Source organism: Ambystoma mexicanum, chromosome 1p (genome assembly GCF_040938575.1).
Source record: "Ambystoma mexicanum isolate Mex_15411 chromosome 1p, UKY_AmexF1_1, whole genome shotgun sequence".
Lineage (NCBI taxonomy): Eukaryota > Metazoa > Chordata > Amphibia > Caudata > Ambystomatidae > Ambystoma > Ambystoma mexicanum.
In genome coordinates, this window is record NC_090921.1 from 975,909,113 (window position 1) to 976,197,470 (window position 288,358).

The 288,358-nt window shown below is 46.9% G+C and overlaps 1 protein-coding gene across 3 annotated transcripts; it reads right to left on the reverse strand.

Moving 5' to 3' along the window:
• Window positions 1–7,616: 7,616 nt before the first annotated feature.
• On the reverse strand, window positions 7,617–233,374 carry DOK4 (docking protein 4). 3 transcript variants are annotated; one of them, XM_069654129.1, is made up of 8 exons: window positions 233,055–233,374; window positions 82,988–83,095; window positions 76,328–76,442; window positions 68,312–68,431; window positions 66,877–67,069; window positions 37,356–37,497; window positions 11,803–11,926; window positions 7,617–8,411 (listed from the first exon to the last, which is right to left on the reverse strand). In XM_069654129.1, the coding sequence occupies exons 1-8, from the start codon at window positions 233,118–233,120 to the stop codon at window positions 8,293–8,295; spliced, it is 987 nt and encodes a 328-aa protein (XP_069510230.1). In that variant the 5' UTR covers window positions 233,121–233,374; the 3' UTR covers window positions 7,617–8,292. The 3 variants fall into 3 exon arrangements, with proteins under 3 accessions (XP_069510230.1, XP_069510237.1, XP_069510247.1); XM_069654136.1 differs by having other exon boundaries at window positions 66,877–67,066; window positions 233,055–233,333; XM_069654146.1 differs by lacking the exon at window positions 233,055–233,374 and adding an exon at window positions 232,461–232,565.
• Window positions 233,375–288,358: the final 54,984 nt, after the last annotated feature.

The following is a 288,358-nucleotide window of genomic DNA, read 5'->3' on the forward strand; positions in this document are numbered from 1 at the left end:
GGATGGGGCAACGGTCCTGGTGGATGAGGTTGTTGTTGACGGAGCCCCCGTCGATGATGGAGTGGCAATCCTTCTTGGTCTTTGACAAAAAGGATTGGAAGATGAGTATCAGTTTGCATCGTGGTCTGGGTGAAGACAATAAAGGCACTTGAGGTGCTATTCCTCAATTAAGATGTTTTCAGGCCGCAAAGAGGTTTTTCTTCATGGTATCCAGCCATGGTCAAGGTGTTGAGGTGTAGGCCCGAGCTTGGGCCTGTTGGCACCATGGGTTTAAGATCCGACGGTGGATTGAAGATCTTCACCAACAACAGACCCCTCCCCCTCTTGTCGGTCGTTGCCTCGTGATGTGTAACGAAGAAGAGATGGACGATTTCTTCAAGAAAACAACAAAAAACAGGAAAAACACAACAAATTTCGAGGAGCGAAGCATGAGGACGCCCAACACTATAAACATGTTGTAAAATCTGAAGATGGCCACCAGGGGTGGAGCTTAGGAGGACGAGTGTCATTGGCTGGCAGGCAGTATGACCCAAAGGACACTGATAGGCTAGAGAGGAGACAAGCAGTTTAAAGCTAAACTGCTTTGTTTTTACAGTGGAATCCCAGCCTGACGACAGGGAATATTCATGAGCATGTGAATCCACGCAAGACCCCATGCTGGAGAAATTCTGTTTCCTCAACCGTCTGCGCGGCTGTTTTGGGTTCCTATTAGAAAGAAAAAAGGAGGTACATAGACACCTCCTCTTCCAGTGGGTCTTCCTCCTCTTCTGGGGTGCTTCGCAGGAGGAAGGAAGCCTTCAAGGCAAATCTCAAGGCCCTGATTAGAGAAATGTTGCAGGAGGAGCAGAAGGTTTCCCAGAGTGATAGGGTGAAGTCTCAGTGCAAAAGGGTCTCCCTTTCTTCCCACTCCAGGTCTTCCATTCTTCCTCTGATTCATTACGCTTCATAGAGGAAGACAAAGAGCAGAAAGGGAAATATCTATACCAGGAGGCAGTCAGCAAAGTATTGGAGCAAGTTGCCTCCAAGATGCAATTCCCTGAAGCAGACTCCTCCACACTTGAACCAAGATCCACAGTGCACCAGTTTAAGAAGGCTGTGAAGAAGGGCGTCCCTCTGGTTGAGGATACAAGAGATAAAAGTGCTAATGGAATGGATCACATTTCTACACCCAGGTTTATGGGAAAACTGTATCCGCTGAGGGGGAATGAGCAGATCAGGCCGACGGCTGTAGAGATTGATTCCTGTCCAGTCTACCGGGATGTCCATCTATGTCCCTGGAAGAAGATGCTATTTGTGACCTCACTGACAAAAAGGTGGGCTTGGCCTTGACGAGAAATTATGCAGAAGAACATGTGGCACTAAGGGCTTCCAACAAAGCATCATATAGCACACAGTCTTTGCTGGGTAACTTTCAGGAGCTGTATTCCAGGATTCAAGAGGGCCAGGAAAGTTTGGCCCTATTGGACACTATGCCTCATGAGGTAGAGTTCCTACCGGATCTAGCCCATAATGAGGTCCAAGCAGCTTCAATTACCATGGGCATAATGGTGGCAAACAGAGTAAATTCATGTTGAAGAATGGCAGACTGAACATTTTCAAAGGAATGTGGGCCTTGGGATTCCTTTTCATGGAGAAAAATATTTTGGGGATTAGAGGAAAAGGTGCTTAGTTTCCACAAACAAGACAAACACTTGTGTACCCTTTGAAAAAAGCAGAAGAAATAGTCCTCGAGAGCGAGCTTTCTACATCGGGTCATTCCAAGTTCCCTCATTCATCGGACAGAAGCCGTCCGGGGTTCAAAGCAGACTTCAGGCTCCTGTTCAGGTCAGGCCAACATGATGTGTATAGGCGCGTTATAAATGCCTTATCATAAGTGTTTCAAGGCGTGACGAGGCAAGGGAGGGGGAACAAAGGGAAGACAGACAACAATCCTACTAGTCCCAGTGTCATTCAGATCGCACAAGTGCATGGGAAGGGGGAAGGGAAAAGTGCAAGGGGAAAGTGCAGTACATGGGATAGTAGAATAAATAAGATAAATAAAACGGCCAACTGGTGGCAAGTGCAAGGTAAGTGCAGACATAAGTGCTGGTAGGGGACTGTAGGGTTACAGAACCAGTCCCCAGGTGCAGGGGTTGCCAGGGAGGCAGTGCAGGGGAGCAACTGGCGGGGCCTGGGCCCGAGATCAGAAAGGGTGGCCAGGCGACCAGTGCAGTTTCAGCAAGGAATTCAGCAGGGGAGAGGGGGAGAGAAAGCAGAAGCAAAGAGGAAAGTTTTGAGGTGCTTCCGGAGATGTTTCTCCTCAGGTTTCAGGGAGGCATGCATGCTGTTCCAGAGGAAGGCCCCTCCCGAATAGAGAGATCTACCACCAACTCGTTGCTTGGAGAAGCGACTGACCCTGAGGGAGTTGGAGGCGGATGAGCGAAGATCTCGAGAAGTAGGATATTTAGGAAGAGAGAGTTGAAGGTATTGCAGCCCCAGGCCCCAGAAGGCCTTGTGGATGATGCAGACGGATTTGAACTTAATCCTTGCAGCCACGGGGAGCCAGTGCAGAGATTTCAGTCCTGGAGAGATACGATCCCTGGGCTTGAGACCAAGGACAAGTCTCGCAGTCATGTTCTGGATAAGTTGCAGAGGGCGGAGAGTGGAGGCAGGCAGATTTAGTTGGAGGCTGTTACAGTAGTCCAGCCTAGAGAGAACCAGAGCTCTGGAGACAGTGAGATTCTGGGGGAAGGAGAGGAAAGGAAGAATACCTCTGAGGAGGTGCAGCTGGTAGTGTGACTTCTTAGAGACGTCAGAGATGTGAGGAGAGAAGGAGAGTGTGGAGTCAAAGATGACCCTGAGGTTTTTAGCCTTGCAGGTGGGAGCAGGAAGAGGGCCAGGAGAGGCCAGCCAGAGAGCTGCAGGGAAGGAGGGAGTGGGTGTGCCGATGAGTAGAATCTCAGTCTTACTGGCATTAAGGCAGAGGTCATTGGCGGCACACCACTCCTGCATAACAGACAGACAGTCAGAGATGAGGGAAGGAGAGGAGGAGGCCAAGAGTAGCCCAAAAATGAACTGGGTATCATCCGCATAGAACTGAAAATTGGGGCAGAGAGCGGCGATCACACCCTAAGACTTCTCGCCCTTGACGAGAGAGGTCCACATTCAGCAGCTCCTGTTGGGGGAAGGCACTGTCACTTCAGGGATACAAGTTTTTTTCTCTGTCAAAGAACCTTCAGCATTGAGCATCCTGATGGAAAGTTATCGCTCAGCGTTTTCCTCGACACCTTCAAAAACAGGCATGATAGAAGTTCCTTTGTCTCAGGCTCCTGGCAAAAGGACTTCTTTACAAGAGGAGATTCGGTCTGTCTGTGGAAGAAAGCGATGTGCCTGGTTCCTCCATCATCTCGGGGAAAAGGTTGTTGCTCACGGATCTTCCTGATCTTTAAGGGGATACAAGGTTTCAGGTTGATCCTGAATTTAAAAGGAAGTCAACATCCTTTTACAGAATATGACTTTCAAGATGGAGATCCCTGCAGGATTATTCTGTTGATCTCAGAGGGGTATTGACTAGCATTATTGTATCTCAGCAATGTGTATCTGCACATGCCGATGAATCTGGATTTTCACAAGGTCCTGCGCTTTGCACTCACGGGCCATCATTTTCAGTTTGTAGTAGTCCCTTTTGGGTTACAGTTAGCACTCAGGATCTTCACCAAAGGGTTGGCTTCCATCATGGGGCTAATACATGCAAAGGGCCTGAAGGTTTATCCATATTTGGAGGATCTGCAACTTCAGGGTTCCATTGCTCAGGAATTGGAGGTAGCAGTCACCAGAGGCTCCTCGGTTCTGATGAGGACTGGGTTCCTTATCAAAGGTCATATTCAGACTAAGTTGGGCCAAGGACAGGTCAACGAGAATTGTCCCGGCGGTCACATACTTGTGTCAGCCAGGTTTTGACTGAGGGTGGAGGGGTTGTTGGCAGCAACAGTCTTTGTTACTTCATGGACATGGCTCCATCTCCTCCTATGACATCAACATTCTCACTGGCGCCCGATGTCTCAGGACTTGGAGAGACTGGCCCTGGTTTCTCCCAAGGTGGAGTTAGGTCTATGATAGTGGTTGAAGTGGGGCAATATTCTAAAGGGTGTCCTCCTGGATCCTCTGTTCCCTGCAGTAATCAACACCAACACAAGTACTTAGGATGTGTTTTTTTTTTGGTATCATGACTTATCAAGGAAAATGGTCTAGCAGGGAGTCTTGTCAGTTCTCCAATTGAAGGTAGTTGGAAGCAATTCGGCAAGCCTTTTTGGGATCTGCAGCCAGATTTTGTACTGGGCTGTTCAGATACTTTCAGACAACATGACTTTGGTATCAAACCTCAACCATCAGGGGGGAATGGGTTTGACCTACTTGGCGATGATCACTCATAAGTTGAGATCTTGGCCCAGAGAGAATCTTGTCTTAAGAAGCAGCCCACATCAGGGAGATCCACAACACATTAGCAGATTGTCTCAGAAGAAGGTTCCCTTCACCATAGGAGATGTCAGTCAGCCCTGGGGCCTGTGCCTGATTGTTCACCAGTTTGGTCTTCCAGTGATAGGCATGTTTGCGTCTCTCCTCAATCACAGGCTCCCGAGATTTTGTTCCAAGATAGTGGAGGTGCGGGCTTGGGCAGTGGATGTATTATCCATCCACTGGCCTCATGGTCTTCTGCATATGTTTCCTAGGATTCTGCTGCTGCCCTGGATCTTGAGGTGGATCAGGTGACTCGTGGCATGGGTCCTCCGGGTTGCCCCTTATTGGGCATGCAGATCTTGGTTCCCTTTGTTGCTCCTGCAAGCTTTGGCCACTCTGCTGCTCATTCGGTCAGCAGACTTAACACGCCACAACAGCTGGTGAGGGGTGGTTTGGTCATTGAAAGGCAACGGTCAAAACGTCATGGTCTTTCCTCCTTTATCTTTTTATCCCTAGCCATCTACTATATGGGCCTACAATAGGCATTGGGGCACATCTTCTGAATAGTATGCTAGGAATTCCTTGCTTCCATTGAATTGTAGAGGACCAGGTATTGCTATGTTCATACAGGATGGGTTCCAACGAGGCCTTTCTGTCTCTACATTCAAGGTGCAGTGGTCTGCGAATCAAACGGTCCAGGGCCGCATGGGTGGTTCTCCTGAATCTGAGTCAGTAAATTCTAGATAGTTACACAATGTTTCCATGGCTCAGCCTAGGGTTACGCCTTTCACACCTCCTTGGGACTTGCCCTGGGTGCTTAGGGTTCTGCAGGGCCTTCGGTTTGAACCCCAGGGAACATTTGAGCTCCAGTATCTCATTCTGAAGACAATTGTACGAATGCCCATTTTTTCTGGCCATAGAATAGGGCAGTTAGAGGCGCTGCTATCCTCTGCTCTCATCTATATACCAGGAAGCTGTGTCCAAAGATGATATCCACCTTTCATTTTGCTTAGGAGATTGTGTTTCCAGCCCTACCGAATGATCTGCCACTAGAAGCATGGGCCTAGGAGGCGTTACAGAACCGCTTGCTTTAGATTGCCTAGCCTAACATTTTGTCACCTTTTGGGAGGGGGGGGGTCAACAAGGGTTATACGGCTTCTTCTCTCTCCATTAGCAAGTGGATTAAGGATGCTATTGTTTTGGCATAGGCACTTTCTGATTTCCCTCTGCCAGGTAGGGGGGGTCACCGACCGATTAAGCAGGAGGTGGCTACTTCCGAGGCAGAGGCAAGGTGACTTCGATGATGGATATCTGTAGGGCCACTACATGGTCATCTCCAAATACTTTTGCCCGTCATTATTGCTTTCCATCCTGGGGCAAGCTGATCTGGTGGTTGTCTACTAGGTTTTTCAGTCTATATTCCTTGAATTATTTTTGTATATGATTGGTTTATTGAAAGGTACACTGGATATGCAGTATCCTGGTTCTGCCTTTTTCTTTTCTAGAAAATCAGTCTATCCTGGGGAGACTTCAGATAAGTAAGGACAGGGAAAAGGAAGTTGAAAGGTGGGGGGTAATGCTCAGTTTATTTACAGTAATCTTCATTACACCTTGTCGTATTCTTCCTCATCACAGTCCTGATGTCCTGCCTTTACCGCCTGACGGGACCATTGCCCATCTCCTTGGTAGTGAGGGATAGGAGTGTTTGAGGGTGGTTGTCCACTTTATACCCGTCAAGATGGGGGTGGAGTGGGTAGAAAACCGTTTTTTGAAGTGTGTAGAGGACTGGGCGAAGATTGACATGCTTCAGATAAGCAAGGAATTGGGCAAGGAAGAGTAGGACTAAGGTTAATGAAGATTACCAGTAAGTAATCTGAGCATGACATTGTAGTAATAATTTCTGTGTAACAGCAAATATCATTGAATTCCGTGTTCATGTGTGTGCTAAAATGTAAATGAACATTTGGGCTTCACACCAGCCCAATTAAGGTCAGTTCTTCAGCAACAGTTCTGTTCATTCTTACATGACTTTACACGTATGCTGTTTTTGTGTGCTCTGTGGCTTTATGCCCCATTGGTTTACCTGGTACTGTATATATTAATGTTAGTTCTTGCTCGGTTCTGCTTTACTATTCGCTGGCATTATCTTCGGTGTTCGTTTAGGACACTACATTATCCAGTTCTTGCCCTGCACGGAATGTTGACTGATAATGGGGGACAGTTAGTATCCAGAGAAGAGGAGTAGCTGAGTAAGAATGATTGTCCACAAGGAAAATGTTTGTATCATCCCCAAGTGAATTGTCTGCTAAAAAGATGCAATTGTAGTGAAGGCAGAGTGGCAGTAAAGGAGAGCAGTAGGGTACAGGATTACATCACATGCATAATCACATGGTGCTTTCAAGGTCCTTCAGAGTTAATCAAAGCTAACACATAACAGTGTGCGTACTGGTATATCAAAGAGGAACAGAAGCGTAGTTGGATGCAGAGGCAATGAGCACAAGAGCGATATAGAATCTAAAGATGGGAAATACAGTGAGATCAATTCACAGAAGCGCTTTATAATGGAGCAATCCCAGTGGAAAACGCTCTGTGAATCAGGTCGTGTGTGTGTGTAAAGCAGTGACGATAGTAAATGTTTAGCTGATGTACTCTAAATCATCTGGTCAGGTTGTATCGGAAGCAATGCGCAGCATTTTACAAACTGTAAATAATGACTGGGAAAATGCATAATTCATTTCTGGAACAAGCCTAGAATGTTCTCAATTAAAAAATTGCATTGGATGATCTAAGGAGGAGGAAGAAAAGAAAGACTTGCACAAGTGAGCTCTCAAATCGAAAAAGAAATTGGACATGACAAGTTGGGACCTGATCGATATGGAATGTATTTGATTGTATGGCAATTGGTGGGGAGGGGGTATGGGATAGCTGCATTTCTGCTTTGTAAGCTGTATGTGAGTGGGGTGTTTGCAGGGTTATACAATGTGATGTACTATGTAGGACTGCATGTGCCCTGGCAGCTGACGCAAGGGACTGGCTGTTGAGAGAGGTGGGGAGCAGAAGAGGGGGGTCATTGCGTTGCACTCGTTAATGTATTAGTAAATATCTTTTCCACGCATCACTCGGCAAAATGGATGGGAAAAAGTATTCCACAAAGATCCCTGAAAAAATGTCATACCCAATTGGTTTTTATCGTCCTTTTATTTATCAAGTGCAAAATGAGGCCTCCATTCGAACTCCGTTCCTCAAGCCTCTGGATTTTTTCTGTATTTAAATAGTTTAAGTCCTCTTTTGTTAGAGGTTTATAAAGTGACCAGCATACCAAAGGCTGGCAAAGTCAAGTCTAAGCTACCCTGCGGCTCACAGCGGAGACGCCCCATGCCGGAAACAAGACTTCATACGACATTGTTCAGACCCACTGAAAAACAGGAGGCGTCAGTGCTGGGCCCCGGAGAGGAGGCTGGAGGCTCCCTCTTGTACTCTCTGTGCATATCCATGTAGGAAACCTTCCAAGGAAACGCATGTCGGCTCTGTGCATTGGGTGCTAGGCTGGAAAGGCCAACGCATGAAGACCAGAGGTAAGGCCTTCTGAACCTCAGCCCAACTTCATTTCGACTACCCCGCAGCTAGCATCAGGAAGGGGTGTTGCGAGTTCATGAAGCAGTCCTGTGGTATCTTCTGGAGCCACAGCAGAGCAGGAATCATTGCATCCATGTGTCTCCCTCCTCTCCTTTGGGCCCTGAGCCTCCTGGGAATGTACTGTGATTCGGAGCAGTGGCTGACGGCGTCGCGCCTGCGTGGACGGCGGTGTCCCTTGCGTGCTACATCATGGCTACACAGCCTGCTGAGCCGGCCTGGTCACTGCGTGGAGGGCTTGAAGTCCTTCCTGTCACTTTTGGAAGATTTGGAGCGCTCGAGGGACAGTTTGGTGAGGAGGTCGGATTCTGAGCTGGCCTGGGCACCTAGGAAGAAATCGGCTATGTAAAAAAAGAAACAGAATAACAGTTATTTTATTTTAGAACTTATACAAGTAAGCTATATCAATGGCATTCCATAAACCATCTCTTTCTCCTATAATGAGTCTGACTGGAAAGGGGTGCAGGTGCTTATATGGTATGAAACTCCGGCAGAAAGGGCAGCCAGTTTAAAAACGATACATTACTCAATTTTGCAGCTCTTCAGCTCTCCCTGTTTTGATGAGTGAGATGCCCATCCCTGGCTCTGGGAGGAACCGGAATACTTTGGCAGGGCACATATAAAGGGAATGCATGGCATGGTCTGTGCCAAGGCCGTAGCCCACAGAACCTGCCTTCTTGGCTTTTTCTTTACTTCCTTCTCCATCTATCCAGAACAGGCCAAGCTTCCTCTACCCCAATTCTATGTCTTTAAGGCAAAAAGGTCTCCACAAGAGCTCAGGCCTTAGCACAAATGATCCACCCACTTGGTTTGTCTTTATTAGATGAGACGGGCATTTGGGCTGAGAGTAAATGCCCGAGTGAGAATGGGGCATAGAATTGTCTCGGGCACCAACGAAAAAAGTGGTCCAGAATTGCAAATGGGAATTCATTCTTTTTGTGATGCTCTTTGAATAGTACCCAACGGGGAGGTTTTTGATAGAATGTGATGCAAATTGTAAATTTTTAAGAATATTTATTCAGTAAAACTGGTCAAAACCATTAGCCCCATAGTGAAATAACTCATCAAACTTGCCCAAATTGGCTAAAAAGTTTTCCTACTTTGACCCAAAAAACTGGCCCACACACAAGCATTTTGTCATTTTTGGTTCGGCCGCGGGCCTATTTCCCTATAAGCCAGTCCAAGCCTGGTAAATGCTATCTGGCATCCACTTGGGGGTGATAAAGAAAAATAACCTTCTGGGGTATTTACAAATTGTCAAATACAGTCATGAAAAGACATTTTAAAACCCCAATTTGATGATCTCAGGCCTTTTGCCCAATGCAAAGAATCCACTCCACATTAGATGCAGACTGTGTAATTGCATTGGTGCAACGTAGCCACTACAGAATGTGGCTCAAGTGAAGTGATCTGCAGGTGGCTTGTCCTTTCGGGGGAGATTAAGTGTGTCGGGAGAGACAGTGGACTACAGACTCTTTTTGCTGCAGTAGACTAGCCACGGGCGGGCAGGCTGCTCCCCCCCCCATTCCCAGGGAGCATGGCCGATGCGGATACGGATATGGCCATTCTGCACCACTGTCCCCTGCTCCTTGTGTACCCTGTCAAAGTGGTATGAGCAATGCAGACCCCTTCCTGTAGTGATCTTCCTCTAGTAGAAATGTTCACGCTTTGAAAAATGGACAAAATGGCATCGACAGTGGCACAAGCTTTAAGGCTTGCCACTGTCCATGCATAGACCTCCGCCCAGGTGGGGGCTGGGGTAAATAAATAGCTAAGAGTGAGAGTCTGCCTCATATCAAGCCGCGGGCTGTGGGTCCTTGGTGCCCCCAGTCGGCGCTTCCACAAGCATGCAATTCCCCTTCATAAATCAGGGGACTATTGCACAGCGTGCGCTAGACGCAGAAATGCATTACTATTCCTCATAGGTTGCACATAATGCCAAAGTCTCTGCCTCAGCGCCGCGCACCTTTTTGTTCCAGCGTAAACTAACTTCCGGGAGCAGGGTATAAACTTGATGGTTACACAGATCTTTAATGTGGGAACGGCCTCTGCGAGGATTAAGGGAATGTTCACCCTGTGGGTGTTGGATGCCCCTTCCCTGATGCCAACGGACTGGAGATCTGGATTTGTGGACAAATGATTACTGGGCGGGCAGCTCCATATGCCTATGACACGAGACAGTATCTTCCACATGGCAGGAGGCTAGGGCTTGGGTAGAATGGTTGAGCCCTGCATGAGCCTTGAGCAAGTTGATACTATGTCCCACAACTGGAACCCACAATGTAACTCTATTTTTCCAGTGCAGGATAAGGTCTATGCTCTCTTGGGCTGATGAACCGTCTGTGTTATGTGCTTCAGTGAAAGGCCTCGGTGCTATTGTGGTGCACAATTGGATGACTGCACCACAAACAGGACACAGAGTGTCTGTGCAGGTTGGAGGCTGGAAAACGCCTGTGGCACAATATAAATGGTTTCAAAAGAGGCTGCTGCAGGAGAGGCTGCAGGAACTTGAAAAGAAAAGCAACGAAAGTAAGAAAAGAAGCAACAAAGCAGGCAGCCATGGGGAGGGATGTTCCACTGAAAAAAAGAGAAATGGAAGCTTTGAGCCAAAGGTAAGAACCGGCAGGATGTGGCGCAATGCCGGGGAAGGAGTGCACCCTACGTCCAACTCAACCATGAGTGGTCTGCAGGGGGCAAGACAAAGCTTAAAGAAGGAATCTTGTGGCGTGAGGGAAGGTCCGCCATGAAGGAAAAAGAAGCATTCTGAGCTGAAGGTAAGGAGGTGACAGTGCAAAGCAATCGCTGAATAACAGGGAACTGGTGAGGGAGCTCGGGAAGCAATTTCCTGTCCCGCCATTAGGAGGCAGAGTACCTGAAAGGTTAGGCATGGGAGAGAGACCGGGCTTAGGGGTACTCCGTAGTGTCTTTAGGAAAGAGTAATGCTGCTGGGCGCCAACCGGGGCAACACGCGTGTGAGTAGAGCGGGCATATGTGCACCAAATGCCTCAGCCTTTCCTGTGGGAAAAGAGGGCGGCTTGTGGATTGCTAAAAAGTTGATTGAAACCACCAACTTATTTTATAGGCAATGGAAAGGGCAACTTTAGCTCTCCAGGTGTTTTGGACCACAATTTCCATCAGGACGAGCCATCCTAGTTAATGGTCAGGGATCATGGGAGTTGTAGCTCAAAGCCTCTGGAGAGTCACAGGTTGCAGACCTATGAATAAAGGAACTTCTCAGAGAAAATGTGTCCAGTCTGATGCATAGCCCCTGCACCAGTGGGCTTTTGTTGGCTAGCAGCAATGTTGAGCACCCCTTTTCATGCCATTCCTCAAACCTCACTACTCCAGCACAGTGGGATCCCCTGCATTATTGCAGAGAGTGTCTACTCCAGTGAACACAATCTTCATAGCCAGTAAGCCTAAACCATTAACAGTTCCCCACAGACAGTGCTCCCCCAAAACCTAACACATTCCCCAAGTCATTTCACCTTTACAGTTCAGCATAATTACCAAACAGCCAATGCTCGAATACTATTCAATGCAGCACTCCCAGAGCCAGAGTGCTTACAAACCCACAGAGCATGCGTGCTTCCACCATTCCCTGCCACTTCCCCACAACCACACCTGCAGTCAATGAAGGCAAACACTCTGTCCAGCTACCACATACAAAGTGCAACTCCAATGTAACCCACCCACCCCCTGAACCCTACGGTCCTTTTGCAAGGAGCTCACCAGCATAGCTGGAAGACTCATCGATGTTCTGGGAGCCAGTGATGTGGTGCCAGTATGCGCTTCGTGGCAACATGGTGGTGGGCGTGCAAGGGTATGAATAGTGCTCTGCGTCCTTGTTCAGCAGCTGTAAACAAAAGAAGAAAAAAAAGCAAGCAGTTCTCTAATTAGTGCATATAGCCACCACATGACAGTACAGGCTACTCCACCAGTATTTGTTATTAAGACTTTACAATGCAATAATGAAAATAGTAACACAATCGATTTAAAACCCAATTTAATGTCCCTCATTTGACTACAATAACCATTGTTATCGGGTAATATTATCCCCACCAATAATTTCGCCATATATATGGTCATCGGGAACGGCCATTGGCGATATTATTAGTGGGGATCATTTTTGGGGTAAATGGGGCTGCAGGGGTGTCCCCCGCAGCTTTAATGGGTTAATATTGTCCCAAAAATATGGCACAATTTTTCTACGGTGATATTTTTGCGGGGATACTAACACATGGAACAGTTTATTGTTGGTAAGGGGGTTTAAACCAACAGGACAAAAACAGTATATTTCCTGCATCTTAGTTATGCGTCATTAGCAGTGTTCGAGGTGTACGAAAAGAAGTAGTGGAACTATGTTCCCTGCTGGCCTGCCCCGCTCCCGCTCCCCGCAAGACCCAATCACCACGCCTCGTCCCACACGCAATCCAAACCCCCAAACAAACACATCTGCTGTTTAAGGGAATGTTCAGCTGAGCGGCAGTACACGTTTCAACTTCTCCCAACAGTTCTATTTTCAAAAGAAACCTTTCCGGGATAATTTAGTTTTAAAATAAAAGTATGGGAACAGTAAAAACTTAATTTAAAAAAAAAGTAGAGGAACACCGCTCCCAACCACTCCCATCCACTGCCCATTAGGGGCCCTGTTAGAGAGTTGTATATGTAAGCAGGGCGTTTAGAGAGGGGGATATGTAAGCAGGGCGTGTAGAGAGGGGGATATGTAAGCAGGGCGTGTAGACAGGGGGGTATGTAAGCAGGGCGTGTAGAGAGGGGGGTATGTAAGCAGGGCGTGTAGAGAGGGGGATATGTAAGCAGGGCGTGTAGAGAGGGGGATATGTAAGCAAGGCGTGTAGAGAAGGGGATATGTAAGCAGGGCGTGTACAGAGGGGGATATGTAAGCAGGGCGTGTAGAGAGGGATATATAAGCAGGGCGTGTAGAGAGGGGGTATGTAAGCAGGGCGTGTAGAGAGTTGGATATATAAGCAGGGCGTGTAGATAGGGGGGTATGTAAGCAGGGCATGTAGAGAGGGGGATATGTAAGCAGGGCGTGTAGAGAGGGGGGATATATAAGCAGAGCTTATATCGTGTTCCTTGTGCTGCCCTTAAAAGCGACCACACAGCAGTGGCGGCTGGTGACTTTGAAAGGTGGTGGGGCGTATATTTTTCCAGGCGAATTTTGGAATGAGCGAGCGCACCGGGTAAGCTCAACCCACATCCATGGGGGTGCGGGTGGGATCTCCCCAAGTGAAAATTTGGGAAAAATGGCTTCCAAAATGTGCAATTTACCATCCAAACCCACAGAAATGACATAAAAAGCATTAGGTTTTACATACTAATGGCGGTAACATTATTCTTACGTGTGCGTGTGATTGTGTATTTTACAGCAGCTTGTATTGAGAATAGCTTGTACTATGTTACATGCATAAAGAAATTCATTATATAGATATCCAGTAATGATGGAAAAATATAATTTTGTCATGCTGTCGTTGGCCTTCATATGCATTCATCCACTTACTAAGGTGGGATTTTAGACATTATCTGAAAGGGGAGAAACTAAGCTAAAATATTACTTGTTTACCACATATTGAGAACACATTGGCCTCATTACGACCCAGGCGGTAAGTTACCGCATGGGTCGTACCTTTACCGCCATGGCGTAAACTATGTTTACGCCATGGTGGTTGGCGGATTTACCGCACCATTCCAAGGTGAGTGGGGCGGTAAATCCCCATTTCCCATTTTACCCTTCCCCATTCCCATTTTTGCCCCACAGGGCATAATGGGAGTGGGGAAGGCGCTAATTAGCACCATGGTCCCTTAGCGCCATGTATTTTAACGCCTGCAAAAAGCAGGCATTACAATCACCATGGCGCTAAGGGACCTCGGAATCAGGCGTTAAGGGTCGGCGCCGTTTACGGTGCTGTTAACCCCTTAAAGCCTGACTCGTAATTAGGCTGCTAGTGTTCAGTTAGTTCTCACAGCAGTCCTCAAGTGTCTGGTTTCTGACCTGAAGGAGAGAGTTAACTGCTTGCAATATTGAAGCTGCACCCTAATGGTCTCATTAGAATGTGTAAATAAGTTAGAAGCCCCCACACACAGACAGGCACACGCATATATATGAACACTGAGAACAGGAGATGACAGCTCAGATGTGAGGAGACTCATCTCGGCTGCACAGTGCACATGTCAGCAGGGACAGGTTTTAAGACATCAAAACGGTATTGCGCATGAGTAAATAGTCTATCATTTCCTGCGATAGAGGCTATAAAGAATACTTGGGTGGTGAGACCCGAACGAACCCCACTGCATCATAACAAGGTACATGTAAACGGCCTTCCAGAATCAGCTACTAGCTCCACGCATTTAAACTAGAAAAAAGTTGCGTAAAAGTGGACGCGCCCCTGTGTGTTAATGGGGCAGGCCCAATCAACATTGCAGTCTGCAGAGTAGAGCAGCAGATTAATTATTTATATATATTTTTAAACCCTTCATTACGTTTGTCGCCATGCCTCACTGCTATATAAAAAATAAAAGAAAACAACAAAGAACGTGATCTCTGCAGAGAACCTGTTCTCTGCAATGTCTGGACTCTACCTGCGTGGTGTGGGGCCGTGATTGGGGGGGCGGCGCCCCCCCCCCCGCCCTATGTAAGCGGCCGCCACTGCCACACAGTACCTGCTTGCTGGGATGAAATTACTCCTGCTCTGTAGGAGTACAGCGGTGAGTAGTTGCTAAAACGCCTATCACACGACTACTAAACCAACAGTGGTCCTAATCATAAAGGTGACAAAGCACAACCTGAGCATTATACCTCCTTTGCCTCTTAGGGTAGCATAAGCCGGCTGCAGGCTATATACTCTTCAGAAGTGGATTTGAGCTGGTAACAAGCAACACTAGCACAATGAATCCAAAATGAAATAATGTCCGATTAAAGTTCTATAAATAGGAACTTTAATCAAACTAAAAATGCATGCAACTAATTATAAACACTAACTCTCCACCCCCCACGTTTGAGGGAGCACAGAGAAGGCACACTTTATAGTGAAAAGGGGAACTCTGGGACTTGTAGACATGAGCAAGAAGGCAACTTTTAAGCAGCAATGTCATGTCTGGGAACAGGAAGAAAGAGGGATCCATTGGTCACTGCCAATATCTTTCTTTTGTCTTTTGGGGTTGACAGCATCGAGCCAGGCTCCCTGGTGCTTTTACTGTGTCGATTCCACATTGAGGGGTTTGGAGTTAGAGGTTCATAGTAGACTGCAGGAGTCGAGACTGGTTCAGTTGGCTGAAGTGGTCCAACGGTGACCTCTTTGCAATGATTATCGCTTCGATCCGGCAAAGAGCAAGGAAGCTCTGGGTCGAGTCTGCGTTTCGAATCAGTCAAGTCAGCTCGAGTAGGTTCCACATAGAGTTGCAATGTTTTCATGGCAATCGCCTCAAAGGTGCTGGCGCGCAGGCAGGTGTTAAGTCGAGTTGGTGGCTTGACGGCTCAACAGGGGATCCAAAAGCAGCAAGTGTCAAAAGTAGCTCTGGATGCTCAAACTAGCTAAAACCATCTTGAGGTTGTCTGAGCTGGCTCAAAAACAGATCAAAGCTAGGAAGAAAGGCCTGGAGCTGCTCCTTGATCTTTGGGCCCTGATGAGACCCTATACAGGATCTCCACAGCCCAGGCAAATCCTTTATATCTGCACCTCCTATCCAGGAGGGTGTAGAGCACATGTGCAGGGTTCTGCCACCTTCAGTGACCCGAGTCATGGGTACCACTATCTCAGTTGTAGTAAACCTGGTACCACTATCTGGTCACCCCAGATGCGCCCTTGGCATGAGTAGGGAGCTTGTCTCTGCCTTGGAGCATTCTGTCTTCACCTGTTTGGCAGAGGACTTTTGAGTAGAATGTAATCCCAAGAGAGTTGCAGTGAATCCTTTCCCCTCTTATGAGAGCCCAAAGATGAAACAACGAACGCGATTCCCTGCCGCCCTTATATAGGGAGAGTGCCACAGCTGATTTGCTTCACAACATCCTTCTGTAAGGGCTCCAATTAGAGCTGTCGTACCAAATGTCTTTACCTTCTGATGTCATATTGAGAGTGGTCTTGCTTGCAAGAAGTCGGGAAGGGCAAGAGGTCTGTATTGGCCCAGAAAATTCAAGATGGCAGTCTGTCCCCTGTCCCTACGCTATTCTAACTCTGCCCCCTTTTTTTGTCTGCCCAACTTGAAAGTCTCTGGTAATCGGCACCCTGGTGTGGACTACCTATTGTATACCGACAGACATTTCTTTGAAAACAGATTCCCAGCCAACCCCTAGGGAGATCTTCTGTACTGGGGAGTAGGTGACACCCATTCACAGGAGTACCAATGGGGAAGCTTCCTGGCCTCCACACTGCCCTGCCATGGATGAGTCTCTGGTCACCATGTTGACACTTACATGAAATCAAATTGCTTTGCTGCTGCACAATTGTGATGATCTCACGAGCCACCCATCCAAACCAGGCAGGGTTTATCTTCAGAGTTAATTGTGCTACCAGGCCCTTAAGACACACCGTTATGAATTTAGCAAAGGGGTGCTCTACTAAAGAATGCACATGTGATATTTCAACCTGTTCTTCTGCCATGGCAAAGCAGTGGCAGGGGCTATCAGGAGACAGCCCCAGCAAAATCACATCAGTGCACTATGATTTTACTGTCATGGAGAATTACGAGGGTGAGGTCTGATTAGCAGACCTCACCTAAAGAAACAGAAATGGCCACAAACTTTTATGTATATAAAAATCAAAAAAGCTCAGGTTGTCCCACCCTCATAGATGGCATTCTGTCACAGCTGCATAGAGCAAATTTCGCGTATTGAACACTGTGTGCTTTGGCACAGCAGGGGTCCAGACCACACATTGCGAGGTTGGCAGTGAGGAGGAGGAGGAGGTGGCAGAGCATGCAGTGTGTGGAGAGCGACTATAGGAGACACGGGTGAGATGGGCGGAATGAGGAAAGTGTTTTGGGGGTTGGGAGTGGTTGAGGAATGGGGTTTGGCTTTGAAGACCAACCCGAAAGTGACTTGAGGAGGGGGCACCCCTGAAAATGAAACACAGTGGGTTGGAGAGACGGGTGAGGGACCACCACAAAAGGGAAATGAGTGGATGGCATAAACGAGTGAAGCAGCATGGAAGCAGGGATGTGGCAATGGATAGGAGGACTTCTGGGAGAGGCATTGTAGGTGTGGTGGCAATGTCATGCAGCGGGTAGCAAGCAGTACTAGGACAAAGAAATCAGGGTCCCTGCAATTACACAGCATACAGGCAGCCTTTTCTTTGGATGAGGTAAAAGAATTATGCATCAAGGGGTTGACACGTTAAGCAGCCATTATTTGTTTCTCTGCAGGTGTGTTATTAGGCATTTATTAAGTATATGCCCCATGTGTTGGTTGCTGTAAACAGCAGGCTATGTGGCTGCTGCAAGGTTGTGTGTTGAATTCCTAATGATGCAGCATTCAAAATGGCCACTATAGTTTCATTTAATATATATATTTTTTAATTTATTTTATTTGTCAGTTTTCACTTCACAGATATTCATGAGTTGATTGACAATAAAAATAAAAACATACAAAATAACCTTCACAGAGCACAGACCTTTAAAAGACAAGCACACAATGATTCACGATTACTAGGGCAATGGACTGAAAAATACCAGTGTATGTCCATTAGTGCCCGTGACTCCTGCCAGTTTATCACGTTGCATAACAGTGCCCGGAGTAAATCAAAGAGGGGATTGTCCATCATGTTTTTAAAGCAGACCCCACATACAGGAACATCTTTGTACTTACGCATGTCTACTCTGATGTCCCCCTCCGCCCCCACCCACTTCTGCGTCCCTCCCATCTCCAGCCCTCCACACTAGATGGGTTAGCAAACTTCACTTCAGTGCCATTCTCCTCTTGGCTAGTAGTAGTCTCAATTTAGTGATTGGGGACATTTCCTTTTCTTCTTTGTCGGGATCAATCCCAGCAAGCACACTGTGGGGACCACACCAACTCACGCTCGATATGCAGGGCTCCTTTAGAAGCTCCATCCAAAGGTCCTCCACCACTGGGCAACCCCACCACCTGTGCATGCAGCTGCCCTCCACTGCCCTGCATCGAGGGCATTCCACCGTTCACGTCAGGTGTAATTTCTTTAATTCTCAATGGCGTGAGATCGCTCCTTTGAAGGCATGTATACTGGATTAGCCAACATTTGGTGTTTTGGGGGGGAAAGTAGTATTTTTCGCAAGCCCAGCTCTATTCACTGTCCTCGAGTTACTTCTCAGTGTTCTCTTGCCATTCAGCATACAGTGAGGACATTCTGTCTTACATTTTATTGTGGACTGTATGTGTACTGGGTTACTGAGCAAAGTTCAGCCACACGTTCCAAATGTATGCCGCATACCTGATTTATGCTAAGAAGTGAACCCTATCTATCTGCGGTTTCCCGCAAAATCGAACAAATGAGCCTACTGGCTTCAAACAGATGCCTAAACGCATTGGGCCCGGAGCCACTAATGCGCAGTCCTTAACAAAGCTAGGGTTTATGGGAAAAGATCTGCCATCGCATAGCGGTTCATTATCTTGCGCTCTTCAGTTTGGACAATCGCCTGCCCAATCACTCCAGTAGCTTCCGGTAGCTTAGTGGCCCGTTGTCTGGTCATAACCTGGATATTTATGGACTGGACAGGGGCAACAACTGCATTTGTTACCTGATCCTGCCCACCTTTTGCGAACCAAATTACACATATTGTGTCACTTGATGACAGTTGGTTCAGGCTACCCTGCACTACATGAGATTAATGTGCATCTATGCTGCTGCGGCAACTCGGGGAGCATTACATCGGCTATCATGCAGTAACAAACTGGGTTAAACTAGCCCCAAGTGACACTGGTACAAAATAGCTTAGTACAGAAAAAAGTACATGTACACAGTACAAAATGTCACTGATCCTAGTTTGTGGACCCCGTATCTCTGGGGTGTTATAGATCCCAAGGTTACAATCATCAGATTATCTAAATTAGGTCTACGTAAATTTGCGACTTGTATAATGCTACTAAAATCCAGCTTTGCTTCTTGTCCCAGACCTGCACGTGTTTCCACAGAAGCGGATACTGTTAGTCTACTACTTGTGCTTTCTCAGGGCCTTCACGAATAGTATAAAGATTCACTGTAGTTGTATATTAACATAATTGGATTTATTGGTGGAATTCTCTTTGGCTCAGGTAAATTGAAATTGTTACAGCTGATATGTTATCTTTTACTTCACTTGGATGGTTTATAGTTGTAATTGGTTTGTTCATATTGAAAGGCAAAAGTGCCTATATTCTTTATTACTCTCTGTTCGTTTGTTGGAAATTTCACATTGAATTTGTTAATCCTCTTGTGACGGCATTTAGCTTATAATGTTTGTGAAGTAGCACAGTATGTTTGCCGCGTGCTTGAGGTGTCTATATGCCTCCATTGTAGCGGTGCTGATCTCTAGTATGCTAAAAAAAAAGAAAATCTGGCACCCCAAAGCCACCATGACAGTAGAGAAGCTAGACTGTATGCAGCTTGATTGTTGCTGTGCCCACAGTCCAGTATAATTGCATCATGTGTCCCCCCCGCTTGGCTCAGAAGAATTTGGGAATCATCAGGAGTATGAATTGGAAGAAATACAGCAACCATGGTGAGTATCAACATCTTGGGCCAAGTGACCCTGCCCATAAGTGACAAGGGAAAGTTCCACCAGAAGGCGGTTGTAATGCTTGTGCGAAATGTGAGTTATAACAACATGGCGTCGGTGCGGAGCAATTGTAGACACTCATCTCCCATCACAGTAATAAAGCCTGCATCTCTGCGGGCCTCAGATAATAAACAAGCATTTCAGTAGCAAAAGCAGAGCAAGGTCATATAATTACATAAATATTATTGCTGAGTGGACTTGCTGTGGAGAATAGTTATTCTATTGTCCACTGAAGGACAAATACGAGGAGGGAGTCGGAGCGTCCTGCAGGTGCACGATAAGGCGTTCTGGGAATGAATGCAAGGAGAGGGGCTCTGGGTTTTTCCACCCTCTGTTCCTTCGACTTGTGCTATGCTCTTCGGCCGAGGGCAGACTCAACTGAGAAGGGTGTGGTTATGCCCCCATAAACGAGCGGCCGTTGCGTGGCAGAGTTAGTCAGAATTTGGACCCCCGGGTGACAAAGTCTCGCTGAGAGGGAGGACGTTAGCATGAGTGATCTCTTCGCCTACCTGCTGAAGGACTAAGCAGTGTCTTAGTGGCCAAGATGAAGGTGTCTTCAACTTCTTTACTAATGGTGAAGCCAATTATATCTATATATCTTTTTTTTTTTCTAACACTTTATTAGTTTTCTCATAAACAACAATAATATGAGAAACAATGTTTCACAGACAGTATAAGCATGAAATATACAAACTGACAAAAGTATCTTAAACAGTTAATTTCAAGCTGAAAACCAACCATAGTGAAACAACCATCAAAAAGAACCACAACCACACCAGACAAGACAAGACAAAAAAAAAGGAGGAACCCCACTCTCTACACCTCGAATACCATTACCGCCAAACCATGCCATCTCCCCATCAGCCATACAAGGCCATAAAAGGACCCCACAATCTCAAATAATCTTCATCCTTATCTTTATTATGGAATGAAACCTTGTCATACTGCGCCAACACATGTAATTCTGTCAGCCACTCATCAACATTAGGTTTCTTCCTTGATTTCCAAACCCTGAGAATCAACTTAATAGCCACCATAATGGCCCTATCAATCCAGCAAGAATGTCTCGCAATTCGACCACTCCTATCTTTACGGGAAAGTAAGATGACATTCACAGCCGACCTCCGCAAAATCACATCAAAAATCAAATCAATTCTATCAATCACTGCCGTCCAAAAGTCCAGCACTCTCGGGCAATCCCACAGTAAATGCACTAAAGTACCTCTATCCCTGTTACAACTCCAACACAAATCATCCGGTCGGAGCCCCAATCTAAACATCCTAACAGGTGTCCAATACACCTTCCCAATAATTTTTTGTCGAATTAACCGTAAGCCCATATCAGGACCCAAATGCAAATTAACCTTTAGAATGTATTTCCAATCCAACTCAGAAATCTCATCCAGAACATCATCAGACCAAGTATTTCTCAATCTAGACCATGCCTCCCGAAGTTTCCCATTAATAGGCATAAATTGCATATAAGTACGCACTCCATATTCCGGACCTTCCAATAAGGTAGCAATCTCCGGTTTATTTCCAATAGACCCATCAGCCAAAACCAATCTACAAGTTATCAAATCTTCAAAAGCCAAGTATCTATTCAATTCACTTCGCCTCAAACCATACCTGTTCACTAATGCCTCAAAACTCAATAACCTATCCCCATCCAATACATCTGCCAATTTCAGGATACCCTTATTAATCCAACTAGGCCAACTCAAACATTTATTATCAATCTGCAAAGCAGCATTGTACCATATAGAAGCATCTCTACTGAATCCATAACTCATATCATTATCCCGAAACCACTCCCCAATTACTTGTCTAGTAGCCACAACCGGGCGCAACTTCAATCTCTTAATCGGCAATTTATCCATACTATATATGGATCTCAAGTCAAAGGGAGCACAAACACCCCTTTCCATACGCAACCAAATTGGTTCATTCACCGCTCTATCCCTAAAGTAATATGAGCTTTTTTTTAAGTACAAATGCTTTATAGTATTTCATCAAGTCAGGGAATCCAAAACCTCCATCTTCAACGTTTTGCACTAGCATGTATTTCGGAATCCGAGGCCTCTTATATCTAAGTGCATGTTTGTTTATGTATGCCAAGCTCATATATTCATATATTGTGTGAATAAAGCGCCTGTAACGAGCCATTTCTTTTATTATAACAACTAGCCTATGTGTGATTTCTTGCCTGTCTGAGTCCAATAGCTTGTTTTGCCAGGGGGCGGCGAATCGTAAGTGTAAGTGTTCTTCCCATGTGGCCAAGCAAAAGCAAAACAACGATTGTCTCCTCGACCATCTCCAAAAGCCCAAGTATAGTCATTTCATAAAGATCCCTTGCATGACTGCTAATTCACACAACCAGATATTTTAAAGGGGGAAACATGTTATCTGCATTGGAAGACCAGACAATAGGCCGACCCAGGCTCGAGGCAATGGTCTCAAATACAGAGATTAGACCAAATTCTACCTGGGCAAGACACAAATAATAGATTATAGTCAACTTAAAATGAAACAACAGGACACTGATTGACCACCCAAATCCCACATTCCGTGAATTTGATCCTGAACAGATACGCCAGTGGTTCCATGTCTAGCACAAAAAGGGAGAAGGGTGTGGACCCTGAATCCCTCTTGGCATGGGCCATTTCCCTGATAACATGTTCTTTGTCTGTATTCTGTGTACTGGTGCCACATATAGAAGGGCACCCCATCTTGAATCTGCCCAACACCTCCTTCATAAAGCTCTACTACACCCAGTGAAATGCCCAGTGTGCATCAAGGTTTACAAAAGCATAGTCCTGATCCCCTCCCAAAAAATGGCTTAACAGTAGGGATATTGAGCCGCGGTTTCTTGTGTTTGTGCAGTGTTTTGTGGAAGAAGCCACCTAGCCTTCATGAACTATCCTGGTCCATACCCTTTCAAAGACGGGCCACCAACACCTTGCCTAGTATCTTGTTATCAACATTGATCATGAATAAGGGAAAATAGGACACAAGTTCCAACAAGTTTAGGAAGTAGGACTATTGTCGCTTCCTTTAATGTTGCTAGAAGTATACCCTTTTTCAATACCTCATTGTACATTGCTAGGAGACTGCGTGCAAACTCCAATTTATAATCGTATGCAATTCTTCTGGGATAAGGTCTGCCCCTGGTGCCTTGCACTCACTGAATGTTTCAATCACTCGTTCAATCTCTGCTACACTTAACAGTGGCTCTAACTCTTGCCTGGGCCTAGGACTAGACCTTTTCTTCCACTATCAAAGACAAAGCGATAAGGAAAACCTGCTAACCCAACTCTAAAACCTCTGGTTTCCGCATACACTTTTCCAGAAACTCACACAATCAAGCAACAACAGACTAACACATAACCCAGCACAACAGCACATGGGAATTCGCACCGACCCAAAAACCGCACTTAACCTCAGCGAACGGTGCAAACAGAACTGAAGCTGCCAACAGGACATCACTACTCTCACTTTCCTATTTCCACTACACCCTATTACCCCCCCGGCCCCTCCCTTTTTTCACCCCCTCCTTTTCAGATCTGCCAGAGCGCCTGGGGGCCACTCCGGTGGTGACGGTGTGCGGTACAAATACTTTTAATATTAACATTGTCTATCTGACCGAGACAGCACAGGAATATTTGACTAGTTTAGCATACGATGATGATGGATAGGTTATTTATATTGCGCTTAATACCCAGAGGTTTCTAAGCGCGGACCCGGGGATCAAACCTGTGTTGCTGCGTGTCGTCTTGCTTCCAAGGTGAGCATGTTGCCCCTGAGCTATCCTCCCGTCTTAAATTTGGTCCCAATCAGTCCTAATTTGGTCCAGAATCAGTCCTAAATTGTTGGGTATATATTGGGCCTCATTGGGGCTCAGGCACCTGGGCATCTTCCTTCTCCGCCGGGCCCACACCCATGCCTCGAGGGTCGCCTTAGTGGACGATAACATCTGTGGTCCGTGGCTCCGGTGGAGCCCTGGGATATGTAGTAGGGAGTGTAGTTGTGGCCAGCATCTAGTTTGCTTGATGCGTGACCATTTTGGGGGTCTACAGGCTCACCCAGGCCGCTGCACTCGCTAGTTGGGCAGCCAGGAAGTAGTTAATCAGGTTGGGCAGCCCGAAGCCGCCCCATTTCGCGGCCCCAGTCATGATCCTCATGGGTATTCTGGCTCTGCATCCCCTCCACAGAAATTTTGTCAGCTTCCTCTGTAATTGTTCCAAGGCCTGTTTTAGGGGGGGGGCCGGGAGAGCGGAGCACAGGTACAGCAGTCTAGGGAGGAGGTTCATTTTACATGCATACAGGAGGGAAATTTCTTGACTGTCCCATCGTTGGAGGTCCTTCTCCAGTTCCTTGAATAACGGAGGGAAATTAGCAGCGTACAGCAGTTTTGGGTCCACTGTGAGGCGTATTCCCATGCAGGCCGTTGAGGAGGTGCTCCATGTTAGCGGGCAGTGTGTCCGGAGGGTGGCTATAAGGGGAGCTCCCAGGTAGATGCCCAATGCCTCTGATTTGGGGTAGTTCACCTGGAATCCAGCCACTCTTTCGAACGCCTCCAGCACAGTTAGGATGGCGGGCAAGGAAGATTGGCAGTTGGTGATGGAGATCATCACGTCGTCGGCGTACAGGGAGATCTTAAATCGTTTGCCATTTATTTCTAGCCCGGTGATGTGCTCGTTGGCTTGTGTCCTTTGGGCGAATGGTTCCATGACCAGAGCAAATATCAGCGGGGAGAGCAGACAGCCTTGTCTCGTCCCGCACGAGAGCTGGATTGGGGACGAGGTCTTCTGATTCAGCCGCAGTGATGTTTTCGGGGCTTTGTAGTTTGCTAGCACCATTTTCTGGAAAATTGGGCCAAACCGTAATGCCTCCAGTGTGAGGCGCATGAAGTTTCAGCCCACCCTGTCAAAAGCTTTGGTGGCGTCCAGGGTTAAGACCGGCAGGCCCCGTCGTTCTTGGGTCGCAACTTCGATGAGATTAAGCGCTTGACGGATGTTGTCCATGGTACTTCTCCCTCTGATAAACCCTGCTTGGTCCTGATCTATGATGGATGGAAGGATTTGCGCCAACCTGTTCGCCAGGACCTTTGAGTATACATTAGCGTCCACTTTGAGCAGGGATATCGGCCTATATGACGAACACTCCTTTGGGTCCTTGCCGGGTTTCAGTTGCATGATTGTGGTAGACTCTTGCATAGAGGGTGCTATAGTGCCTGTGTCCCGAAAAGAGTTAAAGAGCTCTGTCATTGGGCGTAGCAGCAGGGGGCTAAAGAGTTTGTAAAATTTTGGAGAAAAGCCGTCTGGGCCCGGGGCACTGGGTTTCAGAGTTTTAAGTATTTCTTCCACCTCCTCAGTCGAGATTGGGGCTTCCAAGGCGGATCTGTCAGTTTCTGAGTGGTGTGGTAGCCGGGCATCTGCTATAAATTGTTCCTGGAGGGCCTGCGGGCGGGGGTTGAGGTCAGGGTGTCGGCCAGATGGGCTGTCGCTACTTGTAGTTTTGCCCCTTCAACGTACAGGGTTCTACCTTTCGGGTCTTTCAGTGCGGTAATGTGGTTCCGTCGGTGGGTTTTGGCTAGTTTGCTCACCAGATATTTATTGGCTTTATTGCCGTACACATAGTAGCTCTGCTTGGTCCGGAGCAGGGTCTGGGCTGTGTCTTCGGCATAGTGAGCTTCCAGTTTCGTGTGAGCTAGTCTTATCATTTGGCCGACCACTTCTGTTTTAGGGTCGCATCTGCCTCCGCCACTTCCTTCTCTAGCTGGTTTCTGTTTATGGTGCCCCTCCTCGTATATGCGGCAGCCTGAGCTATCAGTTCCCCTCTGTTTACGGCCTTCATAGCTTCCCATCTCTTTGCTGTAGAGGTGAGGTCGGGGGGGTTTTCCTTGAAGTAATTGCTGATCGCAGACAGCACCCTCGCGCCAATTTCAACATCATCCTTGAATTGCAGAAGCTCCGGGCTAGCTAGGATCAGGTCTATTCGGGATGAGAAGCGGTGGACATGGGAGAAGAATGAATAGTCCGCTGTGTCCGGATGCAGGACCCTCCAGGTGTCCACCACGCCCAGTGTTTTGAACAGGTGGCAGAGGCCCAAAGCTAACCTGAAGTCCCTGGTGGATGGGACGCCTGTCCTGTCCAGTGAGGGGTTGGGTACCCCATTGAAGTCCCCACCCAGGACCACCTGTCCCTCTAATAAGGGGAGGAGAGTGGATTCCAAGGTTGTGTAGAAGGCCTCTTGACTGTCGTTTGGTGCGTAGACCGCAATCAGCGTGTGGAGTTGCCCAAAGAGATCCCCCTTAATCGCTACGAATCTGCCATCTGGGCTACGCAAAGTCTCCTTTTCCTTAAAGGGGGTGCCTTTTGCTAGCATGATCACTGTGCCCCCTTTCTTGCTGGGGCCAGAGGCCAGGTATTGTGTTGGGAACGCTCGGCACCGCAGTCTAGTGAAGTCCTTGGCTAAGAGGTGGGTCTCCTGGAGGCACCCCACCGAAGCCTGAAGGTCCCGTAGGCCTCTGACATTCAATGAGACGTACCGTAGCTCAGTGTGTGCTGGCAGGGAGGTCTGCGGGGTGGCGTTAGTAATCAGATGGGCGATGGGGGGGGTAAATCCTGTGCTCAGGGGAGTCCACCGGGAGATTGGTGTCAGCATGACTCAGCTGTAACCAAATTTTAACTTTGTCCAAATCGGGGCCAACCGGGGTCCAGTAACCAGGCGGGCTGAGGAAAGTCCCAGCCCAACAAGAAAAAAGGAAAAAACAAAGGTTAACCAAGCTGGCCCTGAGGGGCCTCGGGCCGGAGTGACGGTCCATCCACTCGGTGGGGGCATTGCGTGGGACGCCCGGGTGCCCCGAGTGCAGGTTCCGGCATGGAGCGCTGGTGGTATGTTACTAATCATGTGCAGTGGGAGGTTTGCCTCCTTTTGGGACTTTCGTCCAGGGGCTGTGCTGGGGCTTCGGAGTTGAGTTGCGTGATTTATCTGTCGGGGAGATAATTGTATCTTCCTCGGGTGTTGAGGGCTCACCCCCCATGATACTGCGTGCTTCTTCCAGGGTGTGAATTACCTTTGTTTGGCCCTCCAGTGTGAACTGAAGTGGGGCTTGGTAAAGCCAGCGATATTTGATTTTCCGATCTTGCAGGAATGTTGTTAGAGGCCGAAGGGCTCTCTGCCGCTGGACCGTGGAGGTGGCGATGTCTTGGAAAAGCTGTATGGTGGCTCCCTGACATGTAAGGTCACCTTGTGAGCGGCTTGCTGTCATAATTTCCTGTTTCATCGAGAAAAAAAGTGTACTCTGGTGATCACTTCAGGGCTAGCCGCCAGCAGGGTGTTCCTGCGGCCTCGCAGTCTGAGTGCGGTCCAGCAGAAGGAGTGACTTATCGCAGTCTGGGAGGAGAGTGTGGAAAAAATCCCTGATGTAGGCAGGGAGGGCTTCATCCGGGATCGAGGCAGGGACTCCCCTGATACGGATGTTGTTTCTTTGGGCTCTGTTTTCCAGGTCCTCCTGTTTGCGTTGCATATTTTCAGAGTTGTCCTCCAGAGTCTGGATTTTCTGTCGCAGCTCTGCAATCTGCGCTGTGTGTTCCAGGACTTGGTCTTCTGTGTCCCCGACCCTATATTCCACCTCCTCATTGCGGTTGTCCAGGACATCTATCTTGGTTGAAACCTCTACCATGCAGTTGCGGAATTCTGTTTTGATGTCGGCTAGGAGGCCCTGGATATCGTCTTTTGTAGCCCATTGTCCTTGGGCCCTTGTGGGCGAGGAAGGCTCGGTCGGGCGGGGGCCAGCTGTTTGGGTTTCTCCCTCAGGTGGAGTAAATTGGCTATATCCGCTGACTTCAGGCCCTTCTGCTTGGACATCTTGGTGTCAGGGTCGCCGTTTGCATATGAGCGTGTTATCTATCCGGAGACGGATGTTGAGGGGGGGGGCAATTTCGGACATGACCCCTTCTCCACCCCAGCTGGGTGCGGGGATCTATGTAGGGTGTCCTGGGGGGAGGCCCTACCTTGACAATGCCACCTGCCAGGTCACCGCTGGTAGAGAGTGCTGCGTCTCTCAGGACTCCTGGGGCTGACCGCAGTGTGTGTCCGGTTTCCCTCCGTCGGGTTTCCAAGTGAGTGATGGGGTCTGGATTCACGCTAGGGTTAGACTGGTTCAGGCTGGTGCTACGGACAATCTCCGTAGCCTCTGTAAGCTGGTGTTTGCTGAGGTTTACTGCAATGATTGAGATGTTCTCTGCTGCTTTGCCAACTTCGTTTGGCTTGCTGGTTACCTGTTGTTCCCTGCTTTTAATGTAAAGGGCCCATCCAGGCAGACCCTCCAGTGTTGCATGTAGTGGCGCAGGTCCGCAAGCTTCAGCTGTGTGGTCGGGGCCTTTCTGCCAGGCAGCCGAGCCGGGTGCGGTGAGGGAGGGCTGGTGCCGTGCCACTGTAGCCCACGGATGGTGTGCAGAGGGGAGGGGGATGCCCCCAGTGTAGTCCGTTGGGTCCACGTGGGGCAGGAGGTGACCAAGGAGGGGCTGCCCCGGGCCCCCCCGGGCCGATGTCAGGATCTGCGGGCCTGTTGCAGGTCACGGGTGGGTGTAGTAATAATCCAGTGGCGGGGCGGCCCGGGCTGATGCAGGGCCTGTGCTGGGGGGCATGCGGGCCACGGGCCAACCGTCACTACTCAAGGTCCCAAGACTGGTGTGAACGGTCAGCGGGGGCTTGTGCTGGCAGTGGGGCTGACCCTGCAGGCTGGGTGCGTTCCGCAGTTGGGTTGACCCCGAGTCCGAGCGGAGCGTGGGTCCGGGCCGGGTATTCGTGAGGCTGATTTAGGTGGCGGGCAGGCCGGGGCCCCCTCCGTAGGTCCCCTGGGTGTGCAGGGGGGTGCAAGCTGTTGTACCGGCTCCTTGACAGCAGCGTGGCCCGACTCCGCCCCCACAGGTATGGCTCCTCCCCACTGGTGCTGTGGCTGTGAGGGGGGGCCTGTGGTGCCGCGGGCCACCAATGCTGGTCAGGTGGGGGTCCCCTCGTAGCGGGTCTGTGATGTAAGAGAGGTGGGCCCGGGGGGGACCCCGCAGCGCCCCACGGCCACAAGTACCCTGGCGGGGGAGGGTGTCCGCTGCCCCCTGGTCGGACCTCAGTGTTTTGGTGGAGAGAGGCACTGATTTGGTCGGCTGGGTAGGGGCGTGTGGGCCAGGGGCCACCCACAGCTCCTCGAGATCCTGGTGGTATGTGGTCGTTGAGGGTGAGGCCCAGGCTGGCCCCACCTGCAGGTGGAGGAGTTCCCCCAGCAGGGTAGTCTCTGGCACGGCGGCGGGCCCGCAGACCGAGGATCCATGAAGCTTATCGCTTATATTCATTTTTCCTAATCCCCTATGGAGTCCTATGGACTCCATGAATAGGGGACTCACACCACCAATCATAATATGGTGGTAATTTAGCCTGGGCTATATACCAGAGTATAGGTACTTGAGTTGGAGAGTAATTACAATGGAATTTCTACCAAACTCATGATGAGGCCGATTGTCTTGTAATATTCTTCAAATACCTTGTTAATCTCTTTCTGTGCATGGACACGTTCATGCTGGGATTTGTTTAGTAATTTTCATAGAACCATCTGCTCTCTCCCAGTTCACCATCCGGACCAGAGTGTGCCCAACCACATCACCCTTGTAACATACTTTTAGTCCTAGTTTCAGAGCCTGTCAAATGCATTAAGCAAGGTGTTCTATATGGTTAGTAATTTCCCTGCCATATGTTGTCCTGAATCACAAGCTTATCCACGTCACTCACTCGCTGTTGATGTTTTGTTACATCGATGAGCACAGCCAAGCATTTTTATTTATTTATTTTTACATTTATAAAGCGCTCACACAGCCCGAAGGCATCGAGGCGCTGTTACAGGAATTGTTTGTTTTTCTTAGTTGCGTATTTTTTTTGTCTTAGTTACGTATTTATAACGCGCTTAAACACCCAGAGGTTTCTAAGCGCGGACCCGGGGATCGAACCTGTTGTTGCTTCGTGTCGTCTTGCTTCCAAGACGCGCACGCTGCCGCTGAGCTATCCTCCCCATTCACCCCTTATGGTCAGTCACCTGGCTTCCCCCAAGGTGCCCTGTAAATCAGTGGAGTTCTTATTATTTTATACAGAATCAGCCATTTCTTGGTAAATGGACCGTACAAAGGCTGTATTCGAGAGTGCATCCACAGGTAGCCCCCTCATCCGGCCAATGGTAGCAGCCCAGATACCACCCTAGCCAATCCTGAGGGGTATGTGGTCAGAGGGGATGTGAGGGGGGGCCTGTGGTGCTGCGGGCCACCAATGCTGGTCAGGTGGGGGTCCCCTCGTAGCGGGTCTGTGATGTAAGAGAGGTGGGCCCGGGGGGGACCCCGCAGCGCCCCACGTTCACAAGTACCCAGGCGGGGGAGGGTGTCCGCTGCCCCCTGGTCGGGCCTCAGTGTGTTGGTGGAGAGAGGCACTGATTTGGTCGGCTGGGTAGGGGCGTGTGGGCCGGGGGCCACCCGCAGCTCCTCGAGATCCTGGTGGTATGTGGTCGTTGAGGGTGAGGCTCAGGCTGGCCCCACCTGCAGGTGGAGGAGTTCCCCCAGCAGGGTAGTCTCTGGCACGGCGGCGGGCCCGCAGACCGAGTACCATGAAGCTTATCTCTTATATTCATTTTTCCTAATCCCCTATGGAGTCCTATGGACTCCATGAATAGGGGACTCACACCATCAATCATAATATGGTGGTAATTTAGCCTGGGCTATATACCAGAGTATAGGTACTTGAGTTGGAGAGTAATTACAATGGAATTTCTACCAAACTCATGATGAGGCCGATTGTCTTGTAATATTCTTCAAATACCTTGTTAATCTCTTTCTGTGCATGGACACGTTCATGCTGGGATTTGTTTAGTAATTTTCTTAGAACTATCTGCTCTCTCCCAGTTCACCATCCGGACCAGAGTGTGCCCAACCACATCACCCTTGTAACATACTTTCTTAGTCCTAGTTTCAGAGCCTGACAAATGCATTAAGCAAGGTGTTCTATATGGTTAGTAATTTCCCTGCCATATGTTGTCCTGAATCACAAGCTTATCCACGTCACTCACTCGCTGTTGAAGTTTTGTTACATCGATGAGCACAGCCAAGCATTCACCCCTTATGGTCAGTCACCTGGCTTCCCCCAAGGTGGCCTGTAAATCAGTGGAGTTCTTATTATTTTATGCAGAATCAGCCATTTCTTGGTAAATGGACCGTACAAAGGCTGTATTCGAGAGTGCATCCACAGGTAGCCCCCTCATTCGGCCAATGGTAGCAGCCCAGATACCACCCTAGCCAATCCTGAGGGGTATGTGGTCAGAGGGGATGGTGTCCAAATACTTAACACCAGTAATGATATGAAGGTTTCTACCTTGATTGAATGCAAAATCTATTTTGGGAAAGAGTAGAGTAGAAGGAACATGCCCTTTCGTCTCTTTGGGAAATGGCGCCAAAGCTCCACCAGCTCAAACTCATTCGCTCATTGGGAAAGAGCCCTGGATCCCATACTGACTGCTCGGCCACTAGATCCAAGCCTATCTAGCTCCCGATCGGAGTGCAATGGGAATCTCCTGCTCACAGCCAGCCACATCCATCGTCAAAAAAGGGCAGATTTGGAAAGTCTGATAAAGTTAAATGAAATTATTGGGTACGATATCAATAGAGGTATCCAAAGGGTGACAAGCGTTTGACACCCTTAATGGTACAATTGTATGTAATGTATGTCAGAACACAATTGAGGCCACACGCTATGGACGATGTACCCCAAAACAAATTGATCTCAGTAACAATTTAACAAATGCTTGACTTCACCAAGTGTGATTAATTTGTGTTTCCCTTTTTTTGAACGCACACAATATTTTTCATGGATACACCATTTTGCAGACAGTACTGTGATCATTTATGGAACAACGTGTACACTTTCAGATTTGCATTTTTACAATAATTTCCAAAATCAAAAAAGAAGACGTAATTCAGTCAAAAAACAAAAGGGTAATCAAGAACTAGCCAACAGCGTGTCGACTTGCTCGTTTCGGCTGCATATTGTCACTATCGGGAAGGTCTCTGCCTCCATCTTAATCTGACCCCCGACTACTTCCCTCTGCTCCAACCCAATAATCCCAACGTTCCCTTTCTAGGTCTTTTCTCTGCTGTGTCATCACTCCGGCATTGTCAGCACATAGCCTTCAGCAGGGAGAATTCGGCGCCTGAAAGGGATGTTCTCTTCACTGCCCCTGTGCTCTGTCTCTTCTAGTGTGAGTGGATCACATTGAAAGAAGACAACTGCAAGTCTCTTTAGAAACACAGTACCCCTGGGAGAGGTGAGTACTATGAGCATGACAGGAAGTGTGCGGGCAGGCCGGGAGGAAGTGCGGAGGGAAAATGGGATGCATACTGTTGGGGAAGATTTTCTTTTTTTCTGCTTTCATCCGGCAAACCTCTATGGGACACCTCACGTTTTTGCTATGGTCTGCTTCCTGACCTGACTTTTTGGATGGGAGCGAAGGAAAGCCCTCGGCTTTACTGTCCTTGCATTTTTGCAAATGCCTATGGGGAAGTGGTCAGGCTATAGGACTATCAGTACCGTGAGCCTATGCCTCCCTTAGTGGATTGCGTGCATTTTTAAAGCAGCGCACATCACCGTAAAGGGAAGTGTGGTTAATTACTTTGTATCTCATAGCTTTTTCTTTTGTAACATTGTGGTTACAATTACCATGTGTCCAGGATGGGCTGGTGGCAGTGGATATTTTTATACCATGTTTTTACTTGTGCACTTTTACACTTACATTTTTACATTTTATCTTTTACATTTTATTGCATAATGGCTTAAAGAGTACAATATACTCTATAATGCCTGTGCACCGAGATTTTTACCTCTACTTTGGCCTTTTTCCTGTCCTTTCGGGTCTGGAATTGCCATGCATGGAAAGCCCTTTCCCGGTCAAAGTTGCTGCTTACCAGTTTGTGGCCAATTGTGGGGGCTGGGTTTGTCTGGACCCATTCCACATCTGAGTCAGCTTGTCTGCTGCAGAGCAGAATGTGTGACAAGAGGCTTTCCAGGATTGGACAGCCTGAGCCAGTTTGAATGATCCAGATCCTTACCATTGGTGGACCTGGTAGCGACTGCAGCCTGGATCCTGGATAAAAGGGGGACTTCTGCAGCCATTCTAAGTGCAGCCTGCTGAAAACCCACAGGACGACTATTGTAGCTGACCAGCATTGTCTCCAGCCAAGTCCTGGTGAAGCCTTGCTCCTCTGTCCGGATCTCAAGAATGCCTTTGTTGGTGCTTCTAACCCTGGACTGGTGGGAATAACCTGTCCCAGAACCTGCTCGAGGATCCGTGCCTGCTGAGCCTTCAGGAGTGTCCCTGGACCTCCTGATGGACTTACCAGTTCTCTGTTGGTTTACTTCACTGCAGCCGTCGCCATTCTGGGTGCATCTTTGGAACTTTGTGGATCCTCAACTTGTGTAACAAGACATCTGCTCTTGCAGGTTCAGCCTTCCACACCAAAACGAAGCTGTGCGCAGGGCCTGCTCCTTTGTTTGTCATACGAAGATCACTGAATCCCTTCTTCTTCGGGTCCTGGAAGACTCATGAGGTTAGCTGTCCTGTGAAGGTTTGCATCCTATCCTTCCAAGGATGTCTAGCTGCCAGTCTTCAGAACCAGATCACTGGAGCCTGAACTGCGTACTAGTTGGATCCAAACCCAATACCAAAAGTCACCTCTGCACCCGCAGCCCCTGGACCTCCTTCGACCGGACAAAGCACAAAAATAAGTGGGCCAAGCAGATCTTGAAACCCCTGAAGTGGGCCCTGGAAAAATTGGATTAATGGGGTTAGTATATCTATTTCTGCCTCCGCTGCCATAGGGCTTCATAGGCGTAAAGTCCTCATCATGTCTCTACCTTGCCTGACTAATATTGGTAGTAGTCTGGTCAAGGATCCCCCTTGGACCTTCCTTTGAGTGGTGGGACTGGGATAGAAACATTTCTGAACTTTACCTACCTTTGGAACACTTATCTGCAGTCTGTTGTTATTGGGGTAGCTATTGGCGCACTCCACTAGTAAACCCATCTGAACAGTGCCACTGGTGGAACAGGTGACTTTTGGGCACCTGGCCTCATTTTTTATCACGGCTGGAGTAATTAAGTAATAGGGACCTTATCCTAGGTTGACCTGTAAGGTGTTCTACTTATTTTTACTTACCAGTCATTACTGATTCTACGCCTGCTGTTTTTCTAATTTGTACTTGCTTTACCACACACAGTTATTTACTGTGTTGCTGCTATCTTTGGTAAGTATTGCATAACTGTTTCTAAGGTAAAGTGTTGGTGTTCAATTAACAGAACCCCCAATGGTGAATGTATGTATATAATAGTAGTTTTGTGCCAATACTTACCTGAAGTTTTCAATTGCTTAGAGTGTATTTTAAAGGCTTAAGAAATAATTGTATGTTTAAAAAAAAAAAGAAATATTTGCCTATTAGTTTATTTACAAAACCTTTTACAACACCATATTCCTATAGCTCTCAAAATTCAGTCACAGTTTTCCATAAAATTCGAAATGTCCTGGGCTTTGTTGCAGTTTTCCATACATTGGACAGTAATCTTCTGGACTTTGTGTAAGCACTCCTCTTGACCTAGCAAGTGTCACGGTAGTCGGATCGATATATGTTTATACTTCTCTGTCTAACTGGAATTATTGGAGGTGTGTGTGTGTGTGTGTGTGTGTGTGTGTGTGTGTGTGTGTGTGTGTGTGTGTGTGTGTGTGTGTGTGTGTGTGTGTGTGTGTGTGTGTGTGTGTGTGTGTGTGTGTGTGTGTGTGTGTGTGTGTGTGTGTGTGTGTGTGTGTGTGTGTGTGTGTGTGTGTGTGTGTGTGTGTGTGTGTGTGTGTGTGTGTGTGTGTGTGTGTGTGTGTGTGTGTGTGTGTGTGTGTGTGTGTGTGTGTGTGTGTGTGTGTGTGTGTGTGTGTGTGTGTGTGTGTGTGTGTGTGTGTGTGTGTGTGTGTGTGTGTGTGTGTGTGTGTGTGTGTGTGTGTGTGTGTGTGTGTGTGTGTGTGTGTGTGTGTGTGTGTGTGTGTGTGTGTGTGTGTGTGTGTGTGTGTGATTGTGATTGTAGCCCTAGACCATTAGACCAATCTCATCCCCCTGGCTACTCTTTGCCCTGAGTCAAAGCCTTACTGCTCCAAAACTCTACCTTCATTGGGTCTGGCTAGAATTCAGTGTCTTTCCCGTTCACCTCTCAGAATAACACATAGCCAACCACTGTCCCAGCTTCTTCCCAGCCTGGAGGAATGAGTCGCCTCATCCACCAATAACCATCACCACAGCATGTGGACTTGGGGTATTCTTTTCCGGAGCCTTCCAAAGAAACCACACTTAGGTTCACACCAAAGAAATCAGTGACCCACATTCTTATGTCCTTTTAAAGTGTACTTTTGGGGAGTTCAAGCCTTTAAATAACTTTGTGTTTATCTGTAAGTCACCTCAAGGCAATAAAGGATTTAGACAGAGCAAGATAGCCTCTCAGCCTTAATGGCCGTTTATTTCTGGTCCTTCATCTCACTAAGTGTTACCGGATGCAGGTGGACGGCGGTGCCCCTAGTATTCAAGCTCCAATAATATTTAAAGCTGCCCCACCAGGTGTTATAGGATGAGGTATGAGGAGGTTCACTCAATATCAAAACCCTTGTGCTGAAGAAACTGCGTCATGTTGGCTGCATTGTGAGGGACAGGTTGGTTCTCCCACACAGGGCCCGCTTTAGGATTGGGCTACTTGGGCGGTCGCACAGGGCGCCACATTAGCCCCCTGCCACACCAGCTCAGGGGAGTATTTCAAGGGTACCATATTAAAAGGAAATGCGCCCCGCTCTCACCAGCACAAGAGTGGGGCGCATTTCCTTTCAATAGGGTGCCGATGCTGAACCAGCATGGGGCAGCCTTTGCTGCTTTAGCATCGCCATCCTATTGAAGTGATTACCTCCAAGCTGCGGCAGAGGAGCAGGGAGTTAATCAATTAAATAGAGCGCTGCTGCTAGGCACCGCTCCCCCCCCGCACCCTCCGCCTTGAGGGTAGGATCCAAATGTTTTGTCCTCGCCACGGGCGCTGCCATAGCTAAGGCCGGCCCTGCTCCCACAGTGTTAAAGATGCTTTTTAACACAAGATGTGTCTCCTAGGGTTTATGACATGGAGACAGAGAGTAGCTCTTCTCCAATATGAATGTCTTCTTGACCTCTCTGCTGCTTTAGACACGGTGGACCATTGCTTGCTTCTTGATTCTCTTTCCTCATTTGGTTTTCACGGTTTTGTCCTTTCCTGGTTCTCCTCTTACCTATCTAACTGCAAATTTGCTGTACCTTGGGGCGGCAATATTTCTCTTCCTCTCGATCACTGAGTTCCATAAGGGTCTGTGCTAGGTCCTTTTCTCTTTTCCTTATGCACTTCTTTTCTTGCTCCTGTCATCTCTTCCTTCGGAGTGTTACATCACTTCTACGCAGATGACACTCAGCTCTTTTTCTCCTTCTTGTCTTTCATACCAGATGTTCATGTCACTCTCTCTTCCTGTCTTACTGCCATTAAGTCATGGATGACTTCTCATTTGCTCACCTTAAATGCCGGAAAGATGGAAGTTCTTTCCTTTCCTGCTACTACTTTTCCACCTCCTTCTATTCTCTCCCCCCACCCCCCAACCCTGCTGATCTCTCCTACTGCCCGTAATATCGGTTTCTATCTTGACTCCAACTTCTCCTTTAGCCATCATATTTCACTTACCTCTGGTGCTTGCCGTTATCATCTTTTTAATATTCGCAAGATTCGTCCCTTTCTCACTTTTCATGCTACCAAGCTCTTGGTCTCTTCTCTAATCTTTTCTCGACTCTTATACTGCTCTGTTCTACTCTTTGGCCTTCCTCGCTCTCGCCTAGCCCCACTCAAATCAATTTATCATTCCTCCATCCGCTCGCTTTGTTCATTATCCTTTCGTGACTCTATCTCCTCTTCTCTTGACTCTCTTGGATGGCTCTCCTTTCACTCTCAGCTAAAATTCTATTTTCTCTGTTTAGTATTTAAATCTTTATATGGCCTGGCCCCTGATTACCTTGCTTCTCTTCTTTCATTTTTCTCTCCTTCTCCTCCTCTCCGCTCTGCTGGACTTTTGTTACTCACTGTTCCACGTACCACCTGGTCACAATATCGCTTTCGATCTTTTCAACTGCTGGCCCCTCTCCACTGGAACCTTCTTCCACTATCCCTCTGATCTATAACCTCTTATTCTCAGTTTCGCTCCTCCCTAAAATGTCATCTACTTCAGTCTCCTGTTTGATTGCTATTGGTTGATTCCGAACACAATTGCTTTGCTGATTTGAATGTACTGTCGCCTGTTTCTCTGTGAAGTGCTTTGGCAAAAAGTGCTATATAAAACCTAATAAAATACAAATACAAAATACAAAATGCCCCTGGTGGCAAGAGCAGCACACGCGTGGCCCCGGTACAGTGGCACTCACCCTCACGTTCTTCTCCATCTCCAGCAGGACCCGCTTGTGCTGCTCGGCGATGGCCAGGGTGGCGCTGTGAACACGCTGATAAATCTGCTCGCCGTCCTGGGTCTGGAAGGTGTATAGGCCTTCTGTCGCATCACACATCCGACTGAGAACCAGAGAACAAAAGCCAGTGACACGTCAGCAACAAAACATTGAATATGCAAACCATTTCTGTATATTATGCCTACATTGCGATGCCAAGAAATGGTTATGGTGGCGAAATGGGTGAGAGAATTCTACAATTAAAAATGTGTAGAGATGATACAGACAACTAATATTAATTCAGGCGATAACGAAAGAGCACCATCGCCGTCATAGATTAATTCATTGTTTAGTTCTCATCTAATAAACAAGTTGAAACGTATTCTGGCATTTCAATGTTCCCTCCTTCGGACTGTGTAACACTTCTGAAAGTCCCTCTGCCGTTTGCCGTGTTGTTCTGCAGTCGAGCTCCCCATTCTAGCTGTGAAGACTGAAACGAATGCCCATTTCCCGCCTCAGCAGACCTGGTGTTACAGGCTCGCGGCCTGCCTGCATGCTCGCGGAAAACACAAGATGGACGGGGCTTCTCAACGTCATTTTGAAGAAGCACTTTGAAGTCAAGCATACTTTGAAAATCAGCCCTGTCTTGGTTTAGACCTCGTGAATGAAGACCTAGGCATCTGTTGCACTCCTTCCAAGCACGTTCTTCAGTAAGCTCTGCTGACCGAGGATCACTTTCAGTTTCTTTTCTTTCAGTGTAATATAGCCAGAGCCGGCCTTGGGGGGGGGGGCGAGCGCCCGGTGGCGCCACCCCCCCCCCCGGGCGCCTTTTGCCCCTGCCACACCAGCTCAGGGGAGTCTTTCAAGGGCTCCCCCGAGCTGAGCTGGCGTTGTGGGACAAGGTGCAGCAGGCGGCCTTTTACTGTAAAAAGTGCCCGCGGCGGTGGGTGCATTTAAATGCGCCCCTCCGCCGTGGACACTTTTCACAAGAAAAGGCGCCATTAGCCCCCCACCACGCCAGCTCCGGGGAGTCTTTCAAGCGCTCCCCCGAGTTGGCGTGCTGGCATAAGGTGTGGCAGGTGCCTCATTGTCATTGAATGAACCCGCGATGGCGGGCTCATTCAATGACAATCGGGTGCTAACGGCACCTATTTAACCTCCTCCCCGGAGCGAGAAGGTTAAAAAAAAAATAATTGCCCAACCTAGCCCCAGCCGCCCTGCCCCCTGTTAACCAAGGGGGCGCGATGGGCGAGGGGGTGGGGGCGCCAGTTCGCCCAGGGCGCTGCTGCCCTTAAGGCCGGCCCTGCATTTAGCCATATATCTGTTCTTGGCTGTAGCCTGTTTTTTTTTCCCTAACCCAGAACACATTTCTAAATTAAGTTGTTCCTTCTGCGCCATAGCTTCAGTGTCTGTGTGGTATACATGTCAACATGTTATTCTTGAGACCTCAGCCAGTCCTCTGCTTTTTCTTTGCATTCTGGGACCTTGAGAGTTTCCTTTCTCATTACAAACATAGGACTACAAGTCCCAGAGTGCAACAGAAAAATCATGGCTGGATGTGCATCCCCTAAATGACATGGGACATGTTGGCACGTACAGCATTGGAGTGCAGGTTCAGAAGGTTACGTGTCCACCTAATAAACCTATGACCAACATGCAGACAAGGTGAAAACCTGCGAGGGTGAGCGCGCGCGCACACATACAAACACATACACCACCCCCCCCCCCCCCCCCTCCCAGAATTTGCACTGCCCCATGCTTCTGGTTTCCACGGCTGCACATTTAGGGATCATTGTGGATTTGTGGGGGTAAGAAGTCTGTGTGAGACTTGCAGATATAGGTTTGAATCCCTGCAGGGCTGGCTCAGCCCCTCATGCTTCTGAGATTGAGAAGTAGAGTAGGGTAATAGTCCTATCAGCCTCTGGGAAGTAGGAGGACTCGGGCATGGAGAGCTAAATGATAAAAAAAAGATTCAGAACCTGCACTGCATGAGACATTCAAGTGTCACTATGCACATGTAAGTCTGTGATCTTGTTAGCTATACCAGTGCTGTATACCCTGACAGGCGTGGTATTGCTGCGCCCATTCCCTGAGCGCATCTAGCCCTGCAGGTGGCAAGTTCTGTATTTCCCGCGCTGTCCAGTCTTCTGTCTCTGTGGTAATCCACTGATCCACCCAGCCCTGGATCCATGGTACTCTGGGTCTCAGTTGACACCCCAGGACCAATGATGCGCTTCAGTCACCGAGAGGACAGGCTTGTATCCCCGTCTGCCCCTTGAACTATCCAGCTGTAGAGGTGAATGACTGTTTATTAGAGCCCTCCATCCCCCAAAGCAACAGGAAATGTATCCATTTGCCAATTAACTGAGCAAGCCAGATGTAGAGGTGACAGGCTTTGCATCCCTGTACCAAACCCCTACACCATCACCCCGCCCTTGCTTTGTGTTCTGAAACAGTCCGATCCTATGGGTGACCAACTCTGCCCTTGTGCCAGTCGCCTGAATCATTCAGTCCTAGAGGGGCCAGCCCAGTATCTTTCACCATTCACCCTTCCAGGGAACATACTCTGTCACTGTGCTCATCCCCTGGGCAACCCACTGATACCATCCTAGCATTAGCAAAGATTAGAAAAGGCATACTGCACAATTTTCCATTTTGTATTCAAAATATTTCCAGGCACAAACCTCCTGCTCCCCCTCCACCACCTGTCTGTCCCCCCCCAATGACTTTCCTTTTTTTCAAAAATGAATTTGTTACCCAAATTTCAGCTCATCGAGCTGTTTTTACTCATCAGACATCATTTGCATCGGAACTTAACATGTTATGCTTAAAGGCACATTGTTTGTCTATCCACCAAATGTACACTTTTTATGTTGGATGTTTTGGTCGGTTTTTAGCTCATCATTTCTGTAGTAGCTTTACTTTGGTGGTGTTCACTTAATGGAATAGTAAGGTTCTATTCAATCCACAGGTTTTACACCTGACAATTTACAGAATGCCCATCTGGTTGGCTTTTGGCTGTCCGAATAATACTGTCAGGAAGCCACAAAACATCTGCATTACTTTCACAAAAAACGGGCTGGGTTATAACTTATATTTGTATTTATTTATTTATTACACGCCATAAGCCGCAGGCATCAGGGCACATTAAAAACTCATGAAACAACATGAAGCACAGGACAGAAAAGGATATGCAAATACGGAGAGGTGATTATTCAAATGGGCGGGTTTTCAAGTGCTTCCGAAAAAAAAAAACAAGCTTCTTTCCTTGACTTAGAGTCAATGATAAAGAATTCCAGGCGGGTGGTGCCAGGACAGGGAACAACTTGCCGTTACCATTGGCAGTCTTGTTCTGGCACATACAAAAAGATTGGTATTGCTTGGCCGCAGAATTCTTTTTGGTTCGTATCTAATTAATTTGTCCCTAAGATAAACCAGAGCCTTACCATATACACATTTGTGCATTAGGGTAATGATCTTAAATTGTACTCTGGCAGTTATGGGCAACCAATGAAGTTCTTTCCTAAATTCTGTGATGTTTTTCATGGGTAACACTTTTGACCATACAAACTGCATCTTTTTGAACCACTTGAAGATTATAGTCCATCCGGGGTAAAATGGTTGCTCTAGCAAGGGTTTCACAATTTTTAAAGAGAGAAAGGTTTTGCTTTGTCGACGTAGTCTTAGATGATATTGAGAGTTTTTTACAATGTTATTGACATGCATGTCCACGCCAGTTGATGATTCCAAATAGACGCGTAGTGTCTTTACTTTATTTTGGACTAAGATGGTACAGTCCTCAATGTTAAAACTTGAAAACCTTGATTCAAGTTTGATCCTGGACTGTGATGACCCAAAAAGGATAATTTCTGTTTTTGAACTGTTAAGATACATCCAATGTGTGGACATCCAATACTTAATGGTTTGATAAATGAGAGTCAATTTTTCGATATCTATTTCGTAGTTGCCGTTCAATTCAAGCAATAACTGTGCGTCATCTGCATAGTTCATCAATTGCACTGGTGAACCAGCTATTATCAAGGAGTCCATCCCTTACGGTTTTCATTCTCATAGGTGCTACTTGATCCAATATTTGGTTCATATATGTTCTATATGATGCTGCCAAAGTACTGGAGTGTCAGAATCCGTAGTGGATTCAGAAAGGATGTTACAGGTTTGAATTTGCTTGTAGTTCGTGAATAAGGATTTTTTTTTTTAGGTAGATTGGTTTTATGCTTTAAATGTACTGGTAGGCGCAGTTGGAACTCAACAAAAGGATGGCCAGACCAAATACATGGTATGGTATTAATAATGTCAAGCTGTGGCATTTAAATCCAGGTCATTCAGGGTCTTGCAGACAATGCTTTGAATGACAAATAAGGTAATTAGTTCTGTCTATGTAGCAACCATTCTGCAGCTGATCATTATGATGGAGCTCCTACTGCAACAAGTGCAGATACCAAATGCAGGCAGTAGGCTGAATGCGGCCGCTGCCCCAGCCATCTTCTGCCATACAGGACCCTGCTCCGTTGCAGCACCAAATGCCCTTCTAGGTACCCCCAGCAATGCTTTATTTCTTTCTGCTCATCTCATTACACTGAGGCCAGATCTTCTTTGTTGCATTTGTTAAAACACAGAAGTTATTCTTACCTACCCAGATACACACCCTATTCCTAAGCCTTTATGATATATGATATATGATATGGCATTTGTAATGCGCCTGTACACAAGTGTTTCAAGGCGCGACGAGGCGGGGGGGGGCAAGGGGAGAACAGACAACGATCCTACTAGGCCAGGTGTCATTCAGATCGCGCAAGTGCAAGGGTAAGGGGACTGGGAAAAGTGCAAGGGGAAAGGGAGAGGGGAAGTGCAGTACATGGTTAGTAGAATACAAGATAAGTAATAGGGCCAGCTGGTGGCAAGTGCAACGAGAGTGCAGTACATGGTTAGTAGAATACAAGATAAATAATAGGGCCAGCTGGTGGCAAGTGCAAGGTAAGTGCTGGGAGAAGGGGCTGTAGGATACAGAGACAGTCCCGTAGTGCTAGGTAGGCAGTGCAGGGAAGAGTGGCTGGGCCAAGGACCGAGATCGTTGAATGGCCAGTTGCAGATTCAGTGCAGGTTCAGTGATTTTAGAAGGGGCGAGAGGGAGAGAAAGCGGAGGCAAAGAGGAAGGTTTTGAGTTGCTTCCGGAACCGGAGGTAGTTTATTGTTATAAAATGAACAAACCCTCTGATCATAGGATCCCATGAATGCAGGACCCACTCACCTCCAAGCCCTCCTGTGTTGTCCACATGAAAACTCCCCTTAATGGAACGCAGGTAAGTCTAATAGGGAAGGAGGGTTGCAAGGAATCACACAATGAGAACCCAAACTCTGTGTAAAATATTTGCTAGTATTTAATCAATCAATTTTCATGCCAGTCTTTACTTCATAGAGGAGAAGAACCAAGGGTGGCAGCAACACGCTTAGAAGCTGGATAGTCTGGCGTGAAGCCTTGTGTAAGAACACAATATTATTAGATACCAAGCAATGCATACTAAATCCCACGCCCAACAAACACGGCGCTAGGTAAGGACTCATTGGAAAATGTACAAGTTAATACAGGTAAGGTAGTCCCTTATGCTTCACTAGAAACTTGGCAGCAACTCTCACTTGTCTCCCGTGGAAGAAGGACAGCCCAGGAGGGGGTGCAGATGAGTGGAGCCTGTTTGTAGGATTCACCTATTGTTGAAGAGTTTGTTAAATTATAAAAACAAAGCTTTGAAGTTGGACGCCTATCTCGAGAGCTAATGGATCTCGATCTAGTAAGGTATGGATTTAGGAAGAGTGAGATGCGGTGGTAATGCTTATGTTATAGGAATTATTTAAAAAGTTAACACCATTTTGCCCCAGAATCAGTTACTAGGCTTTTGGGACTTTAATGTAACACACAAATGACATTTGTCCATAGCAGCAGCAAAGGTTACTTACTGTATGTACAGGATATATAAAGCAAAACATTTAGCTGGGAAGCAACAAAGTAGTGTGCATAGAGGACACACCCAGGGGGGTTAGAGGTAGAGTGCAGGGGTAGCACAGGGTGGAGTAGGGCCAGATGCAGAAGCAGGGTTAAGTGGAGTAATTTGTAAGATGTTAGTCAGCACCTTGCTGAAGTATAGGATGGGGGGGGGTGCAGCCTTATTTGCATTGGTGACGGTGCATAGCATGAAAGGGTCCGTTTCCTATTTATTCTCCCCCTGCAGCTCTTTATTTTCTGTGCAGTGATGTTGCAGCTTCTGATTGGTGCGCTCACCACCAGAGATGGTGCATAGCTCTGCCAGGTAGGGTGGTGCTTTGGTTGTGACTATTTTGTAGATTATCTAAGCTTTTTTGTAAAAATATGCATGCTTTAAAGTGTAGCCAGTGAAGCTACAGGGAGTGGGGGGTAGGAGGGCGTGATCAAATGTTCCTATTTCTGTGATGAGGTGTGCTGCAGTGTGCTGGATGGCTTTCACTGAGGCCAAGCTGGCATGTAGGGGGTTGCCATCCTCATGGTGGAGATGACCCAGGCCATGGACAACTGTTCTGAAAGATGGGCCAGAGATAAAAGGCTTGACTTTCTGGAGAAGTGCAAGTTGGTGCGATGCTGTTTGTATCTTCTTGGCAATGTGCTTTGAACGAGAGGACACAGTTGTCGAGAGATTTTGCACTGGGTGAGAGTTGAGGCATTAACTGGCCGAGCTTCATAGCCATCAGCCAATTCTGGATTCGGGCCTGCATGGTCGGTTTTCCTAGAAGAATGAATTTGGTCTTGGTCGGATTGAGCTTCAGACAGGTTCCTAACATCCAGACTTGGATGAAGGACAAGCAGTGCTTGAATCAATGAACGTCATTGATGCAACTGATATTTAGGTAAAACTGCATGTTATGTGTGTATCAGTGTATCTTGATGTCAGTTTTGGGGAGGAGTTCCCCCAGAGGTTTCAGGTAGAGTTTGACGATGATGACAGGGGGCAGCTGTAGCCTAGCAGAACTCAGCAGATTATTGGGAGGTGCTGGGAGTGGTTGAGAGCCCATCTGTGCAGTATAAATGATTTAAGACAGGTCTGTTCAGTGATATATCTTAGCAGTTGAGTGCAAGTCTACATATATTATAGCACTGTTGGGAAATGGTGGATCAATTTGGCTTTGAAATAAAAGCACAAATAAATGTTTTCCTAGCATTGTTTATATACTTTTTAGGCTACAATACCAATCCAGCAGTGCTGGGTTTTCATTTTTGTGTGCTGTGTTCTTCAAGCACTATTATCACTCCTGGCTAGCAAGTTATCATTTTCATTTGGTGTTCTGTTACATTTGCTGATGCAATAGCTTTTGTTTGTTCACTATGGTTCATCACAAATACACAAGCTTCTTCATCAGTAGTAATCCCGCCAACTGTGAAGCGGCGAATTATACATACAACAAGTTGTTTTAGAGCAGTCTTGGATTATTTATTTTGATGTCATGACGTTTGGCCTGAATAGAATAATGGTAATTAGTATGTTACCAAGTGCTCCGAAACTGGAATGTTTAGTATGTGACACTATATAAAACACCGAATGTTATTGAATATTATAATAATAGTAGTCTTGATTTACAACCCAGACCGAGTTGATTAGAGATGTTCTTATTATTTTCAGTGCTGCAGGACGTTCATAATATCAAGACATAAACAGGATGTTCTTGTTCTTCTGAAACTAGATTCTAGTGGGGGAAGGAGGAGGAGTCTGTGTGGGATGCAATTACGCATGTGTATGTAGCTGTATGCGTGTGTGCACAGCTTTGCGGGAGTACAGGGAGCAGCAGGGAGCAGTAGGGTATCTCTCTGGTTTAGGTCTATTTGAGATTGACCTTTTCCGATTTGACCAAATACTTTTTGTTTGCTTTTTTGTTCTCGCCCCGCCTCCCCCCACCATAAACTATTCCCTTAACCCACCCCACATCTATATTTAATTAAAACTGACCTAAATTCCCAAAGAATTCGAACAAAATAATTCGGTCAATTCGGAAAAGATCAAGTATGCTAATACCCATATATGCTACTTAACCCCACACTACTACTAAACCAGCAGAGATCCCAATCATAAAGGTGAAACAGCCACAGCCTGATAAGTAAACCTCCTGCACCTCATGTGGTAACATGTACAGAGGGCAGGCTATACCCTTCAGGAGGGATGTGAGCCAACAAAGAAGCATCCAAACAACAATAGCTCTGTGGTACCAACATAAAAGAATGTCCAACCAAGGTTCTATACAAAAAAGGAGACTTGGAACAAACTAATTCATTCTGCACTCATCAAAACACTATAACCCACCCTTGCAGGAGACAAATAATATGCATACATTAATATGAAAGAGGTTCTCTGGGTCTGAAGACAGGGGGAGAAAGGCAATTGTTCAGCAGCAATGTTTTAGTTTAATGAAGGTGTCTTTAAAAAGGTAAGGAGTTGGGTCTTTGATGTCAGTGGGGTCCTATAAGGCTTCTAGGCACTTTTCCTTAGGATCGAGACAGGCCAAGTGGGGCTTCACAATGGGGCAAGTCAGCATGCAATCTGATTGCTTACAACTGGTCGCATCTGCATTCCAGACGAGCGAGTGCTTCCACTGGGTCAAGACAGAGATTGGATAGGGAGCAATACCACTGGTTCCAGCATGCTGAGTCAGCATCAACTTGGATCAAAGAGAGGATTATAGAGGCCCAAAGTGTGTAGAGTGACTAAGGCTGTTCTGTTCCGGGGGTCTTCTGGCAGCTAGAAATGACTCAAACATAGTTGAGTCAGCCCAGAAAGCAAATCGAGGTGGGAGACATATCCGAAGGCTGTTTCGTCGCTTGTCGGTTACTGGGGGACCCAATCCAGGGTCGCCAGGCATGCCCTTCCCAGCCAGCACCAATGAGCAGGATCATAGTTTCAATGATAAGGCAGCAAATAGACCTCGTCACAAAGCACTTCACACCCAGTGTTCCTTTGGGTTTGGAGCTTTTATCCTCACCTCTGTGCTGGAGGACATTGTGCAGAGTGTAACCGGATAGACATCAGGTGAAATGTTTCTTCTAATGACCGAGGATTAATGAATTAACGGGGGTGTCAAACTTTCATAGTGGATCGGTCAATTTCAAGCCTTCCGTAAGGGCCCATCCCTGGCTGCTGTGATCAGTGACCTATCCTGGCGATGCCACTCCCAGAGTGCTTTGTCTGAAGGAAGTGGTGAGGGGGCACAAGAAGTATGAGTTACCCAACAAATTCCAAGAAGGTGGGATCTTTCTTTGAACTGTAACATCTCTCCTGGTTACTCTAACTGTGCCCTTTCTCCTGTCGGCCCTTCATCAAAGGGTCTCTAGTAATGACCATTCTGGTGTGAGTTCTCTCTTGATGACAGAACCTATTCTTTGAAGTACAGGTCCTCTGCCTGGCCCCCTGGGCAGATCCTGTTTGCATGGACAGTGACAAGTCTTCCCTAAGAGAAAAAAGGCTTTGTTAGGACTGTATTCAAATGGCTGATTTTGGGTGAAACTCTGTTTCAGACAGCTGGGTATACATCTCTGACAGCGGAGTTAAGTCACTAGAACCCAAGCCAACAATAAAGTGGCATTGAAAGGTTTAGGGCATTACAATTATAGATTTCCAGAGGCCACCATGTCAAAACAAGAAATGGCTTAAATGTATTTATTGTTCTCCCACTAGGCCCTGGGTGCACACAATGGTATACTTTGGATCATGGCTGCACACAATTAAATGCAGTCCCTGGCTGTTGGAAACTTGGGCTCAATCAGGCTGTTTGCAGAAATGCAAGTTTCTCTACAACTGCCATGTTGCCAAATTACAAGGCAGACGCTGACGGGTGTCAGTAGATAGGCTCAGCAGAGTTACATGTTCTTTCATAGGCAGAATTATCAGCATCATTTTGGGGTACAAAAAAACCTCAAGCTCGTCTGACCTCCCAAATAAGTGTGTGTGTGTGTGTCTGTGTGTGTTTGTGTGTGTCTGGAAGGTTCACAGGACAGATAAAAATGAGAGCTTCAGGAAAGGGCACAGTGTAGGAAACCCACACCAAGAGTTTACCTTGAAACTGTATCACATTTTATTTTCTATTTTTGTCTCTTGGTGGGGGGTTTCCTACATTGTGCCCTTTCCTGCAACTAACATTTGGAATTGCATGACTACCTCAAAAAAAAGGTTTCCCAAGGTGAAAGGGGGATAAGTACTGCCCCACCATTTATCATCCCCCTTTGAATTCACTGGTACTGAAGGAAGTGGGCATGGCAGTACTTGAATGGAAGAAGAGATGACAAATGAAGTGAGGACCAGTGTGTGCTCACTGTGCCAAGCTGGTAAGAATGTATTGTAAGTACAGCTCTCCTTAAGAACTCTCTTGAGTCATCTGTGTTCATCAATGGGTAGGTTTATGGATTCAGGTTGCATATAGATGACGGCTACACCCTCTTCCTCTTTCCCCGACTGGAAAGAAACCATGATGAGATTGCATTCCATTCACCCCACGCAGACCTGAGATCATGACATATCTTCCCCCTTTCCACTTTCCCTCTACCTTAGACATTTTGCAACCCTGCCCTTGGTCACTCTAACCACCCCAATGGGGGATCACTATATTTCGAATCTCCTTTACGCACAGTGTGTGGCAATCTCACCCTTACCATAGCACCTACTCCAACCCCCACACACTCAGCACTGTTTCTTTTTTCATACGGATCCATTTTTTCTTTCCTTCTCATCACAACCATGAGATTCCATTCCTTTCACCCCATGCAGACACGAGATCACAACAGAAAGTAATGAGCAAACCGGTACTATCTCACTACCAACTACAAAGCAATAGTGCTCAGTTTTTGCTTTGCACAGTCACCCCCCGCGTGGTGCACGGACTCCACAGTTTAGCACTCAGAAACTTGGGGCAGTACAGACCCCCTACATTGAACCTTAAATGTGTAGCTGCGCTACGTGCCCTGTGGTGTAGCAGCTAGAAGCACAGAGCAGCACAGGGCAATACAAATACCCCACATCCACCCCTAGCTGTGCACCTGTATGGGCCGTGTGCTAGGTGGCTGGTGTGTAGCACGCAGAATCATGCCGCAGTACAAATATCCCACAATGACCCCAAATGTGCAGCTGCTGTATCTGCCACCCACAAAGTGTGGTGCCCAGAAGCATGAGGCAGCACAATCTCTTGTAATGTCCCGCTTAGTATGAAGATTTCTCCACCAAATGGAACCCAGAAGCATGGGGCTGTACCAATACTGATTAATGCCACAAATGTGAAGCAGGTGCACGTGCCACACAGTACAGCACCCAGAAGAATGTGGGAGTACAGATATGCCTCAATGACCCCCAAATGTGCACCTACTGAAAAGAGTGAATCCTGTCTGCTTCCTGTTCACATATCTCATAGGTGGCCATGTAGCATTCTGAATCTGAAATCAAAACACTGTACATACCAGCATGCCCCATGTCATTTGAGAGATGTGTATTCATTCATGATTTGTATGTTGCATTCTGGGACTTGTAGTCCTGGGTTTGTAATGTAATGAGAAAGGTAAACCTACCTGCCATAGAATGGAAAGAAAAAACACAGGACTGGATGAGCATCTCTTGAATAGCCGTCTCTAGATAGGATTGTGAATGTTAGCATATGCCACACTAGATGGAACTTCGAGGTTAGCATGTGCCACACCTAGAATTGAGAACATTAGCCTGCGCCATATCTAGATAGGATTGTGAATGTTAGCACGTACCACACCTGGATCTGAGAACGTTAGCCTGTGCTGTATGTAGATAGGATTGTAAATGTTAGCATGTGCTACACCTAGAATTGAGAACATTAGCCTGCGCCGTATCTAGATAGGATTGTAAATGTTAGCATGTGCTACACCTAGAATTGAGAACATTAGCCTGCGCCGTATCTAGATAGGATTGTAAATGTTAGCATGTGCTACACCTAGAATTGAGAACATTAGCCTGCGCCGTATCTAGATAGGATTGTAAATGTTAGCATGTGCTACATCTAGAATTGAGAACATTAGCCTGCGCCGTATGTAGATAGGATTGTAAATGTTAGCATGTGCTACACCTAGAATTGAGAACATTAGCCTGCACCGTATCTAGATAGGATTGTAAATGTTAGCATGTGCTACACCTAGAATTGAGAACATTAGCCTGCGCCGTATCTAGTTAGGATTGTGAATGTTAGCATAATGCCACACCTAGAATTGAGAACATTAGCCTGCGCCGTATGTAGATAGGATTGTAAATGTTAGCATATGCCACACCTAGATGGAACTTGGATGTTAGCAATTGAGAACACTATCCTGCCCCATATATAGATAATTATTGTAAAGACTAGTGAGTGCCACACCCGGACGGAACTATGTAGATCAGCAAGTACTACACTTAGACAGAACTGTGAATGTTAGCATGTTAAATGTAAGATAACCGACCAACCGACATAAACTCAAACTCCCAGCATACTTATCTCACAAAAAACTCACGCAACTATCTCTCGCACAATAAGCCGCACGCACTTCCCCACACCGCAACAAAACATAAGCTGCACCAACAGCACATGCGGACTGACATCGATCCAATATTTGCATCAAAGCTCAGCACCCGGTGTCTACCGAGTTGAAGCTGCCAACAGTACACCACTCCACTCTCTAGCCTACTCCCTCTTCGCCTTACTAACACATCCCACCTTCCCATTTACAGATCCATCAGAGCGCCTGGGGACCAATTCTGTTGGTGACGTTGCGCTATATAAGTACCTTTAACATAACATAACATAACATAGCCGAGGCATATTGGCATGTATAACACACCGGCACCGCAGGCAGGGTGCAAATGGAACTAGCACATTTTGATTTGGGGGGTTGGAGAACAGAATACCATGGACTGCATATGGCCCTGGGCAGAAATGTGGCTATATTACATTTAGGAAATAGAAACTTAGTGTGAAACTTGGTCAGCAGATTTTATTGGAAAATGTGCTCGCGAAAAATACAACAGATGCCAATGTCTGATTTCTATAAGTGGTCCATGCAGATTTGAAAGTCTGCTTTTCATCAAGGTACTACTTCTAAATGGCACTCAGAAGCCCAGTCCGTCTTGCTTTTGTAAGATCTACGTGATTAAATAGTTACAATTGTGGTAAGTTTGGTCGCATGGTCGACTTTTTTTCCTGTTATGGAGGTCCTCCAATGTCACAATTGGTCCTCCCCCTCCTCTGCACCCCTCGCCTCCCACCCAGCCTCCCAACCCTTATATATACATTTGGGCGACACTACAAAACGGAGTTGACCTAACTTACCACCTTCAGAATTATAGCAATGTATCCACATAGAAACGAAGGAAAACACAGACAGGCCAGGCTTCTGGATGCCAGAAGCAGCACTTGCCAATGCTTTATTCCCACAGGTAATAAGAACGACTGGACTTTTTGAAAATTAATTTGATTAATAGACTTACTAGCAAGTGTGAAAATAATTGGAATAATTATACTAGACTGGTATGTTTTCATACAATTAAATACCCAGAATGACACTCGTTAACTGTGTGATATGCATATCAAATTTTGAATGATATTACAAATGGAAGACTGGAGACTGCTGCTATCAAATGGAGGTGTTTGTTAAAAAGTAATATAAATAATGATAACAAAACAAAAGAGGTGGTGGCTGGAAGGTTTAGAATGAATCTTAACCTCTGGCATTGCCCTGTGCAACCCTCCAGACCATCGTTCTTCACCTGCCAAGCCATTACAGAAGGGGAAAGACCATATGCAAATCAGGCTTTGTCCCACCCCCAAAGTGCCAGTCCAGCCCAAACTGCTTGGTCACATCCCTTCTGCACGAGACCACAAGCATCCCCAGACATGTTTTGGCCTCATAATAATTATTACTAGAACTATCATAGCAGGCTACCTAACACCCGAGGGCACATGAGTACACATCTATTTCTGTATTTATGCAGCAATAATAATGATAAAGAGGATCTTAGATTGAACAATAATATGTTGCCTTATCACAACTTATTACTCCATAATGAAGCATATTTTTGGAAGATAGGATGCTGTTGAGTATTGATAAGGCAACTTGCACTTGTACCAAAGGGATGAACTTAACACTTGGTAACGGTTATTGCAATGTGCAGTACCGTAAATGGTCTATAGAGGGACATTAAAAGTCTTGCACTAGGACTGTTCCCTGGTGTAAGCTATCCACAGAACCTGACCGTAGGATTCTGAAAGTGGAATTAATTTAAATATATGAAATCCAATAAACTACCTCCCATGCAAAGTCTTAATTTTTAACTTTTTCAGTCATGAGTATAGTATTTAGGAGAATACCAATTGGCATGTGAAGGTTATTTAAAAGAAATACTGCTGTTTTTTTTTTTGTTTTTTGTTTATTTGCATTGGCTGTTATACAAGCCTTAAGCAATAACAGAAATAGAAGAAATATGAACAATATAACAACTGCTCTTGTTATTAGTGGAAGTTTTGAAGATGTATTTCAGTAGTTATTTCTTTTCCTTTAATAGGATTATTAAGCCTTGAAGAAGTGCATACTCTTGAAACATGGCGGATTGCGGATTCAGAATTTGCACTTGCAACTTTTATGCTTTTCTAAAATGACACAACATGAAATACGTATGTGCTCATGGGGGTGTATATATTTATATGCAAATTAGTATTACCTTTGATGAGAAAATATCCTCAAAGTGTGGGTGAAATATAGCTCCTGAATGCCAGATATAAAGAGGCCAGAGGCCAGTGTGATTTGTGAAGTCCCATTGAAGTATAAGTCCAGCACAGAAATGGTGATGTCAGACATAAGGCCTATTGAGCCAAAAACAGGCCTAAATCTCAAAAGTAAAGAAAGTGGGCTTAAATCTCAAAAGTGCGAAGAAATGCGCAATGCATTTCGGCAAGCAAAAGAAAGACATGTGGTTGACAATGCTGTTTTACTAAATCCATGGGAAGCTACACTTTTGAATTAAAGAGACAGATAGCAGTGTGTAGAATATCTTATTGCAACATGAGACTGTGATCCTGAAATCTTAATTGAAACCAAGCTTCTTGCATTTATAAGAAATAAAATATCTCCCTTTTTGTTTTTCCTCATCCAAATGACAGTATGCTAAGAGAAGTGCTCACTTGGTTTCAGAGTTGAACATGGTGTTCTCATATAACTGCCCTATACATATGGATAATCCAGAAGTGATACTCATGTCCTTTGCAACTTTGAGATGAAAGGAAAGACATTACACAGGGATCTAAGGCCCCAATCCCTTATAAAATGATTCATGTAAAATGTATTGTGTGTGAGTTTAAAAGCCATTTCTTGCAGAATTTTACATGCAGCTGGGCATTTCTCCTGAAAATGAAACTTAACCTCCAAGATCTTTCCCCTGCTGGTCCTGGAGAGGGAGGTCTGGTTGTCAACCATCAATCAGGTCCATTGCTTCAAAAAATATAAAGAAATACACTGCCTAGATTTAAACCACGGTGGAACTAGATAAAGCCATGTCTGTTCTTTCGGCAGAAGTGACTTTGAGGTCACAACTCCCATAAAATGTACATTACAGTTGCAGCCAGGGCCATTACAAGGCCAAGAAGGGATAGGCGAAGATAAACATGAGCCAGGCTCTGGGGAAATGAAATTTAAGAGAATAAAAAAAAGGCTGGAGTTTAGTTAATAGAAAAAATACATATTATTGCATAAAAAGGGCAGCGTATATGCCACAACGGTCATTCCAGACTTTTATTAAAGGTGACAGTTACCCTCTTTGAACCATGCCAAAACGTCTTTTGTGTGATAAACATAACAGAAGTTATTAATGAAAATTTGATTTGGGCCTTTCTTTGATTCTGAGAGATTTGAAAGTTGGTGTGAGGGGGAAGGACAAAATTAACATGGGAATTATGAAGCAGCATATTTTTCACTGATACGGCTCCTGAGTAAATTAAGAAAACATAGGAAGCCCGTGTTGACTTCAGATTAGCATCATCTGATTTGCCTTAAAATCTAGTTCTTAAAAAGATATCCATACATGTAAAGATTTGAATAATTAAGGTACTTGACATTTTGATAGATTTTCAGATTTTGAACATGCCAAGCCCACATGTCAGTTTGGGATGACAAAGCTTTCTCCTCCCACAGCTTTCCTAACTCCGACCCCTCATCTTCTTGTCCTATTAGCACACAGGTGGGAGGGGGGTAGAGAAAACCAACCAAACCCTTTTGGGGGAATCATGACAAGTTTGTGATGTCATTTCCCCTATAAGTAAACCAGTTTGCATTAGAACTGGGCTTTTTCAGTTATTCTGTGAGGTAGCCTGCTGCTGGACTCTTGCGAGAAACACCCAGGCAGAGAGGCCCCAAATCTTACATTGGAGACAGGGACCCAGAGACATAGAAGCTGACTGGGACCCCTTGGAGGAGCCAGAGGGGACTATCCTTGACTGACACGCTTGCTGTCCCAGAGGTGCCCTGCTGTTCCCTGATGCCCATTACAAGGCCTCTCCTGTAAGTAAAACTATCCCCAAGGCAATAGATTGTGTAGGGTCTGCATTTTAAAGTATTGTTTTAGTTATTTCCCCATAGCAAAATATCCTGTTTGTCTGTGTAGATCCTTAGCATATTTAATTAAAGTAAATCAATGAATTCCACTATAGAAATCACAGGATGTGTTTTGTCAGTGTTCGAACAAGCTCTTCCCAGTGTGTTTTGAGCCGGGATAGACCTATAGATTTCCAAATGAGAGTTCAGGGTGCAAAACAATATTCCCCATTGATCCCCTTCATTTTGATCCCCTTCATTTTGAATCAGAAGTGTGGAGCCTGGGCAACCCTCCAGACCATCATTTTTCAGTCTGCCAAGAAATTACAGAAGGGGCGAAACATGTTTGGGGATGCTTGTGGTCTCGTGCAGAAGGGATCTGACCTAGCAGTTCAGGCTGGACTGCCCCTTTTGGGGTAGGACCAAGCCTGATTTGCATATGGTTTTTCCCCTTCTGTAATGGCTTGGCAGACTGAAAAATGATGGTCTGGAGGGTTGCCCAGAGCTTTGCCCGTGGTTGATTTATTCAAAACCTTCCAGCCATTACCTTTTCGTTTTGCTAAAGTCACCCCGAGTGGGACGGGTATGCCCAGACGTGGGTCCCGAGTCTGCCGGGCCTAGAGACCCAAGCTACTCCTCACTGATGACGCCCAACAAGGCTGAAACATGTCTGGGGATGCTTTTGGTCTCGTGCAGAAGGGATGTGACCTAGCAGTTCAGGCTGGACTGCCCCTTTTGGGGTAGGACCAAGCCTGATTTGCATATGGTTTTTCCCCTTCTGTAATGGCTTGGCAGACTGAAAAATGATGGTCTGGAGGGTTGCCCAGAGCTTTGCCCGTGGTTGATTTATTCAAAACCTTCCAGCCATCACCTTTTTATTTTGCTAATGTCACCCCGAGTGGGACGGGTATGCCCAGACGTGGGTCCCGAGTCTGCCGGGCCTAGAGACCCAAGCTACTCCTCATTGATGACGCCCAAAAAGGCTGAAACATGTCTGGGGATGCTTGTGGTCTCGTGCAGAAGGGATGTGACCTAGCAGTTCAGGCTGGACTGCCCCTTTTGGGGTAGGACCAAGCCTGATTTGCATATGGTTTTTCCCCTTCTGTAATGGCTTGGCAGACTGAAAAATGATGGTCTGGAGGGTTGCCCAGAGCTTTGCCCGTGGTTGATTTATTCAAAACCTTCCAGCCATCACCTTTTCGTTTTGCTAAAGTCACCCCGAGTGGGACGGGTATGCCCAGACGTGGGTCCCGAGTCTGCTGGGCCTAGGGACCCAAGCTAGTCCTCACTGATGATGCCCAACAAGGCTGAAACATGTCTGGGGATGCTTGTGGTCTCGTGCAGAAGGGATGTGACCTAGCAGTTCAGGCTGGACTGCCCCTTTTGGGATAGGACCAAGCCTGATTTGATATGGTTTTTCCCCTTCTGTAATGGCTTGGCAGACTGAAAAATGATGGTCTGGAGGGTTGCCCAGAGCTTTGCCCGTGGTTGATTTATTCAAAACCTTCCAGCCATCACCTTTTCGTTTTGCCAACGAAGGAATGTGTCACATGACAAAAGAGACCTGGAGGACGTTTCACTGTTGGATTATCTTCCAAGGCCAAGTAAAGAAGTGTGTTGGGGCACTTAAAACACTCTGAAATGGTGAGTGTTTTGGATATCGCTTTCCTGGGTGCAGACACACAAATCCTGAAACTATTAGCTGAGAATCTCCAATTTTAGGATGGTTAGATGCTCCTCAGTTCAATAGGAGTTTCGCACCCTAGCCTGACCCAAGGATGCAGGTTCAAACGAGAGGAACTTGGTCCGGGTCTTGGTGTGGGAAGACAGTTCAGGGAGCCTTAACACATACTACCATGAGCAGATGAAGAAAACTACCCTGTGGCACTGGGACCCTCCCTTAAGCCTTAAGGAATCTAATGTTGCCAGATCAGCCATGTATATTGAGCCCCATTTTGGTTGAGACCCTCTAACCTGCTAAGTAGGCAATTATTTATATTTCTTTTTAATGTTATGTACTACCAAATTCACCCTTGGTTTAAGCATGAATAAAACGTGGTACATTTCATGTCTGATGTGCGTGCACATCCGTTTCTCCCTCCTCATGAAACACATCAGAGGTGTCCTGAGAGAGTAGGATTTCACAAAACTGTTAACCAAGCTGTGGTTAGATGTGAACCCTGTTGCATCTTTTGGGAGCTAGTGAAGCTATTACTGTTAGGACAGTTTTTCTGAAGTCCAACTAAGGGCTTCGCAAAACCATTCAACTGAGACAGTACAAGACTCCACTCTTAGTATAAGGTTGTCCCAGCTGAGTTCATGGTAGCGTAGACAGAGCAGCCAGGCTTATTTTAGGAGGGAGGGAGGGCTGTAGAATCAGTACAAAGGAATTATAATACAAATGGTCCAAAGAAACACTGAAACACTATGCATTGTAAAAAATAAATGGTTTATTTAAATACAAGTAGGCCCAGATAAATCATGGGGGAAATAAGTACTATCACAGATCATGTAAACACATTATAGAAAAACAACACCATGCTTGAAGGTACACAGTCCAAAGCATATAACCTAATTTGGAACATCTGACAGTAGTTCTAGTGAAGTCAAAACCAATACTTACTTTTAGATTACTTTCAGTAATACCGGGGTAGTAGACCCTATCAGCTGTACTGTGACTCCCAGCAATAAATCACATAGTAAGTCAACTGGACAATATACTTTTCAGAATAGTGGAACACTTATTCTAGGAACAGTCAAACACTGATAACTCTGATTCAGGATAACACAGATATTCTAGGGGAGTTGGACACTGGGGTGTAAAATTCTATTACAGTTGCTTTTCAGTTCACAGGCTAAGGGAAGCAATAACTAACTTATTTTAGGATAACACAGTTATACTGAAGGTAAGTAAAACCTATGTACTTTTGTCAGGATATACCAGCAACCTAACAGTTAAGTATGACCTATGCAGACTTATTCTGGACAGGCTAACAGTAAGTCAGGGGAAGCCATTTGGGGACACTCATACAACTATCCTAACAAGAATAATAAAGTGAAACCAACAACATTACTTTTGGGAAGAGGGGAATCCAATTCACAGGTGAGTAAATTAACCCTTTACCAACCTTCTGATAGAATGGAGAAACAGTTTCTAAGGAAAGTAAGACTTTGAGAATACCTATTTAAGAAGGCACACAGCTTATTCAAGGTAAGTAAATCCTATATATACTTTTCAGAATAGCAAAACATCTCTAAGGTAAGTAATAACTTTGTGTAACTATTCACTCTGAGGGTTTAAAGTTACTAACTGACTCATTTACAAGTAATTATACTTTTCAACACTTGTTTTACTTTTCAAGGCAGACCCCTTAAAGTATCCAGCCCTTCCCAGTTCTAGTACACGAGTTCTCTCAGAGGCAGAAGAGGGACACTAGTGATCTATGAGCCAGCTGTAGGCAGGGTGAGATAGGGTTTAGTTGCAGGCAAAGTCAGAGTTCCAGAAGAAGACTGTTCAAACAAGTAAGTATTCTAATTTAGATTTAGTTGAGGGTCCAGGGACTTCACAGGAGACACCCTAGGAGGATTCCAGCAGTGGGCGTGGATGAACTGGACAAGAGACATCCCAATCACAGAATACACCCCCAAACTACACAGGAATCACAAGAGATTTAAGGAAAGTAAATCCCCAAGCCAGCACAGAATCTCAGCACAGAAGAAGATTTTGCAGTAGGAGAACTTCAGGATCGGTAGCCAAAAATCCAGGCAGTGCATTCCTTATCAGGAGAACAGAAGACAGGATCCTGGATGGGCTTTTTCAGTGGGGATCGACACGGAAGGCTTCGGGGAAGGGATTCTTTGTGGTTGGACACAGCTCTGTGGATTTGGCACCTTTTCAGGAGCACAGAAGACAGAATATCGCCGGTCAGATTCTCGTCATTTGCAAGGTCCAGCACTCTGGTGAGGGGACCTTTCAGAGTCGATTCACATCTCTGGAGGTCCAGCAGGATGCCCACAAAGTTTCAGCAAGATTCAGAATTTGGAAGAACATGCACCGCACAATGGCTTGAGGTACCAGGGTATTGGGTTATTGCAACCCCGCAAGGTCGCAGCACAACGTGGGATGGCTCAAATTGAAGGTCGTCTTGAGTCTAGTGGGTCTCGCTAAGATCTGGGTCAGGGTCCTCGTTTTGGGAGTGCCCAGGGCGATTGGAAGGGTAACATCAAGCTCTGATTACACAGCACGCTCTCCATTAGCTGGAAATTGTGTCAGCCACAAATTCTTCATCTTCCTCTTCGGTTTTGGTTCCCGTGGTCGACTACCTCTTCAGCTTCCAGGTTTGGACCCCAGCAACCCAGCCAAGCAATCAGCCTTGCAACATTCAAACTTGAGGGGTTGGCAGTCCTTTCAGGACAGCCAGCCCCCCAGTGTGAACTGGATTTTCACAGGCAGGTTGGAAGACACAGGGCTGCAGAGTTTTTGACTCCTCCCTCGCTTCCTACCTTCACAGACACTCTGGAGCCTGGGCGGGGAGTCCACAGAACTACAGCCGAAGATAAAAATCACACAAAGGGATTTCCTGTGCTGGAGGTCAGGGGAAGGAACAAGAAAGGACAAGAAATGCTAACATGGCAAAAAAAGAATACAGGGTCCATTTTGGTAAAATGGGCCCTCATGGGTGCCTGTGGAAACAGCCCACGGTAAAGGTGCACTGAATCTGTAAAAATGTTCACTGTCATCAGCCATTAAAGGTAAGTTTGTCCTTGTAACATAAATGTTACATTTAAAATGAGAATGGGGGTACCCAGTATCTCCCCAGCACTCCGCATAAGGTGGGTGGAGGGGGGAGGTGCCGATCTCACCTAATAAAATGTTAAAGGGATCCAAAGATCCTTTCTACCCTTGGGAACTGTAGTTCTCACAAGGTTGGCCAGAGAAAGTTAAAAGGGGAGCACCTAGGGCAACCCAGCAACAACAGGCACTTATTGCCAAAACGTTGTCAAAGACGATAACTTTTAACAGACACTATGGATAGTCTTATACATGGCACCCTTAACAAGAGTAAAATATTCTGTGAGTGTGAAAAAAGGTTCCCACTCAGAGAGGTATAAGGAAAAATAATCCACCATTAAAGCAAAAAGTACTGAGGCTGACACAGGTCAGGAGGATTTATCATTGCTATGAAAATCTTACCTAACAATTACTCTGAACACATGGGGGAAGTGCTAAAACAAGACAGGAGAGCATGTTGAACAAGCTCACCTCTCAGTGCTCATATAACCCTGACACCCCTCAAGAACTGTCTGTGCAGTTCCCACCCAGATCGGTATGTAGAACTTTGCATCCTTGAAGGCGATGACACAACACTTGACCACTCCTGGAATGCCAAGAGGCTGCATGACCACCTAGAAGGACACAATTGGGCAATACATAATGAAATTATGAGATCCTATATGATAAATATACCCAAAAGGCAAGATTCCACTCTGTTAATGGAAATAGCTGTTTACCACACACCTCACCTTTAAGCCTCCTACCCCCTGTTCAAGGATCTTTTGGATCGCCAAACACTGTTTGGGGGCAGGGAGGTGGGACGCCCTTGATGAGCACAGACATTCTGTGGCTCTTCCATAATTGGCCTCCAGGCCACATGCACGTAGCACACTTCCTAGCTATTGAAATGGGGGTGGGATTAGAATGGTTGGTTTAGCTTGTTTTGTCAGAGGAAGCCATTGGATATGTTCTGTTGCTCTCCTGCCACTGAAGGCTTTATCCAATCATTCTCTTCTGTTGGTGAAGCCCTAAACTAAAACATTTGCATAAATCTAGACCTATCCTTGAAGGTCAAGCAAATGCGCTCTTGAAAGAGTGTTACACTTTGTAGACATGTTAGCAAGGGACTTTGTAATCTGAGCATCCTACTTAAGTTTCATCACCTGGTCATCTGTGCTGCAGGGTATCCTTTGGGTCTCCATATTAAAGGAGGAGCAACAAAGACATGTTTGTTCCCCGGTGTATGCCTCTTACAGCCGTGTGTACTTGTTTGGTAACTGGTCCAAGGGGAAACAGCCTGGGTGCTTGCCCTGAAATTGAGGCCTTAAAATGGGACCACCTTTCTGAATGGAGGTCTTCAATAAAGCCAGCCAAGTAACACTTTATGACTGCAGCCAAACAGAAGGGCATCAGCATTTGGCCGTTAGGTTATAAAGGTTTTATGCTGTTCCAGTCATCGCCATAGTGGTCTTACAAGGTTGATACCTTGTCCGAGAAAGGGGCATTGTGCAGCTGCCCGGGGTATCCACACCATAGAAAGGAAAAGGGGACAAGGGAAAAGGTTGAGGGGTAGCAAGTCTATTGCAAGAGCAGAGGTGGATTTTGGTACTTCTCCTTGTCAACAGAGTCAAGGGACTAAGCCTCTTCATCTAACAGAGGAGACAAGAGGTGCCGGACCTTTACCTTTGCTTAGTCTGAAAGAAGCAAACAAATGACAGTACAGGTGGTGGGTTAAGGACGCAGAAAGGTTCATCAGACGAGCCCTCCGCTTTGTGCCTTACTTTCTCCTGAACAGTGTAATACTGTAGAGAAGTGTTGCTTTTTCCCTATACCTGTGAACTCCTTGATCATATGAGCTTGCAGAGGGATCCATTGCATTTCAGAGGTTGAGCGCGCAAGAAAGGAGCCTAAAACACAGGTCTGAGGGTTCAAGGGGGCCCTTTATTGAGCTCTTTATGAAACATCATATCATCAAGGATGGAATGGGAAAGGTGTGCCTTGAAGAAAGTTCCGTACATAGAATCATCAGTCTGCTCTGTGTCAAGTTCACCCACTTGGTTCTCCAACTAATGGGTGGGAGAAGGCGATGGTATAGCCACCAGCAGACTAACTTAGGAGATGAATGAGTGGAAGGCACTCCGATAGGCACCACCAAAACAACTATAGTCTTAGGTGAAGGAGGGTGAAATCATTTGCCAAGGTCTAGAAAGTAGGTCTTGATAACTTTCCAAGTAATGAACGTCATAAATATGGCTAGCAGCCTATCCTTTGGCATGCAGGGTAGGTGCTAGAAATACTATTGTGCAGCTTCAAATGCAGCCAGCACTGTTTTTGCCATTCCTTCTGAGGCAAAAGTAGCATTGTGGGTGCTGGAAAATAGGTCAACCTTGGTTCCAGTTTGAACACAGAGTCAGTAGCAAAACCTGGTTGACAGGGGTATAATCCAAGTATTTGGAACTACACGTTCTTCTCTCTTGGACAGGGAATGCTACCTGAATCTGAATGATGCCCCAGCAGCAGGGTGATGTGTTGAGAGGACCTGCTCCCCAGAAGAAATCTGGAACCAAGGCTGGACTTAACAAGGCCTTTCATGGAGGAGTGGAGAGGGAGGAGGCCTACTGATGTCAAATGTTGTGTAATAGGGCACCACAAAGATGTACGCAATATCAGATTCCTAAAGGATTGATGAAAAGGCCTTTTTATCTCAAGTGATCACACCTGTAACTTGGATCCAGCAGTGGCTGTGAGAGCAGAGGGGCCCTAAATTATGTTTTTGACTTCTCAATAGTGGATGTGTTGGTAATTTTCGTCACTACCCATTACACACAAGGGTAAAAGCATCCTGGTAAACTGACCATCGATTTCTCTCACGTAATGACAGTGCTGACTGAACTTGTCCTTCATGATCCTGGAAATATGCGACTTATGGCAGCAGCAAAATGTAGTATTGTAGTGCGCACATCTAGTGGTGTCTGAGTTCTATTAATCAACTTGGGGTAAGTGTAGATGTGTTCTGGGTGCTGGGGAGAAAAATGCAGCTCTGGCACTGAAAGCTGCTACAATAATCGAGAACCAAAATAGTGTCCTAAAGTGACGGACACTCCCGTCCCCTGCACAGCGTAGTCACTGATAATCAGAGTTATTTTAACTTTGGAAATTAAATCATCATATAAATATAATGATTTAGTAATACAAGTTTTCAAATATACATTTGTATTTTTCATTATTCAAGGTCAAGAAAACAAAAAGGCCCAACGCGGTTCAGGATTTCCCTTTATCAGGAGCAAATTTCAATGTATCAAATCTTCCCGAACACTTCAATCATCTAAAGAATAATTAAAAAAGGAATAATCAGTATTTTCAAGTTAACTGTTCGCCACTGGCAGAAAATGTAGTACTAGTATTTTTACTCAGTTTCCTGATCCCATTTACCTGGCTGACTCTTGAGGTGAGTACATTTACACTGATTTTTCTCAGGACAATTTTGTGTGATTCTCACAGATTCTCAATTCTCCTTCAATGGCTGTATCTGTTCGACAAGAGAGAGACGAGTGTTAATTTATATCATCTTACTTTGTCTTGATATTTAGGCCACATTATTCACATAGTAATTACTAGTACTTACCTCTGATCAGAGGATTTGTACGGGATAGTTGAGTATTAATTCTGTCTGTATGTAATGTAATCGAGATTCATTGAGTAGGCATGATTACGTGTTTGTGGGAAGAGAAGATGATCTGTGAAATGTATGGGGGATCATGTAAGATCCAGTTCGATGCCCAACAGTCCGTTAAAAATTGATTATATCAACTTAAAATAAAGAATCTCACCATTTAAATTCGGAATGTGGTAATCCTTTAGATGTATTTAAAGAAAATCGTTGCTGACATGGGCTATAATGGCACATGTTGGGGATGCTATCATCAGTATTAATAAATATAAAGGAGAACCTTAAAGGAATCATAGAAATACTAGCTTACAGCTTCATCGTTATGATGACTTACTAACAGTCTTGACCAGGTTCTAGTGTGACTGTTCTTTTGGCACAACATCCTTGTGTATGAGGAGAAAATGGCTGCTATTTAAATTAAACGACAGTGTGACATACTCACATTGTGACGTGACGACATCACATAGTGCAGCTCAATAGCTTGAATGGCAAGTGAAGCTGTATATTCTATCCTTTAAACCCATTGATTAATTGGGTGACTCATGACATGGGCTCTTAAGGGCGTCTGAATGATAATTAGTATCCATCCAGTGTGCCAATGCTCTTACTTGTTCCTAAGCAACTAAATCTAACAATGGGAGCGGGCCACCTAGTACTGATGTGTAGTATTCTTTATGTCAAATACAAGTGAGATAATAATAGGTGGACATCTACATTTGTGAATGGAATCTGTGCAGGTCCATACTGTACTGACCTACTACTACTCGATTAAACCAGTATAAGATTCTTTCTTATAATCGTTGCTAGTCAGCCCGGATCAGATGGGAACAGAAATCCCACATGAGTGATTCTCATTATTTCAAGACAATTGTAGTTCTTCATACCCTAAAGATAGTTTATTGGTACTACTGGTTACTCGTGATCCTTTGGGATGATATATGCCATCAGTTATCATGTATCCCTGGTTGCAATAGTCATCAATTCAATGTGTACATAAATAAGGAGTATCATATTGCATGGTCATCCATGAGTCTCTGGAAAACCTACTTCAGTCCCATAATCGTCACAATCAGTGTGTTAGAACACAGAATCATACAAAATTAGTAAGAGTAAGCTAATTCACATTGTAACTCTTTAGCATATGTACAATTTTTCAACAAAAGTCTTCTCAGTATTGTTATCTTCATCTGTACTCCCATCTCTCTTGTAGGTGTACATGGGAATCTAGGGGTCTAGATAATTATAGGAAGGGGGCTAAGGAAAGTTCTTTGTTCATGCCTGTTTGTTCAAGTGAAACCATTTTATTAATCCAAAACATCTCTCTTTTTGCAATTAGATGAATTAGGTTTCCTCCTCTGGGTGGTCTGTGTATCTGTTCAAGAACAACAAATCTCAGTTGTGACGCTGTCTCATTGCCAAATAATTCCTAGCTACTGTTGATTTTTGATTTCTTGTATGGATGTTAGACTAGTGTTCGGTGCCCCATTCCTTCTTTCTCATGGTCTTTCCTACATAGCATTTGCCACAAGGGCAAATTAGACCATATATGGCATTTTTTGAATCACAAGTGCAAAATGGATATTATTACAAATGCTGCAATTCAGACAAGGAAAAGTACCTTGCTTAGGTTTTGTTAAGAAAGACTGCCTGAGAGTGGTAACGCTTTCTGATTTTACTAGACTGTCCCTAAAGTTTAGGCCTCTTGTGTATGCAACCATGGGTGGTCTAGGAGACAGTCTGAGCAGTTGTGTACTAGTTGTAGGATTTTCCAGTTCTTTTTGAGTAAGCGTGAAATTTGTGTACTCTGTTTGAACATTTTATTAGATGTGTTAGTGTAAGGCCATCTTTGTGTTTCTTGGGCCCAAGAACGGCTTTTCTTGTTGTTAAGTTACATTTTTCTTTAGCCTAATCCAATACCTGTTCTGGATATCGTCTTTGTTGGAATCTCTCAGTTATCACTTTTGATGCCTCTCCATAGCTGGTCTCATCTGAGACTATCCTTCTGATTCTTAAATATTGGCTCAGTGGCAAATTATCTATTAGATGCTGCAGGTGAAAGCTGAAATCTAGTCTTTCTATGATACTTTTAAGGTTATCCTTTATATCTATTAATACTGATGATATCATCTCCAACATTTGCCATTACAGATCGTGCCAGCATCGATTTTCTTTAAATCTATCTGAAGACTTACTCCATTCTGAATTTGAATGGTGAGTTTCTTTATTCTAAGTCGATATAATACATGTTTAATAGACTGTTGGGCATCAGACTGGATCTTACATGATCGGCCATATATTTTACGATTCTATGTGATCCGACGCCGGCTGATTTTGCCGCGGCCGGAATGTTCGCATGAGAAAGGTGCGAACTACGAAAATTTTGCACCTTTCTCATGCGAACACACTTACATACTACGGGGACTGCAGGGGTTTCCCCTGCAACCCCCGCTCACTATACTGTAAAGTATAGTGAGCAGGATGTTGCAAGGGACACCCCTGCAGCCCCTGATTTTCTCTGCGGGTGTCCTTTGGGGGTGTCCCCCACAACACCCCGCTCACTATGCCACACAGTATAGTGAGCGGGGGGTTGCGGGTACACCCCCGCAGTCTTTTTTTTGTTTTACTTACCTGCAATGCTAGCACCAAAGGTTCGAACTTTTGGTGTTCGAACCTTTGGTGGTAGCATTTTTCAGTCGTTTTGTATGGTCAGACTTTTTTTTTGGTCCGATTGTACAACACCATATTTTACGGATCTATTTCTATACCCACAAATATGTAATCATGCCTATTCGATTAATCTCGATTAATACAGACAGACTTAATACTCAACTATCCTGAACAAATCCTCTGATCAGAGTTAAGCACTAGTAATTGCTATGTGAATAATTTGGCCTAAATATCAAGACAGAGTAAGATGATATAATTTAGCATGCTTCTCTCTCACTTGTCGAAAAGATACAGACAATTAAGGAGATTTGTGAATCTGTGAGAATCACACAATTGTCCTGACAAAAATCACAGTGTAAAAATACTCACCTCAAGAGTCTGCCAGGTAAATGAGATCATGAAACCGTGTGAAAATACTAGTAAGTACATTTTCTGCCACTGGCGAACTGTTATTTAAAAAATACTGATTATTCCTTTTTTAATTATTCTTTAGACGATTAAAGTATTCAGAAGATTTGATACATTGAAATGTGCTCCTGATAAATAGAAATCCTGCACTGCGTTGAGCCTTTTGGTTTTCTTGACCTTGATGAATTAAAAATACAAATGTATATTTCAAAACGTGTGCTACTAAATCAGTCGAGTTATAGGAGGATATCATTTCTAAAGTTAAAATAACTCTGATTGTTTTTCAGTGACTATGGTGTGCAGGGGATGGGAGTGTCCGTCACTTTAGGACACTGTTTTGATTCTCACCTATGGCAGCACCAACAGCCACTCTAGACTACCAAGCAACTTGGAGACTCCTCTAGAGTTAGACCCTCTAATGGGAGCCTTAGAGCGAGTCCAAGTTTTGAGCCTTTATGGCCATGTGGGATAAGCCCTGGTACATTTACCTGCAATGCACCGCTGAGTGTGCTCCTGTAGAATACAGCTTATGCATTGCAACAGCTTTGACTGAGCCCCAGTAGATTTAAGCATTGAGGACCCCTCAGAGACAACATGCATTAGGCACTGTGCTGGATTACTCTCAGTCCAAGTAGGGGATGAGGTACAGACAGAAACCTACCCCTGAGAGCCCATCCTCTAATATTTGAGAGAAATAACAAATCACCTGGTCGGGGTGCTGTAAAAGCAAGGGTTGTCTCATTTTCCTCTTCTGCTTTCAAGCTAAGTTCTGAATGCCCCTAAGAGTGGAAAATGTGAAGGTGTAAGGCCACCTGAGGAACATGTGGCAAGGAGACAAAAACAAAACAAAGAGTTGAAACTATGCAGTCAGGCCAGCTGTGCTTAGTACCTAGACACGGGACTGCAGCTTTCAGGAGTAGGATTGGTTGAAGTCTCTTATATTCACTATGTGTAAGAACCAGGAACTGGGCCGCGGAGTGGTGATCTATGGCTGAATTGGTTACCATTAAACCTGAGAAGTACATGCTCAGTAATCGTAAGCTATGCAAAGAATGTTCAGTTGCGAGCAGCGGAAAAATGTGGCATGGGGAGCCCCCTATTAGCAGTTGTCTGCTCGCTTCCATTTATCCACTTCTAATTTTGGTTTTAATATTTTTTGTAGTAGTAGTCTTTCTTGACATTAGGACATCACATAAGATTAGAACAAATGGGGTTGGATATATCAGCATTTCAGATCACATGTGCTTCTGGTACGCGGTTGCGGCCTATGCAGTTCTATCAATGTATCTTAATCCTGAAGTACAGTAAGTACCTTGTCCTTCAACACTACACAAGCAAATGTACTCACGCACAGTTCTAAATGAGTAGATATGCCTGAACTTTACTTTACCGTCCAGCTTCGAAGGTGAACCTGGTGGCGTCCCGACCGTAGCGGCGAAGAGAGCAGAGGGGCCAGGATACCAGCTTTGTGCGAGGATTGTGCGTGTCCCAGAGGTAGATGTTTTCATTGGTGATTTGGAGTTTGCACTCTCCATAGATGTCCAGGGTGGGGCATGGCAAGAGGAAGACGTTAAATCTCTCTGCTTAGGAGACATCAGGAAAATGGGGGAGACAGAGAAATGGGGACAAAGGTGAAGAAAAGGTGGGGAGGTGGGATTGAATTCAATGTGTAGAGGTAGAGGTGAATGGGTGGCGAGGCGCAACGAATGGGGAAGGGCAATAAGTAGAAAGGAAGATTGCATTGTGCATGGGAGGAGGAGTGAATCAAGGGGATTGGGAAAGGGTTGTGAGGAAAAGTATAATGGAGGTGGAAACAGGCAGGGAATGAATGCAAGGATGGTTGAGGAGGTGTGGAGGAGAGGGCAATAATGTGTCGAGGGGGAGGGGAGAAGGAATGGGAGTGAAAGAGGTAGGAGGAAAGTGTTTGGGGCGTGGTGTAGGGGATTATGCAGGTACGATGGACGATGTTGAGCAGAGAAAAATTAAGAATGGAATTGATGTGGGAAGAGTGGAATACAATAGTTGGGGAAAACAGAACATTAAAAAGGAGTAGAAAATGGTCATGAAGAAAAAGGCAGGCAAGCGATATCAGAAGGATAAGAGATGTGGAAGGGAGAGTAGAGGATTCATGTTATTAAAAGAAAGAGGCATATTGTGCAGTGGAGGCAGGAGGAGAGAGGGTGAGAGGAGGGAGAAAAAGAGAAACATACTCCTTTAATAATGTGCTGAACGTACTGTGTGTGTTTGTCATGTGATATTGAATTTACCCTGTTATCTTCTGAGCTCTGTAGCTTGCCTGGTGCCACCATGCCTCTTGCCCTGTTACTTACTAGCTAGATGTACCTCTCGCTTGGTCTCGGTTGTCCGTTGAGATTGTTCTCGGGTGCTCTTAGCACTGATCTTTGTCTAATACCCTGGCACCTTGGAGCTTGGCGTCTGGCTCTCTTACCAATAAGCTTGGTCTCTGACCCAGTCAACTTCTGAATTCTGTCTGTCCCCCCACCCTCTTACCTTTGATCCCAGTCTACAGCCCCTGGACCCTCTGGCCTATATTGGTCCCTTTCACATTCCGACCCTCTTACCAGTGATGTCACTACCTGGCCAGTCTAACCCCTGGCTCAGACTCTAACCTCCCTAGACACTGGCTCAGTCTCTGGCTTTCTTATGCCTGAGTCCCGACTCTGAACCCTGTCATCCCTTGAGATCTGTTGATGCAAACGCTATGGGATCAGGGTCTTTGGTTTGGAAATTGCAGTCAACCCAGACAGCCCACTCCCGCCCCACACACCCTTCCCTTTGTCCCGCCTGTAGGCTCCATCACCAACCTGTTTGTTCACATTGTACTCCGGGAGCCAAGAGGTCCGGCTCCCCCATGCTTATGTCATTGACCCGAGCCCCCAGGCACTCCAGGTGTAGTGTCTTGTACCAGTCATCGGCCTCCAACTCTGAGAAATCAAACACAGAGCATCACAGATTGGCTAATAACATTCCTGTCATTTTCTGTCTATGGTCACCGGCTATAAATAACCTCATTATTCCCTAGTTGGTCTCACTAATTATAAAGAGTACATGAATAGTCTTGTTATGCCATTGCCTGTGTGCCCGGTTAGAAACAGCACATCTCTCCCTGGCCTGCCCTGTTCAGCCAACAACAAACAGTCTAGCTAATCCCGGTCACTGTGATGTGTTGTAAAGACAGCCATTTTCTGGCAAGGGAAATGTTGTTTTACTTTCATTTATTGAAGATGTTTTCTGTTTTGACAGGTATTGGCATCTAATGGAGAGGTACTCACACCCGCTATTGCCATAACATGCCCAGGTACTACAATAATTTGCCAGGTATTGCAAGGGTAGGCTCAGATACTCACATCATATTGCACTCACATCACTAGCAACAACACAGTGGTACTGACACACTATTGCCAGGTATTCACACCAATTGTCAGCTATTTACATCATAGACCAAGCTACTCACACCGTATGTCAAGTATTGGAATTGCTTGCCCAGGTACTTGGGACATAATCCAGTCATCTCATGACCAGGCACTCACTCAATTTGCCATGCATTGCCGTCATATGCCCACGTAAACCAATTGCCAGGTATTGGCATGACATGCCCAGTTACTGTCCCCATGTGCTGTAAATTGCCACTACTTGCAATGCATCACCATTATATGACCACTGATCCCTGCACTTAAAGGCATGGTCTAGTAAAAACTTTTATTTAAAAAATAGATAGGCAACATAAAAAAAAATACTAGCATTCTCTTTTTTTAAAACTTCCTATGTAAAATTTTGAGCTATTCAAGCTCAAAATTCGCAAAAGCAAGCACATGGGCGCATCCATTTTGTGAAATGGATTCCCTCCTGTGCTGGCTTTTGCTTTTGCGGCACTAATGAAGGAAAAGCCAGCCAGCTGTAGTAAACAAAAGCTACCGCTGGGTGGCTTTCCCTTCATTAGTGCTGTATGCGGAGGACGGGGACCGGAGACCAGAGCAGGAAAGCTGCAGCTGAATCTCGGTAAGTGCTATTTATTTTTAAAAAAAATAAGCACTAGCTGTGTTTTTTTCCCTAAGTTTTCCGGGCTGGAGGAGCCCGGAAAACTTAGAAATAAAACCGCAGCTTTAAAAACGTTGTATTTATGTTTGCGATCGCTTTTGAAGCGACCGCAAACATAAATACAACGTTATTGTGTTGGAAAACACTGCGGTTTTTCTTTCCAAGTTTGTCAGGCTCCTCCGGCTTGGAGGAGCCTGAGAAACTCGGAAAGAAAAACTGCAGCATTTTCCAATACAACCGCGTTGTGTTTCTGCCTGAATCTGCTTTCCCATTTGGGTCTCTCGGGCTCCCTAAGGGGAGCCCGAGAGCCCCAAATGGGAAAGCAGATTTAGGCAGAAACAACGCAGCATTTAGCATTTCCCATTTGGGGCTCTCCGAGAGCCCCAAATGGGAAATCAGCTGTAGGCAGAAACACTACGTGGCATGTAAACACAACCGCGTTGTGTTTCTGCCTGCTGTGGCTTTCACTTTGGGTCTCCGGTGCTCCCCTAGGAGCACCGGAGACCCAAAGCGATAGCCACAGCAGGCAGAAACACAACGCGGTTGTATTGGAAAACGCTGCGGTTTTTCTTTCCGAGTTTCTCAGGTTCCTCCGAGCCGGAGGAGCCTGAGAAACTTGGAAAGAAAAACCGCAGCGTTTTCCAACACAATAACGTTGCATTTATGTTTGCGGTTGCCTCAAAAGCGACCGCAAACATAAATACAACGTTTTTAAAGCTGCGGTTTTATTTCTAAGTTTTCCGGGCTCCTCCAGCCCGGAAAACTTAGAAAAAAAAATGCAGCTAGTGCTTATTTTTTTTTTTAAATAAATAGCACTTACCGAGATTCAGCTGCAGCTTTCCTGCTCTGGTCTCCGGTCCCCGTCCTCCGCGTACAGCCCTAATGAAGGGAAAGCCACCCAGCGGTAGCTTTTGTTTACTACAGCTGGCGGGCTTTTCCTTCATTAGTGCCGCAAAAGCAAAAAGCCAGCACAGGAGGGCATCCATTTCACAAAATGGATGCGCCCATGTGCTTGCTTTTGCAAATTTTGAGCTTGAATAGCTCAAAAGTTTACATAGGAAGTTTTAAAAAAGAGAATGCTAGTATTTTTTTTTTTATGTTGCCTATCTATTTTTTAAATAACATTTTTTACTAGACCATGCCTTTAAATGTAGGGGTAGGATTGCAGAATGAATACAATCTATGTTCTGCGTGGCGTAGTGACGTAAACTAGACTGATGTTGGAAATAAAATCCAATTTACATATATAGACATCGGCATGCCATATGTGCTTAGATGCGTTGCACTGGCTATTTCCTACAGGCATGAACTCTTTTTTACTTAAATTGTCCGGGCAACATGGAAAGAGAGGAAGGACTCGGGTACCTTCAAACACAAGTCAGTAATGCCCAGGGGGCAGGCTCTGGCACCCCCACAGAGGCCTTTCAGGGGTTCAGACCTGTTGGGCAACTGTGTGGTTTCTCTAGAGGATATGAAGGCTCTATTTCCTGGGAAGAGATGCTGCCGAGTGACTAAGATGGTAAGTGTGGTCTCTGATCTGGATATGATCCCCGACTCCCAAACTTGTGTGTAATTTAGTGGGCAAATCAGTTTCCAGCACCTGAGGTCCCATAGCTGCCAGAATTTGGAGCGCATAGCAATTGTACAATTGCTGGACCCAGAGCAGTTTCATGAGTCCAATTGCGGTGTACATCTAGTGTAGGAATTTAGCCAAAATTCTTTGTGCTGCATTTATAATGAAGAGCCACACTCTGCATAATGGCACCATATAAAACATGTCCCATGGGTGATTAGATGCAAGGTTTGGTTTTCCCATTTGACCACAATATGTGATCTTGGGAAACTGCTTTATCTCCTTATGGTCCAGCTCCCTTCTCATGTGCCAAAATGTTATGTGCTTACAATTAAGTTAATTTTTTTTTAATGACCACTCCATCTGTATTGCAATTAAGTGTTTCTTGCTCACATGTGGTATAAAGGGATGCACATCATACTGGCCTCAAAACGAATCATAAAACAAAATGCCTAGTTTGGGGAGATTGGCACATATGCAATATGAACTAACCTCAAAACAAAATGGCATACATGTCAATGTTTGATTTCTCCTTCTTGCAGCCTTAGACTGCACTTCTGACAGCTGTGAATAGTGCGGCTTGTTTACCTTCCTCCAATGAGCAGAAGATGCAGGTTTTACTTAATCAATAAGCACCCGTTCTACGGGCTGTACCGGGTGGTACACTCAGGCCATTAACGGGGGTCCAGGGTCGTTACAACCTGGCACAGCCCATGGAATGGGTGTTTATTGCTATTAGCACCCCAGGTTTCCAAGCCAGAAACCTGGTGTGCGTACAATAATGTATTTTGTATGAATGAACGAGACGCCCCCCACTGTCCCGTTCATTCATACAAAATACTTAACTAAGATGGCGGCCGTGGAGCTGGAAGACTGGGCTCCAAGTGGCGCCCCTCTTTCATTTCCATGGTGGCCCGGGAGGCTGGAGCGGCGGCGGCGGTTGAGCCACCGCTAAAAGAATACAGTGAGTAGGGTAGGGGGTGTCGGGAGCGGTGACTGAGGGAAGGGGAGTGTGAGGGGAAGATAGCGGGGTGGGGAAGCCGCCATAAGGTTGTTTGAAACACAGGCTTGGATCGTGGCATTCAGCCCATGATTTGAGCAGCTCGATTGGTTGCCTCCTCTGCCCCGGGTGCTAGTAATTTATTACAGCTTCTTTTCCCTGCATGTCTTTGATGATAGCTTAACATTTAGCCAAATTGTTTTTAGACAAGCAGATATACTATAGCACTGTGTGGTTTAGCTTTTGTTTTTTGTTTTGGTTACAGTTTGTCTCCCTAAATGAGAGAGGCTATGCCTTGCCATGTGTGCCTTGATCGCTGTGCCATAGAGAATCAAGCTCCACCTCACTGAGAAGGCCACACTATGTCTGGGGTTGCTTGTGCTTCTGTGCAGAGGGGATGTGGTCCAACAGTTCGTGATGGACTGCTACCATTGGTGACAGTACCACTACTGATATGTCCCCTTCTGTAATGGCGCAGACGGACTAAACAACGATGTGGAAGGGTTCTCAGAGCAACACCAGTGGTTAAGATGAGGTTGAAACCTTCCACTGATATTTTTTGGTTGCAGTTTGTCTCCTTAACTGAGCAAGGGTATGCCCAGACATGGGTCCCCAGTTTGCTGCGCCATAGGGAACCAGGCATCCCCTCACTGATGAGGCTCCTTTATGCAGAAACATGTCTAGGGTTGCTTGTGTTTCTATGCAGAGAGTATGTGGTCCAGTAGTTCGGGATGGACTGCTACCATTGGTAGCAGTACCAATACTGATTTGCATATGAGATGCACCTTTCTGAAATGGCATGTATAGTTTTAAAATAATTTGTGGAAGGCTGCCCACAGCAATGCCAGTGGTTGAGATTAATTCAAACCCTTCCAATCATCACAAGTTTTGGTTACAGTTTGTCTCCCTAAGTGAGAAAAGGCAGGCCCAGATGTGGGTCCCTTGCTGGCTGCGCCAGAGGGAACCAAATTCGATGTGGTTAAGACATATGTATTTTTAGGATAAGACGTATAAGGTGGCTGACAGGGATGGTAGTGTTGGGGAACAGGAGGTATGGAGGAGACCCCCTATTTTTAAAGAAACACATCGTAAAAAATGGGGAAGTAATTTTGTTGAAATAAATGACCACGTTGTAATTTACTTCGGCAAAAGAACATAGAACTGGCTGACACATCCCAGGGTGGCTTTTGTTCCTGTGGCCTAGCAGTTCAGGGTGGACTCCTCCCACTGATTTGTATTTGGCTTGCCCCCTTCAGCAATGGCGCAGATGGAATGAAACATGATAGCGTGGAACGATGCTTAGAGCAATGCCAGTAGTTAACATTAATTCCAAGTCTTCCACTGATCACATTTTTGGTTACAGTTTGTCTCCCTTAGGGAGAGGGGACTTGCCCAGATGTGGGTCCCTTGCTCGATGCGCTAGAGCGATCCAAGCTTCACCTCACTGACCCAATAGGTCTGAAGCAATTCTGGTCTTGTTTGTGTTTCCATGCAGAGAGGCCATGGCCTTGCAGTTCGGGATTGATTGTTCTCATTGGTGGCAGTACCAACATTGATTTGCATATGTCTGATCTCGTAATGCACTGGTGTAGGCAGGCTAAAGAAGGATGGTGTGGAAGGATGCTCAGAGCAATGCCAGTAGGTAAGATGAATTAAAAACCTTCCACCCCTTCACATTTTTTGGTTGGAGGCTACGGAACACAAGCAAAGCAAATGAATACTAACAGTTACTGTTTTGTGTACTATGTCCAGACAGCCGCAGTCAACCTCAATGTCAATGGGACAGCTTGTGGTTGAAGGGCACAACCGGGGCCACCAGGAACAAAGCTCAACCGTTCTGTACTCTCCCACTAGTCTGGACGAGGTACACAAAATAGTAACTGCTTGTTACCTAGGTCCCATAGCCTGTAACCAGAAAATGGGACGGTACACTAGCCAATAGCCAACAACTGAAAGCTATCAGGTACCCCCTGCCAGTGTCACTGGTCGTACAGTCTTCCCCCTTCCTTGCTGGTTTCTTTGGATTTTAAAAGCACCCACATTTACACCTGAGGGAGAGGACTGGTTGGCAATCCCAGCCCGCTCACTTCCTAGATATGGATGCTTCATAGACCAGCCATGGCACTCTGGCCAACCCTCCATGCCAATGCTGCTCCCTTTCTGGGCATCACACTCCCTTTCTTCCCACGGGGCCCCCACATCTCTGAAGATGCTGCCCTCTGGGGGCACTCACTCACACACTGGGGATGCTCTCAGAATGATCCATTCACAAGCTGCGGGTTCTGCTGAGCTTGGCACGCCTCGGAGCTTCACTCCTGTACGTATGCGAGATCCAGCGGGTCGCTTAGATGGATTGTCTGGTCTCCATGCATTGGGTACATTACCGTTTGCAGGAATTGGGTATTCGCGAGCAGGGGGTTTGATTCAACCCTGGCACCAGATGTTCGGTCCAGCCAGATACAGCAGGTCTTCTCAGGCTGGCAAGGAGGCGGGTTCACCAAAAGTGGCACAGCTTTTGCATTTATAGTGAAAATGGACCAGTGTGAAGTTTCAGGCGTTCTCTGCAGTCATTTGTTTCAATGTCTATCCCTTATGTAAACTTCCTTTTAAGCATCCTAATAATCTCTGAAATTGTGTTTGTTGAAGCTGTGTTCCTGGGAGTTTGGGCAAACATGGCCACAAATGGTACTTTTCGAAGTGAGGCCTTGTGGCTTTGCCTAACTTTCTGATAGCGTTTGAAAGGGCCCTTTTGTCTGGGCTGCAGGTCCAATCAGTGAAAGGCACCTGGAATGCTCGCAGGGACACGTCCCATTCGCTGAATGCAGACCATCCCTGCCCTCAGTAATGTAAAGTGGTCTTATATAGCGCCCTTCTGCCAATACTGCTGGCCTCGCTGGGAATGGTTCTTCAAGGAAGGAGGGCAGGGTGTGCAGGCCGGCTAGGGGAAGGCAGATGCAGAAACCTGTGGTGTTGATGGATGCATGTAGGAAGTACCTGTTACCTGTGTGCCGATATGGACATCTCTGTGGCTGGTACCAATCAGGCAGGATAGCTGTATGGGCAGCCCACGGGTTGTGGAGTGCAAAAATGAACAGTGTGGTTGTTGAAAGAAAATAGATAGGGTCTGAATCTGTTAAGTACATCAGACCTAGGACGTCGTCTGTGGGAGTGTGTCCGAGGTGTAAAGATGCAAGATTTTAGTAGTGAGGAGTTAGTTGAGGAATGAACGAGACAGATGGGGCGGGGGAGGAGGGTGTTGTCATGTCCTGGCTGGTGGTAGATTTTAACTGAGTAAGGGGAAATGGTCGCATCTCTTCTATATGCAAAGGAGAGCCTTAAGCTTTAGACAGAGTTTGACTATGGAATTGGCTGGAGAAAACCCCTGAAAATTGTTGAAAATATTAAAACTTACTACTATAAGAAGACATGGCTTACCAAACATCCAGCAGAATGTGATTTAAAAAAAAAAAATAATGCCCCCCCCCCATACTTTGCTGTCACCATTTTGCTGTTATGTGTCTGACATGTAATGCAAAGAGGTCTCAAATAACACAACTTCTGTCGTTTTGGTGGCTTCTTGGTGCGTGCATTATGAGAATTCAAACATTAACACTTGGCAGAAAAAGCACGCAGCACTGGCAGAGTTTCAGGCAGTAGAAATATGAACCTGTTACTCGAACACTTCGGCGCCTAGAAGGTTAGAAGGACCCACCCAAACCCCGTTTCCAACCCCTTAAAAGCCACCCCACCCATTTCCCAAAAATATTTAACCCTTTACCCCATACCTAAATGCATTCTCTGTAAAATGTTTTGCCATAAAATATTCGATATATGTTCCTTCTTATGAAATATTCGATATGAAGACTGGATACCATTCAAACGCAAGGCTACAGACTCTAGATGTATGCAGTTTAGCATTGTCAGTGGTCATACAAGGGCCCTGGCCAAGTAACTGGAAAAGTAAAATGCAGAAATTGTCTGGGCAAACCAGGGGCAGGTGGACCTCCCACACAATATCCTCACTAGGTACGCGGTGGCATCGGCAAAGGGTGTCGGGACTCCCTGGGGCGTATCCGTGATCAGAGTAGCGATTCACTGCTACGCATATTACTAAGCATTTGCAATACTTTGGCTGAATGAATGGACAAGTGAGGTGTGCAATGTGAGACTTTCCGTTTGTGCACTAGATCGTGGCGTCCTGGCAATTACCTGAGTCGCAGGTGAAGGTTCTGGCCGTGTCGTCCGTGAAGATGATGGCCACTGCTTGCCGCTTGGTCTCTTTGGGTAGCCGGGTGATGCACTTCACGTTGTTAATCTCTGTGATCTGCAGGGGGAGAAGATGACAGATACGCCTCATAACCAGGCTCCTTATAGGAGGTCCCCAAAGCTGCCCTGTGCTCCTCGGAATGTCCCACATCTAGTCAACACTCTTGCTCGGCAGCTCTAGGTCTCCAGGGTGGGCTTCATGGTGAGGGACAGACTGTGCGGTCGCTCAAGTGTTGGGCTGTCGAGGAGTGAAGTGTTGTGGAAGTCCTGCTTGTGCATGACCTCTTACAGCGGTCAGAGTACAGGCTGTGGGGAAAGGACTGCCTGTGGGTGATGTGAAGGGATGCACTGGTAAGGCCCGGCATCAAAACACCATGCCCTACATTCACAAATTGGGAAGAGTGACTTTTTGGGACAAAACTGCATTTAATGCTAGAGGGCACGAGTTGGGACACTTTATTGCAAGTAGCAGGGTTGGCCAGTAACATTGGCATGACTATCAGATAAATGGAGCACAAAGTCATTAAGCTGACCCACTGTGCCCACGTAATTGCCGACCCTTGGACATTGATATGGTGGCCTCTAGTCCAGTCTGAGCCGCATGATCTGTAGGCAGCTGTGGACTTGGAAGCTGTAAGATTTTATGCCAATGTGCGATGGTGGGTGCACTCAGTCGGCATGGGGATGCGCGCGTGCTAGATGTGGAGGAGCTGCAAGCAGTAGTGCAGTGTGCTGCATGCGCGGGGGGGGGGTCATGAACACACTGGGAATCACCACGAGAGGGGCCCATGCGGGTGGGGTCGTTATTAGCGTTTTACAGGCACTACGGACAGGGACTATGCACAAGATATCCTCCACTGAGGGTTTAACCCCAACCAAACACAAGAGATCTATCTCTGTTATCTTCTCCTCTTCCCTTGATCCCCGTGAGGCACAAACAGTCTTTCTTCCGTGTTGTTATCCTTGGGGGCCTCTTCTATCACACAGGTTTTGCCCACATTGAATTCTCCCCTGGGTTTCCCAAAACAGAGCAAATAGGGTTACCATGGTCTCCTCTTGAGGTCTCTCCCGCCCTACGTCTGCCATGCAAGGGAACCCAGTATAAGCCAGTTTTATAAATCATGTATGTCTTGCTTCACAAGGCAATGCCTCTTGTACCAATGTTATCTGTCGGAGTCTCTCCCGGGGGCAGAAAGAAAATCCATTGGTGTGGGCCGCACAACCTAATGCCCTGCTCTATTTCCTCCTCTCATCTCTTCAACTCCTTCTTACTCCTCCTGCAACCCCAACTCCTCCAACTCCTCCAACTTCTCCTGCTCCTCCAGCTTATCCAACTCCTCCTGCTCCTCCAACGCCTCCTGCTCCTCCAACGCCTCCTGCTCCACTACTCCAACCTCCCACACCTCTCTTCTCCTGAATGAGCTTTTATCGCAGTCCCTTCCCTGTCCCTGGGCCGACCTTGTGGTAAGGACGTGTGCAATAAACTTCCCTGCTCAGGGATTGGTTGGGTTGCCCGACTTCCCACTCCCCCAAACGCATCACCCCTGACTTTACCGGCTACTCTTTCAATGCAGACCACGTTTCTAAAGGGCTGTTATGCCATCTTGGATCTTACCGAATCACGCATGTGTGATTGGATACATATGGTGAACTCGGTGGACGAAGCGCCAAGACCCGCATCTGCTCTGTGTTCCTCTGCCCAGTGGCAAGCTTGCCCCTATTGCTTTCTGGCTTGGTACACTTCAATGGAAATCAAAACTGGACAAATACTGCAGGCCCAGATCCATTAGGCCCACATAATTCAACAGACTGTCCCGAATGCGATTTCTTATAAGGGCAGTACCAAAGGCATAAGCTGTGTGGGGCAGCCTTGCCCCAGGCCCCCAGTATGGGGAGGAGACTAAGGGATCCTCCCCATACCACCCCTGGCCTCCACATCTTGTAGTGGGTGATGGGCCCAGCCCCCCATGCCCCCCACACACACCTTAATATAGTGGTCTTCAAACCTTTTGGCCTGGGCCCCCCATGAACAAAATGTGGGCAGGCCGCCCCCCCCCCAAAAAATGCCAAATGGACAGTAAGTCCAAATGGCCCAAATGGCTATGAACAATTCCCAGTATAGTCTGTGGGCTCCTCACCATCTCCCATCACAGTCTCTGGGCTACCCTAATCCCACTTTTAGCCCAGTCCCTGGGCTCTCCCCACCCTACCAAAGACCCTGGGCTCTCCCCACCCTGCTTTCACCTCTATGACATGGCTCCACCATGCTGCTCCCACCACAGTCCCTGAGCTCCCCCCACTCAGCACAGTCCCATGGCCAGTGGCAGCTGGGGAATTTTTAAGTGGAGGGGCATACATATTTCCCCCAGATATGCCATAGCGACCGAGCGTAGTGGGGCAGCATGAACCAAACAAGGATGTTCGGGGGTGTTCCCCGGTGAAATATTTTTAAATAGGAGTTAAAATGTTGCGTTTTAAAGAATACTTTTTTTCAAAAATTTAGTAAAAAGCCAAACAGTTTGCAATCGGCGCTGGGGGCCCAGGGGCAGACATGGCATTTTTTTACTGACCATCTATGATAGATGTCCAGTCAAAAGATACCATCCCTGTCCATTGGCCCCCACAGCGCATAACACACACACCCTCGCAATCAATGGGATTAAGTGTGTGTGCAAGGTGCTGGGGGAGCCAAGGGGTAGGCCTGGTATTTTCTGTTGGACATGTATGATAGATGTCCAGTAAAAAGATACCATCCCTGTCCCCTGGGCCTCACAGCTCCTAACATACTCACACAATGTGATTATGTGTAGGTGAGGCGCTGGAGGACCCAGGGGGCAAGCATGGTATTTTTCGCTGGACATCTATGATAGATGTCCAGTAAACAAATACCATCCCTGTCCCCTGGGCCTCACAGCTGCTAACATACTCACACAATCAATGTGATTATGTGTAGGTGAGGCCCGTGGGAGGACCCATGGGGCAGGCATGGTATTTTCTGCTGGACATCTATGATAGATGTCCAGTAAACAAATACCATCCCTGTCCCCTGGGCTCCACAGTGCCTCGGAAGGAGAGCTGATTTTGGTAGTTGGGTAGGGGGATTGTGCAACAAAGGCATTTTTAAACCCTCCTCCGCCCTTGCCCCACTCACCAAAATCAGCTCCATGGACCAACACAAAACACACACAGACACATGCATCCATACACATATTTAAATTCAAAATAAATTAACATAAATGTTCGTTCTGCCCTGGTCCTGAAGGTTCCTCCCCAGCGCTCCAGCTCCTGCATCATGAACAGGTTTTGGGATGCACAAGCTTCCTGCACATGCGTGCAAGGGCCTGAGCGTGGCTGCTGAAACGCCCTGCTGCAGTCTGCTCTGTCTGTATGTGCGAGGAGGCGCAGGAGCTCTCCTCGCACATACGGACATGAGATTCCACAGCCAGCATTTCCAATGAGCTATGGAACGCAGGCGAAGCAAAACACCACCAGCCTTGCATGGCTCATTGAGCATGTGCAGCTGGGGAAATGAGCTGTCAAAGGGAAACGGAGATTCCCTTTGACAGTCCAGCCAACCCAGCAGCACTCGCTCAGCTGGAAAAAGCAGCCCTCAGTTTGAATACCTCTGCCTTAAGAGCTATGCAGGGGACATCATCACAGGTAATATAGATGCGTTGGGTGCAGTGGAACTGTACATAATGATGTAAGTAAGCTGGTTGGTAGAACTTTGGGTGCTGAGAAAGTTGTAAGGAATGACGTAAAAGTCATGGATGTGGGGAAGCTCTTTAGGATGGTTTCAGAGCACTGGATGCGTGGGAAATGTATGAATGCTGTACATGAAGAAGCTGCAGGGGGTGGCGTAGGTCTGCTAGATGTTTGGGCGCTCCAAGGGGTGGTGTATGAAGACTGGATGTGAGGGAGCTGTAAGGGATGATGGGCGCTGTAAGGGGTGATGTGGAGGTGCTGGCTGTGAGGTAGCTGTGAGTGATGAAGTGGGGGCACTGGCTGTGAGGGAGCTGTAAGGGGTGATGTGTGGATGCTGACTGTGAGGGAGCTGTAAGGGATGATGTAGGGGCGCTGGCTGTGAGGGAGCTGTAAGGGATGATGTGGGGTTGCTGGCTGTGAGGGAGCTGTAAGGGATGATGTGGGGTTGCTGGCTGTGAGGGAGCTGTAAGGGATGATGGGAGCTGTAAGGGATGATGTGGGGGTGCTGGCTGTGAGGGATGATGTGGGGTTGCTGGCTGTGAGGGAGCTGTAAGGGAGCTGTAAGGGATGATGGGAGCTGTAAGGGATGATGTGGGGGTGCTGGCTGTGAGGGAGCTGTAAGGGATGATGTGGGGTTGCTGGCTGTGAGGGAGCTGTAAGGGAGCTGTAAGGGATGATGGGAGCTGTAAGGGATGATGTGGGGGTGCTGGCTGTGAGGGAGCTGTATGGGATGATGTGGGGGTGCTGGCTGTGAGGGAGCTGTAAGGGGTGATGTGGGGGTGCTGGCTGTGAGGGAGCTGTAAGGGTTGATGTGGGGGTGCTGGCTGTGAGGGAGCTGTAAGGGGCTATGTGGGGGTGCTGGCTGTGAGGGAGCTGTAAGGGGTGATGTGGGGGTGCTGGCTGTGAGGGAGCTGTAAGGGGTGATGTGGGGGTGCTGGCTGTGAGGGAGCTGTAAGGGATGATGTGGGGGTGCTGGCTGTGAGGAAGCTGTGAGTGATGAAGTGGGGGCACTGGCTGTGAGGGAGCTGTAAGGGATGATGGGAGCTGTTAGGGATGATGTGGTGGTGCTGGCTGTGTAGGAGCTGTAAGGGATGATGTGGGGGCGCTGGCTGTGAGGGAGCTGTAAGGGGTGATGTGGGGGCACGGGCTGTGAGGTAGCTGTGAGTGATGATGTGGGGGTGCTGGATGTGAGGGAGCTGTAAGGGATGATGTTGGGGTGCTGGCTGTGAGGGAGCTGTAAGGTGTGATGTGGGGGTGCTGACTGTGAGGGAGCTGTAAAGGGTGATGTGTGGGTGCTGACTGTGAGGGAGCTGTAAGGGATGATGTAGGGGCGCTGGCTGTGAGGGAGCTGTAAGGGATAATGTGGGGGTGCAGGCTGTGAGGGAGCTGTAGGGGATGATGTAGGGGTGCTGGCTGTGAGGAAGCTGTGAGTGATGAAGTGGGGGCACTGGCTGTGAGGGAGCTGTAAGGGATGATGGGAGCTGTTAGGGATGATGTGGGGGTGCTGGCTGTGTAGGAGCTGTAAGGGATGATGTGGGGGCGCTGGCTGTGAGGGAGCTGTAAGGGGTGATGTGGGGGCACGGGCTGTGAGGTAGCTGTGAGTGATGATGTGGGGGTGCTGGCTGTGAGGGAGCTGTAAGGGATGATGTTGGGGTGCTGGCTGTGAGGGAGCTGTAAGGTGTGATGTGGGGGTGCTGACTGTGAGGGAGCTGTAAGGGGTGATGTGGGGGTGCTGGCTGTGAGGGAGCTGTAAGGGGTGATGTGGGGGTGCTGGCTGTGAGGGAGCTGTAAGGGATGATGTGGGGGTGCTGGCTGTGAGGAAGCTGTGAGTGATGAAGTGGGGGCACTGGCTGTGAGGGAGCTGTAAGGGATGATGGGAGCTGTTAGGGATGATGTGGGGGTGCTGGCTGTGTAGGAGCTGTAAGGGATGATGTGGGGGCGCTGGCTGTGAGGGAGCTGTAAGGGGTGATGTGGGGGCACGGGCTGTGAGGTAGCTGTGAGTGATGATGTGGGGGTGCTGGCTGTGAGGGAGCTGTAAGGGATGATGTTGGGGTGCTGGCTGTGAGGGAGCTGTAAGGTGTGATGTGGGGGTGCTGACTGTGAGGGAGCTGTAAGGGGTGATGTGTGGGTGCTGACTGTGAGGGAGCTGTAAGGGATGATGTAGGGGCGCTGGCTGTGAGGGAGCTGTAAGGGATAATGTGGGGGTGCAGGCTGTGAGGGAGCTGTAGGGGATGATGTAGGGGCGCTGGCTGTGAGGGAGCTGTAAGGGAGCTGTAAGGGATGATGTGGGGGTGCAGGCTGTGAGGGAGCTGTAAGGGATGATGTGGGGGTGCAGGCTGTGAGGGGGCTGTAAGGGATGATGTGGGGGCGCTGGCTGTGAGGGAGCTGTAAGGGATGATGTGGGGGTGCAGGCTGTGAGGGGGCTGTAAGGGATGATGTGGGGTGCAGGCTGTGAGGGAGCTGTAAGGGATGATGTAGGAGCGCTGGCTGTGAGGGAGCTGTAAGGGATGATGTGGGGGTGCAGGCTGTGAGGGAGCTGTAAGGGATGATGTAGGGGCGCTAGCTGTGAGGGAGCTGTAAGGGATGATGTAGGGGCGCTGGCTGTGAGGGAGCTGTAAGGGATGATGTAGGGCGCTGGCTGTGAGGGAGCTGTAAGGGATGATGTGGGGGTGCTGGCTGTGAGGGAGCTGTGAGTGATGATGTAGGACGCTGTGAGGGAGCTGTAAGGGATGATGTGGGGGTGCTGGCTGTGAGGGAGCTGTGAGTGATGATGTAGGATGCTGGATGTGAGGTGCTCTAGGGGTGACTGAAGGAGCTGGCTCTGGGTGTGTTGTGTGGAAGTTGGATGGGCCAGAGATTGAGGTGCGGTCCAGAAGAGCAGACAGTGATACCACCAACCTTAGGACAACCCCGCAGGAGCACCGACTTCTCGTCAGGATACTTCTCCAGCCGCCTAGGTCCTTTGCTTGAAGATTTCCTGAACACCAGCCAACATCGCCGATAAATCTGCAAGAGAAGCGACTCGACATTACTACATGCGTCACACCTGGCTGACTGCACTCCACCGCGCCTTTTACTTCCTGCAGCATCATGAAATGCGGGCATTCCCCCCAAAAAGCGAACGCAAAACACACAGCCTGAAAAGAACGAATTTTAAAGGCCGAATGTGTGTGAGATTTTTGTACCTTTTAAGAAATAAAATAGATGGGGGTTGTTGTGTATGGGTCTAGTAGTTAACTTGAGAGAGCACGTTTCTCACGAGTTAGTGCAGCAGAGCCCCAGGAAGCGGCAACTCGTGTCCGTGTCCGTGGTCGTGGCCTGTGTGAGAGAACGGATCTCAACGACCGGTGGGGGGTGTCTGTACTTCCGCTCCCTATATGGTGGAGGGGAGGCACAGGAGACCCCAGCCAAGATTCTCTATTCGGTAGCAATGGTCGAGCAATCAAGGCCTAGCTTCTCAGGAGGTGATGCAGGCTGGTTCTTAAGTACAGTGTAACCCCAAGCCCCCACAAAGGAATATCCACACGCTGTATTGGTTAGAACACAGTCTTTATATAATCAAAGGTTAAGGTTATGTACATTTATCATGATAACTCACTTTGTACTCTGGCAAAATCTACAATGACAAATATTTACAATCCTAAAGTGGTACCACCCTAGATCTCCTTGAAGTGCATGAACAGTACTGTACAATGTCACACAGACCAATAGAGTGAAACCAACAATAGAGAGAGGAGAGGAAATAAGATGGTTGAGCAATAGGCAGAATACTGACCCCTACCACTAGGCACAGTTCTGTGTGGAGATCCCCCCACCTGGGCAACCTGTAAAGAAAGATATAGCACAAGCCCAGTCCATATATTGCTCTGCAGGTCTTATTTTCCCCTATAATGTTTTTACCCCCCCAATGTACCTGGTGGAGTCGAGTTCCTCGAAAGGGCGTCGACAAACGTCGAGGGACTCGCTGTTCGGCGACAGGGAATCGACGGCCCTTCTTGAATGCCTTCCCTTTCAAGCGGGAGGCACGGGGCGTCGAACGTCCGTCGACAAACGAGGTAGAACGATGTCGAAGAGGCGGCAGCTTCGTCCGAGCGGTGCTCGTCGGCGTCGGCGTCCTGCAAGGCGGAGGTGTGCGGGGCACCTCGATGACAATAGTTCTGGACCGCAAAGATTGTAGAGACGGGAGCCCAGCAAGGGCGTCGAGTCGTCCGAGTCTTTGAGGTCGTCGGGTGGCGGGAAACCCACCGGCAGGTTTCTCCTCGGCGCGTTGGTCGTCCTCGACTTTCTCCGGCAGGATAAGAGGTCGACGAAGCGGTCGAGAGAGTCCTTCGATTGAATGTTCTTAGGCAAAGGAGCGGACGGCTCCGGTCGTCGGCGGCACGGCGTCAAGTGGTTCCCACGGCTGGGCAACACAACTTCGACGGGCCTCCAGCGGTTCCACAAACCTGCGAACCCTGGTCGACGGCAATGGACTTCGACGGCGTCGAGGTCCGGGTGCTTCACTTTGATCTCCTCCGCGGTCCCGTCTCGGGTCGACAGCCTTTCGAGGGTCTGTCTTCCAGGGCGCTTCGGTGAAGATGGAGCGGTGCTCGATGGTCCCTCGGAGCACGGGAAGAGGGCGCCTTACCAGGTCCTCTCTCGGGTCAGCCCTCGACGAATTCGTCAGCCTTCGGATCGGTCGAAGCAAATGCCACAGCAAGTCTTCTTCTTCCAGCTGGACGTCGAGGATCAGCAGTTCCAGTTACTCGTAGAGTGGAGACTCAGCTCCCTGGCTGCTTCAGGAGCACAATGGTCGCTTCTCAACCAAAGGTCCCTTCTGAACACTTTTCCAGTGGTGAGAGGTCCCCAGATATACTATCCTCTCTCTCATCCACGCTGCTGGCACACACTCAGCAGCCAATCATACTGCAGGGCATTCATGCAGTCAGTCAGCCAATCAGGCACACAGTGCATTCAGGCCACACTCCTCCCTTTCAGACACTCACAACAAGGAATGTGGATTGGGACAAGTACCCAGCCATTCAACACTACACACTGCATTCAGGCCAGTTTCGGGCAGGGCTGTCTCAGTCTTTGTCTCTCATGCCAGAAACCAGACAACCACAACAAGGAGTGTATATTGGTCACCCACTCCATTCACCCAGGTCCCACCCACAGGAGGTACCCACAACATACAGTCAATGGGAAGGCTCCAGTCAGTCTAGCTGGGCCTTCACAACAACACCATATATGGAACTTCCACCCAACAGCCAGTCAGGGGGAAGGGACAGAGTCAGGGCTTCCCAGGACTTTGGGAAAAACAAGACAACAGGCAATAGAAAGCAAGAGGCCACAGGGGCCATCTTGTTTCTATCAGGAATCAACTGATCCCAATGGCAGGGCCTGGGTGTCCCAAAATGGAGGACACTCAGAGCACCTGGCAGATTCAGCATGGAGCTGCCACCAGCCCATACCCTGCTCTGTGGGCCACCCACAGGTGCCCAAAAACATACACTAGGGGCACAGGGTTGTACCCCTACCCATGGGTGCCATAAGGGTATCCCATGGGTCTGTTCACCAAACCAAAAGAGAGAGCTGCACTGCCAGGAGTCCCACATGGACTCCTGGGCAGAAAACATGACAGAACACACGGTAGAAACAGAAAAAGGACAAGGATTCAGAGGCCCTGTCCCTCAGATGCATTTCCAGCATCACAGTCGCCCCCCCCAGACTGAGGTGGAGGGTGTCTAATCTCCCACGGGATAGACACCCTCATCCAGACGGTCAACATACCTTCTGGAAAGGCCATCTGCATTATCGTGACTCTTCCCTGGTCTGTGCTCTATGGTGAAGTCTAGCCCTTGCAGGCTAATGGACCACCTGAGCAATTTCGGGTTCTCACCCTTCATCTGCATAAGCCACTTCAGGGGCTTATGATCTGTTTGGACCTTGAAGGTAGACCCCGTAAGGTAGGGCCTAAAACGCCTAAGGCTCCAAACTATACTAAAACACTCCTTTTCAACAGTAGCCCACCTAGGTTCTCTACCCTTGAGTTGTCTACTGATGAATATGATAGGGTGTTCTCTCCCTTTGTCATCTAACTGGGACAGGACAGCTCCAATTCCGGTGTCGCAGGCATCCGTCTGGACGATAAAGGGTCGGCTGTAGTCAGGCGCACTCAACACAGGTGCCCTACACAGACTTTCTTTCAAGCCATCAAAGGCCCTCTGACAGTCTTCGGTCCAATTAACCTTCCTAGGCTGCTTGGGTGACGTTAGAGCGGTCAGAGGTGCAGCTATGGTTCCATAGTCTGCCATGAAATTGCGATAGTACCCAGTGAGGCCCAAAAAGGCTCTCACCTGGGTTTGAGTAGTGGGAGTCTCCCAGTTCTGTACATCCTGTACTTTACTGGAGAGAGGTTGGATTTGACCCCCTCCTACCTCATGACCAAGATAGGTAACTTTCCCCATGGCTATCTGGCACTTGGTGGCCTTGATAGTGAGGTTAGCCCTTTTCAAGGCCTGCAACACCCTATCCAGATGTGTCAAATGCTCTTCCCAGGTGGAACTGTAGACGGCAATGTCGTCTAAGTAAGCCACACAAAAGGCTTCCAGCCCACTGAGCGCATGATTGACCAATCTCTGGAAGGTTGCAGGGGCATTCTTCAACCCAAAAGGCATGACCCTAAACTGGTAGAGTCCCTCAGGTGTTGAGAAGGCCGTCTTTTCCTTGGCATGGTCCGTCAGAGCTATTTGCCAATAGCCTGAAGTGAGGTCAAAGGTGCTCACAAACTTGGCAGCACCGATGGTGTCCACGAGCTCATCAGCCCTGGGTAATGGGTGCGCGTCAGTTTTGGTGACGGCATTGACTCCTCGGTAGTCCACACAGAACCTCCAATCCTTGGTGCCCGCCTGGGAACTTGCCTTGGGGACAAGGACCACTGGACTGGACCAGGGACTGGTTGAGGGTTCAATAACACCCAGATCCAACATCTTGGCGACCTCAGCCTGGATGTGGTTCTTAACGGTATCTGACATACGGTAGCACCTGCTTTTGACAGGTACACTGTCACCAGTGTCAATTTCGTGCTTACACCACGGTGTAAGGCCTGGCTTCAGTGAAAACAGAGAGGCGTACTGTTGGAGCAAAGCCCTACAGGCCCTCTGTTGCTCTGTTGTCAAATCTGGAGAGAGATGTACTCCCTCCACTGAGCCATCCTGAGGGTTGCTATGCAGCAAGTCAGGAAGGGGCTCACTCTCATCCTCTTCTTGCCCAGAAGCTAGCAAGAGACATGAGACTTCTGCTCGCCTGTGGAAAGGCTTGAGCCTGTTGACATGGAATATCTGAGGGGCTACCCCAGGGGCTCCCATGTCAACCAGATAATTGACTTCGCCCATCTTGGAGATGATCCTGAAGGGTCCAGTCCATTTGTCTGCCAAAGCCCTAGGCTTGGTAGGCTCCATCACAAGGATTTCCTGTCCCGGAGTCCAATCCACTTGCGAGGCTTTAAGGTCATGCCAGTACTTATTCAATTCCTGGCTGGCCTTGAGATTTGCTGTTGCCTGACCCATCATCTGTGTCATCCTCCGCCTGAGGCCTAACACATAGTCCCCCACTTGCTTGGCGGGACCTGGAGGGGTGGCTTCCCAGCCTTCTCGGATCAAGGCGAGGGGCCCCCTCACGGGATGTCCAAAGAGTAACTCAAAGGGGCTGAAACCAACACCCTCTTGAGGTACCTCTCTGTAAGCAAACAGCAGGCATGGCAGGAGGAGATCCCATTTCCTCCTTAGGGGCTCTTCCAAAGCACCTAGCATGCCCTTGAGAGTTTTGTTAAATCTCTCAACCAGACCATTGGTCTGGGGGTGGTAAGAGGTGGAGAACTTGTAGGTTACCCCGCACTCTTTCCACATGGTTTTCATGTAACTCGACATGAAGTTGGATCCTCTGTCAGAGACAACTTCCTTGGGGAATCCAACACAGGTGAAAATGCCCAGGAGAGCCCTGGCAACCACCTTGGCCGTAACCGTCCGAAGGGGTATCGCCTCAGGGTACCTGGTGGCATGATCTACCAAGACCAGGATGAACCAATGTCTACCTGAAGTGGGAGGGTCAAGGGGACCGACGATGTCGATGCCCACCCTCTCAAATGGGGTGCCAACCACTGGCAACGGCTGCAGTGGGGCAATGACACTGCCTCCAGTCTTGCCAGACAACTGACAAGTTGGGCAGGTCCTGCAGTGGGACTCCACTTCTACTCCCATCCGTGGCCAGTAGAAATGGGCAGAGAGCCTCTGCTTAGTCTTCTTGGTCCCAAGATGACCAGCCAAGGGCACCTCATGCGCCAACTGCAGTAGGAAGGGCCTGTAAACCTGGGGTACCACCAACCTCTTGCGGGCGCCAGGTTCAGGCTTAGTGGGCTCACTAACAAGGAGCTCACCCTCCCAATAAATCCGGAAATTCCTAGGCACCTCTCCTTGTGCCTGGGCCAGGGCCTGTTTCCTCAGTCCCTCGAGAGAGTGGCACTCTCTCTGCCCCTTACAGAAGTCCGCCCGGGAGGGTCCCCCTTCAGCTAACAAGCATTGAAGGTCGGGATGATCCTCCGGGTTGAGAACCTCTCCCACAGGAGAGTCTTCTGCCTCTTCTCCCAAAGGAGTTGAGTTTGGGTTTTCCACTGGACCCAGCCCGTCCGGAGCATGGATCCCAATGGGTGCAGCAGGAAGAGAAGGCGCTCCCTCCACAGAGGTGGCCTTCTTGGTCTTCCTCCTTCTTGCCTTAGGCCTCGCCTTTGGCTCGGGTATCTGACCCACAGCCAGACCCGGTGTCACCTGTGATCTAGTGACGGCAGCAGCAGTCATGGGAAGACCATCCGAGATCAACCCCAACTCTACTAGATCATTCCCTAACAAAATGTTAGCAGGGACATTGTCCTGAACCAGGACAGGAAGCTTCGCTGTCTTGTCGCCAATCATGAGTGTGACTAAGGCTACAGGGGATAATTTGGGAGGCCCACCAGCTAACCTGGTGGTTTGCAGAGGAGCACCTTCATAGTCCTCTGGCCTGAGCAGGGTCCTGTCCACCACTGTCATGCTTGCCCCAGTGTCTCTCAAACCAGTAGAAGGCTGGCCATTCAAGAGGACACTTCTCAAAAATCTACGGGTGTTCTGTGGGATAGTCGCCAGTACTTCTGCGTACTGGTCCCAGGCCCCAAGGGACACTAAGGAAATCTCCACCGGAGCACCAAATGTGATACCGGCAGAGGAGGGGAGGACAGTGGCCTCCACCTCAGACACGGGGTAAGGGTAGGTCAGGCTGACAGCCTGTACTCCAAGTGCCTTACCTTTACACTTGGGGTCACCCCTTTTGTGATCCAGAGCCCCACAGTCCCAACAAGCGCCAGGAGTGCGGGGTACGGTACTGGAACCACTGGGAGCCTGCTTTGCAGCAGGTGGACCACTACTCTTATTCCCACCCCCTGATGACTTATCCCCACTAGATTTTTGGGTCTTAGGAGAGGAAGGTTTTGGTTTACCCGACTGATTGCTTGGGGGACTCCTCAGCTTTCTGAGAGGCCCCCTTCTCTTTGTTCTTGTCCTTCCCACTGGAGTCCTTAGGGGACACCCGGTGGGAGACCCACTTGTCAGCCAACCTAGCCAGCTTAAAGGGGTCCAAAATGTTCTGGTCAGCCACATACTGACGCAGCTCTGGTGAACAGGCTTCAGAGAAATGCTCAAAAAACAAGAGGTGGGACAATTCAACAAAAGTCTTAACCTTGTATCCATCGATCCACCCCATCATGTTCATGTGCGCAGCACTCACCCAGTCAACCCAAGACATATTCTCCTTTTTCTTAAAATCCCTGAACCTTCTAAGGTATTGGGTAGGTGTCTTGCCGAACTTGGCAATCAAAGCAGACTTCATACACTCGTACTGACCCCTTTCTTCCACACTCAGCTTCAGAATACAGTCATACCCGGTTTGAGGCACTCTGCTTAACAAACACTTCGCCCAATCTCTTTTATCCACATCATGAATCTCACAAGCCATTTCAAACGCTTCAATCCATTGGAGGATATCCGAACCCTCCACAAATACACCAACCAAATCTTTCATAAACTTGGTGGCTGGGGACCTGACACTCTCACTGGATCTAGCTGAAGTCTCCACTCTAGCTTTCTCTAGCTGGATCCTCTGACATTCAGTGTCCTGGCTCTTGAGTTCAAGGTCCTTATTTTTGAGTGCAACTTGTTGAGCCAACTCCTCTTTCTTAAGCTCAGCATCTATCTCCAACTTGCGGTATTCAAAGGCCAATTTCATCCTCAATAACTCAAGTTCTAAGGAATTGCTGGAGTTTGGAACAGAGGCAGCAGGAATGGCGGCATTCCCAGAAACAGATTCAGCTGAAACCCCAGGGGCAGAGTCCTCATTGGTTGCATTCCCCCCCTCATCAAGAGTTTCACTATCAGTCTGGTAGTCCACCAGGGCAGCTATCAGCTCAGCCCTAGACTTATCCACAAAGTCTAACTCCCTAGCTTCAAAAGCACTCTGGAGAGCCTCCAAGCTCATCCGAATTAATTTGCCATTCGCAATAGACTCCATTGTTTGTAATGCAGTTACCTTGTACACAACTAAACCTTAATTCAATAAAGGGCAAATATCCTTTGTAAGTGGCACGGTTATACACTGATTCTTAAAACCATAAGTATCCCACCGCTGCCACCAGTGTGAGAGAACGGATCTCAACGACCGGTGGGGGGTGTCTGTACTTCCGCTCCCTATATGGTGGAGGGGAGGCACAGGAGACCCCAGCCAAGATTCTCTATTCGGTAGCAATGGTCGAGCAATCAAGGCCTAGCTTCTCAGGAGGTGATGCAGGCTGGTTCTTAAGTACAGTGTAACCCCAAGCCCCCACAAAGGAATATCCACACTCTGTATTGGTTAGAACACAGTCTTTATATAATCAAAGGTTAAGGTTATGTACATTTATCATGATAACTCACTTTGTACTCTGGCAAAATCTACAATGACAAATATTTACAATCCTAAAGTGGTACCACCCTAGATCTCCTTGAAGTGCATGAACAGTACTGTACAATGTCACACAGACCAATAGAGTGAAACCAACAATAGAGAGAGGAGAGGAAATAAGATGGTTGAGCAATAGGCAGAATACTGACCCCTACCACTAGGCACAGTTCTGTGTGGAGATCCCCCCACCTGGGCAACCTGTAAAGAAAGATATAGCACAAGCCCAGTCCATATATTGCTCTGCAGGTCTTATTTTCCCCTATAATGTTTTTACCCCCCCAATGTACCTGGTGGAGTCGAGTTCCTCGAAAGGGCGTCGACAAACGTCGAGGGACTCGCTGTTCGGCGACGGGGAATCGACGGCCCTTCTTGAATGCCTTCCCTTTCAAGCGGGAGGCACGGGGCGTCGAACGTCCGTCGACAAACGAGGTAGAACGATGTCGAAGAGGCGGCAGCTTCGTCCGAGCGGTGCTCGTCGGCGTCGGGGCGTCGGCGTCCTGCAAGGCGGAGGTGTGCGGGGCACCTCGATGACAATAGTTCTGGACCGCAAAGATTGTAGAGACAGGAGCCCAGCAAGGGCGTCGAGTCGTCCGAGTCTTTGAGGTCGTCGGGTGGCGGGAAACCCACCGGCAGGTTTCTCCTCGGCGCGTTGGTCGTCCTCGACTTTCTCCGGCAGGATAAGAGGTCGACGAAGCGGTCGAGAGAGTCCTTCGATTGAATGTTCTTAGGCAAAGGAGCGGACGGCTCCGATCGTCGGCGGCACGGCGTCAAGTGGTTCCCACGGCTGGGCAACACAACTTTGACGGGCCTCCAGCGGTTCCACAAACCTGCGAACCCTGGTCGACGGCAATGGACTTCGACGGCGTCGAGGTCCGGGTGCTTCACTTCGATCTCCTCGGCGGTCCCGTCTCGGGTCGACAGCCTTTCGAGGGTCTGCCTTCCAGGGCGCTTCGGCGAAGATGGAGCGGTGCTCGATGGTCCCTCGGAGCACGGGAAGAGGGCGCCTTACCAGGTCCTCTCTCGGGTCAGCCCTCGACGAATTCGTCAGCCTTCGGATCGGTCGAAGCAAATGCCACAGCAAGTCTTCTTCTTCCAGCTGGACGTCGAGGATCAGCAGTTCCAGTTACTCGTAGAGTGGAGACTCAGCTCCCTGGCTGCTTCAGGAGCACAATGGTCGCTTCTCAACCAAAGGTCCCTTCAGAACACTTTTCCAGTGGTGAGAGGTCCCCAGATATACTATCCTCTCTCTCATCCACGCTGCTGGCACACACTCAGCAGCCAATCATACTGCAGGGCATTCATGCAGTCAGTCAGCCAATCAGGCACACAGTGCATTCAGGCCACACTCCTCCCTTTCAGACACTCACAACAAGGAATGTGGATTGGGACAAGTACCCAGCCATTCAACACTACACACTGCATTCAGGCCAGTTTCGGGCAGGGCTGTCTCAGTCTTTGTCTCTCATGCCAGAAACCAGACAACCACAACAAGGAGTGTATATTGGTCACCCACTACATTCACCCAGGTCCCACCCACAGGAGGTACCCACAACATACAGTCAATGGGAAGGCTCCAGTCAGTCTAGCTGGGCCTTCACAACAACACCATATATGGAACTTCCACCCAACAGCCAGTCAGGGGGAAGGGACAGAGTCAGGGCTTCCCAGGACTTTGGGAAAAACAAGACAACAGGCAATAGAAAGCAAGAGGCCACAGGGGCCATCTTGTTTCTATCAGGAATCAACTGATCCCAATGGCAGGGCCTGGGTGTCCCAAAATGGAGGACACTCAGAGCACCTGGCAGATTCAGCATGGAGCTGCCACCAGCCCATACCCTGCTCTGTGGGCCACCCACAGGTGCCCAAAAACATACACTAGGGGCACAGGGTTGTACCCCTACCCATGGGTGCCATAAGGGTATCCCATGGGTCTGTTCACCAAACCAAAAGAGAGAGCTGCACTGCCAGGAGTCCCACATGGACTCCTGGGCAGAAAACATGACAGAACACACGGTAGAAACAGAAAGAGGACAAGGATTCAGAGGCCCTGTCCCTCAGATGCATTTCCAGCATCACAGCCTGTCCTCGAAGCCCGGCCTGGGTGCCCCCAGTGCCGAGGCTTCCATTGCTGGGGTGCCCCCCAGCCTTGTGGTGTGTGGTCCGGTGATCCGACCGTGCCAGGGTGATCCCTGCCTCTCAGTAGCTGCGTGACCGCAGCGTTGGTGTGCCTTGTCGGGTGCCTATACCCACTGCCCCCACACCATCTGTGGCCCGCCCCGAGCTGCTGGGTGGTCTCATGTATATTTTCCTCAAGAGTAACAGGAACCTGTAAATACAATAACACAGACTCTTAAAAGTGGCTGTCATCTACACCACGCAAACTACAACAGTAAAAGTATGAATGTGATACGCAGGTTCGACATTTTAAAAAATGTTTTCTTTTATTGTGCATTTGTAAGGCTCTTGTACATCAAGAAATCGTGTTTCAAAGCGCCACATGCTCATAATACTCAAGTATCCACAGCAAATAGTAAATCAAAGAAATATAGACCAGGTCACAACGCCGCCGTTTACGTGATTATATAATATCACCACTAGATGGCAGTAGAAGAACAGTTACAGATTGAGCTAGTCGTTTCAGTGAGCCCAATTTGCAGTAGTTAAAAACAAGCCTTGTTACGGTATTGGCAATTTGCATGGCCTCGTGGTGCTTTGCGATCTGCAGAAAAAGCAGGCTGGGTTTGGTTAGTAGGGACAAAGGGAACAATGAAAGATTGCTTTGCTTTTGTTCTTTTAATGCGTGGAGCTCAGAAGGACCAGCATTCTGTGCGTTTGTATGCCTTGCAGGTGATTGGAGGAGAGGGGACTTGATCTATTTGAATACAGAAATGAGATTTATTTGCCATGAGGGCTACATGGGTGGACTTGGGACTGTTTTATACATGCTAGTCTGATGGTGTCAATGGGGGGTGTAGCAAAACTGCTGAAACCACTGGACATGGCCTAAATATTCTGCAGACTGATGCAAACACTAGATCATGAGACCCAGGAAACATGCGCTTCGCGTCATTCAGCATTGTCGCAGGCGGTCATGCTGGCATTCAGTCTGCATATTTTAAATGACTCTCGGGCTCCGTTTGTAAATAAATTGCTGTCTGTAAATACATGACTTGCTCAGTATAGAAACAATGCGCTCAGTGAGTAAATCCCCCTCATTTTGTAAATAAATCAACTATAAGAAAGATGAGGGGCGTATAGCACCAACGTGGGCTCCTGGCTGTTTTGCATACAATCAAGGAACATTTTGGGAATATAAGAGTGACACAGATTTTTATATTTGACTAGTAGGTCTGTGAAAGTGAATCAAATGTGAAAACCATCTCAGCATGTGAGGCCCACTCGGCTTGGTGCTCATTTCATTTGCCAGCACACTCACCCTAACAAACAAATGTCTTCTGAAACATAAGGCATATATACTCAGGTGCACTGTCTCAGGTTATCTAATTTCCCTAAATGCACCCCCAAAATACATCAAAGAGCAACTCATTTCCTGCCCCCAAAATACCATCTATGAGCAACTCATTTGCTAACCTCAAAACCCATTCAAGTGCGTCACATTTCCTACCCCCAGCAATCCATCTAAGTGCAACACATTCCCATTCTCAGAATATAGCTGAGTGCAGAACACAGATAACTCCCAACGCATCTAGCTGACAGTCCAGGTGGTGCTGCAGGCAATCTACACAGTGTTAAATAGTGCTATAAACTGCAATGAAAACCCACTTAGATTTAACTTTAGCAGTGTAGTGAAGAAACACTTAGATTTAAACTTTGGCAGTGTAATGAAAACGAGTTACACAATTAGGCTAGATGCAAGTAGGTATGAGATTTTAGGTAATAAGAGTGGTGGGGTTTTACTGTAATACAATAATGGCTGTACTCCCGGCCCATACCACACTTATCTTATCAGTCACTGTAGGTTGTCTGCATCAGGCGTCCCGGGGAAACACAGGCAAACATGGAGTGGAGCTGCTTTGTAGGGAGCTGGCTTTTGCCTTGTGGCCCTTGGCCGAAGGCTGCCCTAGCTAGTGTAGAGGTGCTTCCTGAATATCAGTGGGCCAATCAGCAAGGTGGTTGGGGGGGTTCAGCGGGGCAGAGTGGGGAGGGAGGGAGGGAAGGAGCGAGGAAAGGGAGCATCAATACCCCCGGAAAAGTGCCTTAAGAGCAAAAAGGGAGTCGCTGGGCCTCACCTGGTGGATGATTGGAGCTGTAGCTGCACAACTCGAGTCTGAAGCTAAACTGCTCGATTATGGCCAGCGCTTGGAATACAGCGCTTCCTGGTTATTCAAAAGGCAAATTAGCAAAGGGGAGGGCAGGAGCTGGGCAGAGTGGGGAGGGAGAGAAGGAGCGAAGAAAGCAAGCTGCAAGGGTCACAGACAGGGACTCAAACCACAAAAGAAGTGCCTTAGGGGGGAAAAGGGAGTCGCTGGGCCTCACCTGGTGGATGATTGCAGCTGTAGCTGCACAACTGGAGCCTGGAGTTTTACTGATCGAAGACGCACTTGAATGGATTTTGAGGTTAGGAAATGAGTTGCTCACAGATGGATTTTTGAAGGTAGGAAATGTGTTGCACTTAGATGGATTGTTGTGGGTGGGGAGGCTGCTGCACCTAGATGGATTTTCAGTGGGATGGGGAATGGTGCTGCACTCTGTTAGCCTGTCCATGTATTTATCATGCGCCTATACAGCAAAAGGTGTTTCAAGGCGCAACAAGGCAAAAGAACGAGGGAACGGGGGGAGGGGAACAGGGATGAAAAAGAAAACGGCCCTTCTCGGCCTTGTGTCATTCGTATCGTGCAAATGCAGTAACAAGAAGTGCGGGGGAGGTGGGAGGGGGCTTAGTGCTGGTCAGGGTGGAAGAGCCCATTGGTTATGCGAGTGCCAGTGGAGGCCAGGTGGACAAGTGCCGGGTAATGTAGAGAGTGCAGGTGAAGAAGGTTCACGTGCTAAGTGAGAGAGGGATGGGGCTGGGAGGGCACAATGGGAAGCAGGCCCAGCCAGGCTAGTGCTCGGAAGGGCAAATGCAGGTTGGAGGGAGGGGCATGGGAGACCAAGTGCAGGGGTAGAGTGGTTGAGGAGGGCAAGGTGCCCTGTAAGACTCTGAATGAACCAGGCAGCCAGTCAAGAGGCAGAGGGGGACATTAGCAGGGGAGAGGGAAGGAAGAATAGGAAAGAAGGGTATTGAGAAGCTACCAGAATTTAAGGAGATCCGGGTCAAGTCGAGAAAGGCAGGGAGGCCATTCCAGAGGGAGGCACCTGCGGAGGAGAGAGATCTACCACCCACTCTCTGCAGACAGTTGGAGCTAGAAGACTGTACGGCTCAGTTAGGGAGGTATTTAGGAAGTGAGAGTTGGAGGAAGTGTGGTCCCAGTCCCCAGAAAGCCTTGTGGATGATGCAGAGGGCCTTGAACCTGATCTTCGCAGCAACTGGGAGCCAGTAGAGAGATGTTAGGGCTGGAGAGTTGCATTCCCTGGGCTTGAAGCCAAGGATAAGTCTCACAGTCCTATTCTGGATTAGTTGAAGCGGGCAAAGGGAGGAGTTTGGCAGATTGAGGAAGAGGCTATTGCAGTAGTCCAGCCTGGAGAGGACTTGAGTTCTGGAGCCATTGAGTTTTTGGGGGAAGGTGAGAAAAGGGAGAATGCCTCTGATGAGGTACAGCTGAGAGTGGGCCTTCTTGGCAAGGTCTGTGATGTGAGGAGAGAAGGAGGAGTCGAAGATGACACCAAGGTTTATGCCTCACAGCAGAGTGAGGGAAGGGGGCCCAAGGAGGGCGACCAGAGTGTAGGAGGCCGCTGAGGTCCCAATGGGAAGGATCTCAGCTTACTGGCATTAAGGCAGAGATCGTTAGCAGTGTACCAAGCATGAATAGCAGACAGTCAGGAATGAGAGAGGAAGAGGAGGAGGCAGTGGAGGGCAGTTTGAAGGAGAGCTGCGTGTCATCTGCATAACACTGGAAGTTAGGAGAGAAGGTGGAGATCAAATGGGTTAGAGGGATTAGGTAGATGTTGAAAAGCCATGGCGAGAGGATAGAGCCCTGAGGGACACCACAGATGGAGAGCGAGATGGAGGAGAGAAAAGAGCCCAGTTGAACCTAGGAAGGTTGGTCAGAGAGGAAGGAGGTCAACCAGTCCAGAACCAGGTCTGTGATGCCGATTTAGAAGGGTGGCATGATTAACTGTATCAAAGGCAGAGGAAAGGTCAAGAAAGATGAGAAGGGAAGGAGAGTTGGAATCAAGATTAGAGAGCAAGTCATCACGGGTGTTCAGGAGTGCAGTTTCCTTGCCTACATAGGTGTTTATGATGATGTCTGGAACCCAGCACTCTGAAGATCATAGGGAAAACCAGCTGATGCGCCTTGAAGTCCTTTGAGGACAGACTGCTTATTTGCACCAAAAAGAGGTATTAGGATTGCCCCTTTGCCCTTAAAGATCTGTCAGGATAGCTTCCCACTGCACCCGGCCTTGGTACTAGTGGTAATTTGTGAAGGCTAGCCATTGCTGTTAACTATGTGTCTGTGTCGCAACTGCAAGAATCGACAAAGAATAACACTGCCTGAACAAACAGGTGCTTCTACAACAAATCTCAATTCAAGTTTCAAGGTAGGCATAAATGCACCATTCCAGTGGACACCGACCACAGGCATGACTACCCACACACATCAGAATACAGCACCGACTACAACAAATTGCCTGCTTACACCAGACTACGCCTCATCATCTCTGCCATTAGAATGCAGCGAAGACCTATGACAAATTCGGGCCAGCAGGGCATTTAATGAGTCTCTTGCTTTCACGCTTTCTCTGGATCCCGCTCAGCACCCATTCACATGCCTGAATCCATGGGATGCTTTTTATCGGAGCCTGGCCAGCTCTCCTATGCCTCACAATGGCTAAATGCACACACACGTTGTAATCCTACCCTGTGATCTCAAGCACTGTGGACTTCGGTCCCCGAGGGCATTCCCACCACTAGGGCATTGAGACTATAATAATGGTAAAAGGTGCTATATGAATAAAAACTACAATACAATACAATTGAAACGTACCCCAATGGTCCCCCTTTGGGGTCCTTGTGGTCCCAGTGGATCCCTCTACAAACAACTGTAAAAGTACAAACACCCCAAAACCAACATATTTGGCTTTTGTGTAGGTATTTGCCAGTCATCTGGCAACCACTTCCATCATAAAACTGAAATATACGCCCCCTGTTCCACACATCATGTTCAGCTCTAGTTGTATGGCACTATATACAAGACTCTGGACAAAAAAACAATTTTGACACAATTAAATGTCCTAACCATGAAGTACCCAGACACTCCCATTCGGCCAGAAGTTTATATGAAGTAGGTAAAAGGCCTGGACTATTATACCAAAATATCATCCCATGCGTTCAGGTGATATACACCTGTTGTGATTTTTTTTGTTTGTTATTAGGTAATCAGTAACATTCAGCATACAAACAGCTTGTGGAAATCGGTGGGTTGGGCCATCCAAAATGAGGGTGAAAATCCAATATGGAGCCCAAGGTCCAAACCCAACAATAATGCCACATGAATGGGCACCATAACCAAATCATTAAAATAAACAGAAGACACCGAGAGGCCCATGTGCATCATGAAGGGAGTCAAATTACACTATGAGGAGGTGATTGTCAATGCCATCTTTATGTCAGGCCACCCGATTGCTCAAGCACATCTTGAACCCATCACAAAACTCCACCCCTGGAAAGTACCACTTAATGAAGTACTAAGATCTGCCTATAACACGCTACGAAGTTCTCCACACCACCCGGTGCATTATCCAATCCTCACTTCCTTTTGTAGCATTTGGGCATCCAAGCTTATACTACCCCCCTCTTCATGGTCTCCCCATTTCTCCTGCTTTTTCCCTTGCTCTTTCTGTCCTCCTTTACCCCAGTCCTTCAATCTCCACCCACCATTTCCTAAGTCACCCCATTGCCGAATCCCTCAGGTTCATCGTAGACAAGATCTCCTTTCAGCCCCACATCAACAAGAACTTGCACATTCTGAGGGCTCACAAGGCCTAATAGGACCACCTCTTTCTTACTCTTCGTTCCTATTATATTTTCCTTTCACTCCCATGTTCCCTCCCCGTTGCGCTGTGGGCACTTTGAAACACAATTTACTTGATGTATAAGCGCCTTACAAATGCACAATAAATAAATAAAATAAGTCCAGGCGGCATGGTACCAGATCATGCTGCTCTGCTCGAGTGAGCCCTGCCTCCCTCCCCAGGACTTACGGACCGTGGAACAAGTTCACCAGGTTGCACACAGTGATTGGGGTTATGCCCTCCTCACCGGACTCTCAACGGTGCACCTAGCTTCTCTCATAGCAGTCCATCATGTCGCAGGCCAATTTATCAGTGGTTTTAAAATATTCAACCACACTACCCCCTTCCTGCACAAAGTTCTTCACTGGATCACTATTCCTGCCGGGATCGTTTTCAAAATTACTCATCTAGGAGAGAACCATGCACGGACCCCCGCCTGCCTTGCAGTCAAATTTAACACCTTGGGTGGAACACACTTCTTTAGGAGCCAGCTCTTCGCTATGCTGGAAACTAAGTTAATCCGTAGGTTACAGACCAGGAAACCGTCCTTCTCCTGCTACGCCCCGGGATACTGGAACACCATCGCAATGCCCCGGCATACTGGAACACTATCACAATGGCAATCAGTAGCATTCCAGACACTCCTGCAGTTCAAAAAAAGAACTCAAAGCCTTGCTCTTCGATTTAGGTTACTCTGTGCCCTGTTCTATAACCACTCTGGACCCATTGTAAATTGCCCTCCTGTTCCTTCAATTCTTGTACAGCACTCAGTTTTTCTCGAGCTTAGTTTGTTCTATATAAAACACAAATACAAAAATAAAAATACAGACTCGGCTGTCGACATCCTAGGCTTAGGCCCAGTTAGGCATTATATGTTGTTATACACTGTCTGTATAAGCACTGGACCCGTGGTGGGCCCTGTGGTTTTAGCATATATCAGAAAAATAAAATTGAATATATATATTTTTTCTAAATACCAGTCTTCGCCCATATCTTGTGATATATGCTCTCACACAAGATTGTGATGCACAGTTGCCTCATGTCAGTTTAAATTTCCAGCCCAGATGTGGGACATCAATAGGTAGCTTGTTGTGGGTCCCCCCTTTTGTTCTTCCAGTTAGGCATTGTACTCGGAAAGATCTCAGGCCGACAGACCCTGTTGGTGATTAGTGGGCAAACTATATGTGACAATGTACTTAGATCATTACAAATAAGCAAACAATAACATCTCAGCTGTGAACCGTACCCCATTACCACCCAGCATTCTTCAGGAGAATAAGAGCAGCGGACGTGATCTATCATACAAAACGGTCATATAAATCCCAAATAAAGGGAGGAGTGTGAGGGATGGGTCTGTCTTAAATGGTATGCAGTGATTATAACGAATGACAAAATAACGAATACCATTACAACAAACAGAAAATAACGAATCCCAAAATAACGAATTTGGAAAAAAAGTGGTTGGGAGTGGGGATAGTGGTTTTGGGGGTGGGTGAAAAGTATTAGGAGCCAAAAATCGGTGCGTTTGGGGCAAAGCTCCCCAACACAACGAAAAATGCATTTGTTATTTTGGAATTCGTTATTATGGTATTAGTTATAATGGGATCCCTTATTTTGGATTTGTTAAAATCACATGTACCCGTTTTAAATAAAGTTCTCTCAGTTGCACAAAGTCGCAACAGTGTGTTTCTCCACCTGCGCAGAGGTCGTGAGCCCTCACATTTCGATTGAAGTCGGTGGTCTTCCTGGACGAAAAGAGTCCAGGGTTTAGTAATCTTTTAAAATTAGGGTCAATGTTGACAAGAAGGCAGAAGGGGGAATTCAGCACGGTAGTCCCCACTGGAATCCCTTCAGGATGTGCTGCCACAACCGCTGGGGTTCTCAACCGGCCCTAAACATGTGTGCCATGCCAGGAAAAGCAGCCTGTTGGGCGTAGGATACTGCCTTTGTAAAATGTTCTACTGTAATTCCCTGTACCCGCTTGCAATGATATCGGGGCTGAAGATGTTCAGTTGGTGGTCTTCTGACCAGGAGTGAGCTATATCTGGTTGCTCATCTGATTATCAGGGACAAGTGGCCTGTAAAAAACTTTAATCTTGGGGTGCGGTTGTCAGTGCATTTCATGTACTCTTGCCAGCATGTAAGGGTCCTCAGGATAGGAGAAATATGCTTCAGGCCACGCATGAGCGATAGAGCCCACTCTAGGGGTAGCAGCGATGTCTGAGAGACCCATGTGTGTACTCTACGCTTGCACGTGAAATGGGCCCTTCTGGTGCAGCACATGGCAGATGTCCAACATGAGTCACTGAATGTCATGAAGTGCCAAAGCTTCTCTGCCAGTCCACATCAGGACCAGCAGTCTGCCAATGGGCAGGAGGGGTGGCCATCATTCCATGTTGGCTCCATGCTTACTTTGGGTTTGTACCGGTACATAAGAGTAGACCCATAGTCATGCCCTTGAAAATTCCTATTGAAATTGTATTTTCAGGGACTTCATTAAAACATAGGAGTGGCACCCGTGGTTTATCCAAGGGCTTCCCGGTGGGAATGTTTTTGTTAGTTACCCATTGTTTAATTTATAACAGTTTACCTCATCAATCTGGGAGTGCCAAGCCCCCCCAGGCCCCCAATCAAGTTTCTCTGCTTTCAGTATCGAGCAGACACTCTCACATTTTTTGCGCTGAAATATGATTAGATTTTCTTATCTGTTTTGCACGCCACCGCAACCTACATTGTATCTTGGTGCGAGAGATAGCATATGATATTTAACCAATTGCGGAGAGCAAGGGAACAGGAGTAAAGAATGCCATTCACAGAACACCATTCACTCCCTTCTGAAAGGTCAAGAAGTTGGACGACAATAGAGTGGTAGAGATAATCCCATTGAACCAGATCAAATGCCTTTTTGGGATCTACTGAAAGGATTGTGGTATTTGGATCTATCACTGATTCCTTTTGGTCCAAAACTCACCACCTGTTGCCAGAAGAATGTCTGCCTTGAATGAAACCAGTTTGACGAGCATGCATTAATTTTGGAAGCAGTGAGTCTAGTCTGTTGGTTGGCCTGACACTTTGTCAGTGTAGATAAGGGAGACTGGTCTACATGATCCACAATCGGGGGGCTGGTGCATTTAGCCAAGCTTCTGTGGTTGTATCCAAAAGTGTCCCGTCTTTGCGGTTCCTTAACTGTTCACTGGCCTCTTTTGTCCTGTCCAGATACAGCCTCAAGGATCCCCTTCATTGTCCTCTACCTGCATGGCCTCCTACCACTGAGCCACAATATTATAATCCAACTGCACACACATCGGAGTGGGGGACTGGGGGAAGGGGTGAACGAGAGCCAATAGGCAATAGTGGCGCACATGTGCTTGAAGGGGTGCACCAGGCTAAGGGATCCTATCTCAGGTGCCATAAATGTCTACTTCCATTGCCAAGCCTGGCTGCCGCTCCTTCGATCAGGTTAGTTTCTACCGCTCTGCGGTTCTTTACCCATATCACAGGCCCGGGTGATGGCCATCTCCGTCAGCAAGAGGAAGGCGAGTCAGTGCACTGCAGGCGTCATATAACACTGCCACCTAGAGTGGGCACACATCATTCCCCGTATAGCACCGGGCAGATACACATCCAATGCTGCCTGTGTGGTTATTATAAATATTCCAGAAACTGCATCTTTTCAGTATGTCGCCCATGTGTTTTGAGAGCTTTAACTACATTCGGCTATCCTGACTGGACTCCTTAATGCCACACTGTAATATCATACCTCCAGTACTTAATGCACTGATTAGACTGTTCAAGTGCAAATTGGTCTGCCAAAGGCGATCCCGCAATAGGAAGCATAGAGATATTCAGAAGCTGAGACTTGAGTGGAGTGCTCTAAAGGCCTGCAACCTGTTTAATGAGCCGGGTTCATCCATTACTCTGGGAGCGACAAGGCGCAGATCACACCATCAGCATAGAGGGACTTTTTATGATAAGTACCCTTAAGCAGCCACCCTTGAACACGTGAGTTAGCTGCTATTCTCTGAACAAAAGTCTCCATGGTTACCACAAAAACGACAGGGGCGGCGGGTAACCCTGCCTCACACAATGTCATATGACTATCTTCAGGATGATTGACACTGTCCACAGCCTGGCCATTTCTGATAGAAACAGTCTTGGCCCAGGTCCACTAAATAGAGATGAACTCCATCTACGTATTTGACTTAAATGTTTGCTTACCTCTTTACATCACTACATTAAATAAATAAAATAAATACATTACAGGGAAAACAATCAATTTTTGGCACAGAAATGCATACAAAATGTTTTAACGTTATTTTACAGAGTGGAGGACCATTGTCCTTAACAATGGGTGAGAGGATGTGGATATAAGACCAGATGGTGCAGAGGAGGTAGAACCATGAACCAGGGACACGGACAGCAGAACATGAGCGGGATAATGTGGGATGTGTTAAGTTTTAGGATGAAGGACTTACAGATAAGTGTCATCGGATTGTCATAGAGAAGTAGGGGGAGAGGAGAACAGGGAGACGGGTCGGTGTAGAATGCCATGCAAGTGGTTCTTCAGAAAAGAGGAGAGCTAGGAGGTTGGATTTAAATACAGATAGAGTGGGGATAGTGTGGAGAGTAGGGAAGCCAGGAGAGGGAGAGAGTGGAAATTAGAGGGAGTGCAATGGGCATGAGAAGTGGCAAAGAGGTGAGCCGAGGATTATCATAGGAGAGTAGGGAGTGAGATGGGCTGATAGGTAGGGTGGGGCAAGTCTGTGTATAGTATTGAAGATGTTGAGAATGATCTTATACTTTGCCCCCTGTCTCATAGATAACCAGTCTAACTGACAATAGACTGGGGAGGTGGAGATGAAGCGGGGAAGGTTGAAGGGTGTACGAACAGCTACGTTAAGGACTTTGTCGAGAGCTGAAAAAGCATAGTTGGGAAGGCCATAGACTGACACAGTAGTCAGTTTGAGAGAGTACTAAAGAGGAGGTTAAGTGCTTAGCAGTGTTGAAGGGAAAAAGATGTCAAATTTTTCTGATGTTGAGGAGATTAAGTTTGGCCGTAGTAGCAGATTTGGAGATGAAGAGCGAAAAGTTATGAGATAAGTAAAAGACGACACCAAGGTTGCAGGCAGACACAGAGTAGGGCAGGTAGTCAAGAGAAGAAAATAGAAGATGGGGAGAGGAAGAGATAGCCTGTTTGGATGGGAATTAGTGGAGTTGAGCATGAAAAAATGAGATGCCATCCAGTGTTTGATGGTGAAAAGACAGTTAAGAACTTTTGATCATAGCTCATCAGATAAGGAGGAGATCTGAGTGTTATCAGCAAGAGTTGATTGCGGTGCCAAGAGCAGAGATATAGAGAGTTAAGGGAAGTGAACCCAGGACGGACACTTGGGGGAACACCAACAGTTAGGAGGGTGAGTGGGGAGCTTAGGCTGCTCTGGCACACCTTGAAATGCTGGTGGTGATATAAGACACAAACCAAGTGAGGGCCTTGTCCCTGATGCCTAGGAGATATGATGGTGAGACAAGGTCCGAATGGTTGACGGTATCGAAGGCAGCAGAGAGGTCGAGAAGAATAAGAATAGATGAACGGTTAGCATAATACGTGTAAGGGATGTAGTTGCTGACACTGAGGAGAGCTGATCCAGAAGAGTGCAGGGGTCATAAACAAGATTGAAGAGGATCCTGGTGGTTGCGTGTTACTGGGAACACAGTAAGTCGGTTGAAAACTACACACTCTAGGATTTTGGAATAGTGAGGTAGAAGAGAGACAGGACTAAAGTTGACAGGATAGTTAGGATCTAGGCCAGGTTTCATAAGGGTAGGGATGACAGTAGCCGACTTGTGGGATGACATAAAAGTGACACTTTCAATAGAGGAGTTGAAGAGAGAAGTAAGATATGAAGCAATGCTGGGAGCATTGCGTTTCCCTGTGTGGGAGTAGAGGGTTGATCGGGGCACATGAATGGTTATTCCTGAGGAGAAGGCACATTGCTACACAACATCCATAGCAGAAGCCTCCAAAAAGAGCAGAGCCATTTTCAAGGCTGACAAACAGTGCACCATCCCACTACCAGCCTCTACAGCACCTGAATCCATGGAGAGATGCAATGGAAGGAACATGGTGGGTCATTATGACCCTGGCGCCACGGCGCCGTTAAACACTTAGCGTCTGATTACGAGGTTCCTTTGCAGGACCCGACCTTAATGGCTGGTACAGACCAGCCGTTAAAGTAGGGTGCCGCAAAGGGACCTTGGTGCTAAGTACGGTACCGCAATTAGCGGTACCGTACTTAGTGCCTTCCCCTTTCCCATTGAGCCCTATGGGGCAAAAATGGGAATGGGGAAGGGCCATGGCGGCATGGGGAATTACCGCCCCGCCAACCTCGGAATGGGATGGTAATTCCCCATTCCGCCATGGCGGAGTCGGTAAGTTACCGGCATGGACCATGGTGCTATTAGCACGATGGTCCAATGCCTGGGTCGTAATGAGGCCCATGGTCTTCACAGACAAACTCAAAAATATATGTTGTCACACAGACAATAGCTTACCCACCATAGACACCTCTGCAATACCACGACACCATGCCCCAAGATAGTCAGAATGCAATACTCTGACACTGGAAGAACTCATAAACACCCATGCATCACCCATGGCCACCTCTCATGAGGACAACATCCTCCCAGCCTCCATCCTTAAGAACATCACAGTAAAGGATCTCACTTCTCCCCTCCACGCTATCAATGCCTCACTCATGCAAGGCATCTTCCCCAGTGCACTGCAAACGGTCCAGAACCTACCCCTACTAAAGAAGCCCACGCTGAACCTGGATGACCTAGCAAACTACAATTCCCAACACCCATCTGCCTTTCATTGGCAAGATAATCAAGAAGACAGTCACACTCCAACTACACGAAGACTACTCAGCTCAACCTACTTTAAGAATACCAGTCTGGCTCCTGACCATGATGCAGCACTGAGACAGTCATCATCCAGGTCATGAACGAGGTACTCCTCATCATGAACAAAAGTGACCTATGCCTCCTGGCCTTGTTCATTCTCTCTAGTGCATTTAACATGGTCCACCACAAAGCGCTCCACAATACCCTGTCCTGGGATCTGATGCCGCACTACTTTAGTGGTTTGACTCCTACCTCACCAACAGACACCAGCTTGCCCAGATGGGCACCTACAGCTCCCAACAGTGCCCAGTGACCCAAGTAGTCCCACAAGGCTCCATCCTCTACCCTGTCATTTTCAAATGGTACACGCTGCCACTAGGGACACTCTCAGCCATATTCAACATCAAAATCCACTAGTATGCTGATGGCACACAGCTATACTTCAAGCTGAACTCCCTTGACGACATTCACCAATTGAAACACTACCTCTCTGCCACTCAAACCTGGATGTCAAGGGCCTACCTGAAACTCAATGGTACCAAAACAGAGCTCATCCTCCTCAGGAATGGCACCAAACACACCCAAATTCAAAACTGGCTGAAACAGAGGATCTCGACTGTTTCTCCACCCACCCCGTCCCTTGTGCATGTGATTGTGATTTCTCCTTCAAAGCATACTTTGCAAGACAGTAATTATCTCCTACAAAGCGCTAACATCCAAGACACCATCATACTTCACTGAAAAGATCACCATCTCAGGAGGCCAATGCAACACCAGGGGCCAGGATATCGCCAGATTGGAATCCAAGACTTGTAAGACATAGAAGACCAGGAAACAAGCATTCTCCTGCTATACTCCCACTCTCTGGAACAACCTTCCTGCTAACCTCAGGCTGGCTCCCGCCCTCCTTCTATTCAGAAAAGATCTGAAGATCCTGCTTTGCAAGGAACACTTCAATGAGGAGTGAGTATCAGAGACTGACAAGCCGATCCTCCCTCACCCCCATTCTGTTCCACTCCTCTGCTTTCTAGCTAGGTTCACACTATTGAAATCACCTACATAATTCCTACATTGGGCTGCACCAGCCCACATGACTACTGCAGCCGGAAAGAAAGTTCTATGAGACAAGCACTAGCTGCAGAGATCCATATTTGATCAGCAGTTTACAGGATTGAATCCTGGCAAAAATCAGACAAATCATCTTCCCAAGGTAGATAAAATGATTAGCAAGCTTGATTAGGTAATAGAAATTGTGTCTAAAACAGTTCTATGTACAGCGCTTTGGTAAAACCCCTCTATCAATAAATTGTATTAATATTATTGCAACTAGATGGAACGGACGAAGTGGATGGAACGGACAAAGTGGATGGAACGGACGAAGTGTGTGCTACAGTCACGTATCCTGGTGCAACAGTTCATAATATTGACCAGCTATATGACTATAGGAACCTGTCCTATAGTACACGCGGTGCGCTGAATATAGCCCTGCCTGCGAGCGGCATGCGATAAAGCTGACGTTCAGAGAAAGCACTGCGCCACAGCAGGGATTCGGAGGTGCAACTGGGGCTCGGCCGTTCTATATTTTCACGATGAATGTTTACTACTGTCCGACAAATAATGGTATGTTATTGACCACTGCCCCTCTGGCCAAAGCCCCCACGCCCCTCCGCCACTAGTTCACACACCCAGAATCCTGTAGGCCCATCAGAGACAACCTTTATGGAAATCCCTAATTGAAGTTCGATTTTCAGTTCTCAGTGGGGCCTCTGGGAATACCCCCAGTCGGCTTAAATTACTGGTGCTGGATGGCCACTTCATTCAGTGACCCAGTGAGCTGCACACACGCGCACCTTTGTAAAACAGAGCGTTATTGCGCTAAATCTCACGGTGTCAGAAAGATGAACACTGATGTAGTTTACCTGGTCGAAGAGGCGATGCGCTGCTGAAATACTGGGGGGATTAGCTGTGTCACCTTGATGGGGTTTTGTCGCGAAAGTCGCCCCTCTACAGACAAAAAATGAACCTTTACATTGTAAACCAAATAGAATGGCATTCACAATTATAGCTGGTATTCAAACTTCCATTTTATGTGAAGCTCCCTCATGACGGTGCCTGGGCACCAGAGGTGGATGGGGAACCAAAGGCCCAAGGTGCAGAGGCCTACCGGGAAATCTCCAGAGGTCCCCATAGGCCAGCCCACCCCTGCAGGACACTCGCCCAACTCTAGCACACCTGGGCCTGTGGGTGGGAGGGGAGACAGGATCTTCTGTCCTGTCTATGGGAGAAGGCCAAATGGGTACACACTTTACAATGGACACATGTAGGATTGAGCTCATGGAGCGTTCTTCAATACGATCTCCTGCTATCCTGGCGATTAGCACTGAACCAATCAATACGAGCCACAGTCTCAATGCCTTCATTCCCTGTGCAGAAAATGCCTAGGCCTGCCCAGGAAAAAAGATACCCTTGTCTTACCGCATGCACAACGTGTTCCTGGTGCGACAGTGTCTGCATGTGGTGTTCCCACACCACGACGGACCTGCTGGAACACTGCATGTGATGCGGCTCTGTATGCAGTGGTCGAAGTGTGTGAAAAGAAGTAGTGCAACCATGTTCCCTGCTAGGCTGCCCCTGCTCCCCACAAACCCCATCACCACACGCCCCCACGCCACGCACTATACAAACCCCCAAACACACATTTTGGAAGATGAAGTGAATAGTGTGCCTGTGCGCGACTCTATAGTGAGTTAGACATGTCTAGAAGTTGTATGTGTATTCTTGCTGCAGTAGCCCTACTAAGACTGATATTCAATTTAGTCAGTCTGAATACAGAAGCGATGTAGACATAGTTAGGTAAAGTACTGCGCCAGCAATATAGATTGTCAAAACACAATAGTTTTATAGAAATAGATTTATCCTGTGTCCATCGAGAGTCATTTGCTATTGTATGTTAGTCCTACGTAACAGTTATTCCTTATTAGAACCCTACTTCTGAGCCAACATTGACCTGGTGGTGGCGCGTGCAAATGTTTCTCCCTTCCTCAGGCTTCATCAAGGCGTTCACACAATCAAGACACTTGCTATGAACACGAGAATCTGTTGTAATAGTTATTTCGCCATCACTCAGTTCCTAGTAAAGGGTTACTTCACAATTCATAACCATTTTTCAAAGCATTTTAACGTTATTTTGCTGATTGTTCTTCTTGTGCATAGCACCAAATACACGTAGAACTGCCACAAAATCACGTGACAGTGTTGACAGGAGCCTAAACTATGGTTGCACCTGCAAATTGAAGGAACAGCAAAGGGGGGAAGGGGAAGTGGAGGGAAGGTGAAAGACAAGAGTTCGGGAGGGCAGCCATATTTTAGAATAAGATCTAGTCCATGGTGCCTGGTGAAGCTGCTAGTAGTACTGATCACACAGAATCTTCCCATTTTAGAGCGTAGGCTTGTGTAAGAGACTTTCCAGCACTGATCCAAAGGAATACTGTTAAGATGGCCGCCATAGAAATTGGAATTATGTGAGATGCCCACCTTCCATTTCCATGGCTGTCCAGGCGTGTGTCAAGGGCAGCGTGGAGGAGTGGCGCTGAGTAAGGCCAAGAGATAAGCCCAACTTGACCAGGTAAATGGGGGCCTTGGATGTTCTTGGGGTGTTGGTGGTTCTGGCAGTTGCAGTGTGGGAGAGTCCCAGGCAGAACAGGTGCAGAAAATGGAGTGTACGAGGAGCGCTCAGCTTGCTTAGAAAGTAGGCTGAGACCAGTAGTTTCAGCCTGTCTTGGAGTGAGCTGATTGTCTCCTTCACCCACACATGTTTCTAATAATGCGTTAGTAACACGTTCCAGGGGCCATACCAGGGGTAAACGGCCCGGCAGCCTGAGTTAATGGCCCAACCAATGCAAGGGCGTTTAAGAAGGGCACCGGTAGCTATACCCCTGTTATAGCCCGTGGAATGCTTTACTAACGTTATTAGCACCCTGGGGTTACCAAAGCAGAAACCCTCGGTGGTAATAAAAAAAAGCATTTTCAGTCATTGAACGGGGCGCCGCACTTGTCTCGTTCAATAAATTAAAGTACTTTTCTAAGATGGCCACCGTGGTTGTAGAAGGTGGGGCTTCGTATGGAGCCCCTCTTCTATCTCCATTGCGGCCGGAAAAGCAAAGCAGCTGCCGCAGGGTGTGCCGCTGTAACCAACGGGTAAGTGTAGGTGGGAAAATAAGGAAACAGAGTGGGTGGGAAGATGGCGGGCTGGGGAGCAGGCCATCCGGTGGCTTGGAACGTTGACTAGATCGGGAGTATAAGCCTGCTTTTGCAGCCTCCTGATTAGCCGGCTACTGCACACTGGGTGCTAATATTAGTATTGCCCTCGGATAAAATCAATAGGCGTACGACTGGCAAATGCTAGAGGCTGAGAGCTGGTCACTAGGCAGATTTGTAATTACAGAACACCAAATGGAGTTTAAGGGTGAGAGACTGCTACAGTTATAGACATTATGAAATTGTAAGAGAAATGAGTAGGGGAAGTAATGAGACGAGCTGCGTACTAATTGCTTTCGGTGCAAGTGATCTAGAATAATTCTAATCCTAGCTTCCCCACTGAGCTACTCGGTGTGATTGTGGGCAAATCGCTTCAGACTTCAGGGCTTCTGTTCTATTATATTTACAGAAATAGTCTTGGAGGGGAACAAGAGAGAAAAGTACTCAACATTTAGAAATGGGGAGGCCCACAGCTTGACAAGATACTTGTTACTGAGAAGTAGTAGAAGGTAAAGAAAGACATGGAAAACTTTGCAGGAAGAAATCAGGCTGTGGAGAGTGCAGTGGGGCATATAATGGGCCCATGTCTGGGCACACATGTCCCACTTAGGGAGTAACTTGCGTGCAACTGTTGGATGGAAGGTATTCTACCAGTCATAACTACCGGCATTTCTCTGGGCACTGCTCTAAACCTTTGTTTTTCAGCCTGCAGCGCCACTACAGAAGTGAAAAAGCATGTGGAAATCACGCTTCATCTCACTCCAAAAGGAGCCCGAGCTGCCTGGTCACACCCCTCGCTTCTGCGCGCCACAATGGGCACCGTCATGGCGGTGTAGCTTGCGGCTTAATGCACAGCATGCTCGAGACCCATGGGGATCCTTGCCTGTGCCTTCATTTGCCTGGATGACACTTGCGCTGCCTCTATGGTGCCTCTATGTTGACCTCCCAGGCTACAGATGGTGCACAACGTGGCTGCCCGAATGCTGTGCCATGCTTCGTGGTGGTCTTTCACAAGCTGACCACCATGGTCCTTAAGGCTCTGCCGGGTGCTGGAATTAGTCTCATCGGCCCACATAAGTGGCACACAAGGGGGTGACAACACATAAATTGAGATCCTCAGGAGAAGTGTGCCACACTATGGGCCTCATTCCGAGTCCGGCGCTAATGGAAAAACGATGGCGGTAAAGTAATTCCGCCATCCTTTTCCGCCGTGGACTATTCCGACCCTTCACACCGTAATTACCGCCGCCGTAAAGTACGACGGCGTAAATAGCGGACCAGTGTCGCGCGCCCGAGACACCACGTCGGAAATAACGCTAAGGCGTTAACCAGTGCTGATCCCAAGTAAAGCGGACACTGTAAAAACGGCCTCCACAAGGGCGCAAAGTACCTTAACGCCATGGCGTAATTACCGGCATCGCAGAGAAGGTGTTAACAACACTGAACAGTGCCAGAAAGAGGAACAGGTGCACCCAATCAGCACAGGTGGAGTCCATAGAGTCAGGCACAGCACAAAAGGAGCACACCCACACACCACACCCACTCCCACACCAAGATGATACCAATTCTCGCAGCATTCATGGAGCTGGAGGCCCTGCTTGCAAGGCAGCAACTACGACAACATCAACAACAGCAACCACAGCAACCACAGCCCCCACCACAGAGGATACACAGGAGGAGAAGGAGGCAGAGACAGGCCCAGCATGCCCTACCGGTGCAGCCACCATTACCACGCCGTCAGCCCCCAATTCCACGCATCAGACCCACCCCCTTCAACCTCACACCAGAGCAGATACACACCCTGTACCGGCTTGACCGGGACACCATAACCACCATAGTGGCCCTGATACATAACGACATAGTGAGCCTAATAGAAATCAGCACTGCCATCCCCCCTCTACTAAAGGTAGTGTCTGTGCTCCACTTCCTTGCCACAGGGACCTACCAGCATGCAGTGGGGCACATGCATGGCATTTCACAGCCCATATTTTCCCGGATACTCAACCAAGTGCTCGATGCCCTCCTCAAGCACAGAAGGGACTACATATGCCTCCCCCGGACTCCCCAGGAGACATATGATACCAAAGCTGCCTTCCATGCACTTGCAGGCATGCCAAATTGCATAGGTGCCATCGACTGCACCCACGTAGAATTGGTGGTTCCCCATGCCATGGAGGTGCCGTATCGCAACCGCAAGCAATATCACTCCATCAACGTCCAGATGGTGTGTAATGCCAGTAAAGCCATCACACAATGCAATGCCCGATACCCCGGATCAACTCATGACTCCTTGGTCCTGCGCAACTCTACACTACCACGCTACATGGAGCGACATGCTGAACGACGTACCTGGCTGCTTGGTGAGTAACCGGAATGGGACATGGCAGTCCATTGGGGCTGTGAGTAGGCTGTCAGCATACTCCACCCGGGTGGTAAAGGGTGGGGTAGAGAGATGCATAAGGGTGGGACAGTCAACGCCATTGTACGATGTAATGGGGTGACTGTATCCTGGGACATGTGTGCATGGCCAGTGAACACCTGCTGCAATGTCAGATTAGCACAGTTCTCCACCATGATTGCACGAACACTTACCTTCATTCCACTCTCATGCAGGTGATGCTGGCTACCCATTGAAGCCGTGGCTCATGACCCCGGTCCGCAACCCACAAAACAGGCACCAGGAGGACTACAATAGATCTCATACCCGTACACGGGTGGTGATAGAGCAGACCTTCGGCCTTTTGAAGGCACAATTTCGTTGCCTCAGCCGGTCAGGTGGGGCCCTCATCTACAGCCACGAGAAGGTGGCCAAGATCACCATGGCATGTGCAATGCTGCACAACATGTGCATCCATCGGAACGTGCCACTGCCCCCTGACGTGGGTCTGCTACCACCAGATGAGGAGGAGGAGGAGGAGGAGGAGGAGGAAGGAATGGCAGGACAGCATCCCGGGGCCGATGCACAGGAGGGACGTCACGTGCGACAAGCATTGATTGACCAATATTTCTGAGTCACAAGTCAGCTGAGGGGGTGAGGATGACAGGACATTGGGCACTGGGTGTGGGGATACATGTACTACATGCACTGTGAGACATTAAAAGACACATGCACAATGATCAATGTCCACTCTGTTTTCCAGGATACACCAAACTGTGTATTGTATAATCATGTGAAAACGTGTACAAATAATCCTCCACCCTCACCCCCCTCCCCCCCAACTCCCACGCACACCCTCACCCCCCTCCCCCCCAACTCCCACGCACACCCTCACCCCCCTCCCCCCAACTCCCACGCACACCCTCACCCCCCTCACCCTCCCCCCACAACAGCCCCACAATGGTCCCATCAATACTACATAGGCCACATGTGTGTGGCTTCATAGTCAATGGGCACGCCCCGAGCATGAGGAATCATTTTTGCATTGTGCGTTGTGACCTGCGGACCGGGCTGGTCTGCGTGGAGGAGCACTGGGAGGGTGGTTCCTCCTGCTGGGGCTGAGGTCTGGGGGTTGCTGCCTCCAGGGCATCAGCAATCCTGCCGAGCACCTCACAGAGCCGGTTTGTGGATGTAGTGATGACCTCGCCCAGAGCCTGCAGGTCATTGTGATGCACCAACCCTGATTCCCGGTTGTCCCGGAGAAACTCCTCAATCATGGCCGTGAGGTTCTGGGAGTGCACAGCTTCTGCGGCCGATGTGGGGGATGTGGTTGGCAGGCTCGGTATTGGGCCTGCAGGCCTCTCAGGTGTTTCGGCAGGGGAAGTGGGCTGATGTGAGACAGGTGTTACCCCTTCGCCTGTGAGACCTGGGCCATCACTCGACCCGGAGTCGCTGTGTGCAACCTGGCTGTATGATGGTGACTCAGGGCTGTAGACGTTGGTCTCCTCCACGTTCACCACGGAATAGGATGTGGGGCTGTCTGGCACACTAAGGAGGCACATGGCAGCATTCTCCCCTGACATGCTGGATTCCTCAGGGTGCAGCGTGGGGCATGTTTCCCGCGGAACTGCAGCCATGTCCAGGTGCGCGGGTGGGGGTTGTGTACCCTCCATGGGGGTTGCTGGAGCAGGTGGTGTAGTATGGGCCTTATGTCTGCCAGCAGGTATGCGCTGTACCCTGCCCCTGTCCCGGGAGGTACTTGGCCGGGAGCCTTCCTGCTCCTCACTTTCATGACCGCTACCTGTGGGGGGCAAGAGAGAGACAGCATGATCAATGATCTGGGGTCATCATGACTTCAAGCCTATGGTAACACATTGGGAGAGCAGCGTCTTGGTGATATTTTGGTCGGTGAGTGAACTTGGCTTGGATGGTAAAAGCATACTGTTGGCGGGGTCAATCATGTTGGCGGAGTACTGTGGTGAGTGACATTGACCAGCTTTCTGTGTGGCATGGCCAATATGGGTGTCAGCCTTGCACCTGACATCATCCTGGGTCCCACTTGTTACGACATGGTTGCAGGGGGGGGGGGCTACGAAGCAAACATGATGTGACTCTTTGGCCGGCCCTTTGCGGTGAATTACATTAGGGATGCATGTACTGTTTGGACTCATGACACTCACCTGCATCAGCGGATGAGGGATCACCGCAATCCATTTCGCCCACACCTTCGATGGCTTCTGTGCCCATCATCTCCGCACATGTTTCCTCCCAGGGCATCATTTTAATGGGTGAGCCTGGGCCTCCTCCTGTCTCCAGGGCCTGCTGACGGTTTTCTGACATGATGGCCCGCACCCTGAGACGGAGGTCATCCCAGCGTTTGCGGCAATGCGTTGTGCTGCGGGGGGGTGTTCACAACGGCGCTCACCCTCTGTGCGACCAACTCCCATATCTCCTTCTTTCTGAGGATGGTAGGCCTACGCATGTCGCTGCAGAATACGATATCTGCATGTTCATGCAGAGTGTCGACCAGGACCTGTAACTCATCCTGGGTGAATTTTTCTTTTCGGATGCGCGCAGCGCCCTTTTTCAGAACTTTAGGCATGATGATGTTCTCTGTTGTATATTTGGTCGATCTGAGTCCTGTATGGAGTCCTGTATGTCCTGTATGGAGAGGATTGCAATGGATTGTAATTTTAAATATGGCCGCCGTGATGCTTCCCGTTCCAGTGCGATGACGTTATTTCCGTTTCCGGTATTTAACGGTGGCCGTAATTTACGGTTAGCGTAAATTACGATCTCCGCTAATTACGGATTCCATCGAAGGCGATGGTGTTAAATACGTCTAGGTTTATGGCGGTAAGGGGTTTGACGGGACCTTTTGCGCTATGCCGCAAGGGAGTTTACCGCCATGGCGGAATACTCGTGCACGCGAAGTCGGAATATGGTGGAAATAGCGCCTTCCAACCACATCGTACATGGTATTTACGCCATGGCGGTAATTACTGTTACTTACCGCCGGACTCGGAATGAGGCCCTATGTCATGGGTGGATTATTGGGAGGATAGCTCAGGGGCAACGTGGTCGCCTTGGAAGCAAGACGACACGGAGCAGCACAGGTTCGATCCCCGGGTCAGCGCTTAGAAACCTCTGGGTATTAAGCATGTTATAAATAAGCTATCATATCATGGGTGCTCGGGGTACACTTTCGGCACTAGTTACACCAGCACCGCTGCTATTCTAAAGGCGCCACAAGGCCCACGCCTTCAGTAGTGGTTTCCTGTGTGCATTTTGATTGTATGGGCTTGCATTTGTTTTAAAGCTTTACATTGATCATTGGCTTAATGCTCCCCTGTGTGGGGCTATGCAACACTTTAATTCAATTGCATTTTGATTTGGCTACTGAGCATTCAGTTCAACTAGCGCATGTTATGTTCTCTGGATTGCTGGTTCTCATATGTTTAGTTGGAGAGCATGTTTGTCAACTCTTTCTGAGATTTAAATTGCTGCTTTCACCTCTAAGGATGGGTTTAGGGTTTACCCTTTCCAGGCCTGTAACTCTATACAATGTTAGCTTAGGGGAGTCTGCAACTTGCAGCTCTCAAGGTGCTTTTGACTACAGCTCCCATGACCCATCGCCATTGACTGTTCGGCAGAAGTGGTGGGAGTTGTAGTCCAAAACATCTGGAGAACCAATGGTTGCAGACTCCTGATCCAGGGCGACCAGACGTCCCAAAAATGGCTGCTCTCTGCCTAGAGTTTTTTTCATTTGAAAACCCCATTCTGGTTTTGGGGAGAGGGTCTTCAATGACTGCAGCGAGCAAGCGTTGCAATGTGCCACTTAATAGTTAACTTACTCTAAATAAATGTAAGAAGTGGTGATTTTACTGTAAGACTCAATGCCGGCCATCCCTGGATGGGCTGGAACCACTAACCTTTCATTCAACAGCCATAGCACTGACCAATTGTACCACAGAGACTGCTTGAGAAACAGTTTCACAGACAGGCCTGGAAAACCATGGCAAAAGATCCTTGAGATTTAGTATACATAGGACCATGGTTTATGTCCCCGGGGAATGCTCGTATCCACTCCCCACAAAAGTAAGTCCTACTTGTATGTTGTTAGCCTGCATGGTGTTTTATTTAGAAAATCTGGTCAAATCGAGCAGTGCACTAACTTACAATCCTCCAAATCGGACTTGGAAGCAGAAGCCATTTTTCACAACTCCTAAGAACACTGCCTCCTCCTCTCTTTTGCACAACTATGGTCCACGTAACAGGACGGACAAACACGCATGCTATCACAAAACATTATTTCTCCGAGAAATTCCTCCCTCCGTTGTTCCCACTTTCCCACCTTCCGATCGTCCCCTTGCACACCCTTTTCTTTCCTCCAGTAGACTACGGTATGGATGGCCCAGGTGGGGACACAGTACACCACTTCGCAGACAGACGCAGGCACTCTAAAGCCACTATGGTGGTGATTTGGTGCAGTATAAAGGCATGGCATAGTGGGGACATCGCTGGTCTTAGTTTGTCATTCACCACTGAGGACAAATTCTGGTTTGGTTTGCAATGTTCAAAAATGACTTACAACATCTTTGCATACAATTTGCATACTTCCAACAATTGTGTAGTGGTTTCTTTGAGTTAAAGTATATGGGTCCTGGGTTAGGTGCAATGTACCTACCGAACGAACGCAGGGTGTAGTCACCCTCTGCCTGGGACTCTCCCACACTGCAACGGCCAGAACCACCAACACCCCAAGAACATCCAAGGCCCCCATTTACCTGGTCAAGTTGGGCTTATCTCTTGGCCTTACTCAGCGCCACTCCTCCACGCTGCCCTTGACACACGCCTGGACAGCCATGGAAATGGAAGGTGGGCATCTCACATAATTCCAATTTCTATGGCGGCCATCTTAACAGTATTTCTTTGGATCAGTGCTGGAAAGTCTCTTACACAAGCCTACGCTCTAAAATGGGAAGATTCTGTGTGATCAGTACTACTAGCAGCTTCACCAGGCACCATGGACTAGATCTTATTCTAAAATATGGCTGCCCTCCCGAACTCTTGTCTTTCACCTTCCCTCCACTTCCCCCTGCCCCCCTTTGCTGTTCCTTCAATTTGCAGGTGCAACCATAGTTTAGGCTCCTGTCAACACAGTCACGTGATTTTGTGACAGTTCTACGTGTATTTGGTGCTATGCACAAGAAGAACAATCAGCAAAATAACGTTAAAATGCTTTGAAAAATGGTTATGAATTGTGAAGTAACCCTTTACTAGGAACTGAGTGATGGCAAAATAACTATTACAACAGATTCTCGTGTTCATAGCAAGTGTCTTGATTGTGTGAACGCCTTGATGAAGCCTGAGGAAGGGAGAAACATTTGCACGCGCCACCACCAGGTCAATGTTGGCTCAGAAGTAGGGTTCTAATAAGGAATAACTGTTACGTAGGACTAACATACAATAGCAAATGACTCTCGATGGACACAGGATAAATCTATTTCTATAAAACTATTGTGTTTTGACAATCTATATTGCTGGCGCAGTACTTTACCTAACTATGTCTACATCGCTTCTATATTCAGACTGACTAAATTGAATATCAGTCTTAGTTGGGCTACTGTAGCAAGGATACACATACAACTTCCAGACCTATCTAACGCACTATAGAGTCGCGCACAGGCACACTATTCACTTCATCTTCCGAAACGTGTGTTTGGGGGTTTGTATAGTGCGTGGCGTGGGGGCGCGTGGTGATGGGGTTTGTGGGGAGCAGGGGCAGCCTAGCAGGGAACATAGTTGCACTACTTCTTTTCACACACTTCGACCACTGCATACAGAGCCGCATCACATGCAGTGTTCCAGCAGGTCCGTGGTGGTGTGGGACACCACATGCAGACACTGTCCAACCAGGAACACGTTGTGCATGCGGTAAGACAAGGGTATCTTTTTTCCTGGGCAGGCCTAGGCATGTTCTGCACAGGGAATCAAGGCATTAAGACTGTGGCTCGTATTGGTTCAGTGCTAATCGCCAGGATAGCAGGAGATCGTATTGAAGAACGCTCCATGAGCTCAATCCTACATGTGTCCATTGTAAAGTGTGTACCCTGCAGGGGTGGGTGGGCTGTCCTATGGGGACCTCTGGAGATTTCCCGGTAGGCCTCTGCACCTTGGGCCTCTTTTGTGTGGTAACCTTTTTCCACATGTTCTCACAGGAAAAGGGTTGGGCTTGCTGAACATGTGTAATGTGGGGCACTTTATTTCCAGGGCTTCTTTTGGTTCCCCGTCCACCTCTGGTGCCCAGGCACCGTCATGAGGGAGCTTCACATAAAATGGAAGTTTGAATACCAGCTATAATTGTGAATGCCATTCTATTTGGTTTACAATGTAAAGGTTTCTTTTACGTCTGTAGAGGGGCGACTTTCGCGACAAAACCCCATCAAGGCGACGCAGATATCCCCCCCAGCATTTGAGCAGCGCGCCGCCTCCTCGACCAGGTAAACTACATCAGTGTTCATCTTTCTGACACTGTGAGATTTAGCGCAATAACGCTCTCTTTTACAAAAGAGCGCGTGTGTGCGACTCACTGCGTCACTGAATGAAGTGGCCATCCAGCACCAGTAATTTAAGCCGACTGGGGTTTTTCCCAGAGGCCCCACTGAGAACTGAAAATCGAACTTCAATTAGGGATTTCCATAAAGGTTGTCTCTGATGGGCCTACAGGATTCTGGGTGTGTGAACTAGTGGCGGAGGGGCGTGGGGGCTTTGGCCAGAGGGGCAGTGGTCAATAACATACCATTATTTGTCGGACAGTAGTAAACATTCATCGTGAAAATATAGAACGGCCGAGCCCCAGTTGCACCTCCGAATCCCTGCTGTGGCGCAGTGCTTTCTCTGAACGTCGGCTTTACCGCATGCCGCTCGCAGGCAGGGCTATATTCAGCGCACCGTGTGTACTATAGGACAGGTTCCTATAGTCATATAGCTGGTCAATACTATGAACTGTTGCACCAGGATACTGAACTAAACCCCTGCTGGGGACCCCAAATTAGGTGTTAAAAAAAATAAGCAACAGTGAGTACGTGATTTGTCCAATACCACATCACATGTCACGTCGGGAAGCCAGAATTTGAATACTGGTTTCCTGGTGTCACCGTTTTTAGTTCAGACTCATCGCTTGTTCCATCTTCTGATTTGGAACCAACAGATAACATACAAAAATAGCATATTGCGGAATAAATAGGACTTGGAAGGCACCAACGGACATGCTAACGCAGCCTGGCAATGTGTAAGAAGTCTGGATAGACGAGCATGAATCGCATCCAAAGGGGTCGAGTCAGCCCCATATATGGATCTCAGCAACAGCCACTCTACCTGCTGAACTATCTTTTCAGCTTTGTGCCTCACGACTCATCACTCAACTTTAACAATGGATGCAGAGGGATTGATGTATTTATTTTCCCCAGTTATAAAGCGCATAAACCCTCAGGCATCAGGGCGCTGTTACAAACCAGTTACATGTGAGTGCTTCAACAGGGTGGGGACGGACACAAGGGGAAACTGTGCGTTGGATATATCGTGCGGGGGGGGGGGCAGTAAGGCAAAACCACATTTTCAGGGTTTTGCCGAAGGCCCAGTACGAGATTTCTGCTCTAAGCTCCTGAGGTAGAGCGTTCCAGTGCCTTGCCGCAACAAACGGGAAACTTGTGCCCCCTCCTTTGGCTTTTTTGACTTTGGGTAGGGCATGTCTATGGGCATAGAGAAGCCTGGCTGGTCTGACGTACTAGGATCCTTCTATTTCATGTGATCGGTATTGAGGGGCAGTTTTGCTTAGGCATTTGCGGGTAATGGAAAGGATTTTGAAGATAATCCTTTCCCATATAGGGACCCAGTGTGCCTTCCTTCTGGCTGAAGTGATGTGGTCCCTTTTGGAAATGTTTTGTGCCGCACAAAATGCATTGTTCTGGATAGTCTGCAGTTTATGTTTTGTTTGAAGATTCCAGCGAATAGAGCATTACATTAGTCCAGTTTAGCGCCCGCTCTAGCTCTGGCGATGGCCATGCAGCTTTCTGTGGTGAGGAATTGACTAGCTGCATTGATCCGCTTGGCTGTGCAGGTAACTGAGGAGGCTATCTAGTTGACTTGTTTGTTGAGGGAGAGGGAGGAATCCAAGTGTACACCCAATGTTTTTACCACCTCAGAGGTCTTGATTTGGATACCATCTATCCAGAATGAAGTGAATAGTGGGCTAAGTTTTTTAGCATCAGCAGGGAGCCCAAGAGCAGGATCTCGGTCTCATCATCGTTGAGGCATAGGTGGTTGGTTGCCATCCAGGACTGTATGGTGGTGTAGATCTTGTTGATCATACGGGAGTCTTCTTTGTACACACCAGAAAGAGGGAGTATTTGGGTGACATCAGCGTAGTTTGTATACGATACGCTGAGGATTCCCAGGAGGTCAAATAGGGATTTTGAAAAAATGTTTAAAAGGGATGGGGAGATACAGGAAACTTGCGGGACCCTGCATGGTATGGGGTTGGGCTGCTGCTGTGTCAGAGGAGACTCTCATGGAGTGGCCTTCTAGGAAGGAAGCTATCCACTGTGTAGTTTCTTTAGAGAATTTGGTGGCCGATGTTAGGTGGTGGCAGAGGGTGTTATGATTAACTAAATCAAAGGCTGCGGATAGATCTAGCAATAGAAGGAGTGCTGGAGTGCCTTCATCCTTGAAGGCGTCCATTTGGATTTTCAGGTCTAATAATGCAGACTTGGTGCTGTGGCATGGTCGGAAACCAGATTGTTGCATGCCTAAATGTGGTTGGCTTCTGGTAGTGTTGGATCTGGTTATAGCGGCACTGTCTAAGATCTTGAGGAGGAATGGGACTGTGGTGATTGGGTGGTAGCTGATTCTTTAAAGCAGGCCAGGTTTCGCTGGGGGGGGGAGAATTCAGCGGACCAATCTTGGTTTGTTTTCAATTTTCTGCGGCAGGGTGCATATTTTAGTTTTCATGGCGTTCTGGATGCTGGTGCATCAGGTTTCGTCTTTGGTTATTAGACTGGGTGGGGAGGGAGGGGTTTTCAGTTCTCTAAGGATCTTGAAGAGTTCTTGTAAGAGGTCTAGTCTTGGGAGGATAGCTTGGGGCAAAACGTGCTCGCCTTAAAAGCAAGACGACACAGAGCATCACACGTTCGATCCCGGGTCTGCGCTTAGAAACCTCTGGGCATTAAGCACTTTATAAATAACCAATCATATCATATATCAGAACTAGCTTTATCTATTCTTGCATCATAGATTGGAGCTTTTGCTACAGTGATGGCCTGTTTGTATTTCTTGGCTAGGTTGTTGAATGCCAATTTGTGGGTTTCGGAGAGGTCTTTCATCCAAGCGGCTTCTGCTTGTCTTTTTTTGGCCCACAGTGTTTGTAGGTCTGCGGAGAACCAGGGGTAGCAGTGATCACAAGGCTTAGGTTTTCTTAGGAAAAGAGGGGCTACAGGTATACAGGTTTGCTAGATAGTGAGGGTCTTAGAGTTCAGGTTTTCGGGGGCTAAGGGAGTCAAGTAAGGAGTGATGAAGTCTTTGGATATTTTCTTGGAGCAAAGTGCTAGCGTGGGCTGGAGTGTGGTTTGGGGTGGTGAATCATTTTTGGTTGCTGGTAGCATGAAGGCCAGTATGTGGTGGGCAGACCATGGACAATGGGTGTTTGAAGGCATGGTAATGTGGTTGTTGAGGTCTGCTATGCAGTCAAGGCATCTACCATTGGAGTCTGTCGGGGAGGACACACAGTGCGTGAAACTAAGATTAGTTAGGGCATTAGCTACGCTTAAGGCGAGGGGGTCCGTTGGGTCATTGAGGCCTACGTTGAGGTCTAGGAATAGCACTCTGGAGGATGGTTTGGTGTTTTCTCTCAGGGTATGCAGAAGGTCTTCTTCGAAGGTTAGAGCTGAGCCACGTTGCCAGTAGAGTATATGAATGGTGATAGTGTCTGTAGGGGTAGTAACCAGTTTAAGGGATAGACATTCACAATGCCTGTTGGTGGAGTGGCTGAGGGGTCTTACTTGCTGAGAGTCCTGGTAGATGAGGGCTTCACCGCCTCCTCTGGCGTTGACTCAGTCGCATCTAAGGATTGTGTATCCTTCAGGGATTGAGAGGGATATGCCTGGGCCAGAACCCGGGTGAAGCCAGGTTTCTGTGATGGCCAGAAAGTCCAGGTTGCGCTTTGTGATTAAGTCGTGGATGTTCAGTGCATGTGCTGTAAGGGATTTGGTGTTGATGAGAGTTCTGTTCAGCATTTGGTTTGTGGGCGTTTTCATACTGCTGGTATATGTTGGAGGTTGGGCTTGATGCTTGGAGAGCTGAGGTGTAGAGGGTGGCGATGCAGAGGCTGTTGCACGCGATGAAACTTGGTGTTTCTTCTGGGGGTCAAAGGGCCTATTGCAAGGGTGCGAGTTACAGGGGAGGATGCTGGTGGTGGTGGCGGTGTTCCCACCACGTGGACTGGACTTCAGGGGAGGGTTGTGATTTGGATAGTTAACCATTTTGTCCTTGTGGTAGGGCTAGGGATGTGATTTAGTGATAGGGCACTTCATCAGTGACCTCTCGCTCAGGATGCTGTTCCTCCTGGCGGTGGGTGTGGCATATGTGTCCTCAGTGAGGTTGGTGAGCTCTGTGCTCGTGATTCTGTGCCGAAATCTGGAGTTTCCTGCCTTGATAATGTTGGGAGGGGTCAGGTAATAGGGTCTAGTGGCCCAAGGTGTGAGTGCAGGGTTTTTTAACATGTGGCGCCCTCCATGTATCCCCTGATACTGGACGAGATGAGTACATTCAGGTCCTAATAGCAGGGTTGGTGGTATTGGTAAAACATCCAATATTTTAGAATACTGGATGTTTCAACATTCCACCAAACCACGCATTTTACTGGTGAAACTCTTAATTTCCACCAGCTTTTGTGTGTGGGTAATTACCAATCCCCATGGCGTCCCATAGAACTCAAAACTGGTTCCTCAGTGAAGGGTCTGCATGACTTGGAATCATGCAGACCCTTCAAATTACTGCACAGTATTACTAAAAGAAATACTGCCTAAATCGCGACCAGGCCCTTAGGCTGAGCCCCGTTTCTCATTCTCATTGCAGAGATCTGTACATTATGGTATGCTTTCTTCCATCGCGCACTACCACCCGGAAGTATCCTGGGGCCGGAGGCAAGGATAGAAAGCAAATAAAGAGGGAAAAGCGGAACGCCGAAAACAAACTCAGTGTGGAAAAAGAAAGGTTTTGAGCAGTCTCCTAAAGAGTGAAAAGTCCTCCTAAGGGGGAGGGGAAGGGAGTTCCAAAGGCGAAGGGCAGGCATCGAAAATGCTCGTCCACCCACCATGACCTTCCAAAACCGAGGGACTACTAGCAAACGACGGCTAGCTGAACGAAGAGCCCTGTCGAAATCTGGAGTTTCCCCACTTGTGTAAGTACTGCCCCCAGTCCATGTGGGCTGGCGTCCACAACGATCTCTGTCTGCAGACTTGGATCGAAGAACACCATGGTGTCGTCCGCCGCCAAGGCACCTCTGATGTCATCGAATGCAGCCTGCTCAAGGGGGCCCCACTGCCAGGTGGTGTCCTTCTTTGTGAGCGATCTCAACGGCTCTGAACGGGACGCCAGATTCCTGAGGAAACGGCCACAGTAAGTAACCATACCCAAGAAGCTCCTCACCTCCGCAACATTCTCTGGCGGACGCGCCTCCTTTATGTCCCTCACTTTGCAGGGGTCTGGCGACACCCCATCCGCCTTGAACACGAACCCAAAGAATTCGATCGTTGTTTTCAGAAATTCACACTTGTCCTTGTGCAGGGTGAGTCCCAGTGAGCGCATGCTTTCAAAGGTCTTGGCCAGGCGTGCCAGATGCTCCGTCTCCAACCTGGCATACACCAAAATGTCGTCGCTAATATTAAGGACTCCATCCAAATCTGCTAGTGCCCCTCTTATGATGTTTTGGAAGACCTCCGCCGCGGAAGACACCCCAAAACTCAACCTCTTGTATCGGTAAAGACCTCGATGAGTGGTAAAGGTTGTGATGTAGCGGGACTCGGGGTGCAGGACCACCTGATGATAGCCTGCTCTCAGGTCCAGTTTGGAAAAGAACCTCGCCCCTTGCAGTTCTGCTATGATGTCATCGATGGTAGGGGTCAAGTGTCGCTCCCTCTTTATGGCCTTATTGGGGAGTCGCATGTCCACATAGATCCTCACCGCATCCGGCTGTTTAGGCTTGCGCGCGATGACAATGGGAGACACCCACGGGGTGGGGCCCTCAACCTTTTCAATAATGTCCAGCCCCACCAGATTGTCCAGTTCTCGATCCACCAGATCCCTGAGATGAAAAGGAACTCGCCGGTGCTTCAGCGCCACTGGTTGGATTGACTCATCGATGTGGAGCCGGACCGGCTCACCCACCAACTGTCCAATGCCTTCAAACAGGGAGCTGTGTTTGGCCAGGAGTACCTGAATGTCGTCTAAGTACACTGAATATGCAAATGTGACAATTCCCAGCGCCTCAGCCGCAGCACAGCAAAGCAAGGTGTTGTCGCTCACCGGGGTGACATAGAATCTGGCCCGGATGTGTGAGTCTCCATATTGAACATCAGCCACGAATACGCCGTCCAGAGGGAGGGGCTGATCGCCGCCGAAAGCGAATATGCGTGCTCTCGGTGCGGTCAGCGTGGGCGGGGCCTGCATGGTATAGTGCTGTCTGGCCATCACATTCACGGACGCACCGGTGTCCACTAGCATTGGTACAGAGTCACCATTGACAAGCACGTTGCACCTGGGCTGTCTCTTGGAGCGGGATTTCAGCATGCTCACACTGGACACGAAGAAGACGTTTTCCTCATCCTCTTCCTCCTCTTCCTGAGGCGCCCCTTCGTCACCCTGGTCCACCTGAGCGACATTGGACGTCCTTTGGGGTTGGAAGAACCCAGCTCGAACAGGCCCCCTAGGCACTATCTTGGGAGCTGCAGATCTGCACATCCTGGCGAAGTGGTCCGTGCCTCCGCACCTACCGCACTTAACCCCAGTCACAGGGCATTCTACTGGGTGCGGGAGATCGTACCCACACTTTGGGCACGAGGAAGTGGTCCCAAGCAGGCACGGGCTCTGAGTGTTCATGGGGCGCCTCGCTCCGCGGCCTCTTCCGACCGCGCAGACCTCCTCCACCTTGCCTGGGCGGGCACCAGCTTCCATTCTGGTCGCCCGCAATTCCGACACCTCGTGGCACCTTCCCAGTTCTAGGATGCGAGGAAGGGTGATGCCAGGCTCGCGCAATATCTGGCGCCTCAGTTTCCCAGAGACACACCCCTGAATGAGTTGGTTGCGAATCATGACGTCAGGGTCGTTCCACGCACACGGCGCGGCCAGTCTCCGCAGCCACCCATAGAATACATCCAGAGTCTCGTCATCCTTCTGTCGAGCCGTTCCCATGAGAAAACGTTCATAATCTGCGTTGGCCATTGGCAGAAAATGATTATGGAATGCATCCTTTGCTGCCGCAAACGACCCATCCGCCGGCTGCAGGGACAGAAATATCACATGCATTGCTGGGCCAGCAGAGTACAGGAGAGTGGCCAGCTTGCTGTCGTCGCTTGTCTCCATCGTGGCCCTGAAGTACATCTCAAGCCTATCCATCCACATCTGTCCCAGTCTTGACGGAGCACCCGAGGTATCAAACTCAGGCATTGGCTGTAGGGACCCAGGTGGTTTCAGCGGGGGAGCAGACGGAGGCGCAGCAGCAGCAGCAGCAGCAGCAGCTTGACTCATGGTGGATAGCGCACAGGCACCCCAGAAGATATAATTGATGGGGCCGCAACTCACCACCAGCAGTCAGCCTCCAGAGATGGATTGAATTCTGCCTCTCACCAGGCGCACTCCTTGCAGATGTATCACTCAAGCCAGCAGGCAGACAATGAAGTGTCCAAAAATTGAGCAGGGTGGAAAGACCCCTAGTGCATTCAGCAGGCTTCCTATAGAGTCTCACCCATCTACTCGGTGAAAAACAGTGAAAATGTCAATGAATCATTCTGAAATTGACACGTGCTGTTTCCAGCGACTGTCCGCCGCTGAAATATCCAAAATGTATGTCCGGATGGCTCACCGACGCTTCCCTATGAAGCCGTGAGTCTCCGAGGCCTATTCATCAAGATGGCCGCCGGCCGCGTGTGTCGCTTCCTTCTCCGCGGTCAGAATTCGCTGGAGCGTTCACGTAAGATCATCTACGCTCCCAGCAAATGTCTCCGCCTGTTCCAGGAAGTGATCCCGGCACTCGTCGCCACTGTTGGCGGTCTCCGGATGCCGCCGTCCGTGAGCCCCCCCACCCCCCGTGACACAGAGACACGGAGACAGCGGTGTTACCAGTGTGGGCTCCCCGGTGACTGTGTCGTCACGGGGAACGCCTCGTTTATTTAACTGCGCACGCGACGGAGTGAACGTCACCCCGTCGCGTGCGTACCCTTAAAGGGCCAACGCCACATGTGGCGTCTAACTAGCGGCGGAGCTGATAGGTTTACTCAGCTGCCTGTTGTTCGGGTCATCTTTCCCGTCCCTCCCTCCCTCCCTGATCCTGCACACCTCAGTACACCAGACCGCTGGCTAAAGTAAAGACCATGGGTGTGTCCCAGGCCCTGGATGGCTCCAGAAGTCGTGAAGGGCCTGATCCCCAAGTAGGACATACTGGCGACGTAGGCAGAATGGGCTATTCAGATGATGAAGCTGCCCCACAAAACGACACACAGTGCAGCCAGTGTTCTATCCAAAGGGCAAGGGAAACATCCCACACCCTGTGAGGTTTTGCTCGGTCCTCGAACCGACAGAGGCACATATCACGCGGGAGCCGTTTTAGAGATAACTTGCTTTATTAACTGCCAGGCATGAACTGCCGAAACCCCTCAACCCCCTCCCACACCCAATGTCACTTCCCGTGTGGCGGGAAGAAGGACCGCAACGGCGGTCCGCCCAACTAACGAGGTGGACGGGCGGTATGCCCATAGGAACAACATGACATCTCCCCCTTTTTAGCGTGCGAGGTGCTTGTCCCTTTTCACTCCATTTCCTCAATGAGTCTGTGAGGTTTTATCCGGCTTCTCTGTGGCCGGCCTGACCTTCGCGGGGTCCACACCGTCTCTTCATGTTGTGTAGTGCCGTCTTCGCTGTCGGAGGCCTCACCATCTCCCAGATAGGGAGCGTCCCACCCTCTGTCATCGCCACTGTCTTCAGCTCTGTCCTGCACATCTTGTGGGTATGTTGTCCGAGGCTTGAAGTGTGATACATTCCGCGTTACTGAGGATTTGTCCATCCTTTGTGCTGTGATCATCGTTCCTTTCCTCTGTGTGACAGTCAGCGATTCTTTTGAGAACGTGGCGTCCTCCTTTCTTTGCTTCTGTCGCATCCACACTTGGTCTGCTGGTTCGATGTTTGACTCTTGAGCTTTCCTCTTATGGTCAGCAGTCTCTTTCATTTTGGCTTTTGGTGTGCCATCTTTGGTTCGTGCCTCCTGTTATAGCGGTGTGGCCTCTGCTGAGTGGCTGTCTTCCGGTAGCCTTGTTTGGACCGGTCGCCTGAACATCAAGTCAGCTGGGCATATTCCCGTCGTGCTATGAGGGGTGTGTCGATAGTCTCTGAGGAACTGATAAAGTGCTTGTTCAAAAGGTTTATTGAGTATGGCTGCTATTTGTAGAGTCCGTTTGATGTTGGACATGAATCTTTCAACCATGCCATTCGCCTGAGGCCATCCGGGCGATATCTTGCAGTGTTGGAACCCCATATACTTTGAAAAGTTCTCGAAGTCCTGACTCATGAATAGCGCTCCGTTGTCTGACTTTATGATCTTGGGTATTCCATACGTGGACAACATGCGGTCTAGTGCTGGGATGACGCTCGAGGCAGCGGTGCTGTTGACAATTTGAGCCTCTGGGAATCTTGAGTGTTCATCTATTAGCACCAGTACATATGTGCCGTCTCTCAGCGGTCCGAAGAAGTCTACCGCCAGTTCCTCCCACACGTGTCCTGGTAGGGGTGACATGTGTAGCGGATGTGGATGTGGGGGTGGTGCCACTTGTGTGCACGTCGGGCATTTGCCCACTATGTCTTCCACCAATGCATCCAGTTTGGGGAACCACACTTTCTGCCTTAAAAGTCTTTTGGTGGCTACCACCCCTCGGTGACTTTCGTGCGCGACGTGTTTCGTCCTGGCTCGTAGCGATTTCAGGAGGAGTACTTTGCATCCTTTTAGTACTACGTGTTCATCAACTATGGAGAGTTCATCTCGGACTTGGTGTATGTGTTTGACGTCATCTTGGACATCCTCCGATTCCTGCCTCGCTTGCTGCCGCATGTGTGCTCTCCTTTCTTCTTGTATGCAGTGGCGTATGATGCGTAGCGCTGGGTCCTGCTCCGATTGTGTGATTACGTCTGCCCATCCCACGGGCAGCGGTTGCAGGTGATGGACAACGTAGTTGAGATATTCATCTGCAATGGATGGTTGAGGACTGGCGGGTCCAGTGGGGTGTCAAGACAGATAGTCCGCCGGGTTGTCTTCTTTGCCCGGGCGGTGCTTGATGGTGAATTTGTAATCTTGTAGACGTAGGCCCCATCTGGCTATTCTCGGGGGCATTCTTGATTTTGGATCTCCGTAGATTGTGAGCAGGGCCTGATGATCCATTATTACGGTGAACTCCTTGCCATACAGGAAGAGGTGGAAGTACTCACATGCCCATACCGCCGCCAAGCTTTCCTTTTCAGCTTGTGAGTATGCTTGTTCTGTGGGGGTTAGGCTCCTGCTGGCGTATGCCACCACCTATACGTTTGTGGGTGCCTGAGGGTCAATCTGTGTTAGTATGGCACCCAGGCCAATGGGGCTGGCGTCGACGATTACTTCTGTGCGTCGTTTGGCATCAAAGTAAGCCATGTCCTCCGCTCTTATGATGGTGTCCCGTATAGCTTTGAATGCCCTCTGACAGTCTGTGGACCACGTGTAGGGTTGGTCCTTTCTCGTTAGTAGACGCAGGGGGTTGCTGATCATGGCATAGTCCTTAAAATACCTGGAGCAGTAGCTGGCCAGTTCAAGGAACGACCTGAGCTTGGTCGCGGTGGTTGGGGTTGCGGCTGAGTTGAGGGCAGCCACTTTGTTCGGGTCCAGCCGCATTCCCTTGCTGGAGAATATGTGACCGAAGAAACGTAACAAGCCTTTCCCAAATTCCCATTTGTCCTTATTCAGCGCTAATCCCGCCGCTTCTAGCGCTTCACACACTCTGTGAAGAGCAATGTCATGCTCTTCCTTCGTCTTTCCATAGACCAGAACATCATCAGAGTAATTTAGGCAGTTCGGTATGTGCCTGATGACTCTGTGTATTTGTTCTTGAAAAATTTCGGCTGCAGAGGATATTCCAAAACTGAGCCTTTTGTACTGGAATAAGCCCAGGTGTGTGACGAACGTCGTTATGTACCTGGATTCGGGTGCAATTTCAATCTGGTGGTATCCTTTTGTGAGATCCAATTTGGAGAAGACTTGAGCCCCATGGAGGAGGTGGATCATATCAGTTATCCGGGGTGCCTGATGTCTCTCCCTCTCAATAGCTTTGTTTGCCCTCCTCATGTCTACGCACAAGTGAATAGATCCGTCGGGTGACTTTTTGGGGACGGGAACAATGGGGGATACCCATGGCGTGGGACCTGATACTGGTTCGATGACGTTGAGTTGGATGAGCTTGTTTAGTTCCTCTTCAACTTGGTGTTGAATGTTCACGGGTATCCCTCGATAGTGTTGGGCAACTGGTGGTATGTCCGGGTTTATGTGCAGTTGTACCTTCCTGTGTTTCAGTTTGCCCAGTCCTTTGAATACGTTTGGGAATGCTTGTTCTATCGCCTCAGGTCTGGCAAAGTATTTGTGGGCCATGAGTTGATACAGTATGTGCACCAAACCCATTTCGACGGCCGTCTTGAAACATAGAATGCACCCACTGTTGGCTTCTGTCTTTAGGATGTGTAGAGGAATCTTTGCCACGTGTGATTTGTGCACACACCATGCAGAGATGGTCCCTTTGCAGGGTAACGGGGTGGTGGCGCCGTATGGGTAGATGTCCACCGTGGCTTTTCTGATTTTCGGGGGGCTGACCAGAGAGTTGTATGCCTGGTCACTGATAATGTTGACTGTTGCCCCCGTGTCGATGAGGAATTCAAGTTGGGTGTTCTTAACTTGTAATGTGAGTGTGGGACTGTGTTGGGTGGCCGTGGCATTGTTGAGCGCCCACACATACCCCTTCTTCCGTTGGTCTTCCTCTGATGACTGAGATTCACTGCCAGATGGGGATCTCATTTCAATGCACCGGACAAATCTTCTCCTCTGAGATCTTCTGGACCCGTCTGATGATTTTCTGTCTTCTCTTGCGTACGAGTTCCTTCGGGTCCTGTCTTCTCGTTTTGGTCCTATTTGTTCTTCTTCCACCCTTCCGGTGGGAGGGCTGAGTCGTGAGCTTCTCCTTCTTTCATGTTGTCGTGGTCTGTTGGTTACCGGTCCCGGCGCATTTTTGCAGGCGGCTCTATAGTGGTCCATTCCGCCGCAGGCTGCACATTTCTGTCCAATGGCGGGGCACTCGCCCACGTGTGGATATTCGTATCGGCATTGGTAGCACGTGGCGTCGGTGCATTTGCCGCTCTGTGAGGGGGCGGCAAAGAGTTTGTTGATGGTGTCCGGATTGGATGATGGTTGTTGGATGGCGACCTTGCCTAGACTATCCAGCTGCGACTCTACAGCCGCCTCCATTCTGGCCTATGCGAGGATTTCCTCTAGGGATCTTTGCTTTTGGAGCAGTTGTTTCCTGAATGATTGCGACACGCAGCCGGCTATGACCTGGGATCTCAACGCCTCTTCATTGGAATATTTATGAAATTCACAGTATTTCAGCTTGATGGGCAAACGCATCACAAAGTTGTCCAGCGATTCTCCTTTTTCCTGTCTGGTAGTGTGGAATACGTGTCGCTCATAGTCAATATTAGTGTGGGGGGTGAAGTATTCGGAGAGTTTTCCGTGGAGTTCATCATATGTGACGGTGTCTACGTTCATCAGCTCTCCTGCTGTGTCCCTGACCTCTGGGCCCACCGTCATGAATAAGGTGTTTTTTAGCCTTGCGTCATCAATTAGACCAATTGCCCCTGCATAGAACTTAAAGACCCTCAGCCATATGATCCATCTGGGTCCCAGATTGGAGGTGTCCCTGACATCAAATGGGCCGGGTATAGGCAGATTTTGTGAGTTGTTACCTGATCCTTGTGCCTGTTGAGGATCATCCACGATGGCTCCTGCACCTCCTGATGACAATGCTGCAGGACTTGTAGGAGTCGACATGGTGTGGATGGCTTGCTTGATTCAGACCGGTGCTTGCGTACTGTCCGGGGCTCGTCTTTGCCCAGTGATATCTTAAGGTGCTGATATGCTTCAGCTTGCACGCGCGTGCAGAGTGTGTCTGCCGTTCGTGACAGACTTTCCTCCTTTGTAGGGTTTCCCGCCGTTTCCTGGTTCCCTGATGGGGGGGCAGGGCTGGGTCGGCGTGCTGCGCATGTGCCGGGAGCCGCCCCGTGGCTAATCGGGCACTCCTGTGCTCCGTGTCTGCTGGGGCCGGTGCTTGATTTGTCTGCGGCGTTGAAGTGAGTCCCTCCGCCGGGGCCTCTACCCCGAGAGGAGCGCCGACGCGCCGCTCGACCGCGGTCCTCTGCGTGCCTTCCCGGGCCTTGGGTTGGAGGTGCGCCGACGCGCTGTACACCGCTCGACTGCGGGCCTCCCTGGCACGGGTGGGTGTAATATACACCTTCGTCGCCAGATGTAAGGTTTTGCTCAGTCCTCGAACCAACAGAGGCACATAACACGTGGGAGCCGTGGTAGAGAAAACCTGCTTTATTAACTGCCAGGCATGAACTGCCGAAACCCCTCAACCCCCTCCGACACCCATGTGGCGGGAAGAAGGACTGCAACGGCGGTCCGCCCACCTAACGAGGTGGACGGGCGGCATGCCCATAGGAACAACGTGACACACCCCATTGGCAGATCGAGCATGCAACTACCAACCGCTGGTAGCACCCCCAAAGCAAACACAACATCTTCTGCAATCCTCATCCAAGAGTTTGATAGTCAAGGGGAACCATCCACTCTTGGGCCCAAATGTGCTCTATGGGTAGAGAGGATGGAGTTTTACTTTGACACTATCCAAGACTAAGGCGGATGCAAAACAAAAAAAACATAAACTGTGCTTTGCTTTGCTGGCCCAGGATTCCACAGGGCATTTAAGACATTAAACCCTGAAAGACACTGGGGGTCAATGGTGCTGGTTATCGTAGGAGGAGAGGCATGTGGCAGCATGAAGCGCTGCCATGATGATGACGTTGCACATTGGCACGAGTGTTCCGGGAGCATATCCGCTATCACGCACAAGATCACGCACTCCAGTCCCCTGGACAAAGACCGTGGGTGTGTCCCAGCACCCGGTGGGCTCCAGAAGCTGTGAAGGGCCCTAGTAGGACAAAACAGGCTAGAGCGGTGTGGTGTTCTGATCTTGTGTGATCTGCAAGATCGGAGAGGACTCGTGCAAGCTCAGAAAGGGAGAGAGCATGCACAGGCAAGAGGGCACGCATTAGCGAGGAAGAAAAGCACGCAGGAGGAACCAGGAAGGTTTCAAGGGATCTCCAACAGTTGTTCCTAGAAATCGAGTAAGCGTTCTCCTATAGATCCAAGGCCCTGACTGATACTAATTACTGCAAGCTGTTCAGAAATCAAATAAATGAATATCTATTATGAAATATTCATCTTTATTTACCTTAGAAAATCAGCAGAGCTGGGAATGAGTTAACCCACCCGCTTGCAAAAAGAGAAAGAAACAAAACGCAAGGAACTTGTGACCACTTCCATTCATATCCATGTCAAATACCATGTCAAAGACATCGTCCATCCCATCGCCTCAATAGACGGTCTTAGGTCAAATTACCTTTTTCCCCCCCCCCGAGTGGAAAAATTATCGATTTAGAAAGGCTGCACCGTGAATCTCACAGAGCGATCTTTCTAAATCGAACTGTCACGCCCCTGCCGCACAGAGTGTGCGCAGGTGCAGACAGACGGGGAGAGCCGGGTGTCTGACTGTGTGTGTGTGTCGCTCTGTGTGAGCATGCGAAACGTGTGTGCAGGGTGGGTGGGAGGAGCAAAAAGCGTATGGGGGGTGAAACCCCCCGAATTAAAAAAAGAAACCCACAGGCATATCCTTTTCCCGCTTTTTGAGGGCCGCTCCAAATCGGGTGAAAAAAAAAATCTGTCTTTTTATGTGCGACCTTCAAAACACAGGAAAATTACATAGAACCCAAAAGACACCACTCTTAGAAATTACATAGAAGCCCTTGGAGGAACAGCCTATACGATTAAACAAAAAAAGCGATGGTACGTAGTGAATGCACTCATAGTAAAAGGCCAAAGAGCGTTGCTGGAATGAAGCCATCCTTCACCTCATCCAGGTGAGCCTGACAACAACAATGTGTATGCAGTGATGGTCATTGGGCCGGCTCTTGGCGGCTTCGAGATCCGGCACCAGATGTGTAGCCGGATCTCGGGATCTGGCCAGAGTCAGCCGCCCAAGCCCATGAACCGCGCTGGAAAAAAAGAAAAAGAAAAAAATAAGCGTCCGCGACGGCAGCATTTGCCGTTTACCGCGGCTTTGGCACTGATGTGTAATGCACAATGCTCACTACATGTACAACTGAAAGGAATGAGTTGTACATGTAGCGAGCATTGTGCTTTACACACCAGTGCCAGAGCCGCGTAAAAGTCAATGCTGGCCTCGCGGGCGTTTTTTTTTTCTTTTTCTTTTTTTCGCACAACAAAATGAGCCAGGGCTCATCAAGGGGGTCTGGCCTAACTGCAGGGGTCCTGCGGGCCCGTTAGGCCACGCCCCCCCAATGACGAGCCCCGGCTCAATGTGCTACTGGCACCCCTGCCAGGCAACCTTTTGTAGTGATCAACACCCTCTCCCCATGGGGGAGAGGGTGTTGATCTCTGCATTTTTATTCTATAGGCTTTCCTGGCAGGGGACAGGGCCTCGCCTTAATAGTAGTGCTGCCCCTTGCCATCTGCATAGGGGCAGCGTCACCATGAAGGCTGAAAGAGTGAAAGAGTGAGGCCGCTGGAAGCTGAGGCCGTTTTCCTGGATACTGAAACTAGTTTCAGTCTTCAGGAAAACGGCCTCAGCTTCCAGCGGCCTCGCGTTTTCTCCATAGGCTGAGTAGTATGGGCTTGCTTTGCTCTTCTTACCAGATCCCTACCTAAATAATAAATCACAGACCAATTATGTTTATGGAAAAGTTGTAGGCCGTAGGCATTTTATTTTCTTACAGAAAATACAAAACAACAAAAATCAATACACTGCCATATGCTTTTGGGCACCTTGTGTCCAGTCTCGAAGTTGCCCAAGGCTCCTCCTGAGTTCTTGTTATCCCTGGGTCTTCGTTCCTGGGCACATGCCGCCTACGACATGTTTTGGACCTTGTACCGAAAGAGTACTCGGCGTTCCGACTCCTGCCTTCTCCCTTCTTCTTCCATTATTCTTGTAGGGTGGGTTGGGTGGCAAACGTTTTTCCTTCCCCTTATCCAGGCACTAAGAGCCTACCCGAGAGAGGTGAGCTCTTTACCTTGTTTGTGCCGCCTCTCCTTTTCCTGGCTTACTTATAAACCCCAGGCCTTTTGTTCCTTCTTGGGGGCCGGGTTTCCCCCCCAGCCCCTTGCTGTTATATTTCGCACCTTCCCCAGGTGCTTTTTCCTGCCCTTTCTTGGGCTTTTGTTTCTTGTGGCGCCGTTCAGACGCCCCTCGCGACTGCTTTCATGCCGTTTCCCCCCACCCCGCGCCTAAACTCCCAGGCCCTCCATCGTCCCGCATTTCATGCGGCCCGGGGCCTGGGGCATAGGCTGAGTAGTGTGGGCTCGCTTTGCTCTTCTTACCAGATCCCTACCTAAATAATAAATCACAGACCAATTATGTTTATGGAAAAGTTGTAGGCCGTAGGCATTTTATTTTCTTACAGAAAATACAAAACAACAAAAATTAATATACTGCCATATGCTTTTGGGCACCTTCTGTCCAGTCTCGAAGTTGCCCAAGGCTCCTCCTGAGTCCTTGTTATCCCTGGGCCTTCGTTCCTGGGCACATGCCGCCACACCTGAGCGGGTGTTATTCGCGCCCATTCAGGTCCCCCCCAAAAGCACTACCTACAACCCCGTTCCTGGAGTGCCCTAAAAATGTTGTCGGAAAAAAACCCCATCCCCTTCCTTGATAGGTGTACCCCATCCTGGTGAAACATGTCCGGATTGTTCCGGTGTAGTCCATGTTTTATCAAGTGTAACCCCGTGCTCTTGCAGTACTTTTCTACTGATTTATTTAGTTTATTTCTGGCTATTTCGATTGCGTGCCTCCTTTGTGCCCCATACCAGACCCTTCTTGGTATTATTTCTGACATGAAAATCTCGGTTTTCCACCAACTGTGTGCTATGCTATGCAGCGACTCGCAAATGTTCCTCTGTAATTTACCCCTATTTGTGCTCACCAGGTGGTTCCCTCCGAGGTGTATAACCAGGTACTCGGGGGGGGGGGGGTTTCCCTGATACCTATCAAGTCCGACAGCCTGCCGTGAATGTCCTCCCAGTCCATCCCCGGGAGGCCCCACCAGGATGTAATTGTGTTTTTGAAATGTAGTCCTTGCTTCACTTCTTCCAGCCACCTGCCTGCCCGGGTCACAAAAGAGTGCCCCACTATCCATGCCGATTTGAAGGGTCCAGCCTCTATGGAAACGGGGGAGATAAGCGTTTATATCAGTTCCTCCCTTATGTATTTTTTAAAACATTGCTCCCAGGCCCCCCACCCATGCAGAGGTTGCCGCCCCTATCCTGAATGAGTGTGTTCCGAATTCGGCTGGATCCCATCCTGCTTTTGCCAACGCCTGTTTGAATACCACCTGAAACTGGTACCTGTTGAGTGCGCTGCTGTCCCTATGTATTAATAGCTGCCCGACGACATCTGGTCGGAGATCTAAGAATTCTTGGGTGATGCATCTGGGACAGTGGTCCTTCTCTTTGATGCAATTGAGGTCTATTGCTCTCCCCTTCCCCGTTTGGTCTGTTTTAGATTTCTTTAGCATTATAGACATCCCCTTGTTTCCCATACTAATATCCCTCCTTGCCAGGCCGTCTCCTGCCACCGTATTACTGGCCACCAGCTCCCCTACCCTGAAAGCCCCATAATATGCCAGCGCAAATGCTGCCCTGAACAGCACAGTTTCGTATGTGCTGCTGCATGTATCTCGTAACACTTTTAACAGAATTATCAACTTCCCAAAGTTCACTGGCCTTCTGCTATCTGGTTTCTTCCCCTCTAATTTAGCCCATCCTCTCATAGCATATTTTATTCTAGCGCTGTCGGTTGGGTCCGGTATGCCCGGAACTTTTGTGGTATATGCCACCGCCGCTAGGTGCGCTGCCGCCCAGCTTTTCTTTTTCCCTTTGGCAAATGCCCCTTCGAGAAATTCACAAATTTTTTCTGTTCAAATGTTTTCCACCTCTTGTACACCTGTTTCCACCAACACATCTTTTACATGCTTTTCGTACTGCTTACCCGTTTTGTACGTTAGGGCGTTCCTGGTCAGTTTGTCAATGACCCGTTCTGTTCTCCACGCTTCTCCCACTTCTTTAGAGTCGACCTTGTGGCCAAACGGTGCTTTCCTTTCCAGTGCCTCCAACGGGACCTATGCCTTCCGCGGCATGGGCGTTCTTTCCTTGTCGGCGTCCGGTCTCAGCTCCCTGAATCTCTCCCACTGAAAGCGAGAGATTGCATCAGCCACCACGTTTGCTCCCCCAGCGATGTGCCTCCCCTTATGCATGTATTCATGTTTAGGCTTTCCAGAGTGATTGCCCGCATTAATTCCAACACTATTCTGCACGACGCACTTCCTTTATTTAACACGTGCACCACCGCCATGTTATCCGACCATACTGCCAACTCCTTGTTTCCTAGCTTTTCCCCCCATGCGCGACCCATATTGGGAAGAGCTCCAGCAGCGTTATGTTTTTTGTCCATTCCGCCACCTGCCATGTTTTTGGCCATTTGCCTGCACACCACGGTCTCCCCAGTATTGCGCCAAACCCAAGGCCACCTGCTGCATCGGTGAACAACAGCCTTTTCCCTTCCTCATTTACAGGTGAGCGCCATATCACCGACCCATTGAAGTACTTCAGAAATTCTGCCCACACTTCCAGATCTCTCTTGATTCCTCCCCCTAGCCTGACTCTGTGGTGCCCCATTGTAGCCCCTCTTGTTTTTAGCTCAATGCTTCTCTGGAACACCCTCCCCTGTGGTATGACTCTTCCTGCGAAGTTCAGCTTTCCTGCTAGCACTTGCAATTCTCTCACTGTCACTTGTCTTCAGCAGATCCGTCACCTTGTCATCTGCAATCCGGCACACTCACATGCTTGAGTCAATTTCTATCCCTAGGAATTGGGTAATCTGCGTTGGGCCCATCGTTTTCTCCCCCGCCAGTGGAAAACCCCACTCGCTCGTTATCTCCACAAATTTATCCAGGGTTGCCTTGCATAGCTTTGAACCTTTGGGCCCTACGAATAAAAAGTCGTCCAGGTAATGTACCATCATGGCCTCCCTCATCTCTTCTGTGACTGCCCACTGCAAAAATGAACTCACCCTCTCAAAATATGCACATGAGATGGCGCACCCCATAGGGAGACATTTGTCGATGAAGTATTCCCCTCCCAATGTATACACAACTATCTTCGAGATCTGCTGTTGACTGGCAACAGCCGGAATGCAGATTTAATGTCTGCTTTCGCCATCCATGCCCCTTTTCCTGCTTTCCTGACCAGCTCTACTGCCTCCTCGAAGTCTGAGTATGGTACTGTTGCATCGCTCTGGGCAATGCCGTCGTTCACCGAAGCCCCCGGGGGGTAGGATAGGTGGTGTATCAGCCTGTATTCCCCTTCTTCCTTTTTCAGCACCAGCCCCAGTGGAGAGCATATAAATTCTTCAAATGGTAAGGCTGTAAAGGGGCCCTCCACCCTACCCAGTTCTACCTCTTTTCGGATTTTACTGGTCACTATGTCTCTGTTCTCGGTTGCAGACTTCAGGTTTCTAGGAATGTCCTGCGCTCCCTGCCCAGTAAACGGGATGTTAAAACCTTCTCTAAAGCCTTGCCTGATCTCATCTGCTGCTTTTTGGTCTGGTTATTTTTGGAGCCACACCTCCATCCTCTCAATTTTTAGTGGCGTGGCCCCTTTCCCGTCCCAGCTCTTATTTTCGCTTCTCATCGCTTCTGCCACTTGGAGCTCCAGCCCGTGTGCACTTGGAGCTGCTGTGGTCACCCTTACATCTCTCGCACTTCTGGCTGAACTTGCACTTACATCCCCAGCTACAGGGTACTCCCTTCTCAAAATTCCGACATTGTCCTGGTTCTGCCCATGTTGTCCCCGTGCTCCCATTGCCCCCCCCCCTGCGTTGTTGGGGGCAGGCTGCTCTGCCACCCTCTCTGTGACCCATAGTTCCTGCTCCAAAAATGTTGGTCTCTATTTCTGTCATAGCTGTATTCATATCTCCTGTTATTGTATCTATAATCAGCTTTGTAATCATTCTGCCAATACTGCCTTCTCTGCTGCCCCCCTGCGCTTCGATCCTTGGAATCCCATTTCTCCTTCAGCACATTAAATATGTAGGGATTCAAATTCTCCTCATCCCATCCCATATCCGGAAAGCAGTCCCTCTCCTTTCTGAACTCGTGATCGTACTCCAGCCATGCGTCTCCCCCAAATGCCGCGTGTACCTTCAGCACCCTCTGCTGATACGCAACTAATGCTACCCCGTCTTCTGGAAATTTCTGTAATATAATTGTAGACATTATGGTAAAGGCTGCCATCCAGTTGTCAAAATTACTTACTACTGGCCCCTTTTTCAGTAAGCTTTTCTCGTCCTCTTTAATGTCATCTAGTGCCACATTCATCCCCCTCTTTTGACAATCTAACAATGTGAAAATATCAATCAATTCCTTCCTCCATATTTTCTCCTTTACTTTGTCATTTATATACCAAGCCATTGCCTTCATTGACCTTTCCTGTGCATCTTTACCCATGGTTGGTCTGCCATATTTCGTCATGAGTGGTCCCAACGTCCGCCGCTGCCACTGGTGGTACTGCCCCCAGCGGTGGGTCCCCTGCCACTGGTGCCGCTGGTGTCCCTGTTGGCACCACCGGTTGTGGGTTGGGTCCTTGTAGTTTCCCCCCTGTGTTTGGACCTTCTGGTGCCCCTTGTGACGCCGGGACTATTGGCGCCCCTTGTGGCGCCAGGACCGGGGTTTCCCTGGGTTCTGCCCATGCCCCCCGCCCCTCTCTGTTTCTCCCTGCTCACCACTCCTCTCCATTTTACCCAAGCCCTTAAATGATCCCTTTCTTCATCATCACTGCTTTCTTCAGTTGAAGAATTCCCCTGCTGCTCCTCCCTGGATCCCTTATCACGTCTGCTCTTCTTGCCATTGGTTCTGGGCGACTTACCCGAAACCGTGACGCAATTTTAAAAAATGTTTACGATTTTATTCCACACATCATTATACACAGTACCTTTTGTTTTTATCTTTTCTTTTCTTCCTCTTGGTAGGTGCCTCTGTCTGTTCCTTCGATCTCTTCGACTCCTCTCTCCCCCCCTCTTCTGTCCTTGCGGTACCTTGTCTTCTCCTTCGCTGCTGCTGGGCTCTATGAACAGCAAGGGTGACATTGCCTTCACCCTTTCTTCCTTCTGCATTATCTCCAACACCCATTGTGCCCCATATTCTTTCTCTGCCTTCCTTGCCCATTCTGAGAATTCTTGAGCCCTTTTTGCTCTTCCTTCCGCCATCCTTCTCGTCTGAATTCTGTTAGCCACGCCTTCCTGCTCCTGCACACCGTGCGTCCTCTGCTTCTCCTGGTCTTCTACTACCGATCTTTCTCACCTGTCTCGCCTGTCCACGGCGAAAGTGCTCTGTTCCGGCACACTGGTCCGGCACACTGCCCCGTCTCCTTAACTGTCCTCTGCTGGTACTTCTGTCGCTCCTGTTCCGACACGGCTGGGCGAAATCGTAGCCACTGCGCTTAGACTGAATTAAGAGGATGTGGAAAATGCGTGAGCCCACAAGAGCAAACGTTTTTCCTTCCCCTTATCCAGGCACTAAGAGCCTACCCAAGAGAGGCGAGCTCTTTACCTGGTTTGTGCCGCCTCTCCTTTTCCTGGCTTACTTATACACCCCAGGCCTTTTGTTCCTTCTTGGGGGCCTGGTTTCCCCCTTGGCCCCTTGCTGTTATATTTCGCTCCTTCCCCAGGTGCTGTTTCCTGCCCTTTCCTGGGCTTTTGTTTCTTATGGCGCCCCTCCCTACTGCTTTCGCGCCGTTTTCCCCCACCCCGCGCCTAAACTCCCAGGCCCATTTCATGCGGCCCGGGGCCTGGGGCATAATGGTGGCGCCGGCCCACAGGCATCTCCTGCTTAAAGGTATGCCTCGCAGATGCAGCGCCACCTTTACGGCTGAAAGGCATTTTTTTCTGGAGCCTGAAGCTTTCGCACACGAGCGAGAGCTTCAGAAAAAAATCCTTTCCGTATAGTGGCCGGGGCTGGCAGGGGAGATTAGTGGGCCCCACAGGGCCTCGCCTCAAATGAAATTTCGGAGCCTGCCGGGGCTGAGCCCCAGCAGGCCCCGTCCCACTTAAAGCCATGGCCGGCGGTAAAAGGCAATGTTACCGTTGTGGGCGCTTATTTTTCTTTCTTTTTTTAAAAGTATTTGATCGGATGGCCACTACCAACCCCGCCCCCTTTAGACCACGCCCCCTCTGCCCCCCCAACTCCTCCCTCACCCCGGCACTTGTGGGATCCCCCACCACATTTTTTCCATTTTCACCACTGTGTGTACGTAGAAGCCGATGCATAGGGTAGCCCTCAAATTCTATCATAAAGACGGCACAGTGCTTCACCACGAAGAGCCAGAGGCCAAAAGAACCGGCTCATGATTACACCATAAAACCCTGTCAATTGGCACCTTTGTTACATTTAGGCGATAGTGCCAAGGAGATGTTTCGAGCTCTGCTTAAGACTCCCATTCACAGCAAAAGCCCACAAGATAACTGCATCCAAGAGAAAGAATTGTCGTGGGGAAAAGCCATACACATTGCGAGAGCTGCAGGAAAAACTGCCTATCAGAGGAAGGAACAAGGAAGCGCGTGGAATTCTGGCCAAGTCCTCTCCCTACTGATGAGAACTAAAACCAAAAGAGAATTTAAGAACAAAGACACAGAGAGAGAATTCCATAGACCACTGTGGGGAATAAGGACCACAGATGCGGCTGCAACAAACACCTGGCAAATGAAACGTCATGCGCAGCCAAGTGCAAAAACGGCGCCTTTAGTGTCGAGTCAGGCCTCTGTGCAGGCAGCCGACGGAAAGGCTTCAAGCATCACCATGTCGCAAACACGAGACAACTGCATTAATCGCCAACCACATGAAAGGGAGAAGGACCAAAGCGAATTGTGCAACTTCGAGTTTAAAGGAAGTAAAGCCAAAACAAAATTATACTTCATGGAAACAGCCCCAGGCTTGCTGGGCTGGGCTGGGACATCAAATGAAACTGTATATTGGACTTGAACCGGCTTGAGAGACACAAGTACTAGCCATCAAAAAAGAAGAAAGCTTTCAAGAAAGAGCACTCAACAAGTACAAAAGACGGTTTTCAGGGGGTTTAGGATGCATCGCACCAAGGGAAGATCCAATGCCAAACCGATGAAACATAAAGTGGGCCCAGTGCAGATACAGCTAGACAGGCGCGGATGGAACAACTGAAAATGTTTGAAGAAGAAGGTTTGGTCGGTGTAAACGGTAATAAATAAATAATGATGTCATTCCGTCAACGGGGGTGAAATGAAGAAGATGGGAGGGCTCTGCCTTTCAGAGCCTCTTCTCCTTGTCTTATGATGCCTTATCATGTCGCTCCAAATGTAAGCCAGAGATTTTTGTTTTTTTCTTTTAAATCGCAGCAGAATATGGTTGAGGGTATCGCCTGGGCTGATGGATTTGCCAACACTTATGCTGCCACCCCACTTAAGAGACTTGCCCAGTAAAACCCCAGGCGTTTGCCCTTTTCAGTCAGCTGAGGTAACTGGGTGAAAGCCATCTGACGCCATGTTTGATTTAGGATTTAGAGCAGTTGTACCCTGCACAACTAATCTTTATTTCTAGGAGGAAACACGTCAGGGGAGGTGGGCATATGCACGTCACCTGAACGGAACACAACCGAAAGTCAGCAACAGGATTTGGATGAACTGGAAGGATAAGGACATGTGATGAGTGGAGGGTTATGGAGAGCAGCGACAGACTAATTCTGTTTATGAAAGGATGTTATTGTTCTCGAGTGGTGGGAATAAAACAACCACAAATTACATTATGATTGGCAGGGTTGGCGAGGTGAACTGGAGGGCTGGGTTCGGTTGGCTTGGATAGCGGGGTGAAATGCTATGCTGTCTGTTTTCTTGCACGTAAACTGGGCCTGCTTGCCCATCTCTGAGACTGAGGAGTGATTTATTCCTAGGATGTTAATAGCACTATTGGCCCAATACAGGCTTCAGAATGGCTCAGCCCAATGGCCCTAAAAAACCTCAATCTAAAAACCAAGGAAATGCATTCCCCTTTGCAGTTGAAACAGGTTCAGGGACTTGGCCCTGTCAAGGGAGCAGGAGACCCCTCTCACCCAGGGACGGGAGGCCTATCAGGGTTTTTACAAGAGGCAGACCTGCCCCAGAGGCAGTGTGTGGGAGTTGACAGGTCCCCAGTCTGTGTTTCTTCTTCCTGTGCCTGGCTATGTTAATGTTAAAAGTATTTATAAAGCGCACCGTCACCAACAAAGTTGGTCACCAGGTGCTGTGGCGGATCAGTAACAAGAGGGTGGAGGTTGGGGGGTTAGGTTAGTCGGTTGAAGAGGGAGTAGAAAAGTGAGAAGAGTGATCTGCTGTTGGCGGCTTCAGTTTGGTTTTCACCATGCGCTGAGCTTTGGTGTAAGTGTTGGATCGGAGCGAGACCTCATGTGCTGTTGATGCAGTTCATGTGTTGTTTGTTGTTGCGGTGTGGTGAAGTCTGTGCGGTCTGCTGGGTGAGAGATGGTTGCGTGGGTGTTCGGGTGAATTAAGTAAGCAGAGATTTGAGTTGGGTTAGTGGGTTGTACGTCCTGGTTATCGCCAGACTTGTTTTATTTTTTAGGTGGCATACCTGTGGGAAAGCTTAGTAGCTGGTTACGATTCTTGGCCATCCATGTAACAGTGCATTACAGTGCGTTCCTGGTTGTGTTGTATGGATATTAGGTTGGTGGGCTGGTTGTGTCTAGTCTTCCCTTTCTGGTGTTAGTGCTGTGGATTGGCCACTGCCTATAATCCCTCGCTGTTTATTTTGACAGTGGTCTGCTGGGCTAGGGACTGATTGGCAAGGGTACTGTTGATAATCATCTTTGGTCTTCCATCTTGGTTTAGCTGTGTATTTGGTCATTACTGTCGTCCCGTTATGGCTAACTCTCAGTTTATAGTTTGATATGTCAGAGATTGTCTTCCTCGGGTTCTGTATATAGTTGATCGATTGTTGGGGTCTGGGATTAGTGTTTTCAATCATCGTTGTTGTCCGCTGTGTGTGTGTGCCCCTGTGGATGTTCATCGAGTTATGCAGTGAAGAGCCACGATTTGAGCAGTTTCCTGAATAGTAGGCGGTTTCTTGTGTTGCATATGTTCTTTGGTAAATTGTTCCATATTTTTGGGGCGAGGTGAGAGAAAGAGTATCCTCCGAGTTTTCTTTTGTTGAAGGGTTTGTGCTCCAGACAAATGTCGTTGCTTGATCTGAGCATTCTTGTTGGGTGATTTATGTGTAATTTGTCTCTCAGGAATTCTGCACCTTGGTTCTGGATTGCTCTGTGTGTGATGCACATTGATTTGAATTTGATTAGTTGTTTTATTGGTAGCCAGTGGAGTGTTTTTAGCGCCGGTGTGATGTGTTCTCTTCCGGGTATTTTGAGTTGCAATCTGGCTGCTGCATTTTGTATGCATTGTACTTTTTTTAGGAGTCGTTCAGGCATACCCATGTATAGGCTGTTGGCGTAGTCAACTTTGGACACGATGAGAGCGATGATGGTTAGTGGTTTGTTGGCAAATTATAGGAATGGTAGGATCCTTTTTGCCGCTCGCAGTAGAAAGACGCATTTCTTGAGTATAGCGTTTACTTCTGGCTCTGGGTGAGTTTGTTGTCCTGAAGGACTCACAGGTTTTTTTTTTTTTTTTACAATCGATGATGGTGTTGGGGTTGTACTGAGTTCCCTTGGCCAGGGGATGTAATGGTTGTATTTTCCGTTTTTTGTGATGATTATTATTTGTGTTTTGCCTCGGGTGAGTTTGAGGTAGTTAGAGTTCATCCAATTGAACACGTCAAGAAGGCAGTTCTCAAGTGTTATTTTATACTTGAGGGTCTTGTATTTTGAAAACTATTTGTGTATCGTCAGCGTAGATGTAGCAGGTGAGGTCGTGTCCTTTGATGATTTTGATCAGCAGAGAAAGATGGATGTTGAATAATAGCTGGGAGAAGGATGATCCTTGTAGGACGCCACACATGGATTCTCTTGTGTTGGATTTGAAAGGTTTCATCCATAAAGTTTCTGTTCTGTTTGTTAGGAAGGATTTCATCCATAGTAGGGTGTTGTCCATTATTCCTAGTCATTTTAGTCTTGTGATGAGGATGTTGTGATTAACTGTGTCAAATGCCACTGAGAGGTCTTGAAGTATCAAGGCCATACTGTTGTCTGAGTCTGCGTCTGTTTTTAGGTCATCTCATATTGAGAGGAGAGCGGATTCCGTTCTTCTCATTGGTCTAAAACCAACACGTGCCTGGTCTAGAAGGCAATGCTCTTCTATGAATTCTTGGGTTGTTTTGTATATGTACGTTTGGAGTAATTTAGCTGTATATGGGAGGTTAGAGAAGAGTCTGTAGTTGGAAAGGTCCTCTATATTTCCAGCTGTGTCATAGAGTAGCGGTCTGATATACGCTGATTTGAAGGATTGTGGCACTTTCCCTGTTGAGATTGAAAGGTTGAGGAGATTTCTGTGGTATTCCATGGGGGTTCCTTGTGTGAGGATTGATTTGTATATGTTCGGTGGGCAGGGATCCTCAGGAGAACCTGTTTTGTTGCTTTGATTTACCAGTTTGACAAAAGTCTCCACTGATATTTCTGGGAAGTTTCGTAATTTGTGGAGGCATTCCTCGTAAGGGTCAGCGGGATCCGTAGTCTGATCACATGGTCTGTTTTGTATGGCTTGTTGGATTGTGATTTTGTTTTTGAAGTAGTCTGGTAGTTCATTGCACAGTTTAATCGATGGTCTTAGCGTGTTGTTGCAGCCTGCTGGATTTTTTATTTCATTTATGATTTTGAAGAGTTCTTTTTGGGTGTTTGGAGCTGTGTGAATTTGGTTGTCGCAGTATTTCCTTTTTGCTTTTTGCATTTCCTTTTTGTAGGCGCGGATATGTTCTTGAAGTTTCAGTTTATTTCTCGCATCATTTGTGGTCCTCCATTCTAGTTCTAGTTTTCCTTTTTATTTTTAATGGCGCGCACCACTTTGCCATTGGTCTTTTACATGAAGGGGTGAAAGTTTTTTCTTTTGTGATTTTGTCGATCGTTGATATGATCTAGTTGTGGAGTAGAGCTACTTTTATGTCTAGATCGGCTTCTTCCATAATTATTGCTTGTGGTTTGCTGACTTCCAGAAGCTCAATTAGGTTGGAGTTTTTTATGGTTCTCCAATTCCTTTTCATGGTGATCGGTAATTTGTCTTGACGCTTGTTTGTTTGGGCGGTTAGTGTGATTAGGAAGGAAATGATGAGGTGGTCCCTCCCGATTATTTGGATTGGGGGAGCTGTGGTAATGAGTTTTTTATTGGCGTAAATTGCATCAAGTGTTTTCCCAGCCGAGTGGGTTGCTCCTTTGACTAGATTAATTGCTGCTAGTTGGCTGGTCAGAGATTTTTTTGTGGTTGTGGTTTCTTCATCAAACCAGCTATTGAAGTCTCCAAGGACAATCAGATGATTGTGCTCGATGGCTAGGGTTGTGATTGCTTCCGTGAAGGCGTCCACAAAGGTTGCATTGTATGTTGGTGGTCTGTATATCATTATGAATTTCATGTTTGTTTTGGGGGTTACTGAGAGGCGTATGATTAGGGATTCACATTTATCGACATCTAATGGGTCTTCGAGTTTGATAGCCAGGTGTTCCTTGTGGATGGCTGCCAGTCCCCCACCCCTTTCGGTTTTTCTGTTTGCTTGGATGCATTTAAAGTTGTCAGGCAGGCAGTTGTTGAGGGTGATCTTGTAATTGTCATCTAGCCATGTTTCAGTTACAAATAGGATGTTGATTCCCCCGTCGCATAGTAGGTCGTAGATTTCGGTGGCATGTTTGCACATTGACCTTGTGTTGATTAACTTGCAATGGATATTTTGGGTGTGGTTTTGTTTATTAGTTGTTCCTTGTTTTAGTTTGTGATTGGTCAGTCGAGGTGTTTCTGTATTGACGTTGATTGGATGAAGATGAAGATCAGCAAAGGCTGCTTCTTCATTAAAGCAGTCTGCTAGATTGGTGGCTTGGCTCTTCCATCGCAGTGGTTCTCTAGCAGTGCCGATTGGTTGAAGATCAGCGAAAGCTTCTTCTTCATTAAAACGGTCCGATAGGTTAGTGGTTGGATTGTTGTTTATTAGAGCTTTGTCGTCTTGTGTGGTCTGTTGTGGATATCAATAGTGCTCTTCTGTTCTTATAATGAAAGGGGTGAGGGCGTTGGCATCTTCCCGCACTCTTCTATGGTACTCCTGTCGATTTTCCGGTCGTTTGGAGTGGTTCTTTATTTGTCTTGAGGTATCAGAGTCGCTGATGTATTGAGATTCTGTTGTTGTTGCGAGGTAGGGTGTAAGATATCATGATTTTTTTTTACAGTGTTTGTTCTGATGGTAGCGTTGTTTGTTCTGATGGTAGCCTTGTTTGTTCTGATGGTAGCGATGTTTGGTAGGGAGTTTCCTGTGTTCGATGTCACTTCTACTGGGGACAGTTGGGTTTGTTTGTCTGTGTTTATTGTTGCATTATCCATTTTTCTTTGTCAGCGTCCATTTCTGTGTCGAGGCATTTTGGGTCTCGATGTAGAATTAACAGGGCAGGTGGTCGTCAGTAGTGTCTTGTGCTAGGAGAGTATTGGTGTTTCCTCTAATGATTATATTAGGGGGTTATTAGGTACCGCCTGTCCTTTCGTCGGTAGGATAGATGTTTCCCTGACCTATGCACTGTTCGGGGTTGTTGGGTGATTGGTTGTCTGGTGGTATAGAGCTCAGTAGGGGGGTGGGTATCAATGGGGTGCTAGGCTAGTAGTCGGGGCTATCTCAATGTGGAGCGGGCAAGTGTTAACAATATTTTCACTGTGTGGTATTCCACAGCCAGATTTGAGAGTTCTGTATATTGGGAGAAGGTCTACATCTAGCTATGCAACTTGAGTACAAGACCAAACATAGCTCAAATCTACACCTAACAATGCAATATGAGTGCAAGACTGAGAACAGTCAGAGTTGCCTGTCCTTTATAGTGGTAGATAGTCCCGCGCCTCGCATTGCAATTTCAGTGCAAGCCTAAACACAGCTACATTCTGCACATAATAATGCAATTTGAGCACAGGATCAACACAGCCAGCTTTGAATGTCCTGTATAGTGGGAGACAGACCTACACCTAACAGTGTGATTTGAGTACAAGTCTAAACGCAGCTAGAGCCTCCTTCAAAATGGTGCAATTTTTAGTACAAGCCTGAACGCAACTAGATTTGAGTGTCCTGTATAGTGGGAAAAAAATCATGTGTATCAAGTACCACCTTTTCCTGCCCCATACCTGCATTGCCAGTTTCTGTTTGTCCAGTAGGACTACATCCTATACGGCCTGGAGGTGGCGGGAGCGAGAAACCCAAACGGGAGGGAGCCGCTGAGGAACTACAGAAGCAAGCCCTACCCACACATCCAACCAGCAGTCAAAATACGCTACAGACACCAGACTGCAAGCCTGACTTTACCTTCAGGGAGACTGCAGAATGGTCCACATGTCAAAGCGACAATCTAGACGCCCAATATGAAACTGTCTGCAACCATGCTTATAATTCCTGCAGATCATGGCACTGTTCATGTATCAAACAGGAAAATATAATTAGGGATGCCTGATTGAATCTTGATCCTGCAGGCTCACAGGATATTTTATACAACAATTGACCAAGACTAGTTTATACAGACCAGAGCAGTAAGAATAAACAATTCATTCATTTATTGATTTCAATTTAATTCTTATATTGGCTTTTTTGCAACACTGTATAAAAATATACTGACAAAAAACATACATGTAATGAAAACATTATTATATTTTTCTCCTTTGATTCATTCCATACATATCTCACATTCAATCAAACATATTCGTTGCAACTAACTTGACTGCCATATCACGTCAACTTTTTACGTGCTTTCTTTGCTTAAATTAAATACTGTTGACAAATAGTGGCTCTTTCTGTCAACACGCGTTTCAAGCGGTGCTCGTTGGCAGAGCGTTCTTGCCAAATCCTGTCCCTGCCGTCATCAGGAAAAGGTGGACTCTAAATGAACACCTTTCAAAGAACCGGTGTTCAAAAATGCCTGTAATAGACACATTGCAACCCATTAAAAGTTCTGTCTGTATATAGTCATTAAAAAAAGACTTCACCATAGGGCCTACTTTCAAACCACATATTAATTTTAACATGGTGCATACCTTTTGGTTGCTTACATGCATGCACATAATTGTTTTATTCTGGACAATATTGGCTGGGACTGGGAGCGAGATTTTTCCAATTATCCATTTATTTTAAACTTTGGTTATTGGCATTTGTTGTAATTGGCAGAACCTCAGCGGTTAACATTGATAGATGGTAAATTCAGTGTACATATAGATAAACATTACATGATAACCGATCGGTACTTATGGCACCAACGGGATATAGGGGGAAGGGAAGCAAACCAAAAATAAGTCAAACTTTCTGTGCTTAACAACTGAGCTCTCACTCATGGTGAAACGAGAAGGAGGCTAAAGTGGAAGCAGAGGTGTGGTACAGGAACATAAGAGTGGGTGATCGAGGGTACACGTTATCGACATAAAGGGAGTTTAGAGGGCTAGAGGTAGTTCTCAATCCTATCAAGCAAGAGAAACATAGCATTTGGTAGGAGTTCATGGGGGTATGTCATCAGAGGGGTGGAACATATAAAAAACAAATGCTTTCCGAGATTCATAAGTTCCCCCTTGAAGCTCATCCAGGCCTTGTAATGAACCGGCCCATGCTTTTGTCTCAGCATCGCACCAAGTCTCAAATTCACGATATCACAGTTTTTATCGCAGCCCTTTTGTTTGTTTCCAGGACATGGCAGTGCGTCGCTTAGCAAGGATGCAGGCTAAGACTGTGAATCTGGTGATATGTCTAATTTCCTTTCTTCTGGAGTATGCCCTAAGAAGGCACTCCTGCAGACTCCAGTGATATCTTGCAATACCTGCCGCCCTACAGGCGTATTCGATACAGGACCAGAAAGCTTGCACTTTGGATCATTTCCATAACATGTGGATTAGGGCTGCCTCATCAAGTTTGCACCATGGACAGGACGAACAGCTATCTTTGTTAAATTTGGCCACACTATTGGGGGTCATTTACGTGCGATGGAGCACGTTGATCTGGAGCAGTCTAAATCTGGCATTCCGGGAGACTTTTAGGAAAAATGCAATACAAGCACCCATTCTTGGGCAGTAATCATGGCATCTATATCAGATTCCCATAGTGTCGTCAGGTTCGGGTTGTGTGGGTTTGACCCATTTAGTAGGCAGCAATATAGTCTGGAGACAGGCCTCCAGCCATCTTTAAGCATATACATTAAGGCCAGGAGTTCTCTCTCTTCTGGCTAGGCCGGCCACCCCTGCCAACTGACGCTTGCAATTCTTTTAACTTTCAGGTACCCCCGGAATTGTCCACCAGGCAGCCCTGTCTGTTGAGTTAAGTTAAGTTATATATGTTCCTAAACGTCCCGTCCTCGTTCATGTCACCCCATGTGCAAATTCCCCATACCTCCCAGTGCCAGATGCTTGCCAAGTCCCTGCTATTTCTACATACATCTGTCACAATAGGAGCATTTGATGAATAAGGGTGGCGAATATGGAGGAGCTTCTTCTCTTGGGACTAGAGTTTCCTGCCAGGGTCACGTGGAGTGGTAGGGCGTTCATAAAGCTAGGCGGTACCCATAGGATTTCTTTAAGGCAGGCGGGTGAGACCAAGTGCTGGAGCCGCCTTGACTCGGAAGTGGGGTAGTCAGACAATCATTTCGCAACAGGGGTTAGTTGGGCGGATAAATAGTACAGTTCCAGCCGAGGCAGTTGTACAACACCTGCACTATATGGTAGGGACAGAATCTTCAGGGAAAGGCTGTGACGATTCGTGCAGCAGAGGGAACCTCTGAGTTTTGTATCAAGGAGGTGGAAAAATTGGGCCCCAATGTAATAGGAGACATTCATGAAACTGTACAGAAATCTGGGAAGAATAATCACCTTCACAATGGCAATCCTACCCATAAGAGACAGTGGTAGTCAGGACCAGAAGGACATGGACCTCCCAATGCCCTCCATAACCTTGAGAGTGTTAAATGTGTGGGGGCCTTTCGATGTGTGCATGATGTGGATTCCCAAATATCTGAAAGAGTGCACCTCCCACGGAAGGCCCAGAGTGTCTGGTACGTCCAATACCATAGGGAGGTTGTGTTGTGGTTCGCAGATATACAGTAGGACGTCATCGGCATACAATGATATCAAATGTTGTGTTTACCCTATCAGGATGCCTGCACTCAAAGTATTCTTGGCGCAAGTATACTGTGAGACGTTCAAGTGCTAATATATAAAGCATGGGTGACAGGGGGCATCCCTGGCGGGTCCCACGACATTTCTCCCATACTTTGGAAATCTGTCTACCTGATTTTAACCTTGCAGTTGGTGAGGTAAATAACAGCCTAACCCACTGAATGAAGATCTCCCCCAACTGGAAGCCCTACAGTAAGGCGAGCAGCCATTACCAATAGACCAAGTCGAAGGCTTTAATTGAGTCTAATGATGCCACTACATAGCTCTCAGTGCAGTGATCGATCTGGTCAATGATGTGCTGTAGCCTATGGAGATTTAGGGCAGTGCTGCGTCCTGAGATAAAACCCGGTTTGGTCCGAATGTATCAGGGAGGCAATTACGTTGTGCAGGCAAGCTGCTAACACAGTGCTAAGGATTTTAACGTGGTAATTTAACAAAGCCAGGGGGGGCGGTATGAGTCGCACTTGTCCATAGGTTTTCCCGGGTTTGGGGATAGGCACGACCAGGATCTCTCTCATGCTAGCCAGGAGTATGCCTTTATCGTAAGCCTCAACAAACACCTTATGGAGCAAGGGAGCCAAAGTGGCGTTGAAATGCCTTATAAAATTACTGGGGGAGTACGTCACTCCCCGGGGACTTTCTGGTGGAGAGAGAGGTTATTACGTCAGTGATGGGCTAGTCCAGTAGGTCCTGATGTGTCTGTGTGAGCTTTGGGAGCGGAATTAGCCAAAGTGCCTCAGTGGTATTTTAGTGGGGTACCTGCTTGTCATGACTGTACAGCTTAGTGTAGTATTTCGTGAATGTTGCAAGTGGTGATCTGCACGGGGCCCCACATTCGCCATTGAGTAAGGTTGGCAAGGGTCGTGTATGTTCTCTCTTACAGAGCCACGCTAATAGTCTTCCCGGTTTGTCCCCCTCAGCGTGTGTTTGAGCTGTGCGTGAGGCATAATCAAACTTGGAGAGCCTTTCCCAAGTTTGAAGACAGCGGGTCCGGGTCTCTGCTGATTTCTGCTGAGCAGCCCGCAAGTCTGTATGTCAGACCTCCTGTATTCTGATTTCCTCCTCCATAGCTTCTAAGCCTTCTCGAAGTTTCCAGTGTATGCCGCCAGCACCTGCTATCAACTCGCCCATAGTCACCACATTCATTGTTTCCCAAATAGTGCCCCATTCTTTAACACTGCCAATATTACTTTCCAAGAAATCAATCAGAAAGTCTTGGAGCGTCTTTCTAAAGGCGGTTAGAGCACCCACCGGCATGAGCCAAGCCGGGTTAGGGGATCTTGGGCATGTGGCGTTCCATTCAAACACCAGAGGTGAGTGATCGGATATAGAGCATCCCAGGTATTCTGCGTTGCATATCTCGGTCATCTGTCCCGGCCTCGCAAAGTGTGCAGGTCATGGGGGCATGACTAATATGAATAGCCATTAGTGTCAGGGTGTAATTCCCTCCAGACATGCCAGGTCTTGGTCAGTTATTGCTGCGTTTAAAGCTATAGTGGCTGTGGGCGGTACCCCACGGGGTGGGGGGCGAAGGATGAGCTGGGATGTTATGGTTTGGGAAATACTAATTCACTATGCAAATTTCCTTATGTTCTAGGTAGCCTCGCAAGATTAGGTACCGTCCCTCGTTGTACCTCTCCACATCTAGTAGTTGGAATGGTAGTGAATTTTCTATCCAGATGAGCACCCCCTGGCAAATTTGGAGTACGGGTCCCGTAGCCTGTCGCGCCCCAGCGATTCAGAATCGCTTCCTGATCATCTGCTAGCAGATGTGTCTCCTGAATCAGTGCTATGGATATTCTTTAACGTTTCAGGAAGGATTTCGCTCTATTTCTACGGAGATAAGATCCCATGCATCTCACATTCCAGGTTATTATTCTAATTGGGGCCATATATGGATAAAAGGAGAAACCTCACCAGCCAGGGCCCCACCGCCCACAGCCCAGAGCGTTGCACCCGTCTTATACTAAAGAGGCACCAGCAGTGCTTGCCCGTCAGCGCCAAGCCACACATGCCGGGTGAAGGGCCCCTACACCCCATCTGTCGCAACACCTTAATAGCCATAGTGCACGGAGTAACAAAAAGAAACAACAAAACTGTGAAACATTTCCCAGCAGAGGTATATTGCTCAGGTACAAAGGTTTTTTAAGCTGCACCGTTCAACTGTGTTCCGGTTAGCCTTGTCATAGTTGTGTTTTTTAGCTGTTTCCAACATCTGTCGGATTACTATATTTTCAAAAACTACCAATTCAGCAGGACAGGTGTGGTTAGGGGGGATAAATCGTGAGCCTCGCTTGAGGCCAGTAATATTTACAGACATACCGACTGATGTTTCCAAGGGATTCGTGTCCTTTTGTTTTCGGTAAAAACACTTCAAAGTAATGTTTTAATCTTATATTACTAAAGAATGTTCGAAGTTCAATCTAGCAGCTAAAAGAGTAAGCCTTTGTCATAGGGACAAAAGACAGTCCTATACTCAGACGGATATGGAAGAGATACATCGATGGTGTATTTTTCATATGGAGTGGTTCGGTTAAAGATTTAGAAAGGTTCCATCAATGGCCAAACACTTGTGATAAAAACATCAAGTTCACTATGGAATACAGCACCAATTCAGTGAGTTTTCTAGATTCTCAAAAGGTGAGGGGAGAATACGCATCATGCTGTTTTGGAAACCAACAGACAAAAACTGTTCACTACACTTCACAGGCTTCCGTCCGGTGGGACTCAAAACAAATTTACTCTGTGAATTCAGAGGAATTTCTCAGATAAGAAAGATTTTGTGACACATGCGGACCAACTAAAGGATAGACTTATGGCCAGGGGATACCCACGTAAGGGCAGCGAAAACACAGATAGTGAAATGTGTCTCAGACCAAATGAAAAAAACTCCCACGGACAGACTAATATGTGTCACCACTTGTAGTCCAATCAGCAATGCCATAACGAATATAATACATAAAAACTGGCGTGTGGTAAGACAAAGGGCCTCATTAGGACCCTGGCGGTAAGGGGTTTGCGCCAGCGTTAGCTGCGCCGACCCCTTACCGCCAACTACGAGTTCCCATAGCGCCATGGTCATTTTTCCGCCCGCTTTTTGCGGGCGTAAAAATCCATGGCGCTATGGGACCTTGGTGTTAATTACGCCACCGTAATTTACGGTGGCGTAATTAACTCCTTCCCCACTCCCATTATACCCTATGGGGCCGAAATGGGAATGGGGAAGGGTAAATGGGTCAATGGGGACTTACCGCCCCGCCGACCTCGGAATGGGGCGGTAAGTCCACCATCCGCCATGGCGTAAACGGACTTTACGCCATGGCCGGAAAGTCCGTCGATGGCGGAAAAAATCCGCCAGGGTCGTAATGAGGGCCAAAGTGTAACCTTAAGCAAAAGCTAGTCCATACCTGTAGGTGTACAGGGGAGGATGCAACAGTACTGAATGCATGGATTTTACCCCCATTACAGGACATTACAAGTGTGGCAACTGCGTGGCACGCCAGTTCACTAATGCGAAACTAACTTTTGAGCAGGGACACATCAAGTGGGAACTACGCACACACATGAAAACACTAAAAACGTCATATACATTATCAAAGGCCCCTGTGATTTGTTATATGTGGGTAAAGCTATACTGCCAATAAAACAACGCAAATCAGAACATCGGTCATGCATCAGAAATAAAGTCAATGATAAACAGTTAGTAGAACACTACATTGAAAAGGGACACACAGACAAAGAAATCTTTTGGTTTGTTTTACAAACTATCAAGCCACATCCCTGTGGTGGCAATCTAGCAGAACAGTTGCATGAACTAGAACAACGATGTATATATCGCTTGGACACTGTCCATCAGGGACTCAATGTCTCAGTGGAGTGGAATCAGCTGATTTTCAAATGATCTAATGATATACTCTCTGCATACCATCACCTTCCAAGTAATTAGGTTATTTTTCTAACATCATGTGGGCATACTAGTACTTAAGTACATCAGATCGAGGGTGCCCTTTTCTGCAGATAGGCACCACAGACACACAAAAAGATGGTGTAACATCAGAATTCTATTACTTTTTTTACACCGGTCTAAACCCGATTTGGTTTTACACATGATTCGTGTTTGGGAGCAGGTAATAAAAGTATTAACCACCGGCAGTTTTGGGAACACAGATTTCTCCTCAAAATATGGAGCACTGACATAGGGCCTGATTCATGGAAGTGTTTTATAATGGCGCAATCCCACAGGAAAACGTTCCATGAATCAGGCCCTAAATATGGTGCGTGTCAGATTAGAGATGTATGAGCGAGTACATAAACTCCAGTCCACCCAGTCCACTTTCTTTATCTATGAATAAAGCAGATCAACAGCAGACTTTCAAGTAAGACTGAGGCTTCCTTACTGAAGGCAAACGGGTGGTAGCCAGCACTCCATGCGCACAGAGTGATCAACATGGTCAGCACTGTGAGAGTCTGAGGCGGGGATTCAGTACCAATTAGAGTAGCCCCTTTTTATCTCTAAATAATGTTGTGGGGTAGATTGAGTACATGGATGTACCACTAGTCAGGTAACAATCCATATGTGAGAGAGGCGAGTCCATTTATATGGAAACTCACGTCTCTCTTCAGCGTCGCGTTAAAACATGATGTTGGAAAACAGCAGTAATAGAGTTTTTCCTTTGGGTGCAGGGGGTCCATATGTGGACCGGAGCACTTAAGTGTGAGTAGGCACCCCATACTAGACAGGAAGCATCCAGTTAGACACATCGCACATCGAGAAATGGCCCATGACTACAACACTATGATTGTGTAGTTCACAACATTCTAACTCATGGCTTTTACTCCCTAGAAATATTTGCTGTGAATACTGGGTGTTCCCCAGGTCTTCAACAGACAGATAATTGGAGAAAACTCGCCCCCAGTGCCAGCCAATATTGGCCAGAATAACACAATCATGTGCATGCAAGAACCCAAAAGGTATGCACCGTGTTACAATTAAATGTGTTTTGAAATTAGACCATATGATTAAGTCTTTTTTTAATTACTATATACAGACAGAACTTTTAATGGGTTGCAATGTCTCTATTGTAGGCATTTTTTAACACTGGTTCTTTGAAAGGCGTTCATTTAGAGTCCACCTTGTCCTGATGATGGCGGAGGCAGAATTTGGCAAGAACGCTCTGCCAACGAGCTCTGCTTAAAACACGTGTCGACAGAAAGAGCCACTTTTTGTCAAAAGTAATTAATTTAAGCAAAGAATAGCACGTAAAAAGTGGACATGATATGGCAGTCAAGGTGATTGCAATGGATGGGTAAGAATGTGAGACATGTGTCAAACCATCAAGTTGCTCTTTCAGTTTAAGCCCGTCAAGAACTCTAGCATTGACTACACATTGAGCGGCCCATCATTCCCAAACTGCGGTGCAACCACACATGAAAGGGGGTGGGGGTGGCTTAATGCCCATTATACGCACCTGTATACCTGCAGCCTGACCCTGAGGATAGAAAAGCCAGTGGCTCGCCCGGGGAACCAGCTGAGGGAAGAGACAATGGAGGGGGAAAAGGGGCAATACAAAAGGGCACAGGAAACAGGAGAAGGAGGACCAAGAGATCAAGTGGAATAAAAACAGCGCAGAGGAGCGTGGAAAAGTATTGCTGAAAGAGTGTGCAAGGGGAGGTCGGTGGGAAAAAGTGGTATTTGGGTGTGAGTCTGCATGCAAGCTGAGAGAGTGAGATGAGCAGAGTAGGGAGTTAAACAGTGAATGGGAAGGTGCCTGGGAGAGTGATAGGAGGGTGATGGTAGGAGAAGGCGTGAGTGGAGAGGGGAAAATAGTAGTATGGAGAAAGGAGAGTAGTGTGTGGGGAGGGGAGGGTAGTAGTAGTGTGGAGAGGAGAGAGCAGTGGTAGAGAGTGAAGGGGAGAGGGAGTAGAGAAAGAACATCAGAGGGACAGAAGGGAAGAACAGGAGAGTGAGAGATGAAGAAGAGTGGGAGGAAGAGGGGAAAGAAACTAGAAAAAAGGAGAGGAAGGCTAGAACCCCTGGGCAAGGAATACATGGGCGTGCAAAGAGAGGACCGAGTGAAATCAGAAGGCACCTCTGCTGGGACGGATTTCTCTGGGACCTATGTTAGGACTCCCCAATATCTATATTTGAAAAGGAATTGGCCTCTTGTAGCATAATTATCAGTTCCTTGATGATTGGTAGCAGGTAGGTGTTGGTTATAATTTCTTGATTTACACAGTGTCACAGATGGAGAGGGAGGAGACAGAGAGGAGAGAAGAGAGCGAGAACAAAGGTAGAGGAAAGAGGAGAGAGGGAGGGGAGGGAGGGGAGAGGGAGAGGTAAGAGGAGAGACGAGAGGAAATTTGCCCTTAAGCCATCACAACCAACCAGCCAGGTGTTAGAAAGTAGGAGTCACCGCTCTATAGTGAGCATCTTGGGATTAAGGGATGCATGGGCTAGGGAGGGAACTGCCTGGAGGGGACGAGAGAGGAACAGGCCTTAGTGAGCTCCTTTTCAATCATATCATTGAAAATCCTTGAACTATCTTCGAGAGTTGGTGTGTTCTTGGGTCATCTGTGACACTGTAAATCAAGAAATTATAACCAACACCTACCTGCTACCAACCATCAAGGAACTGATAATGATGCTACAAGAGGCCAATTCCTTTTCAAATATAGATATGCGAGATGCCTACAATCAGGTAAAATTGCACAAATCGCCTAAACAGGTCACGGCTTTCTCAACACCAAAAACACTTCAATATACATGCATGCCGTTTGGACTGTCATAGTTTCTCTGTGTGTTTCGATGTCCAAGGGATTAAGTCCTAAGGGGAACAGAGAATGTGCTACATTTCCAGAGATTATATGAGTCTATGGAAAGAACACGCCTGACCACAACATTGCCCTAAACAATGTTCTTCATAAGCTACAAGAAGCAGGCTGAACTCCCAAGAAAGTGAAGTGCGTGTTTGGATCAGACATGGGTGAATACCTAGTTTATGCCATTGCAGCCACTGAGATAACACACAAAGTGGATCTTGTCAAAGCTATCCTCGAACACCCCGAACCAACAATAGAGACAAACTGAGGCCTTACTTAGGATTAGCCGAATAACATGCCAAGCTCGTCCCTTTCTTTTCAGAACGCACACACGTCATGCATCAACTACTCAAGAAATCAAGTGACTATCAATGGTGAGAAAAACAGAAAAGTGAATTCAAGGATCTGAAGGATAACCAATGCCCCGTGCCTGCAACCATTTGATCCGGAATGGAGTGCTTACATTAATGTAGATGCCAGGACATACGTGCATGGGGCTGCACTAAGGCGTAAAACGTGTCGCTGGATTCGCGTTGAAGCAGGGGTGGTGCTAGTTCTGGAACAGATCGGGGTCTATGCTAATGTCGGGGCTGTCCGGACTTGGGGCTAACTAGCCTTTTGGTTGTACCCCCCCCCCCGAATTCTATCGGGGCTACAACAAAAAGACCCGGGGCTATAGCCCCCTCACCCCTGAACCCCTAGCAACGCCACTGCGTTGAAGTCTCTTTCGTCGACCGGAAAAAACTCGGTAATCGAGAGGGAGTTGCTGGCATGTGTGTGGGCAGCCGTACTTTTGCACTTACATTTGGGGAACATTTGGGGAACAAAGTCCTTCATACTCATGAACCACAACCCATAGTACATCTCCGTAGCCCGGACAGAACTATAATCTCGAACCCCATAAGAGCATTCACAGCAGCAAGACTATAAGAATATACTTTCTGCATACAATACTTCCGGGCAAGAAGAACCACCAGGCCAACTGCATGTCCCGGCTTCCCCTGACTAAAAGGGTGGAAGGACACCTTTTTGAAAGAGTGCATAGTAGCGACCACTGAAAACATGTCAGACAACACAACCAACAACCTATCAGAGCATGAATGGAAGGACGCAATGACCCAGGGGGAATCCAGGGGTTCACATCGATAATTATGTGAAAAGGGGACGACCAGATAACAGAGCACTCCAAGCACAGCCGCAGCCGTTTAGGAAGATTGCCCCCGGATTAATGTGCATAGAAGACATACTATTCAGGATACAAAAGGAGGCGCTGCCGCAAAGGACATTTCCTCAACAAAAAAAAACAGGTGCTTTTTTTTTATAGAATTTCATTGGGAAGTTCTGAATTTACTAGTGCAGTAAAAGTGGCAGTCATCCCATCATCCGCACGTGTGTACTGCACTGCCAAACTCTAAGTGAGGCCCGTATTGCACAAATATTTAGGAATGTCGAAGCGCTGGTCGACTCTAGCCTTTAAAATCACTGTAGCACATCCAATGTTCTCAGTGATGAGATCTGTGCATAACATGTAGGCTTCCGGTTCAAAACCGGACATGCCCAACTCAGCTTTTCCTCACTGTGAGGTTGATGAATTGGGAAACGGTCACGCGTGTTATTGACATTGGGAGCACATTTTTAAACAATGGTATCCAGTACTATATAAAAACAAGGTATTATGAGATTATCCAGCGTTCCAACAAAAAAGGGTTCTGTGGAGCTGAATGAGGGACGCAACGAGTCAAGTAAGGGAGCGCCACAAGTGTTTCATTAGGCCGCGCAGAGAGCAACAGGTACCATGTAGCTGGCAACTCAGATCCCTCACACCAACCCCCAGCTGTTCCAGAACCCTGCGAGTTCTGGAACACATACACATCATAACAGGTTCCTATACAAAATCCATCTTTCTTAAGACGTTATGTTATGTTAATAGTTGTTTATTGTTTGTTTGTTTGTTTATTGATTTGTTAAGCGCACCAAACCCGTGGGTATCTGGCTGCATTGCATGACTTACAAAAGTTTCATATGTACAGATAGAAATTTACAAGAACATATTTACAGACAGTATAGAATACATCTATTAATATAGACAGTGTCAAGATATATGTACACAGCCGGATATATACAAGCAATATAAAATGACACTCTTGACAAACAAGTAGAACAATCAAAGGGTGGTGCAGTACAGAATCAGGGTTGAAGTGGACTAGAAGGAAGCAAACTAGAGTGGTCAGATATCGTTTGACACTAACCAATCTTTGGTACTGTGCATGTACACTGTGCCCATCACCATTGCAGTGGCGTGAAAGCAACAGGCTTGTGTGCAGAGAGGCAAAATGTGACCCGGAACTGGGTAAAAACAGACTGTCGGCTGAAAAGGGGAAGAGAAGCGGGGAGGGGTGGGGGGAAAGGGGAAAGTCAGAGTAAACAAACCTATGGATTTGACACACAATAAAGGGGGAGTTGACATAAGGATGAATGAGCGCGATCATCCGCCGGATGAATGTCCGGGAAGAGGAAATTAGATCACGAGAAGGTAGGGGAACCGCCCATATTGGCAAGTCACTTTTTCTGCAGGCGGTTGCTACCACTATGCAGTGGCGTTATTGGTACACATCAACTGATGAATGCGTGATGGCTTTTAGGTTTGCTCAAGAGTGCCTAGAAGCTGTAGGGATTGGGAGGCTCCAAACCAGCTAGTCCTATTGACTTCTCTCCAGTTGAAAGCCAGAAGGGGATCTGTTAAAGTTGATCCCCCTGCCTGAAGAGCTAGAGTCAAGATGACTCTGTGTATGGAATAAGTGTTGGGGGACACTGCAAGGAGAGCCAACAAGGACTCTCCCAAGCCCCGAGGCCATCTTCTATCAGAAACACATTGTATTCAGTGACTATGAAGGGAAAGAAACACATAGTTGACAGAGCAAGGCCTTTGGTGAAAATGACATTTTGAGAGCAAATTGAAACCAAATGAAACATCAAAATGAAGGACATTCCTCGGTCAAAACTGAACCAGCGTACCAGCATCCACATGTTCCCAGAACCATTGCCCGCGTGCCTTCCGTGACAACAGCGCATTGACAAGATAAGACCACCGATATTGTGAAGTTAAAGATATCTGTCTCTGCAAGAGAAGTATGGTGTGCCATGTCCACCAGGCACCAATTTAGATGGAATCCTAAAATAGATTTCCATGTTGAGAATTGAGAAAGCTAGAATTCTTTGTTCAAACATAAACCAGCAGGTAAGGATCGCATTGGCAGGATAAATCTTTAGTACAGATATAAGCATGCTCTGATATCTTTTTGAAAGCTTAGAAAAGTGAGGATTGATCCGAAGTCCTTGGGAAGGGATTTCCAAATATGTGGTGCCAGTACGGAAAAGGTTGAATCTGTCTTTTCTTTATGAAATATTTCGGGACGTCCGGCATTCCAGGTCATGGTCATCTGCGGTTTAGGTCAGGAATGTGTCTGTCTTCATTTTTGACTGCAGAAACTTGGGTCTCTTGCCACGTACAGCTTTTAAATTGTTGCAAAGTGTTTTAAAGGCAATTCTTCTGCCTACCGGCTGTCAATACAGAGAACAGAAGAGATTTGTACTCTACCACAAAGGTGGAGTAGAAGGTGGAGGTTCCGGGGGGAACCAAGGGCTGAATTTTGGATTCTGGGCAGTAAAGCAATGAGGTAAGCTGGAGCCCCCAGTAAAGACTATTAACAGACCATCTAGAAAGCACAGTGACAATGATTGTGCATTTTGGGGGAAAAGCCGTGTAACACAGGTTTCTTCTTAGAATGTTCAAGCCAATAAAGTCTTGTATAGATCCCCGCGTATTTTGGGGACTAAGAGAGGTCTGCATCACATGTAACCCCTATTTTTATCAGTGGAAAGTCATTACATTCAAAAGGGTAGAGTTTCAGTGTGTGACAAGAAGAGGAGTGGAACCGCTTCTCCAGAGACCAGGGAACCAGAACTACTGTTTACTATTCATTAGTGAATTCTAAGGGGAACAAGCTGCGTTGTTAAAAGGATTCTACATCAAGAGCCCCCCCCCGCCCCATTTGGCAACAGTAGCCTCATTTTTGAGTCATCCGGTGCCTATATTTTAGAGCTTAAAGAGAGAAATATCCCAATTTCAACCCACACGCGCCCCTTTATTTGCACCCACTGGTGAACTACAAATGAACATACACACTTTCGTTCATGATCTGTGCTCCCTGTATTTGGGCACATTCTGTGTTCTATGGAAGTTATGGGGCCACAATGACTCAGGCAGTAAAAGTGGAAGAGGTAGAAATTGAAATACTGCCTGTTTTTATCACCTACCTTACATGGGTGTATAACTCCACACTAGACGGATAGGTTCCAGGGGAACTAATACACCAACCGCTATAATAGGGAACAAAAGTTCTCAGCAGGCACCGGAAGGAGATCAGGAACGGGGGACCTCTTCCAACTGCCCAGACACTCACACATACCGACCAATATGCTGACTCTCTCCTCTGCACCCACAAACAATTAGAAGGTGGCTATCCCCCATGATTAACTTCGGCCTGACGGCACACATAATTACACACCACCATGCACCCCTCAACGATCTTTAGAACGCAGCTATACACCCCACGAAAGTTGTTTCTTATTAAAAAATGTTTACAAAAAATATATCAGCCTACCTGCCCTCATAAACTAATAAACAAACACCACCTCAAATGCAGCTACTCAAGACAATCCGGCCTAGCTGCTCACACACCTCCACGTCACCCCTAGCATTAGAATGCAGGTAGCCACCATATAATGGCGGCCTAGCTGCTCACATACTACTAGTCTCCCACTACCTCCATGTCACCCCTAGCATTAGAATGCAGGTAGCCACCATATAATGGCGGCCTAGCTGCTCACATACCTCCACGTCACCCCTAGCATTAGAATGCAGGTAGCCACCATATAATGGCGGCCTAGCTGCTCACATACTACTAGTCTCCCACTACCTCCATGTCACCCCTAGCATTAGAATGCAGGTAGCCACCATATAATGGCGGCCTAGCTGCTCACATACCTCCACGTCACCCCTAGCATTAGAATGCAGGTAGCCACCATATAATGGTGGCCTAGCTGCTCACATACTACTAGTCTCCCACTACCTCCATGTCACCCCTAGCATTAGAATGCAGGTAGCCACCATGTAATGGCGGCCTAGCTGCACATACTGAGTGCACACACGCATTATTTTCCACCCTATTTTCCACTGACCTGTATTACGGTCCCCGAGGGCGTACAACCCACACCACATTGAGACCATACCAATGGTGAAAGACGCTATTGAAATGCCCAATAACATAGCATAGCATGTGGTGTTCACAGCATGTGGCATCCCAAGAATAAAGCATGGTTATGAGGTTAACATGGCCTCGACATGCACCAGTTTTCATGACTACTGAAAAGCTGGAGATCATTTAAAAAGGGTTTTGCCTTGTAATTAAAGGGAATGCCCGAAGGCAGTGAAAATGAAGGCATCTTGGATGGGGTATCAGCAGGCGGCAGCCGCACCCCCTCGATCTGCCTTGGTATCCAGTGCACCCCCAGTCTCCCACTGGTGCCCTATTATCCACCCCCTGGCACCAAAAGCTGCCTCCGCCACTGCCCTCATATGCCTTTACATCCCTCAACCAGGGAAGGAAACGCTTCATTTAAAACGTGGTCGGCGGATCTGCGACAGCCGTGGCGAGGGCACACTGAAACCGCAGAACACTGCATGTGGCAAGGGTAACTACCACATGCAGTATTCCAAAAGGGAATGCCGCCAAGCTCCTACGGATCACCACTGGTGCAGCGTCTTTACGAGCTCCTTCTTTGCAGGATCACGTTCATCGGTTCTTTCCTGCACAATACTGTTCGCCCCTTACTGCAGGCTTAACCAGTCTCCCACAAAGTTCCCTGGTCTTTACACACTGCCCTGTAGTCTCACCAGCACACAACTCTTTGTATAATAATAATTATAATAATAATTATTATTATAATAATAATGTGCAGTGTAACATCAGATTCCTTCCCCTTCTGAGCACGGTAATATCAGAGGTTATTATTTCCCTATTTAATGGAACAGGTACCCTCGCCAACGATGGAGGGCTGAATCGGCCTTGCTTTGGAAATTCGAACATGTGAACTGCAGCCTGACCCCATGTCTGCTTAACTCATGAGCTATCCACCCAGGCCGGTAGGGATACTCACGCTGACAACTCTTCTGTCTTTTCTCCCTCGAACATTTCCGTCACGGCCTTTGAACCCGGATCCCATTGCGAGCATTTGTGACAATATTTAAAAGCAAGATGTTGCAATAGTCTGCAAGGGACAGAGGTAAACAGAGAGCTGCATAGCACTCATCACTTTGGCATGTCATAGAAGCTAGACTTTACCTACAAAATACAGGTGGCTTCGTTTACCAAGTGATGGCAAATTAGATTTTCCGTTGCAGCAATATGCCAAAATTCCTGAATCTATCTCTATCTATCTATCTATAAAATTCTCTTATATCTCGCCAACACCCCCGAAGGCCTCAGGGCGCTCACAAAGACAAACGACAGATAATGAAAAAGATGAAATGCGTGTCACAAGGTATCAATCAGCTACACGGTCAAAAAGAGATGTTTTTAAACTTTTTTTTTTAATTGTGTCAATAAGGGAATTGATCTAAGCAGACGTGGGAGAGCATTCCAAGTGGTGGGTGACCAAGAATCAAAAACTGACCCCCCCCCCCCGATTTTCTTCAAGGAGATACAGTGTTGGGCCAGAAGGGCATCATTGTTTGAGCAGAAAGTGCATCTAATCAGTGCTCTCTTAATTCGGGAACAAAGCCAAGCCAAACATTTGTGTACCAGGCTGGATGCCTTAAATTGTATTCTTTGATTAACTGGAAGCCAGTGCAGTTTCCGACGAGCCGTAGACACATGCGCACGTCGATTCACAGTGCGAACCCCACAAACTGCTTCATTTTGGATAACTTGTAACTTTGTAATATTTGCCTGAGTGGTGCCAACCAAAAGGCTATTGCAGTAATAACATTTTGTGTTTATGTTAGCTGCCGCAATCAGAGCCCTATTTTTTTCACAGAGGTAAGGGCATATTTGCCATAGTAGGTGTGATACGTAGGAACAGGATGAGCTTAAATGAGCCATGTGTTTTTTTAACTTTAGTTGGGAGTGAAAGAACATACCAAGTGTTTTTACAGACTCTGAGACATCAATATTATTATCTGCAATTGAAATGCAGCTATAAATGGCAAGTAACATAACATAACATAACATATTGAGAGTCCAGTTTTTTCAATTTGGCACCAGTTCCGAGAATTAGGATCTCAGTTTATTTTTTATCATTTAAGGCAAGTGAGTTCATCGCCATTGAAGATTGAATGGCACCAAAAACCTCATTTACCCATGCCAAGTCTTTTGTATATGATCCAGACAATTCCAGAGTGATCTGGGTGTCCTCCGCATAATTAGTGAAATGCACACCCAGACGGTCTAGAATAGACGTTAAACAGAAGCAGTGTAAGGCATGATCCCTGGGGTATCCCAAAATCAAGAGGGACCTGTTGGGATTGAGGATTGTCCTTAACCACTCTTGCCAACCTTGGGCCAAGAAAAGACTTGAACCTTTTGACAGCTATGTTTGAGCATTTTCCAATTCCAAGCAATCTATCTGCCAGCTACTCATGGTTAACCAAATCAAAAGTGGCGGAAAGGTTGAGGAGCAGAAGTAATGCAATGCCACCTTTATCTATGATCTTAGCTAAAATGGACTTCAGATCTAAGAGCGCTCGCTCAATGCCATGCTTCTGACGGAACCATGATTGCCCTAAAGCAAGAATTCCATGTTGTTCAACAAACTCCTTATATCGGTGGCAAGCCACTTTATCAATCACTTTTTACACGTAAAGGAACGTTTGTTATAGGCCGCTGGGTCATTAGGATCAAGCTTCTCCTTTTTCTTCAGAGGTGATATCCATGCCTGCTTGAGACGTTCAGGGATGCCTCCCTCTAAGAAGGAGCGATTTATAAAGCTAGAGATCCAAGGAACAAAAGAAGGCAAATACGCTTTAAGAAATGGAGGCTGGAAAAACATCTCCCATCTCCCTTACAACGGGTAGGCTTCATCACATGCACAATGTTTAAAACATCAGTGTCTGATACCTGCTTAAAAAAAGTGTAAAAGAATCTGTTTCCCTTAAAAAAGGTGTTTTGATTTCTGTATTTATCAACTTTTTTACATGTTCTGTGATAGAGGATTGGTTCTGGTTCCTTTTCTTTCAGAAACCGTCATTAATTTTTTGGCACCAATTATTGTCAATAACGACATGTGGTTCTGCTGATGTTCTTTTTAATTCATGTAAAATAGAAAATATAGTTCTCTAGAATTTGACTTAGCTGGGTTAATAGGCTCATTTAATTTACTCTCTTTAGCTTTAAATATAGATACATTAAAACATTTTCCTGCAGCCTTATCGACACCAAGAGTAGAGTCCGATAGATTTTTCGCCAGCTGCGCACAGCCATGCGTTTAACTTTCCTTGCCGCCATGACTTCAGAAGAGAACCACGGATTCTGTTTTGTTTTCTTTGAGAAAGTGAACTGTAATGGTGCCAGGGAGTCAAAAGCATTATTAGTCCGAAATTGATCAGTAAGATCATCAAGATATAGGTTATCCACTAGAGACAATAACTGGCGGACAACCAACAATTCAAAAGCATCCAAAGTAACATTCCGGGTGTTCCTGGATAAAGTCAGTTTAGGGCATGGAACACTGTCACTAATATAAGAACCCGAGAATTGAAGATCAAACTGTAAATAACGAGTGGTCTGACCAGATGCAGCTTTGTATATCTAGTGCAAGTTCTTGATTTTTTGTCACAATCCAATCCAGAATGTTCCCCCCACTATGTTTGGCTGATTCTACAACTGTTTAAAAACGAGGCCCTTCAAGGATGTTCAACAAAGAGGAAGCAAGTTGGTCCAATGGGTCATTTGCCCAGAGATTAAAGTCTCCAAACATCAAGAACAGCGATGAAGGTTTAGACACAGCCCTGGCTAATAACTGTTCCTCAAAACATCGTTTCGACATAGGAGGTCAATAAAGTACAAGAATGGGAAGTGTAGTAGTAGGGTTCAACATCAATTTAGTCAACAGAGATTAACAATGATCTAATTCTGGAATTCTTGACAGAAATATATTCAGACCGTCTTTGTGAATTAGTGCTACACCCCCTCCTCTTGATACAGCACGATTTGAGTGTAAGATACTATGGTGTGCAGTTAAAATGTCGAATCAATAATTTAGAATGTATTAATTTCGAAAAAGAAAATGTCGAAAAAAAATGTTGAATATTTTTTTTTATTTGATGTTTTTTTTGGGGTTTGGCTAGTAAAAAAAGGGTTATTAAAAAAATGGGGGGCTGACCGGAGAACCCCCCCCATTAATAAATAAAAATTAAAACATTTTTTTCCTGATATTATTGATTCGAAATTAATGCATTCGAAATTATTGAATTCGAAAATATCACTATAAACCAGATACTATATCCATTTGGGGCAGCTATCTGGGCCACGTGTAGGGATACCTCCTGAAGCCAGGTTTCTGTAATTATAACAAGATCGGTCTTTGAATATATTATGACGTCTGATAGTTCAACAGCATGACGTACTAATGAACGTGTGTTCAATAGTACTGCTTTTAATGTTGATAATTTAGTCCACTTAGGAATCTGGTTCCTAATGGGGAGAAGTGGAGCCTCATGATCCACAGGTACTTGTATATTACCTTTTCTGATTGCATCAGTGATTGTACAGGCTACGGGATAACCAGCAATCTAGTCGATTCCCATAGGTAATTGCTTGGGTGAGGAAGCAAGGTTTAAATTCCTCTCGTTACTCAAGGAGTAGTCACATTGTGCTGTGATTAATCGTGACAGACGATTCCTTTGAATGGATGCAATAAGATCACTGAAGGAAGTCATCCTAGGAGTAGCTGACATTTGTATACAAGTACAGTAAACAAATACTAACAAGATATGGAAATGAGAGCAGATACAAAAGAGGATCCTGCCAACACTCTCTGAACACTAACCAGCACAACCCGGCGCCGACGCGACTGCCACCGAACTAAAAATGTGTGAGGACTACAAAAAGCCTGAGAGTTGTAGTTTGAGAGCAGAGGGCAAGTTAAATGGTTACAAAAGCATAAGAAGCAACACAATTTAGATCGAGTTGATATATAAACAAGGCAAGAGTAAAATGTAGCAAGAATTCTGTTTTTTAAAAGTCGAATTTAAGCAGTTTTATTCTGCATATAGTTGATTGTTTTAAAAACAATGCTAACATATTTTAAAATAACTAGGATACAGTAACTAGCTGTGTAAATTGAATGCATGAGGAATGCAAGTTACTCCCTTTCTTCACCCAAAATGACTGTGGCCAGAAATGTGGCACTTATGCAAATAGTGAGGTGTCTTAATTAGTGAAATGGCACTTACATTCTCCAAGGCACGCACTTTGGATGCCATTGCAAAACATTCAACTGACGAGCAGCTTTAAAATCAGATGTAGATTGCAGTCAGGAGAGCAAAGGCACACAAAGAGTGAGGCTGAAGGGACACCCTGTATTAGATGACCAGGAAGATTTATCATTTTAGCCAGTTACCTGGGGAAGTGGCACCACTGCCCAAGAAGGAGGCCGGAAACACAGGCATCATGGGCATAATTTTAGGGGCGACAAGGGTGTTTCTCCCCCCCCCCAACTTTTGTGGCCCACCATTCTGTCCCTCTCATTTGGCAGGGGGGCCTATTCATTTTGATGTCATGTCCCCCCCAACATTTTCAACACTGTTACTCCACTGACAGGCATTATCTTCTGGGACAAACATACGTTCCATTCCTCCATCCTGTGCTTCTCCTTTGTGCTTCGGTTGGTGGGTTGGTTGTGTCTAGTCTTCCCCTTCTGGTGTTAGTGCTGTGTATTGGCTGCCCCTATAATCCCTCGCTGTCTATTTTGACAGTGGTCTGCTGGGCTAGGGACTGATTGGCAAGGTTACTGTTGATAATCATCTTTGGTCTTTCATCTTTGTTTAGCTGTGTATTTGGTCATCAGTGTCGTCCTGTTATGGCTAACTCTCAGTTTATACTTTGATATGTCGTAGATTGTCTTCCTCGGGTTCTGTATATAGTTGATTGATTGTTGGGGTCCGGGATCAGTGTTTTCAATCATCGTTGTTGTCTGGTGTGTGTGTGTGTGTGTGTGTGCCCCTGTGGATGTTCATCTAGTTATGCAGTGCAGAGCCACGATTTGAGCAGTTTCCTAAATAGTAGGTGGTTTCTTTTGTTGCATATGTTCTTTGGTAAGTTGTTCTATATTTTTGTGGTGAGGTGAGAGAAAGAGGATCCTCCTAGTTTTCTTTTGTTGAAGGGTTTATGCTCCAGACGAATGTTGTTGCTTGATCTGAGCGTTCTTGTTGGGTGATTTAGGTGTAATTTGTCTCTCAGGAATTCTGCACCTTGGTTCTGGATTGCTCTGTGTGTGATGCACATTGATTGGAATTTGATTAGTTGTTTTATTGGTAGCCATTGGAGTGTTTTTAGTGCCGGTGTGATGTGTTCTCTTCTGGGTATTTTGAGTTGCAATCTGGCTGCCGCATTTTGTATGCATTGTAGTTTTTTTAGGAGTTGTTCGGGCATACCTAGGTATAGGCTGTTGGCGTAGTCAACTTTGGACATGATGAGAGCGATGATGGTTAGTGGTTTGTTGGCAAATTATAGGAACGGTAGGAGCCTTGTTGCCACTTTCAGTAGAAAGAAGCATTTCTTGAGTATAGTGTTTACTTGTGGCTCTAGGATGAGTTTTTTGTCCAGAAGGACTCCCAGATTTTTTACAGTCGACGATGGTGCTGGGGTTGTACTGAGTTCCCTTGGCCAGGGGATGTAATGGTTGTCTTCTCCATTTTTTGTGATGATTATTATTTCTGTTTTGCCTCGGGTGAGTTTGAGGTAGTTCAGGTTCATCCAACTGAACGCATCAAGAAGGCAGTTCTCAAGTGTTGTGTTTTATACTTGAGGGTCTTGTATTTTGAAAACTATTTGTGTATCGTCGGTGTAGATGTAGCAGGTGAGGTTGTGTCCTTTGTTGATTTTGATCAGCAGAGAACGATGGATGTTGAATAATAGCTGGGAGAAGGATGATCCTTGTGGGATGCCACATGTGGATTCTCTTGTGTTGGATTTGAAAGGTTTCCTCCATACAGTTTCTGTTCTGTTTGTTAGGAAGGATTTCATCCATAGTAGGGTGTTGTCCGTTATTCCTAGTCCTTTTAGTCTTGTGATGAGGATGGTCGGAACCAACATTGCAGAAATAAATAAATTATCTGGATTGTGGCAGAGGAGGGGACCGTGGCGGCAGACTGTTACTACCACTAGTGCCCCCTGCAAGGCGGCACCAGAAGCAGTTACAGGCCACGGCACGGTTTATTTATTTATTTGTTCAATGTTTGTCCGGTCCATGTACCTGATTAATTTATTTATTTCTGCAATGTTGGGTCCGACCAACATTGCAGAAATAAATAAATCAATTGGGTCCATGGACCCGACAAACATTGACCAAATAAATAAATAAACCATGCAGTGCCAGAGGACTGTTACTGCCTCTGGTGCCCCCTGCAAAGGGGCACCAGAGGTAGTTACAGGCCACGTCCCGGTTTATTTATTTATTATATCTGGCATATAGCATGAGAACTTATTCTCTATATTTTACATGAGATTTAAGAATGTACCATTTGAATGTAATATCTGTGCTGGCAATACCTATGTGAATACATATTAAATATGTGCACTTGATAATTAAATGGAAATACATGGCATATGATCCGAGTACTTAGGGAAATTAAGGTAAAACTTGACAAAGTAGATAATAATGTCACGGTGCAAAAGTCAAAACAATTTATTTTTATGCTTGTATACAATTAAATTGGTTTGGCATTTGTCAGAGCAGTTGTAATATTGATTCTACTCTAGTTGTGCCAAGGTTAAGTGTTCTAAATTGAGTCCAATAGGCACAACATCTTTAAACCTATTCTTCAACCTAAACTCTCCACAAATTCCTGCATCTCTAGACCACATCCTCCCTACACTCAACTTAGTTTACTATCCATTTATGCTAGCGCTTCCCTAGTACGTGAGATGTGACATAAATTCATCTTTTAGCCTTAATGGTCTGCGACACTTAGGTTTCCACCACCTACGTCTTGAAAGTGATTCTTTTGAATTAAATGTATAACTATAACTTTTGAGGAGTTATACTTTTAATGTAGCTTTATAAGTGAGTCCATGTGCAGCATGGCAGGACTTGCTTGTGCCTGTTGCAGTCTCTCAAGGAGAGTTGTACTTTAGCACAGCTTCTTAACCCGGGGTGTTGCTAAGTCTGGGATATATCCGGTGCTATAGGAATGTCGGGACTGTCGGGACTCGGGGCTAGCTGGCCTTTTGGTTGTAGCCCCTGAGCTTCTACCCGGGGCTACAACCAAAAGACCTGGGCTATAGCCTCCTCAGCCCACCCCCTAGCAACGCATCTGTTCTTAACAGACACCCCAAGTTGTGCTTATTGGGTGTGAGTGTCCCACATTAGAGCACAATCTAACACTTGACAAATCGCGTTCACTTTAAAAGGAGATGTAGAATCTTGCGTTTTGAGATATCAGTCACATTCCACCAAGCCCTCATTCCCTTTCTACAGGATCTCATTCACTCGATCGGTCCCTGAAGGTCACCACCACTCTTCTGTCTCCCAGTGCCACCTCCCTTTGCCATCTACTCCACGACTTCCTCGGGAGGTTTTTCCCAGTCTGGATGTGGCCCTACCCACTTGTTAACTCAGCAAAGATATTCAGGTTGCTGCAAGTGCAATCAGGGCCACTTCGTGGAAAAGGACCAAATCGTGTCCTATTCCTGGGGTGACTTCAGGGTAAGCATACTTTCATAAACTGCTGCTACCCTCTGTATATTCCACATGGTTGAGACTGGCTTTGCCAACCAAAGCCCTAGCGCTGACAGCTCACAAGAGGTGTCACCGCTCTTCTGAATTTGCAAGGGCTCATTGTTGGCAAGGCCTCCACATGACCAGTTTATGTAAACTGCCCTTCTAAAAGATTGAAATGAATGTGTATTGGACATCCTAACAGTGGATCATTGCCAGCAAATGGAAACTTAGAGTGAAGACAGCTGGTAAGTGTTTAACTTCTTGGGTGGATGTGAAGAATTGCTGGCTGCAGGCCATCTGCAACGATACTCGAGATGGCATGAGCAATGGAAGGAAGGAGTCCTATTCTGAAGGAGGCTGCCCTAACAAAAGTTGGATTTTGCAAGAAACCACTTCATACTGCTCTCTGTTGGTCATGGTTCTAAAAGGGACCACTGCGGCGCAGAAATGCCAGCCAATGTCAATTTTCCAGTGAAACACATTGAGGTGGATATTTTGAAGTTTAAACATTGACCAAATAAATAAATAAACTGTGCCATGCCAGAGGACTGTTACTGCCTCTGGTGCCCCCTGCAAGAGGGGACACCAGAGGCATTTCCAGGCCGCGGTCTGGTTTATTTATTTATTTGCCCAATGTTTGTCGGGTCCGTGGACTCGATTCATTTATTTATTTCTGCAATGTTGGTCGGACCCACCTCTGCAGAAATAAATAAATTAATCGGGTCCACGGACCCGACAAACATTGAACAAATAAATAAACAAAACGGGCTGTTTCAACAAATATCAACAAATACACACTGGAAGAAATCACAAGAAACTAACCTTTGATCACTGCCCCCGACACCAAAAGCTATCTTTGTACTACATGGCTATGCCTGTGATGCTATTGTGTCAAAGGTCACACACCATCACTTTTGAATATACTGCTTTGGGTGAGGGTGTTGACTTTTGGCTCGCCGGCCCTCTGGGTGACAAAAAGTTAATGCTTCGGCCCCACAATCAAAAAGCTTGGACAAGCCTGGTTTAGATGGACTTCCTGACCAACTTCTTAGTATTTAGTTGAGGCAGGGAAACCAGTCTTATATTTAGGGAAAGATAGGTATTTCTCTTTGCTTTCTTTAAAGAATAAAAGTCTTTGCCGAAAACCATGCCACCTTTCCGACGGTCTCCTCCTTCCACACCTTTACAGTATGTTACTATTTTGCACCTAATTGGTACAATGGGGTTTCTTGGACGTACCCGTGATATGATGGGCATTCCATGTCCGATAGCAGAAACGGTATACACACTGGATTTCACCAACCTAACACATGTTGATCAAATTACATTCTAATTCTTAATTTTGCAAAGTAAATTATCAGTGCCAACTGCAAAAAGGTCCTCCACCCTAGGCCTGAAGATGACAAATATACCAAACTGTCTGACAGAAAAACCTATTCGGAACGCAGTTACACTGTAAAAAGTAACCACCAATAAAACACTTTAATCATATCATTGAATACTTAGTGTAATTCAAAACATAATACTAGTCAATATTTCCACATCAAATTATAATATTTCGGTGCTGTTCATGATCGATTAACAATCAAGTATGATTGATTGAATTAAAACATGAAGTTAGATTAGAACTCAAATACACAGTGTAAATATCATCAAACAAACCAATAAATCGTCTCTGTACAAATATAGGATTCAATAATTGTACAAGTCCCATCAAGAGCTCTACAGATTTCAGGACAATTCCTTCTTCAGGAGCAACAAACTTCTGAACTTCCTAAAAAAAGAGCAAACACGCTATTTTACTGATCCAGTAATCAATAATATTGGTCATTCAAAAGACAAACTCCATTCAATTAACCAAACTGATATGTTATTAACCACAATCTGGAAGTCTGACAACATAATGTCACAGTTGAATTTCTTAAAATAATATCTCATAGAAATGACTTGTATTATTTCCGATTGTTTATTTATTATTTTTTCAGATTGTTTATATATGAGTAAAATGTATAATGTGCAAACATAGCTGGGAAGCAACAGAGCATTGTACATATGTAGCAGTAGCTTATCCCGTCCCTTTCGCAGGTTAAAGGCCACCTCATATGGCTTGTATCCATTTTCTGAAGCTTGTTATCTGAGAAAGTGTCTAACTACACCCTAATGTCCATCGTCACTAACTGTGGCAAGGCTAACTCCCATTTTGTGTGTTTCTTCTTCTAGACATTGCAACATTCTCCTAATTTGTGTCACCTTGCAGATTCATTTCTTTCCTCCCTGTCTTGAGCAAATCAAATTGAAGACATTAACCCTGATTTTGTAGAGGATGGAACTAGGAAGGAGGTTTCATATAAATCTCCCTCTTAATGAGTGCTCATTTCTACATATTTGCCCGTAGTTGAGGTCAGACATTATGGGGATTTTGATGTTTGGGGATAAATGGTATGTGTTCTGCATTGTTCATCCATCCTTTTGCCCTTCCCCTTAAGCAAAGTATCCGGTTCAACTGCTTTATTTGGGTCTTGGTGTCCCCACTTGTTAAGTTATTTTATTGGCTTTCATACCACGCTTCACAGCCATTTGCATGGTCTCCAGGGGCTCAACTTGCACAGACTCCTTTTGGTAGTAGATACTTGTGACTGGGATGCAACACCTTTGGATCTGAATTTCCAAGAGATCACGCCCCACATCTGCATTTTAACTAGCTTACACTAGGCTCTACACTGTTTGCAAGCAATCACTCTATCCAATATCCAGTTTGATATTGATTAGTGATCAAATTGATGGGGGATTTGATGCTAACCATGTGGTGTGGAAGGGCGGGGTAGCCTGGGCTCGACTGTTTGTATATTACGCTAGGCTCTACACGGTTTGCACGTGATCACTATCCATATGCATCTTAGCTTGCTTACGTTAGGCTGTACACTGTTTGCAAGCGATCAATATCCATATGCATTTTAGCTGGCTTACGCTAGGCTCTACACTGTTTGCAAGCGATCAGTCTATCCATCTGCATCTTAGCTGGCTTACGCTAGGCTCTACACTGTTTGCAAGCGATCAGTCTATCCATCTGCATCTTAGCTGGCTTACGCTAGGCTCTACACTGTTTGCAAGCAATCACTATCCATATGCATCTTAGCTGGCTTATGCTAGGCTCTACACGGTTTGCACGTGATCACTATCCATATGCATCTTAGCTGGTTTACGCTAGGCTCTACACTGTTTGAAAGCGATCACCCTATCCATCTGCATCTTAGCTGGCTTACGCTAGGCTCTACACTGTTTGAAAGTGAACACTCTATCCATCTGCATCTTAGCTGGCTTACGCTAGGCTCTACACTGTTTGAAAGCAATCAAACTATCCAACTGCATCTTAGCTGGCTTACGCTAGGCTCTATACTGTTTGAAAGCGATCACTCTATCCAGCTGCATCTTAGCTGGCTTACGCTAGGCTCTACACTGTTTGAAAGCGATCACTCTATCCAGCTGCATCTTAGCTGGTTTATGCTAGGCTTTACACAGTATGCAATTTGGTATTTTGGCTATTTTATTTTACTTCTATTGCACTTTGCACCAAAGCACTGTACACAACTTAATGATATAGAACATAAAATGATATGATGATAAAAATTAGCAGAGAGAAAGAACAAGCCAGAACAAAGAATGAAATAAGACCACACAGGAAGAAAATAAGATGAACCAAACAACAGATCACGAAAGTTCAGCAATAAAATGAAACATACATGACAACAATAGGCCACCCCACCCATACACCTAATTGACAATGGGGGTGAGTGGCCAAGCTTAAACATTTTCAAAACACAAACGAAAATGGAAAATCAACTAAAAATACAAAATGCTGGAGAAACTGTAGTGCCAAAATAATACAAAATATAATGCTGGTGGTGATGGAGAGCCAACCTTTCTCCAAAATGTATTACAAATCCAAATAGACATTCGCTCACTAGGAACACGAATATCCAGAAGACTCACAATACGGACCACCAGACATCACCAACTAACTCAAAAGGACAGTACCTGCAATTATGAGCACTACTTCTCAAAGTCCCGAGTTAGGCCTCCTGCCCGCAGTCACTTGCTCCCAAGACATTGCCACATGATGCCATTCCTCCAACCTCGCCATGGCAGTTGCCCGCTTGGCCCTCCTGACCTCGGGTAGCCGGAGTAATGCAGCTACAGCCAGGGCCTCTGCCAGCAGCACCATGCCTTTTGGGATGTCGGTGCTCCCCCCAGTGTCCTTCGTCAGCCTTCAAGGAATTGGGCAGTGTTAGGTAGATTTGCCATTTTTGTGTGAAATCCCCTTCACCTGCGAGTGCCCTAGCATTCTTTCCAGGACTACTCGATTTTTTGTCATTCTCCTGAGTGTGAACCTTTTTCCACTCTCATTCATTCTTTTATCCTATTTTTAGGATCCTTCTGTATTTCTTTTTATACATTTTTCTTGGAGTAATGCTTTCCTACAAGTTCTGTGGCATCTGTGAATGACTTTTGAAGCACAGAGAGCTCTCTATGCAGTGTTGCTGGGAGCCCTTTGGGATTCCCTTTATATTTTCGGTTATTTCCCTTATGGGAACACATGTTCCCAAGGGCAGGGTGATATTTGTATCCTTATCTTTTTCTATTGTGAGATCAGCACACCCCACCTTATTTGGAGTGCTGAGGGGTTACACTGTATCCCCTGTCTCACTGCGCCTGTAACATTTTGGTCACAGCTAATCTGAATGTCTAGTGGCAGTGGTTTTATCCTATCTACTTTTGTGCACTTTTTACTCCCACGCTGTACTCACAGGCACGGTAATGCACAGAAGGGTCACCATTGACTCAAAATGGTGACCGTTTTCTGTTTTTGCCAATTCAAGATTGCTTGTCCTTTCATGGTCCTTCTTCTGTGATGCAGGGTGGGGGAGGTCCATGTTTGACATTTGTATTCAGCGGGATCCCTTTGTGAAGCCCATCAAGGCTGCAGTGTGTCTGTGAAGTCAGGCAACAGGGGAGGGCTTTGATACTCTGTTGTTTGTCTTCTGCTGTGCCTGCCTGGAACCAGTTCCAAATGGAAAGCTGGCTGTCCTGAAAGAACAGCCACCACCCATAGTTCGAATGGTGCATGTGTGCTGATTGGCTTGGTTCCTGCATAAGAGGCATGGATCCTGGGGCTGAAGGCAAGTTGACCTCTGGAACTTAAGAATCGACCAGGAAATAGAGCGATGCCCGCAGCAGCTTCTGGATGATCGGAGATGCCTTCTGAGTAACCGCTGTTGTCTGGCCCCTCCTCAGGAGTGCACCAAAAAGGACCACTTTCTCCCTTAGACTGGCAGCACCAATCAGTCTCAAGACGACCTGCATTTCAAGTCTTCCCACGATCAGCTGTCACCTTCACCGGCTACAAACCACCTATACCCTGGGACCTCTTGCCACTTCACAGTGTATCGCCTTCTAAAGATTGAATCCTCTCAAAACGTTGGTGAGTTCCTTCCGGACCTCCAGAGGCAAGATTCCACTCCTTCAAGTCCACTCACCAGAGTGCTGGAACGATAAAGCAAGACGAGTTAACCGGGCGGTAACCGCTTCACTGGTGCTTGGAAAAGGGCACCAAAATCACAGGGCCACAAATAATGCTTTGCCTGGAGCCCCTTCACTCATCTGCCTGACCAAGGATCCGGTTACCGGGTCTGCTGCATCACAGAGGCATTGTGTTGCATCCTCGTTTAGGGTACTGTGAGACGCTTGGTAGAACTTACCTAGAGTTGCTTTGCTGCTCCTCTGTTGCTGTAGTAGTGATTTGTGTGTTTGGGAGTTCGCCCAGGCCCAACGCCTGTGTGCCTTCCGGGAGCCTTCTCCGAGGTCCTTCTCCGAGGTCCCTGTACCCATTTTACAACAGAAAAGCTTTACTTACTTGTTACAGAGGTCTGCTCTGGAACTACTGACTTCCTGCAGCTTGTGCCTTTCCTGTCCTACCCTCCAATCTGACTCAGAGACACTCATAACTAGACAAGGATGGACCTCTAAAGTGTTAGGCCACTGAGAACAGTATTACAAGTGTTGAAAAAGTATTTACCTGCTTCGTGTTGGTTGTGTTCCATTCATTGCTACCTGAAACAATTATTTTACTTACCTTTTGAATAGCAGACCTTCATTCTCAAGTATTACAAAAGTGTTTCACTTACTGTGAATATTGCATTGGTTTTTCTAAGTTACTCATTGTGTGTTATAGTACTTACCTTACTGAAGAATCACCTTTACCTTAGTGTATACATAAACTAAACCATTGTTTGTATATAACTTTAGTGTGTTAGTGTTTCTTTGGCCTAAGATCTTTGTACCTCCTTACAGCCCTTCCTCCCTCCTAAAATAAACCTGGCTGCTCAGCCATTGCTACCAACATACTTGTGTGGTTCAGGCCTATACTAAGAGTTGGAGCCCTGTGCTGCAAGAGAGAGTCTTCTGAAGTCCTACCTTTGGTGGATCTTTTGCAAAACTCCCTAACAGGTGTTGAGGCAGTCTTGGCTCCCAGCCAGCTAACAACTGCCTGCCACCCACTCGCAGGCACATACAGACCACTGCACAGGATCAGTCTCCATGGTTCCATGCTTCCTAGGCAGCAACCCAGGCAATGGGGCAGAGCAATGGCATTGTCTTGCCACCATCGCTCCAGGACACACACGGGCCAGCATGTTCTTCCGGCACTGCATTTTCTTCCGGCACGCCAAAGGAAGGGATCACCGTAGCCTTGTGTATCTTTGCTGGTTTACACTAAGCTCTGCACTGTATGCAAGAGCACGCTCTATCCATCTGCATCTTAGCTGGCTTACACTAAGATCTGCACTGTATGCAAGAGATCACTGTAGCCATCTGCATCTTAGCTGGTTTATGCTAAGCTCTACAATGTGTGAAGGGGATCACTCTAGCCCTATGCACCTCAGTTGGCCTATGCTAGACACTACACCGAGTACAAAAGATAACTCTAGCCATCTGCATCTTAGCTGCCTTACCATAGGCTCTTTACTCTATGCATACAGTAGAGGGATTAGCGAAAGCCAGCTGTGAGGTAGAGCGGGAGAACGCCATCAATGATGGAACAGGTAGGTAGACACTCCTCAAAGTGCATGCATGCCAATTGAGGGCACGGTTCACAGTTCATATCATCCTGGGAAACCTATCTTCTGCTCTGGGATCAGCCCGTGGGTTGCAGTGAGTGTGTTCCTGCCGCTTCATGGCTGAGTTCAGCACAGTGACTGCGTCTCATTAGGCTGAAGTCAAGGCTGGTTCTACCATGGTGAGGGTTATGTGCACCACCTGGTTTTGATGCTGGTAGCTGGACGTCAGTTTGCCACAGACCTCACACAGAGATTTGCCGTCAGGAGGGTATTGTAAAGTTTCAGGTTCCACAAGCCTTTTGTCACATCAAGTCTTCTGGTCAGCATATACATAATTACAGTTCTTCTGCAAGTTACTATTCACCTAGAATTGAGTTGAGGGTAAGGGTCCAAAGTCTCAATCAGAGAGTTGCATTCATTCAGCTATACAGTGCATACCAGCATTCGATCGGTGATGACCAGAACAGCTCGAGCTAATCAAGGGGAACGAAATTGATAAACCAGCAGGAACAAAGCTGAAAAACTCCAGGGATGCTGCTTCAGAGCCTCCGCTTACAACATCCATTGCCCCAGGAACCTGCAGACACAGGTTTGAATGCTGGCAGGGTTACTAAGCCATGTATCCCTCCGAGATTGATGAATTGAGTACCATTAAATGGAGTAATAATAAAACGTACCCTTACAGCGCGTAGAAGCATGGCGATTTAGGCATGGCATGGTATATTGAGCCGTGGCATTACAATTATTTGTATTAGCTCATCAGTCACGTAGCTGTAATTCATATATATCAAGTTAGGCTGGAATTTTCAAACACCAGGATGAAAGAATTCCAAGGAAAGCTTTGGTGACCCTTCGGGTCTCCCTGCCAGAAAGAAGCTGGTCTCCTTTCTGTTCTGTGCCAGCTGGCCTACAAATCCGTTTTGGGGACTATTTCACGATCAGCAGTAGCGGGTTGTATGTCAGCAATATCTGCATCAACCTCCCCTTCCTCCTCACCTGTCTCTTCTGATGAGATTTCGCGCAGGTGTAACGGTCTTCCGCGGTAAGAAGCCACCCTGATTCCCTGCCAAACAGGGAAGCCGGGGACCCCTCTCCTGCAGAGACCAAGCAAAGAGGAAAAAAAGCAGCCGCTTAAAAAAAAACTCTCCGAGTAAGTTGTTGCAGCGTAGGTTAATCTTGAATAGTCCAGAGTCGGCTGGTGGATGGCCCGGATCTTATGAAATGGAAGTCCTGGACAGGAAGAACAGTGGAAGGCAGTTCTCAGGTGAGTTGGACGTAGTGGAGTATGTAGCAGAAGGGGGTTCTCCGGCAAGTAGAACGTAGAGGATTCTCGTGAAGGCAGGCAAATAGTGGACTTCCGGAAACCGCAAGCCGATAAAACGGGCATGCGAAAAGAAAGAAGGAAACAAGGAAAGGAGAAAAGAGGAAGGAACGGAAGGCAAAAAAGAAAACAAAGCGGAGAGAGAAAGTCAGGAAGAGGCAACAGAAGAAAAGTAGAGCAGGTGCAGACGAGTAGCGAAATACTCAGGAACCGGGGAAAAGCTAGAAGGGCAGAAAGAGGTAACAGAGTACAATAGAAGGCAAGGCAAAGGTAAGCGAAACGGAGCACAGCAACAGAGCAAAAGCGAAAGTTGCAACGAGCCGATCCGGAAATGAGGGCGGGTCTAAATACAGAATTCAAACAGACCGGACAAAAGACTAGACCGTGAACCAAGAAGTGAGGAACCAAAACGGAACAATCTAATGCCGCCGCCAGCGCCAAGCGTTCCAAAGCCGCCAGTGGCCCCTGCGAGCCGGCGGCGTGACAGACTAGGGAAACCAGTATCCTGATCACCTCCAGGAACAAGGATTCCTTCTGAAGCCTCCATGGACACCAGGGTCTAAAGCGTCTCGATGCAAAGCCGGACATCACTTTGCGCCATTTTCATGGCTGAAAAGAGACATGAGGAATATGACAGAACACTCAAGAGATCTCAACAGGGGTGGACTGGCAACCAAAAGAGGCCCTGAAATAATTTTCAAAGTGGTCCCATATTACACATTTTCAGCAAGCCCAACCCTTTTCCTATGGGAACATTTGGAAATGCCACACAAAAGAGGCCCAGGGTGCAGAAGCCTACTGGGAAATCTCCAGAGTTCCCTATGGGCCATCCACCCCTGGATCTCAACAGACCAACAGAATAGTGGCATGAACAGTCCTAATATAGGAATAAACAAACTATTATTAAAAAGTGATGGAACAGTTATGAAATGAATTTTCCATGGTTGAACATTTTCCCTTCATCTTATTTTATATGGTGGTATAGACCTTAAAGCATATTAGAAATATAATTTGGGTATGCAATTAAAAAGAGAATTTCTATGATTAAGGTGTTGGTTATCTAAATTAGTCATAGGATGCACAGATCAACCTTAAAAAGGAGAACACTTGATATTCCAATTCTTCAAATGGCCACATCTGACAAGGTGTGGAGATGTATTTCTCAACAGCAAATAAAGGATGCACCAATAAGATAAATGCTGTGCATGGCAGATGCACAGTAGACACACACTTGCATCACACTATTGATGCCATAGCTAAGAGTGCCACTGGCACAGAACGAAAACATTCAAACCTAAATCATATGCCAGTAGAAATGATACTCACCAGTTTGAAAAATTGGGCCATGCAATGAATCAAGAGTAAGACTTGGACACAAGAGTTGTTCAGGTGCTTGCTATAGACTTTATTTAAGTAAAAGAAGGGTTGGAGAAAGAACAATCTCGCCCTAACTCTATCAGGGGCTTCCCTGCCTCAACGAAACTAAAGGATCTCAGTGTCAGAATGTCATAAAATAAAGAGTCCTCCATCCTATCCCGACCGTTACAAGCTAAACCTAAGAAAATGTGGAAAGGGGTCACATCATTCAACTGGGTTTCTGTAGTGTTCTTCAGTGTTTCAAAGTGGCAAAAGGTGCACTAATGAACAAATGATTAATGTCCCCCAAGATTTCACAACTCTCAGAACAATGGGGGAAGACCTTCCTTCGAGTTTTCAGCTTTTCTTCAGCTCTTGCCACAGTTATTTTCCTTGATAAAAGGCAACTTTCCAATCTGGTGGGTATGGCTTCCTTCACCTAGATTCACACATTCAAAGGTTCTTCCTTATACCATGACTCACTTATTTTCTCAATGTTCCATCATGTTTCCACTACAATGAGTTATGGTTCCCTTACCCTTGTTTTTCAACCAGTTATAAGAGGCTTTCTTCTGTATCTTTATTTATGATGGGATGCGACTCCTTGCCTTGCAATTCCTGTGCCTGGCCTACGTCCCTGCCAGGACTTCGCAACATCCAACTTCTCGTCTGAGTGCAAGTCTCCAGACTCGCCACCGGTTGCCTGCTGTAGCTTCCTGCCAAGGTTTATTTTCAATATTCTTTTTCTCTTTGGGGTGCAGGTCTCCAGATTCACAGCAGATTGTCTAGTGTCTTTTGCAGTCAGGACTTATTCTTAGAGCTCTCTTTCTTTTAGGTGCGGGTCTCCAGACTCATAACAGATTGCCTGCCCTATCCTCCTGTCAGGACTTACTTTTAATGTTCTCTTTCTCTTTGGGGCAAGTCGCCAAACTCGCAATGAGCTGCCTGTTCTGCTCCTCTGCCAGGACGTATTCTCAGTGTTCTCTTTCTCTTTGAGTGTGGGACTCCAGACTTTCAGCGGGCTGCCTGGTCGGCTTCCTCTACCAGGACTTATTTGCAGTGTTCTCTTTCTCTTTGGGTGCGGGACTTATTCTCAGTGTAACAATTTGGGGTTTTCAAATATTGGATCCTTGACCCCCTTTTCCTTGCCTTGCCCTCAAAGGCTTGTGGTGCACTAGCCCCCTGCTCAGATTCGCCTGATCAGTGTCCCTGCCTTTTCTTGTTATGCAGTACAGGCAGCGAAGTGCCCCAATGTCCCACTTACCTCCCTGGGGCTCACCGGTATTGTCTTGGCTACTTTGGCATCCTCCGCACTCTTCTCTCCAGCCAGGGCAGCCTCTGCTTTGGCTGCCATCTCGTCTGTCCCCGGTGTTCACCGTGCCTGGACCTTCTTTCCTCAGCCTTCCGCGCTGTTGGTATGCACACGGCAATCTCTCTCCCTCCGAGTCGGCCCCAGTAAAGGTGCTTCTGCTTTCCGCTGCAGGTGCTCTGCTTCTCGCCAGGCAATGTAGAACGCCAGGCAATGTAGAACGCCATCTTTCTGGAGGTGCCAGGATTTTAAATGTCCCGGCACCAATTGGATGTTTCCAACCACTAGAGCGCACCTCCAGTTCCAGGGCTTTAGTGATGTGATGACATCGCCGGATTCATCACATACCTTTGCTCTTAAAAAAGTGGTTCTGCCATCAGATTTCAATTTTTTTCAGACCTCACTATTTTTCCAATTCCAGGTGGACTCCTTGGGCAGGAATTCCCCTTCTTCCCACAAGTCAACAGGAGACTACTGGTTGGGTGAATGATTAATCCCCTCTATAAGGTCTTGGAAGTTTGGGAAGTCAGTGTCAATTTTGGCTTCTTCTTATAACCCCAGGATAATGGCAGAGTTTATTCTCGTCTTTTTACCTCTTATCTGTATGTTCACTGGAGTCCGATGATAACCTCTCGGTCCCTATGCACACACGTAACCCTTACAGACCTTTTTATGGTTAAGTCCTCTGCCTGAATAAAGTCAGCCCTAACCACCGTTTGTTTGTTACCAGAATTAATCATCACCCTGACTGGTATTCCATTCATGGTAGCAAACCAATGAGTTTTAAAAGGTGTGGCGTAACAAAAAACGATTGTGCTTCTCCATCTCTTCCTCTGGGTAGCTAAGCTCCTCCCATTATGCTCCAGTCATGTATCCAATCTCCATAGGTTCGTCTCTCTCTGTGATGTCATCTTTGATGCCCTGGGTGTTATTCTTAGCAGTGCACAGTGGTGGCACGAGTTATGGTTGCATAGCTTACCATAACTGGGGAATTTCGTTGGTTTTGCGATTTTTACCTTGCAACTATAACGTTCCTTTAACAAAGTATTTTTCATAGGCTTTTATCATTTATTTAGTGGGTATTTCTAATGCACCTTTACAGCAAATGGTGTTTCAAGGCACAACAAGACAAAGGGGAGGGGAGAACAGGGATGAAGAATATCAAAAAGTGGTCCTATTGGGATTTGTGTGATTCGGGTCGTACAAGTGCAGTAACACGAAGTGCGGGGGAGTGGGGAGGTGGAGCAACATAAACAACATTAAATGTCTTTAACAATGTTTTTTCAGTCAATTTCACAGGTCTTTATTCGTGAAAATGTTTCATGATGTTACATTACTGTATATAAGTTATTAATAATTCTTCTTTTAACATATGAAAAAACTATAGACCTCCTTTAACAAACATATGCTGCCATGTATCATTTTCAGCAGCAGATGCTAGGGATGCCAGTCATGGTAATGAATTGCCTGAGGCATGAGGCTCGACCATGACCCCAGCCCCACCAAACTACCTCCGTTATCCACTGCACTTACCCTGCATCCTAGTCCAGTGTCAACTATACCCCCATGATGTGACCAATGGCCAGTGCACATAGCTTGCCGCCATGGCCAGTCTCCACAATCCATGGGCATGGGCTTCAGGCATGACGAATGCTCCAATAAAAAAATCAGAGTAGACATTTGTCCCTGCCAAGGGCCAGCCTCACTGCCCAGGCATATCACTGTTTTGTGTACTTACATTTTGACACTTTGGAAAACATAAAACATAAGACAGATTTGCAAAAGCATGCTTTCAGGTTCTTGCTGAAGCTCCTCGCGCAGGTTTGCTGAAATCCTATCCAGCAGGAAGATGTCTTTCCCCGTTGTTATTCAATATCTTCTCAAGATTTCTATGTGATCTTCTGTCTAAAATGGGCGTCTACTTTGCAAATTATGCTGATGACACACAGATTGTCATTAAACTCTCTGGTGTGTATATTAACGAGTCTAAGCACATTAACTACATCTTCATTGAGATTCAGAAGTGGATGGCCCTGAACTCATTAGCCCTCAACAATGCAAAAACTGACCTTCTTATTCTGGGCACCCCACAAAAACAAAACAAAAAAACATGACGCTAGCTATGACAAATTTATAATTTCTCAACACACTATTTCTGTTTACAAAACTGTCAAGACCCTGGGTGTCTTTCTGACACCCAACTATCATTCAATCGTCAGGTCAGTTATCTTAAATCATCCTGCTGTTATCATACACAGCTACTTTGGCACATCCACCCTTTCTTGTCTAATGTAAATCGTGCTATGATAGCAGCTGCTATCATAAATTGCAAATTAGATTATTGCAATAGCCTTTTAATAGGTACTTCTCAGACGAACATAAAAAAATTGCAAGTAATCCAGAATGGGGCCGTACGTGCTGTTTGCAGTCTAAAATGCAAAGCACACGTTACGGAAGCTAGAAGGAGCCTGGACTAGCTGCCTATCCAACAAAGACTACAGCACAAGGGATTAGTCACAGTATTCAAGTGTCTTCATGATGAAGCTCCCTCCTACTTGATTACCAGGATTACGAAGAAACCCATCAAACGTTCTTTGCATTCTAATGACACCACTCGTCTGATCCAACCACGCTTGCGGTGCCAATTTCAATTCCTGGGCAGCCTCCCTATGGAATGCCCTCCCCAAATACCTAGGTGAGAATGATTCAACGGTCCTCTTTAAGAAGCACCTGAAGACTTTTTTGTTTGATGCTAGATGCGGCTGATTGATTATATCTCATTCATTTACTCCCTAATAAGACTCCCCCATATTTGTGTTTCTCTTTAGTATGTGACTTGCTGTTAGGGTTTTATTCTTTGCCCTTCTTTCAATTGTCTTCTTTGTGAATCTCCTGTGAGCGCCATGAGGCCCTTGGGTTATTGGTGCTTTAGAAAAATCTAGATAGATAGATAGCAGCAAGCGGAATTTGTTTCCCATTCAAACCTGTCCCGGTTTCGAAAACCTTTACCACATTGCCAGTCCTTGGTGGCTATGCCCACTTTAACCACATTGCCAGTCCCTGGTGGCCATGGCCAGAGGCTGGTTCCTGGCCCTGGCCATAGGCTATGCCTCACTCACCAAAGGTATATCACTATTTTTTGTACCTGCTTTATGATCCTTTAAAAAAGAAAAACACAGACATTTGCGAAACCATGTTTTCGGGTCCATGCCAATGAGCCTCGCACAGGTTTGCTGCAAATCCATCTGTGTTTTATTTTTTGAAAAGTATCAAAATGTAGGTACAAAACAATAGATATATAACTTAGCCCCCACTTGACAAAATCTATTCACACTTTGCACAAACATGCAAAGTTGGGTCTATGTTTTTGCAAAAATTTGTGCAGATTCGTCAAACTGCACCAAGGTATAAGCCATCTAATATGTTGGGATCCCACCCTCTAATTTTGCAGCCTCTTGACAAAATCCCACCAAACTTTGCAAAAACATGCAATGTTAGGTCTAAACTCTCCTTCCAAACATCTACGTAGATACATCAAACGGCACCACATTTATAAGCCTGTCAAACCTTTTGGGACCCACTATAGTTTTGCCCCCTGCTCTTCACTGACCCTGTAATGCAAAAATATGCATGCATGTCCTCAAACATTTGTCAAGTTTGCGAACATCAAAGCAATGTCCCCAAACATCTGAGATGTTCACAAACATTGAAGAAGAAAAAACAGAAGATTTTTGGCTTATTCTGGCCATATCCCATCCCATCCTCATCACCCCTCACCTCCACAGAGATGGTTTCTTTAGTTTGACAAGTGTACTGTTGTTTTTTAAATATATGTTTACTGCAATGTCCATGGAGTAAGGGCGCAGTTTTCGATTCCAACATGGTGTCCGTGTTAAAAGTTTTGACGCCTCACATTTTTTATTGTTCAACCAGCGGGTGCATACGATATCCGTGAATGTCGCGTGGAACCCCTTTTGGCCCAGAGGTGTCCACGGACACCAAATAAGGAAGGGAGTCTGCAGACCGCACGTAGATATCACACATTTGTTTGAGTTTCATTTTGGGCATTAACACCAAATTTGCAAAAACACGCTTTCGGGGCCAGGCCGCTGCTCATCGCACAAGTTTGGTACAAATTCATCCAGCAGAAGCATATTACCTCAAAGTAATGATTGTTGTTGAAATCACGGGATACGGAACAAACTACTAACTGTGGACCCACAAAGCAATATGGGGCGCATTAAAGACTGGGAATGTGTGCTCACCCCTCTATCTTGGTCAAAACAAACACATACCTGTGTTATAAAAAGTGATAGGAGGGGGGACACCACAGAAGAGTTAATTCAGAAACGGACCATTGCCATTTGAAATCATTGCAGTGCCATACTGCAAATGGGAAAATACGGCAAACATTGTACCCGAAATCTTGCGTTCCAACCAGAGGGTCACAAGAATTTGTAAGCTGCATATAGGGCTTGGGAGGTTGGCTCAGGGTCAACACGTTTGTCTTGGAAGCAAGACAACGCAGAGCAAAACAGGTTTGAATCCTGGTCCTGGGCTTAGAGACTGCCCTCCGGTTTTAAGCGTGTAATAAAAGATTGATTCATTTGATCACATGCCCAACCATACATAGGAATTATAGTTGTGAAGAGGACATGTTTCCTGGCATTATCATTTCAGTTTCTCCACATGGCTTACATTTTGATACAAGCCTGACATTGCCTATGTTCAAAATAGTGTTGCATCCGAAATATCCACTAGAATGCAGAAATCAACACCATCTTCTAGAATCTCCCTGTTGGGTTTAAAGACCATCTGGAGGCTGGGGCCATTTGGAAACCGGACCTGACAAGCTCTAAAATGATGCAATGTGTTTACCGCAAACTATAAACGAAAATGGTTGCGTTGCAGCCCAGCCCTGTGAAAGAAGACAGGAAGAGGGCTCCTCTTTAGAATCACCAGGGTCGGTGTACCTCGTTGGCCGGGCCACTGGTTTTGATCCAAATGAGGTAGAAGCTGCCTAGAGGAAGGTGTACGGCATTGCCAAGAGCGAAACAAAACTAAAATTGGCAAAGAAAAACCATAAGAAATACAGCTGTCAGAAGGAGCCAACACAGAGGACTAAAGTGCTAGCACAGAAGTTGATATCTCCTCGGGCCCTTGTTCCTCAAAAACCGGCAGGAGTGCAGAACCAGAACTAGAAATAAAATGTCAGCAAGCACCAAGTCAAAGGGAGAATGGCGGCTCTCGGAAGACGGGACCAGAATACCAACAGAAATGGGCATCCTCGCCCAGAGTGTGAAAGCTGTATCCTTGTACTCTGAACATGAGGGTATCTGCACTTCACCAGCTCTCCGCAATAGGGCAAAGTTGCGGAACAAAGACAACCTTAGTCTCACTGTCACTATTTATTTATTGTATGTTATTTGTATTTATTTATTGTGATTTATACAGGTGTTGCTTGAAGGCAAATACAAGTAAGGAAATAGTATACATATGTAATGTCAGGGAGAGTGCGGAGTAGAGATACAACACAAGTGTTGAGAATAATCCAAGTGGTTGACTTGTTAACCAAAGAATAAAGTTGGGGTTCGGCAAATAATTTTACCTGAAACTAAAAGTAGACTTCAGTTTAGCCGAGTCAATGCTCTTTTGGGTGCTCATACTTGAACATGGAAGACAATCCAATCAGGGGGTGGTGAAACTCAAAAGGGGTGGCAACGAAAGGTGTAATCCCAAAAAAACAGTGAACACCGAATTTCCGAAACCATGAATAATGAGCAAAGAAAAGGTGCCTTACAAAATTCCAGGTTTTGGCTAGTCCTGGCCTAGCGCCAATGTCAAGTGGAACACACTGGTCTTATGTTTCCGGGTTGCAGGTAATCAGGGTTCCCGAACCCACTTCAAGAGAGTCAGTGGTAATGGCTGTCTGAGGCAAACGCCAGAGTCTTACGCTTCTTCCAGAAGTCAGAGACTGAGGTGGAGTTTTCCCCACAATGGTTTGTTCTCCCAAGGGTTCTGGGATGCGCTTGGGAACGTTAACATCACCTGACCACCTCCCTGCTCTGCCGCCCTGGTCCTTGGGACTCTCCACTTCTTGCTACCCCTGTCATTGCCTGTCATTCCCTTGATAAGATGGCACCGGGTCATACATCTTCAACTCTAAAGTCTACCCTGGATGACCTAGAGGGGCCTGCTCTCCTCTCTCATCCCTCCTCCTCAGGTCTTGCAACTCTTTCCCCAAAACCCCCTAGCTTTTCTCTGTCCACCTCCCCAGATGGTAATGGTTCTCTCCCCAAAACCTCCTCAATACCCCTTTCTTCAGAAGGCAACCCTTCCCAATTGCCTCAATAACTCTCTCCAGATGGTAACTCTACCCTAGAAACTCCTCAGTATAACTGACAAGATTAATCTTAACCTCAGGCATTGTCCCGGACAACCCTGCAAACTCTCCCTCTCCAACCTGCTCAGTATAACTGTCTACAGATGGTAACTCTTTCTTCTCCAGTGTAAATTCTCCTCTCCATTCTTGTTAGTATAACTCTCTACCAGTTCTTCTCTCAATAGACCTCTTGCTCACCAACCTGTTCCAAGCACCTTCCTCCAGCTCCTTCTCAAACACCTCACACTATTTGACTGAGAAAGCTGGCTTTTATATTGTGGTATCTCCCCCCCTTAGATGGTACTCCAAGACATGGATTGTGCTTGTGTAGTGTAGGTAGGTCTGTTCTCTGATTGGGCCATGTGCCCCTGGTGGTGTGGGCGGCTTGTGGGTTGGCATGAGCTCCTATTAAAAATGGCCACCATATTGGATTGTAAACCTGTATTGGACAGGTGTGAGGTCTCTTACTCTTCCCTTTGGATCCCTAATGACATTACCTTCTTGGAACTGGGTCCCCCTCTTTTCTCAGCATGTAAATCAAAAGCCAGGGGAGCCTTAGGTAAGCAAGAGATGCAGTTTGTTGCCAAGGGGAGGTTTTCCTTATGTGGAAACAGCAAATATGTAAATCCCACGACACTAGTAGGAGCTGGAGGACTGCGTTTGCTTATTTAGGCCTCTTGTGTGAGTAAAACATGTACGTTTTTACTTCGCTTGTCAAGCACAACTTTGCATCTTTGGGACCACAGCAGTCTGCGTGGGTCTAACTAATTCTTTTAGATCTGGCTAGGGGGCTGGAATTGCATCCTAGAAATGCAAAACACACCCCGAGAAAAGGAATAGGTCTCCCTTATTTTATGGAGATTCCCTCTTCTAGGCCCACGTTTTTAAGGTGCCGGCCCACCCTGCAGCTCTGTATGTATCCCTCTCTCTGAGCATCTCGGATGTAGCTCTCATCAAGCTTTCCACTCTCTCTAGTCCACCATGTCTGGTCTTTGCCAGGGTCTTAGACAGAGTCCTCGCAGGATCTTGCCATCCCCTCTGCCTCTGTGGCTGGTCTTTATCAGGGTCTGAGCTACAGTCCTCGGGGAGCTCTCGGCTTTCTCTGTCTCTGGTTTCAGCCAGTGTCAGGGGGAAATGGCCCAAAATGTCACCCTCACAATTGCGACGGCTGAAATGGCCTTTTTTTTTTAAACACCCCCTTTTCCCCACATATATATGTGGGGCGGTTATGGGATATTATAGTAATATGGGGGGGGGCTGAGTGGGGTCTCCCCCCGCATAGCTATGCAGTGTAAAGGGGGTATAATAAAAAATTAAAAAATTAAAATGTCGGCATTTTCGGCAATCGCAATTATATGTGTATGTGGTTGCAGTGATCACATAGATCTGTGTCAGGGCTATAACCCATAGCAGGCTCTTGGTCTCCTCTCCACCTCTGGTTCTGGTATCTGCAATATAGCACTAGCAGGCTCTTGATCTTCTCTCAAACCTCTGATTCTGGTCTCTACCAGTGTCTGAGCTATAGCTCACTGCAGGCTCTTCGTCTTCTCTCCACCTCTGGTTCTGGTATCTGCAATATAGCACTTGTAGGCTCTTGGTCTTCTCTCCACCTCTGGTTCTGGTATCTGCGATATAGTGCTAGCAGGCTCTTGGTCTTCTCTCCACCTCTGGTTCTGGTCTCTACCAGTGTCTGAGATATAGCTCCCTGCAAACTCTTGGTTTTCTCTCCGCCTCTGGTTCTTGCCTCTGCCAGCGTCTGTAAGATATAGCCTTAGCAGGCCCTTGGTCTTCTCTACCCCTCTTGGTTCGGTCTCTGTCAGTTTCAGAGATAAAGTCCCCAACAGCCTTACAGACCTCCCTTTCCAGACGTTTCTCTAGTCCCTCACAGGTTCTGGCTCTCCCCTGGTTCTGCCTCCTCCCTTCCTTCCTCCCTCCCTATACCACCAATGTGATAGCCTAGTCTTTGACCATCTCTGAGGGGCCTGGTGTCATTTTTGGAAAATTGTTAATTACTCTGATTGTACAGTTTATGTTCATAAAGGGTTATTTGCCAAGCCTTTCTTTTAAATCCATTTTTGTGATTGGTTATTGTCTTGGTCTACTTGCCCAGTGTTGCACTAAACTCTCTAACTGGTTCCCCTCGTGTCTTGTTCCTAATGTCCTGTTTGTAATTTGCCCTAATGATCTGGTTTGCGTCTGCAGACAAAGCCTTAAAAGCTTGCGGCACCATTTTGAAGTCAGGCAGAAGTAATGACCCTACATTTTGGAAAATCTTTTTCATTAACAAGAGGCATGCCCATTCCTTCCTTGGATGATGCACTGCATGCCAAAACAGCTGCAGATACACCCAAACACACTAACCCCACCTGACCAGAACCTATGCTTGATTGATTGATTGATTGATTTATTTAAGGAGCGCCTTACACGAAGGCGCTGACTGCTACCTGAAACACTCACTGCAGTCACATCATTGCATTTCACCGTTCAATCTCCCTCAAACCTTCTCAGACCCTTCAAATTCCCTCAACTTCCTGTCCTTTCCAATCTACATTCTTCCTTGCACCTGTTGAGATGCGTACAATTTTATTAATAATTTGGGAAATCCATGTAAACTTAATTCTCATCGAAAATATCTCTAGAACGGTAAAAATATAAGGTAGCAATGGCCGCCAAGCTAAAGCATAAAAATGGTGTAGTCCCTTTTTTGATGTTTACTATGGTTATATAATATAATACAAAATGGCGCAGTGGAGCAAATGAACTTCAAACACACGCGGTTATCGTGCACTGACTTCCTCCTTTGACTTGAAGGTAAACAATGTCCTCAGTGTTTCTACTATTTAAACTATTACTAAGAATAATGACATCTTGACGTTATAAATCAGTTTATGCTGAAATAGTAATTTATTTAAAAACTAATTTCTTTATGAAAAAAAAGAAATCAAAGCTCACATTATTTCATTCCTCCGATTATATTTTATTACTGTACAGGAGGTGAAAAATACGCAGCAGTGTACACAAAATGGAAACTTCTTCCCAGCAGAAGTAGAGCACCATTGAACACAGCATCAGCGACCAATCCCGACACCTGGCGCGGAGCAGGCAGTTATAATGGATGCGCGTCCTAACCATCTGCCAAAACTCATTGCCCACAGTAGAACAGAACACGAATGAATGTCCCAGGCATCGGGTTTTGCTCTGGACCAAGGGCTCTTCGGCGCACTATCTGGTTTCACCAAGCAGTCGGGTAACTGACCACACATCCCTAGGGGACGGAAGTGGCAGCGCACGGGGTAGCATGTCTGCGGCATCTCGGGCCAATTCAGGTAGCACACAGCATTGCCGTATCATTACAGCTGGAGCTCGTACCATATGTGCCGATCGCTGGTGCTTTGTCACGGAGCCTTAGCTGCTTTCTTTCTCACGCTTTTCACTACGCCTATTGTTTTGACACAAAGGGCCTAATTCACAGAAGTGTTTTATAATGGCAAAATCCCATAGGAAAACACTCTGGGAATACGGGCCTAGATGTCATATTCACTGACTCTGAAGACCTTGTGGCAAACGTAGCACATCTTGAAGGCAAACATTGCCCAGATGAAGGAGGTGCGGTCCCAAGTGAAAATAAAAAAAATAGTCATAGGCGCCCGCCCCTCTGCGAGAACGAACACAGCTAAATGACCTGTCCTTTGGGAAGGTACCCACTTGAGACTCCACAGCCAAGCGCATTGGCCAGCAATTAATCTGCCTGTGTGAAATTGTTGATGTGGAAGAAATAGAAAAGGGACTGTTTTTAATTTATCATTATAGAGTATAATTGTTAAATGGCACGAATGTAGCTTTTTTTGCTTCCTGGCTGCACCTGGCACTGGGGATTCTTTCTTCAGTCCCATCTTTTGGTTTGTTTGCATCCACATTGTGGAATGGGGAATCCCAGTGTGCACCAAACACTGATGTTATAACTTACATATTGTTTTATGTACATGAGTGTTAACCAGGGGCGCAATGAAACAAACATTTCGGGGGGGGGGGGCTAAGTAGTGATGGGAGGGGCCACTTCAGAAAATAGGCAGGGCAAACTTGTCGGCTCCGCCCCCATTGTTCTACCTCTTTTTTTCCCCAATGGTCTGGTGTGGGGACCAGCTATCAAATAGTATATTTTAAAGCACAATATGCAGAGAGGCAGTGGAAGTCTTTCTTGAAAGTAGCAGCTTTAAAGTTTTACTGCGTTTGTTCAAGTAAATGTTTCAGAACAAACACAGTAAAACTTTAACATACCAGTTTCGGGAAAAGGCTTTCCTCACCTCTCTGCCTAACAAAATGCAAGTGCACACATCCAGGAGTGCACCTAGGTTAAAATGTAGGCGGGGCTAACCCTTCAAATGTTGGGAGAGGCGCTAACTTCAGAGACGGTGGAGGAGTGGTAAACTTACTTGCGTAGGGCCATCTAACTTAATTACTCATTGTAATGAGACTGTTCTAGTGCAGCTTTGATGTTAGAATCAGTTAACTCTCTCCTTTAAGTCTGAAACACCCACTTCGTGCAGATCCTGAAGATCCTAGAAAGTGTGAAAATGGAAGATGGTGTGCAATGAAAGACTCAATATCAGAGGCATCGCTAGGGAGGGGGGCTAAGGAGGCTATAGCCCCGGGTCTTTTGGTTGTAGCCCCGGATAGAATCTCAGGAGCTACAAAGAAAAGGCTATCTAGCCCCCAGTCCCGACAGTTCCGACATTAGCGTAGCCCCGGGTCTTTTCCATACCTAGCAGCACCCCTGCTCAATATCATAGCATAACATGTCATAGAGTGTGGGCCAGTACTCTGGACGGCCCAAGCCCAAGCAACTTCTGAGGCTGCGAGCAACAGGGGAGAAAATGTAATGTTGGTCCTAACACAGTTAGTCCGCTATACTAGAATCTCTGGTGCACTGACTGGCTGCTGAGACTGTCTGCCTGTCTAATCAAGTGTTACGAGACCGGGGGAGGGCAATGCAGCAATAATACAATTCTATGTGGCAGTATTGGACCCACTAGCAGAGGAGCACCAGCGTACACCAATTTTTCCCTACACTTAATAAAACTGTCCTATTGTAAGGGTGTAAACGTAATCACTTATAAGCACTCCAATTTTTGCAGTTGAAGTCAGGGTGTTATTGCATTATTTGCCCAGGATCACACACTTACGTTAAACAGCGAAGCAAAGATTTTAACCCACTCTTTCAATTTGGGCACATCCACCTTCTTCCGTGCTTTACTTGGAACAAATATTTAAGTTTTGTGTGTCAAGACCTACAATAATACTGTCCTATAGAGTTTACTCGCAAAATACACAGATTCATAGTAAAGCATCATGATAACATGTAAATCCTTATAGCAGCATGTTGGGCCAAATTAATATCAGTGTCCCTTTATTTTCCACATCCTGAATGGAAAACTATAAGATGCAAAAGGCAAAATATCTATTTACCCACTTTATTTTTAGCACTTTAAGACACAATAAAATAAGTTGTGTCATAAACTCACTTAGGTTTGGAGATTCGTCACAAACCTCCAGCGTGTTGTTCTGTATGGTTTAAGAACATTCAGCTCAGGACATCAAAGCAAACTTCACTTTTTAGCATATCCAGCTATTAGGCATGATGGGTATGAACACATATTTCAAAGGGTGCTTTATTGTCTTGCTCGCTTTAACCATCCCAGCAGCAGGGTGACTGGTGGTCTGGTCTTTCAGTTGGAAATTCATCATCATGCATAAGAAAGGCTATGCTGCTGATGACAAAAGAAACGTGTTGTGAGTTCATTACGGCGCTGGCTGCAGAGCCAGGGACGCAGCCTGTGTGTCTCAGGGGGGCTGTGACTAGGGAAAAGGGCAGTGCTTGATCATCCGAGCCGAGCAGATAGTAGATTTGCCTCGGAACAAACAAAATCCGCCCAGAAGCATGCTCCTGATCCTTTGAACTGTTAAAGGGCACGGAGGCCCCGCCCCTCAACTAACATTTCTGGGGTGGGTGGGCTTCAGCCCGGTCAGCTCAATGACGTTGCGCGCCCGGTGTTGTTAACTTGGGTGCATCCTTCCTTGTTCTATCTAGGTTCATGCTCAATAAATACCTTAATAATAATGATAACAATAAGACCACATTTGTACACACTGTGTCATGTCAGATACCGCCCGCTTTTATTCTTTTTAATAATATCTGTTAGTTTTACCCAACTTATGTACTCAATTTATCGGCCTCGATGCAGGAAGGGCCGAGCCAGCCTTTTCAGAGAATCAAACCTGAGAGGTTTTATGGTGGTAACTCTTGGACTGTGGGAATTAACCAGATTAAACGGCTTCACTCAAAAACAAAATGTTGGGTTTGCCTGGATACTCGTGGTATAGGGTTCGGAATGCAGCCATTCGTCTTATCTTTAACTGAGGCACTGTTCGGCTCCCGCTAATCCTTCTATTAGAATTATTCCATTATGTGCCAGCATTAGAGGTTTGTAGTGCAAATAAATGTCTTCTTTGTATCCCCTCCTTCCGCCTCAGGTCAAAATGGGGGGACGTTTTTCAGTCCAGGAGCCTAACCCCTGGATTGATCTCCAATTAGCACTGCAGTCCCTTGACTCTTTGCCATGGTTTAGGTCTCGGCTGGTAATCTATTGACATAGGCAACTCGGGTTCAGTGCCCAGAGACGCTTGGGTGTTAGTACGCTATAGAAAGGTTCTAAATCAAGCATATGAACCGCTCCAATACGTATGGACCGAGCGGCATGTTGGCACTGCTTCCTATTAACATAACGGATATAATAGAACCTCTGAACCTAATGCTCAACTTCCCTCCAAAGCTTGGAGATTTCCATATAGCCTACCCAGTGTACGCAGAGCACCAAACGCTACTAGATGGGACCAGAGTGGGGTTGCAAAGAAGCGTGTCCACAGTGGATGGTTGCTTAACAAAACTGAACTTGAAAATCAACATTACCAAAACAAAGGTAATGGGATTCACTCCTGGTTGTAAGCAACAGCCCTGTTAGGAGTGTGCATTATACCAGAGGCGTAGCCAAGATTGTCTAACAAGTGAGTTCTGAAGCTAATGTAGTTGGGCCCACCGCAGTGACATTAACATCAGTAAATGCCCACACAGCGCTTCTGGGTGGGCATTTACAGTTTTTGGGTGGGCATTGCCCACTCAGGCCCTACCCTGTCTATGACTCTGCATTATACATATACTGTGTGCACAATACATCCATATATCAGGGTGTGTCAGCTCAGTGACCAGCATTCATACAACCTGGAACCTCTGGAGTGAGTGTGGAGTGTGCAGAGGTTCTAGGGTTGACTGTTGCTGCTGGTGGCGAGCTGCAAGGTTGCCGTCATTGACCTTCTTAACAAATAAGAAGGGTTTTTTACTTACCTGCTGTCTCTGGAGGATTATTCCCCAACAACTGGTGACGAGTTGTATGGAGGTATAGACCACTGGCTGTTTGGCAGCTTCCTGCGTGCCCTGTGCTGGAGTGGAGTGTCTTCTTGGGAGCCCAGGTCCATGTCCAGCTGGCCCGGATCGTGAAAGTGTATCAGAGATTGTCTGCTCGCCAGCGTGTGTCTGTGGAGCTCAGCGGCATAATTTGGGCAAGTGTGGAGGTGCCCAAGGACTGTGGTTGCCCAAGTGTGGGATCCGGCATTAGTTGCAGGCATCGTTAGAGTTGGCAAGTGCGCACCAGCCTGAGATACAAAGTGAAAGGAAGCTCTGCCACATTTTGGAGTGCTTAGAGGAAGACACCTGAAAGTGTGGATAGACGTGCTGCCATCTTGCCATTTGGTTTACGCAGCAGTAGTCTGAATTACTCTGCCAGTGTTTTTCTTGTCTTGGTACTTTGTAAATGATACTATGGCATGTATGCCTATACTCCTCTTCATCCCAGTACTTTGAAATGGATGCATAAGGAAACCTTACAGAAACGGTTGAAGTTGTTAAAGATTTGATTTGTGATCACAAGTTGGTCCCCATCCTTAGTTGTGCTGGGTGTGCATGACTGCCATAGTGGTGATTCATATGTTGTTCATTTTGTTTTCTCAAGACTGTTTTGGCTACTGATTGGGTGCCATGGCCAGAATACCTGGCCCAGTATTCTTCTTGCCATCACCTGGTGAGCCCAAAGTAAGATGGGCGGACTGGAGAGATGGTTTTTCAAAATATGTTCTGGCTGTGTTTGGCACAAATTACTCCAATGATAGGAAAGAAGCCTTACTATTTAATGGTCTGTGGTCTGCAGGGCAAGAAGTGCTGAAGATGTTGCCAGAGCCGTTGGGGCGCGACGATGTCGGTTAATTTGAGAGGAGCATCGCTAAGCTTGAGATACAAGAAAACAAGATTTTAGCGCGTTAATCAATTGAAGAGTTTATTACGGGTACTCGGGGGAGGGAAGGGGAGTCTGGCTCTTAAGTGTTGCTTCACCCACTGTCAGGATGAACACATTCAAGTGCATCAATGACAAGATCCCAGAGGAGATGTGGAAAGAGCGTGATCCAACCAGTGATAGGGCAATTGAAATTGCAAAGAACATTGAGCATAATGAATTGTGCATCAAGGAGTTGCACTCTGAGAAGGGTGGTGATGGTCGCATGTCAGAGGTGGAGGATATAATGGTCAATAAGACGACTAAGGCAGCTCAGAAACAAGGGGTCGGCAATGGGAAGTAAGGTGACCAGAAAGGGACGGACAGTTGTCCCAAAGAGGGTGGTTTAATGGCCCGAAGTACAAAGAACGCTAGGCGCCCATGGGGTGCACCCAAAATGGACGCAAAGAACTTACAGGGCAGAAGATTCTTTTGTTGTGGTAGCAGCAATCACTTGGCAAATGAAAGGGAGTGTATAGCAGTGTACATTGTTTGTTGCGAGTGTGGCCGGAGAGGTCATCTTGCCCAGTGCTGCAAGAATTTCAGAGCTTGTGGACAGAATAGGGAGGTATGTGAAGAGGAAGATGGAGATGATTCTGAGGAACTGGGAAGAGAAGTCCTCCATTCTGTCCAAGCAGTGTCAGGAATGGTAAAGAGGAAGGAGCCACAACGTTGTTTTCTGTAAATGGGGTACAGATACCCTTGTTTGGGGTGGAATCCACTCTTGTAAGCGTACAGGTGTGGAAAGATGAATTCAAGTGTTGCATCCTAGAGGAGCTTGAGATCAAGGCAACTTCTCATGGAAGTGTCCCCATTGATATCATAGGCCAGTTTGCAGCTGTATTACAATTCAAAGGGAGGAGAGCAACTGGTGTGGTGTACGCAGATAGAAAGGGTGGGGAACTACTTTCATTGGGTGTCCAAGCAAAATTGGCCATCAAGTTGGATCCCTGTACTCCAGCAGAGGTTTTGACAGTTCAGGACTTCGAGAAGTAAAACAATGGTTCGGATGTATCATCTTGGTTTCCGGAGGTTTTTGAAAAACAAACTGGGTTTTCTCAGAGGCTTCGTTCATCGCATAATACTCAAGCAAGGAGTGGTAGCAGTGCCAGCCAAGGTGAGGATGTTACCCTTAGCATTGCGTAAAGGGAAGTGGAGATGAATAGAATGGAGAAGGAACAAATCATTGAAAAAGTTGAGGCCTCCCAATGAGCCAGCCCAATGGCACTGTAAGACTTTGTATTGACCTCAGACTCTTAAACAGTCAATGTAGTTAGTGGCAGAGAGGTTTCTGCTTCCCAGAATAGACGACTTATTAGCAGGTGTGGCTGGTTCACAAGTCTTCTCCATTCTAGACTTGAGAGCGCCATATGGGTAAATTGAGCTGCACGAGGATTCAATGAATTTATGACGCCCATTGGAATATTTAGGTGTAGAAGAATGCTGTTCGGGCTTGTCCCGGCGACTAGTGTATTTCAAAATGTTATGCTTTTGAAACGCTTATGGATGTCGTAAGAATTGCTGTGGCCACTGGTGGGGATTGGATTAGGGCGGTCATGGAAAGGACATTTCAATATACACTGGCTCCACACGCAGTGGCAGGGATGGCACCATTTGAGTTGTAGAGGGGCAGGAAGCGCAATGCACATTTGTGTCCGGGTTGGATGGGCAGATCAAGGTGTGAGGGTGTTGAGGTTGACAGGCTTTGAGAAAGGTTGTGGGTGAGTGGGGAGTATGTGAAGGTGAGATTTGATGAGAGAACTGGTTTTAAGAATGTGAGTGTAAGACCAGGCGATGTTATCAAATTGAAATTGCCTGTCAAAGTAAATAAAAAAAAAAGGAGAGTCAAGATTTTCCAAGGAGATGGAAGTTTAAGGATTTGGGTGTGTTTGTCATGGTCAAAGGTGGAGGAGATTTGACCGAAGAAAGGATGGCGATTGTCAGGAGAGGGAATGTGGGGTGTGCTTGGTGGAAGAAGGAAGAGAGATGTAGGAGTGAGCATTATACATATACTGTGTGCGCAATACATCACTGTATAAGGCTGTCACAGCTCAGTGACCAGCATTCATAGAACCTGGAACCTCTGGAGTGAGGGCGGAGTGTGCAGAGGTTCTAAGGTGGACTGTTGCTGGTGGTGGCGAGCTGTGAGGTCGCGGTCATTGACCCTCTTAACAAATAAAGTGTTTACTACGTATCTGCTGTCTCCGAAGGATTGTCCCTAATAACCCCCCTGATTTTATTTGGCTAGCCAACCCCTAGGACGGATCAACTCTACTCCCTACGATACCTATTTACAGATACTATGAACTGTATATCTGCTAGTTGGGTCAAAGAGGCAAGAGCATTACAATTTATGGTGATATGAACATGTTTTGATAAAGAAAATTGATGGTTTTCACTAGTCCCTCTAATTGAAGCCTATTAGCTCAAAATACTTTCTTTAGTTTTATATGGACTAGAATGAGACCTTATGTTGTTCGACTCTTGACGTGCCAGACTAGCAGAGCATTAAATCTTACCGCGGCCGTTCCTATTCAACAAATAGGACTAGAATTATGGCTGCCACCTTTATTACGTTCTTTAGAGGTTTGGAAATTCAGATTGCACTGTACTTCAGAAAGATACTTCCTGCAACTCTTCATGAATGCCTTCATGATAGAATTTTTAAAAAGGAATTGTAAAAAACGAAATACTTTTAGAGATGCTAATGAAACGTGGCTGGAGGAGATTGCGATCAACGTGGATTGGCCACAGGTAACAACTGTGATGATGCGAGATTGTAAGGCGAAAGTACCTAAGTATGCCCCGCAGGAAAATATGACAGATCTGGAACCTAAGACTTTAGCACTGGAGTACCTCAAGGGATCCCCCGAATGTATGAATAACTATATTATTTGTTTCCCTAGTAAAAGTAAGAGGAGGCAAATCTATGTCATTACTTTGATCCCCAATACTGAGACCTCGAAAATGCCAGCTTTCTTTTATTTCGACCCCTTTTTACACCACATATATATGTGGGAGGAGACTCCCCGCCCCGCATCCGCCCCTACTTGTATTATATACCATACCCCCCTACATATGTATATGTGGTGTAAAAGGGGTAAAAAGGTTTTAGGCAATCGCTGTTCTGGGGGCGCAGTCATGGTATTATTCCAGGCGAGGCAATGTGTGCTATGCCAGTTGAACAGATTCTAATCAAGAGAGAGCACAGATGGCCGAATTAGTATTCCAAGGCGGGCAAGGGTGTGTAGGCTAGGAAGCTTTAAAACACCTGCTCATTAATGCTATGGTCTTAGATGACTTGTCCTCATGCAATAAGCTGGAAACAATGATTCTATAAAAGCAGATTGTTCTGGCTTTCAATTTGGAAGGGTAATCCGACATCTTGACCTCCTAACACATCACGCTGCTGGAACATACTCAGGGGTTTGTTTAAGGACTCCGACACATGAACTAGACAGCTCTCCTGGGCGCCTTTTTATTTACATCGTAGGACACTGCATCTTTTTTTGGTTCTTGGAACTTGGTGTTTTTTGATTGATCATCCAAGAGGCGCAACAGGCTTTTACAAAGTAATGGGGTATGGTTTTGCAATTTTTACAAGCGCGCTACAACGTTGCACTTTGCCCCCATAGATTGCAGATTTTAGGCATCACATAGACCTTGACTCTTGGTGGACACTACAAGATTGTGGTTGGGGTCAGGGGGCGGGAAGGGAAAGGAGGGGTGGGGGATTATTGACGGGGTGGGGTTATGTTTATTGTTTATGAAAATTGAAAAGCCAATCATTTTTTTTTAAAAAGAATTCTCAGTTGGCTCCCATTGGATCCAGCTGTTAACCTATAAGTTTACTTGGCAATCAGGTGAGCTACACACGCAGCAGAAAATAAATTGGCATCCTCAGAAGGGAACTTTGTGCAATACGTAACATGCACGCTTTGCTCACTAAACGAGCGCCACATCTCTGGCCATTCGTGCTCTTACCGTGCACCTTCAAAATGCTTTTTTTTATAAAAGGCATTACATCTTACCGACATGCATGTTTGCAGATTTTCCCACCTTAATACATGTTTTTTCTTTAAATGAAGTCTTGCGGGATCTTTTGTATGAAGTGCTGCATGGGGAGGCAGACACACCATGGGTTGCCATGTTGTGTTATAATTTAGTGTTTCTAGATTTGTACAGGTGCAGAAATTATTTTTCCTGATCAGTGGCGGCAAATATGATTACACCCAGGGCACTGTCTGGAAATATTTCTGATTAATTTTTAACAAAACTGTCAGCCAGGCCTCACATTGTGCACTAAGAATTGGCTAGTGATAATTGACTCTTGGCGAGTAAGAAATGGTGTGTTCCTGTATGTGTAGAATGGAGGGGGCGAGTGACCTTTTAGGCCGGGACATGATTACCCCTGCACCTGCACATATCGCGGGTAGTCCACCATTACCATAGCTCTGTGTGGCAGTGTATCCGTGGTGTCTGGAGTTTCTACCCTAGTTCTGCCAGATTCGTATTTGCAGGTTCTTTGCGTATGCCGAACCCCGTTGAGGCAACAGATCACGGTCGTGTTAGATAACAGCCGCACTGTTACTATTACTATTCACGTTGGGCTTCTGCTGAGCAACGCAGTCACAACACTAGGTGGCAGTATGACTGCATAGACACGGAAAAAAGAACTGGGGAATGTGTATACAGCGGTAAAACCAGAGGCTGTGCAAGCATCAAGAGTAGTACAGAGTACAGTGCCTGTTCAAATGAAGCCAGGCAGCGTGGCGAGCCTCGTGCATTCTGAGTTTCACGTGCACATTATCCAGTAATATCACACAGTGATGGGTGTGTTTATTTTGCAGCTCACACAGAAACCTCAGACCCTTCTGGGCACTTGTGTGTGTGTTTCAGCTACGAGTGGTGAAGAGACATTTCCCACATGACACTAACAAACCACGCGTGCTCTATCAGTGGCGGGGCCAGGAATGCAAAGGGGGGGGGGGGGTTTGGGGGGTTGGCCGCCCCACGCTGGTTCCCCCTGGTGGCTAGGGGGCTCCCCCCACCAAAATCCCGCTGGTGCCCTATTACCCCCTCATCCCGCACCAAAAGCTCCCTCTGCTACTGAGGTGAGGGGGGGGGGGTGCTGGCACGGGATCCATGGCAACGCAGAGCAGTGGAAGCCACTCCATTCACCCATGGGCAGGGCGGAGCAGTAGAACGCACCCCACTTCTCGGTCGCCTCAGAGAAGACACCCCGATTGTCTGCTGCTGCCCAGAGCACACCCCTGCTTCCGGCTCCTTCAGGAGCGAGTAGGAGCGTAATACACGTGATCTGGAGGCGGTTTCTTGCAAGGGCAGAAGATGGCGCCATACCTCTCAACTCACACGCTTTTGGCCGGTGGCAGCCGCCTCGTTTATAAACTCTCTCTCTCGCCATCTCCTTACACGTCCATTCTCCTCAATATGCGCTCATCCACTCAAAATTAAATCAGCTGTTTTCACCCAGGGGGCGAGGTATAGATCATTCCTTCAAAACAGTGCCAGCGATATTTCTCTCTCTTTTCACTTCCCCCTGCTAGATTAGCGATAGGGGTGTGGCAGTCCAGGCAGCGAGGACTCACGCTGGCCATACGATGTTGGTATGGCCCCCCATTAGAAAGCACAGGTAGCAATGGCCTCCGTTAGGCAGAATAGGCGTAGCCCTAATTCCCAGTAGGAATGACTCCCAAGATGCAGCACAGCTAATGATGTCACCCAACCAGCGGGTTAGTTGAGGCTCCCAGGTGGATCGCTGCACCGTGTGATTTGTTCTTCAGTGCCACGTTGGGGTTCAATGGAAACGCTGAACCGTGCAGGTTTGCACCCCCAAGCAGCTAACGTAGCAACAAGGACATCCCAGCGGAGGAGGAGTGCTCCGCAAATGCCACGCAACAGTCGGGCTGTAATGTTACACAAAGGCGGTAGCAAAGGGCGCTGCGGCATATGGCACAGGGCAGTAAGGAGCAGAATTCCTCCAAAACAAAATCTCACTCTACCAACCAGAGACAACAAGATTGAGAAACAACAACGTCGAAGCCAGAAGATTCTGCTCAAAAAGCCACGGAGGCTCCGCCTTCAACACTGTGGAATCCCGACACTGGAATGTGCTACTAAGCGAAATTCACACCCTAAAAGACCACCTGAAAATCAAGATAAGTCTAAAACCCTAGCTCTTCAATGCTTAACAGAAGGTGTAACCTACATTCATCAAGCATCGGAAGCAACACTCCACACGCAGGCACAACCGAACGAATGCCATACGGGGTGCTGACCTTCTACCCAGGACACATCGCACAGCAGTGGGAAAACTAGAATGACTGGAAGACATCACATCACGGCATCGCAAAAACTCTAAGAGAACATCTTTCAGGCCTCCTGGAATACCGAAGCCGCAACACAGAATATCTTCATGCATCAACCACTAAAGGCAAAACACACTCCTATTAACAAAACCGGCAGCAAGAACAATTTGAAAGCACTTTGCAAACCCCAGGAACAGTCCCTGCCTTTTGATTTACCCTCAGTTTCTCACCACGTTATTCACCATGCACAAACACAAAGTGGGCCTCATTCAGATAGGGCGCAAAGGGATACCGGGCACTGTTAAGGACATCGGTGCCAGTAAATCCTTTGCGCCCTACTACGAGGTCCCTTTGCGGCCCCGTCCTTAACGCTTGCTTTTACCAGGCGTTATGGACGGGATCCGCAAAGGGACTTCAGAGCTAATAACGGTACCGTAATTTACGGTACCGTTATTAGCACCCTCCCCATTCCCATTGAGCCCTATGGGGGCTCAAATGGGAATGGGGATTGACTTTTTGAATGGGGACTTACTGGTCCCGCAAAGGTCGGACTAGACCGGTAAGTCCCCATTGAACCAGGGCGGACACGGTACCGGTAATGGTGCTAGTCATGGCGCTAATAGCGCCATGACCAGCACCAACCTCGGAATGAGGCCCAGTGTCACTCGCACACAGCTTTTAAGAAGAGACCCTGTCACGTGACCTCAAATATCACAAACAACCACCTTTAACTACAACTGACATACTCAGTGCCTGGCCAACACACACACGTGCATTACAGACATGAGGCCGCCCCCCCCCCCTACCGGACATAAACCTTCAATGCCTCCTACACTTCACACCTAGAAAGGTTACAAACATGCAGACCTCAGGGTACTTCTGATCTGCAACCTCAACACAAAGCACTGCAAACTCGCCTTTCGCTCGCCTCGCAACTGAACAAACCCACCCACTCTCTTCCAGATCCACCAGAGTGCACGGAGACCATGCAAATGGCAGCGGTGCATGGTAGAAATCCTACTAACATAACAAGTAGGTGTGGGCAAAATGACCACTGACAACCAATTCGGATTTGCCGGGCAGACATTTTCCCTAAATATTCCCGGGTTCTTTTGGAACCCGAAACACTTCAAAAACGAAATTTGGTGAGAAAACGAAACCACAGGAGGGAAAACAGAGATTTAATTTTTGGTCTATGCCACGAAAAACGAAATTTCAAAAAACCGAAATTTAAGTTGGTGAAAGGCCTGACACGGCCAACTTCACTGCACAAGTGAAAATTGACAGATTGGGTGGATTTTGCCTATTTTCCTGCAGAACGAAATCCAGCTTTTTGCCCACCTCTAATAATAAGCCGCTTGCTGAAGCCCCCAGTACGGTCTCTCAATAACGCCTGCCTCACTGCCATTGTGACAAAAATACAAGCTTTAGTTAGCCATAGCCCCAGAGGAAAGTCTGGATCACTCATAGTTTGAGTACTACAGAAAAAGTTATAAAATGACACAATTTAACCCTAACTTAGGTCTTTCCAAAACCACACTCACTTCTTTACAGAAGTCAGCGTCACGCCCTTACACAATGCATCGAAGAACAGTGCAGTGTACCTCTATGTCAGGGACAGAGCTGCCCACCCACCTGCTGCCGAACCCAGTGACCTCCTCTGACCTCCTGGAGAAGAACCTGCCCATTGAATGGCGAGACCAGCCCAGTGAGAATGACCCACCCGGGTGAAGGAGATCATCCATGAGTGATGGATGTGGTCATCGGAATGTGAGAACGTGAGATCCATCCCAAGGAAGCGAATCCAGCAGTCTGCCCATCAGAACCCGATGACGGCTTTGGGAGAAGTATTTGTGCCTGCGGGCTCCTGCGCGGTAGAAACAAACAAATAAAACAAAAAATACATATGTGCTGTAAATATGCCCTCAGCCTTGCACACATGTACGTCAAACTCACCCTGGGAAGAAACATTTGTCTAAATTAATGCCAAGATCCACCTTGGCAGACAGGATCCATGATGAGACCTGCCCATGGAGGATTTCTATATAACCAAGGAGACCTGCCCTGGGATTAGGGACATGTCCATATAAATAAAGTGGGGAATGATTCTGATATGACCGACTAGACCCATACTCGGAGTATGACTTGTATGTAGATGACGTAACCCTCCCTGGGAGAAGTATTCCTATGTGAATAACGAGATTTGACCTGGGAGGCAGATTTTATATGAATGACCGGACTTGCCAGGACAGCGTGACTTACTTCTATATGGCCTGCCATAAAGACCTGCCATCGGTAAACACTTTATACACTTAATACTATTTTTTACATGTTGTGCAATTGCCGCTTTCATTGGACCATTTATTATAGTATTTGTTAGTATGGACACATGTATTTCCCCTATTCTTTCCATTCACATGACCTTCAACTAAAGAGGTCTTATTTTTAACCCTTCATTTTTACGTCTTTGATATTACTTTGGGTTATTATTTGTGGATTTTCATTACATAAAACCAATCAACAAGTTTCTGGAGCAGAACATTAAAGGGATAGTCCAGTAAAAAAAATTATTTTAAAAATAGATAGGCAACATTAAAAAAATAATACTAGTACTTTTTTTTTTAAAAACTTCCTATGTAAAATTTTGAGCTATTCAAGCTCAAAATTCGCAAAAGCAAGCACATGGGCGCATCCATTTTGTGAAATGGATGCCCGCCTGTGCTGGCTTTTGCTTTTGCGGCACTAATGAAGGAAAAGCCAGCCAGCTGTAGTAAACAAAAGCTACCGCTGGGTGGCTTTTCCTTCATTGGTGCTGTACGTGGAGGACGTAGAAAAAAAAACGCAGCTAGTGCTTATTTAAAAAAAATAAATAAATAGCACTTACCAAGATTCAACTGCAGCTTTCCTGCTCTGGTCTCCGGTCCCCGTCCTCCGCGTACAGCACCAATGAAGGAAAAGCCACCCAACGGTAGCTTTTGTTTACTACAGCTGGCTGGCTTTTCATTCATTAGTGCCGCAAAAGCCAGCACAGGCGGGCATCCATTTCACAAAATGGATGCGCCCATGTGCTTGCTTTTGCGAATTTTGAGCTTGAATAGCTCAACATTTTACATAGGAAGTTTTTTAAAAAAAAGTGCTAGTATTATTTTTTTCATGTTGCCTATCTATTTTTAAAATACATTGGACTATCCCTTTAATATTACCTGATGACTTAAGTTTCATGTATATTAGAGCAAAAGGGGGCTAGAGTGAGACAGTACCAATTCCCAGGGTACACCATGGGTAGTTGTGGAATTAGACTAGCGACCATTTCCTAGTCCATCTTGTAAATGTTAGTTAGTACGGGATATTGTTATGCACGTGTGGTTAAGAACTGGAGGGCTTAAGGTTACACATGCAATGTACTCTTTATGCAAAAGATAATATTAAACATAATCCAAACATCACGGTAACCTTAATTCAACCTTGCTCTGTTTTTCATGCTGTTGTAAATGTTTATTGTTTTGCTTTGCAAATTATTTCAATGAAACGGATGTATTCTTTGTAATGTTTAAGTTGTACATATTTTGTTTATGAATACATTGTTTTAGTGTTTTGTATTTGAATGTCATTGTATGTGTATTGTACTAATCTTTGTTATTTTTAATTACTCTTTTATTTTCTATATTCTTATACATATATTATGATGTGAATTATGTCATTAGAACTATGTTTATTTATTTGTTTACACGTATGTAATTTGATGTGCGTATTACTTTTTAGATGTTTTTATGAAGGGTACCATGATGATTGACTTATGTTTAATATGCTTTCAATGGTTGATAAAGAGTACATTGGGCCTCATTACGAGTTTGGAGGTAGCCATGCCGTTTTTAGCGGCATGGCTACCTCCAAACTCGGGTCCGGGTCCTGCAAAAGGGGACTTACCGGGCCATTCCGACCTTGGAGGGTCCGGTAATTCCCTTTCGTGGGACCCGGACCCAGTACATCCCCATTCCATTTGAGCCCCCATAGGGCTCAATGGGAATGGGGAGGATGCTAACAACGGGCCTGTCAACAACGGGCCCATTGTTAGCATCTTGGTCTGCTAGCGGGTCCCGCTCTGCACGTCTGGTCTAGCCAGGCGTACAGAGCAGAACCCACTGCAGAACTCGTAATGTGGCGACCCGGAATGAACGGTGCCGGTCCCTTACCGGCACTGTTCATTCCGTGGCTGCCACATTCGTAATGAGGCCCATTGTGTTGTAACCTTAACATTGCAATTTCGAATATTAGTTGACTTTAGGTTTTTGCTGGTTTAATCTGATTTTATTTTTAAATTGTTCTTTTCTTAACTGATTTTGATATTTTTAAGGTTAGAACCTGAAATGAATTACTTAAGTATTATGTGCTTGTTTGTATTACAGTTCTATTTTTTCCTGTGTGCAGGATTTTTTTATTAGTATTAAATATCATGTTACATGAGCGCATGTAGACAATTAGGTATGTAGCTACATTTGAGGGTATGCAATGTAGTTTTTAGGTATATGTGTAAATGTGTGCATACAGTTGCATATGTGTTTGTATTGGGTGTGGAATGTGTTCAATGTTTTACTATGGATGCGTTTGCATGTATTGATTTATAAATGTTTGTTGTGTATTAATGTGTGTGCATTATTGGCTAGCACTTTTGAGTATACTTTGAATGTGCATGTAGTTAGAAGTCATGACCATTGCTACGTATGTATGCAGATTTGATGTGTGAATATACGTGTCTGCATTGGGAAAGGAATGTGTTGTATGTATTAGTATAGATGTGTTTGCATGCACAGTTTTCTAAATATTTGGCGTCTGGGTATATTAAGGATTAAACCGTGTGCATTGTTGGTGTGTATATTTGTGTGTACTTTAAATGTGCCTGCAGGTATGAGGCATGACTTGTGTGTATGCTTGCAAGTGTGTGTATATGTACGTTGGCTTGGCAGTACTGCTCTGTATGTCTCTGTGTATATGGGCCCACAACTATGATTTGTGAATGTGTGTGCATTGGGTTTTCAGTGTGTTCAGGGTTTTAGTCTGGAGGTGTTTGCATGCAGTGTTTTGTAAATATTTGTGGTTAGTCTGTATTAATGTGTAATGTGTATGTGCATTGGTCCGTGCTCTTCTCCATGTACTTCTCTGTGCATCTGGGTATGGGGTGTGACCGTTTTTGTGTTTGCAGGTATACGTGTGCGCATGCAAGGCATGACCGTTGTTTTGCAGTAGTGTTGTGTGAATGTGTGTGCATTGAGTGGGGAATATGTCAGATGTTTTGGTGTGGGAGTGTTTTATATGTGACGTTTAAAAATGAGTGTCTGAAGTATTAGAATTAGGTGTATGTGTGAGGAATTCGACCATCTGCACGTTGGCTGTCCGCTCACCTGGGATTTTTAAAAGAAATTGAATGATGGTAGATTAACTTCTGGAAAATGTGTGGGGCTAATCCTATGCATTTACAATTCAGAAGGTATGTGGTTTGGTGGTGACCAAAAGTCTATCTCGCCACAGCTTCAAGGGAGACCTGTCACTTTAATCAGGTACAACAGAGAGCTCCATTAACTAGAGTCCCGTTGATCCACAACAGACAGGACGATGGGGGCGGGGACTTAGTATTACATGTTTTAACCCCTTTACCTTTTCTATTGCAAAACACTCTGGTTATGACCTGATGCATACAAGAGATTTTTTGTGGGGACCTAGGATTGGTTAATTAAGTTTGGGTTAACCTACATCAATCACTATGGCCCATTTGGCTTTAAGAGGGTCGAGTCCCTCTTTTGGGCAGATCATCTGAAGACTTTGCATGGAGCAACAAGAAGAACTCATTTGGACCCTAGCTGAGGGTACAGTCTGCCTTACAGATTCCGCCAGTGAAGGAAGGCCCGGATTTCCAAAGAGGGAAGCAAGATCCCTCCCTTAAACATCTCCCAGGGAACAGAGGACCCTCCAGCAGCTCCAGAACCGTACCCAGCCAGCACACAGCATGCCCTGCTAGGCTCTGCAAGCAAGCTTCCTAGATGGGAAATACCAGAGAGTCGCTGATCTATACCCAGGACAAGGCCGGTGCCTGCAACACTCTCAACAGCTTTGGGCCGACCGCCTAAAAGGACGAGACGAGCCCAGTGAAGAAGCTAGGAGGAGTGCATCAGCAAGCATTAACCAGCGTCCGCCTTAAAGGAAATTTTCGAGCCAGTCGAGCCCCTCGAGCTGCAGCTGACTGCACTGCTGACTGTTGTCATGGGGCAGTCACTAACGTCATCCGAGACGCCTTGACCAGTGCTTCAGACCCGTCAACCAGCCTGATACAATGATTCCTGAGCCAGAGCTCGTCAAACTGCCTGCTGCCTGATACCCGCAGCTGTCTCCCATCACGAACTCTATCACAGAAGCTGCAAAGCACCCTGACCCGACTCTACACTGTCGACCACCAAGAACTTCTACAAGCACAAGGTACATTGGGTTCTGTCCCCCTGCTCCCTCTTCAATGGCAACCTAGTGACATTTTACGACCCATTACTCCCTTTGTGCTGAAACCAAGTATCCTTGAACTATTGCGATTAATTACTTTACCGACTACCCTCCTGTCAGTATTCAGAGTGCATCCCTTTTCCTTCTTGAAACCTTCTGTCCTCTGCATTCCTTTACAGGGTGAGTTGTATTTTGTAGTGTTCTTGAACTGCCTGTTGAATAATAATAAAGTAGATATTTTTATACAACCTTGACTGGACAGTCCCTTTTATGATTCTGTAATGTATTTTCGCTGTGTTGCAACTAATCATTGATCCAGGACTTTCGGATCAGCCTGGCGTTACATCCACGTTACCCAAATTGGACAGGGAGGTTTATAATTTGCTTGTGTTTCCAATCTGTTCGGATCCCTTCTGGTGTACTAGAGGTGTGGAGCTGATTGATGGTTTAGAAACCGATATTCATCCCTGGACCACTAGTTGATTTGTCACAGTATGGCATATGGCTTAGGGGGGTGTGGCACAAGGGTGAGTGGCTTAAGGGTGTGCAGTGCATGGCTTAAGGGTGCATGGCATAAGGGCGCGTGGCATACAAGTGCATGATGTATGGGTGCATGGCATAAGGATGTGAGGCATCAGGGGTGCCGACTATCTGCTCAACTGCACCAACCCCCCACCCCTTCCAGAAAATCAAAAGTCAGCTCCCCTGTGTGGTGTAAGGGTACCAAGTGTAAGGGTGCGTAGCTAAAAAGCATGTGGTGTGTGTGTAAGGTGACCAGATTAAAAGAAATAAAACACGGGGACTGGCCACAAACATCGAAGTTAGAATACTTACCCCCACCAAATCAAAAAACACTTCCCAGAACCCCCCACCGTGATCCTACAATATTTCCAGCAATCCCATACCCCCCTTTCGGGATTCCACAGTATTTGCAGCACTTCTGCTGGAATGTAAATAACAAATGAGCCTTTGCTTGGATTGATATTACAGGCTCTTCTATGTGCTTGTTCCCGGCCTGTCTCTCTGGTGCAACCAGTTAGTGGGTGTAACTGGTATCTGAAAGGTTGGAGGTTCCAGCCCATAGAGTTCTATTAAGTGATACTGTGAAATTCTGTTCCTATTATAATGTTTATTTCAATTATAATTGTTGGCGATCGTAAAAATGAAATCGTTTCCTGTTGGGATTGTGAGATTGCTAGCCCACCCTCTCCCCAAAACTGGATCATGGTTTTTAAATTTAAGTCGGGATGGAGGGAGGGACAGAGGGCCCAATTCCGGGATGGCGCTGGCAAAACTGGGACTTCTGGTCATCCTAGGTGTGTGGCATAGGAGAGCTTGGTGCATGGCATAAGGGTGCATGGTGTAACTCTTACGAATGCTTGATGCGTCTAGCGTGTGAGCGTATAGTGCACGAGTACATGGCATACCCGTGTTTGGTGTAGCGTAAGAATGTTTTGTATAAACTCATATGAATTGCACATGTACTATACACCTATTATACGTATGAAAACTCGCATTAAGGTGAAGACTGACTTTAACGTGAGTTTTTATACGTGCAGGACATATTTAGGAAATTAACATTACATACATGTACATCCCCTATACATATGAAAACTCACATCAGTCAGTCCAGAAATTTACATGTTTACTGTGTAGAGATGTACATTCATTGTGCACATGCATGAACTATGGATACATCATAAAAGTTAAATCTTAAAAGTCTCGGAAGGATAGCTCAGGGGCAACACGCTCGCGAGCAAGACCCTGCAGACCAACACAGGTTCAATCCCTGGTCTGCGCTTAGAAACCTCTGGGTATTAAGCACGTTATAAACAACTAATTATAATGTAATAAAAACTTGAATGTCTCAAAATTGGCCAGCTCAATGTTCCACATTGTTTTAGGACACCAGATCCTGATGAGATCGAAGTGCATGCCAAAAATTGAAACTGAGAATTTTGAGATATGTGGGTCTATAATAACAGGTTTTTTTTTACCTCTGGGACCCCCCCCCCCACCCCCACCATGTCAAAAAAGTGTTCAAAACACAAAGTGATTTTTTTCTTGCTTTAAATATGAAGCCGTCCATGAAATGTACTGAAATGTTCCATGTAGGGGTCGATTCCCCCAAAACATACTGTGCCGCTTTCTGAATTTTACATCTAAGGGTTGAAAAGTTCTCGGGAAATGTTATTTCCCGTAACCCCAGACAATTCATCTTAATCTTAATCGATGAATTCCAACCTACGCAATTGGCGGAGTTGGTTTGAGTAGTAATGTTTGCTATTGTAACGCAATTCGATTGGTCAGATAAAAATGAGTTGCACTATTGAGCTGTTTATTCCAACTCTCTTGCCATGTTACAAGGCCTATGAAGGATTAGGATTAGGTCATGGTCAAGGGTGTCGAAAGCCACAGACAAATTGAACATAACGAACAGGGAATCTGTGTGTTCATCCAGACTCCAGATTCGTTGTTCTCAGTCATTTAATCAGGGCGGGATCAGGGCGGTTTCTGTGCTGTGGGGGTTCCATGTGATAATTTCGCCGCAAAAATATCGCCATACAAAAATATCACCATATTTTTGTGGCAAAATTCACAATGGAGCCTGCGGGGGACACCCCTGCAATCCCTGCATCACTTTTTAATGTGCGGGGGACACCCCCTCAAGCCCCGCTCCCACATAATATCCCCAATAAAGATTTTGCCTATGGCGAACCAAACGGCCATATTTACGGCGATATTTTTCTTGGGGATATTATTACCTGACACCGCTGTGGGCTGGTCAAAACCTGCAATGGCGTTCACGTAGGGGGGGAAGAGGGGGGGCGCACAGGGCTCGATGTGAATCTGGAATTGCAGAGTTGTAACCTTTTCAAGAATTTTAGCAAGAAAAGGTTTAATCGCAATCTGTCTGTAACTACTAGGAGAGTGAGGGTTAAAACCTTGTTTATTTATCAGCCGAGAAATCGGTACCCAGTCATTTTACCTAAAATAAAATACGGTGGTAAGTTTCAACGAAAGCCAAAATACAGAAAAATACCGAAAATGTTAATTAAATATATATATATTATATATATATATAGTAGTGGGGTAAGGGGTTAAAATGGGTGGGGTTGGGATTAAAAGGATAGAAAAACAGGGGGCTTGGGAGGGGCCCTAATAAAAAAATAAAACAAATTCAGTATTTTTACCACTCTGTTTTTACCTTTGGTAAAATCACATGTAACCGAGAAATCCAGGTCTGCTTAAGGATGCACAAGGAACAATTATGCAGAGATGTCTGACCGAGATTTTGTTTTGCAGAGAAGGTCCTTTTACACAAAGCATTAGTTGCAACAATCTGGACTGCCACAGAGTCTTAGTGAAATCTCTCATAGAAGGGACATTCTACACACATTAAGGCTTTGACCAGAGGCAGTGGAAAGAGCCTCAGACTTGCCACACTCCACTAGACACTCTAATGGCACAGAGCCTTTAGCATAGTCGAATAACCTTTTGCAGCAAGTGATTACCATCGAAAAAATATGCATGGAATGCATGTTTTTGGGGGGGTACAAGGTTAATATATATTGTGGTGGATTTTAAAGGATTTAAAACAGTGGGTTGGGGGGGGCAAAAAAAAAATAAAAGAAAAAAAAATGCATTCGATGCATATTTTTTCGAGGCAAAAAATTGGATGGAAATGTCATTCGATTTAAAAAATGTGATGCAAAGTCCATAAACCACCCTGCAGGCTTAAACTGGACATGTAACATGAGACCTCCTGTTGCCAGAGGTAGATGAGGCGGCCTAATCTAGCAAAGCCTTTGACTAGAGATCGCTTAATGGCACAGATAGTTGGAATTTAGAAACGTTCTATAAGCCTTTGGCAGGAGACAGTGTGACAGTGACTTGCTCCTAGGGAGACTGATCCATATCCAGAAACTGTCCATTTCCATAGATCCCTACATTAGAGACCTTCTGATAGCAGCCTGGCAGTAAAGAAGGTCAACATACACAGGCCTTAGTTCCGGGGCAGTCAAATGGTACTGGTGCCTCATTGGCAAACAGTCAGACCACCGAGCAGATCCTCCAGCTGCACACAGAGCCATAGACTAGAGACAGTCGATTGGCACACCGCCAGAGATGAGAAACAGCCCGACAACGAGCCCTCTGGAGAGACTGCCCAATCCCACCCAGCCTCAGTTTGAAGACTGTGCTGAAACACTGGCTTGGGTTAGGTTCTGCGCCCCTAGGATGGTGTTACCAAAACCCTAAGGGAGACACAGTCTAATGGTACAGTACTGCACTGCACACTGTCTAATGACACAATCTTGCCTTAAAGGCAGCCCCATCACAGAGTCCTTAATCACAGAGTCCTAAATGATGAGCAGTCTAATGGCACTCATTCACCAGTCTAATTGCAGACAGAGCTCTAAAAGCAGCCTCTGATCAGAGGAATCATAATGGCCCAAACCGTCTAGTGCACCCAGGAGCTGCCCGGACCTCGCTGGCACTGTTTGAATGCTACATACCATAATGCCAGGCTCATGAGAGCAGGAAACCGTACATTGGCGGCTATGGAGAGTTCTGTGAACGCATGTACAGTCGCTGTAAGCTTTAGACAAAGGCTGTGTACAAAGGGGAGCGTTCTCACAGCCTTCGGCGGCTGGGGGTCGATTGTAAAGATGTCCTTTAGCAAAGTAAGCCTTTCCTGGGTAACACTTTTCTCAGCAACAATTCAACAGAGGCGTTGCCACTTTGCCTGTGATGGGGCATTTGGTGAGTTAACTGGCAACACCTCTTGGGGATAAAGTTCCATGGCGCTCCACTGGCACGGTTGGTGATATAAGTGAGAGCGGCGCAGCACTCCGTTACTTTTGATTTCAGCTTTTTTAATATAGGTTAGAAAGAGAAAAAACGTGTGCACAATCAGGGACGTCATTTCACCAAAATGCCTGGGGTAGCGGAAGTGACATCACACGACCCTTGACCCCTAGTGACATCACAGGAAGGGATGTTATTTGACCCCACCCCGAAGTGATATCGTGGGATGCGATGGAACGCGACCTTTCACCCATTGACAAAACAGGAAGTGCTATCACATAGCATTGTACACTACAAAAAATATGGTTACTATATCGCTATAATGTGATGTACATTTCATACAAGAATGGATCACCATATCTATCGTTAAGATCAGTGTATATAGGCCCATATTACCAAATGACTGTGAATGTAAGCAGACGTCCACGACCAAATGATAATGATGTGTTATTATATAGCACTTTCGCTTAAGCGCTTTATATAGAAAAAATATACACCCAATATCACCCAACCTGTGTTGGTACTCATTTATCGACCTCAGAAGGATGAAAGGCTAAGTTGAGGCATTTAAGAACAGACTAAATCATTGACTCACCCCCTGACGTGTGCCTGAAATAAACCTTTAATGAGTCTAGCATTGTATAGAATTCCAGAAAGACACACTATTTGGTATTCCTATTCTTTCTTATTTAGGGTCAGTGCTGAAAGTGTTAGACTTGTGGCACTCCTGTTCTTCTTTTTCTTCTTTTTGTTTAAGGGGCTTTAACAAGAAAGCCAGCCACTCCAGAACTAAGGAGCCACATGGTGCTTGCCACAGCCCATGAACTTACGTTACAAAAAAATAAAAATCTTTTTTTCTTTCTATTTTTTCTATTTTTTTCTAGAGGTCGCAAGGGTGACCACAGAGGTCGCAAGGGAGACCTCAGAGGTCGCAGTTGCGACCCCTGGTGACCACAAATGACGTATTCTTCAGCGCGGGAAATGGCAAACTGCATACATTCAATCAGGATCAGAAGCCCCCCACCACGCTATTATACCGAGTAACTCCCCTTTCAATATGAGCCTACGATGCGTACGCTGAAACTGGTCTGCCAAGACTGCGTCACCAAGCTGCTTCAAGCCCAAGACCAGCCCCGCCCTCAACAATGACACCACCGAGACATGGCAGGGGGACAGGTCCACATCACTCTGGCCTCATGAGTTCACATTTTCCCTAGCAAGTCCTATGTCGCGTAGACCTTGGCTTGATGTTTGACTGGACTCAGAGCTTCACTGTCGGCCATATTGAAGAAGACTCTACCCACCAGGTCTTTTCCGGGTGAGCTCATCTTTTTGCCAGCACACAGTCCACGCCCAGTCCCATGTTCCAGACCTGAAGTTCACTGCCTTCTCCGGCACGTCTCCATCAGTCTTCCAGCGGCATCATTAGCATCCTTGAGTTCCAGAGGACCATCGGCCCCATCATACATATCCTCTGTAGTTTTATATGCAAACCACTTGGTCTGGATACACGGTTGGTGGCAGGCGTCTGTCCACGTTTTCAGGCCTTCGCCCTCTTCCAATGGAGCCCCCGCAGGATTGGCACATTACCCCCTCTGCATAATCACTCCCATCCCGTGCGGTCCTGGATGCGGTCAGTCGAGGTCAAAATCAATCCTCTTTTTGGCCGATGTTTTACCGGGTTTTCGTTCCTCTGGGCATCGCCTTTCCCCCGGTAGGTGATTCCAGTCCTGCTGTGTGCCCTCCTCTGTGGCTTTTTATTGGCCTTCTGATCTTCAGCAGAACAGGTTGCTAGCTGCATTCTCGTCTGACTTTGATGGTTTTCCTGGGCTATATGTCGTTTACTCGTAGTTATTTGCTCGAATTCCACATTTTCCTGCCAAAAAAATGCGTGGGGAAACCGTCTGCCCACCTCCTTATCTATATTTTGCAGTAAAATGCGGTTAAAAAAAAAATGCGAGGAAAGGGCATTCGAGCATATTGGCCTGCTAGGAAAATGTGCAATACAGCTTGGCTGCCTACCTAGGCCCTAAGTGGCATTCTGGTTAAAGGCCTAAAGTGGTGGCCTTCTTCTGTCTAGAGGACTGCGTGCTCACAAATATAGCTACAAAAAGCCTCGATACATTCGCCTTAAAGTATATACAATCCTTGAACAAAGGAGATCATTACAGTCCATTACTAGGGCCCATCTTTTAATCCTCAATGTACATCCTGAGGGAAGCGGATACACTTATCCATTCTGTTGCCAATGCATTTGGGGCCATAGTCTGTCATCAGGGCAAATAAGATCTGTACATTAAAAATACATAAGAATGCATACATTTTATATACCACATTGAAATCATAAACATTACACGGCAATGTGTGGACAGAAAGAGTCCAAGCAAAATACACAAAATATACGGCGAAAACACAAAATGTGTTATAAAGCAATGCTCATGTTCCATATGTTATACTTTGCATGATAGGGAGCCTGTCCATCTTTCTCTACCTCTGTCCAAGCTAGAACATTCTTCTCTGCATCTAAAGGGAAACATGTGAGATGGCATGCATGTAGCCTGCCCATATCCCTGGGAGTCCGTGGAAAGTGCTCATGAAGTGTCTCGAAAGCTGTTTTACCTCGACCGTTGTGTATAGTTCAGGGACCAACAAGAAATACGTTCTTGCTAAAATAATGCAAACAACAAAATATATCGTATTTATATATTTATCCTTATGGTCATTGATGACTCTAGTTCGATACAGCACAGATTGACAAGCAGAGGCTTCTGAGTGAATGGCTCACCTCTTACTCCAAGCACTCCCCTGCTTTCTGAACGCCAAACGGAGCAGTCGCTACTAGCGTATCCATCATCTACTAGTACAAGGGGGGCCCCGGGGGGAACGCGAAGCGTTTCCCCTCGGGGAGTTTTTGGCGCTGCACACGGCCAGCGAGTGGCCGTGGGAGGCAGAGTGCCTCCCGGGGTATTTAAGGGGCTCAGGGAAGGTTCGGGAGCCAGGCGACGGTTAGGACTTGAAGATTGTCATTCGGTCCTGTCGCCTGCTCCCGAGCCTTCCCTGAGGTAGCAGGGCCTTCGTTTGGCAGGATAGCGTTAGGTGAGAAGGATAGAGTTAGGTTCTGGGGGAGGGTAGTATTAGTTAGTTAGTACATTTTTGAACTTATTTGTTTTTTGCATTAGCCGGGGGTACCGTAGATAAGGTACCCCCACTTACAGTTTTTCAGGTGCCACTCCTTGCGGTTCCGGGGTCAGGGGAGGAGTTTCTTTGTGGGTCACGGCATTTTTGTCGAGGCATCGGGGAGTGTTTAGGGACGGGGATTAGGCGGATTCGCGCGTAGCCGGTTTCCTTTCTGCGCGTCCGTTGGTTTGGGAGGGTGGGTGTGCATACGGGGAGCTACGGTATCCGTCGCATGTCAGAGGGGGCGGTGTGGTTTTATTAAAGGGGCCGCGACATAATTTTGTTATTTAGGTGCGGTGGGGCATATAAGACCCCAGGGGGCAGTGTAAACAGTCGCATTTCGGCCCCACTTTAGTTGCCTGGGCTGCGGGGTTTTTTAAAAGTTTGGGGCATTAATTAAGGGGTAAAGTTAGGAATAAAAAAAAAAAATTAATAATTTTATGGGAATTTTTGTGGAGAGCTGCTGGGTATTTTATTACATTTGGTTTTTTTTTTAAGTGCTTAGTTATCTAGGTTTCAGTTCTAGCTTTCAATTTGGTACAGGTCCACGGGTAGAATTTGGCCCGGGAGTTAGGTTAGCTAGTGAACATTCTAGAGGTATTTATATATATTGTAGTGCACAACCAGATTACTGTGCAAGATGGTGGGCCAAGGAGCCAGCAAGAAGGGTAGGGTTGATGCTAGGGCTCTTAAGGAGGCTCTGGAAATAATTAATAGGGCATCTAGGGCCCAATTGGAAGGGGCAGTTGGGGAGGTCACTGGGGGAGAGGGCACAGGGGAGGGGGAGATAAGTGGGGGGAGGCCGCAGCGGAGAGCAGCGGCAGATGGGGCTCTCGCGGCAGTGGTGGCTTGCACCACCGCGGCAGGGAGAGGGGAGGTATGGGAATCCAGGGGAAGGAGGCTGAGAAGGGAGATAGACAGGAGAGCGTCTGAGGGAGAGATGATTTCAGGTGGGGAGCCTCTGAGGGAGGGAGTGAGTAATAGCCCTAGGGAAGATAGGAGTACGCAGATGGAGAGGGCTCTTGGGGACCCGAGCGAGGGGGTGCAGAGGGGGGTGGCAGGGCAGAGGGGAGGAGGGGGTAAATATTTGCAGAAGAGTGCAGGAGGGAGAAGGAGGGAGAGGTCCCCATCAATTGAGGAAATTAGAGTGGGGCGCGGAACGGCCCCCAGGGGTATGAGGATGGAGGGTGGGGGGCGCTGCGCAGCCCCCACTGGTCAGAGTGAGGTTGAGGGTTTTAGTACGGCCCCACCTCGATCAGCACAAGGAGAGCCTAGAGGGTGCAGCACGGCCCCTAGCAATGAGGATTACAGGGTGGAGGACGGAACGCCTCGCTCGAGAGAAGAGGACCAGGCAGGGGTCCCCCCGGCCCCGCCGAGAAGACGTCAAAGGAGTGACGGGGCGTACGCCCCGGGCTCGCAAGAAGAAGATCGCCTCAACTCGAGCAGGAGCTTGCATCAGCAGTGGTATATAAGGGATGATGAAGTTGGATTGGAGGAATATGTGGGGCAATGGGAGGCAGAAGGTTATAGATCGGCAAGGGAAAGGGGGGAAGAGAAAAGAAGTTTGATGTGGGGTATGGAAAGGCAAGGGGATAGGGGGGTAAGGGGTCAGGGAAATTATTGGTTGGGTGAGTCTGTTGACATGTTTTGTTACCGCAGTAGGAGCCCTCTAAGAAAGGAGATGAGGAGCATCGGGGTGGACGCCAGACCACAGACGGCAGGCGTGGAAAGAGGTGAGCAGGAACGGGAATGGTCCTCTGCATGGCAGAGAGGGGTCACGAGAAGGGTGACGGGGAATGAAGGGACGAATTTGCATGGGGTAAGGAAAGAAGCTGGTGTGCAGGCCATTGGAGCCTTGGGGGTTGAAAAGAGCATGTGCTCAGGGAAGGTCCAAACGGACAAGGCGATGGAGCCATTGGTGCTTGAAGTGCAAGCTGGAAATAAAAACGAGAATGAAGTGAAAGGAAAGGAGAAAAAATTGCCGTACATGGAGATAACAAAACCATTGGGGGCACACTTGATGGCAACGACAAGGGAGAAGATTCAGGCGGGGGAATTTGTAGATGTGTTCAAATTGCTGCATAGGGAAGTGAGAGCAAAAGAGGGGTCTAAAGAAGAAGAAAGGGAACTGGCGTCTCACCCAAGGGTCCCGGTGACTATTGAGAATTGGACGTCGGCATTTATCATTTATGCCAGCGTTTATTGTGAAAAATTTCCAGAACGTTGCGTAGCTCTGCTCAAATATATGGATGTTATTAGGAAGGCTTTCACGAGTTTTGGGGGTTTTGCATGGGTAAGGTATGATGAGGAATTCAGAGCGAGATTGGCGGAGGACAGTCAGGTGGTCTGGGGGGAGATAGACATGGATCGTTGGTTGCAATGGATGGCTCCAACGAGGCCTGCCCCGACGCTGCACACGGCGAGCGGCCTGCCCGTACCTTTCCGGCCCTTTCTTGGTCGCCCCGCCCATGAAGGGGCGGGGGGAGAAGGTAGGGGGCAGTCATCAGCAGCGTGCTGGGGGTATAATAAGGACGGCTGCGCAAGGACCGTGTAAGTTCAGGCACGAGTGTAGCAAGTGTGGTGGAAAACACCCTCTCACGCAGTGTTTCCAACAGGTGGACAAGGGGAGGGGGAGAGGGACAGGTAGAGGGGTTGTGGGGAAAAGCTTTTACTCCAATTAAAGTAAGGGTGCTCGAAAAATGGTTACAATTTTATCCGGACAGAGAAGGGGCGAAGACCTTGAGTGAGGGTTTCTGTCAGGGGTTCAGATTAGGGTATCAGGGCCCAAGAGTGCGCAGGTGGGCTGAAAATTTGAAGTCAGCAAGAGAAAATGTTGACGTGGTGAGACATAAATTGACCAAAGAAATAGAGGCAGGAAGGATAGTGGGCCCATTTGATGACTTGCCGGGTGATTTAGTAATATCCCCATTGGGGGTGGTGCCGAAGAAAGCTCCGGGGGTGTTCAGACTGATACATCATTTGTCATGGCCGGAGGGTATGTCAGATAATGATTTTATTGCCCCGGAAGAGTGCGGAGTTGTGTATGCCAGTGTTGACCAGGCGGTGGAACTGATAAGGAAGGAAGGGCGAGGGGCCTTCATGGCCAAGTGTGATATCAAGGCGGCTTTCAGGTTATTGCCGGTGCACCTGGAGGATTTTTGGTTGTTGGGTTTGCAGTTTGAGGAAGGCATATACATAGACAAAGCCTTGCCAATGGGGTGCGCAATTTCCTGTGCTTTGTTTGAGCGGTTCAGCTCTTTCTTACAGTGGGTCTTCTCATTCAGTTCGGGTTGGGAGAGTGTGCTGCACTATTTGGATGATTTTCTTTTCATTAGCGGGGCAGAAAGAGTGGAGGATTGTAAAAAAATGCTACAGTTGTTTCAGGAGCTGATGGAGGAGCTGGGGGTGCCATTAGCGGAAGACAAAACTGAGGGGCCGGCAGTGGTATTGACATTTCTAGGAATTGAGCTGGATTCAGTGGCCATGACCTCACGCTTGCCGCACGACAAGGTGAGCAAATTGGTGGTTTTGTTGGAAAAAGTGGTGGTTGCCAAGAAAATGATGCCGGTTGAAATGCAGAGTTTGGTGGGGCATCTGAATTTTGCATGCAAGGTGGTGGCCCCTGGGCGAACATTTTGCAGGAACATGGCGAGGGCTATGGCGGGAGCGAAGTGCCCACATCATCGAATAAGAGTGTCAGGGGCAGTGAGGGAGGATTGCAGAATTTGGCTGCGCTTTTTGGAGAATTTCAACGGAGTGACAATGTGGTTGCAGGGAGACCCGGTGACTTGGGAAGTTCAGATATTTTCTGATGCAGCAGGAGCGGGAGGTTTTGGAGTTTTCTGGGGAGGAAAGTGGTGTGCGGAGAAATGGCCATTGCGGTGGTTGAAGGAAGGAAGGAGTATAGCATTTCTTGAATTTTTTCTACTACTAGTTGCATTGCAGTTGTGGGGGAAGGATTTTCAGAACAAGAAGGTGAATTTTAATGTTGACAATGAATGCGTAGTTCATGTGGTGAACAGGCAGTCAGCTAAGGATCAGAGGGTGGTAAGACTGATGAGAGAATTTGTTCTGCGCTGCATGGAATGGAATGTGGTGTTTAAGGCAACACATGTGCCGGGGAAGGATAATGGCATCGCTGATGCATTATCTCGTTTTCAATGGCAGAAATTCCGTGGATTGGCTCCAGATGCAGAGCAGGAGGGGCAACAGATTCCGGAGGAGCTGTGGAAGATAGGAAGCTGAGAGCGCTTTCACTGGTGGAGGGTTCATTGGCCTCGGCATCTAAGGAGGCATATAGGAGGGCCTGGGAGGATTTTATTAGAGGGGGAGCTTGTAGTTGGAAGGGTAGATGGGACGCGGAAGAGAGGAGGAGAGATGATGTTATGAATTTTCTCCTGAGGTGTATGGACAGGGGGTGGTCAAAGGCAACGATTGCGGGGAAGTTAGCAGGGATTGCTTTTGGTTTTGGGGTTTTGGGGTTTTCAACCAAGTGGGGGGGGGGAAATGGCAAATAGGATGTTGGAAGGATGGGCTAGGGAGAGTAAGAGGGACAAGGATAAGAGGAGGCCGATATCGGCGGAATTGTTGCAGAGGCTGATTGAGGTGGTGGGGGGAGTTTGCTGGTCGGTATGGGAGGGGGAATTGTTTGTGACTTGTTTTACTTGGTTATTTTTTGGGGCCTTCTGGGTTTCTGAGTTGGTAGGGGGAAAAGGTGGGGTAGGAGGACTGCAATGGGAAGATGTACGAATTACAGAGGAAGGTCTGGACATCAAGATCAGAAGATCCAAGACTGACCAGAAGGGGAGGGGTTCTTGGGTTCTACTGGGTAGAGGGAGTAGGAATTTATGTCCAGTACAGGTAGGATTGGTGTGGAAGGAGCGTTGTGGGGGTAGGTCAGGCTTGGTGTTTCAGCATGAGGATGGGTCGCCGGTGGCAGCGGCACATGTGTTGGGGGTATTGAGGAAGGCGTTGGAGGCGGTGGGTGAAAAGGCAGAGGATTTTGGGACTCATTCTTTTAGGATGGGCGCAGCATCTGAAGGCAGTAGGTTGGGATTTTCCGAAGACAAAGTGAAAAGCTTGGGGCGTTGGAGGTCTGGGAAATACAAGGGGTACATCAGGGATTTTGATAAGGGGAATGTGTGAAGAAATGAGGGAAAGGATTTTGGAGGACTGCTCTTATTGTGATGTTTTGACTTGTCAGTGATTGTTAATTTTCTTTTTTTGGCGCAAGTGTGGATTGTTGGCCATTCAATTGTTAAGTGGGCTGGGAAAGAGGCGGAAAAAAGGGTGTTTGGGAGGCAGCTGGGATGCAGCTATAAGGAAGTGGTGGTGAGATGGCACGGTTTGGGGGGTCTGCGCTGGGATCAGCTGCTTCCTATATTAGCAGGGATGAGGGAACGCTATGGGGTTCCAGAAGTGGTAATTATTCACGCGGGAGAGAATGACCTGGTGAAGGATACAGGGGTCTCTCTGCGAAAGAAAATGAAGAGGGATTTAGTTTGGATGAGGGAAATGTGGCTTCAAGCAAAGGTGGTTTGGACCAAGTTGTTGCCGCAGAGAGTTTGGAGGGGGGCGAGAAATGAGGGAGCAATAGAGAGGACTAGGAAAGGGATAAACAGGGAAATGGTTAAGTTTTGTGCCTCGGTGGCGGTACAGGTGATGGACCACAAAGAAATAACGTATGAAGGGGTCCTTATTTTTAGAGAGGACGGAGTACACTTGTCCATGTATGGGAATAGTCATTACCTGGCGGATCTGAGTTCCTGGCTGGGAGACTGGGTAAGAAGTTGGAGATAGGAAGGTGAAAAGGGGGGGGGAGTGGGGCAGAAAGAACTCCTCAGGGGAGGGTTTTTCTGGTGCCGGGGGCATGGCCCCTTTTCATGTGAGGGGAGGGAAGCACAATGGGGAATGACACGGGAAAGGATGGGGTGGCGCTGTTTGCACAAGCAGGTCACCCCGGGGGAGCAGGTATTGAGCCTGGAGGGGCATGGCCCCTGGGAGAAAGCGGGACGCCTGGGAAAAGGGCAAGGAGACGGTAGGCTCCAAGGGGTAAGTAGGGAGGAGATAGATGAGTTATTTATTTAATTGTTGTGAAGATGAAAATGAAAAAGGAGAATGTTTAATTATTTAATTGTTTGTTGTAATATTTATTTAGTTTGTTAGGCCATGGAGCCAGTTAAGCATTTTGAATTGTAAGCTTTGGCCTGTCACATTAAAGCGACCTTTTCCACTTTTAAATGAGTCTGGGTTTTTGTGCAGTAAGCCAAAAGGACGTCATATGAACGATGATGCACGCATGTGTGGCATCGGCGCAGTAACGACACAACGGGGCGTCAATGTAAACACACAGGAAGCATTATCAATTATCTGAGTTTTACAGTAAACATCTCTCACAACCGAAGTAGTAAGTCACCTCATAAAACATCGAGGTAAACAGATAAACACCAATATAAAGCCTTAGGACAAAAGACATGTACAAATATGAAGAACAGTATTTTAAGCCCATAGATACGTTTCTGCAATGAACAATGTTTACACAAAGGAACACATAACGTTTAAAGCACTTTCCAGGAACTTAACACAATGTCAATTAATGGCAAAGTTAGACCATAAGCTGGTATGATTTTGTTTGCTAGAATCCGATGTTTATCTGACAATTAGGTTCAAACACACAGCACCAACGCCATTGTAATGAAAGACTGCAATCTCGGGAGGATAGCTTAGGGGCAACATGCTCGCCTTGATAGCAAGACGACACGGAGCAACGCAGGTTCGAGGTCTGCGCTTAGAAACCTCTGGGTATTAAGCGCGTTATAAATAACATATCATAACATATCATATCATATCAAGTGCATTTATAGGAAACATATGAAATTACAATCTTCATTAGCTCCACCAGGAGCTATTTAGTTTGTCTATCCAGTAAGTTTCTCTGAGATCCAATCTGTTGGCAAGATTCTTGTGGGGGTCTTGTTTTCTCCCCACTTCGAGTATCTGAAAGCAGATCTGTAATATGTTGTGCTGTTTCTCAGTCCAATGTCTTGATAATGTTTTTTTTTTCTGTACTTGCAACTGGGCGCGCATTCAGGTGGAGGCACACCAGAAACAATGTCATGTGAAGATATTGAATTGTTGACTAGCAAACAAGCTGAAAAATTGTGTTTCTCAGAAGAGGAGGCTGGTGGCATTTTAATGTTCATTAGGGACACTACTTTATCGACACCCATACCTGGGAGAGATACAACAAAAAGGATTAAAAGTCTAGAACAGCATATAGGCAAAGAAATGAATAAGATTCGGCCAGATGGACACCTCCAGATCGACTATTCTACTCATCAGCTGTGCTTTACCACAAGGATGCATCCTCTCATCCATGATATTCAACCTGTGCATGGAGCTCCTTGGCACCATCCACCAATGTGCCAACGAAACAAAGCTCTACCTCACGATCTCCTCCATTGAAGGAATCCACAAACTCAAGGCCTGCCTTGCCCTAATCAGTCCTGGATGTCCAGTGCTTACATAAAGCTCAACCTATCCAACACTGAATTCCTACTTCTCACCAACAACAAAAGACATCCAGACATGGCTCTCTGCCATGACCTTCAAGGGCTTCAGACTCCAACAGACCACCTGCATCAAGTCCTTTGGGTTCTACATCGACCAACAAATCTCCTTCAAGACACACATAGCTAAAAAGACACCTTTAGCACAGTGCCAGCTCTTTCTAATGAAGAAAATCAAGCACTTCCGCCGAGCAAGCGACTCAGATTCACCGTCCGAGCCCTCGTCTTCGCCCACTTACATGGTGGCAATGCTAGTCTGAGTGGCCTCTCAAAGACTACTCAAGCTTCCTGGAAGAGGGGCATACATGCATCAGCACATCCCCTCAAAGGTCTTTGCAAATTCAACGACATCACACCAGCCATCTTCAATTGCACAGGCTCTCATTGCACACACGCATCACATTCAACTCTTGCTGCACCATCTAAAAGGTGGACATTCTCAAGTCTCCCAGCTACCTCGCTCAGGATCTCTGCGGGTAGCGATCCACCAGAATCCAAGATCTGAGCAGACTAGAACAACGCAGCTGTAGAAAGGAAGGGACCAGAAGAGGCATCTCTGTCTACGCCCCAGGCTTCACCAGCAACATCAGACACACTTCTTCAATTCAGAAAGAAGTTCAAGATCTTCCTCTTCAAGGACTTGCTCCTCCTCAACCCCTAGGACTTCACCCCTTCCTCCCCCATGGACAGGACCCTGGTGTGTGTTTTTTAGATGGCACTGGTGTTCCCTCGCTTCATCTGCTTGCTGCTATTGTATCCTGTTCTATGTTAACCCTCGGGTACTCAGTTTACCTAGCGCCATCTCACTGTTGCCAGCATCTCTGGATTGTCACCCCTTCGCTTTTCATCGCTCAATCCCTGCTCTTATGCTATACCTCATTACTAACTCCACTTCCTGTAGTTTCCCCTATTACTCTGAAGCGCTCTGTTGCTCTCCAAAGCTAGGTTTGCACCCATTAAATACCCAAAAACTTCACAAATAAAATACTCTAATCATGTGAGGAATTTGACCATATGCACGGTGGGTGTGCACTTGCCTTGGCTATTTTGATATTTTGTAAAGAAATTGAATGATGGGAGATCAACCTCGGAAAATGTGTTGGTCTAATCCGCACACATTTTCCTATGAACAACAAACACATAGACCTGTGTACTCTAGGTGGACACAACCTACAGGCGCCACCCCCGCCCCATTTAGTTGGAATGTGACAGCCAGGAGTACATGAAAGCATCTCAAAAGGAGGAAGGCAAAATCTTCCTCCAGTCATGGCCAGCCTAATTAACTATCAAAAACTCCATGAATCCCCCCTCCCATTGTCAGTCCTGCTGGTCGCAGTGCATATTGATCAGAGTTAATAGAAGCAGGCCTGCGAGAGGCCTGGTCGCAAAACTGACAAAGGACAGGAAAGCCCAACACCTTTTTGATATGCATCTGTGTCAACCTGAAGTTGGCTCCCACCCCTCAGTATCAAGAGCAGTGAAGTGTCATGCATGGTACATGTGTTTACAGCAGGCAACCCCCGCAGGGGGACCCCCAGACAGAGGGTAGGCATATGTGATTTGATAGAGACAGAAAGTCTGTTCTCACCACAAGTTCAAGGGAGACCTGCCTTTAATCAGGAAACACAGAGAGCTCCATTAACCAGAGAGACCCTTTGATCCAAAACAGACAGGAAGATGGGTGGGACTTAGTAGTACATGTTTTCACCCCTTTACCTTTCCTGTTGCAAAGCACTCTGGTTCTGACCACACACATAACAGAAGATTGTTGGTGGGGACCCAGGATTGGTTCATTAATTTAGGCTTAGCCTCCACCAAACACTAGGGCCCGTTTGGCTTTAACAGAGGGCAGAGCCCCTCTTTTGGCAGATCATTTGAAGACTAAGCAAGGAGTAACAAGAAGGATTCATTTGGAACCTTGTTGAAGGTACAGTCTGCCTTACAGCTCCCGCCAGTGAAGGAAGGCCAGGATTTCGAAGAGGGAAGCAAGATCCCTCCCCTAAACATCTCCCAGTGAACAGAGGGAGATACCAAATGCAAAGGACCCTCCAGTAACTCCAGAACCAGTACCCAGCCAGCACACAGTGTGCCCTGCTAGGCTTCGCAAGCAAGCTTCCTAGGTGGGAAGTGCCAGGGAGTCTCTGAACCAAATGAAGGACAAGGCCATTGCCTGCAACACTCTCCTCAGTTTTGGGCCTTACTCCTTAAGGACACAAGCCCAGCAAAGAAGCTAGGAGTGCACTGACAAGCATCCACCAGCGTCCACCTGAAAAAACTTTTTCAAGACAGTCAAGCCCCTCGAGCTGCAACCGACTGCACCGCTAACTACTGTCACGCTGAAGTTGCTAAAGCCGTCCGAGACGTCTAGACTAGTGCTTCAGAACCACCGACCAGCACTGAGACAACGATTCCTTACCCAGAGCTGCCGTGTAGGCCGGCCTGCAGCCGTCCATCCAGCCTTGCTCGCTGAACTGCCTGCCGTCTGATAGCTGCAGCTGTCTCCCGTCTTGAACTCTGTTGCAGAAGCTGCAAAGCACCCTGAAACCGACTTGACGCTGTCTAGCACCAAGAACTTCTACAAGCACAAGGTACATTGTGTCCTGTCTCCCTGGTCCTTCTCCGAAGGCCCCTAATGACATTTTACGACCCATTGCTCCCTTTGTCTTTGTGTTGAAACCAAGTATCCTTGAACTATTGCGAATAATTACTTTACTAACTACCCTCCTGTCAGTATCCAGAGTGCATTCCTTTTCCTTCTCGAAACTGTCTGTCCTCTGCATTCCTTTACAGGGTGGGTTGTATTTGTAGTGTGCTAGAACTGTCTGTTGTCATAATAATTAAGTAGATATTTGTATACAGCCGTGACTGGACAGTCCCTTTTATCATTGGGTGATAATTGTATTTTCGCTGTGTTGCAACTAACCAACGATCCACGACCTTGCGGAGATAAGCCTGCCATTCTGTTCACATTACCAAAATTGGACAAGGAGGTTTATAATTGACCTGTGACCCCTTTTGGTGTACTAGAGGTGGGGGGTTGATTGATGGTTTAGAAACCGATATTCATCCCTGGACTACAAACCTCTGATGCTTCTTCTGGAGTCCTGTGTGCTACCCTGAGAACCGGCACTTCTGGTGACATGCGTGTCTAAGGCCTCCTTGAGCTGTGATGCTTCTAGACCCATGTGTGCTTGCTATTGCTTTGGGCCGGTATTTTTAGATTCCCGAGCGTCTGCTATCACCCTGAGCTCTGGCGCTTCTGGTCCATGTACATTTGTTGTTACCCTGACCTCTGGCGCCATATGTACCTGGTTCTCTGGCTGGTCCTACTGTAACGCTGAGCGCTTGAGCTTCTAGTGTGTGTGTCTGCTGTCACCTCGAACGCTGATGCCGTGTGTGCCTGGTCTGCTGTCAGTCACCATGAGCTCTGGTGCCAGGTGTGTGTCTGTGGTCACCTTGGGATCTTGCACACGTGCGGGTATTTCCTGTGCAGGGGGTGAGATCTTAGTAGACTGGGGGAGGGGAAGCACAGTAGGAAACACGGAGGTACAGAGTGCCCGCTTTGTAATTAACACTGCATGGAGTGAAAGCCGCGGAAGGCGGATGTGGCCATTCTCTGATTAGGCCTCTGGGGACCAGATGCGCCACTGCCACCATTGCCTGATCTGCAACCAGCACTCACGGGAGGCAGGGCAGGGGGGTAGAAACACTGACAGCATAGTCAGTGTTTATTAAAAAACGTCCTACTGCTCAAAACGTAGGTAACAAACGCCACTTCCTTAGGCGATTTCTGAGGAGCCCTGGCAATTCGGCGTCACCAGGAGGAATCAGATTGGGTGACAAGGGAGGTCAGTCTGTGGACACGTTGAATGCCTGTCGTCACGAGGTCACTTAAGGTGGCGGCCGGGGGAGAACGTGCAGGGGTCTTGAAGCCTGGCGTCTCCTGGAGGAAGGTGAGCGGCGAGTGAGTTTCTTCCCTGCGCGCTCACCCACCACCCTCGGTCTGGGCACGAGAGCAGGGCACGTGGAGCTGAATCTATCACCTGCTGCTTCTCAATGGCCTTGGTCGTAACTGTAGTGGTCTGTGTTACCACGTGCCACAAATACCACCACCTGCAGGGTACAGGAAGTCACCAGATAAAAGACCCGAGCAGGGCCCCACATCCCAGCGACTCAAATGCCGCCGCCTGTTGCCCGAATGCCACCTGTAGAACAAGTGAGGTCACGCGTGCCCCCTGCCGCCCTCACTGCAGAGCCCAGTGCCACCTGCAGCGCTTTGATATGATAGTGGCCATGTGCCAAGTCACCTGCTGCACGCCGAGTGTTTCCCGCAGTGCCCGGGATATAGTAACGCCAGGAACATCACCCGCGAAGATCAGCCATACTGGCACACGTGTATCGGTCGCGCAGCTGGTTGCGGGCAGAGGACATCTTGCAGGTGTGGAGGGCGGGGGCTCAGGATGGAATGGGCAGCACGGGGAGTAAACATGTCAGCAAAGCACGTCACAGAGAGGAACGCTGGGTGACAGGCAGTGGCAGGGATTGGGGGTGGCATAGCAGCGCTAGGGCACAGGACAGGGAGGACGGGCGTGGGAACTGTGAAGAGGGCTGCCAGGGGCAGACACGGGGGATAGAGAAGCTAATAAGGGCCGTTGCACTGAGGCAGAACGCTGAGAAAGTGTCCCACGACGGTGATAGCAATGTTTCCAATTTGTGATGATCTGAGTAGTACCCATGGGGAGACTTCTGTTTGTTTATTTATTTATAAGGTGCACCTCACCCATAGGTATCAGGGCGCAGCAGTTACAAGGATACTTTAGGCATAGGTTACAAGTTACATCAAAGTATACACACGTTTACAAAGATAATTATATTAAATTACAAACTTCTGGTAAAACATGTAGAAAATGGGATGTTTTCAAGAGTATGAATGTGTTCAGTAAAACTCATCCATCTGGCGCACTTTGGCGCAAACAAAATGGCCAGCATTAGTCCGTTGGTCCTGCAGTTCTGGTATTGCCCCATGGGCCGGTCCGAGCCTGCTGGCACGGCAAACACTCCGAGGGCACCCCGAAGACAGCACACAGACGGGCACACAGGAAATCCCACATGAAGGCGGGGTGCTAGGGCAAAGCAGAAACGAGCGATGTGGCGACTCGGCTGCGTGAAGCAGGGGCCAGGGCAGCAACAGGTGTAGCAATGTGCCACCCAACAGCAATCACATCCACAGACTGCACGCCTTTGCCACGCGGGGTGCCCACTGACTCTCTGCCGCCTGATACCCAGGTGAAGTTCGCCCCTGACCGCATTAACCACAGTGCCCAATGATGGCAACGATTACGCCCCACCACGTACCTTGGGAAAGTGGGCAGCCTGCCACGGGATACACTGTGGCTGTCGCCCCTCACCCCCAGGAGACGATGCGGCCCCATCCCCCATGCAATATATTTCCTTGTCGTCATCATGAGGAGCCGGCCCAGGTACCACCCATCACCACTGCATTCCCAAGCAAAGTGGCACACGCCCTGCTCAGGGGTCGCCTCCATATGCCCTGGGAAGAAGGCCCCAAGCCCCCTGCCTGGCGTCCACGGCCTCGGCGGACACTCCATGGACGTGGCCCTTACCCTGGACTTCAGTAGCCTCCCAGATGGTACCCCGCCACCAGCGGCCTCCATCACCCATGTAACCCGTGATGACCACACACCGCAGACTGTCGCTGGCACATCTGCCTGGCCCTGTGAGGTTGCCTGCACCCTTACAGCTCCTTGCCTCCTAGACTCCCGCTGGGCCCTAAAACCCTCTCCACGTCACTCATCACACGCTAGGCGTATCTGGGGGCTCAGCAGGTGTCCTCGGCACCCAGCACCACTTGGCTACCCAATGAACTATGCACCTGGATATCCCCCTGCCCCCCGCACTCCCTCCCCCTCTACATATTGGAGGTCACCCAACACAGCCCTGGATATCCTATAGGGGTGACATATCGCCACTGCCCTGGCCGCCACACCTAGACTAGCCTATGGATGATGTTATGTTCCCACCCAAGTGGACACTCCAAAGATGTCACCCACCACACCCTGGGAGCCGCCACGCGTCACAGTCCTCGTCTCCCCTGGTCTTCCTATGGCTCTACCACTGGTTGCAGCTGCAGACCCAAAAGCAGGTCCGCCCCCCCCATCCTGCCCTACATTTACACCTCACCCCCGCCCCCCACTCACCCCCAGCTTCCGGCTCTTCATCTTCACGTAGCCCTGCTTGATGATGTCGCTCAGGTTGGTGGCCATGGTGGGGGGCGTCGATGTCTGCTCTCCTTCCACCGCCCCCCCTCTCGCTTGGTCGCGCACCGCTGCGCTTCCTCCCTGGAAGGGGGGCACGTCTCCCTTCCTCTCCTCTCCTCCCCACAGCCGGCGGCGCTCTCACGCACTCGGCATCACAGGCTGGAAAATAACAATGACAGCTCCGAGGATGACATCTCGCTCCCCACCCCCGGACGGCACCACTGCGCGGCGGCGGAGGGGGAGGGGCCGGGGCCAGTGGAGCCGTCCAAGCTCGGCGAAGAGCTTATCTAATAAGAGGCTCGCTTGGCAGCGCTGGGCGTGGCTACCACGCTGCGGTTGGCTCCGGGCATAGCGCTCCCCGCACCACGACCGGCGCCAGTGCCAAGGTGAATGCCAACATCCATTGCTGCCAACCGTACAGCCGAGGAACCCGGAGACATGGGGGGGCATGCAATTGGCAAGGCCCGCCCAGTCTAGCAACATGTCTGCCCACTTTTGACAGAGTAACGCGTGGCCTCCATCTTTTCCCTCGGCCAGTGCCATATCACAAATGCCAATCTTTCTGAAGGAGCTTTGGCAACAGAGCGAGTGGGCGGGGCTGGGGGGGTTTCCATTAACCATTGACGTGTATTGGGGCAAGCATATCTTTTCATGGCGATCTAGAAGCATTTTTCTAAAAGGGCGAGTTGGCATCCATGCCATCCTGCCTATTTCTATTAACCGCGTGCCACGACATGTCTTTCATGGTTTACAGCTTTACCCAGGCCTATCCTGTCTGCCCGTTTACCTTGCATTTTACTAAAACTCTAAGCAAACATAGTCCCCAGCTTTACCCAAGATTACTCAGTAATCACGTTATGTTTTAGGATGGCAGGTAAGGGCCACCACTCTCCTCTTGCCATTGCTTGAAAACCAACTATGGCCTCTGGCCTGACTCTTACTTAATAATTGCACACATAAATATTCAGGTAAACAACCCCTGGGGCCATGCGCCCTTCTGCCCATTTCAATTTTACCTACATGGTCTCCAGCTACACCGTTGCTTAGTTACACTACCCTTCGCCCAGGTGAATAGACCATACCTTCTTACATGCATAGGTAATGTGCCCACACATAGGGGTCAACAACCTTTGTCTCCTCAGGCGTTTTGGACTACAACTCCCATCAGCCCTAAATAACATAGTCAATAGTGAAGTATGAAGTAATGGGGTTCTCAGGCTCACACACAACGCTGGAGTCAGGAGGTAAATTGTCAGGGTAAGTTTATTCCCTGACTGTGAGCACAGGTGAGATAGATGGACAGAAATACTGGGACATCCACCCCAGCCAGCACAGCAACTCCAACTGTCATGGTAGAAACCCTAGAGCCCAGCCACACCAATACTCCAAGTTCCATGTGACATCACCATCCTGCATCCACACACAGATGCCCATTATAGCACGTCTCCCTCCCTAATAATCAACACAAGGAGAGAATCCACAACAGTACCAATCATTTCTCGCGCAATCCACGTGTGGCCAGCACGCAGACCAATTAAGACCAACAACAAAACTCCCAAACCTGTACATGCCAAGCAACCACCACACCACAATACCAACACACCGTAAAAGTCACACGCAAGCATGATGACCCCATGAAAATCCTGTCATGCTATGACCCTCTAAACATGCACATGTTCCAGCCAGAGAAAACTGGAACATGCCTTAATGGCAATCACAAAACCTGATAACAGGAATAGCGAAACAAACCTGAACACACCCAAGCTCCAGAGAAAAACATTCAAGACTGGAACTGGTATGCCTAGATGTCAAAACCAACACCATGGCAAAGCAAACTAGAAAACGCACCAGCTCCAGAAAATGGAGAACTTGAACTGGTATGCCTAGATGAAACCACCAACTCCAAATGGAAAGTCCAAAAGCAAATGTTTCCATACTCCAGCTAAACTACCCACTGGAAACACGTGAAACCCAAAGTTCAGCTCCAACTACCAACTGGAAACACATCCCAAACACACCAACCTATCGGAGCTCACACCAACCTATTGGAACTCACAACTCAACAACTCCCAACACACCAACTCCACTCCCTCCTGTAACATTCCACCAAACACAAACCCACAAACACAAAATCCAACCCACCAAGCGAACCCCACGATGTGACTCCCAGTAAGCAGGCAAACATCGGAACATGAAATATGCGAAGTACAACACAACCTGAACAAGTCCATGACCTTATCCTGACATCTGGCAAAGAAGATAGAGGAGAAATTGCTTGATGCAGAGCATAAAAATAATACCAATCCGGCAGCACCTCACTGCAAAAACACTCAGGACCCACCTGGCCATCCTGAACCCAGCAGACCCTCACTGCAAAAACACCCAGAACCCACCCGGCCATCCTGACTCAACAGTCCCTTGCAGCACAAACACAGAGGACCGACCCGGCCATCCTGAACCCCAGAGCTCATCATTGCAAAAACACTCAGGACACACCCAGCTATCCTGAACCCCAGCAGCCCCTCACTGCACAACCACAAAAACTCTCAGAGTCCACCCGGCCTCTCTGAACCCAGCAGCACCTCACTACCAACATCAAACTCCCAGAACCCACTGGCCATTCTGAAAAATGAGCAAAACCCACCAGGGGCAAGTCCTTTACAAACAATAAACAGGACATCAAAACATGCAACTACATGTATCATGCTATGCCCAAAACATGAAACCCAAACTAAAATCTTGAGTTCCAGTATTTGAGTTACAGTGCTTGAGTCCCAGCGCTTACCCCGCACCCTCATGTCCAAACTGGTTAAAACAAGAGAAAAGTCAAATGCAGAACCTGTGCATCCCCGCACCCAAAAGTCCATATAAGACCCAACACACCGGTGCATCCCCGCACCCACATGTCCAGTAACCCTCTAGGAGAAAAACAAATGTCACAATACATGAACTCAAAGTTAAAATGTTCCAAGCCACCCACATGTCCAAAAAAAACCCCAAAAGGAGTCCCAAATTCTAAAGTGAAGAACCCACACATGTGTGCTCCCCTGGACCATCAAATGCGTTCTGAACGGAATAGGACACAAACATAAACACAACAGCATTCCAAATAGCAGGCCTTTAACCAACACTTTCCCATGCCAGCCCTGCTAGCCTACCACTAAGCCCCTTAGACCATAACAGAAAACAAACACCAGTTAACATGACAGGCCTCTAAAGCAACTCCTAAACTCCTTACCCTGTTCTTGACCATCCGGCCCGAGAAACAAAATACCTGCCGTTCCAGCATTAAACTACCACCTCAGCACAGACACTGAGATCACAGCGCTCCATAACGCCATGGTACTGAAACACTCGTTTTCCCTTTCCGTTTCCATCCGCCTTGCCGATAAACACAAATTCACTGATCCTGAGCAGCCCAATGTTCTCTCCGCCTTTGGGAACCATGTCCAAGGTCCTCCAATCCCAACTAAAGAAACCGAAAACATGTCCTATAAGACAACGGCTCCTGTGCCCCCAATGTGGCATAGAAGACAAACGGCTCCTGTGCCTCGTCGACACGTGATGCGTGATGACACCCACGCTGTGCCTTCCATCCACGTTATAGGCTGTGTAGTGTGGGCTTCTCCTTGCTCTTGTTTCCTACCTCCTATACTATGGAATGACTTACAGACAGATTTGTTGTGGAAAAATGATTGGCCGTAGGCATTTATTTTCTACAGAAAATAACACAAACAGGAATCATGATAACAACATGTGTCTGTGCTTTTGGGCACACCGTGTCCAGGGTTAGCGATGCCAGCCTTCTCCTTGGTCAGTCTCGGTTACCCTCGGGCATCCGTTCCTGGACACGTGCCGCCACACCTGAGTGGGCGTTGCCTCGGCCGCTCAGGTTCCCCCCAAAAGTACCCGTGTCTGCGTCCCCTCTCCTCTAATGCCTTCAAACTAGTGTCTGCAAAATGCCCCATCCTATGTTCTATGTAATATTATTGTTGACATGAAAATCTCTGTTTCCCTCAGCCTGAGATCCCTTTAGATACCCTGTTAACCTTCCCTCTTTCCAGGCCATCCCCTGTTACAGTATTCCGGTCTACTGGCTCCCTTATTCTACAGGCCCTTTTAGTATGCTATCGCATCCTTTTTTTTTTTTTTATCTGCCCCTTCAACCTAGCCCCAACCCTTCAACTCATACTATTATTAGCGGGCTGCTTGTTGGGTCTATTACCCCTGCTATTTTCACGGTGCATGTAGCTGCGTCTATTATTATTTTGTAATTGTTTTTTTTTGTTTTTTTTTTTACACCCGTCTAAAAATTTACATTCTGCACATGCTTTCTGCGTTGCTTACCTGTTTCGTAACTTTTCTGTGCATTCCTGCCCAGGTTTCCCTTGACTCGCTCGGTTTCCTTTAGTTTTACTTATTTCTCGGATATCTTTTTGTTGCTAACCTTCCCTTCTCCTCCAGTGGAACCCATGCCTTTACCGGTGTGGGTGTTTATTTTCCAGCCATACCTGTGGCCATAATCTCCTTTTTCAGTCAACCTTATGGCTAACCTTTTCATTAATTCCGGTGCTTATTCGTGGAACCCATGATTTTCCTGGTATGGGCGGTTTTTTTTTCTTTTTTTTTTCTTGCCATACACGTGGCCACATTTTCTTTTCCAGTCAGCCTTTCTGGCTAACCTTTTCATTCTTTCCGGTGCTTATTCTTGGGACCCATGCCTTTTTTCGGTATGGGCGTTGTTTTCCTCTGCCATACACGTGGCCATATTTTCCTTTTCCAGACGGCCTTATGGCTAACCTTTTCATTCTTTCCGGTGCTTACTCTTGGGAGCCATGCCTTTTCCGGTATGGGCGTTATTTTCCTGCCATACACGTGGCCATCTTTTCCTTTTCCAGTCAGCCTTTATGGCTAACCTTTTCATTCTTTCCGGTGCTTACTCTTGGGACCCATGCCATTTCCGGTATGGGCGTTATTTTCCTGCCATACAAGTGGCCATCTTTTCCTTTTCCAGTCGGCCTTTATAGCTAACCTTTTCATTCTTTACGGTGCTTATTCTTGGGACCCATGCCTTTTCCGGTATGGGCGTTATTTTCCTGCCATACAGGTGGCCATATTTTCCTTTCCCAGTCAGCCTTATGGCTAACCTTTTCATTATTTCTGGTGCTTACTCGTGGAACCCATGCCTTCCCTGGTGTGGGCGTTCTCTGCCGTACGATTGCCTACTGTTGCCCCAGAGCCATCTTTTCTTCCTGGTTGGTAGGCGATTGCCATATGACTGTTCTTATTGAACACTTTGGAATTCCCCCTTTTCTGCCCTTCTGCTTATGCTCCATGCTCCCAGCTATGTTTTTCCGATATCTCCCCTGCCACGCCCTTGTGCCGTTGGTGGGTGGTATGTTACTTTGCTACTCTGCCGTCCTCCCTGTGTCCCCTATTGACTGCCACAAAGGTATTGTTCCCCTGACCTCAAACGATTCCTTGTCGTTGTTAACGTATCCCCTGTTGTCCCTGTCTTTGCTTCTATCATTATTTTCCCATTATTCCTGTTTTCCTCCTGAACTGTGGACCCTGTGGTCCCCTTTATCTTTTAATCCGTTAAACATGTACCGATAAAAACTCTCCTCGTCCCACCCTCTGCCCGGGTAACCTTTCATTTCCTTCTCACTCCCTCTCGTATTCCTTTCATGCATCTCCCCCAATGCTTTGTATACCTTCAAGACCCTTGTTGATAAGTTTACAATGCCACTCCATCCTCTGGATATTGTTGCAATACCGTCGGTGCCTATTGAGGGCTGTGTCCCGTCTCCCCTGGGTCACCTCGTGGAAATGGACCTGCCCCTGCACTCTTGCCTGCCCGTTCTACGCCAGAGCCCTTAACTCTCTCCTTAACTATTACTCCTTTCCGTTTTACCCATGCTTCCCAGGGATCCCACTGTTCCCCCCTGCTGCTCTCTACTTTGGTTGTGGAATTGGACCTGCCCCTGCACTCTTGGCTTCCCCTTCTCTTTGCGATGTGCTTCCAATCTTTCTTCTGTCCTGGTGGCAGTGCCCTCACCTGCCGCTGTCCTCCTCACTCAGCAAAGGCGACGTTTTCCCTTGCCCTGTCCTCCTTCCGCAGAATGTCCAGTACCCCTTTCGCCCCAACCTTTTTCTGCCCCTTCTGCCCTGGTCTTCTTTCAAGTGCTCCCTTTCCCCATCCTTGCTACTCTCCTCCTCGTCGGATGTTACTGCCGTTTGCTCGGCCCTGTGGTTTTTCCCTCCTGAGTTCTGGGCGACTTACCCTGAACCGTGATGCATTCTTTCAACATTTTAACAATTTTTTTTTTTTTATTACCTTTTCTGTTGGTTTTCTTTTGCCTCTTCTTAGGCTCCTCCGGCTGTTCTTGTGGCCCACCTGCTACCTCTCTCGCCCCCTTCTGGCCTTTCTGGCCTTGCGGTATAGTTGCCTCCTCTTCGCTGCTGTTGGACTCCTCTAGTAGCAAAGGCGACATTGCCCTTGCTTTCTCTTCCTTCTGCATCAGCTCTGGCACCCACAGTGCTCCATATTCCTTTTCTGCTTTTTAGCTCCTAGTAGCACCCCTTGCCCATCCCCCTGCGTGATGGGTACCCCGCTGCCTGTCGTGCCTGAACCAACAGCTCCCTGACCACCTCCAGCCCCTTCTGCCCTGTTCTTCTTCTGTCCATCTTTGCGTATTACCCCCTTCCATCTCACCCAAGCCTTTAAATGTTCTCTTTCCTCATCTTCGCTACTCACCTCCTCGTCGGATGTTACTGCCGTTTGCTGGGCCCTGTGGTTTTTTCATCTTTTCTCTTTACCCTCTTTAGCTCTGGGCGACTTACCCTGAACCGTTATGCATTCTTTCAACATTTTGAGAATTTTTTCCCCAATGTTATTATCAATTGTTTCCTTACTTTTTTGTTGGTCTTCTTTTGGTTCGTCTTGGGCTCCTCCGGCTGTTCCTGTGGCCCCTCTGCTACTTCCCTCGCCCGTTTCCGGCCTTGTGGTATTATTGCCTCATCTTCGCTGCGGCTGGACTCCTCTAGTAGCAAAGGCGACATTGCCCTTGCCTTCTCCTCCTTCAGGTCCAGTACCCATTGTGCTCCATATTCCCTTTGTGCTTTTTTTTTTTTTATCCCATGCGCTAAATTCCTGCGCTCTTCTTGCCCTTGTTTCAGCCATTGCTACACACTCTTTTGCTCTGGGATCTTCCTCTCTATGTTGTTCTTCTTTTGTCTTATGCTCTTCCGAGGGCTTTTTTTTTTTTTTTTTTTTTTTTTGAGGTCTAATCTCATGTTTCTGCGGAAATAATTCCAAAGTGACAAAAGTGGTCAAAAACACTAACGACACCTATCGTGGGATCTGAACTCGGGTCGCCTGTATTTTGAGTAGTAACCTTGCCGGCCAGCCTGTGAATAATAACTTAGCATGTATATAGCGCTACGAACCCTCAGGCATCTGCATCTGAGCGCTGCTTGCTTATTACTACCCATAGCGTGTGGCGTGCATTTTATCGACCTCGGAAGTATGAAAGGCTGAGTTTGGTCCTGGCAGGATTCGAACCTGTCTCAGGAGGCTTTGCACAGATGGCAAGGCAAGCACTCCACTCGCTGTGCTATTGGTCCGGGCAAAATCCTTATCGGGTTTTCCCGCTCTCCTTGTGTCCTCCCTGAGCCCTGCCTCCTGTTTTACGTTTGTTCTGAGCCGTAGCTAGGGAAAAAATGACATTTTTTTTTTTTTGTGCCCTCTCCGAGGCTCGAACTACGATGCTCTGTGTTCGCAGCTCCGCCGATTTCTTGGTGTAATGTTGCGGACCCGCCTTCCTTTCTTGCTCGTGTGCGCGTTCTGTCTCCTGGTCTGTATGTATATATTAATGGTTTGATTTTACCCAAAAAGCTGTATAAATGAAATAGACGATCGGGTAATACCGGGTTGTTATTAGGGAGTTGACATCCTTTTGCAATTCAGCTTCATTAAAACTACTGTTTGTTTCCAAATGTGGCTACCACGCACGAAAACGAGTATTCTCAGGGGCGGCCAAGAAATGAGTTCAACAAATACTTCCACCCTGCTCAGCCCACTATACCCCAGGGGTGACACTTACAGCTGGCATCCCGGTGCATCCTGGGACTTGCAGTTCCTATTTTTGAATATTGACTAAAGACCAAAACCATGCACAGGCGATTCCAGACATTGGATTAGAACTCAGGTCTCCAGCGTTTCAAGACCAAGCCCTTACCACTTGAGCCACTGGTGGCTATTGCTGCTGTTGGGAAACACTCCCGAATTGGCAGAAGAGGTCACACACAGCAGCGTTCCCAATGGCACCGATGTGGACGGGCAGCTTGACTTCAGGAGAAAGCGAAGGAGAATGGCTGGCATGAAGTAGTATGAGCAAGAAGACTTCCTATGGCACGCACCCCAATTCAGTCCTCCTCGGGCTCCTTGCTCCTGCCCTCAATGATTCTCGCTTCCCGGTGGGCTTCTAGGTCCTGTTCCTGCCGCTCCTGTTTCGTGGGTGTCGCCCGCAGCTCCTTCCTTCCAGACCCTCCGCCCGTTGCTCCAGACGCCGCTGCAGTCCTCTCAGCTGTAGTGGGAAAGAAAGAAAAAAGACACGAAAAGCCCGCAGAGGCAAAACGCTTCCTTCTCCTTTGCCCAGGTCCCAAGACGCCTACCGGTACGAGGTGAGCGTCTTGCCTGGTTTGTTTTTCTCCCTTGTCCTTTGGCCATACTTATACCCCCTCTGTCCTTTTGTTATTATCCTGGGGGCTGGGCCCTGCCCAGCCCCCCTGCAGATTTCCCCTCACACCTTGCCTGTTGTTAGGGGCTGTTGCCTGGCAACGCTGGGGCAGTGGCACCAACTGGCTGCCCCTCCCCATGTTTTTTCGCGCCATCTCGCCCCCACCCCGCGCCTAACCCCCCAGGCCCTCTATCGGGCCGTACTTTGCACGGCCCGGGGCCTGGGGCATCAGTACAGCTCTGGCAACTAAATGTGTAGGAGCAGCCTCCAGTGCGACTCTCGCCAGACTTCACCGCCCACTTCTGCTGAGTTTGCAATGTGCCCGCATGCGCCCTGGCTGCTAAACCAGCGACCCGAACGCTGTCGCAGCTCATGCTCCCTGCCGGCGGATACGCCACCCGGTCTGGGCCTCTACCGCCACCATCACCAACCAGCTCCTGCACCGCCCGGTGGCCTTATCTCTGTGATAAGCTGCCCGCTGCCTTTTCGGGCCCCCGGGGACCACCATATGCCGCCTGTCAATGTCCATCCCTCCAGCTCACCCCTCGGTGTGGATGGAGATGGGGCTGCACGCCCGGACGCTCTTCCTGGGGCATCACGCCTTCCTGGGCCTCAGACACTAGCAGCACCTCCACCTGTACTGCCTCCCCGGTCAGAAACTTTAAAGGCCACGCTGTCTGGGCCTCTCTTGACGTCGCTGCTGGTCCTGGTCACTCCGCCTGGACTGGCAGCCCTGCCAGTCCCTCAAGGCCGCCCAGCCTGGGCCTCGCCCAGAGAAGCTGCTGCTCCTGCACCACTCAGCCTGCAGGATCCTCCAGAACAACTCCTCTGGCCCAAAAGGAACTGGCAACTTCCTGGATGGATGTCACACCAAAAGGGCAGTACTTCATCCCCTGCTCCCCCCTTCCAGCAGCCAAGACATCCTCATTGCTAGTGAAGTAATGGGGTTCTCAGGCTCACACACAACGCTGGAGTCAGGGGGTAAGTTTTCAAGTAAGTTCATTCCCTGACTGCGAGCACAGGTGAGATAGATGGACAGAAATACTGGGACATCCACCCCAGCCACCCCAACAGTCACTCACTGTAGGAACCCATAGAACCCAGTCACACCAACACTCCAGGTTCCACGTGACATCACCATCCTGCATCCACACACAGATGCCCATTACAACAAAGTATCATGGGACTCATAGTCCAACACATCTGGAGAGCTGCAAGTTGCAGAAACCCAGCGCATATAAACTAGATTGAGCTTTTATATATCTATGTAGATATATGATTTTTTAAAACCGTATACAGCCCGTACATTTTAGATTTGGTAATAAAGCATTCTTGTGTCGCAGTGAACTTCCTGATTTGAGTCAGTCTTGGACAGGTCTGTAGGGTATTACTACCCGCCAAGAGTCAAGCAGAATGCAACACGCATTCTGATTGGCTCTCGCCAGGTCCTTACCCGGCCCGGAATCCCTCCGTCGGGATTCCACGGCCTTTGTCCCTGGCAGGGGGCGTGGCAGCCCCTCAGCCAATGAGGAGGCTGGAAGCGGAGCCATCCCCGCTCTGAGCATCCCCGCGGCTGAGAAGCTGCCTTCGCCCCTCGCCGGGGACTCGGGTAAGTCTTATTTTTTTTTTGTATTCGCTTCCCTCCCTCCCACCTGCCCCCACAACTAACCTTCTTGTTCCTGCGTCGCCGGCGGGGGACGAGGGAAGCCTCCAGCCGTGTGGAGACTCAGAGCGCCACATGGCTGGAGGCTTCCCTTGTCCCCCGCCGGGGACGCAGGTACGTTTTTTTTTTTTTTCTTCCCTCGTCCCACTCCCGTCCTCCCAACCCCACTTACCTTCTTTTTGATCCTTTTGCGGGAGCGAACGCGCTGGGAACAAGCATAGCTCTCAACTCACACGCTTTTGGCGGGTGTCACCCGCCTTGAAAAGAGTGGACTCACCCGCCAAGCCTCCTGCAGGCCCATTCATTTCAATGGGCCTCTCACCCGCCAAAAACAAAATCGGGTGTTTTCACCCGCTTTCTCGACTCAAATGGTTGAGAGCTATGGAACAAGTGTTCCCAGCGCGTCCGCTCCCGATGGCCTCCGCCATGGAAAGGGAAAACGGACTCCGTTTTCCCTATCAATGGAGGTGGCCATTTTGTTGGTCGTTTTTTTTTTTCAGTCCCGAAACGCTGCAGCGTTTCGAGACAAAAAAATGCTTTTAGTTCTCCGGTCACGCACATAATGCGGGCCGGGGTACCAATAGCAATATAACCCGAGCAGTGGGGGCATTACTGACTCAGGTAATGCCCTTGGGCCTTCGGTAAGGCCCTCGCTTCACTCGGGGCCTTACCTATGGGCCCCGGGACATTACCTGAGTTGGTAATGCCCCCGCTGCTCGGCTTACATTGCTTAAATAGGGCAGTGCGCGAATGCCAGGCTCGTCGTGTTTATACTCCCAGTCGGCCACTTTGATGAGTTACTAGCTAGTAGTTTTGATCAGTGTTGCTGAGCAAATATGATTTAAAAAAGGCACCATTTTCACACATTTTACCAAAAGACTCCCCCCTTGGGGAGGGACTACTCAAAAAGTCTAAAAATCAAAAGGGAATGAATTGACATTTTCTACTGTGGGCCATTTATTTATTAGTGTTGGAGTCAATTTTATACCTCAGCCCAATTGCGGGGGCTTTATTCTGAGTTGACACCCTATAATGGGGGTCTGTTAATATCTGCTCTGGGGTGAGCTGCTGGGTCCGTCCGGGACTGGACTGGAACCCACAATAGTGCCTCCACTTACACCCGTTCGACAGGTTAACGTCTCTCGGTGTCCCCAAGCTCTGCCCTCACTTTCTCAGCTTGTGCGCTTCTGCAGAGGGAGTTCGAGCCACGGGTCAGCTTCGAACCCTGTCTCTGTAGTGTCTCACACCCACGAGCAGATTGACACGCAATGAGGCAAGCCCAGCCTGGCCTGCCTCAGGCCCTGGGCGGGAGGGAGACGCAGCACAGCGCTCTGATCTGAGGCCTTGCAGAGGCTCCGGGGCTCCAGCAGCCCAGACAGGTCTGAGCCTAAGCAACGGCCTTCCCTGTAATTACCACAGTCAAGGCGCTGGGCAGGCATGGGAGGGAACTGTTATGGGACTACAGTTAAACTGAACTTGTGTGAAAAAAACATCACTGTAATGATGTCATAGCGGTAAATTATGTTCCACAGTTCAAGTGATTTGCACAATTCCCGGGAATTACAGAATTCAAGCAACAAAAAATGTTGGTTCGTGGTTCTGGCGTCATTGACAAACCCCTTGTCCTGCTACCGCACGGAGCACGCTGTCAACACAGTCAGTAGTTTAGTGTAAGAAGTGGGGACTTCAACTGCGAATTTAATAACCTGTGGTGCCCAGAGCCCAGTGACTCCTCACCCTTGCTTTGTGTTATACCATGACGACTGAGGCATTGGATTGGTGTTTGCAATAAAAGGGCGTGGTTTTTATTGCACGATATATAATCATAAAACATATTTTGGTAAATTTATTTATCAAAATCACACATGAATAAACAATGTAATCTTTTGGGCACATGGGCCAGGGGCGTCAACCTGGCCCGTGCCGCCATCTACTTCCCACGACTCAGCAGGTGACGTTTTTAGGCCTATTTACCCCTTTCTTCTCTATTTTTGGATACCGAGGCTTGAGCCTCATTACTCGATCTTCTCGGGTTGAGTATGTAGTCATGGGTTTAGGATTCTTGGTATGTGTGGACTTCTCCAGCTCCTTCCTTGTATTCCCCACACATAGCCTGAGGCTACGCATGATTCTGTGGGCTTCTTGCCCTCCTGGCTGGCGCCTATGGCCATTCACACCTCGGTGTGGGCCTCCCTTCTCTCCATTTGTTCTTTCCTCCTGCTCTTCCTGTCTTTGGGCTTGTCTCCTTAGTTGCTAAAGCACCCTGATGTGTTTTCTTCTTGGCAAGTGTTTGGGTTTACCGATGGCGGGAGAAAGGGCGCTAGACTTTCCTCCCCTTGTGTTGTGCAGCTTCTTATGGCAGCCTTGGATAGTTGTGTGTGTGTCATGTCGCCCAGGGCCCCCAGATTATTCCCCTGTGCCTTCTAGCTGCATGGGTGCCCCATTCCGCAGCACTGGCCACACTTGTGACAATAATCTAGTCCCACTTGACGAAGCACATTATGATGTCTTAGTTCAAAAGTCTGATACGTCAAAAAGGACTTTGTTGGGCAAAACTTGGTCTGCTTTCTTTGTAAGATGGGACTTTGTACAATCAAATCTCCTATTTGATGGAAAATTGAGGGATGCACACACATGGCAAAATACGAGTGCAACCTCAACAACTGATTAAATTTTTTTGAAGAATGTAGTCCCTGAGAATGTTTATACCTTTGATATTACACCGACAGCACTGAGTGATCATGCAATGTTCAGTCTAGAGGGCAAAATAGGCTCTGAGACAATAACAGAAAAAGGGGGCATAACCAACCTCATAGTAACTGGGAAAAACAAAAGCATAGGTCAAACTGGAAACACCCCCAAAGCAAACATCGGATTGGGGTCTGGTGGGAATCTTTATCTGATGACAATAAGGACAAGGTAACTCAGGCAGATAACTTCCCCTCAGTCCTTGACAAATTGCTAATTCTACCTAAATTGGGCAATAAAATATACAGGGTTTTTGTCCCGGTTCATCGAAATATCTTTGCTGCCCAAATAAACACAAGGAAAAGGTTACTGCGGTTCACTAGGTGTCTAGTCAAAGGATCGAATATAAAGGGTCGACAGGTCAAAGGATCGACACCAAAGGATCGACAGGTCAACGGATCGATTTTTTTAAAAAAATTACATATTTTTTTAGGTTTTCGTTTAGGGAAAAAAAGTGGTTTTTAGCAAAAAAAGGGGGTTGGGGGACCCCCCGCCCAAAAAAAAAAAATGTGAAAAAAAAATAATTTGATCCTTTGACCTGTCGACCCTTTGGTGTCGATCCTTTGACTGGCAACCGGTTCACTATCAAAGCACTGTCCACCCAGACTCCCAAATTATCCAAAACGGAAATTAAGTGCGAAACAGGTATACCAGAGATGCCTTAAGGAATATAGAATATAAACATACATTTCTAAAAATCAGGTACTGTTTAAGCACATCATTGTGAAGGACTCTAGATCAATCTGGGGAATCCTGAATGGTGTCCATAGCTATCAGGCAAACCTACAGCCATGCAATGTTTCAGAAGGGGATTGGGTGGATTACTTCACAAAGAAATTCGAGGTGAGAAAGGAGTATTTGACATCTAAGGGAAAGAGCTTGAATATTAAGGATCTATGGGATTTCTCATTTGATGAACTAGATATGTCCATGATTATTGCAGCTCTAAACAGTTCTAGAGCATGTGGTCCAGATGGGATATCCATTCTAATATAGAGGTAGAATCCCACACTATGGGCGAAAATCTTCAAACTTTTCACTCATATTGCAAAAGGGGGACCTTGTCCCACCCCATGGAGAAGTGCAGTGATAGTCTCTATCTTTATAAGAGGTGATAGAGAACAACCCTAGAACTATTGACCCATCGCCCTCTTAGATTCGGATACAAAGATCCTTGCTAAATTGGTCCTAAAGGACCTAATGAACTGGGCGGAGGCGTCCGCGGTATTAAGTCCTCTCCAAACAGGATTCCGTAAAGGGGTTGCTACCACATTGCGTGCCCTAGCACTTCACGCTTGTACCGCCAACGCAGGTGGGATCTTTGGGAAATCAATCTATGTTGCAGTAATTGACCTATAAGCAGCTTTTGATAATATAGATATTGAGTACCTCTGGCACCCTTTGAAACTATTGGTCATCGATATCGGGCTTCTCTGTATGATAAAACTTCTGTATACAGACAGTTCGATAAATGTTAGACGAAACAAGCAGGGAAATGTATATAGGTCAATACCAATTTTCAAAGGTGTAATGCAGGGATGTGTCTTTGCCCCTACACTGTTTAATCTTTACCTCGTGGATCTAAGGGAGGAATTAAAATCGTGGACATGCTACGCACCCAAATGGGGAGACCGTAAGGGCAAATATTATCGCCAACACCAATGATTTGGTCTTGGTGGACTCCACAGAAATAAGTCTACAGAGACTTTTGGTGGGTGTGGAGAGCTATGTACTCAAAAACCAAACGACTATAAACCCAGACAAACCCTTTGTAATGACCTTTATGAACAGACACAAAGTGAGATCCTACACATGGAAATTACGTGACTTGTAGGTTCGGAAGGTCTCTAATATCACTTACCTGGGGTATTCGATTTCCTCAAAGAGTCAATTAATTAATCAGAAAAGGTAAATGGAGGGCCAAATGTTACAGTGTATCTCTAGAATAAGGTCTTAACAATGAAAATGTGTGCCTATTCTTTGATTCCCCTTATTGAACTTTATAAGCTAAAAAATATCTGCCATGATTCTATATTGATGTGAATTTATAACATTCAAGAATAGAAAATTCCTTGATGTTTCGGAAGGAAACATCTGGAAGGCAGCTCTGAGCCTGCCTAAATCAACCCCAATTAGTGCTATTCGGTTGGAATTAGCGATTACATCTTGGTGGGCCCAGTAGCCTGTTTCTGTTATACAAACTAAAGTTGGCCGAAAAACCTAGTCTAGGCTACTACCTTCATGAGTGCCTAAGGAAAAAGTCCAATACTGTACCCTTCCTAGATAACGTCCACAAGCGTCTGTTTCTTGAAGAATCAATAGAGAGTACAGATACTGACTCAGATTTTGTGAAGAAAAAGAAGCTTACGAGGTGGGACAAGTATATGGATATGGTGGACTTAGAGAGACTGACATTATTTAAGACAAACAGGCATACTATGCCCCAAAATGTAAGGTAAGAGAGCATTTAGCCAAATTTCCAGCAAAAAAATTGACGGACTGCTATCTCAAATTCTGCCTCAATGGCTTTCCAACATTGGAGGTCGTAGGCCAAAATGTAATATACCAAAGGAGTTACGCGGATATTGTGTTTGTGGATTGGCACCATTGGAAACAATGCAACATTTGGTCTTGGAATGGCCAAACTTTAGGACTGACAGAATCAGATTGCTAGTCCCCTGGGTGCACTCTATTTCCTCAGTTATTAATTCTGCCCTGTGGGAGAGACTTATGACAACAACCAACCAGGGTCTAATACTAGCACTGGCAACATTATTGGGGATAATTCTCATGGAATTTGAAAAGGTGCTTCAGCAAGGGGAGCATGACTGGTTAGAATGCTGGGATAATATATGATGTAAGGAACTGCAGAATGTTTATGACTATGTACGTGGAGAATAATGTTGATTTGATATACATTTCCGTGTAGGCCGGGAATACTTTTTTTTTGGACTGTATTAAAATGGACATTTTAATTTGTTTGGAAAGCACAATATTTTACACCTTGGTAATATCAGTGAAAACGTTTCTTGGAAACTAGGAAACATTGAATAAATAATTGTTTTTTTTAAAGTGTAAGAATGGAAGACACATATTTTAGCGCTAGAGCCACTAGTGGTGTGCGTTAGACAACTATACGGGGAGATAGGGATCCATACCGTGGGAGGTACACACCTTATATCACTGTATGCCGATGATATGCTTTTGTACCTGCGCTTCCCGGAGGAGAACCTGCAATATGTCTTGGAGGTGATGGAACGTTATGCCACCCTCTCGGGTATAGCAGTGAATCCTAGGAAGTCCAGTGTGTTCCCCCTGGGGAGGTACAGGGGTACCCCATTGAGAAACCTGCCCGTCTTGCCGATAGCTTGGAGAACTGAGACGTTCCGATACCTAGGTATCGATATCTGCCACACAACAGAGGCGGAACACAAACACAATACGGAGAAAGCAGTTGAAGGTATTAGAAGTACCATGGGATTTTGGTCCAGATTGCCCCTGGCCATGATGGGGAAGGCAGCTTTGCTTAAAATGGTGGTCCTGCCCAGATTGCTACATTTTTTTGTAAACATCCCGTATATGATTCCCAAACGCTTTTTCGCCAAACTTCATAGCCTGTGCAGGGGTTTCATTTGGCACAATTCCAGAAACAGGGTGGCTCTCTGGAAATTACAAAACTCGTGTGATAGGGGTGGTATAAACCTGCCAAACTTTGAGTTATATTACATGGCAGGACAGCTACTGGGAATGGTGAGGCTGTTGGTGCTTGGCTGGGAGGTGTGGCGTAGGGCGTGGGAGACAGTGGGAGACCCAGCCCCGTTCTCCCTGCAGGTGCCGCTAGTGGCGTTATGCAGGGAAGATCCCCAACTGATTAAGGGGGTCCGCAGATACTGGGAACCGGTGGGCCTGGCAACCCTTGGAGACATATGGCAAGAGGGGGTGGCATTGGACTTTCAGAGATTGATGGAGGACACCGGGGTGCATAAAGGCCAACGTATTACTTATACTAGAATCACTAAACGAGTGAGAGAAAGATGGCCTGAGGCAGTGCTTGTGGAACAGCCTGATGCCTCCATAGAGACGATATATGACGTCTCGGAGGGTGGACACAAAGTATCTCCTTTATATGAGTTATTGGGAGCTAGGGCGGGGAGGGAGTTGCTCCAACTGAGGCGAGACTGGGAGGAGGAGGTGGGTGAACCCATGACGGATGGACAATGGGAGAGAGCCCAAAGGTATCATAAGAAGGTGTCCCGAAATGCGAGACTTCAGCAGATCCAACTGTATGTCACCCATAGAGCACATCTGACCCCCGGCAAAATAGCCAGGTTTGGGGGCCCGGCGATACAGAAATGCCCTAGGTGCGGGGAGGAGGAGGCTGGGCTGCTGCACATGTTCTGGGCTTGCCCGGAAGTGGGTAGGTTCTGGACAGAACTGAAAACACGATTGGCAGACAGAGGGGTCACGCTGGATGTGGAGTCGGCTTGGGCATGCATGCTTGGGGGTTTTACCAGACCACGTAACCTGAGGCACATTAGTAAGATGAAGGACCTGGCTTACATCTTGGCCAAACGAAGAATTGCAATGTGCTGGAAAGCTGCCCATCAGCCTAGAATAGACATGTGGTGGGCAGACCTTCTAAAGTGGGCAGAGGCAGAAACGGCTGCCTGGTATGAAGCAGTTACTAGGGGGGGGGAGGAGGTGGGTCCCCTAATAGCATGGAGGCAGCTGGTGGCCTCAATGGTGGGTCCCTCTCAGACCGCCCTCAGTGACGAGGACATGGAAGAAATGGTAGCAAGAGACACGCCCGAAGATGTACTGGTGGATGACATGAGTATTAAGGCTCAAGTTAGTGGGGAGGGAGGGGAGAGGACAGAAGAGTGCATTTTGCGCTGTAATGTCTGAAGCTTAATTATGAACGTCCTAATTGTTTGTAATGTTTTGAGTGTGGTTTATAAAATAATAAAAATTATTTAAAAAAAAAAAAAGAATGGAAGACACAGGCTGAGGAGGGTTACCATGGTCAAGGAGAAGAGCATTGGCATCGCTAGAAATCAGTGTTAGGGGAGGGGGCAAACAAGGGGGCACACATACAACAACAGGGGCAGGGTGTGTGCACATCAAATAAGGGTCAACAGGCCAAACTGGTTTTAGTATACCTATATTTTACCAAGATGGTTTTTAAAAATGTGCCATTAAGCATGTTTACAATAGGCTTAAGACAATGAATGTGTTGCATCAAGTTAATATACATCCTAAAAAGTTAACTCATGTTCAACAGTTGCAAAAATGCTTCATGCACTCAGCAAGAGAATGCATTCTTCAAGCAGACATCACTCCCAGCACAGCTTCAAATAATGTGTAGTTAGAGGTGGTATTTAATAGAAGAGACATTGCTTCCAGCTCAGCTTTAATTAATATCCAGTTAAAAAGAGTCAGTTTAACAGAAGAGATACAACTCATACCTCAGTGTTGAATGATAGTCAAGGATAGTCTGTTTAACAGATGAAATATCACCTACAGGCGCAGAGTACAGGGTGAAGGAGGCAACTTCTCTTTTGATTCTTTAGCAATGGTTGTAGAAATCTCACTTTGCCCCCATAGAATTGTGTACAGTTTTCAGTTGCTGGCTTTACACCCCAGTGGCGAATGGTGAACTTTTTAATTGGAGCATAAACATGTCCCCCAAATATTCCAGAGCGACCGAGTGTAGCGTGGGGAGCCACAACCAATCGAGCAGTTTGAGGGGATTTCACCCCCTGAGAAATTGTTTAAAATAATGGCTTAAAATTGTGTATTTTACAACACACCTCAACAAAACAAAACATTGGGTAAAAAGTCAAATAGTTTGCAATTGGTTTGTAGGGTAACTCAGGAAAAAATCCAATAGATGTAAATCACCAACAAAGCATAGGAGCATTTCCCCAACACATTTCTATGATGCCTTTGCCATAATATATGCCAGTATAGAAATATTTTCATGCTGGCTGCACCAATATTGGCCAGTATTCCCATAGAAGAACATACTCATGTTTGCTTTGTGCACAATACCAGTCATGATATTATAAGAAAGCATGTCTAGGCTTGTTCTGCCCCACGTAAGAACATACTCCGGTTGGCGTTACCATTAAATGATATGCCACAGTATGAAAACATGCCCAAGCTGGCTGCATCAAAATGCCAGTCTAGCCAGCAAGGTAATAACACTAATCACGTGTCCTTTATCAAAGATGCCCAAAACAAAATGTCACACTGCAGTAAAAAATGGCCAGAGTGGCTGTATTATAATGTCAGTTAGCTACATAATAATACTTACCCTGCTTGCTTTATCAAAGATGCTAATTACAAAACAGCATGCCACAGTAAGAACTGGCTAAACCGAATGCATCGAAATGTAACATCTTGCTACACAATAACACTTATTATGCTTGCTTTATCAAAAATGTCCAATACAAAATATCTTGCCACAGTAAGAAATGGCTAGAGTGACTGCACCAAAATGCCAGCCCAGCTACATAATATCACTTATCAAGGATGCCCAATATAAGATGCCATACAACAATAAGAAATGGCTACATTGGCTGCAACACAATACCAGTCTAGCCATGTAATAACACTTATCATGCTTGCTTTGTCAAAGATGCCCAATATAAAATGTCATGCCACAATATGAAATGGCTACATTGAAATGGCAGTCTAGCTACTTCTACATAATAACGCTTATCATGCTTTCTTTATCATAGATGCCCATTAAAAAATGCCATGCTTGCCACCAGAGCCCCCCAGAAACTTGCAAGCACACAATGTGATTATGTGTTCATGTGAGGCTTTAGGGGGCCACAGTGCAGGCATGGTATGTGTTACTAGGCATCTCCTATAGATGCCCAATACAAAAATATCATGCCTGACCATGGCCCTGCAGCCCCCAGCACCTTGCATGGGGAGCTGATCTTGGTCGGTGAGGAGGGGAGTTGTGTAACAAACAGCCTGCCACCAAAATCAGCTCCACAGTCCAGCACAAACACACATGCACACACACTCACACGTAGCATGTACTCTCTCATTCACACGTGCACCCATCATCATACACTCACTCATTACACAACACCTGCATACATACATATATTTAAATGAACTTATCTTCTGCCCTGGTCCTGAAGTTTCCTCCCACTGCTCCATCTCCCTCGTAGTACAAACAGGAACCAGGAAGCAACAAGCACGTCCTGGTTTCTGAACATGATCGCAAGAGCCGCACGATGATGACAAAGTGTCCCGTTCCGTTCGTATGTGCGGGGGGTGCAGGAGTGTCCCTTGCACATATGAACATGCAGTTCCCCAGCTAGCATCCCTGATGAGCCATACAAGGTTGGGAAGCAAAACGCCCCTCCCCCGCTTTGCATGGCACATTGGACATGTGTAGCTGGGGAACAGAGCTGTCAAATGGAAACCGTGTTTTCCTTTGATAGTTCAAGCCAGTCCAGGAGTGCTCCCTCAGCTGGCTCCTCGGGTCCTCCATAATGGGAGAGGGTGCTCGTGGGTCGGCCCCTCTTGCCCATTAAGGGTGAACCTCCACAAGTACAGCCTCAAAGAATCTATGCACAGGCTCAGTGTGGCTGGAGATTAAATAGTGTTGACCTTGAAGTCATGTACATGAACTAAACTGTTGGTAATGCATTGCCATTGAGTACATGAACGGATCCATCGACACAGTCTATAGTAGAAGGCTACAAAGGTAGCTCAGCAGGTTGAGTGACTGTTGCAGAGATGTTATATATTTTGTTATTCTTATGACTTTTTGCAATTCCTTATAAAAAACAAGTGCAATAAAATGTGCTCAACCAGGAGATGGATTGGGATGGTCGCTTGCTTATATTCAGGGCAGGGGTGGGGCAATTTCTGCCCCTGCAGTGAAAATCAAAAGGTGGCACCCATGAACCCACAGTTTTATTTCCTAATAACCGCTATCAGCACAATAGAAGCATTTATTTGTGATTAAGCAGTTTGACAAGCATATAACATATTTATAAATATATCCTGTGATAAAACACAAAGGAAGGGGCACAAAAACCATAGGATATTTGGTTGATAGTCCGACAAAAAAAGAAAAACATTTTAAAGAAAAGTATTGAATGTAAGTTTAAGAAGCACGTTTCGGTTTGGAAAATGTCTTTTGTTTTATTCTAGACCAGAGTAAGATGCACATTTGGAAAACAATGGTGTACCCAGCATGTAGGAAGTCTGCTTTAAATAGTGATGGCCCCATCCCAGTGATATTCATGGCTCATTGATTCCCATGGTGTCCCATGGCGTCCCTTTCAAGCCAGAAGAAAGAACACAGGTGTGGTATTGTGCCATCATGACGCTGTGGCACGAGAGGATTCCAGAATGGAGTGTCGGAATCTGAAGGACGGTTGGAGGAACGACTGAGAGAGCAGGGCTTGTTACCGGAATCTTAAAATATATATACATTGTCTATAATAAATAGTACTGTAAGACATATCCTCTGTGTCTATGTTTTAGTGTACTGCAGACACTACATAGTAGTGATGAGTGGGCGACCTCTTACCGGTGCCCTGAGCTCCGATGGCGTTTTGTCGAGCCCTGCTGTGCCTGCAGACTACCCAGTGCCACCTGCTACAGATTTGAAGGTGAGGGCGGCGTGGAAAAGGTTTGGAGAATGGCGCTGCTGACTTTGCCAGTCGATGCCGTGCTGTGAGCACATTTGAAAAAAGGAACCGGCAACGTGCATCACGTGCAGCCATTTTGGGAAGTCAGACATTTACTGGTGACATGGTGCTGCATGCGTAGGCCCTCCTCCTTGTCTCAGTACTTTAAAAATAAATAAATACGATTAAACAAATTGGGGGTGTATGTTATAATACCACAAAGAAGTGGATAATAAGTGGTAAAACAAGTTCTTTGATAAAACAACTTCTAATTGTGCACACTCACCACAGCAATTTAAAGGGGGGCAGGAGACTTGGCCATGCACAGTGTCCCCCCTCCAGCAATGTTTCTACCAGAAGTTTTGGAGCCCTCGTTGCCGTGCAAGCGGTGGCTTGCGGCCTTTGAGCATTATGCAAATGTAGTGTGTCGGACAAACTATAGCGCTGAAAGGAAAAACATCTCTAATCCTCCCTTGTCTGGGACTGGCAGGTCAGCAGAAGATTGAAGATTTGACAGATTTGACAGCGGAAGACAGCAGCAAAATGAATGAGCATGAAAAGTCTATAAAGAAAATGAGCAAACATTATGAAACAAAGATCCGCACTATTCTGGAACTGTATAAGTTTGGAAAGAGAACACAAGAAATAGGGGAGAATGTAGAGCAACATATTACAGCTCTGCAGAAGCTGGCAAGGACATGTAGATTCAACCAACAGCTAGAAGAGAGATGAAGGGATCAATTTATGTTGGAGTGTAGAAGCAGTAAGGTTAGAGGGAGACTGTGGGTGGAGGACGATCCGCCTCTAGAGACTGTGCTACGTATGGCCAAGGAGGTCGAGGACACATAGAAATTGGTGAAAACTTTGGAAAGCAGGGTGAAAGAGATTGCAGTTAAGCCTGCCCCAGATGCCACCTCTCCCCAGCGTCCCAATGCGGAACCGATTGCAGCAGTGAGCAATCAGAGTGTGAGGAGTCGATGGAACAGCGATAACAGAGACAACAGGTGGAACAGTGATAACAGAGGCAACAGAAGGGGCCTGAGCACAGAATTACAGATGGGGTGAGGCCGACCACGTTTAAGGGGGCAGACTAACTCACGGGCATGTTACAGGTTAACAGTCCATCACACTGGGCCAGCAGACCGGTTTGCCCTGCATTGAGGATCATTTGTAGGATCTGTAATCGCAGAGGGCATCTAGTCAGGTGCTGCAGGAGTAGGAATGCCTCCACAAACTGGTTTGGAAATGAAGACAGTGATGAGAATGAGGATGTCGGAGTGGTCAAGGAGGGTCCACTTTGTTACGAGGGATTCACGTTGCGCACACCATATTGATGACGGGGGGATGTCAGCAAATCCATATGAATTGAATGGAGTTCATTATATGTTACTTTTTAGTGTTACAATCACTTAGAATTCATACATATTAACATGCACATAAAAAGATTCAATATTAAAAGTGCAAATGCAACACAAATACAAACCCACACAATGGGGTGCTTTTCTCCATGGTTAGCTGTTACACATGCATTCTAAGTACCAGGGACATTCTTGACGAAAAAGATAATGAGTTACCTAGTAAGAAGGTCGTACGGACAGGGCAAGGTTTACAGTCCCCGCAAAGAAACAGATGTTATCTTGTCCTTTGTATTAAAATCTTTAGAGGGGGTTAGTCATTTCTTTGGTGGTAATAAATATGAGGCCCGAGGCCAGGGTCCGACGGTTATATTTTTTTCCAGGTCATCAGAGGCTGTATGTGGCCCCATAAATTATAAGGTCTTTTTTAGGTGCCAGGAGTCTGTGGAATGGGGATCGTAATCAGTAGTTCAAAGAAAATCCTGTTTATGCAGACTTTCCTCTATTTGCTAAAATTGGTGACCAGGACCATGTTCAATCATACTTAAAGTTAAAGGCCTTAGGACAGTTATTACTAGCAATTAATTTTGTTTTCAATACCAATGTTTAACCATGTACTTACTTACTACTACTAGAATGAATCCTAAGAAGAGGTGTGTTTTGAATATGATCTGAAGATGATAATGCAGATAAGCTTGACCAATGCAAATAGAAGAATTGGGAAAATATGGGATTTCTTTTAAGAGGTTTTGACCAATCATATTTTGTGGGGGGGGGGGTGAATGGTAATTAAGTTTCTGCAAGTGTTTTAAATTGTTGCAAAAGGTATATAAACTGCCATCTGATGTTGTATTGTTGAGACTTGGGTTAGTTTGGTCCTGCAATACCATCTAACCGCTCCTCAGAGCTTTTGTACAGTAAACTTGCTTTATGTACAACGGTGTACTCACTTCATAAGAGGTGGGCCTGTTTTGGGTTAAGGTGATTAAAGGCCCATCCCCACATTTGGCGAGCCAGGGTTGGAGCCCAGGCGTTCCGAGATGTTGGGGGTCTTCTGTCCACACCTCTCAGCTATGGCACCTCATGACATGGACCAGTCTTCCGTGCACAGTGAAAATGAGGTCTGCGGACGCCATATTGGTTAAAGGTCCGTCTGAGACATGGTGCCCAGAGACGTGGTGCTGTAGCTTAGCTGTGCAGAATTATTTCACAAAGCACCACATCGGAGCACCTCAGGTTCACGTGACAACACGTTTGGGGGTGTAAAGCAAGGGGGGAATTAGGAGTAAAAAGGGGTTGTTTCTTTGATTTAAGGGATTTTGTTTTTGTTCTTTTTTGGGGGTAAAGGTAGGGTTGAAGTGTGGGTGTGAAATTAGTTGAGGTTGCAGGGTTTGGAAAGTTGGATGTGTTTTGGTAGAGTGGTTGAACGGTTCTGTGTTGTAGGTCCTTTGTATGTATTTTTTACCTAGTGTGTTATTTTAGAGGTGTGAGGGGTACCTTGCCCCGCACACTGAAAGGAACTCATGGTGACAACAGTAAAGACAGACAAGTTCCAGGGTGTGTATTAAACTGTATAAATGGGTGAGAAAAATGCCTAATCTAAACTAAATCTAAGATGGGAGCAAGCTTCGACCATCAAATAAAAATAAGGCAGTCCTAGAGGCGTCTTGTCAAATAAAAAGGGCCTATACAAAAAAACCTATTGCAAATCCTTACTGCTAGTTACAAAAGAGTGTGGGATAGTGTTGGCAAGAAAAGAAAGAAATGTTCACAAATAACAGGTCAGGATGTTATGGCCGGGGTCTCCTTTTCCCACGTTTTCAAGCACAGGACAAAGGCGGGACTCTCACAGCACAGCACACTCCTGGCTTCTTCTATACATGGTTACGGTTTTGATCCGTTTCAATACGTTAGTCTCCCTCCGTAGGGCTCCGACCAACCAATAACTTATCAATAGCTCATCCCGCCCCAGTCAGGCTTTCCTTTTAGCCCCCAGTCAGGCTTTCTTTCAGCCCCCTGTCAAGCTTTCTCTCAGTCCCCAGTCAGGCTTTCTCTTAGCCCCCAGTCAGGCTTTACCCGGTGTTCCCCTTATGTGCCGTATTCAAAAACCTTTAATTTCTTTTTAAACAACCATCTCATGTATTTAGGTCCTCCTCGGCCGGACTCTGACGTTCCAATAGCACTCTCCAATTTTTAATTACAGAGACTTCCGAATGGCGATCGTGTCTCTTTTGGTCACTCTGTCTGTCCAAAATCGCATACAGCGTTCCCCTCATCTGGGTTCAAACGCACATTTTACAATCCTTAATACTTAGCAATACGTCAAGGACTTACGATTGTACAAGGGATTTGGCTGTGCCCTTGTATGACCACCTTGATGCCTTTTCGTTGGCCTCCCCAAGGGCCTTCTGGTTCTTGCAGTTTGAACCTTTTAATCTTTAATGTTGCTACTGTAATCTTCAGTTTAACATAGTTCGGCTTTTATCAGGTTCTTCCGACTCATCAGTTGGGCTGAACTCGTTGGCTTTTATTTTGCCGTTGGAGTCAAGGACGGTACCACAATGGCAACCTTGTCTCCCCACACTGGCTATCAGTGTGGGAGGGTTCCATGTACCACTGACATCTGTCACACCATTCGCCAGCTTCGATTCTGGGTCTTACGTTTCTTTGTTTAGAGGCTCTGTGGGTCTGGGTTGAAAAGGACATGGGCAACTCCCTCCTTGATGTCTTTTCAGGTCGCGCCGTCTTTCGCCTCCATTTGAACGGCCGCCCTGGAATCACTGCTTCCTCATACATTCCACCTTGCTCAGAGTGTGCTCTCGTGCTCCGCCTTTTATCCCTATGGGGAAGGGAAAGGCCCATCAGGTGTGTGAAATCTGTGGCAATTGCCTGACTCCGCCTGATCCTTGAGTTGGGACATGCCAGGTATACGGCTCTGGTGTTAGTCCGTTGTCTTTCAGGGTAATCGGTTTGTGATAAAGTGTTCATATTAACAAACGGGGGGTTGAGGTGTTGAGCATCCTATGGAGTAGGATGGGGAAAAGGTATTAACAAGAAGGGGATACCGCGTCTCACCAGTCAGCGTACCACTCCCACTCCCCGAGGACCCCCATCCAGGTGATCCTCCCGCACTGGTCCACCCCCAGGAACTGGATCCAATAGTGATGGCCGTGTCCTGGCAACCTGGATGACAGATCCCCGGGGACTAGTAAGTGAGACACCTTCAGGTTTCTCACAACACCCAGTGTGCAGCTTGTCTTGATACCGTTTAGTTTGCTTGTCTGGTTGGTTGGAGCCCTCACCTGAAGGGTAGTTATCTTAGGATAAGTCCAACCGTACATACCTTTCTGAAGTAGGCCTTGACATTCTTCTGTATTTGCCGTGTGGGCCGAGCTCCCCACCTCGATTTTCTTGGTTAGTCAAAGTAGTGAAGGGAAACTTCCTGTAGTCAGGAAAAGACGGTTTTGTAGTACAGAAAATCATACTAGTAATGAAGAGAGATAGAGCAGCGGTGCTCAAGTGGAAAACATTGCGCCCCTCCTATGCTCGAGTGGTGGGGATATCTCGCCAATATTGTCTGGCAAGTGTTTTTGATAAGATGCTGTCTTATGTGTTGGAGTGAAAAGTAGAATTGGAGAAAATAGTGAAATTAGGTAATTGTGGTATAGGCGAGTATGGTGAATGAGTGTGAAGTGCGACTAAGGAATTGGGTAAGGGTAAAAAGGCAGCTCTCTGGTGAACACTTTTTCATGCCGCAGGTTCGGCTTGGTATCGAATTTTTGTGACACTATTTTTTTTTATAAAACTTTATTTTCCAGCTGACATGAACAGAACATTAGCAACAGTAATCACTTAATACAAAGCAAAAGTTAGTTTAGCAAATCAGACAAACGTTATTGGTCCCTTCTGAAGGACGATGCACCTATACATGGGGATCGGGTCTGACCACATCATTGGTATTATGTGTTGTGGAGTTCAGGTATCGCCTCAGGGGGGCCGATAGGTCTCTTGGTCGACTCCTGGGGATAATGCCTCTTGCGTACGTTTCTTCACATTCGTATGTGTCAATTAGGTCGCGGAGCCAGGCTTGAATTGTGGGTGGTGTTTTAGCTTTCCATTGACTAAGAATATTGCGCTTGGCCACCACAGTTGCTACCGAATAAAGTCTGTGTTTCCTGACTGGGGCCTTACCAATGTCGCCCAGGCGGTACTTTATTGGTGTGGCTGGTATGTGGGTTTCCAGTATATCACTTATGCAGGCTGCCACCTTTCCCCAAAATTGCTTCGTCGATGGGCAATCCAGTACATATGGAATTGGCCTCGGGTAGGCTGTATTTGGGGCAGAGGGACTGCGTAGTGTGATCATATTTGGCAATTTTAGCAGGGGTGATATGTAGATGGTTTAACATTTTGTATTGGACAAGTCTGAGATTGGCGTTTAATGACACCGACTTGGTGTATTGGCAGTATCTGGACCATTGCGTGTCATCAATCGCAGGTGAAACTATTTTTTGATAACTTGGATCAGTAGGGAGACTTCGTTGAATCATTTGTGCCATGTGTTGCCCGGCTGTAAGGCGCACATTTTAAAATATCTTAGGGAATGGTGGCGGGAGAGTAAGGGGAACATGATACATTCTTGGTCTATTGAGGAATCCTATGATTGGAGATATTGGAGAACCTGCATACCCTTTTAACTACAAAGCACAAGGGCTTGAAGTTTAAAAGTGGTTAAACATCTTGGAATTATGGATGATGAATGAAAAAAGTCGAAAGGGCCATAATGCTGAAATTGTGGAGGGAGGGCTGAAAAAGGAGGGTACAGTAATTTCTTCTGCACCCCCACCTCCCCCCATATGGGTAAAAAAACCTTTATCAACTGCAGAGGGGTACACAGACCCTGAGTTCGTACCGCCATTTTCCCCAGTAGCTACTCCAGTGGTTGCAAGATGGAACGCCTCCATCAGTTGTGTTTTCTAAGAACTGTGATTTTGAAAGTGGAAGGGTAACTCCTTCAATGGTTAGACCTGCAGCGAGGTTGAAAACAGAGAGCGGGAAGGGGATAACTCCACCACCTTCTAGTTTAGGGTGGAGGAGCAAGAAAGAGTGAGGCCGATAGAAGAGCGGAGGAAGGATTGAAAATGAGAAAGAAGAGGTTAGGGCTCTTCTTGCAAGGATAGAGGATAGACTGCAAAGAGTGGTAGATGTGCAAGAACGGGAAAAGATGAAGGAAGCGCTATGGCTAGCATAGGAAGAGGTAATGTTGTTACAGTGGAAGAGTGATGAAGAGCGGGAGGAAGTGAGATGACAGGTAAGGGACGTAGAAGGAGGATGGTGGAGACATGGGCAAGTTCTTGTTAGATTGGACAACTCAGTTATCAGAATGGTTGAGGTGGACATGGAGAACAGGGATGCTGCCATGGGTACAGAGGCTAAGCAGGGAGGACGTGAGATGGCACCCTATGGTAGTCCTGATTATACATCTGTGCCTATAGAAGGGTTAGGGGATGTAGTAGCCGAAGTAGACTATGAAGCAGGAGAGGAGTGGGATGTTGAGCAAGGAGTGCAGGGGGTAGGCAGTTTACCTCCCGCTCCAGTATCAGCGATAGAAAGCACACTGTGGAACTATAGGACACACCATGGTATTCGCATGGCTGTAGTAAGTGGTAGGGGAGAGATGGGGGAAGCCCCAGTAAAAAACAGGTATAGCTCAGTTTCTGTTTTCCAGAAAGGTCTGGGAAGGGCGTAATATGTCCCGTGGTCACACATGGACCAGAATAACTTGATGAAGACACTCCCTTCACTCACTGCAGGGGTGGGGAAGTAGATTTATGCATTGGAGAAGCATACTGCCGGTGTCATGTTGGCCATAGAGGACATGAAGAGCTTAATCACGGCCCTAATGACGGAGTGGTCAGGCGAGCTTTGGAAGAGATCGGGGTATCCGGGAGTTCAGTTGAATACAAATACCCATGATGGAGCAACTTTTAATAATCTGAGGGCACAGGTATGGGGGCCCTTGCGGATTATGTATCCCGATACGCCTGATATCAATTCGATTTTAATTAAGACGATGAAATTGGATGATGATCCTGCCGCACACATCCAGTTAATTTAGGAGATGTAGAGGGCATAAATGGGAGAAGAATGGGACAAAAATGTGGCTGTTTTTTACCACATACTGAAGAAGGGACTTCCGAAAGAAGGGAAAATAATATGCCAAAGCATACAAGAAAAGCCAGGACACTGCGCCTTTATCCATTCAACTGTCTTTTATTCTGATCTGTAATAAAAGCGATGCCCTTCTAATTACACGTGTTTTGGCCCCTATCGGCCTTTTTCAAACTAGGGCTAATCTAATCAAAGTAATAGAGGGTTCGGTTTTCAAAACAGTATTATTGCATACATATTCAAAATAAATACAAAAGAGAAAGTGCAAAAACATAAAAGGTAAAATAATGTAGTGACAACCAAGTAATTGTATAGATACCAAGCAAAAACCATCATTTGTATGATTTAAAAGAAATGTTGACCAGGAAGGGGTGGAGAAGGGGGACATACATACAAAACAGGAGACAAAAAGAAAAAAGGAAGGCAATCCACTAGTCACGAATGTTCCCTCATTAATGTGTACATAAAGGATAATTACAAATCGATGTCACAACTTACCCACACCGGGGGTCTATTGATTTCTTATTCTAAACAAATGTATTGGGTCAGATCCCATTGTTATCTAGACAGTTTCCAAAATAAAGATATAAAGTTGTCTTATTAGTTCAGAGTTCTCATGTACAGGGTGCTGCACTCTAGTGTCAGTGTGTGGTTACACTTCATTAATTACCAAATTAGTTGCTAAAGTTCAAGTGCTTAAATAGGCGTTTAATTTCTATATCTACAACATGCTATGAACATGATAATGAGGTTGTAGTTCCTCCTCACCAAATGCTTAGCCTCCAGTCGTATTTTGAACACTAGTTTTCCAAATCCATTTAGTGGATCGCTAATATGCTTTGAATGTGATAAACAGAGGGGTGTCTCTTGTCACCCCTTTTTTGGACTCAAGTACAACCATATAGATATCTATTGCATTCAGTTAATGTTGAATAAGTCGCCCGATAGACCGGCTGTAACACTAAGCCCAACGTTTGTACCTTAATCTCCGACTTCCGAAAAAAGTCCAGTACGATTTAGATAAAGTACTAGGGATGGAGGACAAGAGTTGGCCAGAAATTCAGGCACATATTGTGCATTCTTGCAAGATAAGTCAGGAAAAAAGAAAGGGAGAATGTAGAGCAGGCACAAAAAGCAGAGGCTAAGCTTGTTCAAAAGAAATTAGCAAAGATTTGTTAAGAAGGGGCAGTACTTACAAATTCTGTGGAGGGACAGCAGGGACAACCAGGACAACAACGATGCAGTGAACCGAGTATTGTATTGTATTGTTATTTTATTCATCATTTATATAGTGCCCTTTCCCCATGTGTATGGCCTCGATGCGCTTTGTGGTTGGAACTCCCTCGGTGACCGCAGTCCATGTGTAGGAGGTTCTAAGAGTTTAAATTAATAGATGCATGTGTGCATTTTTGCCGGTTTAGGACTTAGGTGGGCTGGTTAGGGTCCAGTGAGCAGCCCAGAGTTCAGGCACATGGGTGGGTGCTGTTGGTGGTTTAGGATAGAGTGCTAGTGCCGAAGATTTAATGTATGCTCAGCTAGACTAAATGTCCTTCTTTGGTTGTCACTGTATACTAATGGCAAAGGTGTTGAGGTACGTCAGGTGTTTCAGTGTGGGCGGCTATGTGTGCTGTTAGATGGAAAAGCATAGCAATAGCTGCATTCTGGGGTACATGGATGGGTGGCAGTGCTTGTGTCCTGTGTCCGCAGACGTGGTGTAAGGTATACGTACTGTACACTTGGATGGAGTTCGAAGTCAGTGTTCTTTTTCTTGGTCCAATGCAATTGGCTGGTTTCGCTATTCGTGGTATCCCTGGCAGGAAAGTCTGAACAGTGGGAGACGGGCTGGGAGGAACAGGGGTGCGGGGTTGAGGAGAGGATGAGTTTGTTACACTGTTCCTCTGTGAGCGCTGCCGGCATCCATGGGATATTGGTGGATAGGAGTGTTGTGTTTGGGGAGGAGGGTAGTTTGTTGTGGTGTGCCGCTGTGAACGCTGCCATCATCCGTGAGGTATTGGTGGATCGGAATGTTGTTGTATTTGGGTCAGCATTTCTGTGCGCCTATCGAGAGTGTAGAGTGCGAGAGGGTTTCAAGAGGAGGGAGGGAAAAGCCAGGTTTTGCAGGCCTTTCTGGATGGCTGGTGATTGTCAATGATGTGAATGTGCAGGGGTAGGGAGTTCCAGATGATAGGCTCTTGAATGGAGAAAGGGGCTCCGCCCACTCTGGAGGAGTTGTAATGTGGGACAACTAGGAGAGATGCTGTGCGAGATCTGAGAGTCCTTGAGGGTTGGTAGCGAGTGACTTTGTCTTGAAGGAATTCCGGGCCAGTGTTGTGGATGGCCTGGTCGGTGATGCACATGGGTTAAAAGGTAGTGCGTCGACCGATAGGGAGCCAATGGAGGACTCTTAATGTAGGGCTGATGTGTTCTCTGGGATGTAGGTCAATGAGCAGGCGCGCTGCAGCGGTTTGGATCCTTTGTAGTTTCCTTAGCCGAAACGCTGGTGCACCTAGGTTAAAGGGGTATTAGGTAATATTATCCCCATATATATGGTCGCCGTATATAATATCGCCGGGAAAAGGTTGTGGCGATATTATATGGGTGACCATATATATGGGGATACACAATAAAACGGCAATTTTTCTGCGACATTTTTGCATGGCGATATTTTTGAGGGGACATTATTACATGGAACTGTTAAAGGCTGTTTGCGTAGTCTAAGAAGCAGCTGATGGCGGAGAAACGGGGCAGGATAGGTGAGGTATGAGGTAAGGGATGATACGCCTGAGGATGCGTAGATGGAAGAAACAGGTTCTGGATATGAAGTTGATGTTTTGGCAGAGGGATAAATCTGTGTCCAGTGTGCATCTGAGGTTTTTCACTGAGGTGGAGGTTGCCGGTGGGGGTCCTAGGGATTGCAGCCAGGAATAGGTTAGGGGAGGAGTGCTGTTTTCCTGCAGACCAGGATTTCAGTTTTCACAGGATTGAGGATCAGGTGGTTGGTCATCATCCAGTAGTCAATATACGAGAGCAAGGATGATGGTTGGAGCCTGGCGATTTTGGGATTTTAAGGATGATCTGGGTGTCGTCTGCATAGTTGTAACAGGTAAGATTGTGGGAGAGGATGAGTAATGTTGAAGAGCATGGGAGATAGGGATGCTCCTTGTGTGATGCAGAGCTGGGTGGACGGGTATTTTCCCGGTCCAAGGACAATGAGAGGGTTTCTGAGGGGGAGCAGAGGAGGATTTCCACAGGGAAGTGGGTCATTTGGCGGGTTTGTTGGAATGGGTCCCCAGTTTAATAGGCCAACAGGAAATAATTATGGAGGATTTTATGGGATTCAGTTTTGGTCGTGTGGAAGGTTGGGGCACGTGTCACTGGATTGTTGTGAATGACCACAGTACTTTAACAGGGAGCTCAACAGATGCAGGCCCGACCCAGCCATATGCCCCAGGTTCTGTGCAATTGCAGCAGGCACGGGTTGAACAGAAACAAGCGACTGGGGCTGCACATACCTTTTGGATCCCACCGACCATGCCAGCACAAGTATCAGTGCAGACATGGGACAAGGATCCTTTACCCCCAAGGAACAGTTGCGCACTCCACTGGAGCCAGTGGTTTCAAGGAAAATCCCTTTTGTGCCCCAGGTGCTAACATGTACCAGGAGTAGGACAGCCCAAAGGGATCTCTGATGTGTCCAGGCCTTTCCATTACCACTGATCCGGAAGAGGAACCCCAGATAGGTGTGCAGGTAGGTGACCAAACGTTTTCATTCAAGGTTGACACAGGAGCTACCATGTTTTCTATTAAGGAAGGTGAGTTCCCCTTGTCAGGCAAAATGATGAACACACAGGGTTTCTCTGGAGCTGTCCTATCGGTTCCTTATACTGAAAATCTTTATATCAAGGTGGGGAATCAAAATGTATCTGCCCCTTTGTTGTATTGTATGGATACCCCAGCAAATGCTTTGGGAAGGGATATGCTGAGCAAGTTGGAGATGTCGATTGCCTTCAGGGAGGAAGGTATTGTATGCTCGACCCCAGGATTGTATCCGGTAAGGGAAGCAGCGTGTTTTCAGACTAGCGACAGTGCGATTAGGGGGGGTTTCATGCATACAGTATTGTTTCTCAATGGGGTGATGGTTTTGTTGAGTTGTGTACCAGGTATCAGTAATCAGGCCTGCCGAGTACCATTTGAGTTTTTATTTGTGCCTGATGTGCCGCAGGAAGTAACGTCAGGTGCCATTGTTAAAATTCTCTAGAGGCTGCAGTGATCAAGAAGAACAGAGTGGTTCTCCAAGGCACAGATGAGGAAGGCAGAGAGTGGTGCACAGTTCTGTGCATCAATCCAACATTATCTTTAAGGGACGTGTCTGACGAGCAATTGTTCAAAGACACTAAAGACACAGGGGATATGGTCTTTGAAATTAAGGTGCCTTGCCAGATAGCGGTAGAGCAAAGGGAAGTATCACAGACTATGCTCCTCGTTAAGAATACATTGTCATTTTGGAAGGAGGATTTAGGAAAAGTTCCAGACCATTTGTGGACCAGCAATCCTCATGATGTGGGGCTGCTAAATAGTGTTGGAGCAGTGAGGATAAAATTGAAACCAGATGCAATATTACCACGGGTTAAGCAGTGCCCCAAGTGTAAGGAGGCAGAATAAGGGATTGATGAGACCATTACGGCATTGTTAAAGCAAGGCATAATACAACCCTCTGTGTCCCCACGCAAAATGGCTATCTATCCTGTGAAGAAGGCAAAGGGGTCCAGTTGGAGGATGGTCCAGGATTTGCACCCCCTCAATAATATTGTTGAGGTGGAATTTCCAGTGGTACCGAATCCTGCCACCATTCTCTGTAACATCCCTACTGGGTCGACCCACTTCACAGTAAATGTATTTTTCTCTGTTCCCTTACACCCCGATTCTGAGTACCTCACAGCGTTTACATATCGTGGTCAGAGATTCGAACACACAAGCACACAAACACACAAGGTTGCCACAGGGGTACTGTGAATCTCTGAGTATTTTTAACAGGGTGGTTGAGATGGATTTGGGGAATTTACATGTGTCCAGTACTGTAATTCAGTATGTGGATGATGTATTAGCAATACTGTAAGACAGAGGTAATTTACTTGGGGCCAGTAATATTGCCCACAGGAAAGAAGGTAATGCCAGAGAGAGCCACTGCAGTTCAAAATACGCCTCAGCCAGTCACAGTGAAACAAATGCAGAAGTTTTTGGGGCTCTGTAACTATTGTAGATAATGGATTTTTGATTACTCTAGGTATGTGAGTTCCTTATTGCAGGGTCTAAAGGAAGCACAGAAGGGGAAAAAAGTCTGATAGAGTGGTCTGAGAAAATGGGGACTTGTTTTCAGGAACTCTAGGCTGCAATCAGCAATGCTCTGTTCCTGGCAACCCCAAATTACAAATCTGTTTTCCCATTAAAACAATCAGGTGATGACAGCAGTCCTGACCCAGCAAACATTGCTAGGCCAAAAACCTTTAGTGTATTACAGTGGACTCCTAGACCCAGTGAGACAGAGACAGTTCCCTTGTGAACAAGCTCTGGAGGCAGCAGATTTTTCAATTCAAAAGTCTGCAACCATTACTATGGGTTGCCCGGTGACATTGTACATATAGCATGCGTTTTTTGCGATTCTAGAAAAATCTAAATCCACTTTGATGACTCAGAGTGTCAGGGTATGAGGTCATCTTATCAAATTAATCAATTCATCCCGTGCAATGTCACCTAGTAAATCCCGCAACATTTGTAGTAGAGCCGGTGCAGGCTAAGGATATTGTTCACAATTGCACCACGTATGAGGGTGAAAAGGAAGAGAGGGTAAATGTGAAAGAGGATGCCCTGGTGGCAGGTGAGGTGATTTTTGTTGCGGGATTTACTAGGTGACATTGCACGGGATGAATTGATTAATTTGTAGTAGAGCCCAACATTTGTAGTAGAGCCGGTGCAGGCTAAGGATATTGTTCACAATTGCACCACGTATGAGGGTGAAAAGGAAGAGAGGGTAAATGTGAAAGAGGATGCCCTGGTGGCAGGTGAGGTGATTTTTGTTGATGGGTCTTCGACCATCAACCAAGAGACGGGTGAGAGGCATACGGTTGTGGGTCTTGTGGATGGTGAGTACTGGGTCAGACTGAAGAAACGGTTGCCTTTTCATTGCTCTGCACAAGCGGCGGAACTGGTGGCACTTATAGATGTGCTAGAAATGTGTAAGGGTAAAGCAGTCACTGTTTATTCTGACTCCGCATACATCACCTCCATTCTGGGTTATCAAGATGGCAGAGAAGAGGATTTAGGAGGTATGATGGGTCCCCTGTCCAGCATGCTGCGCTGCTATCCCAGCTGATTGAAGCGTTAACCTTGCCAGTAGAGATAGGTGTAGTGAAGTGCACTGCCCATACTAACCACACTAATTCAATAGCTCTCGGAAATGATGCCGCAGACAAGGCAGCAAAGGAAAAAAGCATATGTTACTTTCACAGTTTCCCTGAAAAAGGAAAGTACTGTTGCCAGCACTGTACACTGCAGTCCGGTGCGCCAGATAATAGAAATACAAGGGAAAGCCCCTAGAGAAGAACAGGAGCTCTTGAAAAAGAGAAGATGTGTTCCCTCACCCACAGATTTGCTTTGGAGACAGGAAGTGACAGTGAAGGTAATAATGCCTGCAGAGTGGCTTCTTTTGGCCCTAGAACAACTACATTACCCATCATATTCTTCTCAATGACAAATCACAGCAGAGCTCCAGGAGGAGGATTGGTTTATCTCTAAACTTACAAGAACAGGTAAGTAGATTCGTAAGGGATTGTGTAGAGTTCAATCCTGTAAATACCATGAGGTTGTGAGGGGGGTCTTGCCCAGGTCCTCTGGTCCATTCAAGGAGTTCCATATTGATTTTGTGAACATGATAACGAGGTGCAGTAATTTCAGATATATTATCATCGTGGCCTGTCCATTCTCCCGGTGGCTTGAGGTTGGTCCCTGCATACACCCTGAAGCTAAATCGGCTGTGACATTTCTGGTGAGAGAGGTATTTCCGAGGTGGGAAATTTGTGAAGTTCTAAAATATGACAACCGAGCCCACTTCTTTAAGTCCTTGTTTGCAGAAATCACTTCACTGCTAGGAATAAAGCATCAGTTGTGATCGGTGTACCACCCGCAGGCCAACGGTATTTGTGGAGAGGCTCAATGGGGTCCTTAAGGCCTGGTTAGCCAAATTGTGTGCAGATTTAAATATATCATGGCTCATTTGCCTCCCTCAAGCCTTATTTTACATACATAATCAGCTAGGGAAGGACCACCATTTGAGCCCCCACGAAATCGTGACTGGGCGTAGACTTTTAGGCAGAATCATCTGCAGTACCCTTAGGGAACACTACAGACAATTAAGTCCACAAGTCGTAGTGCAATTTCACCTTTGGTACAAGCCTGTACTACACAGTTATAGTGGTAGCAGTAGCAGAGCAGCCAGACTTATCTCAAGAGCAAATGAGCAGCAATAGGGATTACACAAAGGACTACCATCACTGTGACTCAAAGAAACACTGACTCAAGGTTTCTGGTTAAAAAATATAAGTACATTTATTTTTAAACCTTCTGTTCATAAAATACTTCCCTTCTATTACACAAAACCACACTCTAAATATACCATACACAACCAATTCCTTGGGTTCAGGTCAATTCAAGGTAAGTACATTAGGATTTGACAGACCGGTGTCGTGAAAAAAAAAGATGTTACCGGGGGTTACGAAGCGCTCACTTTTTGACAGTAATGACAGTTAGGTCTTACGAAAGAAAAGCGGGAAGAAATGTAACCGTAGTCAAACACACTTAGCACATTGAATTAAAACCAGGGAATAGGGGATAAAAATCAGAGGCAATACTTTTGTCAGGGCACTAGAATCAGAGGACGTGTTATAAAATACAGATAAGGTCAAGGATCACACGATTAGAACAGTTCGAGATTTAACATTGCCAGGAATACTTGGATATTGTCAAAGGGAGGCAAAAGGTATAAGAGGGAAGAAAGAAAGGACAAGCCTTCGGAAAGGAAAAGGGTTCACCCCGATTCCTCAAGATCGGACGGAGAAAACAACCAAATGGACACAGTACCTTATTCAAATGAAGAAAGCTGGTGCTACGGCAGTTGTTCCTGGTAGTTCCTGAAGACTCACGGTTCCTGGAGCTTCAGTCATGGGGACAAGAAGGAGGACATCTGGGGCGATCTGCACTACCCAGGGATGAGGCCAGCAGCAGCAAAGCAACAGTGAATAAAAGGTGCACTCCTTTAAAACAGGAGAGGGCTCTTCTGATGGCTATCCAGACCACTACAGCTTTGTGCAGCGATTTCGACCCAGAAGAGGATTCTCTGGCTGTAGAAGGTGAGCTGGTTGATCCCACCAGGCTCAAGGGAAGAACACTCTGGACTGGATCCTCGTCTGTCGTTGTAGGGCAGATAGCTCAGGACTGCAGCAGGGCTTCACCGGGACTCAGGAGTTACAGCAGCCGTCTTCTTCTCCGCTTCTCTTCGGTTCTTGCCGTTCCAGTGGCGACTCTGACTTCCAACCCAAGAGTCCTGCCTTTTATGCCAAAATCGCCCATTCACACAGCCTGGCTGTCAATCACACAGCAGGGGGGTTGTCCAGCCCGGACAACCACCTCTAACAATGGACACAAAGTGCAACTTGGGTCTCCAAGGAGACCCTGTGCAGGGGGTTACTAAACCCCTCTTTCACATTCAGCCCACCTAGACACCCAGATGCCAAAAGGAGGGCTTCTTCACAGAAGCCAGCCAAAGGACGGTGAACAAAGAAGGCAAACCTGGTTTGGCACGAAAAGTAAAACACAAGAAGGATGTTAACAAAAAGAAATGGTGACTAAACCCGACCGGAGCCAAAAGAAAATGTATTTGGTAAAGCGGGTTTATGTTTGAGGCTAATACAATAGCCTAAAACAGTACCACGTTTATATGGTATAATCGCGGTAGAAACGTTAGGGTAGATACCACTGCCACCAGCCAAGTCTTAGTGTTAAGGCAGCAAAACGAGGCTACAGGAGGTACAGACAAAAAGGGATCAGTGTTAACCCTTTCCAATACTCCAGGTAAGATCGGGTGTACTGGGTCTGTAGTTTAAGTGACTACATAAAGTTAATGGTAACTATACCTGTTTCTGGGGGACAGTAGTCAGCCCCAGAAAAATGGAGTCAATGGGAAGTCTCAGAGACAACCCTATGTCACTGCACTGAAGATGCTGTGTAACACACACAAAAAGTTGAGCTCATGGAGTGGTGTGGCTCCAAAGTCCAAGATCATACAAAAAGTAGAAATACACATGGCAAAACACAGGTAAGAGTGGGAAAAAGGTTCACACTCTTACCAGGTGGAAAAAAGAAACCCCGGAAATTCAGCAAAGCTGCTGAGGGACTCACTAGGTAAGGGAAATTAGCCATACATGAGAATGCTCCCTAACACTGGCTACATACACCTCTCTCACCTACACGTATGACATCAGATACACACAAGACTGCAGTGGTTTTAAGAGAGGAGTTTAAAGAGTATCTTACACCATTAATGAAAAGCGTTAAGATTAAATCATCACAGGTTGTGCCTTCTCACCAACAGACAACAGGAGAAAGCGGCGTGACTACCGACGATAAGCATTAAATACAGCTTCTCCCTGGGGACAGAGTCTACATTCACGCCTTCGTGCATCGCTGGGACAAGCGGCTTTCCATGAACCACATACAGTAGTCTACGCGACTCTGACTGCCATGAAGGCGGAGGGCAATAAGTGTGGATCCACCTGAAAGACACTCAAAGGGATACCGGCAGCCCTCCACCTGCACAGGAGCAAGAGCAGGCATAGAAGCTAAGTATACCCTAAGTATTACCCATTTGTTTCAGTGCAAAGTGGGGTGTGAATGGAGATCTGGAGTTTAAATAATTTTTGTATAAGAAAAGGAATGTTTAAGATTGTAAAAAGGAATGTTTTAGTATTTATTTTGGTCCTTGGGTCGTCATGTGTGAAGATGACAAACAATTACAACTGGAAACAAATCAAAATTGTCTAATCTTATGAAGTCTGAAGAGAAAATGTTAAGAGGAAAAATAAATGTTGATAACTAATTTTTCAGTAATGATAAATGAAATCCCATAATGAATGCACATGGTTTTGCAGCTGACAACGTATGGTATGACCATATGAGGAAGGTGGGGAGAGAGAGAGCTGTAGGATATTGCTACATCTGCTCTCTCATCCCTCATGATTCTGGTGTTCCTACGGTGTTTATCCCAAGTGAGATAGAGGGAGCAGATGCGCTATATCTAGTGCACTTAGCCCTGTGCAAGGTTCGAGGGCAGTTTAAAGGGCAGTCAATTACAGCATCAATCACACCAAGTGACGATAGTTGTTTAATGGCCAAGCGGGCAGAGCACACAATATTAGGTGTACTCAAAAACTCCCATTGATCTTAGAAGGAGCTATTTTTTTTCTAAAAATCGATAGGTACAAGGGGTGAAGTATAGAAGATCCGAAGGAATGAGGGGATTCTCAGAAGAAGGGGTGGCACAAATAAACAAAGAGTGTGGGACAGTATGGAGAAATCATTTGTGGTATCTGATGTGGCTCAAAGAATCAGAAGAACCTGTTAAGATACAGACACCCATTTTCCTCTATGTTTTAAGGGCGTTGGCATAGTGCCTGTTGGCACAAATGGGAACTGCAGTAACACTCTACGCATTGCAGATTTGGCTGGACGTACGGCTGCCCTAATACAACTTTTGGATCTGCGGACAGAGTGCATACAGGCAGTTGACTCCAGCCTGTCGAGGTGTGTGCAGTCTCTCTACCCTTCATGTGCAGTCCTTGTGATCCCTGAAGAGCACCTGATTTTGGCCCATCCAATGCTCAAAATTACATCTGTGCCCCCTTTGTACACTGTACTCCTTATGTCACCTTCACAAGCGTATATAGACAAATCGAAGACTATGATTGATGGCAAAATTCCCATAGAATTACAATGAAGGAAAAGGTCCAGCTACCACTCAGCAGCATCATCACAGGCCTTAGCAAGCATTCCTGATCGATATCAGCTGTTTAGCCACACCAAAACAAGTTTTACCTCCCTCCTGGCACTTTGCGTCCAAGCAGCAGCAAATGCCAAATGGCTCCAGGTGACCAGGTATGAACTCTTGCTCTTTGTGAACACTTCTGAGCCAGCGTTTAGTGCCATTAAGGAAGAATTATGGCTAGTCAGGCTCATAACTTTGCAAAACCGGTACTTAGTCGACCTCTTGACAGCAATGGAGGGCAGAGTATGTGCCTCCAAACGACAACAAAAATGGCATGCTCACCAGAGTTATTGCTGCTGTGTATAAACTGAAAGTGATCATGGAAATTGAAGTTGGGATCACCCACGACTCATGGATTGACTCTTTATTTTCATGGGTACCTTCATAGTTGAGCCTTGGTGTGAAGATTCTGATGCCTATTTTTGTCTTTTTATTTATTATTTTTTGTTTCTGCAAATTCATCCTACGTTGTTGTTCTGCCCAGGTACCAACAGGTGTGGCCATGATGACCGTAACCCTGTCCAAGGATAGGGCCACCACCACTTCATCCCATACGGGTACTCAAGGACACCAAGGACAGCTGGTTTGTTTCCTCTGCCAAATTGAGATTTTTGTGTGGAGTGGCGGGTAGATTGCAGAAATGGTGGGGGGATGAGTTGGGTTGATTCACCGGAGCAGTACGCCCATATTGAGACCGGGGTGAGAGATGGGTGTAGAGATGTTCCTTGAGAATATGATTATGATTTATTAGTTAAAGTATTAGCTAAAGGGGGGAATGTCGAGGTGGTAAAGGAGAATCCCCTTTATTACGAGGGATTCATGTTGCGCACAACATATTGATGACAGGGGGATGGCAGCAAACTGGGGTAGTGTTGCAAATCCATATGAATCGAATGGAGTTAATTATATGTTACTTCTAGTGTTACAATCATATAGAATGTATACATATTAGATATTCACGCAAGTAGAAAGATAAAACTGCAAATGCAACACAAACACAAATCCACACAATGGGCTGCTTTTCTCCACGGTTATCTGTTACACATGCATTCTAAGTAGCAGGGACATTCTTACAAAAAAGAGAATTATATATCTAGTAAGAAGGTGGTATGAACAGGGCAAGGTTTACAGTCCCTGCAAGGGAACAGATGTTATATTGCCCTTTGTATTAAAATCTTTAGAGGGGGTTAGCCATTTGTTTGGTGGTAATAAACATGAGGCCCGAGGCCAGGGTCCGACAGTTAAGTGTTTCTTCAGGTCATCAGAGGCAGCTAGGCCAAAAACCTTTAGTGTATTACAGTGGACTCCTAGAACCAGTGAGACAGAGACAGTTCCCTTGTGAACAAGCTCTGGAGGCAGCAGATTTTTCAATTCAAAAGTCTGCAACATTACTATGGGTTGCCCGGTGACATTGTACATATAGCATGCGTTTTTTGCGATTCTAGAAAAATCTAAATCCACTTTGATGACTCAGAGTGTCAGGGTATGAGGTCATCTTATCAAATTAATCAATTCATCCCGTGCAATGTCACCTAGTAAATCCCGCAACATTTGTAGTAGAGCCGGTGCAGGCTAAGGATATTGTTCACAATTGCACCACGTATGAGGGTGAAAAGGAAGAGAGGGTAAATGTGAAAGAGGATGCCCTGGTGGCAGGTGAGGTGATTTTTGTTGATGGGTCTTCGACCATCAACCAAGAGACGGGTGAGAGGCATACGGTTGTGGGTCTTGTGGATGGTGAGTACTGGGTCAGACTGAAGAAACGGTTGCCTTTTCATTGCTCTGCACAAGCGGCGGAACTGGTGGCACTTATAGATGTGCTAGAAATGTGTAAGGGTAAAGCAGTCACTGTTTATTCTGACTCCGCATACATCACCTCCATTCTGGGTTATCAAGATGGCAGAGAAGAGGATTTAGGAGGTATGATGGGTCCCCTGTCCAGCATGCTGCGCTGCTATCCCAGCTGATTGAAGCGTTAACCTTGCCAGTAGAGATAGGTGTAGTGAAGTGCACTGCCCATACTAACCACACTAATTCAATAGCTCTCGGAAATGATGCCGCAGACAAGGCAGCAAAGGAAAAAAGCATATGTTACTTTCACAGTTTCCCTGAAAAAGGAAAGTACTGTTGCAGCACTGTACACTGCAGTCCGGTGCGCCAGATAATAGAAATACAAGGGAAAGCCCCTAGAGAAGAACAGGAGCTCTTGAAAAAGAGAAGATGTGTTCTCTCACCCACAGATTTGCTTTGGAGACAGGAAGTGACAGAGAAGGTAGTAATGCCTGCAGAGTGGCTTCTTTTGGCCATAGAACAACTACATTACCCATCATATTCTTCTCAATGACAAATCACAGCAGAGCTCCAGGAGGAGGATTGGTTTATCTCTAAACTTACAAGAACAGGTAAGTAGATTCGTAAGGGATTGTGTAGAGTTCAATCCTGTAAATACCATGAGGTTGTGAGGGGGGTCTTGCCCAGGTCCTCTGGTCCATTCAAGGAGTTCCATATTGATTTTGTGAACATGATAACGAGGTGCAGTAATTTCAGATATATTATCATCGTGGCCTGTCCATTCTCCCGGTGGCTTGAGGTTGGTCCCTGCATACACCCTGAAGCTAAATCGGCTGTGACATTTCTGGTGAGAGAGGTATTTCCGAGGTGGGAAATTTGTGAAGTTCTAAAATATGACAACCGAGCCCACTTCTTTAAGTCCTTGTTTGCAGAAATCACTTCACTGCTAGGAATAAAGCATCAGTTGTGATCGGTGTACCACCCGCAGGCCAACGGTATTTGTGGAGAGGCTCAATGGGGTCCTTAAGGCCTGGTTAGCCAAATTGTGTGCAGATTTAAATATATCATGGCTCATTTGCCTCCCTCAAGCCTTATTTTACATACATAATCAGCCAGGGAAGGACCACCATTTGAGCCCCCACGAAATCGTGACTGGGCGTAGACTTTTAGGCAGAATCATCTGCAGTACCCTTAGGGAACACTACAGACAATTAAGTCCACAAGTCGTAGTGCAATTTCACCTTTGGTACAAGCCTGTACTACACAGTTATAGTGGTAGCAGTAGCAGAGCAGCCAGACTTATCTCAAGAGCAAATGAGCAGCAATAGGGATTACACAAAGGACTACCATCACTGTGACTCAAAGAAACACTGACTCAAGGTTTCTGGTTAAAAAATATAAGTACATTTATTTTTAAACCTTCTGTTCATAAAATACTTCCCTTCTATTACACAAAACCACACTCTAAATATACCATACACAACCAATTCCTTGGGTTCAGGTCAATTCAAGGTAAGTACATTAGGATTTGACAGACCGGTGTCGTGAAAAAAAAAGATGTTACCGGGGGTTACGAAGCGCTCACTTTTTGACAGTAATGACAGTTAGGTCTTACGAAAGAAAAGCGGGAAGAAATGTAACCGTAGTCAAACACACTTAGCACATTGAATTAAAACCAGGGAATAGGGGATAAAAATCAGAGGCAATACTTTTGTCAGGGCACTAGAATCAGAGGACGTGTTATAAAATACAGATAAGGTCAAGGATCACACGATTAGAACAGTTCGAGATTTAACGTTGCCAGGAATACTTGGATATTGTCAAAGGGAGGCAAAAGGTATAAGAGGGAAGAAAGAAAGGACAAGCCTTCGGAAAGGAAAAGGGTTCACCCCGATTCCTCAAGATCGGACGGAGAAAACGACCAAATGGACACAGTACCTTATTCAAATGAAGAAAGCTGGTGCTACGGCAGTTGTTCCTGGTAGTTCCTGAAGACTCACGGTTCCTGGAGCTTCAGTCATGGGGACAAGAAGGAGGACATCTGGGGCGATCTGCACTACCCAGGGATGAGGCCAGCAGCAGCAAAGCAACAGTGAATAAAAGGTGCACTCCTTTAAAACAGGAGAGGGCTCTTCTGATGGCTATCCAGACCACTACAGCTTTGTGCAGCGATTTCGACCCAGAAGAGGATTCTCTGGCTGTAGAAGGTGAGCTGGTTGATCCCACCAGGCTCAAGGGAAGAACACTCTGGACTGGATCCTCGTCTGTCGATGTAGGGCAGATAGCTCAGGACTGCAGCAGGGCTTCACCGGGACTCAGGAGTTACAGCAGCCGTCTTCTTCTCCGCTTCTCTTCGGTTCTTGCCGTTCCAGTGGCGACTCTGACTTCCAACCCAAGAGTCCTGCCTTTTATGCCAAAATCGCCCATTCACACAGCCTGGCTGTCAATCACACAGCAGGGGGGTTGTCCAGCCCGGACAACCACCTCTAACAATGGACACAAAGTGCAACTTGGGTCTCCAAGGAGACCCTGTGCAGGGGGTTACTAAACCCCTCCTTCACATTCAGCCCACCTAGACACCCAGACGCCAAAAGGAGGGCTTCTTCACAGAAGCCAGCCAAAGGACGGTGAACAAAGAAGGCAAACCTGGTTTGGCACGAAAAGTAAAACACAAGAAGGATGTTAACAAAAAGAAATGGTGACTAAACCCGACCGGAGCCAAAAGAAAATGTATTTGGTCAAGCGGGTTTATGTTTGAGGCTAATACAATAGCCTAAAACAGTACCACGTTTATATAGTATAATCGCGGTAGAAACGTTAGGGTAGATACCACTGCCACCAGCCAAGTCTTAGTGTTAAGGCAGCAAAACGAGGCTACAGGAGGTACAGACAAAAAGGGATCAGTGTTAACCCTTTCCAATACTCCAGGTAAGATCGGGTGTACTGGGTCTGTAGTTTAAGTGACTACATAAAGTTAATGGTAACTATACCTGTTTCTGGGGGACAGTAGTCAGCCCCAGAAAAATGGAGTCAATGGGAAGTCTCAGAGACAACCCTATGTCACTGCACTGAAGATGCTGTGTAACACACACAAAAAGTTGAGCTCATGGAGTGGTGTGGCTCCAAAGTCCAAGATCATACAAAAAGTAGAAATACACATGGCAAAACACAGGTAAGAGTGGGAAAAAGGTTCACACTCTTACCAGGTGGAAAAAAGAAACCCCGGAAATTCAGCAAAGCTGCTGAGGGACTCACTAGGTAAGGGAAAATAGCCATACATGAGAATGCTCCCTAACACTGGCTACATACACCTCTCTCACCTACACGTATGACATCAGATACACACAAGACTGCAGTGGTTTTAAGAGAGGAGTTTAAAGAGTATCTTACACCATTAATGAAAAGTGTTAAGATTAAATCATCACAGGTTGTGCCTTCTCACCAACAGACAACAGGAGAAAGCGGCGTGACTACCGACGATAAGCATTAAATACAGCTTCTCCCTGGGGACAGAGTCTACATTCACGCCTTCGTGCATCGCTGGGACAAGCGGCTTTCCATGAACCACATACAGTAGTCTACGCGACTCTGACTGCCATGAAGGCGGAGGGCAATAAGTGTGGATCCACCTGAAAGACACTCAAAGGGATACCGGCAGCCCTCCACCTGCACAGGAGCAAGAGCAGGCATAGAAGCTAAGTATACCCTAAGTATTACCCATTTGTTTCAGTGCAAAGTGGGGTGTGAATGGAGATCTGGAGTTTAAATAATTTTTGTATAAGAAAAGGAATGTTTAAGATTGTAAAAAGGAATGTTTTAGTATTTATTTTGGTCCTTGGGTCGTCATGTGTGAAGATGACAAACAATTACAACTGGAAACAAATCAAAATTGTCTAATCTTATGAAGTCTGAAGAGAAAATGTTAAGAGGAAAAATAAATGTTGATAACTAATTTTTCAGTAATGATAAATGAAATCCCATAATGAATGCACATGGTTTTGCAGCTGACAACGTATGGTATGACCATATGAGGAAGGTGGGGAGAGAGAGAGCTGTAGGATATTGCTACATCTGCTCTCTCATCCCTCATGATTCTGGTGTTCCTACGGTGTTTATCCCAAGTGAGATAGAGGGAGCAGATGCGCTATATCTAGTGCACTTAGCCCTGTGCAAGGTTCGAGGGCAGTTTAAAGGGCAGTCAATTACAGCATCAATCACACCAAGTGACGATAGTTGTTTAATGGCCAAGCGGGCAGAGCACACAATATTAGGTGTACTCAAAAACTCCCATTGATCTTAGAAGGAGCTATTTTTTTTCTAAAAATCGATAGGTACAAGGGGTGAAGTATAGCAGATCCGAAGGAATGAGGGGATTCTCAGAAGAAGGGGTGGCACAAATAAACAAAGAGTGTGGGACAGTATGGAGAAATCATTCGTGGTATCTGACGTGGCTCAAAGAATCAGAAGAACCTGTTAAGATACAGACACCCATTTTCCTCTATGTTTTAAGGGCGTTGGCATAGTGCCTGTTGGCACAAATGGGAACTGCAGTAACACTCTACGCATTGCAGATTTGGCTGGACGTACGGCTGCCCTAATACCACTTTTGGATCTGCGGACAGAGTGCATACAGGCAGTTGACTCCAGCCTGTCGAGGTGTGTGCAGTCTCTCTACCCTTCATGTGCAGTCCTTGTGATCCCTGAAGAGCACCTGATTTTGGCCCATCCAATGCTCAAAATTACATCTGTGCCCCCTTTGTACAGTGTACTCCTTATGTCACCTTCACAAGCGTATATAGACAAATCGAAGACTATGATTGATGGCAAAATTCCCATAGAATTACAATGAAGGAAAAGGTCCAGCTACCACTCAGCAGCATCATCACAGGCCTTAGCAAGCATTCCTGATCGATATCAGCTGTTTAGCCACACCAAAACAAGTTTTACCTCCCTCCTGGCACTTTGCGTCCAAGCAGCAGCAAATGCCAAATGGCTCCAGGTGACCAGGTATGAACTCTTGCTCTTTGTGAACACTTCTGAGCCAGCGTTTAGTGCCATTAAGGAAGAATTATGGCTAGTCAGGCTCATAACTTTGCAAAACCGGTACTTAGTCGACCTCTTGACAGCAATGGAGGGCGGAGTATGTGCCTCCAAACGACAACAAAAATGGCATGCTCACCAGAGTTATTGCTGCTGTGTATAAACTGAAAGTGATCATGGAAATTGAAGCTGGGATCACCCACGACTCATGGATTGACTCTTTATTTTCATGGGTACCTTCATAGTTGAGCCTTGGTGTGAAGATTCTGATGCCTATTTTTGTCTTTTTATTTATTATTTTTTGTTTCTGCAAATTCATCCTACGTTGTTGTTCTGCCCAGGTACCAACAGGTGTGGCCATGATGACCGTAACCCTGTCCAAGGATAGGGCCACCACCACTTCATCCCATACGGGTACTCAAGGACACCAAGGACAGCTGGTTTGTTTCCTCTGCCAAATTGAGATTTTTGTGTGGAGTGGCGGGTAGATTGCAGAAATGGTGGGGGGATGAGTTGGGTTGATTCACCGGAGCAGTACGCCCATATTGAGACCAGGGTGAGAGATGGGTGTAGAGATGTTCCTTGAGAATATGATTATGATTTATTAGTTAAAGTATTAGCTAAAGGGGGGAATGTCGGGGTGGTAAAGGAGAATCCCCTTTATTACGAGGGATTCATGTTGCGCACAACATATTGATGACAGGGGGATGGCAGCAAACTGGGGTAGTGTTGCAAATCCATATGAATCGAATGGAGTTAATTATATGTTACTTCTAGTGTTACAATCATATAGAATGTATACATATTAGATATTCACGCAAGTAGAAAGAAAAAACTGCAAATGCAACACAAACACAAATCCACACAATGGGCTGCTTTTCTCCACGGTTATCTGTTACACATGCATTCTAAGTAGCAGGGACATTCTTACAAAAAAGAGAATTATATATCTAGTAAGAAGGTGGTATGAACAGGGCAAGGTTTACAGTCCCTGCAAGGGAACAGATGTTATATTGCCCTTTGTATTAAAATCTTTAGAGGGGGTTAGCCATTTGTTTGGTGGTAATAAACATGAGGCCCGAGGCCAGGGTCCGACAGTTAAGTGTTTCTTCAGGTCATCAGAGGCAGTGGGCCTCATTATGACGCAGGCGGTAAGGGATTACCGGTACCGGTAAGGGCACCGGTGCCGGTAATCCCTTACCGTCCTATTCCGAGGTCCCTTTGCAGGTCCTCCCTTAACAGCTGGTAAAACCAGCCGTTAAGGACGGGACCCAGAAAGGGACTTCAGAGGTAATAACGGTACCGCAATTTGCGGTACCATTATTACCGCCTTCCTCATTCCCATTAAGCCCTATGGGGGCTAAAATGGGAATGGTGAAGGGCCATGGTGAATGGGGAATTACCGCCCCCACCAATCTTGGTAATTGCTCTATTCACCATGGCGGAATCGGTAAGGTATTGGAGGCAACCATGGCGCTAATAGCGCCATGGTTACCTCCAGGGTCGTAATGAGGCCCAGTATGTGCTGTATAAATTAGAAGGTCTTTTCTAGGAGCCAGGAGTCTGTTGATTGGAGATGGCAATCAACAGTTCAAAGAAAATCCTGTTTATGCAGACCTTCCTCTATTTCCTAAAATATGCCAGCAGGACCATGTGCAATCATACTTAAAGTTAAAGGCCTTAGGACAGTTATTACTAGCAATTAATTATGTTTTCAATACCAATGTTTAACCATGTACTTATATCATGACCTACTAGAATGAATCCCAAGAAGAGATGTGTTTTGAATATGATCTTAAGATGATAGTGAAGATAAGCCTGGCCAATGAAAATGGAAGAATTGGGAAAAGATAGTATTTCTTTGAGAGGCTTTGACCAATCATATCTGGGGGTGGGTGGATTGTAATAAAGTATCTCGGAGTGTTTTAAATTGTTGCAAAAGGTATATGAGCTGCCAACTGATGTTGTATTGTTGAGGCTTGTGTTAGTTTGGTCCTACAACACCATCTAACCGCTCCCCGTAGCTTTTGTTCAATAAACGTGCTTTATGTACAATGGTGTACTCGCTTCTTAAGTGGAGGGCCTGTTTTGGGTCAAGGTAATTAAAGTTCCTTCCCAAAAAAGATGGAGAGGAATGCATTTCTGCTGTAGGGAATGTAGAGGAGGATGTGGACAGTCCAAAGGCTGTAATCCATGTTAACAGTGAGCAAGTGGTGATGATAGTTGACTCGGGAGCTAAATACACTCTCATTCTGGAGGTCCAATGGAAGAGGTTTGGACCAAGGTATTTATGTAAAGTAGACATCAATCCAAGATCCTCTGGTGGGGCAAAGATAGACCTTATTGGTTGGTTCAAGATGTCCCTATATTTCAAAGAGAGAAAGGCTATGGGACGGATTTAAAGATGTCAAAGAACGGAGCCTCCCCACTTCTGAGTTGGGCGCATCAGAAGATGCTGAAAGTTAGACTGGATCCAAATGCAGATGAGTCGGTATTTGCAGTACCAAAAGGTACAGTGTGAAGTATTCAAAGACGAGATAGGTTGTTTAAGAGGTTTCACACATTGCATAATGCTGAAGCTGGGATGCAGACCAGTAACTCAGAAGCTGTGCATTATTCCGCTGTCCATGAAAGATGAACTGAAGTTAGAATTAAAAAAACTGGAGGAACAACGGACCATAGAGAGCATCGATGACTCAGAGTGGGTGTCACCTTTAGTAGTGGTAAGAAAGAGTTCAGGGAAGATCAGAATTTGTGTTGACTTAATAGAGCTGAATAAATGTGTGATCCCAGAAATCCATCCCCTTCCCAATATTCAAGAATTGATTTCGATAATGGGCCCAGTAAAAGCGTTTTCGACACTGGGTCTCACTTCAGCATGTGACTGCATTTATAATGCGAGAAGGGTTATTTCAATACCGTAGGATGACATTTGGTCTCATCTCTGCAGCATAAATGTTTCAAAATATTATGTACAGGATATTCGATGGTGAAGAAGGTGTTGTTTTCTTCCAAGATGACATTTTGGTTTATGCAGACAACAAGGAGGAACATGGCACGAGGCTGGAAGGAGTGTTCAGAAAACTGTGCGATGTTGGAATGACTTTGAGCAAAGAGAAGTCAGAGGTCACCAGGAAGGGAATTGAATATTGAGGTTATGTGAAATCTAGGGAAGGAATTTTACAGAAGAAGAATTTGGTTGGAACAATTGAACAAATGGCCACACCAAGTTGCAAGGATCAAGTCAAAACATATTTGGGGATGGCAGAGTACTACTCAAAGTTAATTTGATGATTTGCAGACAACACTGTTGACCTGAGGGGAGCGATGAAGATGGGTGCAAAATGTGCATGGGATGGTTTCTGTGAAGAGGAGTTTCAACACATAAAGAGAGCATTGGCGAGAGTGCCGGCGTTGCAAATTACAAGAGAGGGAGACAGACAGTGATCACGACAGATCCAAGCAATGTTGGGGGCAGTTCTAACGCAAATAGTAGAAGGGAAGGAGTATATGGTAGCATTTGCATCACCCTTGCTGAAAGGTCCAGAGAAAGCATATGCAATCATAGAAAAAGAGGCTTTGGCTATCAGATGGGCCGCAGACAAATTCAGAGGTTTAATCTGGGGGACATGATTTGAATTGCACACTGACCACAAACCTCTAGTTGAAGTGTTTACTACAAAAGTTCTGAACAAGGTGTCTTGTGGGATAACAAGATGGGTGTCCAGGCTACAGGATGGGTGGAGCTATTAATGACGCCACATGTTACGGCTGGGAGAGGGATTGAATTATTGGAGGAGCTATGTGGTCAGGAGGGCTATCCGATGTGATTCTTACAGATAATAGTTCTCAATTCAAGTTGAGAGAAATGGAGGAGTATTTTAAGGAGAGGGTCATTATGGATTAGACTAGCGCCATATATCATCCCCAAACTAATGTCATACCATTTGTATGCATTGTATGCATGTTGTGACATTTGTAGTGTGAATACTGCTCATTCGAGTTGACTGTGTGTAAAAGACTGTGGATTTTAGCTACAGCAGACCTAACCATGAACTACTGAAGCCTGATTTCCTTAAAATTGCAAATTGTAATTGTTGTACGTTTCGCTCAGAGTACCTTTAAAAGTATATTCAGCTAATCGATTTCAACACTGTGCAGTGCTGGCTGTGAGAATTACCAGCACATCTGTAAACACTTACAGACATAATGAATTTGGTGGGACTACATCTCCTATCTTTCCACTGCCCACTTCCTGACACGTCAGGCGTGTCAGCGCCGGCGAGTGAAAGCCGGTTTGTGCCGGAAGAAAAGGGCTTTGCTCTTTCTCTCCTGCAAAATTGTGAGTAATTGTATGCATTGTATGCTTGTTGCAACATTTGTCGTGTGAATACTGCTCATTTGAGTTGACCGTGTGTAAAAGACTGTGGATTCTAGCTACAGCAGACCTAACTACGAACTAGTGAAACCGGATTTCCTTAAAATTCCTAATTATAATTCTTGTACGTTTCACTCAGAGTACCTTTAAAAGTATATTCAACTAATCGATCCCAGCACTGTGCAGCACTTGCTGAGAGAATTACTAGTGCATCTGTAAACTCTTGCAGACCTATTCAATTCGGTGGGACTACATCTCCCATCTTTCCACTGCCCACTTCTTGGCATGTCAGGCGCATCAGCGCCATTGCATCAAAGCTAGTCTGCGCAGGTTCGTGCAGGGTTGGCAGGAAGGCAACTGCATAACATTTCAGAGTGCCACCCAACATGAGTGATTCTGGTGAGTACACTAGCATACACAATAATCTCTGAGACCCCCAGTGCTTACAACCATGGGCCGCCCAATAGGTCTTGAGATGCTACTGTGCACACAGAAGGCAAACCAAGACGCAATTGCATCCCCATATATCTCTATGGCACTCCAAAAACATGAAGCCACTGCGGCTTGAGCCCATCAAGTACGGGTAGCCCAATATCCCTTAATCAGTCACCCCAAGGCCACACTACTGTAGAAAACAGATTTGTACCACTCAACTCCTCTAATAACCATGGGATAACAGGGACTACTGACACGCACAAAGATATAACCAAAGGTACCAGGCTGGACATATCTGCCCAGGCGAAATTACCAGACAGAGGGACAGACAACATAACCATATTGTTAGATTCACTACCTGAAAAGGTAAAAAGGGAAAACTCTAAAGTGTTAACATATTCAGACCCTACTGCATCAGGACTTTATGCTACAACAATGGCATTGCTAGATAGTCTTTCTAAGTCTAAGCACCCGCTATTAGACCTTTCAGTTACCACACCACCTGAAACAAATACATCTTCTAAAGAGGCCCCCTTTACCACGCCCCATATCCAATGCTACGCAGGCAGCGTCCAAGAGACGCCACACTTATCTGGACAGGTCAACATAAAGATGTCACTGCTAAACAACAGATCTTTAAATAAGCATGCACTGGACATACACGAGTACATCCTAGAAAATAACATTGATATACTTTGCACCACAGGAACCGGCTCAAAGATTTAAATGGTCCATCTATTGACATTGACCCCCCCCCCCCCCGCCCCCACTGGGTATGCCTCTTTTGCCCAGAATCGTACCTTAGGGAACGGGGGAGGAGTCGCTGTAATGTCAAAAAAGGAATATCCACTGTATGAGGTTTCTTGTTCGCAATGGATGTGCAATAATGCACCTCAAATTCAATCCGAACCATAACTCATGCATTAATCTCATCCCACTGTATCGCCCACCTGAAAACATGATTAACTTCAATGAGGAGATCATTCATATTCTGAGCCCCCTAAAGAAACCCAATTGCTCTACCATATTAATGGAAGACATAAATCGATGGAGGGGGGATACATCAGACAAAGAGGCTCTCTCCTTGGAATCAATATTATTGAATTTAAGATTCATTACACCGAGGTCATACACATAAAAGTCAAGATACTAGATTGGGTGGCATCCCAAAATCTGGACATCACCATAACTGATACCAATCCATGCGTGCAGTCGGGCCACTTATTTATGGAATTCACTCTTCACCCTCCAGACAAGGCTGGGAAAAGGGTAAATAAAACAAAAATAGTTCTTAGCAGAAACTTTAAGAAGTTGACAACCACTGACCTCATTAACTGTATGGAAGCAGTTCTTAACACCTCTAAAGATTAGGACCCCCCCTGACGAGCGTGTTGCCTCATATCAAACCATTTTGACAGACATCTGGGCCCAGCTGGTGCCATTAAGATGGAAAATCATGAGGGGCAATGTGAATCACAAAAGTTGGTTCACACCTGAATTAGAAACTGTCAAGAAAGCGAAACGTCAAACACAAAGATCTTGGACTTTTTTACTATTCTCGAACCCCACAACCCCTTATCTGACCTTTCCCATCCCACCCACAAAATTTTGATTACCTTATTCGTAATTACATACACGTTTAATATGCAGTCGTAGAAATGACAGGCGATGAAATGACGTTGTACCCTCCAAAACAGAGGCCAATAAGCTTAAATGGAAAGATCTTGCAAAAGTATATTAACTGGCCATATGTAAAGCCAAAGAAATGTTTTTCAACATTCAAATCTCGAGCACAAGAAATTACTCAAAAAACGTAATGAGATAAGGAGATCTCTTGAAAAACCAAAAGTACAAGCAGAATTCTTTTTACCTACCTCAGCAGATTGTTTCAGGGCCCAACAAGCCTTCTCACATAAGGATGATAAGGCCAGAGAGAAAATAAAAGAGGCAGAAATCCCTGGCTCAGCTTATCTTTCCAAAAAAGATACAGGAATTAGCAAAAAGGAGACCCCAAGCACTACACAACCACTGAATACTGCTAAATTTACTTTCCACCCAATTACTATATCGGAGATGGAAACCGTGTTAAAGAAACTCCATCCTACCACCTGTTCAGGGGACGTTGCTCTGACTAAATTAATCCTGGACCACATACATATTTTCTCCAACTTTTTCACTAGTTTCGTGAATTCATCTTTCCATCATGCCTTGGTACCGGTTTGGGTATGTTTTACCAAATTATTTTTGATCGCGACAAACTGACCACAAATGAATCTGCTCGGGCCCAAATTTAAACGCACATGCATTGTTTTTTTGTCCCACGCCTCCAATTTTAAGGAAGCGGGGGACACCCCCACACAGACAAAATTGCAAAATCCCAAAAACATGGGAAGCCCGGGACCCCGCAACCCCCGCTCTCCAGGGTTGGTATTTTGCAACATATGCAACCAAATTGCCCGAAGGCCAAATCACCCGGGCAAAATTCAACCAAATTGGTCATTAGGTCAATTGTTTTAGGTCAAATAGCCTAATACCTTGGTACCAGATGGTATTAAAGAAGTTACTGTGACACCACTTGTAAAAAAAGACGGTCCTAGGCATACATCTAATCTTAGACCAATCCCTAACTCACATTTCTTACTACACATAATTGCCAAAGTTGCTTGCTTACAGCTACAAGTCCACCTGGAACAAGCCAACCTCCTGCATCCAAAGCAGTCAGGTTTTCGCCCACAGCATGGGACAGAAATTGCATTGATCTACAATCCAGTCTTTTGGACATCATGGATTAGGGAAACACAGGACTGTTGGTCCTGTTGGATTTCTCTGCCGCATTTGATCTCCTGGATCACAACCTCTTATTACACAACCTTGCTATATCAGGTCACTGCCCAGAGAACGCAGCAATCCTTTCTGAGCAATAGAAAGTCAACAGTATTTAACTGTTACATCAAGCCACTCTGTGACATGCTTGCTGATAAGGGTGTGACATTTAAGAACTATGCTAATGACACACAGCTACTAACTTGAGGGGACATATGAGTCAGATTCTAACAAGCTCCAATCGATATATGGCAGTATCAAAAAGTGGAAGTCGAGAAACTGGATGTGTCTTAACAATAAGACAGAGCTGCTGATTATTGGGTCACGTGAAGCCAGGGCTA

What these genes read in the sequence shown, in the direction of transcription:
- DOK4 (XM_069654129.1), bottom strand. Translation starts at nt 233,120, where the DNA reads ATGGCCACCAACCTGAGCGACATCATCAAGCAGGGCTACGTGAAGATG. An exon ending in AACCTTCACCTGCGACTCAG is followed by an intron (nt 68,432 to 76,327) that starts GTAATTGCCAGG and finishes TTGATTTCTCAG; the next exon opens with AGTTGGAGGCCGATGACTGG. An exon ending in AGATGGAGAAGAACGTGAGG is followed by an intron (nt 11,927 to 37,355) that starts GTGAGTGCCACT and finishes TTTTGTTTACAG; the next exon opens with CTGCTGAACAAGGACGCAGA.